At 39.9% G+C, this 243,793-nt stretch overlaps 1 protein-coding gene and 2 non-coding genes across 5 annotated transcripts; 2 read left to right on the top strand and 1 right to left on the bottom strand.

The window, feature by feature from the left end:
* Nucleotides 1-672: 672 nt before the first annotated feature.
* SLC25A13 (solute carrier family 25 member 13) lies at nt 673-203,754 on the bottom strand. Of its 3 annotated transcripts, XM_019031252.3 has the most exons (18): nt 203,498-203,754; nt 178,423-178,476; nt 158,741-158,883; nt 116,099-116,214; nt 90,157-90,296; nt 74,079-74,225; nt 72,152-72,290; nt 70,637-70,730; nt 70,336-70,420; nt 65,964-66,048; nt 65,321-65,479; nt 52,490-52,542; nt 51,062-51,142; nt 27,616-27,756; nt 12,152-12,290; nt 2,298-2,456; nt 2,114-2,204; nt 673-1,831 (listed from the first exon to the last, which is right to left on the bottom strand). In XM_019031252.3, the coding sequence occupies exons 1-18, from the start codon at nt 203,510-203,512 to the stop codon at nt 1,645-1,647; spliced, it is 2,028 nt and encodes a 675-aa protein (XP_018886797.1). In that variant the 5' UTR covers nt 203,513-203,754; the 3' UTR covers nt 673-1,644. The 3 variants fall into 3 exon arrangements, with proteins under 3 accessions (XP_018886797.1, XP_055203795.1, XP_055203796.1); XM_055347820.1 differs by lacking the exons at nt 158,741-158,883; nt 203,498-203,754 and having other exon boundaries at nt 178,423-178,460; XM_055347821.2 differs by lacking the exons at nt 116,099-116,214; nt 178,423-178,476; nt 203,498-203,754.
* A 9,040-nt stretch (nt 203,755-212,794) lies between these two features.
* LOC115935550 (U6 spliceosomal RNA) lies at nt 212,795-212,901 on the top strand. Its single transcript, XR_004071158.1, has one exon. It is a non-coding gene; the product is annotated as a U6 spliceosomal RNA (small nuclear RNA).
* Nucleotides 212,902-223,389: 10,488 nt separating this feature from the next.
* Nucleotides 223,390-223,496, top strand: LOC115935543 (U6 spliceosomal RNA). Its single transcript, XR_004071151.2, has one exon. It is a non-coding gene; the product is annotated as a U6 spliceosomal RNA (small nuclear RNA).
* The last annotated feature ends 20,297 nt before the right edge of the window (nt 223,497-243,793 follow it).

The raw sequence follows: 243,793 nt of genomic DNA, 5'->3' as shown, positions 1-243,793 counted from the left end.
CCCTCCCCCTCTAAAAAATCAGCCAGTTATGGCGGGTATTGACTCTTTCCAATTTTAAACTGTAACTTCAAATGTCAGCGTGTTGACTTACAGAAACAGACTGACAAATGGCTGTCTGCTATGGAGAAAAACTTTGGAAACTCAAAATGTTCATACAGACTACCAACTGATTAATTAGTAGCCTCTTTGGAAGCATGATCACGGTCTAAGAATAGCCCTAAATTCTGTTCAAGACTAGCTTCTTTCCCCAAATCATTATAGTGCTAGCCAAATATTAGCAAATGTTAGATATAGTGGTATACAGTTTTGGTGTGTGCAAGAGTCAGACTGGATTAGAAAATACAACTGCCATTTCATACCAGTTTTCATGGCTAAGTTCTACTAAAACTATGTGACCTTCATCATCACAATAAACTGCCGAAAGTGCTGGAATGACTAGAACGACTAGAACTAAGGTGTCAGTTTGCTAGTTCTCTGCTTATCTATGGTTAAATACAGTTTCTTGTACTCCCTTTGAACCATTAAAATGAGGGAACACATTACCTTGAAAGATACTGAGGATATATCCATGCCAATATGAATAAAATTCCCCTCAAAACAAAACATGTAGGCCAATAATGACAATTACTGTATCCACTCACCACGCAACATGCACAAGACCAAACAACTCAATCACTTTACAAATAGTTTATTTCCACCTTCACAAACTCATGTGCCTCTGACCATTATGCAAGGCAACATGAATTAAATACTTATGTCAGAACATATTTGTCTTACATTATTCAAGATAAAGTGGATTTTAAAAGCAAGTGGGTACCAATGATGGGGAGATGAGGAGAATAGGGCAGGCAGCAATAGGGCAACATGCATTTTTCAAGAGTGTTTATTAAAATAGGCAGTAATCAGTACATGTACATCATATGAGCAGTTTTTCAAAATTAGCACTTCCAGGAGAGGGGCTACATCTCAGTTTTTTCTGTCTGTACAATAAAATGTCAAAAGTACTTCCCTAAAGTACAAAGGCATTTCCCTAGTAGTCTTGGTACCAGTAACAATATGATTACTAAACATCTCCAATGTGGTTTTCATTACAAAGAAACATGTTTCACATAAAAGCTTCATAATATAATCCAGAGACAGAATTTATGCATGCTTACAATTTGAAGCCAGGCTGAATATATTTGATATATATTTTTTCATTTCTCCCAGTGTTTTTTATTTTTTATAAATATGCACCTAGTTTCCTACCAGTTTAAAACACACACGAAACACTGCTCTGAGCACCATGATTGCCTTACAGTAGCCTCTTTGGGACTAAAATCCTAGTTCAAGGAGGGGAGTACTAATTTCTATTCTGACTTGCTCCTTTCCCCAAATCATGTTAGTGTTGACCAAATCCCATCAATTTTCAGATGCCAACAAAGGTTTCTGGGCGGAGGGCCAAAGAATAATTATGAATAATTTCACAATGATCTGGTTAAGAAAACACCCAGAAAATGAATGATTTCACATGATAAAAAAGCCTGGACTTGAATTTGAACAAGAGATGGACGTAAAAGGGATGAAGCATTGCTTCATTCCCAGGAGGGATGTTCTTTACTGCAGTACCCACAAAAAGACAGCACTATCCCAGGGCTGATCTTCCTATGGGCTTCCACCAATAGCCTTTGAGGTAGATACTGATGGCTTGAAGAGAGGTAGGTAAAGTCCAAATTTGTTTTCAATCCCTGCAAATGTAGCAACTGCCAGTTTGTAGCCCCCAACGTGATCAGGATTCGGGGCAGGCAGGTTGATCCTGGACTTAGGAACTGGCTCTGATCCCATGGGTTTTCTAAAAGAAGAGAAAACAGAGTAAGAAGCTGTATTTTTTGTTTGTTTTGTTTTAACTTGATAAAAATAACATTCAAAACCTGTTCAAATATTTAATGTAAAGGAGTTGATACATTCTCATCAGTTGTATGTTCCCCTTGGAAATGACCTTGTTAACACAATTTCAACATTTCCCTAAATCTCTTCTATTTTATTATAGAGACTAGACTCAGGTACCTTTCCCTACGACAACAGAGTATTAGCAGCAGCCAAAATTTAGCAGCAGATTTAGCATGATACTTACACTCCTCCAAAATCAATGTAGAACCATCGTTGTAGCAATTCGTAAGTCAGCAAAGTTACACCAAACTGGGGTGAGGATCGAAATACACGAGCTTTAAAAAAATGGAGAAATCATAGATATAATTAGATTTTTTAAAAATTTACCTGATACCAAAGAGTTAGTTAAGAACACATTATTTCCATACCACCAGCTCCCTTCCACAGAGCTTTTGGTCCTTCTTCACGCAGTATCTTTCTAAAGCAGTCTATCACTCCGCTGTAAGTGGTTTGGCCAGCCCGGGCAGCCACCTGTAATCTCGTCTTGATAACATCAGCAGGGGTCACTAAAGATGCCGCAGGCATACCTGCAGGAGAGACACAACACCATCTCAGTCTGGTCACATTCTCACTATATAAAAATAACTGTGCTTTGAACTGCTGGCCGTGGAAAGAAAGTTAAAAATCCGATTCAATAAAATGCCTATTTTGCTCTCCTCTATGGGAAGTGCAACCATGCCTCTCCTGTGTGCAAGATGTCTGCTCCTACACCCCTCCCCACCCGACTCACACCTTCCCTTGCCCAAATCACTCAGCCTTCGTTTCCTTTGTTTCTATTCCTAAATCTTTAAAGATTTTTAAGAAATTGTTTACCAATAACACTACTTCAAGTGGTTGAGAATAAGTGGAGAAAGCGGTTTTCTTTTCTTTTTCTTTCCTGTTGAAATCAAAAACTTGCGAAGTTATTAGGTCCGATTTTTCAGAGGTGAAGCTTGTTATGCGTTTCCTCTTCATGGTCTTCTGTGGCTGCTGGCAGTCACAGGAGGTGCTTTCTCTCACACATTCAACCACCCCCTACTCTCCAAACCCCAACCTCTCCAGTTACACCAGAAAAAGACTTTACTGATAGCTAAAAAAACACTGTGTGTGTTGGGGGGTGGGAGGTGGAGGTTTCGGGGAGGGGTGAAATTGGGAGAAGGAGACTCCTACAGATAACACTTTAGGATTTCTTTTCCCTAAGACTGACATCTCCAGAAAAATATTTGACAGAAAGCTTAAAATTTATACTGGCTGATAATCAATGAAAAAGGAACAACAACAACAACAGAAAACCCTCCCAAAGTTACCAATGGGAAATTTTTCTACAGTCACTGTATCCAAAATAGGGCAGTGCATGTTTAGATTTTTTAAAAGCGAGACTGTACTCAGAAGACACTGTCTCTTATGGTTTTATTACTTTTCCATTATGAACTTATTCCAAACCAAATTGGTCAAATGCAGATGCATAAATCTCCTTTGCTTTTTTTAAGGCTTAATAATTCTGTAAGAATTTCTGTCCAAACCAACATGGTCTGGCTCACAACTACATTTCATCCTTGTAACAGACAGCTTTAAAGTTACAGTGAGTTGGAAGGGGGGTGTAAATCTGCATACTACATGCTTCCATTTATATTACTGAAGGAGTATCTCTTCCATCTTTACCTAGCTCCTCAAACATTAATCTCAAGAGGTTTTATAAAATACATCACAATTCTGCATGCAAAAAGCTCACTTTATATCCAATGGTTCACTGGATAAGTCATACTGAAATTCCTGTTCATTTGTAGGAATTATTTTAACTTCGGGCCAGGAATTTATCCTCCAACATAATGGAAGGAAACAAGAAAAATGCTTAGAAACCCACTGTGTTCACACCACCGATTTTGTTTTACTTCCTGGTTTAGAAAGAGTTTAGCAAGACAGCCTGCTTTAGACATGCAATAAAAGCCGCCTTGCAATGGTGGGCAGGCATGTCAGACTGTGACTGTGAAAGACATACAAGCAATAAAATGGGCAAAAAGTTCCCTTTGGCTAGGGTAATTTTCATAAACTGTTATGAAAATAGAGGTACTGGGGGCGAAGGAAGCAGGTATGAAAGACACCTAGTAAGTTGCCTGGCAAAACTGATAGGAGTTGTGGCGAATGCTGGAATATGGCAACTTGAACACAACTCCCATCATCTCCATTGTCAGCTCCAGTTTCTCCTAAGCAGGTATCTGGTAAGGCCTAAAAGGAATTTTGGACATCTTGGTGGACAGGAGATTTCCAGTGTGAGGATTTGCTAAGTTAACCTGGAGAACTGCACCAGGCTGCCCTAAAGCAAGGCCGGGAAAGCAGCAGATACTGGCAAGAACTTGGCCACCAGAGAGCTGTTGATTTTGGGGGCCAGGGCTGGCAGGGACGTCTGGTAGATCTGCCTGCTCTCTTCTGGATTCCAAAAGGCTAAGCCAATGCTGATCGAGTGGTCTGAATTTTCTCTATTCCTAAAGACAGGGGAGCAAGAGGAGACTGGGAAACAGAGATGCTTCCTCTAGGTCCCTCAGCAGGAAAGGGACTGGCAGGCTGCCTGATTCTTCAATGACAAGACAAACACAGAGACCCAGGGGCCATCCACCACCTCTGTGACAGGAGTAACTTGGGGCACGTCTCAACCAATTAAAAAATTACAAGTCTTCAAAGGGGGCCCAGCTAGAGTAGAATATAATTTACAACAAAAAGAAAACATGACTGGCAAAATACAGCTTTAGGGCACAAGTCATCGTTAATTTTTATAAATATCCCATTTATATTTATAAGGAAAGTGCTTTTCTTTTTATTGAATACAAAGGTTAATATCTATTTATTTTGGATCAAGGCTGTTTTCCAAATCCCCTTTGCATCTCTATCTATATTATCTACTTAATACGTCAGCTTCTAAAAGCAGTGTGATAAAGTTTTTCATCAGGTATGAGAAAATATCGCATTTTCTTCATACTTTTAAGCTGAGAGATGACATTATACATTGATATTACATAGAAATTGATGGCATCTTCATAGTGAATTTTATCTTTTATAAAATATGCCTGTGTGCTTCTGAACGCTATTTAAAACCTTGAATTCCATTCAGTATGGCATTAATATTGCTACTTGCTTATTGTTGATATTTGCCTGGTACATATTTTTCAATCAGCTGTCTTTCAATCTTTCTATGTCACTGTTTTGTGAAACTTCATATGACTAGATTTTCTTTCAAAACTCATCTTAAAGTGTTCGTTATTACTAGGGGTACTGAATTCATTTACAGTGCTTGTGACTACTAGACTTATTTCTGCCATCCTATATTATGCTATTTTCTCTGCTTCCAGTTATTTCCCTTTTGATCCCCACCACTTCCCTGACTAAATATATTTAAACGTTACATGCATTTGTTATATAGGTGTACATTTACAACATGTGCAATTAATTAGCATTTGCATCCTCCAGCAAGGGGAGGACTTTGGCGCACTGGCACTTTTGTCCTTCCTTTCATTTGTCAGTCTCCCAAAAACCAACCATTCTTGCATGAATACATATACCAAAGTCAGCAATAATGGAGACCTACCACAGGTTTAACTTCTATTTGCTGTTTCATATATCCTACATTTTCCTCCTTCTTAAATTCACTTTTTTTTTTGAGACCGAGTTTTGCTCTTGATGCCCAGGCTGGGGCTGCGCACGATCTTGGCTCACCGCAACCTCCGCCTCCCAGGCTCAAGTGATTCTCCTGCCTCAGCCTCCTGAGTAGCTGGGATTACAGGTGTGCACCAGCACGCCCGGCTATTTTTTGTATTTTTAGTAGTAGAGACAGGGTTTCACCATGTTGACCAGGCTGGTCTCGAACTCCTGACCTCAGGTAATCTGCCCACCTCGGCCTCCCAAAGTGCTGGAATTACAGGCATGAGCTACTGCGCTGGGCCCTTAAATTCACTTTTTAATTGCTTCAGACAAGGTCTGTGGGGAAGAAAGCTTTGAGTCCTTGCATGTGAAAAACTAACTTTAGTTTTGCCTTCCCCCTCCTGAGTGTTAGTGTGACCAGGAACATAATTACGACTCAAGACATCCTTTCCTTGGGATTTTGAAAGTATCCAGTATTACAGAAAAGAAGATGAGAAGTCAATCTTCTATTGATTAGTTTTCTATTCTCCTTTTCCTTATTACTTTTCCCTAGGGAACTCCTATGAAACAGATGTTAGATTTCCAAGATTAATTCTACCTGTATCTTAAATTTTCTCTCATTTTCTATCTCTATATTATTGCTACACATTACATTCTAGAGGGGTTTTTTTTTTTGCATGTCTTTATTTTCCAGATGTCTAAATTTGGTCTTTGATCATATCCATTATATCATTCAGAACTAACGCTCGATATTTAATTATGGCAGTTCTTCTATTACTTTTCAAGAAAGCTTCTTTACTGATTATTTCTTTCAAATCTTTCTGAGGACTCTAATTAATTATATTAATTAATTATAGTTCTTAAAAGTTGTCTTCTGTCCCCTGAATTGCCTGTTTTCTAATTCTTCTATTCACTTACTTTGTTGCTCCTTCATGGCTGGGGATCTCTGGTTGTCTATTGATATTATTCAAGTTCAAAGGATACGCTGATTAGTATTATATACAAATGTTGTGGGTGACTTCTACCATATTCTAGGTATGCTTCACCCACGATCTCTCTCCTGAATGGGAGGGTCTATGGGCTTTGTGTAACTGGGTGCAAGGGGTTAGGATATGCTGGCAGGGTGTGGACCCTCCGAACTGCTGAAATGTAGGGAACTTCACTTTGGGGGTAGAAGAATTTATTTTAAATTCTTAATTCTTCTTGGGAAAAGCTGCCATCACTTTATTTTTTCCTGCATCTATGGTAGAAGTCTTGAATTACCTTAAGTCCTGCCCTACTTTCTGTCCATTCCTTACACTTATCCTCTCTAGGGAAGTGGTCTCTTTCTTTAAAATTGAGCTCTGAGCTTTTAACTTGGATACAACTGTCTCCTGAAGCTCCATATGAAAACCAGGAGAGAGCTCCAAGCCTGGCAATCCTGAAGAAAGTACAGTTCCCTAACTCATGTTAATGATTTACCCTAAAACCTCCACCTCCACCCCAGGCATTCTATTCTTCACTCAAAGGTTAACATTCTCCAGTTCAGCTCTTGCATTAGAGGTAGTTTCTCCTGCTGTGTTTTGGACTGGGGCATCTCTCAGTCCAGTTTCAGAGTCAATATGGCTATTTCCTTTCTGCTGAGGGCCAGATTAGCATTTTCTAGTGCCAATAAAGAATTTTTTAAAAATGCATTTCCTGACATTTTAAGGTATTTGGGAAGATAGGAGAGATGGATGAATATGCTCAGTCTATTGTCTTGATTCAATTTCTTCATTACTTTTTTTTTAAGGGTTTAAGGACTGGTTTTAAACTATTATAACTTAAGCTTTACGTCCACATAATTAACAAATTTGTACCAACAGTAGTTTTCTCATAATACACAATCTAATGTTTGCAAAAGCATCATGATCACACATGTATAACAAACTTCCACTTCTGTGTACTGGAACAGCTTTTAAAGGTATTTCTGTATTACAACTTAATCTCAAGCTAATTAATTCAAAGGTGAGACCATCATTACAGTTTGACTTGTTCCTCTATCTTATCACTCTGATAAAAATCATCTGGTATGATAGAGCATTCTATAAAATTTGAGTATTAGATATATTTTATTTGATATCATTCATAAGGTGTATTGAAATGCCCTTCATTAATGATAAAGCACCATGTTAATTATAGAGAATTAGAATTTGATTTCTTAATTTCAGGACCCCTGCTTCGGTCTTCACTTTCTGACAAAGCTGATGTACTTTGGCCAATGAACATGAATTCAAATATTGGTTAGTCTTGTTCTATCTTGTGAAATAACGGAGTAGATGTTCCAGTATTTAAATATAGTCCCAGTTTATAACTAGATACATGAACAAAACAAAAACAAAAACACCAAAACCCAACATTCTCTAGGTGAGGATACCAATAACCACTTTTGCTAAAAAGCTACATATTACTAAAACAATCTAACCTCAAGGCTAATCAAATTTTTGGAAAGAAAACAGTGAGATAACACTACTGAATAATTGAAATTATTATCTAAACATAGAAAGCATGGTCATACTCATTTAATCACAGGTCCATATTATTTATAATAGGCTGATGTTCAGCAAAAAATATTTTATGTATAAGTGATCAATTTAAATATGGTACATATAAAAATAGCCATGAGACATTTTTGTTTTATAAGTTAAAGGCCAACAATTATTCATTGTAGTTGCCTGAAACTCCATCTAAAAAGGAGGATTTTTGTATTTTGAAAGAAGCTTTTCTCCTATTAAATACTTTCTGGGATTCTCTGAATACCACGTATCCTCTCCCTAAGAAATGCCTTTGCTCTTCTTGGCAACCACAAAGGGAATGTGGGGGCCTGATCCGTCCTCCACCCAACAGCCCATTCAGGATTAGTGCACATTTGTGCTTGCTCACTGCCCTTCTTGGGGTTGCACGGGGCACACTTCTGACAAAAGTCTTGCCCTTCTCCACACTGAACTCAGCTCTGCCTGAGCATCTCAGCAAGGTTCCACACTCAGCCCTGCTCACCCCATGACATCACTCCTGCTCACTGGATATAGATTTTTTATGTTTATTTTATAACAAAATGCATTAATAATCTTTTTTTTCCTAATTCTAATATACTTCTTAGACATTTTAATTTTGATTTTCAGGTAAATAATCATTTATAAATAATGACTGCTTCCTTTCTTCTTTTATTTATGCCTTTTACTTTATTTTACCATGCTGACTGGAACCTCCAAAATATGGCTGAATAACAAAGATGAGAGAGACATCCTTGTCTTATTCCTAACTTTAATTGGAATGGTAACTATGACATTGACCACTGGCTTCTGAAATCTATTATTAAATTAAGAAAGTAGCTTACTTCGCATTACACAGTTTTTATAGTTTTGTAGAATACACAAAGACCATCAAGCTTTGTAGCTTATTCACTCTTTGAAGACTAAAATCAACGGGGCAAACTCGGTATTTTCCTATTTTACCAGAAATGGGGGATCAGGAGGAAGGTGGATAATAATAGGAAAGTTAATGCTCTTTAGGACAAATACCTAATGCATGCGGGGCTTAAAACCTAGATGATGGCTTGATGGGTGCAGCAAACCACCATGGCACTTGTATAACTATGTAACAAACCTGCGCATTCTGCACATGTATCCCAGAACTTAAAGTATAATAATAATAATAATAATAATAATAAAAGTCAATGCTCTATAGTAAGTGTGGCAGCCAGTTCCCAAAATGGCCCTCAAAGATCTGCACCCTTGTGACATTCACACCTCTGCTTCTCTATCATCTTGAGGTGAAGTCATAGAAGACACTGCAGCTTCTGCCTTGCTTGCTCTCTCTCTCTCTCTCTCAGACTTTGCTCTGGGAAATCTAGCTGCCATGTTGTGAGGGTATCCAAGCTGACCAATGGAGAGGCCCACATGACAAGGAACTGAGGCCTCCTGTCAACAGCTATGTCATTGAGCCATCTTGAAAGTGGCTTCTCCAATGTCAGTCAAGCCTGGCTGCCATTGTGACTGCGACTTCATGATAGACTTGGTGCCAGAGGCACCCAGTGAGCTGCTTCTACCCCACACCTGTTTCCTGACTCACAGAAACTGTGAGAAAATAAATATTAGTTGTGTTAAGCTGATTAAGTTTTGAGGGAATTTGGCATTCAGTAATAGATAACAAATACAGAAGGCATTTACAAAGACAACAGGATGGCAAGAGGGCTGAACTAACATCACCATAGGGATGCCAACTACTTCAAACTCTCAAGAATAATGGGTCAATGACCGAAAAACAACCATGCTTTTTACCAACAAACTCACTTCAGATAATCTATTTCTCTTAAAAAAAAAAATAAATGATTCAACATAGGGGAAAAAGCATACTTCTAGCTATTCAAAATTTTTTGGAAAAAATTAAAGTATCTAAAATTGAGAAATATATAAGATGCAGCAATTAGAAACTATGTTCGGAAAGTTTTAAATAATACGTAATAAAATTACTATTATGGAACATTTTTGAATACTTACTATATATCAGGCACTATTTTAATCTTTTCATCTATTAATTCACTTAATCCTCATAATAATCTTGTAAGGTAAGACTATTCTTATCTCCAAATACAGATGGAGAAATGGCAGAGAGGGAATGAATAACTTGTGTGGTTCACACAGGGTGGAAACACTGGAATTTGAACATTGGTAGTCTGACCCCACAGGCACATGTCATTAACTACTTTGCCATGATGGGTAACAATGCTTAAGACACAACCTTAAGTGAAAACTATCTATACAAAGTGTGATTACAGCTCTGTGAAAAACCTGAATGGGAAAAATGAGTAAAAATGTTAAATAGCAATTATCTTAGAGTAGCGAAATAATGAATAATATTTTTGTTATTTGCCTGTTCTAGTACTTTTCAAATATTTTATAATGAGTAATATTACTTTCAAAATCATAAAAAAAGGAGAAAAATAAACCTTAAATGAAAAAAAATCTCACCAGTCATTTCTATAGCTCTGGTAGAATGGATTACCTCCACAAAGACAGAATCGTTTCTAGGTACCTGTCTTCTCCAAGAAAAGAGTTAAAGATGGTATTTTTATGGTGTGAGGAAAGTGAGGCTTAGGAAAGAGTCCTAGACCTTGATCTGAGCTCTACTACTTAACTTCTAATTTCACAACTTATTTTTTGGAGTGATTTACAGAAAGATTCTTTTGGATTCAATGTAATACTTGGCTAATGTTTATTGAGCATTTACTATATGCTAAGAACTATGCCAAGTCTTTCACATGGATCCTCTCATTTGAGCCTCACACACACTCTGTAGCAGGTGCAGTTGTGATCTCCATTTATAGCTGAGGAAACCAAAGCTTACAAGAAGTGAAGTAACTTGCCCAAGGTCACACATTAATAAGTGGTACTTAGTTATTCTCATTAGGTCCTACCTTATTTCAAGTAAATAATTTGAAATAAATTATAACCCTTTGGTTCAAAACATTTTCTCATTTACAGATATATGAGAAATTACATATAGGCCACCATGAGTCAAGCTGGAATTAAAATTGGGAATTTTATACTCAACTCCTGAAATCATGATCTCTTGCTCTAGATACAGTGGTATCACTGCTGCTAATACAACTGAGGTTTCTAAGCAGCCAGGAAACAGTAGCCCTGCCTTATATACCAATATCACTGCCTTTGAAGGAAAAGGATTAACTAAGAATTAAGGAGGAGCTACACAGATTCCTGCATCCAGGGGTTCCCCAGGCTGCAGCCAGGGTAGGTGGGGTGTGCACAAAACAGCAAACAACTTCTCAAAGCTGGGAGTTGTTCTTATGCTATCTTTGAGAAAAGCATGGAGATTCTAGTTACATATCTGATGAGAATAGCACAGGTATCAAAAATGTTTGGATCCAGGCATCCTGTGACCGCCTTAGGGTTTGTTAACTTATTAAATGTCACCACTTGGAGAGCTAATCCAGACTGTTCCTGCTCTTAGGGACCCTTGAAAAGAAGTAGCATCAAAAAATGAACTGATCCCTGGCATGGCTAATTATTTTCTATCGATGTTTTCAATGGAGCACTGAAAAAAAGAAGATAGTTATTTCCATCTGTGATTTAATTACCACCATCCCCCTATAACACAGGGAGGAAACAGGTGTCTCTAATTGGCCCAGGTCTTTTCTGGTTCTACTACATTTCTTTTCTCTAACTATTGTTTAAGTTCTGGACAGGCTTTTATGCACTATTTTTTTTAGACATCTTTAAGACAAACCTATTCAAATCTTTAAAAACTTCCAGCTAAACAGTTATTCTTATGCTATGAAGTGAGACTATGAAATGATATGGAACTTGAATTGGAGTTCCACAATACCACAAAATAAGCCAATATTTAATGAGCCTTTTCTAGAGTTAAGAAATTAAGCTTGTCTAATACTCTCATCTGCCAGAATGAAGATTAATTTTTTCCCTTTTTTTTCAGTAGCTCTTCAATCTCTAGCAAACTCACACATACCCTGTCAAGAACTATCAGCAAAAAAATTTCAATGTAGTAGCATGCAGCTAGGGAAGGGGGGCAGCAAGGGTCAGGGAAGTAAGATAACTCCATGGGGGACACTCACCAGCTATGGCACCAGCTAAGAGCAGGCTTCCTGGGCTAACCTGCCCATCTTCATTTGCAAAGGAAGCCTTCACATGAGCATAGCACGGAAAGTAGATGGCCGAGAAAGGAATGTCCCGCAGAAAGCATGCTTTGGCACCCTGCACATTTGCAAAGGAAGAAAAACCACATGAAACACATATCCCATTGAGGAGATCAAGCTTCTCTGGAACTCACCTCAGAACAAAATATTCCTGGAGAAGACCAAATTTGTACTCACACATTGAAAGGGGAACAGAAAAAAATAAACCAAATTCTGCAAGTAATAAATCTAAACTTTGTTTTTAAAACAAAAACTAGTTTTGTTGTGTGCTGTGATGGGAGGAGGGCAGTTCTCATTTATTCTAATGCTAAGACTTCAATTAAAACCTTTTTGGAACTCTGCCTGTGACATCCTTTTAAATCCCTACTGGTGGCAAGCCACTGAAATTTCAAGGAAGATCTGTTCTCTGGTCTCACCAAAGACGGGTAACGGCAGTCAAGATGCCTCTTTGTTTACACACTAGGAAGTAGACAAATTATACAGGTGGGGGGAAAAGGGGTTTGCTTTTTGTACGTTTGGACTGTTTCCCAGAAAGAAATTACACATACATAAAAAATTATATCTTTTCAGGGGGTTCATGGATCCTTCTAATTTTCTTATATACTTACTTACCTGCCACCCAGGGTTTATGAAACATTGATAAATGCCTGCTCTAAAGCCTGAAATATTCACAATAATTCGGATACATTTTAAAGCTGTGTGTAGAACAATCAGTTCCTACAGCAAAGTCTTCAACAAATAGTTTCTGTTGCCAACATAATGCCATGCAGAGGCCCCGCGAATTGATGAGTGCCCAGAAATATGATATATTATAATGAAAACCACAACACATATATTGTGTTTTGGGTAGGGTGAATGGGAAGGAAATCATCACTTTTCAACATGTAATGATTTAATACCATTTCTTTAACAGATTTCTAATAACTAAAAATTTCCACCAAATACAGAGATTCCCAAAAGAAAATAATGAATCCAGCCAGAGTCAACAGATCCAGCCACACCCAGTGACACTTATTGAGGCCTAGTAATGCTGGATCTTGGGTATTTCTGTCTGATGCTCCAAACTGTCAAAGTTATTTAACACTATGTATCTGTTACTATAGCCTTTGTTTTCCTGACACCCACATTTCACTCCTGACTCAAACTGAGCTTGTGGGTAATAAAACCCTTAGTCTTTTTCATATGAATTACTATTAACTCAAGTCTACTATAACTTAATTAGTTGCCTCACACAAGTAACACAGGCAGGACATCAGATTTAATCCTATTAAGTTGCATCCTAGTTTGGCTCATCCTGCCAACCAGAACAAATGCTTGGAATCTGGATTCTGTCATGTTGGCTCTTCCTCAGTCAACTTATCCATGGATGTGTAAGCATGCCTCTGTTCACTCTGTGTATACAGGTATTCAGAGAAGCACTCATCTGCCTCATGTACTGCCAACCGGCTCAGGCTTCTGTATCTTGTCCACCCCCAAAGTGTTAGATGTCTAATTAAGAATCAAAATATCCACCACACCCAAGCTAGTCATTTTAGGCACGTACAAACTAACGTCCTGGACAGGTAATCTATCGTCCTGGATGGGTAATCTATCAATTGTGCATTTACTGAGGGCTATGCCCTTGGCTTGTTCAGAGGGCACCCTGGAGGTAGTTCCAGAGACAAGTCCAAAACTCAATACTCTAAGAGTTGTTTCCACTTCTCCCAGCTCTTTCAAAGGGAAAACATACAGTATAATGTTAATAACTGTGTGTAACATCCAATCCTTTTCTTACAACTAGTTTTTTAAAAAGTTATAATTCGGGCTGTTATTGTATAAGGCTAACAATATCAGCGTTTAGTTTCTGTTTTTCCTTCCTTTTCCCTTTTTGCCCCAAGCCTTCTTGTAAGTGCTGCTAGCTATTCATCCACATGTAGATTCAGTCCAGAAGATACTCAAATTAGACATCAAATAATCAACTCAAATGAAGATCACTTTAATCCCAGCTACTCGGGAGACTGAGGCAGAAGAATCGCTTGAACCCGGAGGTGGAGGTTGTAGTGAGCTGAGATCATGCCACTGCATTCCAGCCAGGGCAACAGAGTAAGACTCCATCTTAATAAAAAACATAAATAAATAAAAAATAAAAATTAAAAAACATTATTTCTTGGAAAAATATATCAGAAACTAAAACCAGGCTTTTAGCTTTTCTTTCATTTGTTGTTGTTTTTTTTTGATATGGAGTTTCACTTTATTGCCCAGGTTGCCCAGGCTGGAATGCAGTGGCATGATCTCAGCTCACTGCAACCTCCACCTCCCGGGTTCACGATTCTGTTACTTCAGCCTCCTGGCCTCCTGAGTAGCTGGGACTACAGGTGCCTGCCACCACGCCCAGCTAATTTTTTGTATTTTTAGTAGAGGCAGGGTTTCACCACGTTGGACAGGCTGGTCTCCAACTCCTGATCTCAGGTGATCCACCCACCTTGGCCTCCCAAAGTGCTGGGATTACAGGCATTGAGCCACTGCGCCTGGCCACTTTTAGCTTTTCAAACAAAGATATATTATTTGTTGGGAATGTAACAAAACGCAGGAGGAAACAGTCACTAATTTTGTACTGCAACATTAAAGTTTAAAGAAAGGGGGCGAGGGGAGAAAGAGAAGCAGATTAACCTGTCTTATGCTATGTGGCTTCAGTATGATCAGAAGGCCATGGGAAGACATGACCTGAAATTATAAACATCCCTGAGGCACAGGAAGAGTAAAGGCACATGAAGAATCAGTTGGGTTTTCTGAAGAAGGACCCACTGAGTGTTCCACCTTCTGTGAGCCTCCTTCTTCTTCCTTTCCTGAAATCATGACAGTAAATCATGTATCCCTGTTACAATGGCATCTACAAGAGATGTGAGATGTACTTCAAGAGATGCTGGAAAACAGCTCTACATGGCTGAGATGAAAAATGGCTTGATTAAATACCAAACATACAAACAATTATATATATATATATATAACCCTGAGGAAAGGGTAGAATTGCAACACTAAAGGAAAAATGCCTAGAAATGGGTTGTATTTCGTTTTCCAGGAATCAAGCAATGTGATCAAAGTGTTTATGCAGACTAGAACAAATGTTAGGATATGCAAGAAGTCTTTGGTGTCTGATTACCTGAGAAAAAGGAAGAAATGGAAAAGTCAAGGAAGCAAAAGAACTTCCACCTGGTGTGATCATCCTGTCACCCCTAGCCATGTGATGAGCACCTGTAGAAATCAAGCCCTTAACCTTCCTCACCTGTCAAAAATACCAAAGGCCATCTTCTTCAGGTGACTGGGACAACTGAAACTTTAGGAATGAATGAAGTAATACGTGTGAAAGTCTTTGTAAGGTATCCACTGCATTACAAACATTAAGGGACACAAATGTGTTCACCTGAGGGCTGTGTCTCCCTGCCTCTCCTAGCACCTGCTCTGGTGTCTCCCTGCAGAAAATACCTCTCCCAGTTGCATCAGGAGGCAGCCCTTCACCTCTCTTGCACCCCAGGCATCAAAGCCCAATTCCCAAGGAAAGACAGAGACTTATTAAATTTCCCTGGCCTCTTTTTCCCCACCACTTCCTTTAGGTCTTAGGCATAAAGGCAGGTGCCAATTTGTAAGACTGCCTTAGGCAATACCTGACCTGTTGCTCTTGCACAATGAAAAGGGAAGCAGGATGTTAAAAAGACTTAAAGTTCTAAGGGGGAAAATGTTTCTCTCCCAGATTCCTTGATAAATCCTTCACTTTGTGGTGAACACCCATTCTCCAGTACTACAGCAAAACATAAACCTGTTTTACTTGAATTCTACTTGTTCCAAGTATAATTTTTACCAAGTGATCAACCATTCTGAAAAGGCAACTTTATAACAAAGTGAAACATTCCATGCTGCCCTAGAGCCTGCATCAGCAACACAAAAATATTACTTTGGCCATTTGAGAATTAATAAGTTACAAAGGTGTGCCACTTAAAAAAAATATTTAAACATTCCTGCCATATTGGTTTTTTTTTTGTTTTTTTTTTTTTTTTTTTTTTTTTTACTGGTTTTCTAGGCAGCTCTGCCCTTAAACATTCTCTGATTGGTCCTGAATTTCCTCAGTATATACTACAATCACTTGGGGAAAATTAATAAATGCAAAATACAATCATCTAATCTCTCTAAAGATGATAAACTATTGGGTTTTTCTTTTAATAAAAGGCACACTAATATCCAGACAGGGACAACAAAAATCATCTCAGGGTAGACCTACGTTATAAACTGGGAAAAAAAACCTCAGATCTAGTTTAATTATCAACTCTGCCTCCATTCCAATTCTATATCATGCCAAAGTCTCTCCATCATCATCCTATTTAAGATCCAGAAAAGCTTCTTTAAGGGTAGGCCTCACTTAAGTTCAAATTAATAGTCCACAATTGACACAGGCCAATTAGACAGGCTTAGATATTCTGGCGGCAGCACATCATGGTAAAAGAATCATTTATTTTGCTTCTCATGCCTTTTTGATGTGGACACTGTGCTGAAAGCCCAAGGAAGCTTTAATCAATTCTCAAGTTGCTAGGATCGTCCACTCAAGTTTATTTTGCCAGCTCTGCCTGGTATGAAACTGTCAATAGATATAAGACAACAGGATTTGTATCTCTCTCTCTCTCGCACGCATGCTGTCGCACATACACAGCAATTTCCGATGTCTCTTTTTCTTCTTTTAAAACTCTTCATCTTGGATGGTAAATCACCTGCCCAATCAATCCAAAGTGGGGAAAAAAACAGTCCTGAAGGATGGTGCTGATAAAGAAGTCAGGGCCAGGGCAGGTCTTTTTGCATGCTAATTCCTGCTTATTCTAGCTGTACCTGCAAACACAGCTCTTAACAGACTATTTCTAATACAGGGAAAGGTAATTACACTCACAAAGGCACCTCTGTGTCGGGCCGGGCACCAGGAGCCAGCAGGTCTGGGAGACGGAGGCTTAACAGAGACTCCAGCAGTGAATGCACATTGTCTAGCACAGGGAAAATGCCAGACTGGGGACCCTGCAGCATTCAAGACAACAGTGGTGCACCTTGTCTGAGAAGGTTATTCAATGCTTCTGGCACCTGTCGTCAGAGCCACCCAGCCCTCTTTTCCTACCTTACAGGTTTAGAATTTATTTGGCATGTATAATTATATATTTTGATCCCAGAGCTACAAACAATGGGGAGCATGTCATGACTTGATCCCTTAGCATTCCTCTTGGCTTCCCCCAAGCAAGTTAACCCTTAGATACACAGCTTGGCAGTGCCTCTCCAGCCCAGTCAAAGGATGGTTAGATCCCACCTACATGGCTGAGATTTGAGGAGGGTGAGTTTGAGTGTCTTGCTGAGAAATAGCAATGGTGCCAAGACCTATTATGTGATTGTGTCACTTGTGTTAAAACCAAATAAGCCAGCCAACATCTGAAGACTTGATATCAGTGAACATGGAAATTACTTCAATTTGAATATAAAATATGAATGACTATTACTTGGCTTCTTTAGTCCAGGGACTTTAGGGATATGGGTTCTCCTTAATTTCATTGCAATTCTAACAAAATCATCTTGACAACTCTGTTTCTTGTAGGAAATGCTGCTTGGGTCAGTGCTAGTTCTCTATTGTTCTAGTACTGTACACTGCTTTGCCATCAACAGTGCTCATCACTGAGATGGACTGAAAACCCTAGATATGGTACAGAGGAATGTTATCACATGGAATTTTAGTCCTGAAGCTGCTAGTCATGTCACCTTCACAAAGCTCATCTGTAAAACATGTTCCACCTTTTCTTTATTTCTTTATTATTATTATTTTTTGAGACAGTGCTGGAGTACAGTGGTGCAATCTTGGCTCACTGCAACCTCCACCTCTGGTTCAAGCAATTCTCCTGTCTCAGCCTCCCAAGTAGCTGGGACTACAGGCGTGCGCCACCATGCCCAGCAAATTTTTGTATTTTTAGTAGAGATGGGGTTTCAACATGTTGGCCAGGATGGTCTTGATCTTTTGACCTTGTGATCTGCCCGCCTCAGCACTCTCAAAGTGCTGGGATTACAGGCGGGAGCCACCACACCCAGCCCTGACCTTTTCAATTATTCTTTCCTTTCCTTCCATGCCTTCCTTTCATCATTTTTCTCCCTTCCCTCTGCTTCATCACCTGTTTAGAAGATGTAAAGTTTATTTCTAGTCTGTTTACTCTGACAGTTTTAATATGCATACAGAACTTACTGTAGTCTTTCTTTTCCTTCCTCCTGTGAAATATTTGTAATTTAGACTACTTAAAAGTATCCCAATTTTATCAATATGCACTTCAATTCTGGCTTTACAAATACTAAGCATTCCAAATAGCTTAATATTGCTTAAATTATATGTATATTTAAATTATGGCAATGTTATTTAGACTGTTAAAGTGAACTAAATATGGCCTGAGAAGGACTCCATACTTCCATATCTGAGTCCCTGTGGACGAACTACAACCTAACTTAATAGGTAGACAAGACCGAAAACCTAACTTAGGAGTATGCACCTGTAACAACAGCTAAGTCTTTTTTTTTTTTTTTTTTTTTTTTTTTGAGACGGAGTCTCGCTTTGTCACCCAGGCTGGAGTGCAGTGGCGCAATCTCGGCTCACTGCAAGCTCCGCCTCCCAGGTTCACGCCATTCTCCTGCCTCAGCCTCCCGAGTAGCTGGGACTATAGGCGCCCGCCACCACGCCCGGCTAATTTTTTGTATTTTTAGTAGAGACGGGGTTTCACCGTGTTAGCCAGGATGGTCTCGATCTCTTGACCTCGTGATCCGCCCGCCTTGGCCTCCCAAAGTGCTGGGATTACAGGCGTGAGCCACCGCGCCCGGCCAACAGCTAAGTCTTGGCCAATTCCAGCAGCCATACTTCAACCACTCATAAACTGCTCAGTGTTCAAACTGTGTTCAAATAAGGCAAACACTGAGCTGTAACCAAACCAGTTGTTTCTGTACCTCACTTCCCGTTTCTGTATGTCACTTCCCTTTTTTGTTGATAAATTTTCTTCCACCACGTGGCTGCACTAGAGTCTCTCTGAATCTGCTGTGATTCTGGGGGCTGCCTGATTCACGAATCATTCATTGCGCAATTAAACTCCCTTACTTTGGCTGAAGTTTTACTTTTAACAAGACTAAACATTTACCACTTTTTTTGCTATTCATTCCTGACACATCTCCACCTGGGATCACCTTCCAGAATTTCCTTCATTAAGGTTCTACTGGTGACACACTTTCTGAGTTTTGCTAGTCTAAAAAATATCTTTACCCTTGTTCTTAAAAGCAATTTTTACAGGGTATACAAGTCTAGGTTGAAAAGTTTTTTTCCTCCACATACTGAAGACACCCCATTCAACTGTCTTCTGGCTTCCACTGTTGCCATTTTTAGGTTAGCCGTCAGTTCAACTGCTGCCCCTTTGAAGGCAAATTGACTTTTTTTCTCTGGCCACTAAAGAGCTTCTCTCTAGCTCTGGTGTTCAGCAGTTTTCCTCTGATGTGTCTAGTCTGGATTATTTTCAATTATCCTACACTTGCAATTTGTTGCATTTTTTTCTTTTTCTTCTTTTTTTTTTGAAACAGAGTCTTGCTCTATCACTTAGGTTAGAGTGCAGTGGTGCAATCATGGCTCACTGCAGCCTTGACCCCCTGGGCTCAAGTGCTCTTCCCCGCTCAGCCTCCCAAGTAGCTGGGACTACAGGTGCATGACACCATGTCTAGCTAATTAAAAAAATATTTTTTTGTAGAGATGAGGTCTATGTTGCCCAGGCTGGTCTTGAACTCCTGCACTCCCAAAGTGCTGGCACTAGAATTATATGTTTCTCTTCTCTTGCCCCTTAACATAGATCACTTTTAAGGCAATGATACTGTACACATCTTTGGTACTCTAGCATCTAATAGTGTTAGCATTCAATATACATTTGGTGAAAGAATAAAAGAATGGTTTAAAAAATTGATCATTTACTATTACTTTAAGGAATCCTTTTTTTCTGGTGTCTTCAGCACACTCAATTCCTCTGGGCATTGTTTTATAAAAATAATATTTTTCAAGCCATCTCCTTTTAATTTGCTATTCTAAAGTTCAAAGCAGAAGACCTGGCCTGGAGAGGTTGTTGACCACACAGCATTGGAAATTACCCAGGACCGGAATAATGTGGAAGAAACTAGGTATTCCTGCAAGAATCCCTTAGTTGACACTCAATAATGAAAAGTTGATAACAACTAACACATCATGTGTACTATGTGCTCAACTCTATCCTATATGCTTTACATGCATTATTTTAGTAAATCCACACAACGATACTATGAATAGGTAGGCACGATTATTATCCTCTTTCTACACACGAGTCAATGATTCATCTGAAGCACAGGGGAAGTTTCGTAAAAAGAAAAATTTTTTTTTCAAACTAAGTGTTGGGTACTATGCTCACTACCTGGGTAACTGAATCATTCATATCCCAAATCCCAGCATCATGCAATATACCTGTGCAACAAACCTGCACATGTTCCCTCCAATGTAAAATAAAATTTGAAATTATTTTTTAAAAGTTCTTTTTTTTTCCAGTTTTTGTTTAATACAAGCTTTAAGCAGAGATTATGGACATTACATGACCTGTAGTATTTTTCAAATGTTCACACATATTAGATACAAAACCTGACTCCTTGAGGTATACTTGATACCCTCTCCTTAAATTTCTAAAAATCCTTCCTTAAATGAGAGAATAAAAGTCCATCAGGAGTAAGGCACAACATTTTTATTTATTTATTTACTTATTTCAATTTTTGATGTTGGTATATTTGTGAAAAGACTCAGTCACTCTCTCTCATACATCAAGAAATGTACACTTAGACACCTCATATGAATAGAATCATGCAGTATTTGAAGTTCTGTGACTGCCTTATTTCACTTAATATAATGTCTTCCAGGCTTATCCATCTCATTGCAAAAGCAGGATATCCTTCCTTTTTAAGGCTATAATATACCATATTTTCTTTATTCATTCCTTTGTTGATAGACATTTGGGTTATTTCATAGCTTGTCTATTGTAATAATGTTGCAATGAACCTGGTAGTCATCTCCTTCGGATATCTGATTTCCATTCTTTTGGATGTACACCCAGAAGTGGGATTGCTGGATCATATAGTAGTTCTATTTTAACTTTTTGAGAAAACTCCATACTGTTTTCCACACAGACTGTACCACTTTACATTTCTACCACCAAGGATCTCCTTTTTTTTTTTTTTGAGACTGAGTCTCCCTCTGTCACCCAGGCTGGAGTGCAGTGGCACAATCTCAGCTCACTGCAACCTCCACCTCCCGGGTTCAAGTGATTCTCCTGCCTCAGTCTCCCAAGTAGCTGGAACTATAGGCACGTCCACCACACCCGGCTAATTTTTTGTACTTTTAGTAGAGATGGGGTTTCACCATGTTAGCCAGGATGGTCTTGATCTCCTGACCTCGTGATCTGCCTGCATCGGTCTCCCACAGTGCTGGGATTACAGGCATCAGGCACCGCGCCTGGCCTACCACCAAAGATTTCAATTTCTCCACAACCTCACCATTGCTTATCTTTTGTTTTGTTTTGTTTTTTTTTTTTGCTAATAGCTATCCTAACAGGTATGAAGTGCTATCTCATTGTAGTTATGATTTGCATTTCCCTGATGATTAGTGATGTTGAAAATTTTTTACATCCTTTTTTCACATACGTGTTGGCCATTGGTATGTCTTCTTTGGAGAAATATCTATTCTAGTCCTTTGCTCATTTTTAAAATCAGCTTCTTCTTCTTCATGGTAGCACCAGCTGATGTCATATTCATTTTGCGTATTCCTTTCTTTTTTCTTTTTTCTTTCTTTTTTTTTTAGACACAGCATCTCACTCTGTTGCTAGGGCTAGAGTGTGGTGGTGCAATCATATAGCTCACTGCAGCCTCGAACTCCTGGGTTCAAGTGATTCTCCTGCCTCAGCCTCCCAAGTAGCTGGGACTACAGATGTGTACCACCATGCCCCGCTAACTTATATTTGTTTATTTTTGGAGGGATGGTGTCTTGCTATGCTGCCTAGGCTAGTCTTGAATTCCTGGCATTAAGAGATTGCCCTGGCCTCCTGAAATACTGAGATTACAGACGTAAGGCACCATGCCCGGCCGTATCTTTGTTCTCTTGATAGCTGCCCTGTCCTACCCAATATACTGTGAGCAGGGACTTGGCTTTAAACAGCCATCTCCTAAAGGCTGGAACAGTGCCTGGCACACAGTAAGCTCTCAATGAGTGTGTTGAGTGAGTGAATTAATATGATTTACATTTTAAATGGATCACTTTGGCTGCTGTGGCAACAGTGGATTTAGGAGAGTCAAAAGACAAAATAAAGAAAGCCCTGAAGAGGCTTTCACAGAGGCTCAGATGAAGGATAAAAGTAGAAATGGATGGGTGAGAACTACCACTAGGCTGGTTGTAAAACCACAGCATGTCCCTGGGTATCAGAAAACTAGAATGGCAATGTGTTCTCAAAGTAGACTAAACAACTGCTTCCTTCAGGTCTGGCTGTGAGCACGTAAAAATACAAGTTTTTAAAAGATGATAAACTGAAGAATTAATCTTATGAGTACTTACATGTTACCAAGAAAAAAGGGATAAACTGAAAAAACTGGATAAAATCTATTAACACTAAAAACTGCACATGTCCTTTGACCTAACAACTTCAATGCTAGGAATTTATCTTTTCTAAACAATCACAAAAGTATGTCAAAATATACATAGGGATGATCACCATGGCATTGCTTGATATATCTTCAAACTAGAAACATATTCATCAACAGCAAACAGTTAAACAAAAAAATTTCCATAGTTATTAAATAAAATGAGGAAAGAGCTTTAAGATATATTGTGTTTGAAAAGATTCTATTTGTGTTAAAACACAATTTTACTTAAGAAAAGTAAAATATTCTCCTTTCATTTTAATTTTAGATTCAGGGGGTACATATACAGGTTTGTTACAAGGATATATTGCATGATGCTGAGGTTTGGGCTTCTATTAATCCTGTCAGCTAGGTACTGAGCAGAGTACCTGAAAGGAAGCTTTTCAGCCCTTTCCTCCTTTCCTCTTTCCCTTCCTCCTGTTGGTGTCTTTGTGCCCATGTGTACCCAAGGTTCAGCTCCAACTTACAAGTGAAAATGTGATATCTGGTTTTCTGTTTCTGCATTGATTTGCTTAGGATAGTGGCCTGCAGCTGCATCCATGTTGCTGCAAAGGATATAATTTAGTTCTTTTTTATGGTTGTCTAGTACTCCATTGTGTGTAGTTTCCACATTTTCCTTATCCAATCTCCTGTTAATGGTAACCTAGGGTGATTCTATGTCTTTGCTATGGAAAACATACATACTTTTCTGATGCTGATATTCGTAAAATTTTTGAAAGAGGAATCTGAGCAGAAAGTTTTTCTTTTTTTAAGGATATATTAATATAAAATCTTAAGCAGTGGCTATCCTTTGAAGAGAATGGAGCAGTAAAGGGTTGAGAGATAATCTTACTTTTCTTCATACACCTTTCTAAATTACTTGATTTTTTTGAAATATAAATTATATTTTACTTTTTAAACTAAAAAAATCAATCTCTCTTTGAGATAACTGGCAGAATAAACAAGAATGTACTGATATATCATAACTTGCTTTCTGAGTTTATGAACAATAGCTCCAATGAATCATTTATACACACATTATAGATGAACACATGTATACAACATTTATGTATATGGATAAAAATATCTTTGAATACTGTCAAATGCAGTGGAAAAGACCAATGCCTTTGATTAGAACACAGCAGACAGAGTCCATATTCCTAAGTGACCTTCCAAGGTAGAGTCAAGGTTTAATTTGTGATTATAGAATTTGAAAACTTTTCAACAGTGCTTGATGGATCCCAGCTGTCATTGCTTCACTGACCATGTTTTGTACTCAAAAAGAGACATGGACAGTTCCACTGCTTCCTAACGAAGCGTCTTTTTGGCCTAATTAGCTGTGCTGCCATTTACTGTTAAATGATAAGTTTCATTCCATTCCTAAAGTATAATTTGTCCCCTCATTAACGCTCTGACAGCTCCTACGGAAAAGGTAATGTTCAAAAGTAGATGGATACAACTTTTTTTGCTATGTTAAGTTTATTTGACTTTTATTTTTATGCTCCAGGGGTTTATGCAATAAAACAGAAGTTATGCAGGGAAAGGGAAATACATTCTCATAATTCTTTTTAAAAGAAGTAGACATTGCAGATTTGTTTTCTTAGCTACATTACATTCAAATAGCTCTTTCAAAGGCAATTAATTATGCTGCCTTCACTTCAGTCACCTACATCCTCTGTGCTATAACTAAATCTCTCTAAATGTTAGCATTTTAGAGGGGGGCTTTATTTACATTGTTTACTATATTTGTGCTAAACTATTTCTTACTTTAGGAATGCAAAATGTTTACCGTTTTCCACTTTTTTTTCAGTTGCAAATGTATTTCTAAAACAAGTATTCTAATTGCCACTTACTGGGAAGTCAGAATAGTTTACTTATTTTGCAAGTCAATACAGAAGAAAAACAGAAAGCCTGATTTTCCAATTTAGGTAAGGTTAAAGCTCAGCAGGCCTAAACACACAGACAGAGCCAACCACTTACCCTTCTTGGGTCTGGCATTGTAATGTTAACAACAGAAACAAAAGAACAGAGGGAAGGAGAAAGATTACCTGTCTCAACTAAATCTAGGACAGTGGTTCTTCTTTTTAAAGACCCACCTGGAGGGACACATACCAGGTTTAAAAGTACTGTGTGAGGTCACCCCTAGTCATTTGCATTTTTCTAGCCAACCAGGACTAGAAACAGAAAAGCTTTATTACTAAAAAGTGCTATCCTGAAACAAAAACACATTAAACTACAAAGCAATGCTAATGCTGTGATGCTCCCTAGAAAGATGGATCTTAACTTGCTGTGATGTCTGACCACGTAAAGGTGAAGTGGGGTGGGGCTGGAGAAGAGAGGTTCACAAGAAACAAAGCCCAAGACAGAATGCTGGGAATATATAAATGAGGACCAACTAGACTTGTAATACAAGAGCTAATCAGACTGAAAGGAGACCAAACCACAGAGGTCAATATCTGCTGAATGAAATCCTGACTCCCGGGTCTCTGAATGTAGCTGATACTGATGACCAACAGGAAGATAGAGATTACTAGGTCACTTTCTTGCAACAAAATCAAGGTTCCAGAAGCTCAAAGCATTACTGATTTTCTTGGTAATTACCAGTACACCAAAAACAGCATTTTAGAAGGGAGCACCAAGCCCTGTGGAATGCTTCTGAACTAGATTAAACTACTAGACTAGTAATTAAACTAACTTCATACGGGAGAGTTCTCTTGCTCAAACTTGAGCAATCCTGCTCATTTCAGGAAAGCAATTTTAGCACAAAAGTGGAAACAAGAAACTTCTGAGCCTCAATTTCAGCTCAGATACCATGGTTGGCAGCCTCTATTCACCTGAACTACAAAACCAGGATACCAACTACTTCCAAGAAGTGTTAAAGGGGATTAAGATTATTAAATAATGTGAAGATGAAAAGCACTAAGTCCCAGTATTGTATCATTTGCAGGTAGTTTAACAGTCTGTTTCTGTATCAGCAAACAAGTTCCTACCATTTTACTCATCTAGACATTTCGCTAACAGTCACTGCCATAGTACCTAAGTGCTTTTTACCAGACAACCCATTGAAAGACTCCTGGCATCTTGTCAAAATGACATGCTGCTACATCATATTACAGACTGCAAGAGCCTAAAAATTTAGAAAAGATGATTTTTCTTCAAATTGATCAATGCTATGCCTCATGACAACAGTGTTTATTTTTTACAGCTGGGTAATAAATTGGTAAGCAAAATAGCTATAGAACATTGTGTTATATTGTAGAATCACAGATTGAGCATTTTAAGTTCTACTTAAAAAATCAGCAGGTTTATTCCTAAGTACCACATATGCCTAAATATAAGGCAAAATTTTCCCCTGCTAAAATTAATCCCAGAAAAGAGGGCATCACTTTATATTCAATCTTCACAAAGTCTCAGATCATGGAGTACTCTTTCCAATCACTTGACCTGGAGAAGCAGAGTACCATTCGGGGAAGGCAGATTCTCCTGAGACAGCCACAATTATTACTAATTCTGGATGTTTACTGAGGTCACTTGCAAAACTCAGGTTAGAAAGAAAAAGAGTAAAAAAGTATTTCTGGGAGGAGGATCTCACAAATACTGTGTCAAATGTCAAAACAAGTCATTTCAAGTTTACTCTAGCAATATGGTAAGTTGTTACATTATGGGGACCAGTTATATCCATTCAGGATTAACTGGGAATAGGAAAAAAGCAATTGACTGTCTTAATATTATGTGTCTATGGGATAAAATTTGCAGGAACAATATCATACATAAAAATCAAAAATGCTTCAAATTACAAAGCTTGGGATAAAAATGAAGACAATGGATTCTGCAAAACCATGCTAACAGATGACCTAAAAAGTGGGTTAAATGGAGCTCAAGATGCTGATTCAAAATTCATGAATAATTTTAATATTTCTTGATATGTGTTTATAGAAACAAAGCAGTATTTTATATAATGTGACTGTATACATTTCTGTGTAAATAAATGAAACTATCTTAAGTAGACATTTTATTTTTCTCCCATATCCCTAAAGGTTTACTTAGTCAAGCTAGCGTAAAATGTTTTTTTAAAAAATTCTTCATTGAAAACTTGTGTATACATTATGTTTGATAAAGCCTTATAGGTTGGCATATAGGCAGACAGTTCTAGTAAATTCCATTATAACTTTTTGGTAGAGCAGTATGAATAACAAATTTCAAGAATCATCTAGAAGTCTGGTTTTGTAATCATTCTGAAAAAACATTTTCTAAATGAAAAATGATTAAGATTTATAATAATTAAGACAAGGCATACATATATAGAGAAAACATGGATCGGATCATATGCATAGGATCAGAAAATAAATTATGATACAGGTTTCTCCTTGAACTGGACTCAGCGTATCAATAACAAATCCAAATAAAGTTCTAGCCAGTGTTGCTGCAAAGAGCTACACTGAACAACTCTAGAGGGCACGATTCCTATCATAGTCATCCTAGATTTGTGTATTGATGAGGATAGTTTTTTGGCAGATGGCAGGAAGGGGCACCTCCTTCTAATTGGCATGAAGGTGCCTCTGCAGCTTGGGTAGAACATCTTCTCCAGGTGTAGAAATGCAAAAAAAAAAACGGATTTCATGTTGAAGAATAGTTTCTACATTAGGAGATGAGAAAGTAATCAAATAAATGACTAAAAAAAAAAAAGTTACCTTGTAGATCCCAAAAAACCCCAGGTCCCGCACGACAGACAGAGCACTGACTCGAGGACCAGTGGTGATTTCTCCTGCCACTTGCAAACGGATCTTGACGATTTCTAAAGGATTTGTGAAAATCACCTGGGAGCCTCCAGCCTAAAAAGAACAAAAAAGATTTAGGATCAAAGCAAAGAAATGGTAAGGTGGGTCAGGAAGAGACGAATGATTATTCTCAAGGATAAAAATATTCTATCCTCAAGAGAATGTAGTTTTAGCCCTTGTCCCATCAATCAAAACGGTTAGGGATTACAAGTATGAATCAAAATACAGTTACTGCCTAGGAAGAAGCCCTGTGTTCTTAATGTGGAGGCTGAAGGAGGGCAAAGACCAGAGATTTCTGTTGACCTCTCCAAGTCCTCACACTGAAATTACAAATGCTCCTTGAAGCACAAACAACTGCCACCACAGGACTCAAAGCCAAGGGCACAAAGGCAGTAATAAAATGAAAAGCATTCGTATCCAAATGAGGAGACACAGAACGTATCCAAATGAGGAGACACAGAACAGAACGGGGACTAGGAGGACAAAGGCTCTTGAATGATGAATTTCATGATTCTGGCAACGATTCAAAAACTGCCAGCGAACACGTAAACTTAGATGAAAGTTATTTTTTTCTCTTAGAAACTCAAATCAATCATCAAATCTCATTTTATGGAGTTACATATTCTTAAAATTTTTGTTTATGTATTACTTGTGTACAGAATTGCTCTTTTCATATGAGATAAATGGTATATGAAAGTAGCAAAAATATGCACTAAGTCAATTACCAACCAAACTTTGAACATCGTGTGTTATTTCATTCCAGCAATGGCTAGATGCCTCACCTCCAAGATCATCAGTGAAATCTTTAAAGTACACTATAAGGGAAATTTTAAGCTAGCTATTTTGAAGCTAAGCCTATATTTATCACAAGCAATTACATTCTTTCTTACTGTACTTCAACTTGTTATTCCTTGTCACAGATATATGAAATTTTTATATCATCCAAACTATACTGTACTAATTAGAACTAGCTACAAGGATGGCCTTTGAAGTATTATTTATAAAAGCTGGAAAGAAAAATTAGAAACAACATAAATATCTAATGGTAAGGGATGGGTTAAATGAACTTGAGTATGTTCATGCATGGAGATACTATGCAGTCAACAGTGAAAAATGTTCAATATATACTTTTAAGTAAAAATGCTCATATGTTTAAAATGCTGGTACACATTTCCCCCCGCCATCCCCTACCACCATGTAGAAGAAATACACCAAAGTGGTGCTTCTGAAGTGGTGGGATTACAAATATCTTTCTTTTCCTTTTTTTTTTTTTTTGATGTATTTGAAATTTTTTCTATACAGATCATGTGTTACTTCCATAAAGAAAAATAAACACCTATACACAGTTTACCTAATATGTGTAATGTTAATGAAAAGAATCAAAGAAAGATGTTCGTTCATTAACTCTCTAAATCAAATTGTTTTTCCATTTTTACCAACTTGATACCTTAATCAAGACACTCTTGTTCTTCCTTAAGTGCAGATGAATTTTTTCTTTGGGCAGGGGGACAACACAAAATACAAACCTGGGTTGGATTCACTGAAAGGCCCAAGAAAGGGCCTTAGTCTAGGAAGTAGAGTGTGAGATGATACACCCAGAGGCTGGTGCATGCTGGTCCACACAAAGACGTGCTGCTCCCCGCCCTACTGCTCAGAACAGCTCTGTTTTGCTCACACACTGCTGCTGCAACCTGCAGGTCCATGGGAAGAACAACTGCCTGGTTGTTTACAGCCCGTGAGTGTTTTGTGAATTTGCACCTACATTTCCCATGTGATATGGACTCAGCTATTTACGGTTGGCAGAATGATGAGTTGAAACACACCTAACCAAGTAACCATGTGAGAGGCACAGTAAGGATTTTCTCTGTGTTTCTGAACCAGAACTCTTCATATGAAAATCTTATGAATAGTTAGAAAAATGAATAGAAATTTAAAATGTAAAGATTGTTTTATGGGGGTAGAATTGCTGAGAAAGATTCACCAGGTTGGAATTAGCCTGAAGCCTGATTTTTTGAAGCTCAAAAGAGGGTAAGACCATCTCTATCCAGGGTAAAATGCAAAGTAATCAGAGAACACCAGTCTTCTTGGAAGAGAGAATAGGCATACAATGCATATTCATCCAAGCACTGCCAACAGCAGGGAAAGAGGCAGTTGAGTGTCCCACATGAAGGCAGAGCTTCAGTCTCCCTATTTGTCAAACCATCTCACTTACTATGAAGATAAAAAGAGATGGAGAACGTACAGGAGCTCAAGACAGAGCCTTTACTCCAGTTGGTTTCTTTCCCTTTTTCTCCTACATTGATGTTTTCCTCCATAGATGCATGTTACAATCACTTGCAGACCTTTTTAAAATATAGTGACCTCTGGACTTCAGTCCTGACAGTTTAATAAGAATTTCTGCATCTGTCTTGTTAAAATTTTCCTATGAGATTACTTTGTGCAGTGAGGCTGAGAATCCCTGCACTACACCATCTCTAGAATCTCTGTCAATTCTGAGAATCAGCTTAACTGGCTTCTTGAATGCCACAGTTTCTAATCCCAGTCTTCCATATCATTTCACGAATAACTTTTATTTGTTTTACATCTGATCTCACAACAAACTCTTTCTACATATCCAAGTGTTGCTGTTATGAAAGGGTACAATTCTTAGGTACGGAATTGTCTTATTATCTCTTATCTTTACTAAACTGGTAAAAGTTGCTAGCATTATATACAATAAAACAAGAACTTACACTCAACTCCCTGACTCCAAGCCAACCAACAGATACCAATTCTTTTAAAGCAGAGTTAGTTATCACTAGGGATGATGAGGAGTCAAATCCACTTCAGAGAGTTGCAGGAGGCAGATGCACCGGGAAGAAAGAATGTAGTGATATCAAGAAAACATAATGATGTACCCATTATCTGTGGTGGCCTCTGAAAGAAAGAACCTACAGACTCAAAGTGGCACATTGTAAAGGTGCTGAAGATGAAACAGGCCCTTTGGAGTCGAACTGGAAGGAAATGAGAGACTCCAAGGCACCAAGAGAAGATGCTTATCATCAGATGCATGGTGTCTGGGTCTCTCCACGACTTGATCACTGAGCAGCACACTGCGTGCCGCTCTTCCAATTCCTGGTCTATTATGCATTCACAGTACCATACCCATGGTTCCTCTTTTGCAGAGATCAAAGATAGCTGAATCGGCAGACAATGGACAGGAACACCTATTGTGCACAATGTCTTTGCGTCCCTCATCACTTGAAAGCTCTGGCTGTGTGAAGATACTGTTTTTTTGTGTGTGTGTGCAATTTTGTCACAAATCATTTCCCTATGACTTACTGGAGTCTGTGGCAAGTAGGACATGGGAAAATATTTCATACTGAACTGGCTCAGTGTGGCATATTATATTTACAGCGGTAACACTGACTTCTCTACATGTTTCCTGGTATACTCTTTGTTATTGAAATCTTAGTTATCATCTAGTATCTGGATCCATCTAAGAGAGAAAGAGAAATGCATACAATTATTATAGACTCACTTCTGCTATTTGATTTTTCATTCACCAAATATTTATAAGCAATTCAAAGTTTGTCCTAGAACTGCAAGGACACAAGATGCTTTATTCTCATTCTCAAGAAGCTTGAAGTAGTATGGGTAGAAGTCATGAATATTCATTAAACATCTATTATGAGGTATTAAGGTGTTGCTTTGCATATATTACATATTTTCAGTCCACTCAAGAGGTACTTTTTGCAGATTTTACATAAGAGGAAATTGAAGCACAGAAAGATTAAAGCAACTGTTATGGGCTGAACTGTGTTCTACCAAAAGTCATAGTTGAAGTCCTAACTCTCAAATATTTCAGAATGTGACTATAGTTAGAAACAGGGCCTTTAAAAGAGAAATTAAGTTAAAAAGAGGTCTTTAGGGTGGGACATAATCCCATCCAACTGGTTTGTCATAAGAAGAGAAAACTGAGACACAGACATGTAGGACACAAAAGAGAAGACACAGGGAAAAAGCGGCCATCTACAAGCCAAAGAGAGAGACCTCAGAAGAAACCAACCCTGCCAACACCTTGATCTTGAACTTTCAGATTCTAGAAATGTGAGAATATAAATTTTCTGTTGTTTAAGCCACCTAGTTTGTGGTATTTTGTTTTGGTAGCACTAGGAAACTAATATAGCAATGTACCCAGGGCTATATAGCCAGCGAGCAGAGGAAAGGATTTTCAATGGAGTTCAGTAACTATATGCCTCATAAATACAGAAAATGGAACATGAGAACAGATAATTATATGATAAGATCCAACGTCCAGACAAACTGATATGACAGTTCAAAGGAGGGCAAGAGCTCTCCTGGCTGGGAGGTGATTAAGCCAGTGAGAAGGTAACATGTTAGCTGGGGACTACAGTGTGATTAGGATTTTGGTAGTCCAGGCAGAGAAAGGCACAAAGGCACAGTGACAAGGGCATACCACACTTACATGGGTAATATACCCAGCATCACTTCTGCCAAGCGAAATTTTAATAAGGATGATAATTATGATGAGATCAACATCATCATCCTCTAGCATTTATTGAGGCTCCTCTAGCTTACTAAGTACCAGGGATTGTGGTAAGAGTTCTATAAGAATTCTTGGGCCTGGTGTGGTGGCTCACACCTGTAATCCCAGCACTTTGGGAGACCAAGGCAGGTGGATCACCTGAGGTCAGGAGTTCAGGATAAGCCTGGCTAATATGGTGATACTCCATCTCTACTAAATACACAAAATTAGCTGGGCATGGTGGCGCACACCTGTAATCCCAGCTACTCAGGAGGCTGAGGCAGAAGAATCACTTGAACTCAGGAGGCGGAGATTTCAGTGAGCCAGGATCGTGCCACTGCACTCCAGCCTGAGCGACAGAGTGAGATTCTGTCTCAAAAAAAAAAAAAAATTGTTTTTTGGTCTTCATAATATTATAAGGTAAGTAATAAGATAAATAATAGGTCGGGTGCAGTGGCTCATGCCTGTAATCCCAGCACTTTGGGAGGTCAAGGCAGGTGGATCACCTGAGGTCAGAAGTTTGAGACCAGGCTGGCCAACATGGCTAAACCCCATCTCTACTAAAAATACAAAAAAATTAGCCAGACATGGTGGCAGGTGCCTGTAATCCCAGCTACTCAGGAGGCTGAGGCAGGAGAATCACTTGATCCCGGGCAGCGGAGGTTGCAATGAGCCAAGATTGTGCCACGGCACTCCAGCCTGGGTGACAAAGCAAGACTCCGTCTCAATAAAAATAAATAAATAAATAAAATCCTGGTTTCAGTGAAGAAACTGAGGCTACAAAAAGTAAAGGAGGCTATTTAACATGCTTGGAGTCATGCAGCTAGGAAGGTGAACCTTGGATTCCAAGCTCAAGTGGCTGGATGCCAGCGGCACACTTACCGTTCTTATCATGGCAGCCTTTTGCTCTAGATGGCATGGAGAAGGGGTATGAAAGAAGGCGGCTGAAAATAAGATTGCTGGAGCCAACTCATGGAAGGTCCAGGATGCTGCCTAGAACAGGCTGCATTCTGGAGATGGTCTGTGCGACTATGTAGCAGCAGGAGAGCTGGTAAACACAGCTTAGGAGCTGTAGAGGTCTGAGCATTATCTATGCCTTGGGAAGATGCCTAGGGAGCAGAGGGGAGAGGGCTCATCCGGGAGGCAGAGCCTGAGGCAGGGATCACAATTAGGTTGTTAGCCCACTAGGTGAGTGATAAAAGGCCAGAATTAGAACAATCATATCTATACTGAGTAGAGGTGGCTGAGTAATGGATGCAACAGAGACCAACAGGGTTTGGCTGCTGAATATAGGACAAAAAGAGTGGGTAAGCTCAAAGAAAGGACCCAAGTTTTGCATCTGTGTAATAGGAACAATGTTGGAAAGACGAATAATGACACATTCAGAAGGCAGTGGAAGGGTGAGTTAAGAGGGATGAGAGACACAGATGACGGCATCACTCCACACACATAACTGAAGGCAGGGGTTTAGATAAGGTGGGAGGATGAAGAAGAAAAATGGAAAGTGGCGAGAGACCATGAAGTGATGAAAAACCTCTGCTATACACCAGTGGTACAGCAATCCAGGCACAAGAGTTAAGAACAGGGCTTCCAGAAGTGAGAAGGCGAAAGAACCAACAATGGCTACTGACACAGGGAGGCAAAGTCCAGCACATGGGGTGACCTAGGATTGGAAAGAGAATGCTGGGGAATGAGAGAGCTGTGTAGTCTACTTGCAGGGGAAGGGAAAGTGAGAAAATGACAGTAGTTTATGAGAGCAATCAAGAGACAATGACAATTCATTTAGGGTAATTAAGGAGAAAATATCTAGGGGGAAGAGAGTGAAAACATAAAACTACTAGGGATAATTATGCTATGCTTACGCATAACAGTACAAGTTCTGAATGGAGGAGTGAAAGGTAGAACATGAAGAGTTTGCATTTGCTTTAGTGACATACAGAGTTGGGGGATAAATTTGTTACAGAGCAGAAACTGACAAATCATAGTTGTCCTTACTATTTATGCTTTGGAGATTTAAAAAAATCAAACAGAATCGAATTTGGCACAAGAACAACTAAAGTTCTGATGCATAAACCACATCAGCAACAGAAGACCCCTTCGGAATCAATAGTAAAATAATATTCTGGCTCTCCATAGGAAGTTATGATTAAGTTACTGTGATCTGTAACACAGAAGAGAAGATGAAGCAGCTGATGACCACAGAGGTGAGTTCATAGGCTCACGCATTCTGTTCCTCAACTCAAAACAGGTTAGAAGGTCCAGCAGGTGGCCATGTGTTTAAACAGGGCTTAGGGCTGCACATCTGCACTGGGCTGCATACCTGCACCTGGCTGCAGGGGACCCAGAGCTGCAGGCAGCACCACAGCGGGTTCTCTATTAAGAGTCACTGTGTGCACCCACGACTGGAGAAGATAAATTACTAAGTTCAGTGCCATGTGTACTCTCACCCAGGCTATTATCAGGAACTGAGGAACATTTTATTGCCCACTCTATTAGTATTGAATACTAGCACCAGTGTGAACAAATTTTTTGTAGCATTTTTCAAAAGGGGACCCGACATTCAAAAACATTATATATCTTTATTAGAGGAGAACAATGGAACTGGTACACCAAAAGAAATCTTACATATTTTTATTCTTTTACAAGTGGCATTAATAAAGAATAACTTAACATGAAATATATAGGATCAAAATGAAGAAAAAATGTATTTTTTTAAAGGCACATAAACATTTGAATGAAAGAGAAATAAGTATCATTAGATTCAATGTTGCAAATACGTCACTTGGGCTATAAATTTAAAATGCAAATTTTCCTAAAAATGATTATAACAGTCAAATATTATAACTTTTCCCTAAGTTAATCTAAATTCAAAGCAATCCTCCTAAACAAAACCCCAACAGGGTTTCCTGAAGATGTCTGAAGACAGGAATATTCTGAATAAAAAATCGTGTAGAGGATCTTATATCAGTACACATTTACATACATTTTTATAAAGTGTCAGAAATTTTTAAAGTTTAGCACAAGACTAGATAAATGGAAAGATCCAAATATGTAGAGTCACAGAGTCAGTGAGTGCCTTTTTTTTTTTTTTTTTTTTAAGACAGTCTCACTCTCTTACCCAGGCTGGAGTGTAGTGACATGATCTTGGCTCACTGCAACCTCCATCTCCCGGGTTCAAGCGATTCTCAAGCCTCAGCCTCCCAAGTAGCTGGGACTACAGGTGCGTGCCACAACATCTGGCTAATTTTTGTATTTTTAGCAGAGACGGGGTTTCACTATGTTGGCCAGGCTGGTCTTGAACTCCTGACCTCAGGTGATCTGCCTGCCTCAGCCCCCCAGAGTGCTGGGATTACAGGCATGAGCCACTGCATCCGGCCGAGTATCTTAAAAAGGTAGATAAAATGTGCTACTTTGCACACAGTCAATGGTAGAGTGGACTCCTTCTACTTGTAGCTAGGAGTCCCTCTGACCAACTCACATATCTGGTAACATCCTAATGAGTAATGCGATGGTTTACTCATCTTTTTCTTTTAAAAGAGGATGACGAGTAGGCTGGTTTTGATACATTTCAGCATCTTTTTTTTTTTTTTTAAGACAGAGTCTCTCTCTGTCACCCAGGCTGGAGTGCAATGGCACAATCCTGGCTCAATGTAACCTCCGCCTCCTGGGTTCAAGTGATTCTCGTGCCTCAGCTTCCTGCTGTAGCTGGGATTACAGGTGTACGCCACCACACCCGGCTAGTTTTTTTGTAATTTTAGTAGAGATAGGCTTCGCCATGTTGCCCAGGCTGGTCTCAAACTCCTGGCCTCAAGTGATCCACCCACCTTGGCCTCCCAAAGTGCTGGGGTGACAGGTGTGAGCCACTGTACCGGGCCCAGCTTCTACCAATTCTTGCTTCCCAGAGGTCTCATCTTTTTCTCTTTATCGAGAGTACATAGTTAATCAAGAGGTCCTGGATGCTGGAGGAATTTGAGTCTGAAAGTACACTTGCGGAGGGAGGCCCAAATTTCTGCAAAAATTCAGTGGCTGGTATGAGACTTCTCTCTTACCAGTTGTGTAAGGATTTTTTTTCAAAGGCTCCATTTCCAAACTGTGATTCATTATGTATGAAGTATCTTCCAGCAGAGGGAAAGATATCCCAGTAGTGAACCCCAATTATTTTTTCCTCCCCAGAGTGCTTTTCGTCCTCCTTCTTTTCTTTGGCTTTCCTATGCAGTAGATTATTCCTATCGTTCTGCCCTTTATAGGACCTGAAGGCTGTGGCTCTGCCCACAGTGATCTCTGCACTGATTATTTCCAGTCAGCCCTCTAACAATGTACACTTCACCCATGTCTGCCCTCTAGATCCCTTTCTGGAAGGATGTGATTTTCCAGCTACTAAGTGGGAGCAGTCATCTTGAGACACTTTTCAAGAACAAATTACCCACCAGTGTGACCAGAAAGAAGAGATAGCTGTAACTATTTGAATAACTACGGCCCTGCAAACTCTCTCTTCTCCCCTCCTCTCCTTCCTGGAGAAGCAAGAGCCAGACACGTGTCAAGCACTTCTGATGTAGGAGGCACTGTGCTAAACTCTTCACAGACATCATCTCCTTCAATCCCCCAATCATGCTGACACAAGCTATATTATTCCCATCTTTCTAGAGATGAGATGGAAGCAGAGACTTCTCTTCAAGGTAGTAAAAGAATGTGAACCCAGACTTGCCCAATTTCTAACCCACACTCAGAACCATTATGCCTAGTTGTCTCTTGTGAAAAAGCAGATTCAATACAACAATTCATTTTCAGTTTTTTCTTTCCTGTTTGAACAGAGTAGCTGCCTGAATTTTTGGTTAATCTGATCGTATGGACTAGAATTCCTGTGACTTTAAGAGCTTCTAAGAGATAAAGATAAACCAATGGATTCAGTGACATTAAAATACATCAAGTAATATGGAAGAGATGTTTTTGTAGGTACAATATAACTGATTTTCATCAGATATATCAAATTTTTCTTTGTAGGTTAATCAATAATGAGAAAGCTAGGCTACTGGGCAGTAAAATCCCCAAATCTGAATCCCTGAGAAATATTTTATTTATTTATTTATTTTGGAGACAGAGTCTTGTTCTGTCGCCCAGGCTGGAGTGCAGCAGTGCAAACTCAGCTCACTGTAACCTTCGCCTCCCAGGTTCAAGAGATTCTCGTGCCTCAGCCTCCCAAGTACCTGGGATTACAGGCGCTCGCCACCATGCCCAGCCAATTTTTTGAGACAGAATCTCCGTCTGTCGCCCAGGCTGGAGTGCAGTGGCATGATCTTAGCTCACTGCAAGCTCTGCCTCCCAGGTTCACAGCATTCTCCTGCCTCAGCCTTCCAAGTAGCTGGGATTACAGGCACCCGTCACCGCGCCCGGCTAATTTTTTGTGTTTTTAGTAGAGACAGGGTTTCACTGTGTTAGCCACGATGGTCTCGATCTCCTAACCTCATGACCTGCCCACCTCAGCCTCCCAAATTTTTGTATTTTTAGTAGAGACAGTGTTTCACCATGTTGGCCAGGCTGGTTTCAAATTCCTGACCTCAAGTGATCCACCTGCCTCGGCCTACCAAAGTGCTGGGATTACAGGTGTGATACACCATGCCCAGCCGTGAGAAATATTTTAGGCTCAAAAATATATAACTAGTGACAGTTTTAATTTTCTTCAAATGGACTTGCAAAATAATTATACTGATGTAGGTTTTGTCTAAATATAGCATAGTCGTTTCAAGATAGGAGCAATGGGTGCTTCACCTATCTACCAATACAATCTTAAGTTCACATCTCCATATGACAGTTTTGGCTGCTGTAATTTGTATCGGAAGTCCATGATCTTCATAAATTCACCTTTGCATCCAGGAGTGCTGAGAGCAACCAGAAAGGGCAATAGGACTGTGACTACAACCATGTCGGCATGAAGTCCAAGCGCCAAGCTTCTCAAACGCACAGCATTCTACTGATACAAAGCATCATTATTTCCAAATGCTCTGTTTTTTTTTCATGTGAAATGGTCCTCACGGCTCACAGTAAAATTATAGGTTTTCTCTTCTAATACCGCCTTCTCTGAAATGGGCTAGTCTGCAAAAAAACCAAACTGTGGTTCCTATCACTGTGTGTTCCACTCAGTGTCTACATGCTTCTATAAGCTTGATTTCTTCTTCTCCTCCTTACGGTTTTGCCACCCGAATCCCTCTTGCCATGTTACATAATGACTTCATTGTTGACACTTCTGGTTTGGCATAGGGAAGTGATATAGCTATTTATTTTTTAAAAACAGAATTTTAAGGGCTGGGTGCGGTGGCTCACACCTGTAATCCCAGCACTTTGGGAGGCTGAGGCAAGTGGATCACTTGAGGTCAGGAAATGGAGACCAGCCTGGCCAACATGGCAAAATCCTCTCTCTACTAAAAATACAAAAATTAGCTGGGCATGGTGGTGCGTGCCTGTAGTCTTGGCCACTTGGGAGGCTGAGGCAGAATTGCTTGAACCCAGGAGGCGGAGGTTACAGTGAGCCAAGATTACACCACTGCACTCCAGCCTGGGAGACAGAACAAGCCTCTATCTTGGAAAACAAACAAACAAACAAACAAACAAACAGAATTTTAAGAAATCAAATACTTTAGAAAGGCAACACAATCCAGAGTTCTAACGTACAGCCCCATTTTCTCTAAGTACTCCAAGAACAATGGCCTTCACTAAAATGATAATATACTTTAGGTCCAACAGTTGTGGACAAGTAGGTTTAACAGTTACATGTGCCTTAAAACTGACTCACCAAGGCTGTCTGCTCATTTTCACAATGATAGGAAATATCAGTAGCCTAAATACATTATCTAAAGGATAAGGGTTCAGGAGCTCCAGTTCATATTTCCCCATGATCCATTTCCTTTCATCTGTATCAACAAAACAAGGCTTTCTCCAATGCTTCTTTATTAAATGAGGTAGTATTCCTGAACATTTTCTTGAGACTTCAGGAGTCAAGTCAAAAGAACTCATTAGATAAAAATACGAGCCTTCTTACGCCTCCCAACCCCCAATCATTCTAGTCAACAGTCTTGAGAATATTCAGAGAATATTAATAGTCTTGCATTAAAACAAATTAAACCCATCATCAGTCTGCTGTCCATAGAAAACATGGCAGTATATTTTTTAATATAGCGCAATTTCAACTATATTTTAAACTAAAAGCAATAAATATAACTGTAATTTAATCACCCTCCTTTAATTTGAATTCACATGGTAGATACTTATAGCTACTTAAAAAATTAAGAGGCAAAATGTATATGAAGAATATGTATCTTGATATTTTAATTATGCTCAATTGAATGTACTTAGATTTAAAGTGCTTTTCACAAATGACATGTGCTAAGAATATCTAATTGCACACTGACATTCTAAAATGTGTGCTTACACGTGTCAAAAATAGATTAATATAAAGTTATAGAATAGACTTTTACTTAAACCCAAATACATTATTTTGATTATCTGGACACAAACACAATTGTAACTACAAACAAGATATATAGTAATAAATGTCTAGTGATTTATGTTTCATTAAGACGAATACACAAGTGATGACAGTGTTTGACATTTGAATAAATTAGAAAATAAAGACTTGTAAAGGAATCTCAGGTTCAACATATTTTCCATTTACTTTCTTACTAACTCAATGTTAAATAAGAGACATGAAAATAATTTGTATGTAACACAACTATTATTGTATGCAGAGCTCACAGGTGAAAAAGAGATATTCAGCAAATAGCAGTGGATGGAATAAATTAAAACACATTGCCAAATTGCAGTCAAGTGCTGTTCAAAACTGTTCGCAAGTGCTGAAGATGGCATTCAGCAACCTCACAAAGAAGCTGGCAAAGATGAGGTGGCATGAGGTCGGAAGGCCACTCACCCTGTCGAGCTCTGAAGGGAAGTGTGTTGGGCTCACTGCCTTCACAAGATACGTCATCACCCTCCTGCAATCAGAAACCTGAGTCCTCACAAACTGAAAGAAAGACCTTTTCTTAAACTCTAGCATTAGGGCTGAATTGTGTCTCTCCAAAATTTGTATACTGAAGTCCTAACTCTCAGGACCTCAGAATGTGACCGGATTTGGACTTATGGCCTTTTAAGAGGTAATTAAGAAGAAATGAAGTCAAATGGATGGGCCCTAATCCAATATGACTGGTGCCCTTATAATTAGAGATTAAGACACAGGCGACACATGGACTGAGGGGTGACCACGTGAGGACACAGTGAGAAGGCGGCCATCTGCAAGAAAAGAAGAGAGGCCTCAGAAGAAACTAAAACTGCCAACACCTTAACCTCGGACTTCCAGTCTCTGCTGTTTAAGCCTTCCGCTCTGTGGTATGAGGCATTTTGTTACGGCAGCCCGACCAAACGAATATGCTAAGTTAGACTGTCTGACCAAATGCACATCTCTAAACATAAAGCAATACAGAATTTTTTTTCTTTTGATTTGGTATGAAAATAAAACTCTTAAGTGAAAAATGTGTTACTAGATTATTAACAATATTGAAAAGATAATACAATAGATTCTTACTCTAATTGGATTCTGAGAAAGATACCAAACTGAAATATCCTAGTCCTAATTTCTTAACCACACGGTGAGGCAGAAAAAGGCTATTCTGTTTACATGTTTTACAAATATTAAGTTTCATGTTTTCAGCTTCATGGGGTTTTAATGGGCCCACAGAAGCCTGGCCAAGAAACCAAAGTGGAATCCATTTGACTGACATTAAAAAGCAATTAACTTACAGGCCTGTCAAATATGTTAACATTTGGGGTCTGCCTGTTATACATGTGTATTTTGACTACTACTACCAGAATAGTTTAATGATTTACAGACCTTCAATGTCTAAAGTACCTTAACTGTATGAAAGCTATGGCCCAGTCTTTCTTCAGATTTTCCTATTGTAACAAACTCCTCCCTATTTACTAGAAATCCAGAAAGATGGCCCAATATTTGAACTGTGTTGAGTCAAACAACTCTGAGACTTTCCCAGAGAAGGTAAAGGGAGAAAAACAGAAAGGAAGTATCTGGCTGGCCCAGTGTCTAGCATGAGAGTTGGACTTTCCCCTAATAAGATGACATTTCTGAGCCACTGAAGGCAGCCCTTAGCCAGGGAGGCTATCCTTAACTGTCTTAGTCTGTTCGGGCTTCTGTAACAAAGTATCATAGACTACGTGGCTTATAAACAACATAAATTCATTTCTCAGAGTTCTGGAGGCTCGAAATCTGAGATCACAGTGCCGGCACAGTTGGAATCTGGTGAGCACTGCTTCCTGGCTCACAGATGCTGTCTTCTCACTGTGTCCTCACATGGAGGAAGGAGTGGGGACCTCTCTGGGATCCCTTTTATAAGGGCACTAATCTCAAACTGTAGGCTCCACCCTCATGACCTAATCACCCCCAAAGGTCCCACTCTTCTAATACCATCACACTGGGAGTTAGGTTTAAACATAGCAATTGTGGGGAAAATAAACATTCAATCTATAGCACCCATGAGCCCTTAGTACCATCAGATATTTCTTTTATTTTTGCCCTCAGTCCAAGTTGAAATCATCTGGAGAAAGAGCCTCTCATTGGAGTAGGCAAGCAGTGGAACCCTATTCAAGACCAATGCCTTAGTCCCATTGCCTGGAGGACTTTTTGAGAAAACCGATGGAGCTGCCTCTTGGCTTTTCAGAAATCTGCCAATTTAGATAGTGCCATGAGGTTAGGATTTTTTTTTTTTTTTGGCTATTAATTGGCTCGTCCTTTTTTAAAGCTCCTCTTTTCTATGATTCCTTCATGACTCTGACATAATTTCATGTTAGTCATTCAATAAAGTCTTTTCTACTTAAAATACAAGCCATAATAAATAAGCTATACCAAATGCTCCAAGTTGTTTATCTTCATCCTGTTCTTAAGATTCTGAATATATTTGGGGATTATTTACTTGTCATTCTTAGAAATGAAGTCAAATAAAATAAATAGGAGCCTTATAAAGGTTGGTTCTATTACTGGGTGATCATGGAATACTTTCTTGTGAAACATCCTGGATATGCAGACACCTAGCCATGGTTACAGCTATTCCCTCAATTCCTGCACCCCTACTCTCCCACCAATTTCTGGAGTTAATTCCTCTTTGCTGGCCATCAGTCTCTAAATGAATAGTAACATGGTATACAGAGTCACTACCCTTCCTTTCCAAATCTATGACCAACACCTTGTAGTCAAGCATTTATTCATTCAACAGATTTTTTTTTAAGTTTCTTCCATATGTTAGACACAATGCTAGACACACAGCTGTAACAGTGCAACATAGGCCCTGTCATCCATATTTATAGATGTCTCAGTTCAGCCATTTACTCAAGGTCTGTGAGATGCAATTAGCTGTCAGCACAAAGTTATGAAGGAAGATCTCCTCAAGTGGCAAAGCAGTGACCATGGTTGACAAAGACAGCAGGTCATATAATACCAGACACAGTCTCCAACCCTCCAAGTCAAGAGGAGATGGAAGGCAGAGATAAAGTGTAAGGACAAATCAAGAAAATCTTTAATATGGTCTTACATTTTGGGGGAGTATGCAAAAAGTTCTCCCAGGGAATATTCCAAATAATAACAATAATAACATTTGAAAACAATATAATCACTAGATTTTCACTGAACTACAAAAGACTATAAAGATACAAGCATTAAAAAAATTAACATTATTGCTATAGCATCACTATAATGCATAATGTATCTTGATTAATTCACATGTCACACAAGAGTGACTTCATAAAAATTCAACCTAATGATTAAGCCTCACATCATCTTATATTTATAAGTAAGATATGTGCAGAGACTTGTATAGTGAAATAAAAATTCTACCTTAAGAAAACCACACTATGAGGCTACGTATCCACAGGAAATCCTGGGAAGAAAAAGATCGCGAAGTAAGACTTAAATCCACTTCAGGCAATCTGTCTCACCAGCTCTGATTGTCAGAGTATATGTATTCATTATATGAGGAAATTTTCTTCCTGGTTTGATATGAGTGAGTATGAAATCTTAAGGGATTTCAAGTTCAATCATAAGGAATGGTGACTTTGAGTATATTTTATGACCAAAGTATACACAATACTATTCAGGGCAAACTTACAGAATTCAGAGCTAAAAACACAACAGTACAAGAAAGGTTTGAAGACACTTACAGATAGTTGAAACAAATGGAAATGTTAAGCAAAGTCATTAATATCTGGGTGGTGCCATGACTCAAGGCTGCCATATGTATGGCCTGGCACACAAAGATGAGGTTTGCCAATCAGATTTCCTCTCTCAATAATTAAATGGAAAACAAAACAAAACTGAACAACTTAAGCTAATTAGCTGGGGCTGGGGCAAGGGATGAAAAGAGGCTGTCTCCTACTGTAGAGAAAGGCTAGGTGGCTGGCAAGAACACGAAGGGAATTCTTGAGAAAGTCAACACCAATTCTTCAGGAAGAGAAGAAGTTATGGATTAGAATAGTCAAAAGATGTGCAGAGGGATGCAAAGTCACTGTGAGGGAGACAAAGGCCAAGTAGAGAAAGTGGAGAGAGTAGCCAGTTCCTAATGCTGCCTCAATTCTCAAGAGCCTTCAATTTCATTTAATGGGTACCCTTAAAGTAAACCTTCATTTGATTAACTCCAACTTTGGTGAGTTTCTGCCCCCTGCTACCAGAAGCAATCTAGAGAATGAATGGGTTCTAGGATCAGCAACAGACCCTCAGAGAAGGCATGAGATGGGCTATGAAACCTTCACAAGGTGAAGGGCAATGAAGATGTTCCCAGCCCACAACACAGCTTACTGAATCCTCCAGTGGCAGTTGAAACATCCTTTGCTATTATTCCTATTATGATGTAGAGTCTAATTTCTCTCCTGTTGAATCTGGGCCAGCCTAACTGGCTTGTCTGACCATCAGAATGCACTGGCAGTGACCTTCAAGGTCAGGTCATAAGAAGTCTTGTTTCTGCCCAGGACTCTTAAGATGCCTGCTCTTGGGAGGCTCCCTCTGAGAATCAAACTGTCAATGTTTGAAAAGACCAAGCTACACAGAGAAGTCAAACAGGTGCTCTGGAGCACAGCCCCAGCTGTTCAGTTACAAGAGTGAGCCACCTTGGATATCTATCCCGGTTGACCCTTCAGATGAGTCTGGCCCCAGCTGCCACTAGCCCATAACCATATAAGGATCCCAAGTACAACCCTCCCAGGCTGAGCCCCATCAATCCATAGAACCACAAGAGAGAATAATAATAAGTATCTATTTGAAGCCACTAAATTTTCAGATTATTTGTTATGCAGCAATAGATAATCAGAACACCTCTCCTCCTCAATGATAGAGAAACACTGAGATCATTCCTGTTAGGAGGAAAGCCTTGGAACTGGGATTGGCATGCACTGTGGACACAGGATGAAATTAAAGTCATTTTTAGAAAAAAGATGCTCTGCTACCCAGCAGAGGAAATCAATCAGTAGAGAAATGGCAAATAAGCAGGTTCACAAAGAAGACCAGAGATTTCAGGAGCACCTGAGGTAGCTGAGGTCCTCAACAGCCATATCCAAACTCCGATACACCTATTCCATTCCCCTCCACCCAAAAAGCCAAACTAAAACATTCATTTTCACAACATCTTCTCTCTCTCTCTCTCTCCATATATATATATATTAGAAGTTAAAAAGTAGACACCAGAAGAGGAGGAAGACTAGTACTTAAGTCATGATTTAATTCTTTCATACATATTATCTCATTTAATTTTTCCCACAATCAGGCAAGGTAACTGTGGTGCATTAAAGATGGCTGCAACATCAGTGCCACATCTCCCATTCAGAGGTAGATTATTTTCCCTGGCACTGAAACTGGCTGGCCTATAACCTGTTTTAACAAACACACTGTGGCTAAATTAATGTTGCATAACCTCCAAAACTGGGCCTGAGATTTTTCTCAGCTTCTTATTCTGCTCTCAGAACTCACCTTCTTAAGTCTGACACTACAGTGTGAGGAAGCTCACGCAGATATGCCATGTGGAGAACTTGTTCCCCCAGCCATGGCTCCAGCTGAGCTCCAAGCTGATTGCCATTTGTGTGAGGACATTTTGGACCTTCTAGCTGCCTCACCACTCCAGCTGAAACCATGGGAAAGAGACAGAAACCACGGAAAGGAGGCAGCATTAATGAAAAAGAACAGATTATTGTTTTAAACCACTAAGTTTTGGAGGGGTTTGTTACACAGCAATAGATAACTGAAAGAGAAAGTTGCTATCTAAATTTTATAGACAAGAAAACTGCAACTCAGAGAAGTCAACTAAGTTGTCTAATCCTTGATTCACATCTGGCAGGTGAAGGCCTTGGGACTCCAAACTGACTAAAAGCCCATGTTCTTTACAGGAAACTGGACTGCCTCTTGTTAGATGTGATTATTTTTACTACAAATGGCTATGATTTTCAAAAGGATTAACTTTACACACATGCACAAAAAAAAAAAAAAAAAGAAGCAGCAGCATCCCTGTTGGCAATTCTCAAAAATTAGAATGGCAAGGTTTTAAAAGGAACACTTTCACTTTGTAAAATGATCTCCATCTATATGCTTTCTATTCTTGGTGATTTGGGAATTATCATTAAGTATGGCTTGGAGAGACAGGTGATAAGTTTTATTGTTAATGATGGGAAGGGGTTTCACTAACATTAAAGAAAAGATATAAATGAGTCCATTATCAGATTTGTCGTTGATTGGCTGTGAAGTTTGACAAGATCACTTTTGAGTGATTTTAGCTTTAAAATTCTTTCATTTAACCAATATTTACAAAGAGTCTACAGGTTACCATGCAATGCCTGCAGTCCCCAGGATACATCAATAAGAAGATCCCTGCTCTTGCAGAACTTGTACTCTACCGTGAAGGAGACAGAAAATAAACAAAAATCATGAAAAATAAGTAAGTTATACAGAATGTTTGAAGGTGGTAAGAACCATGGCAGCAGAAGAAGAAGGGAGGGATGATCGGAAGGCAGGCTGATAGGTAGATAGGGAGCGTATGCTGGCAGTGGGGAGGGTTAACATTTTTAAACTGACTAAGTATCATGTATAAGTTTAAATCATAAGACTGAAGAAATGACTGTTGTCTAGGGAGAAACCCCAAGTAACCAAAAACTTGGTTAAATGAATACACTGTTCCAACCATAAGTCCATCTAGAAACCCACACACCTGTAACAGACATACGCAGTATCTGCCGCATTCCAACACTTTGAACGTAATACTCCCATTTACTATTATTTTCTGATAAGCAAAGCACATGAGTTGCACTAATGGGAAAAAATGCAAAGGCATCAATCTGGGAATCATATGAGGTGTTCCTAGAGCACTGGGTTAGGATGAGGCATTCAAAAACAAACATTTATACTGCTTAGGATATTCACAGGTAATAAAAAGTAGAGAGACATGCTTAGAATGAAAAACACCACTGTCAGGACAGAGTTTTCTCTTGAGAGACAGAGGTAAGGGAATGAAAAGCAATTTGGACAGGTACATTAAGGGCCTCCAACTGCACTGTCAAGTTTGCCACCAATCTAAGTGGTAGGCACACCTGTGTCTGTATTGTTGTGTTTTTCAAAATTTTTCAAAATATAAATTAACTGCAACTGAATGTAATGTATGAGATGAGTAATAAAACCTTGCCTTAAAAACAGTATTTGATACGTGGCTGGAGAAACTGGCATAAACACATCATGCATACGGGAATCACCATTATGGTAGGAATCAGGCAGGAAACTGCATTAGGGTCCTACTTATTTATAGGGGAGTGTAATTAAGATTACTCTTCATTCCATGTTTTCCCAACAGTGTTAGTCTCACTAGTCCCTTTTAGAACCAGTGACACAAGCATATAAATTGTTTTTCCAACTCAAAATGCAGTCAAAATGAATATAAACTTCTATAAACACCAATTATATTTACAAGATGCACACTCATGCACACACATGTGTGCATCACAATGAAAAAATACCCTGGACCCATTATCAAAGGACCATAGTTTAAAAAACATGTTAATTTGTCTTTCCAAAAATTACTACACAATACTATTACTTTCTCTTGTTATATAAATAGTTTTTACTAAATATGGCTTTATAAGACAGATGTTCATACTTTCATGACTTTCTTTCTTAGTAATATTAGATTTATTTTCAGGCCAAATAAATTAATCATCATATTTATATTTCTTCCTTGAAACTAGTCATTGCACCACTTGTATTTCTTATTTGGTGACTTTTTTTTAAAGATCAAAGGATCGAAAGCTAAAGATCCCAGGCTCCTCAAGATTTCAACCTAGATGCATATTACACTAGATATATAAAAGTCATACACTTACTTTGTTGAATGAAGCACTGCAGCCTACAGATCATATTGCATTACATACATTATTTTTTATTTTTTTCTTAAAGTAACAGCAAAAAAGCAATAAAAACAATATATTCAGAGGTAATACATCAATTTTCAGAATCATTGGGAACCTAACTGGAAGTGGCTAGTGGTAACAGAACCTGTCTTCTGACACACTGTCTGAGAGTTTCCACGGTCACTAACACAGATTCTCAATCACATCCCTCTAAAGGTGCCAAGTTTTTGATCCAAGAAGGGAAAAGATGGAAAAAAACAGAAGGTATACATATATATATATATATACCTCATGCAGGGAAGACTGAAGGTCCAAGTCTCCGTCAGAACTCCCACAACTACAACCCTAATTTAGAATGCAGAAACCCAAGTTAGGGAGAAAACACAAACCACAAAGAATTCTTTCAGATTTAGAGTTTGTAAACCCCAGTCTCAGCATCGAGTTTTGTCTTAAAACATGCTGAATATATCACTACTGTTAAAGTGTGAATCTATAAAAATGCTCAGAAAACTGAAGTCAATTTTTTAACAGTGCTCTAAACTAAAACTAATCTCAAATGCAAAAAATGAGTTTAAAAATAAAGTTAGACGTGAAAGTTAGCCCTTTTACATATGTCAGTGAAACAGAAGATTATTTTTTCATCTCTTCAGTTACAGGCTTTATTATACCAAAAATAATAAATAAGAAATGGGATAAACTTTATTCCTTTTTAGTGACAATCATTTTTTCCCCTCCAAATTTACTAACACTTTCATTCTAAAAAAATATATATACAATAAAACAGGCTGTTTAGCTAAACACTATGAAGTTATGAGACAAAGATCTCCCTACATACTTTCCTCATTTTTGCAGAAAACAGATCATAAAACAGAATAAGCCTTGTTCAAAGAAATGAGCAGCTTTGGTTACAAGTGCAAAAGTCAGCCATGTGTACTAATTCTCAGTGATAATGAAGCAAGGTGAGCTCCCCAGGGACTTAAAAGTCAACACCTAGCAATGCTTGGATGAACTAAGATGAGGAACCGCTCATGTGACACAACCTTACAAAACCCTTTGTATTCCCAATAGGACAGATGAGGCTGTGGAACTCACAACAACCCTCTAAGGTGTGTGACTGACTCCAATTATAGAGAAGACTTTGCCAAAGCCTGCAAAGATAGATGCTGCTGTTACTTAAAAAATGCATGGCTGGGCGGGGTGGCCCCATGCCTGTAATCCCAGCATTTTGGGAGGCCAAGGCAGGCGGATCACGAGGTCAGGAGATTGAGACCATCCTGGCCAACATGGTGAAACCTAGTCTCTACTAAAAATGCAAAAAAGTTAGCTGGACATGGTGGTGTGTGCCTGTAGTCCCAGCTACTCGGGAGGCTGAGGCAGGAGAATCGCTTGAACCCGGGAGGTGGAGGCTGCAGTGAGCCAAGATCACGCCACTGCACTCCAGCCTGGTGACAGAGCGAAACTCTGTCTGAAAAAAAAAAAAAAAAAAAAAAAGCACGTGCGCACACACACAAACACACACACAGAAAATGGAACCATCCATTCATCTACTCAGAGATCTAAAGGGACCTGGGTTGTCTGCTACCTACAGGATTGCTTAACTGAAAATAAACTCCTACTTCTTAAAGTAATGATTGGGGGGGGAAAGGCAAGGGAGAAGACTTGAAAAGCTAAGGACCACTGTCTACCTCTTTGAGATGAAGGATGGCAAACCTCATTTCACAGATATTTTAAGTAGCTGTAAAGCCTAAGTGGCTCCAATTTTAAGCCTGTGTTTAGATCAGGTTTGAAAAGGGCTACATCTCTTTACATAACTAGGCACCACTTCTGATGCCAATGTGCTTTGTGTTTGAAATGGGCGGCCGCATATGCAAAAACAAGACCACCTACAGATGGCACCTAGAAAATACGTGCCATAACCAATCTCCTTGGCACCCAGAGGTATGTGCAGGCAAAATGCTTTCATTAAAAAGAAAATAAACCTCTGGGCACCATGCCATGATGATTGCCAACATCTTGAGTAGTATCACATAATTAATTTTACATTTTAATTCTTACAGAAATCTATAATCATACCTTTCCAGAAAGTTTAAAATGTAACTTAAAAAAACAACAACCCCACCTGACCTACCAAAAAACCCTGCTATATCCTGGGCCCTGCAACAACCTGAAGGACTAGGCTAGGCACAGCCTATGGATATAACTATTCAAAAATTAGAAAACCTACTTAACTCAAATGGAAACTACAGAGTTGTTTTAAATGGAGAGTAGTTATGGGGAAGAGCAACTTCTAAAATTCTCTTTGATTATTATTGTGTGCCCTTTTTATTTAGGACATTAAAGGCTCCTTTTTTCCATCCTGAACGCTCCTAAAGTTACAGAACAAGGGGATCCTGCCTGCCCATCTCCGACAGGTCAGTGATCAAACAGAGAGTCAGGCAGTAGCCAAATTCCATCCATCTCTAAAGAATACCAGGAGCTAGGACTTCTTAGGTCCTGCTACATTTAAGAAACCATCGTTCAGCGTTAGATAGGACAATAAGCCCTTTCCACACAAACATTGCCCAACGTCTAAATTCAAGGATCTTCAAGAAAAAAATTACTTTAGGAATACTACTTCCTGCCCAGAGTAAGCCAATTTAAAAAAGTGACTTCATCTTTTTTATAAGAAATAGGTTCAGATAAAAAAAAACCAATATTGTATTGCCTGAGTGATCAAAGCCTGTTATTTAACCAATCTTATCTTTAAATAACACTAGTCTTTGTATAAGAGTTTAATTTACTTAAAGTATTTACATTCGCATGAACAAACCAGTACATGAGATAAAACGAGACACAATGTTTTGCTGAGCTTCAGAACAAGATGCAAGTTGTTCATCCATATAAGGAAACAATCATTCCAAGCATTTTTGACAATGCAGCGCACACTCAGCCAGTTATTTCCCAGCATTGTTCTCCCAAAAGCAGTGGAAGCTTGAACAGTTCTGCCACTTGCAAGGCAAAGCCAAGCAGAGAGCTATGGTTGCTGACTTCAGACTACAAGTTTTAGTGCCTGACCCAGCAGAGGGTGCCATGAGGAAAGAATGTACTAAAAATTAACTTTAGAAAAGGTTAGCAAAGATTTTTCAAAGGCCAAACACTTCTGCCACAAATGACTTCCATTGCAGAACAAACCATAAGCAATGACGAATTTAACAGGCATGACTTAACAGGCAGTAAGATCAGAAACATTTACCCTTCCACCTCTGGAATGGTTCGCCTGTCTAGGAAAAGCCGAGGTGCCCTAGTAGACTCTGCCCTTGTGCAGGATCTGTGGTTAAACAGAAGCCTTAGTCCACACCTGTTGACCATGGTAGTGATATATATGTGAAACAAGTCTTTTCAATGAAGAGAGCTTCAAAAGGTACTTACGCAGCCTCCAGCAAGAATTTCTGCTGCAAGTGGGACCGAACCATCTTTGTGCATAAATTTATCCCTCACAAAATCGTTCACCTTGAAGAAAAATATTTATAGAAGCTGATGAAAAATATAAAGAAAGTCATTAAACACTTATAAATATGCATCTGTCAATATATGCTCTTTTTGTTCTATCAGTCTATTGGTGTAATCATAAATTGCACAATTTAACAGATCTTAAAATAGTTTGAGAAGTACTCTTAATAGTATAATAGTTTTAAAAAATGAAAAATATATATGCATCACTGATGTTTCAGGAGAAAAGTTAAAAGATAAATGAAAGCCAAAAATATGTTCTGCAATTAGAATAGCTTAAGAAGGGAGACACACTGACAATAGTGACAAAATAAAAACATACATCTTACAACTTAAAACTGTTTTATAAGGCTTGATTAAAAATCACTTTCAAGTCTTCTAACAAGAATTAATCTAAAACAGTACTCATCATGGAGATAAATTTGGCTGAGCAGACTTTTTCAGCTTAGAATAAATTCAATATCTAAAAATTCCTCAAGGATTCTCAAAGAACATAAATTACATTAATTAATTAATATAATATTCTCAAAATGGTATGTAGTACAAGAAATTTTAAGAAACAGTCATATCTTTTTGGCAGACATAGGCCAGAGAAGATTAGCTATCTCAAGGTCACATAACAAAATGGTAAAAGAAGAATTTCAGGCTCCAAAGCTACGCAGCCCAACCTAAAGCTAGAGTTTTACTTTCTGGGGCTTTGTGGCCTTAGTGATGCAAATATTTGTATATTCCACAAACGCTTAAACTGAATATCAACCATCTGTCAAATGTGAGCCAGGCACTGGGCAAATAATCTGATAAAGGATCAACTTCAACTAGAACCCAGATCCCTGCACATTTGGCTTTATAGAACACACCCTAACCATGAATCCTATAAAAACAGCAGGTGTAATAGAAAGACATGCTCTGGAGTCACACAAGTGTGATTTTAAATTCTAGTTCTCCCACACATGATTTGTGTGAACACAGGTATGCTACTTAAGCCCGATAGGCCTCAGTTTCCTTACCCGTAAACTGTGGATCATGCTTTGCTTGAGATTAAACCAGTAAAACGTAATATACGTCATGTGCCTAATATGGTAGATACTGAAGGGAATTTAGCTGCTACTGCTGTGATGACAACAATGATGGCAGCAACCACCAAAAGTCCTCAAGTTTATTATCACATTTTTGGATGCCCACTGCTAAATGGGGAATAATGAAAAAATGTGTGTGGTGAGTTCCCCTGCTTTCAAATTAGCTAGCACCTCTGAGAAAACAAACCTGCTGTTTCCTATAAGAATACCTGCTAGATTCTTGAGTATGTACAAAATCCCTTAATAAGAAGCACCAACTCAAAAGACTTACTGTAAGTTTTATGGCCTTCTCTGGGGCAACTCCCAATAACTGTGGCAACAGACCTAAAAATCAACAAAAAGTAGAAGTATATTAAATAAATTAGCATTAACTAAACAAATCAACAGTTCTACAGAGGGGATTACCACTTAAAAACTGCTTAATCTCTGCTGCAATTTTCTGCTATTACCCTTAATGAGAATATTTGAAATGGAATGTTTAAGTACTAACTTCTAACAGCCGCATCAGTCCCAAGTACATTCCATCTCACATTCTGGATCGTTTGCACACTGGGTAAATCAACAGTATTAGTGATATAGGAAATCTCATTATTCCCCCAAAGTCTGCTCCTTCCCTTCTGCCTTCTAAATCAGTGGACCACTTGATTTTCTAAATCAAGGACCAATTTTGGGGAAGGCAGTTAGAACATTTAGTGGAGCTACGTATCTGAACTAAAAAATGTCATCATTTTCATTTGTTCTTCTTAAAGAAAAAAAATTTAAATCACTTGTTTTTTCTTGGAAACACACACCAAGCTAACCCTGAAGGTAGGAGCATGTTGCACCCTGTGTCATACTTTGAGAGAGGTTCATGGTACTATTCTTCATTGGAAGTACAATTTTCTAATTTATCTATGTAAGAAAGTCCACTCACAGCCTCTTCTGAGGGACCAGCCCTGCCCACACTCTCTTCCTAAAGGAGCAGCCTGAGAGGTCACTAGCTTGAATGCCGTATGTATCCAACCTATAGGTGTGTTTTATTGAGTAACAAAAAGTTTCAAACATAATCTGACCTCCTTGTAAGAAAGATCAATGAGGCCAGGCATGGTGGCTTATGCCTGTAATCCCAACACTTTGGGAGGCTGAGGAGGGTGGATCATCTGAGGTCAGGAGTTAGAGACCAGCCTGACCAACAAGGTGAAACCCTGTCTCTACTAAAAATACAAAAATTAGCTGGGTGTGGTGGCAGGCACCTGTAGTCCCAGCTAGTTGGGAGGCCAAGACAGGAGAACTGCTTGAACCCAGGAGGTGGAGGTTGCAGTGAGCCGAGATTGCACCACTGCACTCCAGCCCGGGCAATGGAGCGAGACTCTGCCTCAAAAAAAAAAAAAAAAAAAAAAAAAAGATCAGTGAACACTCTGACCTAACAGTCAGTTCATGGGCTCAGTTCTGACCGAACTCTGACTGACCCCGGGCCTCTTTCTGACATCCCAGCCATCTGCTCTATTGCATGAGGCTCCATCCTTCAGACAGAAACCATGCAAGGTGGTGCCCACCCTGCTTTGAGGCCCGTACCTCAATGAGGACAAGCGCCAGTTTGTACTTTTTTTTTTGATGGAGTCTCACTCTGTCGCCCAGGCTACAGTGCAGTGGCGCGATCTCGGCTCACTGCCAGCTCCACCTCTTGGGTTCATGCCATTCTCCTGCCTCAGCCTCCTGAGTAGCCGGGACTATAGGTGCCTGCCACCACGCCCGGCTAATTTTTTGTATTTTTAGTAGAGATGGGGTTTCACCATGTTAGCCAGCATGGTCTCCATCTCCTGACCTCATGATCCGCCTGCCTTGGCCTTCCAAAGTGTCGGGATTACAGGCATGAGCCACAGCGCCCGGCCTCCAGTTTCTATTTTTATTGCTTTACTGATATCGTCACAATTGATAAAATTTTTTCTTTGCTCATAGCCTTATAAAGGGGGAAAATTAAAAAGATGAATATAGCTTCATGTTTTCATGGAAAAATGGGAGAAAGTCCTTCATTGTGGAATTAAACAAGGATAAGGATGGTGATGTTAATGAAAATTTTCTTTAAAAGTGCATCACGTTTATTACGTGCCAGGTACCATTTTACAAAATTTATTAACTCACTTAATCTTCATAACCACTCTACAGAGAGGAAACCAAGGCATAGAGAGATAAAGTAATTTGTTCCAAGTTACTTAGCTGTTAAGTGGTGAGACTGGGATACAAGCTTTAGCCATCTTACTCAAAAAATCTGTATCTTTATATACCACTCAACTCTGTGTTAATGTGCAAATGTGTATCTGCATCTCACACACCCAGCTGCATTTGTTCACTTATATAACCTGCCTAGATCCTATCAGCATTTGAGTTTGCAATGCTTCTTTTTGTTTTTTCTCATTTTTTATTTTTAACAAAGAGATAAGCCCTCACTATGTTGCCCAGACCAGTCTCAGATTCCTGGCCTCAAGCAATCCTCCTGCCTAGGCTTTCCAAAATGTTGGGATTGCAGGTGTGAGCCATCTCACCTGGCCTGAGTTTGCAGCCCTTCACTAAGCAACTATAACATCTAAGCCTGCTTCATCCCCAGGGCCACAGCTGACTGGACAATGCAAAACACCTAAAAGACACGCAAATCAAGAGTTCAGCAACCTGAGCCTGCTACCAAAAATGGAGCTGGCCAATTAGGATGCCTTCTCCAGGAGGATGACTGACAGTCTTTAGAGAAGAGGGGACAAGTTAGCACAGAAGCAACAAGATGAAAAGATGTCATGGGTGGAGCAAGGAAAGCAGCCAATTGGAAGTCACGTGTGTGCTAATATCACAAGGAAGCAGAAACCATGAATAAGCAAAGGAAGTGCATTGGTGGACAGATGAGAATGTGGAGCAAAAGGAATAGAGATTAAAAAGAGAATGCACATAGCCCATGAAAGGCACACAGGTGGGAGCGCCCGTCCCCATCACCTTTGGGTCCCACTGAGGCCAGGCTCCAGTGCAGCTCCTGCTCTTGGATCCGAGATTTCTACCTTCTTTCTCTCTTGTGTGAATGTTTATCAAAAGCCCCCCTAAGCTCTTGCTAGCTTGAGTGGGGCTGTGCTCTTTAGAATCTAAATGAGCTGAGGCAGCATATGAGAAAAAACGGGAATATGCAACCATTTGGGCAAAGCAAGCATTCTTATCCAAAGCAAGCATTCTCTCCTAAACTATACTCATGACACTCACTCACTGATCTTTCAATAAGATATCTATAATAAGAGAAGGCTTGGTTATTACCTAATAAAAGTACAACATTAATTTCTACTAGTAATATATGGGCATACGCCTGTTTAAACTACCTCTTCACAATTGAAATTTTCATCTTTCTCCCTGTATTCACATCAAGTAACAAAATGTTTAGTTAAACATTTACTTGCTAGATGTATTTTTCTCATCATTAAATTGTAGACCAAAATTGTGGATGGGTTGAAAGCACTGTGATTTAAATGATGAACTCTTGTCTCCATAACTATCCTGTGACAGTCTTTTTAAATGAGTAATAAAAAAAACAGGCCACAGAGCCTAATGACTACTGTGTTAGATACAATCACTTCAGCCAGCCTTTCAAACGACTGAAATTTATCCTTCTCACCATAAATTTAGTAATGCATTGTGAACGGCAAAAAACAAAAGGGAAAACCCCGTATTTAAGACTACAAAGAAGGCAACAAGTAGCTATTTGTTCAGCAAACATTTACCAAATGCCTTCTCTGTGTGCCTGGTACTGAGAGGAACTGGGATGAACACAGTGAGACTGGTGCCTCCCCGCTAAGAAATTCAGAGTTTAGAGGGAAAGGGAACGCTAGTTGTCTCCACCTGCCAGATGGGGGACAAACCACCTAACAACAGCAGGTGCTGCATACCAGACCCCAGGGGCATCACAGGACTATGAGAACCCAGTGGAGAGAACCAGTTCTTCTGCCTGCAGGAGGGGAAAAAAACATCAAAGAAGAGGAGATATTTGCCCTGGGACTTCAAGGGTGAGCAGAGGTTCCCTGGAAAGATGAGACAATGAGCAGAATGGAGGGCAAGGTGACCCAGGCAGAGGAAACAGTTGGTGTGCAAAGGCACCAACATCTTAAGGCTATGGCATGGAGTCAGGGCACTGGAGGCTGTGCTTGGATCACAGAAGACCAGATAATAAATAACAATATTATTAATAGTAGTGATAATGACAACAGCCAATATTTGGGGAGCACTCGCTACATCCACATACTACAGTACTGTGTGTTTTATGTGAATGAACACATTTAATCCACACAACACCTTACTTAAACAGTGGCTTTTGTTTTATCCACAGCAACTGAAGAAGAAACTGAGGCCGACTTTAAGGGAGCTGCCCATGGTGGCTCAGCTGTTTGATGGGGGAACGGGGTTCCACCCAGGCTGTCCGTCTCCAGCCTGTGCTCTTACCTGGTACGCTGCACAACCTCTCTCCCAGTCCCACTAAGGAGCATGCACCAAATTCTGTAGATGCATGGGGTGGCTTTTAGGGTAAAAAGTAAAGTTCAAAAAGTAAAAAGTTCTAGAGGCAGGTGAAGGATAGTTTGCAAGAGCAGAGACCTGAGGAAGCTAGAGAAACTAGGAGTTTAAAGTAATACATTAGAGGCCCCGAGCTTCCTTATATTAAATGATTAACTTCAACTCAGAATAAAACCAAAGCACAAATCCATTCCTAAGACCTAGGCCAGATGCTGGCACTCACAGAAGTTGTTGATAAGAACCATTCTTGTAGTGACTACCTTGTCTGGTTAAACAGGAAAATGAAGGTGACTGGATTATAATCTGAGGCCCACTACAGATGTGGGCCTTGAAAACATGAGTCTTGGGTAAATGGTCTTTGTAAGAAGGTTATGATCTGCGAAACAATGAAAAGTCAAAGAGATGGGAATTCCAAACTCCCTCCTTGTACCTTGACCTCAGAGGGAGGAGAGGTAGCACGGCCCAGTAATGCCTAAAGCAGAGAGTCTAGGTGAGGCACTTCATCGCAACCACAATTAAGTCTAAAGTGCATATATATCTGACATCTGGGTAATTCAGCAGAAAAATCAGGTTTCTAATATAAGATGTTTCTGTTGGGTCCTGGAAATTCACTTTAACCATTTGAAACAGAGAATGGATGTGTGTGTTGTTTCTAACTTGTCAAAACAGCCGTCCATTTTCCAACTGCCTCAAATGAAATTTATTAGTGTGGTTAGTTTTCCAATCTTCTCCTTTTAGTTCAGCTCCATCAGCACATACGGCAATGCTTCCTTGGCAACTCGACTCTACCAGAAGGCTGCTAATGCGAGAAAAGATTTACAGGGTACAGTATTAATGTAGTATTTTGTCTTCGCATTTCATGGGTTGGAGATATAAATCACACTATCCCCTCTGAATTCAGTCCCTTGCGCAAACCAAGGAGCTGAAGGTGTGGGGACCGAGCCCAGATCAGGGGTCTCCAACTCAAGCGTCACAGGACATCCCCAAAAGAGGTTCCTGGGCCCACTGTGTTCAACTAGAGGGCTAGCATGCTATTCTTAAGAACCTGTTAGAAATATAACTGGAATTTCAGGGTTGGAAGGGATTATGAAAGAAACTCAATATTGCTCGCCTAATTTAAACTAATTTTAGGCTATTTCCAACGGGCTGGCAGCAAAATGAACAATCTAGGGCATGGGCTTTGGAGGTGGACAGACCTGGGCTAGAATCCTAGGTCTGTGCATCTTTCACACTGAGTGATCTTGGGTAGTAATTCTTTGAATTCTAGGTTCCCTGTTGGCAAAACAAGGGTGCTACTTACTATCTATTGGTTTATTTTGGTAATTATATGAATAAGTGTACAAAGAACCAGACACTATTTACCTCATATATTATGTATTCCAAAAGACATAATGCTTCTTTCTACCTATCTTTTCAATACATAGCCTTGATTTCTTTTGTTTGCAAGAGGCAATTCAGCCTGAATCATGTTCACGGTCCACCATTAGCTAAGGAGTATCATGCTGTGCCCATGACATTATGTCTATCTTAGAACAGCTGTCCCCAAGCAGTGAGAGCACATGTGGTCTGAAAGTATCCAGGGGCCCTGTATACTTTGGGCAAGGTAAAGTAGTAGCACAGACAAAACAACACATTTCAACTATGTTATTAAGCTGAAATAAAATATTGTAGTTAAAAACTTTAATGATCCTTAACCTCTGCTGACAAGCAACTTTTCACAATGTAACTTCTACCAGGTGACAAAAGAGCCAAGTGATTAGGAACACGGGGTCTGGAGCCAGGCTGCTGAGCTTCAATTCTGACTTTGCTATTTGTTAGCTGTGTAATTGTGGACAAGTTACCTAATCTCTTTGTATCTTAGTTTCCACATCTGTAGAATGGGAATAATCATGATGCCATTTTCACGGGGTAGTCGTGAAGATGAAATGAGTTAATACTCACAAAATCCTCACACCAGTACCAAGTACAGACAGTAAAGACTACAGAAATGGATTTTTTTTGTTGTTGCTGTTGATCTTCATCATCACTATCACTTATTCTTCCTCCTCCTCCTTCATGGAAACTGGAATCCAGACAGGCTAAGCAGCTTGTTTCAAGTCACTAACTTCTGAGCGACTATGTAGTAGCACTCAGAGTTGAATTCAGGCCTGCCAGTACTCTCAAATCAGGGCTCTGTGCTCCTTAATTCTCTGCGGTATCCAGTTTTCTCTAACAGACTTATTGCTCCAAGTTCCTCCGCTGCCCTGGAAAGGCATTTCTTCCCAACTAGACTGTTCTGAAACTTTTCTCTAGGCCTCAGCTCAGGCTGGGTCAGCACCCTGCCCTGCCTGACCCTTTTACACAACAAAGGGATGGTGCCCATGTAGCAGGCATCCACATCCACATCATGCTTCCCCCGTCTCTACAGATGGTGAATATTAGACTCCTTAAAACCTCGAAGGCACTGAATGTCAGAGCCAAGCTGTAGGTTATAACCTGGCGAACCAGTGAGAGCAGGAATATACTGGGAAGAAGGCGCAGGGTCATGAGTGGGTTGAAGCCACGCTGAGCGGCTACTGTAACCCAGAGTGGCCAGGGTGCCAAAGGACCACGCTGGGCAACGCTAGCAGGACCACAGAGGTGGAGGGGCTACTACCAAGGAAGAAACTTGGTAACTAAGGCAGTAGTTACCAGTTCTATCTCAGCATAGAACTGAGACAGGGGCCAGCCCAAACCAGAGAAAGACAGCTGAGAGCATCTAATAGAGGGTAGAAGGTATTCAGGGCAGAGACGAGCAGTAAACTTTGGCAGGAAAAATTAATCCAGAAGACACCCCTATTCCTGTAGCTGAAGCCACAGCCAGCACACTGTTGTGTTATCTAGTTTCCACCTGGTAGCAACCCCTCCGATGTCAAATTCTTAGCCTTCTGACCTCACTATTGAAACCAGAACACTTGTCCCTATCTTCCCCGAGAAACCCCTTTGCTTTCAACATCAGATTAACCTTCATTCTGCAGCTATCAGCACTTTGTGTGCCCTGCCTTAGAGCTTTTTACTCCTGCTCCTGTTGCCATGCATGCCCTTCTCTCTTCACTTGCTCAAGCATTCTTTCCTCCCTCCTCCTCCTCCCATTTGTCTGTCTGCTTTTGACTCAGATTGCCCCTAGGCATGAGGCATTTCCACCTTCCCAACTACACTATCCCCTTTCAAAGCCTTCATTACAACCCAATTCTGACAGGCTCTTTGGGCTGCTACCCCAAGGTGGCTGTACAGTGGAGCTGGGGAAGTAGCCAGGGACAAATGCAGAAATGAAGATTTAAATGCCAGTTTATCTAGGTTAAATTATTTACACTCAAAATTTCAAGCACTGTCTGTTATCTTAGCTATGGCTCAGGATGCCTTTGGGAGACAAAGTGTTAAAATATAAAATAAGTGATTATGATTATGGTCTAGAAAAAAATCAGTTCCTCAACTCCTCTATTCTGGGGCTTTCTAGAAGTAAAGAGAATTGGGGAAAACGATCAGATACTCCTGCAGTTTTTCACCGTAGTACATGAGAACGTTCAGCATTCTGGTTATCTTTTCTTCTATCTAAACTATTTCCCTCCTGCTGAGGTTTAATCTATCTCCCTTGTTTTAGTCTCAGCAACAGTAGCTGGTTATAAATTATCATTCTTGAGGTGTGGAACTAATTCATTCATTAACCTCTTCTCTAGGATACCTACACATCTATCTTTTTGTCATATTTTTCCAATTTTCTAAGGTCATCAGTTGTTACTGTAGCACTCTCAAGTCTCTAACAATTCTCTCATCCACCTTAGATCCAGTGTGTGTCGCCTCAGTCTCAGATTACAATGCCCTGTGCTCACTAAAGTTAGCTCACTGTAGATTTCTGGAGGTTGGCTAACCCAACACATGATCTGTTGAAATCTTCTGCTCATTCTTATGTGGCTTCCTATAACCAAATACGTGTCTCCTGATCTTTTTATAGCTTAATGCTCTAAAGGAAAACGTGCAGAAATTGGCCAAGAAAATAAAGACTCAAACCTATCCATTTCGCAATCATTAAAAGTTTTGGTGGACATGGATGGACATGAGTGCAGTTCACAGATTAACTATGGTTTGTTCCAAGATGCATGTGCTCTTAAGTAATGCAAAACAGTCATGGAAATTTCAATCATTTTATTTTGGTGCCAGAATTTTAAAGTTTATTTTATCCCCATGAATTATGCAAGAATGAAGAATCTCACTGTGATTCTAAAGAATCTGGATACTCCCTTTTATAGTACCATCAATGATAAGGGACCTGGCTTAAACTAGCTGCCTGCCAAAACTTCCCTCTGCAATATAAAAGTATCAATAACTCCCTGAGATATCACCACAACATCCTCTAGATGTCACCTTGAGAACATTCCAGGATGGAAGATGACTGCTTTGCACTACACAGACAACTTGAAATAGAAATATTTACAACTCTGCAAGCTTGGATCAATGGGCTGATTAAAAAATGTTTTTTTTTTTTTTTTTTTTGCCAATTTCCTCAAAGGTTAAGCACTGCTTAAATTAACTTTAATTCATAAAATGATCTAATTACTCTTTCTGGGAGATTTTCTTTAGGGCTTCTCCCATCAATAGAAACAAAAATTTTCCTCTAAGAAGTATTTCTGATAGACCCTGATTTCTCTCTCTTTTTTTTTCTAAATTGAGACAGAGTTTCACTCTTGTCTCCCAGGCAGGAGTGCAGTGGCACAGTCTCAGATCACTGCATCCTCCTGGGTTCAAGCGATTCTCCTGCCTCAGCCTGTAGCTGGGATTACAGGCCCGCCATTATGCCCAGCCAATTTTTGTATTTTTAGTAGAGACAGAGTTTGGCCAGGCTGGTCTTGAACTCCTGACCTCAGGTGATCCACCCGCCTCGGTCTCCCAAAGTGCTGGGATTACAGGCATGAGACACCGTACCCGGCCACATTTCTCTTAATACATCTTTTTCCCCAAGATTCTCCCAAAACATTTTCCAGTGTCTAAGGCTGCTCATCTCATCACCTGAAAGATCTGAGAGAGAAGACTGCAACAAAGTTTAAAAGCAGAAATTATTTATTCCTGGAACATTAAGAGCATTTAATTATGGATGATTACCCAATCAATTGTTGTTCTTTAATATGCCAGATCTATAGCAGGCCAATGACTGATTCATTTGGTTATGCCAGTCATTCAAACCAAACAAGTTGTCAGGTAATTCATTAAGGATTTCAAATGCCTGAGCACATTAAATCACTCTGAAGACTGGGGAGGAAACAGAGAAAGAATTTTACAAGTGACTTCAGGAAGACCTGGATTATCTCAGGTGTGATTTCCCTTAATACAGACAGGCTTGGCCTGGGGGTTGGATTTTCAGAAATAACAACAACAACAACAAACTAGGAAAATTTGCCATTTTCTTGTTAGGAAAAAAGTAGTTTGCACTGCAGAGAAGGTTTGCAGAGCCAGACTCATGGGATTTTTAAGGAGCTCTTTTCCAGCAACTAAAACTTACACAAAAATAGGAGAGAGGCTCCTGGAAATAAAGAAAACGGAGTTATACCAATACATAGAGAGCAGGAATTAACCAACTCACAACACGTCTCATGACTCTCTGAGGCACATTTCTATTGAAGAGCACTGCTAGGCGCTCTCTGATGACTACCAAGCAACTTCCACAACTATTCTGATGCAGCCAGCTGCGGGGGAGGCAAAGAACAAAACTTGCGGTGGAGCACTACAAGAGTTCTTTTAAAATAACTTTCATTCTAATGCCACAGGGAAAGGCTTTTAAATGCAAAAACAGCTTCTGATATTCTTGTTATAAGAAAAAGAGATATTTATTAACCTCATAATAAGATCACATGCTACAAAAACACCTTCTTTGAGGCCAGATGCCAACTTTTTTCGAAGTATACACAAAGGTAATTTTAAAGTAGGAGAAAGATCTTACGACTGAAACATTCCCAAATTATCTCATTCAGGAAATATGAGCAATTACATAGGCCTTGACAGAGAAAAATTACATGTTGAGCAAAATTCTGTAATACTAAAAACTATGCTCAATATTTCAAAACGTGTATAAATTAAAGATGTACTCTGATACCTTCTCAAATATTGCTAGGTGAAAGCATTAATAGCAGCAATACTATATTTTCCTAATTTAAATGTAACAGTTTTCCTCTGGAATAATATAATTTTAAAATAAAGTTACCTTTTATGAGAAATGTACAAAGAATCACATATAGGTACTTCATAATTTGACTTTGTACATAAAGGTGATAATACTGAGTCTCAGAAATATGTCAGGTCTTTTTTACTTATATTGTAATTTTTTAAATTAACAACAATAACCATGAGTTACCTACATTTTCATCTGATCTCTCTCTTACCCAATAAGCACTTACAAATATGCAGTTATATACAATTATTGATTATTGATGATGTACAAGAAACTAGAGAGAACTGATCCCTGACCAATCAAGAATAGGAACAAGTCATTTTCATGGCAAAGTTATGTATCATTATTATTTTAACCTGAACTGTCAGTCATCATTTTGCTCTCAAGATGATCCAAACTACAGAATGGGACTAAACAAAAATTTTACAGTAAATCTTTTGTTTTAAAATGGTTTACCAGAAAAGATATCAGGAAGAAATGAACACAGGTGACTCCTAGAACTAATCTTATATTCACACTCTACTCGTCATCCTGACAGACAGCTCTGTCTCTTGCCCTTAAGGTCGGGGCACCCGAAGATAAATGGCCATTTCTAAACCAGGAAAAGGGTGAAGAGCTGCCACTTGGGTGTTTACAGTGAGCCTCTGTCTGTACCTAATATATTGACTTACTACTACTCCTCTGAGAAGTTAAAAGCAGTCACTCTCATCTTACAGATAAAAGAACGGAAACGGCAAGAGTGGAAGCCTCTTTGCATAGCCCAAGTTAGCTCAGCACTCAGTACTCAGGCACACTTCTAGTTGCCAACAGTACTGGTTGCAAAAGGGAAATATAGATGTAACCAAAAATCAGACCTGCCAGGTATGGTCAAAGATCGAGAAAAAAGGACTCAAAATAAAAAATCAACAAGCAAATTAAAGACACTGAGCAGTGTTGGGAAGCGTTCTTACAATTCTAAAGGCATCCTTGACATTTAATCTAATACCAAGAAAAGCCCAAAAAGTAGTTTATGAAGCAATGCTCAGATGTCTGCCCAGACTTGAGACTTGAGATTTCCCTTCCAAAAACCACCCATATGGACAGGTAAGGCGGCCAATTTTGCCTGACTCACTGCAGAATAGGAACTGTGACATTAACCTTGTACTACTTGGAAGCCATTTCACTTGCAAAGTTGTTGTCATCAGGGAAGAAAAGCATTTCAAATGGAAGGCAGTGACCCTGAAAGGGTCATCATCAATCACCTGAGGTCAAAGACCTTCCAAATTGTAAGAAGAGGCAGGGGATAAGGAAAAGAGGGCAGAGCAAAGATCAAAAGGCCTTTGATGGGGGCTACCTACCTACACAATAGGACCTGCAAAATGGAACTTCTCTGGAGTTTGAAACTTTCTGGCTTCTAAGGTGAGAGGTTTCAAGAAAGGTTTATCCTTTTTGTTTTTTTTAACTGGGGTAATTAATTTGAAGACTAGAGTCAGCAGATGGCAGAAGAGGCCCAGAGGCACAGGTTTCCATGTCTGCCAGTTTCACCGTCCACCTCAGCAGAGTACTAAATACTGTTTTCTTCATCTAGAGAGAGCATTAGTAGGGGAGAGGAGGGAAGACTCTGCCAGCTTTGCCGCTGCCAAATTATAAAGCAGCTGAGCTTGAACTGCCTTGTGATACTGTATTTTAACTGATGCAGAAACACTGTTTCCTTCTCATAGAAGGCAATCCCCGAAAGAACAGTTGAGAAGTCTCCTTCGGCCAATGCCAGTGGAAAAGCAGTCAGGGTCTGTGGGATCCTTTCCATCAGTGATGACATACTCTCTGCTACTACTTCCATTGCTTAATGAACCTTAGATGGTTAAAGGAAAAGGTGGAGAAAGAAGGATTACCTGTTTCAGGCTGTCTCAGTGGGGGGAAACCTTGGCTAGAGGGGTGTGTGAATCAACTCCATTGGGTTGAGAGTCAGATGAAGAAAAGGGGCAACTTTAATTCAGGATGAAGCAGCAAAAGAGAGCTCTACTGAACCCTTCGTTATCTTTTTTTGTGGTGTATTCCAGGAAAATCATGAATCCTGAGTAGGCTTTGTCCTGGTGGCAGAATACCTTTCCCTGTTAGCTGGAGAATAGAGTACTTCAAGGATGCAAACAATGTGAGCCTTTCAAAAATTCACGGAAGATGCTTATAAAAATAATTTATTATTTTAAGAAATAAAACATACAACAGAGCACTATAAATAATTTTCAGATTATGGGCTGTTTTGATTAGCCAAGCCCTAGATGCCTCCAGCCTACTCCCATTAGCATGGATAATTGAATATCTGCTGTATTTCCATTTTAATGCAGTCTTGCTAATTCATGTCAGGCACTAAGATGAGAAACCAAACCTTTGAGTATTATTTCACCTAACAGGTATTGAGCATGTGGCACCAACCTCTATACAGTCCAAAGAAGCCTTCATAGCGTAGCACTTTCTTAAAACAGTCAAAGCTGTTTTTATACATGAGTTCTCCCACAAAAGAGCCAGTTGATCGTTGGTTCTGCATTCGAGTTTTTACAAGATCGATAGGATACACAGCAGTGGCTCCAACAGCTAAAATTAAACAATATCATTATCTCAGAAGAAAGTAAGATAGGTCAGAAGAAAGAAGAAGGTAGTTAAAGTCAAGGAAAAGACTGAGAAAAGAAATGTGTTTTGAATTTTAAATACAGATTTTAAAACTTTTCTTATATCTTTAATAAACAATTGAGGGTTTTCATTCAAGTATCTCCTAATAAAAGGATGTCATAGATATTTTAAATTAAGGCACATTGCTACAGCCCAACCTCATTAGTAACCTGTCTTTGGAAGGTCTGATCTGTAGATAAGAGGCAAATGCCACTTGTAAGTCCCTGATCACATGCAGGTATGGGAAAAGAGTTCCCTTTACTCTTGCCCTACCTCATAGGTAGAGACTGATAACTGGCATTGGGAAAGACTAGAGAAGACTCTGTCCTTTAACATTTCAAGATGGAAAATCAGAGAAAAGAGAATAGGAATAACAAAAGTGAAAATTTTTCTCTCATCCATGACTAACCTCCAGCAACAGAACCCAGACCAAACCTGTAGGCCGACTCTGCAACTTGTAGAAGAACTGGTCGAGCTGAATCACCTGAGGCCTTCTGCTTTGCATGCACAGGAATCAGAGAGCAGGAAAACAGGTGACAGAAAAGAAGATAAAACAAAAATGACCATACATTAATTTTAAACATTACTCATTGGGTTCTAAATCCATGATACAACTAAAATGTCAAGGAAAAAAGTAGGAATGGATTTCATAAGTTCTTATTAATAAAAATATTTTAGTGTTATTAATGTTTATAATCAAATTTCAATATAATCAAAACCATCCTTTGACAAAAATGATGTTATAAGCCTATTTTCAAATTCTCATTAAAAAAAAATGCACAGTTAAAAACATCACTGAGGCCAGGCACGGTGGCTCACGCCTGTAATCCCAGCACTTTGGGAGGCCGAGGCAGGCGGATTACCTGAGCACAGGAGTTCAAGACCAGCCTGGATAACATGGTGAAAGCCCATCTCTATAAAATAACACAAAAATTAGACCAGCATGGTGGCATGTGCCTGTAGTCTCAGCTACTCAGGCTGAGGAGGGAGAATCACTTGAGCCCAGGGGGCAGAGGTTGCAGTGAGCTGAGATCACGCCACTGCACTCCAGCCTGGGCAACAGAGCAAGACTCTATCTCAAAAATAAAAATAGGTCGGGTACGGTGGCTCATGCCTGTAATCCCAGCACTTCAGGAGGCCGAGGTGGGTGGATCATGAGGTCAGGAGATTGAGACCATCCTGGCTAACATGGTGAAACCCCGTCTCTACTAAAAATACAAAAAAAAAGAAAAAAATTAGCTGGGTGTGGTGGCAGGTGCCTGTAGTCCCAGCTACTTGGGAAGCTGAGGCAGGAGAATGGCGTGAACCCGCGAGGTGAAGCTTGCAGTGAGCCGAGATCGCGCCACTGCACTCCAGCCTGGGCAACAGAGTGAGACTGTCTCAAAAAAATAAAATAAAATAAAGTAAATAAAACAAATAAAAACATCAATGAGACATCATTTTTCATCAATCAAATTGGCAGGTTTTTGGTTTGTATGTATTTTTGTTTTTGTTTTAAGTGGCAATACCCAGCCTGGCAAAAGCTGATAACAAGCCTTCTGAAATTTGCCATTAAAGCAAGTATAAATAGAGAGATGTTTAGTAATATACACCCAAACCCTTAAAATGTACATAACCTCTGAAGTTAGAATAGGCTGGGCACAGTGGCTCACACCTGTAATCCCAGCACTTTGGGAGGCCGAGGTGGGTGGATCACTTGAGGTCAGGAGTTCGAGACCAGCCTGACCACCATGGAGAAACCCCGTCTCTTCTAAAAATAAAAAATTAGCTGGACGTGGTGGCACATGCCTGTAATCTCAGCTACTTGGGAGGCTGAGGCAGGAGAATCGCTTGAACCTGGGAGGCGGAGGCTGCAGTGAGCCAAGATCGCGCCACTGCACTCCAGCCTGGGCAAGAAGAGTGAAACTCTGTCTCAAAAAGAAAAAAGTTAGGATAGAAGATAATCATGCATGTAACAAGCTACAAGAATGTAGCACTTAAAAAACATTTGTAGTACTTATTGGAAATTTCGATTATTTCCCAAATTTTTGCTCTTTAAACAAAAAGAACAAAAATTTGGGAAATATTCTAAATGTCCAATAACGGAGGACTATAGCCTTTAAAAATAATAACTTTAAAACAAAACCCTATCATTCAAAATGATACTGTAAAAGAATATTTGATATTAAATGTTCACAAGGAATTATAAAAGAAAACATAGGCTAAAAAGAGCATGGTAAGTAGATAGGTATTTGTCATATAATTCTTTGTACCTATTTAAATGTTTGACCTATTTCCTGGTAATTTTTTTAAAAACAATTTTTAAGACTATATACAAAATGATGTCACTTTTTATTAAAAATGCTTGTAAGATGTTTACATATATATGCATATAAAATTAATACTAATATTTTGCCTCCCTACCACCCAGAGATACTCAAAACATTTACAGTAGCTAAAACTAGGTGGCTGTATTACAGTTGATCGTTACTTTTTCTCTTTTTTTGTCCATCTTTTCTAAATTCATACTTCAGGTCAGTCAGTCACTGTTTTCTGGTTCTTTTGACCTATTATCCTCACAGTGTTTTTGATGCCAGAACATTTCAGAGTGCTGCACTTCTCTGTCTGCATAAATAAAACAGTAATTTTATGTCACAGAGAGTTGTCAAATGAGGGTGACATATAGTCAGTGCTTAATAAATACCTGTTGAATGAATACATACATTCAATAAAATTTGTTTTTCAGAATCCATGATAATTAAAATCAGTGAACAATGAAAATAATCAGCAACCCCAGCTATCAACCCACTGAATTTTAGTTGCTGTCAACGTAACACAATTCTAATACAATGAGATCATTTGGAATCTCCTTCAAAGTCACTTAACTGAAAATAGCTTTACATAGAAATATGCCTCTTTAAGATACAAAACATTTCTTCTGCAAATTCTATGAGTTGTTTCCAACTGTAGCCCTATATAGATGGAAATCAATAGTACCTTCATTTTGACAGATGCATCCAAAAGAGAAGCAATATTTTATTTACAGGGATATAAATATGCAATACTTAGAAATGTTCTGGCATCAAAATAATGAGTGAAAATACTCTGAAAATTATAGAGGGTGGGGGGAGGAGGGACCTACCACCACCATTAATTCCTCTCCTAAAAGACAAATGAAATCCTAGACTTTTATTTAACTTTTCCAAAGCCAGAACTGTAGCATGTTCTTGAAATGAGACAAAACTCTGCTCCTTCACTCCTCTGTCCAGGATAAATGCTACAAGTGCTGCACAGTGCTGGACAGGCAGCACTGTGCCCACAGGTGGACGACCTCCCTTGCTTGAATTTGTCGGGCCCACTAGGGTTCATGCAGTAAAAAGCCTATTCCAGGTAAGGCCATTGTGAATTGCTCTAAACCTCTAAGCGGCAGCCAATCATTTCCTGCTATAAATCTCATCAATCTGGTCTAACCCTTGCATGGCCAGTATCAACAAGCACCCATCATAAACTCTCAAAAGCTGCAAAGAGCATAAAGGAAAAATTGTGGGAAGCCGCTGCCAGCTGAAGAGTAGGAGGGATCTAAAAAAAACTTCTCTGCTTCTCTTAATCCCCAAATTTCTACAATAGCTGGTGGCATACAGACGAAGAGATAATCATCTCCTAAGCAGTGTTAAAAATCAAAGGGAAGGGAGAGCAGTGTTGCTTCCACCTCTACACGTGATTATAGTTCTTTCTCCTGCACTCAGAGAAATCGGCTTCCTCTTTTAAGCAAGGCCAGCTGGTTTTCCAGAGGTGCTCGTTAGAATTTACTGAGCACACACCCACTACTTTGACTTGCATGCTGCACACAAAACTCACCGCTGCATTTGGGTGGGAAAGAGCTAAAAGAAGGGGGCCCTGGCTCAAGGTCTGACAGTCCTAAAAGTGTAGCCCGCAGCAACCCATTGTGGTCACACTGGCGTCTCTGTACAAACCCAGAGCTCCATGCCAGAAACTGCGAAGTCTCACAGGATTCAGAGATGGCTCTGCCTAAAAGGAGAAATTTTTCTAAAAACGACACTCGCCTGCGAGTGGATTTATTTTACAAATACCATTTATTTTACTAACACATGCTATGAAGGCTTTTCTTCTCTAATCCTGATCTACAGAAAGCTGGGTAAGAGTTAAAGGAGAAGGTTCCATGTCTTAAGTTTCTGACTCCCACAACTTCAAGAGATTGGTTTCTGTTAACCATAAAATAAAATTTAGCATTCCTAAAATTGTTTCCACATAACTTATGAATCCTTTCACAGAGAAAATAGGTCTGAAAGCCTTTAAACTGTAACTCCAGACTAAACAAAATTATCTCATTTTGATATTCAGAAAAACGGAAGGCATGGCAGTTAGACGATGCGCTGATGAAGGGCTGCTCCACAGAGCAAAGACGGCTTTCATTTAGCAACGTGCAGCTGCCGACAGGCACAGTGACACCAACACGGGATTCTTTCGCTACATCTCTCAACATGAGACTTCAAGAAAGAAGGAGAAAAGACCTCCTTCATGTTTTCGGAGCGTTAGGCTTCTGGTGCAGTTAGGAAATCACTCCACCTTAGCAAGAAATGAGCAAATGCCAAATACCTGTTTATCACACCATTTCTAAGCAATTTCTCTTTACAGCCTTTAAAATTTATCGAGAGTTTTGGTGAAAAACAGAAAAATGGTTAAGTCAGATACCAATGCCGCAAAGGCAACTGCAAGTGGAACAGGGTTGGGGTATCCTGCTAGGGAAACCCCAGAATGCAAGGTTGCTCCTCTTTGCTCACCTGCCTCTGGGCCTCAGCCAAGTTAAAGGGCAGAGTTCCCTCTTCCAGAGGAGCAATCCGTTCAATGTCTGCTAAGGTCATACGTCTGTAGGGGAAAAACAAACACAAGCAACAAATATACCAATTTATTACAATTTACATTATAAAATTTAAAAACATTCCTTTTTTCATTTCTCATATTTCAGTATAGCCTTCAGTTTGGCTTCTTTTTCTCCTGATTGCTGCCCTCCTCTTACCCCCACCTCCTAACCTCCTTTTATTAAGCTAATTCCAAAAAAAAAAAAAAAAAAAGCCAACTTACCCCCTTGGCTCATATAAATCTGCTAACTGAAACAAGATGTCAACTTCCATGGGTGTAACCTGACCAAATTTCTGAGCTGCCAGAACAAACTCCTCTGTATGGAAGAAAAGTTAAAAGGGAAAGATTCAAGAAGAAATAGCCACTAAATTCAGCATTAACTCAAGGCACTGGAATGAGTGAACATCACAAAACTTTATTATTATCATCAGTTGTAGAATTCAAGTCAATCCAAATAAGGTAAGAATTTTTGCAGTTCTTGCATCCATTTGGAAAGCGTGTGCAGAATATGTTCTTGAATATACAGTTTAAAAGCTTGGGGTCATCTGATGTTATTCAAATTGCCAATCAGAGAAAATAAGGAATCATATATGAAACTTCATATGCATAGGTCCCAGGAGGGGAAGTTATATTAATCTAATTAACTGCTTAAATTAGGATTATTAATTATATTAATTTAGGTGGTTATATTAATGAAGGTATGGAATTCCTAAGGGAATTCTGATTTTTTTTTTTTTTTTTGAGACAGAGTCTTGCTCTGTTGCCCAGGCTGGAGTGCAGTGATGCGATCTCGGTTCACTACAACCTCCAACTCTTGGGTTCAAGCGATTCCCCTGCCTCAGCCTCCCAAGGAGCTGGAACTACAGGTGTGTGCCACCATGCCCTGCTAATTTTTTTATATATACATTTTTAGTAGAGACGGGGTTTCACCATGTTAGCCAGGATCGTCTCAATCTCCTGACCTCATGATCTGCCCGCCTTGGCCTCCCAAAGTGCTGGGATTACAGGCATGAGCCACCGCACTGGCTCTGATTTTTTTTCTTAATCCCATTACAATGCTGATAATATCCTGTTCCAAGCCTACAGACCAACTTACACTGTCACCAATACAACTTTATGGAATTCCTCATATACATCTGAAGGCTTCCTTAGAGGTTGCCAATTTAGCTCAAGCTGTAGCAAGATTTGAAAATATTTAAGAAACTTTACATGTTTTCCTTATTCAAAGGGTGTCTTCAGTTTATTTATTTATTTTTGAGATGGCGTTTCGCTCTTGTTGCCCAGGCTGGAGTGCAGTGGCGTGATCTCGGCTCAGTGCAACCTTCGCCTCCCAGGTTCAAGCAATTCTTCTGCCTCAGCCTCCCAAGTAGCTGGGATTACAGGTGCCCACCACCACACCCAACTAATGTTTGTATTTTTAGTAGAGACAGGGTTTCACCCTGTTGGCCAGGCTGGTCTCGAACTCCTGATCTCAGGTGATCCACCCACCTCGGCCTCCCAAACTGCTGGGATTTCAGGTGTGAGTCACCAAGCCGGGCCCAGTTTGTTTAAAACTTGGTGAAGATTGTTTTGTTTGCTTTTGTTTGTCTGATCAAAGGATGAAAAACACACATGTTATCATATGGTTAATATGTGTCAATGGGATAGAAAAATAATAAAGTACTAGGTGCCTTCTTCACCCTAATAATAATACACCACAATACTTGCAGGCTAGAATTCAGATATATTCTCACTCACCCTTAGTCACTTCAACATCTTTCCTGGTGCCAGCCAGAGTGCTATAGATCTTTCTAATGAGTTCCATGTTGTTAAGGAGTGAATTAAATCCATTAAAATAGGAGAAACTAACTTGATGGGATGTGGTACCTCCAGCAGCCTCAAATAAATTGAAAACAAGAGAGAAGAAAAATATACAAAAGATTTATAAATGATTCAGAAGTACATACATCTAATACTAGTTTGAAAGTAATCAAAAATGCATGTACAAGAAGAAATGACTATAAGTATTTTTCTTTTGCATTAAAAAAAAGCTATAAATGATTTTTAGAAGCAACTGCAACTAATCATGACCAGAACTTGTACTCTCCATACACAACTCCTAGAAAACTAAATAAATACATGTGTAGGATTATAACAGGACTAGTAGTAATTTAGAGTTCAAATTTCAACTGGAAATGTTTTATAAGTTGGTTTATTTCATCTAATGAGCAAATCTTAAAGGCTTAAACATGCAAAACTATAAGTACATATGCACACATGTGTGTGCTTATGCATGAAAAACTGTATTGTATCAGTGCAAACATACTATGAAAAGTAGTCAATGTAACATTAATATCAAGACTTGTCAAGTTACTTATAACCAGTAATAAATCATCATTTAGGTACAGACTTTACATTGGTGGGATTTCTAGCAAACAAGCATATTATGGTAAAATTATGAGATGCCATATACTTTCATGGGGGGTTAAGACTAGTAAAAATTCTGATAATCAGAATTTTTAAGAAACCATATTTCTTCACAGGGGACAAGGGAAACAGACAGAATGTCCATTATGAATGAGACTTCAGTTTGGAGTTTCAAATTCTATCCTTCCCTAGCAAGGCAAAATATTTTTATTAGGAAAGCACTTCTTTACAAGGTAACAACCACATAAATCTTCACTTAGTAATCATTTAAAATAGCTGACATGAAAGTTTAGTATGGAGTAGAGAAGGGGGCTCCCAAGAAAAGGAGTTAGATTAACACAGTGCCAGAATGGAAGAGGCCTTGTTGGAATACCATGTCTCTAGAACTAAGGACTTGGGGGAAGAAAGGAAACTGAAAGGCTACTCTGAGTTCCCGCCTATGGTAAGCATTGTGGGAAACCCAGATGATGGTGAAAACAGTATTCTCCCTGGGATTAACAAAAGGAGAGTTACCACTGGGTATTGGTCCTAAAACTGAGTTATTACCAAAATCACCCAGAAGCTTTACAAAATTAGATTCTAAGACCTGATCGCCTATAGATGGTGTATGATAGGCCTAGAAGAGATCTCAGAATCTGTAGTTTTAACAGTTTTTAGTGGTGATTCTGGTGCTCCACGAGCAGGGCTTAAGAACCACCACCACAGAATGTTGCAGGACATCCCCAGGGCCCATGAGGGAAGGACAGCAGCTGACACCAGGAGGAGGGAGGCTCCATGAAACACAACTGCAGGGCTCTGCTGTCACATGTACCTCTGTGGCCTCGACACATACACGGTGAAAGGGAATCTAAGGTTTGGAGTTTCTGTTGTGCTAACTACTCTAACAAATGATATACATGTACACTATTTTTTTTTTTTTTTTGCCTTAGAGCATCTAAGAAGATTAGCAAAAATCAGCCCTTGATATACTTCAAAATCTAAAACAAAATTAACATGAGATCGCAAATCTGTTTTTCCTTTTATCTTTAAAAAGTTAATGTATTTCTCGAAGATATTCCGTATTACCCAGACAACAAATTAACCTACCCACTAAAACTAGCTAAAACACACTCTTTGTTTGAGTTTAGTAATGTATGTGATCACATTAAAATGTTAGTGTTTGCAACAGAAAAAAAACACTACATAACTTATAAGAATTGTTTTTATAATTCCTTATTTACTGAGTTAAACCACTTCATTAGGGCAAGTTACAACTTACAGCTACTAGACATTCTTCTACAAAAGGAGTCAAGACATGGGGGCGGATGGTGACCATGATGTCTCGGAAGTCGATGGCTGTGACTCTCCCAGTCCTAGCATTGTCCCGTTGCACAAAGGCTTGCTTTGCGTGCTCCAATTGTATTTCCTACAAGAAAGTAAAATACTTAATTTATGCTTCTCATTTAATAATTACTACAAATGACAGTTCATTTTAAAATCAGACTGAAGAAAGAGAGTTTACATCTTGATCTAAAAAGCCCTCATCTGCCTAATAGCACCACCAAGCTACTGTCTCCTTCCAAGAGACAGAACTTTGCTCAGACCAATGAAAATGTCTTGAGAAAGTGCACTCCACCTTACTCTGCTACCCAAAGAAACCCAATTACTTCCGTGCTCTCTAGAGTCCATGAACACAAAGAAAATGAAAACCGGAATGCAGTGTTGTAGGTTCAAAGATCTGGCCAACCCCAGCTTAGGTGATGCAGATGATCTAAGGAAAAACACTGCCAGGGACTTTAACTTCTCTCCAAAGAAAAGAGAAAAATTCTTAACTGCAACCTGGTACCCAAACACATGATGTAACAATAGATAGAAAAGAGTGGTGGTTCTTCTCTGCTATTTCTCCAACACAGGGTTTCTCAGCCTTGCCATTATTGGCATTTTGGACAGGGTAAGTCTTTATCATGGGAGGGCTGTCGTGTATACCCCTATTCTCTTCCCACTAGATACAAGTAGCCCCTTCCCTCTAAGGTCATAACAATCAAAAATGTCTGCATAGAGCCTTATGTCTTGATTAAGGACTACTGCTCCAAGTAGTTGCATGGTATGTGGATCAGGGGAGGTAAACCTGTCATGGTATCATTGCATATGTTTAATTAAAATGATCTAAAGACAGAAAGTCCAATCACAGAGCTCTGTTGCTATTCCCAAGGGATAAGTGTGTACACAAAAGAAAACAGCCTCCCATCAAAACTCACTGTGCACCATATGGGAGGAGCATTCCTCCTGCAGAGAGCATTTTATTATCTTCCTCACAACACTCTGCTCATTTCCCACATGGGGCCCTTGCAGTGACAGCTAACTTCTATGCAATTAAAAAGTAACACCAGCCAGACACAGTAGCTCATGCCTGTAATCCCAACACTTGAGGAGGCTGAGGTGGATGGATCCCTTGAGCCCAGTAGTTCCAGGCCAGCCTGGGCCACATGGCAAAACCCCAACTCTACAAAAAAAAAAAAAAAAAAAAAAAATTTGCCAGGCATGGAGGTGCATGCCTGTAGTCCCAGCTACTTGGGAGACTGGGGTGAGAGGATCACCTGAGCCTGGGAGGAGGAGGTTGCAGTGAGCTGAGATCATGCCGCCACACTCCAGCCTGGGTGACAGAGTGAAACCTTGTCTTAAAAAAAAAAAAAAAAAAAGGAACACCAACAGGGCTCTCAAAAACTTCAAATTATTTGAATATAATGGAGTTTTTTTAGATGATATTAAGAAATTAATTTTTAACTTTAGTGAGATAATGACATCGTATTTATTCAAGTTATGTGAAACAAATTGTCCTTATGAATTTGTGCAAACTAAAGTGTAAGGGAAATGACATGAGTCTGATACTGCTTTAAAGTACTCGATCTTCCTTTCCTTCCCCAGAAAGGCAGGGAGATGAAAGAAGAAATACAGTATTTGCAATAACGGAAGCCAAATAGCAGTTGCATGATGGGTCATTATAGTCTTCTACTTTTGCAGTTTGAAAATGTCTACATTTAAAATATTTTAAAGATAAGACATTTAACAGTAAGTATCAGAGTTCTTATCCTATTTAAAAGAATCTCCTCATTTGTAGCCATCTGCCAGTTTTGAACCAGCCTGTCTCAGCTGAAACTCTCTTCTGGGATCCCAGTCTTTCTGGAGCCTCCACCACTGGCTCCTTAAATGGGAAGCATCTGTTGGCCCTCTGTCCTCACATCTTCTCACTCTACTCTCCTAGACAGAGTGCTCTCTCTCTTAAGCCCTCAAGGATTTCTTAAAAGCTAAGGCTTAACTCCCATATTCAAGTCTCATTCCATTCCTTTCTGCTGGACCAGAATTTCTGTTTAGAGAATATATCCACGTGGGTATCGTGTAAAGGCCGTAAAATGACACATCGCTAACCCCATATTGCAGATCCCCCAACCCAGTGCTCAAACCTGGTCTCTCTTCTATGTTCACAGCTTAATTATTAGGCATGTAGTTTTATTGGCCACCTCACCTAGAAAGCTGTCATTCCGAATTGTTCAAGCTTCCTTTCTCCCAGAGTAAACCAGTTACCAAATTCTGTCCCTTAGGCCTTTGAAAGTTTGCCCAAATGCACCTTTTCCTTTTTGTGCCTGATGCTACTGGTTCAGGCTTTCCTCAGACCTCATCTAAATTATCACTGAGAGTCAGTGGTTCTGACTGTCAGTCTGGAGCTTGGGCTTGCAGTCTGGACCTCTGTGGTCTACCATGCACACATCAAAAGTTGCTTTTCAGAATTAAAGACCTGACTCCCTCTCCCTCCATGGAAATCTCCAATGACCCTTCATCATACAGACCCATCTCTGAAGCAAGGCATACAAGCCCCCAGAGGAACTACTCTTAGCCTCATCTCCTATCACCCATGCCCACCCCTGCCAGACCTGCCACACACCTGGGCTTTTGCCCACATCGTTACTTCCACCTAGTGTAGACTGCTGCCCCTTTCTCCAGCTCCTGAAATCCTGCCACTTCCTTTAAGCTTAGCTCAAATGGTACCACTTAGGCAAATATAACCAGGCCTTATAACTGGAAATAACTGATGTCCCTTCCGGTGGCCCCCTGTCTGAATATCAATTATAAAACTTGTCTTATTCGATCTTACATCATAATCAGTTATTCACATTCCTGCCTTTACACCTACCTTACCAAGGAAAAGACAGTATAACCTTTTGAAGTCCTGTAAGCATCTACTTACATTTATACATGCAGCTCAGCAGAATGCTTTAGATGTATAGTAGGTGCTCAATAAATGACAGGCATTCTCATCAGTGAAAAGTATTCTGTAAAACCAACTGAATGAACAAATCATGAGCTATTGAAAAATGGGAGGTTCTCTATATGAGTGCTTCCAATTAAGGAAAAAGAAATCAACTGTTAAACACCCTGTAGTGAAAAATGACCACAGTGCATATTCAATTGAAAGTAAATGAACAGTCTCCTTTGAATTACCAGACCCATTGCTAAAGCTAGCTAAGCCAAGACTACTCTCAACAATAGTAGAAGGTATGTTCAGCGATTTACCATTTTCCCTAGTTTATAACTCAACATCTTAGAGATCCTCAGACAATTATACCAAAAATGGCACCGCTTTCTCTGGCAACCCCATCTCCTCAGAAAGCAGGAAGCCACAATGCTAAGACCAGCCTGTCCAGAATTCCAGATTGGGAATGGATGCCAAGGTGGGGGCTGGTGCTCACATAGCAGGACAGGGGACATACCTGTGATGAGGACAGTGTCACAACACATCCTGTGCCCACGCTTCCATGATTAAACATCTACGAGCAGGGATCCCTCAAGTTGGAGTAAGAAAGTTCTTTTAAGCCTGATGATGAACAACTTGAGAATACATTTCCAACAGCTCTTAAAGATTGGGGGCATTATAAGTTCCACAGAAGACAAAATGCTAGATCTATGTAGTTCTCTAAATAGCAGGACAGAGTGAAAACATGCAGTTAGGTGGCTCTCCAACTTTAAAAGCAGCTTTCTGAAGACGTGGGTTGCCTTCTGAAGATCATCTGTTTATGTCGTGACTGTTTCTCCTTCCAGGTGAAGAAATGAAACCATGACCTCAACCAGTATGACAATCATGCAATAGCACTTAGCAAGCATGTATTATGCAGCAGGCACTGCTGTAAAGCATTTTACAGGAATTAATTCATGGAATGCTTACTGCAAGCCTATAAGGTAGGTACTATTATTAACCTCACTATAGCAGTTGAGCAAACTAAAGTCTCACTGACAGGAAGCAGTAAAGCTGGAATTCAAGCCTCAGCAGTTCTACTCCCCAACCCCCTATCTACCCATGCTCCTAATACTTCACTTAACTGCATGGGGAACCTCAGACAAAGCTACTGTCAGGAATTTGATTAAAAAATAAATTTGACACTAAGAAATCTTAACAGCTGTGGAAAGATAAAAACTCAATTTGCATTTAATGCTCTAGATTTTACTGTTGCCTATTTTTGTGGGAAAATAATAAAATTCCCTAAAGTTTTCCATTAAGGCAAAGGGCTTCTGTACACCCAGAGCATCAGGATTGTTTTACCAATAGTAGCAGAGACCAAGGAGGAGAGAAACCAAATCTAAAAGGCCTTCTCCTGGCCTCACTCCCTTTTTGCTCTCTTTCCCATAGCCCCAAGAGACAAAGGAGGAAAAAATTAAATCAGGAGGCCAGTGGGAGCTAACACATAGGTTACTCCGTAAATATGAAAGAAATGTGTGGTCTTTGAAATAAATGACTAGGCTCACTACTCATGGCAGAATGACTTAAAATCGAAGCCCCTGGTTTGCACCTCAAAAGCGATTTAATGAAAATCTGAATGTATACTATGGGTTGTCAAGAGACTGACAGCTCCTAGATCTGAACTCAGAAGGGATAAAACAGAGACAGAGAGCTTTTAGTATGCATGAAATATAGCATATACAAATAGTATTTATTTCTAAAATGAAGGGGATCAGAAGTAAACGAGTCCTCTGGGCAGTAATCATTACATTCACATATTTAAAAGTTAAAAGACTATCAGGTAAAAAAAATATTAGGCTGCCCCTCTATTTCTTTTGAAAAAATGGAGAGATGCTATAGGGGTCAGAGTTTAGCACAGTACACAGAAGAAGTCTTTAACCTATAGAACTATTCAGCAGTAAAATGGGCTACCTTGAAAAGTAGCAGATTCCCTGACACCAGAAATACGTGTTCAACCACAGGCTGAGGAACACATGTCAAGAAATTTACCTTATCTTTAATAGAGGGAGTTATGGAAGCCATACATTATGATGACAATATGAAATCTGGAACAGGCATGGGTAGAGCGTAAACAGAAGTCATGACACTGCCACCCGGGAGAGCTCAGGTGATTGTTTGCATCTTAGAGCCTCAGATTTTCTTCTACAGAATAGGCACAACACCACCTACTGTGCAGAGTTGTAAAAACCAGAGGTCATGCATGACAGGCATTTAAAAAACAGTGGCTTTGATTTTTGTCCAGGTGAAAGGTTTAAAAACCTCTAAAGTCTCTTGCAATATGAAACAGCGGTTCTGCTCAATCATTCTGAACTAGCCACAGGAACAGAAAAATGACCATCAGCCAGGATGGAGGATAACAACAGCTGAATGCTTCAACACTCACTATAGACCAGGGGCTATGCCAAGAACTTCAAAGACAGCATTTCACTTAAGCCTCACAATACTTCTGTGAAGTAATGATTATTATCTTCATTTTACACAGAGGCACCTGAAGTTCAGAGAGGTCAGGTAACTAGCCTAAAGTCACACAACTAAAAAGTGGAAGAGTTAAGATCCAAAGCAAGGGATGTCAGCTTTTAAAACTGAGATTCTTAACTATTAACTTATGCTGCCTCAGGCAAAATCATAAATAAGGGGGTCATAACTAGATTTGGACAGGTAGGAAAAGAGACTTTAAGAAAATTTTGATGATGATTTGAATATATAAATGAAGGAAGATATATCTCAAAAATCCACATTTTGAATTATTGGGAAGATACTCTACCACAAAGGAAAATACTTAACGGGAAAGAGATGAGGTGGTTGACCATGATGAAAAACCTGGAATGAAGTGAGTTTCAGTTTTAAACAAAAAGTTAAGAGGCATACAAAAGAAAGCTGGAGGTACAGGTAGAAATACAGATCTGGGAAATTCAGATAACAGGATTTTAGAAAAAACATCACAAGGCGAACGTTTACTAAGTTATTAAGTGCATGCTATGTCCCAGGGACTGTTGTGTTTTCCCTGCTTCATCTCTTTGAATCCTCTCCACAACCGAGGTGGTCCTACCATCACCTCTGTTCTGAAGATGGAAAAATGAGGTAAGAATGAGCCAAGGGTGACACGGGCAAGGATGAAACTGAATATGCATCCAGGCAGTCAGCTTCTGGAGCCATGATGTTAGCCTACACAGACTGCCTGTTCCTTTTAGAGGGGACCTACCAAAAACCAGATGAAGAAAAAGATGATTGTAGAAATGGGTGAGATCATCCCACAGTGCATACAAAGAGCAGGCAGACAACAAAAATCAAACTGATACCTAAATAAGTGAATAAAGAAAATAAGGCAGAGGGCCTGAAACCTTGTAGCAAATTCAGAGAGCTGAGAAAATGAAGTGTCTCTCTAAAGAGAGCTCTTAACAGTACCAGGCAATGGGTGCTTACTAAATGCTGCTGCCGAAGACAGTTACCAACTGAAGACAAATGGCCCTTCCTATCACCTAAGGCCAGAAGGTCCAAGAGCAGGAGTTCTGCAGCTATCTCTAAGGCAGTTCCACTCAAGTACATGAAAGGAGGCCCAATTTCTCTTTAATATGTGCCAGTGAACTATTTTCTGTTCCCTCTATTCTGATGCATGATGATTAATGCAACAGGCTTTTATTGCAGCAGTTTCCAACTACTTCAACACACCCATTCAGACTGCTGTAGAAAAAAAAAATCAAACTCTTCAAAATTGCTAGTTGTACAGAATAAACATATATAGGGGTTACACTACTTTAGGTCTAACATTCGTGCTTCTAATAGTTCCAGGCCTGTCATTTCCTTAATAATCTCCAATTTTCAGGTAGGTATATTTTGAATATAAAATATTCTCTCCATCACTATTCAGACATGCAAGTTTGTGCTTTAGCCTGAGAACAATTTATCAGGAACAACAACAACAATGACAACAAAAACCCAAAAAACCCAGTCCCTCAAAATAAGCAGGAGATCCAGGTGATTTATATTATAAAGCCAAAAATGCCAAAATATATATATATATATATATATTTTGAACCCAGGTTAATTTGCATTTTTGTGTTTTGAAATTTTAACAAAATCTAAAATATTAATAAAAGCAAAGAGTTAATAAGGAAATGATTCAAAATAATTCCTTTTTAGACATGGTAATAGAAGAATTCTGGGCAAAATGCAGCTAATTGTTTATCGAAACAGGAAACAAAAATGTATAAAGACGATTTGCCTAAAAAATACCATATCACATTTAGCCCAAACAATTTCTATATTACATCACATATCAGTACCTGTATACTGGTTTGCATATAAATATCCACTTTATTTTCATAATCTATGCTAATTTGAAGAAAAACATTCTAATTAAAATGAAGATCCACATATTTTTTAACAAAGTAAAAATGAAACATAGCAATAAAATAGGTAGAGAGATAAGTAGTTACCATTCTTAATTTTGTTCTATGTGTACCTCCCCCCACCCCCGATTTGGCCATGCAGTCAGTTTCAGAGTTGAGGGTGAAATTCCATCCCCAATTCACTGGGTGAGGCCTTTAATTAAAAGGGTCTTTGGAAGCAGTGTCACATGTGGCTCAGCATGCACTGCAACACCTTGGTAGAAACCAAATACAGAGCTTTTCCATCTCAATTTCCTTGCTCTTCTAATTGAACGTTAAACTTCACAGTGGTAACAGCTGGGGAGATGCTGTATAGAGTGTTCATTTTTACCAGGATGCTACTGTAAAAACCCTGCACAACAGGCTGCTCAACAAAACAGCAAGCTAACACCACAAACACAACAGCACAATGAATCCTGATTTCCTTTGCCCAGAGAGTAGAAAGTGTGTGCTGTGGCTGGAACGTGTCCTGCATCTTACTGTCCAAGTGATCACATCTCTAGTTACTCATCACCAAACTAGCAATGGCTTCCATTTGGACACAAAACAGAATCTCATCTAGTGGAAGAGTTGAAGGCAAACAACACTAATGTGCTCTACTCACTAGTTCATTTGAGAACACCAAATGATGCTGTTTATGAAACAATACCAAAGCTACATCACAGACCCCACCTGATACAACTTAGAATCAACATAAAAGGCATTCACATAGTGAAAATGAAAATACAACTGGGTTCTTGGGCCACTAAAAATTCATGGTCAGGCTGGGCATGGTGGCTCATGCCTGTAATCTCAGCACTTTGGGAGGGTGAGGTGAGTGGACTGCTTGAGGTCAGGAGTTCAAGACCAGCCTGACCAACATGGTGAAACCCCATCTCTAATAAAAATACAAAAAATTAGCTGGGCATGGGGTTGGGCAGCCTGTAATCCCACCTACTCCAGAGGCTGAGGCAGGAGAATCACTTGAACCTGGGAGGTGGAGGTTGCAGTGAGCCAAGAGCACGCCATTGCACTCCAGCCTGGATGACAGAGTGAGACTCTGTCTCAAAAAAAAAAAAAAAATTCATGGTCTAGATACCTTCACTAATACAGACAAGACAAGTTGGGGGACAAAAGGGAGAGGTAAATGGCTCAGATTACTCAAACCTAAACCTAAGCAAGGACCTTGTTAATTGTCCACTCATCTGTAAAGAATTACGGCTTCAGCCAGTTCTACTATAAGCGATTATTTTTTATGAACACATGAAACCGCTTATTAATTCTAAAGCTAGAAAATTTGGGGTTGCCATGGTTGAAGGTATGTTTTGTTTGGTGGTGGTTGGGCGGGGGTAGTAGCAATTTTGTTTTTAACACCTATAGCCTCTTGTGTTGAAATTGTTGCCTTACACCAGGATGCTATGACAAATAGAGTCGCAAACCGTAACTGATGGTGAGTATAAAGCCAAGACCACAGCTGACCAGCAGCAGTGAATCTCTGGCTTGTAGAGGGACATTGGCAACTACCAACACCTGGGAGCAGCAGACTTCTAGAGTCCTACTCTCTAGGGCTCACGATCTAAATAACCAAAATGTTCATGTTACACAGAAAAGAAGTAGGCTGACCTCTACACTGTGCTGACCAAGAAGCCAAAATAATGGTCAATCTGCTTTCTTAAAAAGAACCAAAATTGTTCAGTTGCATTACTAGCATGGGTATGCTTTGGCATCCAACCAGGTTATCATGGGACTTGTGATCTGAGGACAAGGATCCTTACTAATATGAATGACCAGTCTGGGATGCCAGACACAGCTTTGATCCCCAGGTTCTATTCCTAGCTCTATTTACTACAATTCATGTCTTTGGGTTTCATCATCCTCTTCTGACAAAATGAGGACCAGAGTAAAACTATGATAAAATATTCAAGCCCTTGTGATTAGAGCTCTCTGTTGGGTCAGGTGACCTCATTCTTAAACTCTATTTGATGAGAAGCCATTAGATAGGATTTTTAGCCTCATTCCCTCTCAGGTCAGCTATCCTGTCTCTTAGCTAGCCAGTGGAATCCACAACCTCAAAATCAGGCCTCTCCACAATTCAGAGCATTGCAAATTTCTGGATGATGCTTTTAGAGCAATAGGTGGATGACCCCTGGAAACAGAAGAAATTTCCTGGCTACATAAAGTGCAGAACAAAATTCCTTCAAAAAACCCAACTATACAGGGGCCGTAGGTAGCGCTCCTACAGTAGATCATCTCAACACCAAAGAATTGAAAAGAGGCGGCAGAGCCAATACACCAACACACGTGAACAGCTCTTACATATAAAGCACTACTCTGTAGCCCCTCCTTAAAACCTCCTCTTCTTCTTGTACTCCCTATTTCAATGAAACACCACCATCCTCCCACTAGCCCAAGGCTAAAACCCAGGAGTCAACCTTGAGTTCTGCAAATCTATGACTGTCCCCTTCCCATTAAATCATGAAGCTTTGTCTGGCCTATCCCTGTAAGTTCTCTTGACTCCATTTACTCTGGCCCATCACTGTTACCATCCAACTGAGACCACAGTTGTTTGACTCTTGGCTTAAAAAGCAACCAACCGGTCTCCCTCTCCTTGGTCATGTCCCTCTCCATTAGATTTACCACACCATAGTAGAGTGATCCTTCTGAAGCACAAATCTTATGAGGTTTGCCTCGACAGACTTCCCATTAGTCTTAGGATAAAGAGTCGTTCACCTTTACACATTCAGGGTTGCCTAGTCCAGACCAAAGTTTGCCAAAATGTGGTTCCTGAACCATCCAGAGCATCGCAATTTAGGATGCTTATTGGAAAGGCAGCTTCTTAGGCCCTATTCAGAACTACTAAATTTGAGTCTTGGGAGGGGAGGTGGGTGGAGAGGCCTGGGACTCTGCATTTCTAAATACGCACCTCAGATAATTTTTACACTAAAATTTGGGGGGGAAAAACTGCCAGAGATTTAGAAAAATTAATTTCAACTTCAAATCCACCTGTCTAATCTTGAACAAATCCAGAAAACTTCTTTAGGCTTCTGTTCACTCAGCTTTCATAGGGAAACAACACCAACAACCTAAGGTGACTGTAAGGACAAATATTAATACAACAACTTTCTTAGCTAGAAAATGCTATATGAGAGGTAGCTAATAACAATGTTGTTCTAGTTAACAGAAATATTGAATTTTGTAGTAATCCTAGACTTTTCTATCCTGAGATTGGAACCAGTGGAAACTCCTATGTGTAGACTGTTTTCAAATTTAAGTAATTACATGTAAAATAGATACCCAAGATTATAAAACAGTATCAAACAAAAAAACCTGGAAATGACAGTACAATGCACCCCTAAGAACTTGTTGATGATCGCATCTGGCAATTAATGGGTAGGGGTCAGGAATGCTAGATGTTTAGCAATGCATGACTGGGCACTGCCATTCAGATGCATGGTAACTTCTAGGAACAGAAAATGGCTATCTATAGCCTTAGACCTGGAGAAAGTGCAATAGAGTGGGAACGGCATCGTATTCTTTTTTTTTTTTTTTTTGAGACGGAGTCTCGCTCTGTCGCCCAGGCTGGAGTGCAGTGGCGCGATCTCGGCTCACTGCAAGCTCCGCCTCCTGGGTTCACGCCATTCTCCTGCCTCAGCCTCCCGAGGAGCTGGGACTACAGGCGCCCGCCACCACGCCCGGCTAATTTTTAGTATTTTTAGTAGAGACGGGGTTTCACCGTGTTAGCCAGGATGGTCTCGATCTCCTGACCTCGTGATCCACCCGCCTCGGCCTCCCAAAGTGCTGGGATTACAGGCGTGAGCCACCGCGCCCGGCCCGTATTCTTGAATTTGTCACACACCTGTCATCTGACTGCAGAAGCTAAGCTCTAGAACAGCTGCTCTTTACCACCCTTTTGGGATACTTCTTTGGAAACATAATGAAAGCTATGGGTCATTTCCCTGGAAAATTACTGGTAAATGCAAAATTTTACCATAGAGTAGGTTTATTCTTTTGCATACAATATGTGATAACGATAATCACCTTTTAGGTTATTGGGAGGATGCTATTATCAGAAATAATATTTAAAAGCACTTTGTAAATTATAAACATTATACGGATATTAGTTATTGTAATTTTTTGAAAGTGACTCAGTACTGACTACACAATAATTTGGTAGAAAAGTTTTAGAAACCTTTCATTCTGTGCCCCCAAGTGCCTACGACAGTCACCCAATAAAAAAATTGGCAAAGCAGGCTGGGCATGGTGGCTCATGCCTGTAATCCCAGCACTTTGAGAGGCCAAGGTGGGTGGATCACTTGAGCCCTGGCATTCAAAGTTGTAGTGAGTGCTAATGCACCACTGCACTCTAGCCTGGGTAACAGAGTGAGACCCTGTCTCAAAAAACAAAAAAAAAAGAAAGAAAAGACAAAGGAAAAAAAAATTTGGCAAAGGATGTGAATACCTGCCATTAGGGTTTATGCCACAAACCTTTAAGGGTTTTTGCTACAAAACAACAAACTCATAGGGCAAACATTTTATACTTACTTGTAGTTGCTCCTTTTGCACTGTCAGGTGGATATACCCAGATACAAGTCCTAGATTTTCACATTATGAGTGTCTCAAGATTATAGTCTCCGCACCTTTCAAACCTTTGCACAAATCCTATTGACAAACCCGACATGCTCAGCAAATATTTGCTGAATTGGATGGTTTGCCTGACATGAGTAATCATCACGACACACAAAAAATACCGAGTTTTAGGTTAATACTATTTATTTATTTTTTTTTTTTGAGACGGGGTCTTGCTCTGTTGCTCAGGCTGGAATGCAGTGGCCTGATCTCGGCTCACTGCAACCTCTGCCTCCTGGGTTCAGCGATTCTCCTGCCTCAGCCTCCCGAGTAGCTGGGATTACAGGTGCACGCCACTATGTCCAGCTAATTTTTTTGTATTTTTGGTAGAGAAGGGGTTTCACCATGTTGGCCAGGATGGTCTCAAACTCCTGACCTCGTGATCCACCCGCCTCGGCCTCCCAAAGTACTGGGATTACAGGCGTGAGCCACCACACCCAGCCCATTAATACTATTTATCAACTACAGTTCCATCAGATTAGAATAGAAAAGTTTCTCCAAATTATTTTCTAAAATACAAAGAATATTAAAATCTATTTTAAAACTAGCGGCTATAAAATTAGAGCTTTGCTCTAGGAGCTGGGAGTAGACATACGTGGAGAGGTTTACAGAATATTTTAAAATACACGTACCTACCCACATATAAAACTGTATTCACATTCACACTTACCATCATTCATGAAGTTATATGGAGATGAAGTTAACTGGGCATTACAAAATAGCAGCAACAGATGTAACAGTATAAATAATGGGGTAAGAGAAATGTGACCCCACTCCCTGCTGAAATCTTTCCATTCCAATGAGGAAGAAGACTACAGGAAGGAGGCTTTGTATCCCTGCCACTTGCTTCAATGTTACTAGATGCAAAGTTCAAATCAGTCAAATTTAGCTCAAATAATATCGAATTGATTTACCACTTGCAAAGTACAAATCAGTCAAGTTTAGCTCAAATAATATCAAATTGATTCACCACTTTATGACTTTTACAACCAAAGCACAGAAAAGGACATAGCAACTCACCATGTAAGCAATGCCCAGGACTGCCAACACCTTAGTGGGTGGGGACCTGTCCAGACTCTACACAGATAAACACATGACCCAAGTAAGATCCTCACAGCCACATGGTGGTTTCTAAGAAGCTCACACTTGCTTAGATATAGTAAAACATTTATTAAATGACAAAAAAAAAAGGAACTGCAGAGAACTGCACTGCCCCACCAATCACACACGTGTATACACATACATAATAAGCACACGTAATGTGCTGGCCGGAACCAACCTGAGCTATCTTCTAGGGACCCTCAGTGGAATAGATGAGTGCTGTCTCTACATGCCATACAAGTTCCCTGAAAACAAGCACTTTTTGGCTGTCCCTACGGCTGCTCCCCTTCCTCATCATGTGACAGGTAGCAGCATGCACAGTGGCAGCTTGTTCACATTTCAAGCAACCAAGCATCTGCCTTCACAGCTTTGGCATCAGCCAGGGAGCTGGTGCCTATTTCTGAGTCCTGCCCAAGAACAGAAAGGCGGATACCTGCCTGACAAAGCAAGAGCCTGAAACACAGCAGATTAAATTCACTAATATCTCTAAGAAGTTACCTGTATCCAGAAAGAGCCCAAAGGAAGCAAACAAAGCATCTGAAGTAGAGGTCTGAAGCTCTACCTACATTCAGAAAAGAGTTCAAATGAAGCAAACAAAACGTGAAATGGAAGGAAGGAAGGAACCCAATGGTAGACATTAAAACTGGCATTCAGGTAAAGCCTATCATGGACCATCCATTAATTCCTATAAGTCCAGATCTGGAGTAGGACACAAAAGCAAGGCCCTGACTGAGATCATTCACCACTATAACCATTGTACTCTAGTAAAAGTTCAGTACTTCTGTTCTGGCTACAGAGACAAAATCATCCCACGCAGGACACTGTGGGATGTTTCCATTTACCATTATAGAATGAAGTCAAATGTAAGTGAATGCCTTACAAATTGTTTGGAAACATAACCATAGTCCCCGAGTTATTTAATCCTGGACTCTGGCTTCCCCATATCTGGAGGAAGGCCTAGAGGCTGCTGTGAGCAGTTGAAAATCTACTCAATTCAGTATAATTGACACTTGCTTAGAGGAGGAAACACGATCATCCTTACTACTGCTAACATCCCATTAAAACTAAAAGTTAATTAGGCTGTGTTCCATAAAGTCAATTTGAGGCATTTGTCTCAATAACATTATTGTAATTATTCCTCATCAAAATGAATACCGCCTCCTACAGCACAACAATGTCCTGTGGAAACAGCAGCAAAAATCCGGCAACTTACATTACATTCTCCATCTGAGTTACGTAAGTAGGTTTATGTTTACAGAGAACTGAAAACAAGGATTCACAGACATTAATGCTTTGTTTTTAAAAAATACAAAGGCAGGTTTAGGGCATCTTGTTTATGTTTCCAAAGGCCTGGAAAATAAAAGCAAACTAGACAGCAGGACAAATTATGTGAATCATAATAATACCATGAAAATTCAAAAAGAGAAGTACCTATTGAAGTTAACCTATCACAAATGCTAGTTGCTAAGAATGGACACCACAAAATCTTTACCAAGTGAGCACCACAACCCGTGCACCCTCCACCTCTACCCAGAACAGGATTCCAACCACTCCCCAGAGGGCTCTGGCAAGATCTGGAACACACGAGAAAGCCAGGGGCACCAGGATACCCACTAAGGACATTTCTAGTAACAAAGAATTGAAAATTTTCCTCAAGACCCAAAATGTAAACATACCAAATGAGTCCCCTTACATGAGTCTTTTTAAACATATTCAATAAAGTATAAATAAAATGTAACTGTTAGAAACAAAGCAAATGCATAAACATCTATATAGCCTATAGATATTGACCTCTAGTGACTACATGATAATGTTGTATTTAAAGTATTTTTAAATAATGCTGCTGAAGGAAAACTAAGTTATAATCATATTTTGTGAATACTCTTCTCCTTGCATCATCAGTGGCCCAATGATATGATCATATGGGTGGGGGAAGGGGGTCACGAAAGAAGGGCAGCAGGGACTGGGTTAGGGAAAGTGCACCCCAGAAATGTAGACAACTGCTACAGCGGTTAACCCACATAAGAAAGCGCGCAAGTGCCCTTAGCACACTGGTTCTCCATGAGGGCCACCCAAGAAGCTTTAAATAGCCCTCAAATACCCAGGCTTCCCCCCTGCCCCCATTAAATCTAATCTCTAGAGGTGGGACTGAGGCAACATTAGTTTTTAAAGCTTCCAGGTGATTCCAACATGCAGCCAAGTTTGAGACTAGTGTCTTATCTATAAAAGGTGTCAGATGAAATGATTCTGAAGCTGAAGACAAATCTGTCCATTTCCAGGGGAAAACAAAACATTGGTAAGTAGTAACACAGCGAGTCACAAGCCAAAATTTCAAGTTGTAATTTTGCCCCTCCTGATCTAAGTGACCTTGAGGAAATCACTTGATTTCCCGGGGCCTCAATGTGTATTCCTTCTAAACATGGAGGAGTTCTACATAAATCTGTGGAAATCCCATTTAATTCCATGATTTCAACATATTAATAAAGAAATACTTCTCAATGGGACAGTTTTGCCAGGCTAAACTGTAGTAAGTATGTAGTAAGTAAATCATAGTATGTAGTAAGTAAATCACAGTTCAAGACTCCAATCAGGACTTTTACACACAATTTGATTCCAGGTTTACTTATTTACCCTTTTAACTTTTTTTTTTTTTTTTTTGAGACGGAGTCTCGCTCTTTCACCCAGGCCGGACTGCAGTGGTGCGATCTCAGCTCACTGCAAGCTCCACCTCCCAAGTTCACACCATTCTCCTGCCTCAGCCTCCCAAGTAGCTGGGACCACAGGCGCCTGCCACCACGCCTGGCTAATTTTTTGTATTTTTAGTAGAGACGGGGTTTCACCATGTTGGCCAGGATGGTCTCGATCTCCTGACCTCGTCATCCGCCCAACTCGGCTTCCCAAAGTGCTAGGATTATAGGTGTGAGCCACCGCGCCCGGCCATACCCTTTTAACTTTTTGAGAGCTAGACCCACCAATAAAAACTGAGTAAATTCCGCATATGTCAGGTGTCTTTTTCTTTCTTTTCCAAAATGTAGTTGCACAAATTCTGAATCCCAGTTAAATGGAATATGTTGATGAATTGTGGTCTGTCCAAAAACTTGCTTAACATCCTCTGAAAAGAGAAAAGACAGGTTGATTAAAACAAAGTAAATGAAGTTCTTTCTGATCAAATCTGTTATTGAATGGATATCGCTTTTTCTTATAAAAAAAGTAATTCAATTTTAAATAGACATACAGATTACAAACTATGGCAGAAATAAAAGAATCCTCAAGGAATCAGTTAAGAAATCAAGGTCAAGAATCCCACCAAATAAAATAAAGGGGGGAAAAATCAAGAAGTCTCTCACAACACACAACCTAAAGGCTATAGGAAACCCAAGTAGAAAGCTAAAACTATTATCATCTCATTTGTTTTTGTTTCAATAAATAATGATTATTTTCTAGGTACAGAGGACAGAATTCAATCTTAGTGGCAGGAAAACACATACATACACACACACACACACACACACACACACACACACACACACAAGATACAAGCGTTACATATAGCCTTTAACAAGTTATTTAAAAGTTTTTGGAAGATTTAGAAATCCATTAGGAAAAAATTTGACACACATATTTAACACCCCAAGGCTGTTTCTGTGCTTGAAAAAGTCCAACACTTTATCGAGCTGCACGTGAAGACAAATAAAATGAGGAGAAAAGCCAGCAGCAGCCCAAGTCTTTGATTTTCTACTGCACTCTTTTGGCTTGACCCAAGAGTTCTCAAATTGTTCAAATAATCCCATTTAAGATGGGCCACTGAATGTGCTGGTCCTGGCTTAGGATCTCTTTTTAGCCTCTATAGAAAAACTGTAAGAGGACTGACAGAGAAAAAACAAACGAACAAGAAAAAAACATGAAAAACCTTACTTTTCTAAAGCTTCTATTTTTATTTTTAGCCTCCTCCTCTTGATAAAAGTATGTGTTTGGAGAATGGAGGAAATACAAATTATTAGCATATTAATAATTTTTCCTGGCTTTCACATCTTTAAGTATATCTACCAAACCTGCTCATTTCTATGAGCAAACTGTGCTTGATACCTTTTTTCTCTTTTGCTTCTATTTAAAACAAAAAAAGAAGAAGAAAGTTACTTAGTCCTCTGAAAAGTGCCAAAACCTTTGGCATATGTGTCTATGGTTTCCCCTCAAATTTCCTGCTCCCACCCCCATTATACCCACAGTTTTTATTGCATGTTTTTAAAGTTTCCAGAAATTTTTAAAGCCTTGTCATGAAGAAACAGTAGTGCCACCATTAGCATAAGGTTAGGTCTGTATTTGCACAGAGAAGGCAGTAAAAAATCAGGATTATGCTGGGCATAAATTTTATAAAACGTGGCAGAAATCCTCAGACTGGCCCTGATGAGGACAATAAAAGTTTTAAAGTACAAGTACTGAATTTATTCTGTCTTCTTTACTTTTAGGGAAAAAAGAGATAAGATATAAGGAAAATGAAGTGAATCCAGAATTAGGATTTAAAGGAAAAACAAACAAACAAAAAAGATTCTCAGTGAGTCTGACCAGGGGTCAATAAAAGGAATTAAGTAGAAGAAGATTTCTGAGAAGAAATCACCAAACTGAAATTCAAATGACTTGGATTCAAATTCTACTAACAGCAGCTAAAACTTCTTGGGCACTCACCATGTGCCAGGTATTGTTCTAATGGCTGTAAGTCCCTTAATATCTTAAAACTTGACTTTCTTCAGTGCAAAACATATTAACCGAGATAATCTGTGACTCCTTTCCAGGTGTAAGTGTCTGTATCTCTGTAGGAAGCAGGCCCAATAAAGTTTTAATAAAGGCTCCCATAACCTTCTAATCTAGATGAATAAATTATCTAATGAAAATAATGCTCAAATGATAAAGATGTGACCGAAAGAAAAAAAATTCACACTGTAAATAAAATTTTATACTAGAATAAAATTTTAGAGAAATAATATGCAAGAAAAAATGGTTTTCTGGTTTATCCTCGGTTAACTTAAAGATTCCTTTCTGCCAAGCATTCCAGTGAAATAAAGTTTTAACGTAATAATCATAGGATAATTGTCAAAAATAAGATTTTTCCCCTTCTTGATCTCTCCTTCAATCTCTGTTTCCCATAGAAAGTAACAGAAGGTTTTTACTAAATAGTTGGTATATAAAGCTAAGGCACTTATTATCCATTTTTATATTTATATGGTCTAAAATTATAAATATACATGAAAGTAGGTTTAAGTTTTTCTAAAATTAGTGAATGCATGTAAAATGTGTCTCACCATAAACAACAATCTTATTTATCTATAATTAAAGTAACTACCATTTACTTCTTACTAGAGCTCACATTTGAATCCGAAACTCTAAACGCTATAGTTTTTTGGACTACACCATAGACTGTGTGTGTGCCTCTATGAAATGCCTGGCTGATGTACTGAAATCTCCTCTGCAGGATAGAGCTATACATTATCCCTACGATATCTCTCAGATCTAAAATCTGACAATCCTATAGGCCTATACTACCAATAATGATTTGTTTGAAAAACGATCTCTCTATAAATCTTCTAGAGTATACTATACTAGATGTATATAAAAGATCTCTATATGATGTAATATAAATCATTACATAGTATGCATATGTATGCACATATTAATGTGTTTGTGCATATTTATTGCACGTCTTTTATTTCCTAATTGATTATTAGCCCCTTCACAGCAAAGACCCCATTCTTCACATCTGATTCTACCACTATGGCTGGCACACTGCTAGGCAGAGAGCAACTGCTCACTAAGTAGTTGCTGAATTTAAATGAGCCAGAAAAGGTTTACAATAGATAATGCAACAGGTTAAGGACAGCGGTATTAACCCTTTGGGGCACTACAGTTTCCCTTGCTGAGAAACTATTCAACAGTCATTTCTCACCACTTCAGTGCACTGCATACAAATCATCAGTCAACATCGTTTATCAAAATCCCCAGGCCCGGTCCTAAACTGATTTAAACATGTTGAGGGGCTGAAAAAACTGCATTTTAGCCAGCACTCCAGGTTTTCCTGATGCAAGGGTCCAGGACCTCATTCTGAAAGCATTATCAGGGAGTATGGAAGGGTGAGATTCACTCCTAATTTTTAACTTCTCATTGAAATGGATAAAAATTTAAAAGGAAGGAGGTAGAGAAGACTCTCCAGACCAAGCAGTGTAATGCAGGAATGTGTAAACACAGATCATGTGTAGACCTAGGTCATTCAGGGCTCCCATGCTGCACAACTCCAGTGGATGGCATTCACTTCATGGTCCATGTGACTGGTGCCTCCTGGAGTTGGGCAGTGTATCAACCACATGACCCTGAGGATGTAGGCCCATTATTAGCTTTGTGGCTGTTCCAATATACTGGCTATTGTAGGAATGTCAGGGCTTAGCTAGCTAGCTAGCAACCTTCTAAGTAGCACAGCTTGGGAGCACTGTACTAGGTCCTGTGGGAAGAGGAAGGGTAGTAAAAGGTATGAGGCTACATCCAAGTCTAATACTTGAGAAATAATTCAACAGCAGATTCAAACAGTACACTGTATCAGCACTAAACCACAGGGTGGCCTCATGGTAAGGAAATGGAGATTTAAGGAGAGAAGTAAGAGAGAAAAGCTTATTGGAGCAGATAAACCATGATCTGGGCCCTGAAAGGTGTCAAGGATTTACTAAGAGGGACCTTTGAGGGAGCTTTTCAATGGCGATCAATGGCATGAAGAAAGGTTCATTTCTTTTGAAGTGAATCAAAGGTCCAGTTACAGTGCTTTGGACCAAAGCCACCTGGGATCACTGAGACATGATAGATCCTGCTCCAGGTAGCCACAGACATTGGCATCACCTGCCAGCAGCAAACATTATTTTAAAGCCCCCGGGGCATGATGCTATGTTTATGGTGAAGAAAAGTTTGCTATGGAAAGAACAGTTGGCCATGGGACTCTGCAGGGAAAAAAAGGCCTGAAGTTGTTTACCACTTGGCATAATTTCTACGAAATTTACTTTTTACTCTCTTGACCTACCTAGCAGGATTATGTACTCAAATATCATAAGATTGCCAAGCCATTCTAATTGGAGAAGCCAAATGATACGCAAAAGATTAAAGGAAACCTACCAATATTTCTATTCATCTCATGACTAATAAAGTCTTTTAAAACAAAATATTAAATCTTGTTCCTCTGGAAAACTCACACATTTTCTCCAAAAATATTTTATAGACTCATAAGTTTCTGAATATTTCATTCTGCTCTAATGAATCATCCTAGGGCATTCATTTTCTGAAATGTTTGGTCTCTACGTTTTCCTGCAGGCTCATGAATAGAAACATCTATAAACTCAATAATCACTATGGGTTCCTTGCATTTCTCCCTCACTCTGGGAGACATTATAATACCACGTCAGGTTAATATTCTTTTCTCCTTTTAGGAGGCACAAATAGCTTTCTCACTTAACATTTGATTGTTTAAGATTCCTCTATGTCTCGTAAGGCTCTGAGAGGTAAGAGGAACAAGTTCCAGCTCTCATTTTATAGCTGAAAAATCAGAAATGAAAATCGAAAGCGATTTTCAAGCCCAGTTCTACTTTATACTCTGGCTCCCACATGGGCAATTCCATGAGCTTTACTATGAAAGATTCCAGGAGTCAAACTTAGAGTTGCCCTCTCACCAAACCCGTACCATTCCCTGACCATTCCAAACCTAACTTGCAGTCCTGGAGAGGAAAGAGGAAACCCAAAATGTTTTAGCTTTTTTGGTTGCTCACTTGGTTCAGAATAACTCGTAACTCAGTCGTGGAAGACTTTCAGGTAAGAACCACCTGCTAGATCTATCTCAAACGTAAAAATAATTAGAATTAGGTCTCTTCTGGTCTAAAATAGAAGCCTTAAACTCTTTTCCCCATGTTGAGGTCATATAGGCAAAGAAACAAAACTAATTAGCATTAAAATGTGCATGTAGCACTAGTATATATTTTGGATATATAAAGTCATATTTTTCTTAGTTCAGCCACTCCTCCTAAAAGTAAAGCCAAATTAGAATGCTTATTTTTTAAAGTAAAGTATAATTGTTGTTATTTCAGTCTGTGCCAAACAAGCTATGTTTGGAAGGCCTGTAGTACCCATAATATCACCAAATAATAGTGATATTATTTAAAGTAAGACCTCACCAAATAAGCTCAAGGATCCTTCTATTTGTGGAACTTTGCTTTCTCCACAAAAGTTTCCATCTTAAAAGTCTGCCGCATTTGTTTATATCATGAGAAGACAATTACAAAGTGGCAGTTGTTTCCTTCCTAAAGATAACCTCAAAAAGTCAACCTATTTCTCCCAAGTTAGTAAGTTTCCCAGGCTACAGGGTATGGTTATAGTGAAAAGAGTTGAGACCTTTAAAAGTTGGGTCACAGATCTTATATACAGAAAAGTCCTAAGAAATCACTAAAAAATTATTAGAACTAATAAATAAGTCTAGCAAGGTTGGAAGACAGAAAAATCAATATACAAATATCAACTGTATTGCTACATATTTGAAATAAGCAATCCAAAAATGAAATTTAAAAAACAACTCGGTCAGGCGTAGTGGCCCACGCCTGTAATCCCAGCATTTGGGAGGCCCAGGCAGGCAGATCATTTCAGGTCAGGAGTTCGAGACCAGCCTGGCCAACAGGGTGAAACCCTATCTCTACTAAAAATACAAAAATTAGCCAGGCATAGTGGTGGGCACCTGTAATCCCAGCTACTCAGGAGGCTGAGGCAGGAGAATGGCGTGAACCCGGGAGGCGGAGCTTGCAGTGAGTGGAGTGCCACTGCACTCCAGCCTGGGTGACAGGGCAAGACTCCGTCGCAAAAAAATTAATTAATTAATTAATTAAAAAAAAACTCAATTTACAGTAGCCTCAAAAGCAATAAAATACTTAGAAATAAATTTAACAAAATAAGTGCAAAACTGATTCTCTAAACACTACAAAACAGCATTGAAAGAAACTAAAGAAAATCTAAATAAATAGAAACACATCCCATGTTCACGGATTAAAAGACTTGATATTGTTAAGATGGCAAAACTCTCCAAAGTTAATTTTAAAATGGCAATACTCCCTAAAATGATCTATAGATTCAATGTAATCCCTATCAAAATCCTGGTTGGCTTGTTTGCAAAAATTGGCAAACTGATCCAACAATCCATTATGAAAATTCAAGCAATTCAGAAGAGCCAAAACAATCTTGAAAAAGAAGAACAGATGGAGTCTTGCTCTGTTGCCCAGGCTGGAGTACAGTGGCATGATCTTGGCTCACTGCAACCTCTGCCTCCCAGGTTGAAGCGATTCTCCTGCCTCAGCCTCCTGAGTACCTGGGATTACAGGCGCTTTGATACACCTAGCTAATTTTTGTATTTTTAGTGGAGACAGGGTTTCACCATGTTGGTCAGGCTGGTCTCGAACTCCTGACCTCGTGATCCACCCACCTCGGCCTCCCAAAGTGCTGGGATTATAGGCGTGATCCACCATGCCTGGCACAAATTTGGATTTCAAGCTTACTACAAAGCTAGAGTAATCAAGACTATGTAGTACTGGTATAAGATAGACACAGAGAACAACAGAATGAAATTGAGAGTAAAAAAATTAACCCTCACATTTATACTCAATTGATTTCCAACAAAGGTAACAGACAATAAAAAAAAACTGGTGCAGGGACAATATCCATATGCAAAATAATGACGTTGGGCTCCTATCTCACCCTGTATACAAAAATTAACTCATAATGGATCAAAGACCTAACTACAAGACTTAAAACCGTGAATAGTTTTAGAAGAAAATATAGGCATATTTTCAAGAAAATTTTAGAAAAAAATATAGACATAATTTTTGTGATGTTGGATTAGGAAATGGTTTAGTTGACACCAAAACTACTAGCAACAGAAAAAAAAATAAATTATACTTTATCAAAATTTAAAACTTTATACTCCAAGGATACCATTAAGAAAGTATTAAAATGGCCAGGCACGGTGGCTCACGCCTGTAATCCCAGCACTTTGGGAGGCCGAGGTGGGTGGATCACGAGGTCAGGAGTTCGAGACCAGCCTGACCAACATGGTGAAACCCTGTCTCCACTAAAAATACAAAAACTAGCTGGGTGTATCAAAGCGCCTGTAATCCCAGGTACTCAGGAGGCTGAGGCAGGAGAATCGCTTGAACCTGGGAGGCAGAGGTTGCAGTGAGCCAAGATCATGCCATTCCATTCCAGCCTGGGCAACAGAGAGAGACTGTCTCAAAAGAAAAAAAAAAAAAAGAAAAAAAGAAAGTGTTAAAACACAGTGAGATACAATCTCACACCACTCAGAATGGTTATTAAAAAGTCAAAAAATAACAGATGCCGGTGAGGTTGCAGAGAAAAAGGAACACTTATGTACTGTTGGTGGGAGTGTAAATTAGTTTAACCACTGTGGAATACAGTGTGGCAATTCCTCAAAGATCTAAAAACAGAAATACCATTCAACCCAGTAATCTCATTACTGGGTATATATCCAAAGGCATATACATCATTCTATTATAAAGACACATGCATGTGTACATTCATTGCAGCACTATTCACAATAGCAAAGAGGTGGAATCAACCTAAATGCCTATCAACGATAGAGTGGATAAAAAAAATGTGGTATATATACACCATGGAGTACTATGCAGCCATAAAAAAGAATGAGATCATGTCCCTTGCAGGAACGTCGACGGAGCTGGAGGCTGTTATCATTAGCAAACTAATGCAGGAACAGAAAACCAAATACTGTATGCTCTCACTTTAAGTGGGAGCTAAATGGTGAGAACACACGGACACAGAGGAGAACAAGAGACACTGGGGCCTACCAGAGGGTAAAGGGTGGGAGGAGGGAGAGGATCAGGTAAAATAACTAATGGGTACTAGGCTTAATATCTGAGTGATGAAATAATTTGTACGACAAACCCCTATGACACAAGTTTACCTATATAATGAACCTGCACATGTACCCCTGAACTTAAATAAAAAAGTTTAAAAAAAGAGAGAGAAAAAGAAAAGAAAAAGATAAAATAGCCTATAGACTAGGAGAAAAACTTTGCAAGTCACATATCTGATAAGGAACCCTAGTATACACACAGAACTCTCACAATACAATAAAAGGACAAATAATCCTATTTAAAAATGGGCAAAGGATCTGAATAGACATTTCTCCAGAGACAGCATAAAATTGCCAAGAGGCACATGAAAAGATGTTAAATATCATTAGCCATCAGGGAGATGAAAATCAAAACCATGATGAGATAACCACTTCACCCTGCTACAATGGTTATAATCAAAAAGAGATAATAAGAAGTGTTGGTGAGGATGTGAAGGAACTGCAACCCTCAAACACTGCTGGTGGGAATATATTTAAGAAAATGGTGTGGCCACTTTGGAAAACAGTCTGGCAGTTCCTCAAAAAGTTCAACATAGAATTATAATATGACTCAGCAATTCCACTCTCAGGTATATACTCAAGAGAAATGAAAACATATGCCCATACAAACTCACATACGTGAATGTTCACAGCAACGTTATTCACAATAGCCAAGCACTGGGAACAGCTCTTACGCCTGTTAACTGATTAATAAACAAAATGTGACCTATCTATATCTACACAGTGAAATATTATTTATCAATAAAAAGGAATAACATATGTGCTACATCATGGATGAGCCTTGGAAACATTATGCTAAGTAAAAGGAACCAATCATGAAAGCCCACATTTTATGATTCCATTTATATGAAGTGTCTAGAATAGACAAATCCATATACACAAAAAGTAGATTAACAACTGCCAGGGGATGGAGGGACTGGATGGAAGGGAGTGGTGATTGCTAAGCTGTGGTGCGAGGTTTCTTGTTGGGGTGATGAAAATGTTCTACAATTGAATGTGGTGATAATTGTACAAATCTGTGAATATATTAAAAACCATTGAATTATATACTTTAAATGGGTAAATTATATCTCAACAAAGCTTTCTCTGAAAAAAAAAACACCTAGAACTGTCAGAGATCTGCCTCTTACTAATGAGTAACCCTGGGCAAATTACTTACTCTGACTCAATTCGCTCAATCTTTAAAATGGGAATATCTATCTTAGACAGTTTTTCTGGAGTTAAGCATGACTAGTACAATGTTCTAAACATAGTAGGTGACCATCAAAATCATAAAACTCCAAAGTGTAAAGTCTTAATTATAATGAAAATTATTATCTGGGCACCAAATATTTACAAATACTATTTTTTAAATGAGCACAGTGTGATTTGGAAGTATCATAGTTTTTAATTTCTCAAAAAGCAATAATTTTCCTCAAATATTTAAAATCCATCCTTTCTTGAGCTCATATACTAAAATTTTGAATGAAAAGTGATCAAAAACTAAGTAATTTTCTATTATGTTTCTTAAAGTATAAAATTAAGAAAGATTAAGAACCTCCACTCTTTTCTCTGAAGATCTTTCAGACTCTAGAGATATTTAATTGGCAAATTACTTGCACATGCCATTAAGTGGTTAGACTGAATTTGTTTTTACAAATTCTATGGACTCTTATTCCTTAACCTCCACCACACTATAATCTGAAATCATCAAGGTCTTCACTTATGCAAATTTTAACTTTCCATGTTTTTGTTTCCATACAGAATAACTAAATTAATGCATTTTAATTTCTAAAAGATTCACTTTTTGAAGCAGCATATCTATGAAAAAGAGTTTCCCATTAAAATAAAAAAGATTCATCAAGCTATATTATTTCAAACACTAAACCATAATCTCTCTCTCTTTCTCATGGATTTTAAAAATTCCATTAATACAATAAACACAAAAGGGATGTTTGTGTTAAACATAAAAGTAACCCCTCTTGGAGGCAAAGAGAGGACTGCTGAAGGCCCAGCACTTTATCTCTGAACAGTTTCATGCTTTTTCTAATGCATGCTAAATCCTCAAAGAAAGTTGTGGTTTTTCTCTAAGGGAAGTAATATTCCACCCTGCTGATATGGTTAACAACCAGCTTCTATGGCCATCATCTTTTAAGCAGGGAGCAAAAGACAAATTGTTGAATTCGTACATTAAATAACATAATGGAGTAAGTGGATGCAGACCTATCTCTACTGCCATATGCTCCAATATCAAGGTTGCCATTTCAAACCCTTTTGACAAGTGCCTTTTTACATTAATCACAGCTAAGGGTCTGAAGAGGAAAGAAGTATTCTGGCTACAATTCAGAGTCGCTCAAGAAACTTCTAGGGGGAAAATGGTTGCCATTAAAACACAGTAAGTAGAGCATAAGTACTTCACATTAAAATTGAGTTCTCTATAATCCCCTGTAAACTTTTTATTATTATTATCCTGAACATGTAGGTACAGTGGTGATAGGTATCTTTCAAAAAATAAGCACACACACAGCCAAGCTGAGCCAAATATTATACTAAAGTCATATGTGGCATTGGTGTATGTAAAAATTAGGGCTAATTTAAAACTCTTCCAGTTCTGTACTTAGGGATGGAACTAGCCTGAGTTAAGGTCATGTGGCATTCAGGAAAGAACCCTATCCTTCTAGTGCCAGAAGTCAAAGTTGTGATTCTTATGAAACTAGTCACCTTTTCCCCTCTGGGCCTGTTTCCTCATCCATGAAAGAAAGCCATAAACTATACTCAGCCATTGTTCATTTGAAGTAGGAACTACGTTCCCTTGGAGAGCTTGTTTAAAACACATTCCCAAGCCCCACACCCAAAAATTCTGAATCAGTAGATTTGAGACAGAGCCAGGGAGTCCACAGTTAACCAACATTCTACACTATTACAATGAGAACCCATGGTCTGCCTCATTGATAAGACTCCCTCCTCCTCTATAATCTGACAGATCTATCAATTCTCAAGATTCATACACTATTTAAGTCATCATAGTGACTGTGAGTCAACAACAACAACAAAATGGCTCAAGGCTGGCAGATATTTAGCGTAAGACATTAACCATCTGTCACACACACTAACTAAATCAACAGAGGGGCCAACTGAGATGTTTCCAATTATCTGCTAGAAAAAGTATTTTCAACTGGGTAGAATAAATCATTATTAGCCTTTCATAATATCAAAAGTAGGTCAATTAAAATGGTGTTTAGAGGCATATAGAAGACTGTGGTCACTCTCCAGATGTGTAAGCTTGCTTTAATCATCTGCTGTGTGTTAATTATTGTTAACTTTCATTACCACTAGAGAATACAACTAATGTTTTAAAATTCTTAAAGCATTACAGAGTCCTAATTCACTCTCTAAATGCAAATATAATATCTATATTGTTTTCAAAAACCTATTTCCTAAGCTAGTTTCCTTAGACGGATGTTATCGAAAATTTTCTTGCAAAAGCATTAACATACATTTAACCCTACTTAAATGCTTCAAGAGCAGATGTACTACAAATGTACACCCACAGTGATCCCATATTAGTATAAAACTGTTTTATTTCAATTAAAATGTCTAAGTATCCACCCCCAACATATACCTAAACTGTAATTTTCTCTGAGAATTTCCAATATGTTCTTGATTTTGTTTCCTTTATCAACCTATCAGAGCAAAAACTGCCTTGCAACTGTTGGAAGAAATCAGTCATTAGCAGCAAGATTACAGCAAATTTTCCAATTTAGAAAAACTGTATTTTTATCTCTCTCTTATACCAGAAGAAGAATGGTATAATTTTCCTATCTTTAAATAAGCAGTACAGTTAGTTTAAAATAGTCAAATTTTCCTAGGACTCTAAGTTTCAGGATTTTCTGTTAGCTTTCTGTTCTCTACACCTTCTTTCCTACTCACAAGTTCTCTTCACCCTTCATCATGCATGCACATGAACATGCACATACACACACACACATGCACACACGAACACACAGGTGCACATGCACGCACAGGGACAGCAGCCCCCAGTCCAGTCTCTCCACTCCCTGACAGGCTTCTAAGGAACAGTTAACCTTCAGGCAGTAGTTAACTAACGAGTGGCTTCACATGGTTATTTTGATTTGCTCTCCAACTGACATTCTTCCACCTTCTCAACAGGTCTGCCTTCTTTTCTTCCCCTCTCTATTTTTAAAATGGAGTGATGAAGTAGCAAAAAGTACAATATTTTAGCCATTTGAGCACGGGCGATTCTTAAATTATCCCACCAACTGGAAGTGCTCTCTGATACTACTATCTTTCAAAATTGAAGCCATTATGGTCAATCGTGCAAATCCGTATTTAGCTTTTCGTAAATAGTGGATTTTTGACCCAATGAACTGGAACAGTTTCTGAACAGTCTCTAGGATCTCTGAAAAGATACTCAGTACCCAGGCATGCCATAATTCTTATCAACATAGAGATTATTTACTTTCAAAACTCATACTGTTCTTATTCGAAATTCTTACTCTCTATTTGGGATGTAAGCATGTATAAGAGAATATACTCAGCCCCCTCTTCACCTCTCATAAAATAAAATAAAATAAAATCTACTGCAGGGCAATATTTTTCTTTCATCAAAATGACACATTACTTTTGTGACACACCAAAATCAGAACCAATATTAATGAAGAACTTTCCCCAAGTAACGTTTCTTCTGATTCTTCACCATCTTCCCCCTCAGCTATCTTTTCGAATATTTCATTTTCGAAGTGTCTTTACAAGACAGTAACAAATGACCTTCCTTTCCAGCAAGCTTAAAAATGATGGGTAAAGTCTGCCTTCTTCCAATCCAATACCAGCATTCCTCTAGCTTTATATATTTAATATTAAATTTGAGTGCTTAACTTCGAAACTTCTCATTTCCATACTTTTAACTCCCATCATTTTCTGCAACCTGAATCAAAGTGACTGAGTGGGTGTTTCCACACATTTCCTAATGTCATCTAGCCTACCCATTTTCCCAAAGCACACCAATTTCATCATAGCAGGTGTTCCTGGACACAATCTAACTTGAACTCAGAAAGGGTCCCTCCAAACAATTACATCCACATCAGAGAATTAACTAACTGAGGACTCGCTTAGAATTAAGAATTAACTAGCTTAGAAATCGCCCCGGTTCTGTGGGTTTTGTTTAGTGGGAGAGACACAAGAGAAAAGTTGGTGCAAATATAATAAGTTTGCTAAACTACAATTTAAACAAAGTTAAATAGATTTATTTTTCCGCAGGACTTCTCAGAGCCTTAATAAATTAAAAGTTCCAGGCTTTATGATTCTCTCTTAGGAGAGTCCTTTTCCACATGCCACTTATTAACATAAACAAGAAACGCTTCTCTATAGTAACTAAACTTACAATATATTTCAATAGTGAAGATTAAAGGACAAAAGGTCACTGTAGTTTCCAATAAAGGGCAAGACTGGACCAGTTTCTTTCAGACTCCATGCTAACTGGCAGAGCTGCAGTGGCGAGCCAGCCCAGGCCTCCCAATGTGGCACAGGGTGTAGACTAGTTTCTTCCATTTTGGTCTTCATGAGAATCAGAACCAATTCCCTTTCAGAGGTCTCACTAGCCAGCCAACCAAACAGTTCTTTCTGTATTTTATTTTGTTTATTTATTTTTGAGACAGAATATTGCTCTGTCACCAGGCTGGAGTGTAGTGGCACGATCTCGGCTCACTGCAACCTCCACCTCCTGGGTTCAAGTGATTCTCCTGCCTCAGCCTCCTGAGTAGCTGGGACTACAGGCACGTGCCACCATGCCCAGCTAATTTTTGTATTTTTAGTAGCGACGGGGTTTCACCGTGTTGGCCAGGATGGTCTCGATCTCTTGACCTTGTGATCCGCCCACCTCAGCCTCCCAAAGTGCTGGGATTACAGGTGTGAGCCACCGCGCCCGGCTCTTTTTGTATTTTTAATAATTCATTAGTTACTCTACATTTACTTCAGTTACAGAAAAATGTATTTTCCAATCTGTCTCTTGTATTACATATAGGTTGTCTGATACATTTTGTTTCTTCATATATCCAAAATCAAAAGGCATCCAAAAACTGATTATCATTACATTTTGAAGTCATACATAAACTATTCTACAATTAATGTCTTTAACAGCAATGCTGGAAAAGTGTTAAATAAGATATATGTCTACTAGTTCAACTGCCCCTCTATAAAAAGCAGCTTTTATCTTTAAAGGGCAGCTCACTGACCTCTGTGAGATTTGCTAAAACCTACACAATTTTTCCCCAGGAAAAAAAAAATGCTCATTTAGACGAAATATTACAAACAACCATAGCCATTCACAGACTCCCTGATACTTATCTAGGCAAAGAGTTGAGAACCCTTGACTTTAAAGTTTAATTAAAAACTGCAGAACATAAACATGCACACGCCATCATTACCACCAACACTTGTAATGTAATTGGGTTACATTCAGGTATTAAGGATAACTTTAAAATTGCACGTAAAACATATTTCATGAAATCTTGTTCAGTGTACTGAAAAATAAATTTAAAAAGTCAAAGGAAGAGAGAAACATGTAATAGCATAATGCAAGAAAACATTTGGGAGTTTAACCTAAGAAACTGGTATTTGTATAGATCATACTTTGAATTTTCAGGGGGTCTGATTGTGACTTTCCTCAGATAAAAGCAGGTATTCAAGCTCTCAGCTAGGCACGGTGGCTCACGCCTGTAATCCTAGTACTTTGGGAGGCCGAGGCGGGTGGATTGCCTCAGCTCAGGAGTTCGAGACCAGCCTGGGCAACAACGGTGAAACCCCATCTCTACTAAAATACAAAAATTAGCCAGGCGTGGCGATGTGCGCCTGTAGTCCCGGCTACCTGGGAGGCTAAGGCAGGAGAATCGCTTGAACCCGGGAAGCAGAGCTTGCAGTGAGCCGAGATTGTGCCACTGCACTCCAGCCTGGGCAACAGAGCGAGACTCCATCTCTGAAAAAAAAATAAAAAATAAAAAGTAGTATTCAAGCTCTCTGCTACTGTGGAGCTAGGCTATTAATGTGGTACAACAACTTAAGAAATACCAGTAAGTAGGAATAGGTAATGTCTTAAATTAGCATTATAAGATAAATCACTGGTATATATGCCAAATAGTTCAGATCAACAGTTTCATTAAACACACCCACACATCCACACAGGTACTCTTTCTTAAAACCCACAATGGAAATGTTTTGTGCCCCCCACAATATTAAATAAGAAATACAGTAACAGGAAAGTGTCTGAGAAACTATCACTCACAACATGTCTGTACCAACCTGCTCACACACCAGGTAAGTCCTTCCAAACCCTGACTTTCAGCTCTTCCACTCACAAAGGGGTGACTATACGCTGGCTTCACATAGATACTGTGAAGCCTAAATAATGATCACTGGCATGGTACCCCTGGCTTTGCCCCACTCCAGTCAACTCAGCAAAAATCATCTCTTCCAAGCATCATTCTGATCCTATCCCTGTCCTCCAAAGCCCTTGTGGTGACTCCTAATTGCTTCTCATATGAAATAATTACTCTTGCTTAAGGGCCCGGCCCTGTCGTTGGTGCCCTGACAACCACCCTCCCAAGTACTCAGGTCTCTTAAGCTGCACCCCTCAATCAAGGGCCTCCTCTACTATGGTTCCCCTCTATCCTCAACCTGGACACAGACCATCTCCTCACCCTTCCCTATCGTCCTGTGATTCTCCCCTTCAGTCAGAATTCTGTTCATATCAAAAGATAAAGCTTTTCTGGGTAAAACTCACATAGTGTGCATCTCAACAAGTTATCCAGATAGCTGCAACCAAGGCAACTTTCTATGTACACTGGTAACTCTAAGCCAGGTATGTTCTCTTCCTTATTACTTTCCACCATAGTGAAATAAAATCGTAACTAATGCATTTGCCTATTGTTCTTTACTTCATGATAAATATTAAATCCTTCTAATGTCTGATACAGACTGAGACCACAATGGGCTAACTGACACCTATCTGGATTATGGTGGGCTTGCTCCAAAAGCATGAGTATCAACACCAGAGGGAGGCAGTGTGGCACAGTGAAGAACAGTCAGCCAGGATCAGGCTGCTCTCCCAGCTCCATCACAGGCAACACTATGATTGTGGCCACTTACTCAACTTCCCCATGCCTATTTCCTCTACAGAAAATGAGAATTATAATAGTATAGACCTTCTAGGCTACAATAATTAAATTATACCAAAAGTACTTAGCCCAGAGGTTGGCATGTATTTTAAAATAAAAATGATGGTTACCTTATTTCTCTCATGAGATTATGTAAAACCACATATCTTGGGAACAGAACAAGACCAGTAGCTACCACCTGGTTCTTCTTCCTTTCCTTTGGCCCCCTTCCTCTCACCCATGGCCAATCAGGAGCCAAGTCATACAGATTAGCTCTCAGGAATAGCCCAGTGTGCAGTGGCTCATGCCTGTAATCCTAGCATCTTGGGAAGCCAAGGCGGGAGGATTGCTTGAGCCCAGGAGTTTGAGATTAGTCTGGGCAACATAGCTAAACTCATCTTTACGAAAATAAAAATAAAGTTAGCTGGACATGGTAGCGCCACCTGTAGTCCCAGCTACTCAGGATGCTAAGGTGGAAGGATCACTTGAGTCAGGGATGTTGAGGCTGCAGTGAACCCAGATCACTCCAGCCTGGGTGACAGACCTTGTTTCCAAAAAAAAAAAGAAACCAAGAAAGAAAAAAAAAAGGAATGGCCCAGGTGGGGTCCCGAGATATGACTCCAGTCCAGGCCTCTGTTATTCCCAGCCTCCACTGTTTGTGGCACTTCCAAAGTGGCCATCACTTCCAGACCCCCACAGCTCCAACCCTTCATGGAATACAAAGCCCATATCATGCCAGTTCAGTATTAATGCATCTTTGGTCACTCCTCTAGATCTGCTCAGATAGCTTCCATGCTTTCTACCCACTTAGCCTGCTTTACATACAAACAGGATATTCTGACATCATATTTTTTGTATTTGTTTATAGTCTCTCTCCCTAAAACGTTCCTCAAATGTATCAAACAGACTCCGCCCTTAGAACCCGGGAAATGGCTATTATTTTCTGCCTGCGACAGTCTTCCCTCCTCCATCCCCATATCTACATGATCAATTACCTCACCTCTTTCAAAAAATGAAAATAAAATCTTTTTTTTGGTGGAAAAAAACACTTAACATGAAATCTACTCTTAATAGATTTTTAAGTGTACAAAATAATATCGTTAACTATCAGCACAATGTTGTGCAGGAGATTTCTAGAACTTACTCATCTTGCTTAACCAAAACTTTATGCCAGCTGATTAGTAAATCCCCATTCCCCCTCCTCACAGCCCCTGGTAGCCACCACTCTTTGATTCTATGAATCTGCCTATTTCAGATGCCTCATATAAGTGGAATCATGTAATATTTGTCTTCTGTGGCTGGCTTATTTCACTCGTAGTGTCCTCAAGGTTCATTCGTGTTGTCATGTATGGCAGGACTTTATGGCTGAATAATATTCTATGTATATAAATTTTCTTTACCCATTCAGCTGTGGATGGGCATTTAGGTCATTTCCACATTTGGCTATTGCGAACAGTGCTGCGATGAACATGAGAGTTCTGATACCTCTTTGAGATCCTGATTTTTGGATAAATATCCAGAAGTGAGATTGGTGGATCATATGGTACTTCTATTTGTAAATTTTTGTCGGAATCTCCATAACTATTTTCCACAGGGACTGCACCAACACATTTACTATCTTACCCTTATAGAAAATGTTTGCCACCCATGATCTAGTATAAAAAATAACACCATAAAAAAGAAAAGAAAGAAAAAGAAAACTACGTTGACATTCGAAACACTAAGTTTAAAGAGAAAAGACCTTAAATTTCAAAAACAAATTTGTGTAAATGTCTCCTCACACAATAGCACAGATTTATAATTAATATAATGACACCTTATTCCCTTATTTATTATTTCTCTGCTTTGGTTACAAATGACTAGGCAATTAATATCATTTTCTCTTTCCTCTTCTTACCCTGCTTGTCTTCCACCATGATTTACTCCCTTTGAATACCCCTCCCATCCACTATGGTAACCAAAATTTGACAGTATTGGTAACATTCCAACTCACATAATTCTGAAGTTTCTTTAAATGTATTATATTCAATATGTAGTAAAATATATCTATTGAAATATTTATGAACTTTTAAGAAGGTAATGCTTATTTGTTATCTCAAATATAAAATTCAGCTCACGTTTCTACTACCTTCCTTCTGAGGTACTTAGCACTGATTCATCCTTGGCAGTAGTTCTATCTGCATAATTGTACACATGCACCAGCATCTTTAGATAACAAATAACATAGATGTGTTCCTTTCTCTTTCAAAATTTGTAGTGTTCATCAACTCAAAATTTCCAGAGTAGTGAGATATAGACAGACTAACACTTGTTATTAAATAAACTTTTATTTAAAAACTTTAAAAATTCTTAAAGGAATAAAACATTTATTTATACATATACATATAGATATTATACATATTCAAGGCAATAGCATGTGAAATCCCAGCAGGATGTTTGTGGAAATTAATGACTTACTCAAATTGTTTTGATAGTGAATAGGGCCAAGAATAGCCAAGATAATCTTAAAGAACAAAGTTGAAAACCTAACCAGATATGACTTATAAAGCTGTAGTAATTAAGATAGTATAGTATTAGTGGAGAATATACAATAATGTAAAAAGAATAGAGCATTCAGATACAGCCCCATACTGGATTTATGATAGTAGTACCACTGCAGTGCAATAAAGAAAAGAACCATCTTTTTAATAAATGGTGCCAGGCAATCGACATATCCTTGGGGAAGAGGGCCAGGGAAGAATCTTGACCTTTACCTTTAGTACCATGCAAAAATATAACAAATTCTAGAAAGATTAAAATGTAAATCTGAAAGGAAAGCAAACTTCTGGAAGATAACATAGGAGAATATCTTCCCGACCCGGAGGAAAGAAAAGATTTTTTTTTTTCTGTTTTGAGCCAGAGTTTCGCTCTTGTCGCCCAGGCTGGAGTGCAATGGCATGATGTCGGCTCACTGTAACCTTTGCCTCCTGGGTTCAAGCGATTCTCCTGCCTCAGCCTCCTGAGTAGCTGGGATTACAGGTGCTGCCACCACACCCAGCTCATTTTTGTATTTTTAGTAAAGACAGGGTTTCAACGTGTTGGACAGGCTGGTTTCGAACTCCTGACCTCAGGTGATCCACCCGCCTCGGCCTCCCAAAGTGCTGGGATTACAGGTGGGAATCACTGTGCCTGGCCTAGATTTTTTAAACAGGACACAAAAAGAGCTATCCACAAAAGAAAATGCTGATAATTTGTACTACATTAAAATTAGAAACTTATGTTCCTCAAGACTCAAATGAGTAACAGTGCAAGTCACAGAGTAAATAATCTGTGAAACATATAACCCTCAGAGGTCTTGTATCCAGAAAATACGCACATGACGGAAGAAGATAGCCAAATGGCCAATAAATATGGAAAAATGTCGTATAACCCATTAGGAATCAGGGAAATAAATGCTCATTGAAGCCACACAGTGAGATATCACTAAAATAAAAATGGCTGATACCAAGTGGCAAAGATCCGAAATAAAACCATCATGCAATGATGGTATGAGTGTTAACTGGTACCATTGAGAGGTGACAATGTGCTGGCAGTCCTCGCTCGCTCTCGGTGCCTCCTCGGCCTCGGCGCCCACTCTGGCCACACTTGAGGAGCCCTTCAGCCTGCCACTGCACTGTGGGAGCCCCTCTCTGGGCTGGCCGAGGCCAGAGCCAGCTCCCTCTGCTTGCAGGGAGGTGTGGAGATAGACCGTGTGGGTGGGAACCGTGGCTGCCCACAGTGCTCGCGGGCCAGTGTGAGTTCTGGGTGGGCATGGGCTCCGCGGGCCCTGCACTCGGAGTGGATGGCCAGCACCGCCAGCCCTGGGCACTGAGGGGCTTAGCACCTATGCCAGCAGCTATGGAGGGTGTGCTGGGTCCCCCAGCACTCCTGTCCCACCCACGCTGCACTCGAATTCTCACCGGGCCTCAGCTGACTCCCCGGGGGGCAGGGCTCAGGAGCTGCAGCCCGCCATGCCGAAGTCCCCCCAACCCTGTGGGCTCCCATACGGCCTGAGCCTCCCCAATGGGTGCTGCCCCCTGCTCTGCAGTGCCCAGGTCCCACCGACCACCCAAGGGCTGAGGAGTGCAGGCACATGGCGTGGGACTGACGGGCAGCTCCGCCTGCAGCCCCAGTGCGGGATCTACTAGGTGAAGCCAGCTGGGCTCCTGAGTCAGGTGGGGACTTGGAGAACTTTTATGTCTAGCCGGAGGACTGTATGTACACCAATCAGCACTCTGTATCTAGCTAATCTGGTGGGCACTTGGAGAACTTTTATGTCTAGCTAGAGGATTGTAAATGCACCAATCAGCACTCTGTGTCTAGCTCAGGGATTGTAAACGCACCAATCAGCACTCTGTCAAAATGGACCAATCAGCTCTCTGTAAAACAGACCAATCAGCTCTCTATAAAATGGACCAATCAGCAGGATGTGGATGGGGCAGATAAGGGAATAAAAGCAGGCTGCCTGAGCCAGCAGTGGCAACCTGCTCTGGTCCCCTTCCACACTGTGGAAGCTATGTTCTTTTGCTCTTCACAATAAATCTTACTGCTGCTCACTCTTTGGGTCCGCATTGCCTTTATGAGCTATAACACTCACCATGAAGGTCTGCAGCTTTACTCCTGAGGCTAGCGACACCACAAACCCACCGGGAGGTATGAACGACTCTGGACGGGAGGAATGAACAACTCTAGAAGCGCCACCTTAAGAGCTGTAACACTCACAGTGAAAGTCTGCAGCTTCACTCCTGAAGCCAGCGAGACCACGAACCCACCAGAAGGAAGAAACTCCGAACACGTCCAAACATAAGGAACAAACTCTGGACACACCATCTTTAAGAACTGTAACACTCACCACGAGGGTCCGCAGCTTCATCCTTGAAGTCAGTGAGACCAAGAACCCACCAATTCCAGACACACCATTACTTTGGGAAACATTCTGGCAAGCTCTACTGAAGCTAAATATACATATTTTCTGTGACCCAGCAAGTCTATTCCTAGAAATATCTATACACACCAAAAAATATGTAAAGCAATGTCAAAAGCATCTTGCTTGCAGCAGCCAAAAATGAAAATGTTCCAAAATGTTTATCAACAATAGAATGGATAAATAAATTAGGATAGAGTCACATAATGGAATTCAATACAGTGAAGAAAAAACAAAAAATACATGCGACATGGATTAATCTCACAAATAAAATGAACAAAGGAAGCCAGACCAAAAGAGTACATTCTATATAGTTCCACTTAAATTAAGTTTTAAAACAGGCAAAACCAATTGATAGTGATAAATGTCAGTTGTTACCATTGGGATTGGGGAACAGTGACTGGGATGAGACCTCTAAACTGCTGGTACCATCCTCTTTCTGATCTGGCTCGTGGTAAGCAGATCCAGATGTAAAAGTTCAGAAAGATGTACACTTAACACCATTTGTATATTCTTCTGCATGTATGCTGTCATTCGACAAAGTGTACTTTAAAAAATCACTGTCACATACAATAGGCTAAAAATACAAATGGAAACATTTAATTTTTTCTCCTCACATACAGAATCACAAATTAACTAGAATTTACCAGTCATACCAACACCCTGTCATATACCTGTTGATATCTCAAGATACTTATAAACAGAAGTAAGGCTGTACACCTACAACTATCTGATCTTCAAGAAAACTGACAAAAACAAGCAATGGGGAAAGGATTCTGTATTCAATAAACGATGCTGGGTTAATTGGCTAGCCATATGCAGAAGACTGAAACTGGACCCCTTCCTTATGCCATATACAAAAATAAACTCGAAATGGATTAAAGACTTAAATGTGGCCAGACATGATGGTTCACACCTGTAATCCCAACACTTTGGGAGGCCAAGGTGGGTGGATCACTTGAGGTCAAGAGTTCGAGACCAGCCTCGCCAACATGGTGAAACCCTGTCTCTACTGAAAAATACAAAAAATCAGCCAGGCATGGTGGTGCATGCCTATACTCCCAGCTACTTGGGAGGCTGAGGCACAATAATCACTTGAGCCTGGTAAGCAGAGGTTGCAGTGAGCCAAGATCATACCACTGCACTCCAGCCTGGGCAACAGAGCAAGAGTTTGTCTGAAAAACAAACAACACTTAAGTGTAAAACTCAAAGCTATATTCTTGGAAGACAACCTAGGCAATACCACTCTGGAGAGTGGAATGGGCAAAGATTTCATGACAAAGACACCAAAAGCAATTGCAATAAAAACAAAAATTGACAAATGGGACCTAATTAACTAAAGGGCATTCTGCACAGCAAAAGCAACTATCAAGAGAGTAAACAGACACCTTACAGAATGGGAGAAAATTTTTGCAAACTATGCATCTGACAAAGGTCTAATATCCAGCAACTAACTATAAGGAACTTAAATTTACCGGGAAAAAACAACCCCATTAAAAAGTGGGGGAAAAGCCAGGCGTGGTGTCTCATGCCTGTAATCCCAGCAGTTTGGGAGGCCGAGGCGGGTGAATCACCTGAGGTCAGGAGTTTGAGACCATCCTGACCAATATGGTAAAACCACGTCTCTACTAAAAATATAAAATTAGCCAGACGTGGTGGTGCGCGCCTGTAGTCCCAGGCACTCGAGAAACTCAGGCAGGAGAACTGCTTGAACCCAGGAGGTGGAGGTTGCACTGAGCCGAGATTGTGCCACTGCATTCCAACCTGGGTGACAGAGTGAGGCTCTGTCTCAAAAAAAAAAAAAAAGAAAAAGAAAAAAGTGGGCAAACGACATGAACAGATATTTTCAAAAGAACACATATACGCGGCCAAGAAGCATATGGAAAAAGGCTCAACATCACTGGTAATTAGAGAAATGCAAATCAAAACTACAACTAGATACCATCTCACACTAATCAGAATGGTTACTATTAAAAAGTCAAAAAATAGCTGGTGCTAGTAAGGTTGCAGAGTAAAAGGAACATTTATACACTGCTGGTGGGAGTGTAAATGCTGGTAGGAGTGTAAATTAGTTCAACCACTGTGGAAAACAGTGTGGCGATTCCTCAAAGACCTAAAAACAGAACTATCCTTCAACCCACAATCCCATTACTGGGTATATACCCAAAGAAATATAAACATTCTATCATAAAAACACATGCACACATATGTTCACCGTAGCACTATTCACAATAGCAAAGACATGGCATCAACCTAAATGCCCATTAATGATAGACTGGATAAAGAAAATGTGGTACATATACACCATGGAATACTATGCAGTCATAAAAAAAACAACGAGATCATGTCCTCTACAGGAACTTGGATGGAGCTGGAGGCCATTATCCTTAGCAAACTAATGTGGGAACAGAAAACCAAAAACTAAACATTCTCATGTATATGTGGGAGCTAAGTGATAAGAACACAGGGACACAGAGAGGAATAACAGACATTAGGGCCTACCAGAGGGTGGAGGATAGAAGGCGGGAGGAGGGAGAGAATCAGGAAAAATAACTAATGGGTACTAGGTTTAATATCTGAGTAACGAAATAATTTGTACAACAAACCCCTGTGACACAAATTTACCTATATAGTAAACCTGCACATGTACCCCTGAACTTACGTTAAAAAAAAAAAAAAAATTAAAAAAATTTAAAAAAAAAAGGGCTTCCCAAAGAAAAATGAAAAAAAAAAAACAAAAAAAAACAAAATATTTTCTTCTTTTAGGCTATTTCTTTTAGTATCACTATTTGTATAAAGGCCTTTGTTTTTCAGACAGTGCCTTTTATGCAGTGGATCTTTTAATCCTTACATAGTCCTGTAAGGTAGTTATTACCCCGATTTTAGAGATGAGGAAAATAAAGCTCAGAGGGCTGAAATGACTTGTCCTTCAGCTAGTAAGAAGCAGAAACAAAATCCTTATGCAACTATGCCTTCTACAGTTCAAAGACAGCTCTTGTTTCCTACATCCTGCTTCTTCACTATCATTTTCTTCTAATCACACTAACACACACACTTTGCCCTGCAATGGTGGAAGTCTCCTACGTCTTTCTAGGACCAGTGGTAAAGCTGGTGTCGCCAATATCCCTTGCCACTTCACACGCATGAAGGGAAGATGGATCTATACCAAGGAACTACCTGAAGCCCATTTCTCAGTCCTCTAATCTCAAATCGAACTCTCTTCCATTCCTCACATCCAGACTTGCTGGGGAAAGTAGGAGGACAAGACAGAACACACCTATGTTGAACATGCTTACACTCACAGGCTTTCCTCTGTTCATCCCCAGGAAACGCTATCATAACAATGTCACCAAACTCGCTTCCACTGAGTAAATCAATAACACCATGAGCTAGCTGCTTACTTGAAGATTTAAATGGGGACATTTTAAAAATTGGTATTCCATTGAAAAGTTGTGGTTGGAGTGGTGCTAAGAGGAATTGGGTGATGGAAATAAATTTCTTCTAAGGATCTGTAAATATTAAATAATCCTCATGAAGTATTAATGGAAAGCATCTGATCTTCTAGAAACAAAACCACGCAAGTATATAATTTTTTGTCTTTGCTCAAGATGATTTAACCTTTAATTCATGCCAAATGAGTATGATGGAATGGCGAAGGGCGTTGGCACAATAAATCTATTATACTATCTTATCAATACTTTATCTAATTATTATATTCACTTCTTGATAAGATAAATGAGGACTGGAGAGGATCACTAATTTGGCTCAGAGACAACAGCAGCAGAGCTGGAAGGGGCTAAGCTTATCTGATTCTGGAAGCAACACTGTTACACCATCTGTATTTTTCCCATATCTGTATGTTTTCCACAATACATCAAATAAGACAAGTCCCAAAGGTCTGAATGAATTAGAAACTATGAATAAAGACACTTAAAATTGGCACATGCCAAGCACAAGACAGAGAGAAGTCCTGTCTGGGTCTCACGTTCTATGACGCTATGAAAACAGTCATGCCACGTTCTCCCTAATCTTTAAAGCCATCTCTCATGAAAGCACAATCCACATGCCTAAAGGGCTCCAAAATTCTTCATGAGCAATGCTACTGCAGATTTGCATGCAGAGACAACATATGCTGGACACCACAGAGTCCAAGGGAAACATGGTACTTTCTGTTAAATCTGTCCTTAGTAGCCAGTTTTTAAAAAAATAACTTACCACTGTCGTACCACTTCCAAGCCTTCCCTTTCTTCTAAGAATTTGAAAAACATCAGGGTTTTCTGCAGCTTTGTAGCTAATTCCCATGATGATGTTTGTGCCTTGCAAAATAAAGAAGGCCACAGCAGAGCAGACACTGCCAGCACAGCAGTCGGGTGGGGGGAGTGGGGGTTGTTTAGAACAAGGTCCTTCATGTACCATTCTGAACCACCATCTTGTGCAGCAGCTCTGGCCGCAAACTACTCCATGGGAACAACGTGAAGACAAGAAGTATAGGGTGCATAAGTAACTTCTGTGTGTAGGCAGATTATGCACTTCTTCGTTCTATCAGTGGAAAGCACTACTGATGGTGCAGGGAAGAAATAGAAGTCCTGTCTGGCTCTCACATGCTATGACTCTATGAAAACAGTCATGCCACATCTCCCTCACCTTAAAACTAAATCAGAGTATCAAAACTACTAAGCCAGAAACTTGTTTTTTTCAAATAGGAAGACGTTTGAACTGGAGCTCCTAAACATTGAAGTATCTTTACTAAAAGGGATATACTATCTTCTATAAAGCATTTCCATACACTTTATTTTGTTCCTAGAAAAAAAAAAAAAGAAAATGCTCACATAAGTCCACACTTACACAGATGTGCACAGAAGCATGCTCCTTACCAAAAGTTACTTCTCCTTTGCCAGCTTTGTCAAACAGCTGAAAGGCTACCATAAACAAAGCATCAGGGGCACACAGGACAGATTCAAAGGCAACAAATTCTTGAAAAGATATTAATCTGCAACATAAAACAAACATAAAGCAAAAGTCAGTAGCTTGTGGAAAACAGAAGCATATACAAACATACACTGAGGGAAAAAATAAGATATCACTGCCAAAACATAAAATTCAAACTGAAAACATTTATAAACATTTAGCATTTACTTTTACATATAGTGGACTGAAATAATAATGCACAGAATCTAAAAGACATGACAGCATTGACCATGAAGTTACACACTAAATACATTATAATTTCAAACATAACTGTTTTATCCAGCATCATATATGTTTCAGTCTTCCTTCAGGCATGTTTTTGGGTTCTATAATAAAAGTGCAGATACTTTAGACTAAGATGTGACTGCCTAACAGCAAAATAGAGCAACTTTGTTATGCATTAGTTTCCTTATACACCATGCAAAAAACGGTTCACAGATATTGATTCACTACTGGTATTTACTGACCACCTGTGAATTGACCTAGGGCTAGTACAAGGGGAATACAGATAAATGATACATGAAACATGACCCCAAGGGACTTCTAGTCTAGTGAGGCAGACAGCACTAGTCTAGAAATAGACTAGTGTATAGAGGAAGGACAAATCATAACACAAGAACTAGTATGGTAATAAAAGTCTTTGTGGCAGAAATGGCATTTGAGCTAGGCCTTAAAAAATGAGTACAACTTGGATATGCAGTAATGGGTGTAGACTAGAGGGCACTTCAGGCAGAAGGCTAATGCAAGAAAGCTAAGGAGTATACAGGGAAACTGATGAGTGACAGATTTTGTCTGGACAGTGGAGTGCATAAAAGAACAATGTAAAATTAGATTAGAAATACAGGACCAGAGGTGGCCTTGAAGAAAGAAAAGGGCCTGGTCATTCTTCTCTAGGAAAAAGGAGTGACTTTAACTTTCCGAAGGTCAAAATGTGGGTCAAATCTAAGCTTTAGGAAGAACATGAGAGGCCAAGGACGTTTTGACTTCCAAAGAGGAAATGGGTCCATAAAAGCTTTCCTAGATTTTATTTTTTAACAACTGCTATTTTAAGTATCCAAATACTTTAATGATACATTGAGATACTCCAAGTTTCCGGAGGATATGGAAGGAGGAAGAAAATAGGAATGGTTTTCATATATTTTACAGAAAACTTAGTTACTTCTAAACATCCTATAGAGAGAACACATTTTTATAAAAACTGTTACAAAGTGAACTTACCTGTTTCCCAGAATGTCACCCAATTACAATAATGCTACAAAGAAAGGAAAAACTCAGTGTGTTCAATATAGCATCTCTGTATCATTAACCATCCAAAACACATCCTTCTCAATGCCTGGGAACACTCAGGAAGAGCATGTGTTACAGGGGAGTACTTCCCAAGGACATTTTATCCTCTACTAAGGTCTCTCTCACCGAGACTCTGCGTACGAGGCAAGAAGGGGGGCAAATATGAGTCAACCATTCCTGGCTGAACTCAAGGAGCTTACCACCAGCTGTTTGGAGGAAGGGGAGATAGTCATGAGCACACATAACCACTAGAAATTAAGAGTTAACTGTAAAAGAAAAAATAAAGCACTAAGGGGTATAAAAGGGGTGAATTATTCTGCCTGGAAGAGTTGGGGACTGCTTCATGGCAGCATGGTATTTGAAGAACAAATTTTAAAGCTGAAAAGATCTTAGGGATTATCTACTTCAACCTCCTCATTTTACTTGCGAGGAAACAGAAACTGGAAAAAGTTAATGACCTGGGTTAGGCAAAACAACTGGCTTCTGACATTTTGGCCTGAAAACCAGGTCTCCTGGCTTCCATTTAACCTGGGTAGAATTCCAACTGCTGTGGGAAGATGGTGAAACCATGCCCCACAGGATTAAAGAATTTGGTAACTAACAAAAATTTATTGAGCTTGTCTTACAGGACAGCAGAGAAGAAAACCATTTGTTACAGTTCTCTCTATTTGCCACAAAATTGGCTGACAGACTGAGGCTGGTTGGAACCAACATAGCTGACTGGAGTCTGGGCAGAATAGACTTCTTCTCCTGTTGAGTAACCTTTTGACGTTAGAGGGCCAAAAACTCACCCTCAGTTCAAGCTAATGCCACCACTGTCCAAAGGTGCAACCCATGAAGCAGCATGGAAGGGCAACAGCATGCCCAAGACACTTTCCAAACCCCCTTTCCTTTCAGCCAATCACTAATCACTCTTCAGCACCTAAACTCCACACTCAGAAGCCCTCCCTTAAATCTATGGCTGTAAGGCTGGTAGAGAAAGTCAAACTTGACTGTGACTCCTCTCCCCTTAGTTGCCTGGCAATAAACTTTCTTGCTGCAAAAAACTGGTGCTTTGTGTTTGGCTTTCCATTTTGTGCAGGCAAATGGACCGACTTTGGTTTGGTGACAATGGAGAGAGGAGGGAAGGGTGGAGAGAGGAGGGAAGGGTAGAGAGAGGACATTCTACACTGGGGAAGCAAAGTACAGAGATGAAAACAAATGGATGTGCTGTATTTGGAGAAGCATGTAGGAGTTACCAGTTCTCCATCTAGCAGGTCATGAGGAGCAAAAGACTGGCAAGAGCGAGATGCCAGCCACCTGGGGTGGACCTTAAGGGCCAAGCAACAGAATCTTGACTTTTTTTTCAGACAGTTAAAAATCACTCAGTTTCTGGATTAAGAAATGCCAAATTCAAAACTTTGTTTTAGAAAAAGAACTGGTGTGGAAGATGAATTTAAAGGAGAGATGAGATGTGGGAGACAGCCTGGCAGCCAGGGATCACAGGGTTCTAAACCTGAGTGGGGGCCCTAGGAATGGAAGCAGAAGAAAGGCTAGAGAAACACCGCAGAGGCAGAAATGATAAAATGTGGTTAGGACTGGATGTTGGAGGCCAAGGCCAAGGAAACAGGCCAGGATGTTCCCAACATTTCCAACTTGGATAACTGAGTGGGATGATGATACCACCACCAAAGATAAACAAGAAAAAAGAAAAATAGGTAAAAATTGGAAAGAAGGGACCTGTGGGAGAATGTAACCAACTGTGACTGTGTTTGAGGTACCAGTGGGACATGTAGTACAGTGTCCAGCCAGAAGCCAAAAGAGACCCAATGGACTCAAGAGAGATGCTGGTATGGGCAGAATTGTGTCCCCCGTCCCCAAAAATCCCAACCCCTAGAACCTCAGAATGTGACTTTATTTGGAAATAGGGTAGCTGCAAATGGAACTAGTTAAGATGAGATCACAGTGGAGTAGGGCAGGCACCTAATCCAATATGACTGGAGTCTTTTTTATAAAACAGGGAAATTTAAAAACAGACATGCACACAAGGAGAAAACCAAGTAAAGATGAACGTAGAGATCAGGGTGATGCTTCTTCAAGCCAAGGAACACCAAAGGTTGCCCGCCCACCACCAGAAGACAGGAAAGAAGCACGGAACAGATTCTCCCTTACAGCCCTCAGAAGAAACCAACCCTGCTGAACCTCCACCTTGGATGTCTAGCCTCCAGAACTTGGGACAACTAATTTGTTTTTTTTTTTTAAAGCTTCCCAGTTTGGGGTAGAGTACTTTGTTACAGCAGCCTGAGGAAACTAATATAGAGGCCAAGATTGGAAACACAGATCTGGCAGTTTTTAAAGAAAGGTTACTTAAAGCTGTGAATAAAAGTGCCCACAAGCGTTTCATTTAGAGATGTTTCATTTTCCTTTTAAGACATGCTGTAATAAAAGAAGACCTTGAGGAATTCACCGGCAGGCCTGCCACACTATAGACTTCTGAAGCCGGACAGAGGACAAATGTGTTTCTGGCCCTTTGCTTCCCAGTCGCCATGCCTCCTCACATCCCCCAACCCTGCTGAGCAGGCACCCACAGCCATGCAGCCACACAGTGCTGCTCTCCAGGGGAACTTGCTGGCAGTTTGTTGAGGCAGAAAACAATCATATTTGCTTAATTACCCCTTCACAGACATTAGGTTCATTTAATAGAATCACACTATGCGTTACCTAGAAAAGGGATGTTTTTGGTTTCATGGTCTGAATAAAGAAAGGCTTAATATATATATGAAAGGCTTACATAAAAAAAGCATATATAGGAGACCATATACATATGCAAGGCTTATAATATATAAAGGCATATATATAATATATATTATATATGACTATATGTAATATATATATTATATATATGACTATATGTAATATATATATTATATATATGACTATATGTAATATATATATTATATATGACTATATGTAATATATATATAAAATATATATTATATATGACTATATGTAATATATATATAAAATATATATTATATATGACTATATGTAATATATATATAAAATATATATTATATATGACTATATGTAATATATATATTATATATTATATATATGACTATATGTAATATATATATATGTAATATATATATGTATATGTATATACAAAGCCTTGTCTGGCAATGTCAACGTTTCATAACTGAGAATGGCCAATAAATACTCTGGTATTTCAGGCATGTTACTGATACCAAAAGGTATGTAATTTGGTAATCCTATTAGATATGAGTATTATACATCTATGCAGGAGGTATATAGATGAACCATGAAATCATAATGTGTTATTGTTCACCAAGATCATTTTGGATTTTCAAGGTAATCTGACTAGAAGGCCATGAGAATAATTATGTAGTACTATATTACTTTACAGCATGATACCTAAAAATATTTATATATATATATATGTATATACATATATATATATAGACAAACAGTGCTTCCGTCTTGCTTTACAGATTTAATGAGCATTAACGTAAGTTACAACAAAGAATTCAAGCTTAATCAAATTCAGACCTGGCTGGTGAACTCACTTAGTTCCTTTTCCACCCGCAACTCCCAGAACTTCTTTGACAATGTTAGATTCCCTTTAAAATGAATCATGCAGCTCTGATTAACTCTATGACTAGAATCTAAGGAACAGTATTTGCCACCACACTTATCTGCAGGAACTAATAGTAGAACATGGGTCAGCTAACATGAAAGCAAATGTACAAGTCACATTTCCACAGGCCTATACCACTCAGAGATTAGGGGAGGGTAGGTTTCTAACTACTCTATTTCATGGTTCTGATGCTACTAGATATTTTCTGTAAGCAAGTCATTTTTGTTTTACAAAGCATTAGAGCTGCTGTTCTCCTTCTGGAAGCCATTTACAACAGTAGCGACTTTGTAACTCCTTTATAGTCCAAGTAATAATAAAATAGACAGAGCACTGCGTAGTACTATAAAATACTGGGCCAAAGAAGAAAGAGTTGAAAAGTGAATTGCATCTGTATGCTATGCTTACACAATGTAAATATTAATCATTTATCACATATGTGGAAAGGTACTACAAGATATATACCAAAATGATGATGGTGCTTCTTCACTGTAGCGTAACTTTAGGTCCCTCCTCCCCCCAGCTTTGCAAGGGATAGCACTTAGCCTGGAGATATTTGAAATATAATAGAGAATACAGACTGAAAATTGTGATATTATGGAAAAAGGGTTAAGTAACATAAGAGAACTGGAAATAAATGACTCAATGAATTCAGAGGAGGGAAAGATTACTGTCATGTTGAGTGAAAGGAGATGGAGAAAGCCTTACTGAAATTGGGAACACATGACACCAGAAGGAAGATGTGTTCGGTGAACATGAACTCAGTCTTGCAATAAAGTGAAATGTGATCAAGTAAAGATGGGAGATGCGGGAGGAGAGTCCACCAGCTGCAGTTTGACTTCAATGCCTATTCTACATGTTTGGCAGAGGGCAGTTCTAGGGACACAATCTCTGCCCCCCAGAAATGGTGGTCCAGAGGGGCAGAAGGTAAGCCAGGTACCAAGGAAGGAAGACCAGAGATGAAGAATCACAAGAAATCCATATTTGCTGGAGGAAAACTAGAACAGAAAATACAGTGCCGGGGTTGGGTGTGGCAGCTCATGTCTATAATTCCGGCACTTTGGGAGGCCAAGGCAGAAGGATCACTTGAGTCCAGGAGTTCAAGACTGCAGTGAGCTATGACTGCACCACTGCACTCCAGCCTGAGCTACAGAGTGAGACACCATCTACTAGAAAAAAAAAAAAAAAGAAAGAAAGAAAAAACCCTACAAAGTTGCTCATATCCTGATTATGAGGTCCTGTGATGGTAGACCAAGATCTGATAATTTTAGTGATGTGATCAATTTGTGCATCAGAACATTTAATCTGACAGAGGAGTGTTAAATGAACTTAAGGGGAAGAGACCGGAGTTGAGGAGATGCGATGGCAGAATCTAGGGAAGAGCTAGGAAAGCCTGAATGAGAAAAGAAAAGAAAAGAAACGAGAAGAGAAGAGAAAAGAGAAAGAAAGAAAGAAAGAAAGAAAGAAAGAAAGAAAGAAAGAAAGAAAGAAAGAAAGAAAGAAAGAAAGAAAGGCACTTTATACCAAGGGCTGGGAGTGCAGCATCTCCGGAGGACAATTTGACAACACAGCATGAGTCTCAAAGATGTCTTTATGGCCACTCTGGGTAGCCTATGGGTTAGCCCTGCCCCACAAGAAGCAGTTAGAAAAAAACAAAAACAAAAAAACACCTCTTTACTCCTCAACCACCACAATTGCACTTCTAGGAGTTTATCCTAAAAAAGAATTCATAAATGCGTGCAAACTTTAATCTACAGGGATATTTACCCAGCACTGCTGGTAATGGTGAAAAAAGTACAAACAACCTCAATATACAACAATATGTGATGGACTGAATACAGAACATTGATATGCAGTATACTATCCAACCACTAAAAAGTGTTATAAACAAATCCATGGTAGTAAGTAAAAAGTCATTTACACAATGATGTGTAGAAAATTATTTGTTTCTTAAAAATGGACAATAATATTTTGCAAACACACAAAATCTGAAGGAGGCACACCAAAGTGTTGGCAGTGGATATCATCTCTAGGTGGTTAAATTGTTAGAAATTTAAGATTTTTTTCTGCTTGTCCATATTTTCTAATCCTTTCAATAATATACATACTGCACTGTTCTTACAGTAAGAAAAAAATAAAAATTCACATGAAACAAAATAGCAAAGTCCTCAACTTAGATAGTGGCAGGAGGACTATATAAGAGATTTGGGGAGAGGAAGACAAATTGAAAAAAGAAACGAAGGATCTGAAAGAATCACACTAACGGACAACCTCCAGTTCTTCTCCTCCTCTCTGTCCTCGCTTATTCTCACTCAGCAGAGGCTTAGACCCCATGTGGTCCCTTTCATCTCCTGCCTGGCTCCTATCTCCAGGCCAACTCTGTGGCTACGAAAGTTTAAGCAACAGCACATAGGAATTGTTCTGTTCATACTTCAGGAAGTTTGGTTGTAGACAATGTACCATCAAAATCCAATTACCACTTTTACTGAAGGTTCCTAACCACAAGAGTACTTCACAAAAATAACTTCTCCTTATACCTCTTCTGTGTGTTACAACAGAAGCCAAGCAATTGTCCAGGGTCAATGGCAGAGATGAAAGTAAAATCTAACTCCAAAAACAGTTCTAACCATCAGACCACACACGTTTAAGTATATGTGGGTGTTAAGAAAAATCTGGAACTGGACTCTCCTGTGATCACCAGTTTATCCAAATTTATCCAAAAAGCTTTGGTCTCCATGATTTTTAACATCTTTTAATAGCTTTTGGCTTTTATAGCTCTTCTCTTTCCCGCCCATATTCCTTGCAAATACATATTATTCAGGCAACGAAGCTGTAAACCAAAAATAAAATTCTAAGACCCCCTGATGGACTTCCTTCTTAGCCAAGGCACTCTTCAAATTTAACCTAAAAGACTGTTTCTGGCCATGACGGGAAGTGGGGGTTGGACATGTCTCATTATATCTTAAGTCTGATAAGAAATATTCACAATCTATTCCCTCTGAAGCCTGCTACCTAAGGGCTTCATCTGTACAATGAACACTTTGGTCTCTACAATCCCTTATCTGAACCCAGACATTTCCTTTCTAATAATCCCAGGTCTTTAGGTAAACTCCAACCAATTATCAACCAGAAAATGTTTAACTCTACCTATAACCTGGAAGCCTTCGCCCCACTTCGAGTTGTTCCACCTTTCTGGACAGAATCAATGTATTTCTTAAATGTAATTGATTGAAATCTCATGTCTCCCTAAAATGTATAAAACCAAGCTGCACCCCGACCACCTTGGGCACATGTTCTCAGGATCTCCTGAGGGCTGTGTCACAGGCCATGGTCACTCATACCTGGCTCAGAATAAATCTCTTCCAATATTTTACAGTCTGACTCTTTTTTTTTTTTTTTTTTTTTTTTTGAGACAGAGTCTCACTCTTGTTGCCCAGGCTGGAGTGCAATGGTGTGATCTCGGCTCACTGCAACCTCTGCCTCCCGGGTTCAAGCAATTCTCCTGCCTCAGCCTCCTGAGAAGCTGGGGATTACAGGCGTGCGCCACCATCCCCGGCTAATTTTTGTATTTTTAGTAGAGACAGGGTTTCACCATGTTGGCCAGGCTGGTCTCTAACTCCTGACCTCAGGCGATCCACCTGCCTCGGCCTCCCAAAGTGCTGGGATTACAGGTGTGAGCCACCACACCGGCCCCAGAGTCCGACTCTTTTTGATAACAAAGCAAATGTGTACCCTGTTCCTACTATATGATAAGCCATGCCCCAGGCACTAAGGATACCTCAAAACTGACAACATCTATGTCCTCAAGGAACCACATTTGCAGATGGGTGGAGGATGAGCACATGCATACATAAAAATTCCAGAATTAGACAACCACTGCATAGGGTAAAATAGAGCAACGCCTTGGAATCATGCTTCTCAGCCCCAGATACTCTATTTCATTGGTCTGTAGAGGGGCCTAAACACTCATCTGTTTTTTTAAACTTCTCAAGTGATTGTACTACATAGCCAGGCTTGAAAATCAACTTCAGGAGAGTAATGGGGTTGGGAGATAAAGCTACTTTGCCTAAAGCGGTCAGGAAAAGCCTCTGGTGAGGAGGTATTCAGATCTGAATGGTGAAAAGCAGCGGCCAGGAAAAGAGTTGGAGGACAGGGATGTGAGGAGAAACATCAGTGCCAGCGCCCAAAGCAGGCCACCCTTGTTAAGTTCCAAAGGGCAGGGAGACCTCGAGCAGCTGGAGAGTAGAGAAGGCAGGCGAAGGGAAAGGGGATGAGGATGAGGAAGGTGCCGGGCATAAAAGGATGCCTGGATTTTATTCCTAGGGAAATCAGCTGCTGTTGAAGGGTTTTATGCAGGGGAGTGATGTGACTCGCCTCAGAGTTAGAAAGGTTACGAAGAACACTCAAGACACTGTGGAGCACGGGCCGCCGGGTGAAGCAGTGAGCCCAGTTAGAAGCGGCTACAGTAGGCTAAACCTGGGTCGTAGCAAGAGAACCAAGGAGCAGTCAAATCTGGGATACATTTTCTAAACAGCTGTTAAGGCTTAATTACGTGGGGTCTGGGGGGGTCCTGTCCTGGAAGTCACAGCAAGCAGTTTTTAAAGCCCAGGAGCTGCTCAGCCCCTCCCCATCAAGAGGAGGCCCAGTGGCCAGGGGCTATGGCAGTCACAGGCACAGACTCTGAGGCTTGGAAGTCACTGAGGATATGGCAACTACCAGTTAGGCAGATGAAGAGGGTGCTCCTAAGTAAAGATTTTTATTTAATATGCTAGTTGATGGTCAGCAAGCACACAAACGAAGACTCACGGCCCCAATTATGCAAATTCATGACTATTGTTTCTAATCTGATCTGAAAAGAGACAATGAGTGATTACCTAATCTTCTAAAAACCATCAGGAATAACGTGGACAGAAGCTGAGTCCTATAGGGTCTTACCTTTGCCTAACTGGCTGAATGACCTTGTCGGACAAGTTGGAACAGATATCCTTTCTTGTTCCATAAAAGGTGCTTTTCTCGGATGCCTTTCATTCTAAAATCCTGTTTTCTTCCATTTTAGGTTACAGGCAGCCATTCTGTGCCCACCCTGGCTCCAGAAAGGACCTTGGCATTCCCTGGAGTGCATCTGTTCTGAGGCCAGCAGGGCTCTTAGCTCTACTATGTACTCTGGTTCAAATCTCACTGCAGTGTTTGCCAAGGGCCTATTTAAATTCATTGGCTCCAATGAAATCTGGCAGATTGAATATTGTTCAAACAAGCAGGCTACTGCCTGGCTTTAAAAACCTATTAAAGATTTTTATTGGCAATTTTACTGTATCGTTATCACGAATTTGGCCTATAAATATCACCTCTGCATATATCATTGCCTCCATATTGGCAAAAGTATATATATATATATATATACATAGGCTCTCGTAATTGTGAGCTTAACTCAGTAAGTGATCTGTCTGTACTGCCAGCTCTACTTGGCAGCCCATTGCCTTGCAGCTGACTCCAAACAGCAGTCAAGTTGCCCAAGGCTGACTGTGCCAACCAGGGGGATTTACTGGGGTATTCTTATACCCCCAACATTCTTTTTCTTATAAGATGGATCAAGCACATTTGACAGGTATGATTCATCCCTTTTCTAGTTCTCATTTGCTAGTACGTAGTTAATTCAAGTAACACTAGAAAATGTCTTTACTCTTCCTATACCCCATTTATTCTTTCCCTCCCTGGAAAATAACCATTACCCAATGAGATGAGGAGAATCTGCCCCAGTGTCCTTGCCACCTCCCTCAACCTCTCTTTTAACCTTCAAGTCACAAAAATGCTCCGATCAAGGCCAATCCCTACAAAGATGATTCTACATCAAGGAAAAGAACCACTACAAGGCTACAAGCTTTTAAAACTAGAGACAAATCATATTCACCATCTCCACAATTCTTTAGATAAATATCCTTTATTTCTTAAATACTAGTAGACATCATTTAAAAACCCCGAAAAGCTATCTTATTATACTACATTGTTCCTATTTTGTATAATTACCAACAATGAGAGCAGAATTTAATAATGTGCATGACAAATAGTCTGCATTTTAATTACATCATGGATATTTTGAGATCTACCAAAGACTTCTTTTTAAAGGAAAAGTCTACTAAGTTTAAACAAACAAAAAACACCATAAATACCTCATTTTAAATTACGTATTGCCTTCAAAGCAGGAGGAAATCAAAAGAGGTAAAGAAAGACCATTGAGGAAAAAAGGGAAAAGTAATTGTAAACCATGATGGAAAACTGATTAAGGCAAATAAAGCAGATTTAAAAATCTAGATTTCCTAAATCTTTCTTTGTTCTACTAATTAAGGCTGGATAAAAAGGTCTCAATGTTATTAAAATGGCAAATGAAGAAGGATAATGGGGAAACCACAAATAAGAAATCAGTAACTGAAAAGCCAGCAGGCATATGAATTTGTCAGTTAGCGTATACTGGCCTACACTATATAAAGCAGCATGTTGGTTTATTCTCATTACCACTGGATAACCAGGTACTTTGAATGCACCCAAGGACAGAAAGACTGGCCTGCATGCAAGGGCACACTGCCAAATCCTTCACTTCTCTAACCATAGTCTCCAGTTTGATCATTCCCTTGACTTAGGGCTGAAAAGCACAAAAGTACCTACAGGGTACCGAAGGCACAGCCCGAGGAACAGAATGTTCCCATACATACTTTTAGTTAATGCCCATATTACCTATGTTTGTTCTCAGCTCAAATAACATTTTAAAATACCAAAAATTGATTGAGCTAAACGATTTTTTAATTGGAACACAATGCCTTTCTCAATAGGTTTTTCTGAATCTCTGAAGCAAGGTAATGATGATTAAAACAATATTCTAAAACGAACAAAAGGCACATAAGCATAGGCACACAAAAAGTGACAAGAACAAACATGCTATTTTCTTGCATCTGCCGTTGATCAATTCCTAGTTTGTCACTGTTAAAAAAATAAAAATACATCAGCAGTAAACTAAAATTTTTAAAAAATACATGAAATCAAAATTATACTGATTCCTCTTTGAGAAACATCAGTTACTCGGGAACATTTTGGCATTTTCTTTCATTCAACTATAATTCTTACATTTTGGATACACACAAAACCTCTCTTGATGTGACTGTAATAAAAGTCGCTGGCAAAGCAAAAATTAAATGACTGAAATAGCCCTTATCATTTCAAGAAATAAAATTATTCATGGTGTGGGCAAGAAGAAATAAAAATACCCAGGCTTGAGCCAGAATATCACAAAAAAAAGCCAACATTAATATCTGCTGTGCCAGCTGAATTCAAATTAACCCAATTTTTACATGTTAATTAAACCAGCTATTTTCTTCTTATTGTATTTTTGCTTCTTAAATAGTAGAGTCTACAAGTGATTCCCAACAGACTTGTTCCAACAACAATGACGTATTCATTTACTTCTATTATGACCATACAATACAGTAACTGAGCAGTAATTTTTCACAGTCAATTACATGTGTGGTTCTTTATGCTTAAAGATGCTGAAATAATGTGTACTATAGAGCCATATGCCCGAATCTCTAGTCTGCCAGAGGCAGTTGCCTGGGTAACACATTTTCTCTCCGGTTTAGCATAACCCTTCACTGAATATCATTAGGTGTCATTAAATAGCAAACATTAACATGAACTTCAATATACTACTTAGATAGAGTCATTTTACCCATGTAAACAAGTGTTCCATCATTTATCTGAGCTTAAAATAGATTATGATTTTCTGTATTTAAGACCATAAAAAAGAAAAAAAAAGTGCCCATGTGTTGATTTCAGATTGAATTTGCAGAAATTTCTGATGACATAGAGAACTCAGACCAAGTTTCAGAATAACATTTCATAATATTATGGTCATAATATTCAATGTAAGCAAAGAAAGATTAGGCTTTAAAATATACTCGATCCTATAAAATAATTCCATCAATTGTATCTCAGATGAAAGATTACTGTACCCTCTTTAATAAGGACTGGGGAGAATGCACTCAAATTCGGCAACAAAATGAACTTAAAGAATAAGGTGCTTAAAAATCAAGGTATATAGGAATAAATACAAAGTATGGGATCCATTGCGCATTATCTAAAATTTTTTTACAGCTTTATTGACATATAATTGACAAAAATTGTATACATTTAAAGTGTACAATGTGTTATTTTTATATACATATACATTGAAAAATGATTATCACAATCAAGCTAATTAACACATGCACCACATAGTTGTCTCATATAGTTAAAATATTTTAAATGTTCAAAATTTAATGAAGTACTATATGGTTTAGATGTGGCAATAAATAGTTTATAAAGGGTGTTCTAGAGCAATGTCTGCATTAAGAGTAGCAGCTGGGAAAAAAAAAAAAAGGAGTTGCCGCTGTCTCAAATACTCTCCATCAGCCTACACCACCCCAAACAAGCATCCACATCTAAGAAAAACAATGTGCTTTTTCTACAGTCTCAACAGTCCTAATCCTATTACCACTCCCAAACCAACGAATTATGATGTTTCTGAGATACATCATAATTTCAGATGAACCTAAATTCAGCCTATAAGCAATCACAGCTTTTCCTCTATCATCCACATTACAAAGGGGCTCCAAATTGTCATTGTTAATTTTAAAGGACACACATAAAAAGAAAATGAATCATCAAATGGCACTACTACCCGAATTTATTTTCTTACCACTCCTAGTATAGGAGAAGGGTAGATTCTAAAATCCTGGCAGCAAGGGCAGGGGGACTCATAGAAGTTCAGGGGACAGCATCAAAGCTGTCCACAGTCAACTTAGAATAACAAAAGAGAGAGGTTGGCCAAGAATAAATGAGTTCTTCTTGGTTATGGGGAATGAGATTCCAGATACTACTACGATGATGAAGCGGAATTTTTTTTTCTTTTTCTTGCACCTGTTTCCTAATGCAAAATAAGAAAGAAATAGCCACACAAAATGGTGCAACTTGGACTTAGGTACCATGCTCCTACCTCCACTGCTCCAAAAATATTCATCTGTTTGCAAAAGTAAATAGAACCTCGATCACGAGTTCAGTCTGGGGGCTGGGAAGTGTTAGCAGGAAAAAAATTATTTGGTTTTAATTGTATATTCCATTTTGGTTTCAGCACTCTTTTTTGAATGAATGTTTCTATGAGGCAAATTATAAGAAACAAATTGACAGCAAGGATAAATAAATCTTTAAGCAAAATATTTTCAAGATATACTGTTATCAGGAGAAATTAAGTTGCATCTCTGACACCTCCATGACAATTCACATTCTGAATGATTATCTAAGACATTCTACAATTTCAAATAAAATTTTAAGAAATTAAATTGTATAAACAGTAGTGACTGGGAAAAGTAGCCTAATACCTTATGAAATGTTACAAATAAGAATTAAAATAAAAAGTGATTTCTAAAGCCGGGCACAATTGCACGTGCCTCTGTTCTCAGCTGCTCGGAAGGCTAACGTGGGAGGGTCACTTGAGCCCAGGAGTTTGAGACCAGCCTGGGCAACGGAGTGAGCTCCCATGTCCATTTTTTGTAAAAAAGGTAAAAAGTAATTTCTGCTCACAATATTCTGATTAAGTAGCATTTCTAGATTTTACTCCAAATCCACAATAAACAGAATACTACTATTCCCACCTCTATTCCCAATACAGATAAAAATTTTACTACATGAACATAATTTGCTTGCTTAAAAACTGGCGCAAGATCTGGTAAAGAAAAAGACATATACATCTTTCATATTTAGTCATGTTTTGTTATACAAACAGCCACACCAAAATACAATGAATTCACCTATTAACACAGGCCACCTGTGAATATAGATTTTCTGAAAATAACCAAAGGAGTTTATTATGACTGTTTGAGCCCATTCTATTTAAGTTCATATTTTATTTTGCTCATGGAAGAACCTATATAAATGCTGAAAAGCAGTTAAGAAAAATTTTCTGTCCCAATTGATCTGGCATGTTTCCCCATCCTATGCCATGCTATCTCTGCACTTCTTACCAAGTTCTATGTCTAAAGGTCTCCTAACAATTTCAAGCTTTTTTAAAAAGCAGGCCATTACAACACAGAACAGTAATTGTAAAAGATCATCAAAATTAGAAACTGTTGGGAGTACTTTATATTTTTGCAAGAGGAAATTAAGCTACACAACTTTTGAGACTCTCTTGCATTTTCTCGGTATAAGTATTGCAGAAAAGCAACATCAATATTTTAATGCTTTTTCCTTCAGAAATTGGTTACTGTTTTATTTCTTAACTTAGCAAAAAAAAAAAACTCTAGGCCAGGCATGGTGGCTCACGCCTGTAATCCCAGCACCTTGGGAGGCTAAGGCGGGCGGATCACCTGAGATCAGGAGTTCGAGACTAACCTAGCCAACATGGTGAAACCCCATCTCTACCAAAAATATAAAAATTAGCCAGGTGTGGTGACACACGCCTGTCATCCCAGCTAATCAGGAGGCTGAGTGAGGCAGGAGAATTGTTTGAACCCAGGAGGCGGAGGTTGCAGTGAGCTGAGATTACACCACTGCACTCCAGCCTGGGTGATAAAGTGAGACTCTGTCTCAAAAAAAGAAAAAAACTCTAGAAGAAAGTACTGAATCAGAAAATCATAAGGCAAGAGAAGGTGGGTTTCAATATGAATTACATGTTCAGCTAAATCCTTAGGTGCTTTCAGGGTTTTGCCCAAGTAGATGCAATATCCTCAGTGAATCTAAAAAGTTATATTCTAAATAACTTGAAGAATAATGTAAACAGCCAAAATTCACTAAAAGAGCAGCGACATGGCTGTCTTTACTTAACTCTATGGCAGAAGGCAGTTAACTTACCAGACCATAAGACATAAATGAGCGAAGACATGCTGAATGGTTGGAATCCACCAACACTTTGGGACATGAGTCCAGTCCTTTGTAAGGATGCTGAAGAATGGGGCAGGATTCTCAAAAATATGAGAATCTAATCCTATATATAGGTGGTTTTTACAACACAAAGAATCCCTCAGAATAAGTTTACAAAAACTAGAACAACCCCAAAATACTGTGGAAGCAGTCTACTTGGGGAGGAGAAAAGTGAAGACAGGAGAAGAAAAAAGATTTGCTAAAAGTTTTAGACCTGTTACAAAAAAAAAAAAAAAAGAGGCTCTATAAAATATTACAGTCGTCCTGGGAGAAAAATGACAGCTGAGATTTTAACATGTAAAAATTCAAAGAAGGAACCATAGAGAGAAATCTAAGAATCCCACCTCTTCTGGATAATACCTCACATGTGCATGGAACATTATGTGTTCAATCCATTCAAATTAGACAAATATTTATGGAGTGCTACTATGTGCCAGCCACGTTCTAGGATCTGCAGACTCAGCAGTGAACTAAACAGACAAAAATCCCTGCTTTCGTGGAGCTTACAGTCAAGTGTGTGGGAAAGAGGAGGAGACAAAAAAAAAATTAATGAAACCCACATGTATTATACAAGATAACCACCGTGAGAAAGCCCTAAAGGAAGTGAGTGAGATTCTTAGGGGAAGTGCCTTACAGAAGGAAGAGGAAGTACAAGGCCTCTAGGTGGGACCAAGCACAGTGTGTTCAAGGTGCGGCAAGAAGACCAATGTCACCAGAACAAAGTAATTAAGGGAAAGAGCAGCAGATGAAGTGAGGGGCTGGGGAGGTAACGTAAGGAGAGAGTACCACAAGGCCTTGTTGGCCACGAGAAGGGCTTTGGCTTTTACTCTGAGTGAAAATGGAGAGTCATAAAGGATTGTGAGCCAGAGAGTGACATAATCCAACTCAGATTGTAACAGAATCACTCTGGCTGCACAGGAAGATTTGGTGAGAAGTTATTACAATAATCCAGGTGAGAGATGGTCATGCCTGCGTCTGGTTATGGAGTAACATCCTCCATAATGCTGAGCAGAATTTTTAAAAAGTAAATCAAGTAAAATGCAGGGTCACATCATTGGGTGTTGAATCACTCAGTGGGAATGATTCTACAGAACTGGCCAACTGGAAGCCACACACCAATCACCAGTTGCATTGCATCTGAATTTGCATTGATATAGAGTGAACTGATTGAGTCGTACTATTTTCTTTTCTATTTTTTTGCTTTATTTAATAAACAGTTCTTGAAACTGTACTTGCAAAGAAAATAAAAATGAAGCAGACCTGCAGGGGTATGTACATTTACTATCTTACTGCCCATTTGAAGCATCTTCACTAGCAGTTGGTGTAGCACCATCTTTGCTATTTTGGGTATAGACTGAATGTGGGCTGTGTGTTGGAAACCAACCTGATGAGTCTTTTACTAAGCACTTCTTATTGGACACCCTGGTCAGAGAGCCTCAAGTCATCAATCCTTCACAGATGACCACAGCAGTTATGAACCACAGTTGGAAACATCTTTATATATTTTTTTCTATACGACTTTATGAAACAAGACCAAAAACAGAGCTTGTCTTACTTAGAGTTTGCCTTTGAATCTTTTCTTATTTGGGGACTTGAGTCCAGACTTATTTACTGGGTCTCTTTCTTGGTCAACTTTCCAGCATCTTCCTTTTTTTGTATTATCCTTGCTGGTATCATGAAGCCTGAACAGCAGTTGCTGCTACTGTCACCTTTCCAAGAAATTGGGCAGAGGGAGTACTGACGATACATATACTGATAGTGAGGCCAACTAGACTGGATGTAAGATTTGAAGGGAGGTGTGAAAGAAAAGAAGGAAGCAAGGATGTCTCTAGAGTTTGGGGCCTGAGCAACTGCAAGACAGAATCTACTGAGCAAGCAATAGGAAAGAATGCTTGGAGAGAGAAGGCTCAGGAGCCTAGGTCAGGACATGTGACGTTTGAGGGGCCTATTAGGTATGCAAATGGAATCTCACAGAAGCAGCAGGGAGGAGAGGGCTGAAGACATAAAAGTAGAAGTTATGAAGTAGTTAGCACCATGAGATGGGACAAGATCACCCAAAAAGTAGTTAGGAAAAACTAGAGATGTGAGAACCAGTGAGGTCTGAGGGATGCAAGGGAACATGGTATACTGAACGTGAAGTGAGTATTGCAAAAAGGGGTAAGAGGCAAGTGTGTTAACCTGAGAACTAATATTATCATTGGATTCTGCTTTGAAGATCGTAACAAGGGCAGATTAGAGCATAGTAGAGCAGCAGAGGAAACTTGGGGAGAGTGGATTCAAGAATGAATGGGCAGGCTGGGCGCGGTGGGTCACACCTGTAATCCCAGCACTTTGGGAGGCAGAGGTGGGTGGATCACTTGAGGCCAGGAGTTTGAGACCAGCCTGGACAACATGGGGAAACCCTGTCTCTACTAAAAATACAAAAATTATCTGGGCATGGTGCCATGCTCCTGTTATTCCAGCTACCCAGGAGGCTGAGGCAGAAGAATCGCTTGAACCTGGGAGGCGGAGGTTGCAGTGAGCTGAGATCATGCCACTGAACTCCAGCCTGGCTAACAGAGCAAGACTCCATCTCAAAAAAGAATGAATGGGCAGAGGAATTAATTGTAAGGGCCAGAATAGACAGTGCTTTTGATGAGTGTTGCAGAAAGAAGAGAAATGGAGCAGAATCTGAAGAGGAAAGTGCAATTATGAAGAGTTTTTCTTCACATGGAAGGTCTGTTTGCCACCAGGAAAGATGCCAGGAATTGGGGAAGAAAAGTAGGAGGTGAGGAAAGGAATAAGAGAGGGAAGGAATGAGAGGAGAGAGGAATGTTGGAACAGTATCTGCAGGTAAATTGAGAAGGGAAAGCTAACTAAACTTCCCTGGAGTTTATTTCACTGGGTGACAACACAAGCATTCACCGATCAAGTAACAACCCCATTTAATCAGATGAGAAAACAGGCTCACATGGGATAGGTCACTTGTCTAAGATCCCACAGATTTTAAAAGACCTAGTAAAATGGGTTTTTTTGACTACTATCAGTGATCCTTTCACTCTATAATGCTTTTCCCATGCAAAAGACCCATTGTTATCAGGATAGCAGTTAGCAGGAGGAATAAGAGTGACTATAACATCGAAGCCCTTTCTTGTATGAGTGGACAGGGAAGCAGATAGCATAGGAAGTGTTTGGTGCAGGGAATGCAGAACATAGGAGCGAGTGAGATGGTATTCTGAGAGTAAAGTTCATCTCATCATTAGGGTTTGTCCATCGCTCTTTGACAACAGCCCTAAAATGGTTTGGGAAAAGATCCTGATGACCCAAATAATGTAAACCTTAAAAGAACTGGTCTGTAAACTTTAACAGATATTGGAATAAACTGGAAAAATAATTTTAAATGTATATGCTTACACTATGCAGCCATAAAAAGGAATGAGGAAGATTTCTTTACATATTTATAGAATTATCTTCAAAACACACGACTAAGAGATAAAAGCAACTGTGTGTGTGTGCTGTATGTGGGTGTGCATGTCTGTCTGTCTGTCTGTCTTCCCTGGAGACAAACATTATACAAATGCTGTGATGGTTAATTTTATGTGTTACCTCAATAGTAACATGTGGTAGTCAGATTAAACATTATTTCTGGGTGTGTCTATATGGGTGTTTCTGGATGAGATTTGCATGTAAATCTATGTAAATAGGCAGTCTGGGTAAAGTAGATTGCCCTCCCAACGTGGTAGGCAACATCCAATCCACTGAGGTCCTGAATAAACCAAAAAGGTGGAGAAAGGGATAACTTGCTTTCTCCACCTGAGTGTTAGAGCTGGAACGTGGATCTACTCCTGCTCTCAGACTGGGAAGTACACCATTGGCTCCCTGGTTCTCAGGTCTTTAGACTCAAACTGAATTACACCATTGGCTTTCCCAGATCTCCAGCTTGCAGACAGCTGATACTGGGAATTCTCAGCCTCCACAGCCATGTGAGACAAGTCCTTATAATAAATGTCTTTATTTATTATTTACATGTACATTTACATGTGTATTTGTCTCTCTTTATATAAATATACATATATACCCACATATGTGTGTGTATATATACCCTATTGGATCTGTTTCATGGGCAAACCCTAGTACACATGCACATATACTACATATATACACACACATACACACTCCCTCAAAGGAGCGTATATATAGTATATAGAGTTGATAGAGCTGCCTTTTGGATACGAATGGGGAAGGAAAGATGAACACAAATACACATATAAATTTACTTATATTTGGGGAAAAAATACCCTGTGGGAGGAGAAACCAAAAAACTAATACAAAAAAGAATGACCTATAAAAAGGAAGGAAGAGTCAGGGTGAAAAGGATGGGCATGTTAAGACAGACTTCCCTGAGCATACCTTCCTTCTGTTGTATAGTTTTGATTTGGGAAACATATGTTTTACATACTCAAAAATTAAATTAAGTTGAAAATAAAAAAGGCAATCCCTAAAAATTGAAAATAAACTGAAAAAATGAACCTCCCTATATATATATTAAGTTGGTGGCAAAACCACACAGAATTAAATGAATTCTTTCCAATAACTTTAGAATACAGTATTTTAACTATATATACTTTGTGGAACACAGTCTAAGTATAATAGATCTGAAAAGAAATCTTAAACTTCATTCAGTATCTAATTGTTGGCAGCAATAAAGGTGTTACTATTTTGGATATATCCTACACACGGCAAATATGTAATACTGTGAATGTTGCTGGTAACCAGGATTTTCAATGAAAGAGCGGAGATAGAAAAATCAAAAAAATAAAATTACTTTGGATTTAACTGTGTCAATTTATCTTTACATTTGAAATATCAGCATGAATGGAAAATTTTTTCTCTAATGAATTGAAAAGGCATCAGCTAGGTGTGGTAGCTCACACTTCTAGCTCCAGCACTTTGGGAGGCCAATGTGGCGGGATCATTTGAGCCCAGAAGTTTAAGACCAGCCTGAGAAACACAGGGAAACCCCATCTTTACAAAAAATTTAAAAATTTAGCCAGCCATGGTGGTGTGTGCTTGTGGTCCCAGCAACTCCGGAGGCTGAGGCAGGAGGACCACTTAAGCCCAGGCGGTTGAGGCTGCATTGAGGCATGATTGTACCACTACACTTCAGCCTGGACAACAGGGAAAAACCCTAACTCAAAATAATAATGATAAATAAAGAGAAGAGAAAAACAAAAGGTCTCAAAGTAGTGACAACTCAAAAGAAGGAAACACACCTAATCCCCAGATTGTGGTCTATAAATACAACTGCCTACTAAAAAGAAGGGCTCCAGAAAGAAAGGTCGGATTACCCACAAAGGGAAGCCCATCAGACTAACAGTGGATGTCTCTGCAGAAACCTTAAAAGCCAGAAGAGAGTGGGGCCAATATTCAACATTCTTAAAGAAAATAATTTTCAACCCAGAATTTCATATCCAGCCAAACTAAGCTTCATAAGTGAAGGAGAAATAAAATACTTTACAGACAAGCAAATTCTGAGGGATATCGTCACCACCAGGCCGGCCTTACAAGAACTCCTGAAGGAAGCACTAAATATAGAAAGGAAAAACCGGTACTAGCCACTGCAAAAACAAACCAAAATGTAAAAACCATCGACACTATGAAGAAACTGCATCAACTAATGGGCAAAATAAATGGCAAGCATCATAATGACAGGATCAAATTCACACATAACAATATTAACCTTAAACGGGCTAAATGCCCCAATTCAAAGGCACAGACTGGCAAATGGGATAAAGAGTCAAGACCCGTCGGTGTGCTATATTCAGGTGACCCATCTCACATGCAAAGACACACAGGCTCAAAATAAAGGGATGGAGGAATATTTGCCAAGCAAATGGAAAGCAAAAAAAAGGCAGGGGTGCAATCCTAGTCTCTGATAAAACAGACTTTAAACCAACAGAGATCCAAAAAGACAAAGAAGGGCATTATATAATGATAAAGGGATCAATCTGACAAGAAGAGCTAGCTATCCTAAATATATATGGAGCCAATACAGGAGTACCCAGATTCATAAAGCAAGTACTTAGAGACCTACAAAGAGACTCAGACTCCCACACAATAATAGTGGGAGACTTTAACACCCCACTGTCCATATTAGACAGATCAAAGAGACAGAAAATTAACAAGGATATTCAGAACTTGAAGTCAGCTCTGTACCAAGCAGAACTAATAGACAGCTATAGAACTCTCCAACCCAAATCAAAAGAATATACCTTCTTCTCAGCACCACACAGCACTTATTCTAAAATCAACCACATAATTGGAAGTAAAACACTCCTCAGCAAATGTAAAAGAATGGAAATCAAAACAGTCTCTCAGACCACAGTGAAATCAAAGTAGAACTCAGGATTAAGAAATTCACTCAAAACCACACAACTACATGGAAACTGAACAACCTGCTCCTGAATGACTACTGGGTAAATAACGAAATTAAGGCAGAAATAAATAAGTTCTTTGAAACAAATGAGAACAAAGACACAATGTACCAGAATCTCTGGGACACAGCTAAAGCAGTGTTTAGAGGGAAACTTATAGCACTAAATGCCCATAGGAAAAGGCGGGAAAGATCTAAAATTGACACTCCAATCATCACAATTAAAAGAACTAGAGAAGCAAGAGCAAACACATTCAAAAGCTAGCAGAAGACAAGAAATAACTAAGATCAGAGCAGAACTGAAGGAGACACAGACACAAAATACCCTTCAAAAAAAATCAATGAATCCAGGAGCTGGTTTTTTGAAAAGATTAACAAAATAGATAGACCACTAGCCAGACTAATAAAGAAGAAAAGAGAGAAGAATCAAATAGACGCAATAAAAAATGAAAAAGGGGAGATCACCACTGATCCCACAGAAATACAAACTACCATCAGAGAATATTATAAACACTTCCACACAAATAAACTAGAAAATCTAGAAGAAATGGATAAATTCCTGGACACATACATCCTCCCAAGACTAAATTAGGAAGAAGTTGAATCCCTGAATAGACCAATAACAAGTTCTGAAATTGAGGCAGTAATTAATAGCCTACTAACCAAAAAAAGTCCAGGACTAGATGGATTCACAGCCAAATTCTACCAGAGGTACAAAGAGGAGCTGGTACCATTCCTTCTGAAACTATTCCAAACAATAGAAAAAGAGGGACTCCTCCCTAACTCATTTTATGAGGCTAGCATCATCCTAATACCAAAATCTGGCAGAGACACAACAAAAAAAGAAAACTGCAGGCCAATATCCCTGATGAACATTTATATGAAAATCCTCAATAAAATACTGGCAAACCAAATCCAGCTGCACATTAAAAAGCTTATCTACCATAATCAAGTTGGCTTCATCCCTGGGATGCAAGGCTGGTTCAACATACGTGATAATCAATAAACGTAATCCATCACATAAACAGAACCAAAGACAAAAACCACATGATTAGCTCAATAGATGCAGAAAAGGCCTTTGATAAAATTCAACATCCCTTCATGGTAAAAACACTCAATAAACCAGGTATTCATGGAATGTATCTCAAAAAGAATAAGAGCTATTTATGACAAACGGACAGCCAATATCATACTAAATGGGCCAAAACTGGAAGCATTCCCTTTGAAAACCAGCACAAGACAAGGATGCCCTCTCTCACCACTCCTATTCAAAATAGTATTGGAAGTTCTGGCCTGGGCAATCAGGCAAGAGAAAGAAATAAAGGGTATTTAAATGGAAGAGAGGAAGTCAAATGATCTCTGTTTGCACATGACATGATTGCATATTTAGAAAACCCCATCGTCTCAGCCCAAAACCTCCTTAAGCTGATAAGCAACTTCAGCAATGTCTCAGGATACAAAATTCTTGTGCAAAAATCACAAACATGCCTATATACCAATAAAAGACAGAGAGCCAGATCATAAGCAAACTCCCATTCACAATTGCTACAAAAAGAATAAAATACCTAGGAATACAACTTACAAGGGATGTGAAGGACCTCTTCAAGGAGAACTACAAACCGCTGCTCAAGAAAATAAGAGAGGGCACAAACAAATGGAAAAACATTCCATGCTCATGGATAGGAAGAATCAATATCGTGAAAATGGCCACACTGACCAAAGTAATTTATAGATTCAATGCTATTCCCATCAAACTACCATTGACTTGCTTCACAGAATTAGAAAAAACTACTTTAAATTTCACATGGAATCAAAAAAGAGCCCGTATAGCCAACACAATCCTAAGCAACAAGAACAAAGCTGGAGGCATCATGCTACCTGACTTCAAACTATACTATAAGGCTACAGTAACCAAAACAGCATGGTACTAGTACCAAAACAGATATATAGACCAATGGGACAGAACAGAAGCCTCAGAAATAACACCACACATCTACAACCATCTGATCTTTGACAAACCTGACAAAAACAAGAAATGGGGAAAGGATTCTCTATTTAATAAATGGTGTTGGGAAAACTGGCTAGCCATATGCAGAAAACTGAAACTGGATCCCTTCCTTACACTGTATACAAAAATTAACTCAGGATGGTAAAGATTTAAATGTAAGATATAAAACCATAAAAACCCTAGAAGAAAACCTAGGCAATACCATTCAGACATAGGCATATGCAAAGACTTCATGATTAAAATACCAAAAGCAATGGCAACAAAAGCCAAAATTGACAAATGGGATCTAATTAAACTAAAGAGCTTCTGCACAGCGAAAGAAACTATCATCAGAGTGAACAGGCAACCTACAGAATGGGAGAAATATTTTGCAATTTATCCATCTGACAAAGGACTAATATCCAGAATCTACAAGGAACTTAAATATATTTACAAGAAAAAAACAACCCCATCAAAAAGTGGGTAAAGATATGAACAGACACTTCCGAAAAAAAGACATTTATCATCCAACAAACATATGAAAAAAAGCTCATCATCACTGGTCATTAGAGAAATGGAAATCAACACCACAATGAGATACCATCTCATGCCAGTTAGAATGGAGATTATTAAAAGTCAGGAAACAACAGATGCTGGAGAGGATGTGGAGAAATAGGAACGCTTTTACATTGCTGGTGGGAGTGTAAATCACTTCAACCATTGTGGAAGTCAGTGTGGTGATTCCTCAAGGATCTAGAACTAGAAATACCATTTGACCTAGCAATCCCATTACTGGGTATATACCCAAAGGATTACAAATCATTCTGCTATAAAAACACATGCACACGTATGTTTATGGCAGTACTATTCACAATAGCAGACTTGGAACCAACCTAAATGCTTGTCAATGACAGACTGGATAAAGAAAATGTGGCACATATACACCATGGAATACTATGCAGCCACAAGAAAGAATGAGTTCATGTCCTTTGCAGGCACATGGATGAAGATGGAAACCACCATTCTCAGCAAACTAACATAGGAACAGCAAACCAAACACCGCATGTTCGCACTCATAAGTGGTAGTTGAACAATGAGAACATATGCGCACAGGGAGGGAAACATCACCCACTGGGGCCTGTCGGGGGGTGGGGGGCAAGGGGAGAGATAGCATTAGGAGAAATACCTAGTGTAGATGCCGGGTTGATGGGTGCAGCAAACCACCATGGCACATGTATACCTATGTAATAAACCTGCACGTTCTGCACATGTATCCCAGAACTTAAAATATAATAATAATTAAAAAAGGGGGAGATTCAAGCAGAGAAACTGATTCCAGGTTCGGGGCAGGAAATATATAAAATAACAACCTATTTTGCCAGAAACAAGGAAGCTACCAAAAATCAATGGATCATATCAGAAAGGACAAAAGAGATAATATAAAAGGGTTCCTATTGGCCAAAGATGAGATATTGCAATTAAAACACAAACATATAAAAACCTGTAAGTTCATAATAATCAATATAAAAAAGACCCCAATTCCCCCACCCTACAAAACACAACTCACTGAAGTTACAACAGCACCAACTCCTTATGCTGAGAATTGGCTCAGACCAAATAAGTAATTACATTGACTCTCATCTCTAAGCATACATCTCACAGTCTGCCTCTCTAATTGCATGTTTAACAGGGAGGTCAATATTCTAATGTCCTAAAGAACTCTTAATTTTGCTTCCAAACCTACTCTTCCCCCAACATTCCCTATCTCATTTGCTTATATCACCATTCCCCATATTTCATATCTAATCCATCAATAAAATCCCAAATCCAACCACTTCTTACCATTCAACTCTAGTCTTGCCATCACCTTTTACACAGATTACTGCAGCACAATCCTAATTTCCCTTTCTTCCACTGTCGCCCACTTCATCCCATTCTCTCAAATCAGCCAGGTAAAACCTTTCAAAATGTAATGCAGATCATGCTATTCCCATGCTCAAAACCCTCCAATGACTTCTACTACTCTCAAAATACAATTCTACAACATCTACATAACCTGGCCCTGGGATACATTTTATACTTCTTTCACTCTCCTATCAACCCTCTCTACTAGCTGGTCTCTTTGCTGCTTCTCAAACATGCCAAGCACCCTCCCCTCTCAGGCTCTTTGCACCTGTTATCCCCTCTATTCTTCTCTATTGAGAAGGCTCAATCCCTAGGGTCTCCCATGGCTTACTCCTTCATTCAAGTCTTTGCCCAAATGTCACTTTTCAGAGAGATCTTCCCTGACCACTTTATCGACCATAGCACTTTAATAAATATAACAACCTACCTCTATATCATATATATATATATATATCTTTTGTTTACATTATCTGTTTGCTATATAAAAGCACACTGTTTAGAACAGTGCCTGGCACATAGTTGGTGTCAATATATATTTGTTAAATGAGTTACCAAATCTGAAATTAATCTATATTTTTCAAGTATCAAGGTTCTCTCAGATTTGTAGCAGAAGGCCATTTTACCTTACCATATATCATTTATTTCAGAGACTAAGTTACTCTAAAATTTCTGACAATTAAGTTCTTTCATCAGTTATCTTCTTTCACCTTTTGCTTATTCCAGACTGAAGATCTCAAAACCTTTACATCAGATTGCAAGAGAAGTCTTACTTTACTCTCAAAAACCTTCATTAAAATCTCTGAATGTCACTGTATTTACTAAGAAGCAACTCACTGACAACCATGGCACAATTATGCCACAATCAATGGGAAAGTTGGGTACTATATCTCCTAACATTTTTGTCTTAGTCCATTTTATGCTTCTAGAACAGAATTACCTGAGACTGAGTAACTCATTTTAAAAATTTACTTCCTCACTGTTGTGGGATTTGGAAGTCCAAGATCAAGGCACTGACATTGAGGGCTTTCTTGCTGGGTCGTCCCATGATGGAAGCCATCACATGAGCAAGGGAAAGAGACGGGGAAAAGGACCAACTCATCCTTTGATAAGAAACCCACTCCTGAGATAAAGAACCCACTCCCACATACCACATGCCTGCGATAAAAGCATTAATATATTCATCTCTTAAAGGTCCCCACTTCCCAACACCGTTGCAATAGACTAAGTTTCCAACACATGAACTTTCAGGACACATTCAAACTATAGCAGTTTTGCTTCATGAATTCCTCATAGCTCAGTACAAGACTGTTTTAATTTAAGCAACTCCACATCCTGTACCTCTAATTCTGACAGTGGTAAAGAAGCAGATTCGCAAGTAGCTAGGAAACAGAGCTTACATTTGATTTTCTTTCCTTTAAAATTTTAGATTTATGTTTTAAACACCTATAGTCTAGATCAAGCAAACCAAACAATTAATCCAGCTTATCTTTCTACACTAACACCAAACAAAGAAAGAGGAAAGAACAGTATTTGCTCTTTCAAGCATTCACTGAGCAGCATCATATGCTGGGAAGAATATGGAAGAACTGTTGGTATTAAGTTGGCCCAGTAACAATACTTATTCTTATTCTGAGAATATGATATGCAATGGTAACTCAAGGTTCAATATAAGAATAGTAAAAAAGGGAAAAGTGTTCCAAAAACTACTCCTCAGTTTAAAAAAAAAGAGTAAGAGGTAAGCAAGGCCAGTTTTTCATAAGTGTGGGTATGGGTGATGAAGAGCCTCTCATGGAGGTTTTATATTCACCTTATGTTGGCCAAATATGAGGGCTAAATGACTAGTCTCAAGGGCAAAGAATCTTGCAAAGGCCATCAGAACTTCTAAGCAAAGACATAAGCAAAGTTCTCGTGCAAAGCTCAATTTTAAATATTCTTCTCTATGCATAGAAAGTTTCATGGTAGAGCAGATTGAGCATAAACCAGAAAGAACTGGGTCGAAATGCTAGTTCCACCACTCATTAGCTGTATGACTTTGAGCAAATTATTTAACCTCTCTAATTCTCCACCTCCCTTTGTAATATGGGCAGTGAAAATATTTATTTTAAGGTCTTGTATGAAGATTAAATAAGAAAACAGGTGGAAATTGTTAGCACCAGATATGGAACCCTATATATGCTCAGTAACTATTCATTTCCTTCATCCTTTGGTCCAATCATCTAGGATAAAAAAAAAAAAAAAACAGCAGAGCTACTGCTCACAAAATATTTTTATTTTAAAAGTTCTTTAAGTAATAAAAGTTGCCCCTCTCCAAGCTTCCTTGCCTCTCTAAAAAGATCCCTATCAACCAGCAGGCACAATCTGGAGTCTACCAGGACTAACTGCATTCTTCTCTTTATTCCGTGAATGTCAGCCTTGACCAACAGTCCCAGACACCCAGGTTACCCTTTACCACTCACGTCTAATCCCCGAGAGGCCCTGGACTTTGCCTATTCTGTCACCACCTCCCAGAAACCCTCCAACTGTGTTCTCTAGAATTCAGTGTATAGTGACCAAAATCTCCTCCTCAATCCTTCCATAAAATCTCTCTTCACTTTCTTGCTCTAACCAATACCTGGCTGTCCCTTGAGGACAATGCTTCCACTGTAGATCCCTCTTAGTGTAGGGATAAGCTTTCCTCTCGCAGTCCTAGGTTGCACCAGGCCTATAAGCAGGTTGGGTAGATCCCATATTCTCCTTCCTAACCCCCACCCATTCAAATATTCACATCATCTGACTATACCACTCAGCATACCTCTTGTTTCTGTGATCTAATAACCCTGGATTCCCCTCTCACCCCATATTTTAGCTCTTGGCTCGATGACACTCTCTCAACTTCTATCTTAGTTCTCAATATTTTCAACATACTTATCCTTCAATATACTGATCCTTCAAACACTAAGGCCTCCAATTACATTAACTCATCTCCTCCGATGGCCTTTCTTTCATCCTTCCTCAGCCACTCACTCCCATGGTCACACTCTAGACTTTACTTGCCATTACCAAAAACTCCTTTTTCTCAATTTCATGCATCTCACTTTATGGCCACTATCTTCTAGTCTTCCTGTTCAGTCCCTCATAAACACATCCCAATTGATCAACAACCTTCAACCATGCTGAAATTCACAATTCATTAAGCATATCACCTTCTCACCATCCCTCATTGCGTCCTACCCAATGTCCTCTCTTTGCTCCTTGCCCAGACTAAATCTATAGTCTATCATCATAATTATTCCCTTGCACACCCCTGCACCTACCTCCCTGGAACCGCACCTACTCTGGATTATTCAGTGGCCACGACCTCAACCCTAGCTACATCCAACCCTTACTACCTGGGCCTGAACGACTGGCCTTATCTGAAAAACATACAGCCGCACTAACTGGTCTCACTTTAAATTTCATGACCACTAATCCTCAGGTAAGCATTCAAGTGGGTCCTGCCCAGCCATCATGCTGTTCCTCACACATTCACCCTCCCACTTCTAGATAACTATGTAGTATACGAATCTCTCTCCACAAACTGCCAATACCTCAACCTGCACCTCCATCTCATCTATTTCCTGGAAAAAAATCAAAGAAACCAAAAGACAACCTGTCCCCAAATCTCACCACTACATCTACACTCTCTCTCTACTCTAGTCTCTATCTTCTCTTCTAGCTCAACATTTCTCAAAAATTTTAGGTCTCAGGACCTCTTAACACAGTTATAAATTGTTGAGGTCCCCACAGAGCTTTTATTTATGTGGATTATAGCTATCATATTTACCATACTAGAAATTAAAATTGGGAAATTTAGAAAATATTTATTTCATTAAAAAGTAACTCTATTACATGGTAATATAAATATATTTGTATGAAAAAGAACTATACCTTTTTTTTTTCAATTGTAGAGACAGGGTCTTGCTATGTTAGCCAGGCTGGTCTCAAACTCCTGGCCTCAAGCGATCCTCCCGCCTCAGCCTCCCAAAGTGCTGGGATTACAGGCATGAGCCAGCACACCCACCCAAAGAACTATATTTTCTAAAACAGAAAATTTAGTGAGAAAAGCAGTTTTATGTCTTTACAAATCTCTTAAATGTCTGACTTTAATGGAAAACAGCTGCATTCAATCTGCTGTAATATGTTGTTTTGGTTGAAGAATATGAAAGGATTTCAGCCTCACACAGATTCATAGTTAGAAAAGAAAGAAGTATTTTAATGGCCTTTTTAGATAACTGGGGATGTTCTTCTTTGATACAACATCAAATCCCAACAAGTAAAGTTTCTTAAAGACTAGTGGCAATGTGCAATCTGAAACTGTATCAGTGAACTTTTCTCCTCTCTGTTACCTTAAAATTCATGGGTCTATGAGCACTTTTCAAACTATCTGTTACCCATGCATAATTTTGTAACACCATGCACACCGGTCAACTGGGAAAATACTGTTTCTCTATATTATGCAGATCATCCAAATGTTAGGAAACTTCATTAAACTATATTTAAAAGCCACATTCATTAACATCACCACCAATGACATCAGAAAGTCTTTAAGTATTAGGAAGATGAAACATGAAAATTTTACATCTTTCAAATAAGTCATTCTTTCAAATAAAAATGGTATCCCGTATCCCCTAGTAGAAGACTAGCTCAACTAGCAATTCAAAACAACTGCTCAAGTACTTTTCCTCAACCACCGTACTACATTAAAGAGTTCTTTATGCATACTTACCATTTAATTACTCAGAATTTTAAAATGTAATCTTGTGTAATCAAGAGCAAGATTTAATAAAATCAATGATTTTGACTGCTTCTTCAAGGACATTCTGAAGCAGAATCAGTATGATGATGATGATGAATGTGTAATGAAGAAAATAATGATTGCTTACTCTGTTTGGATTGGTGTCTGTCTTATTCTGTTCAGGTTATTATAACAAAATATCCTAGTACTTGGTAATTTATAAGTAACAGAATTTACTGCTCACAGTTCTGGGAGTTGGGAAGTCCAAGATCAAGGCAGCAGCAGGTCTGGTGTCTGGTAAAAGCTTTCTCCTTCATAGATGGTGCCTTCTTGCTCCATCCTCACATGGCAGAAGGGGCAAACAGATTCCCTCAAGCCTCCTTCACAAAGGTACTAATCCTATCTGTGAGAGCAGAGCCCTCATGACCTAATCACCCCCCCAAAGTTCTACCTCTTCACACTATCACCATGCAGGTTAGGTTTCAACATGAATTTTGGAGGGACATCAATGTTCAGACAAAACCTTATTTGCTGTTAAGACACCAGAAGTTTTACGCACTATTGCTTTTAGAAACATCAGCTCAAATATCAACACGGTGAAAAAGGTAGATCATGCTTTTACTACTGTGCAAATAGTTTTGACCTCCTAGACTTCTGAAAAGTTCTCAGGGACTTCCAGGAGTCCACTGGCTACACTTTGAGGTCAGGTGTTCTAGATGAACTCTCCATGCTCTTACAAGAGGCCAACCTCCTAGACAATGCTCCAGAATGTCTTTCCTTTCTCTCCTACATTGTCAATCTTATCTACTCTCAAGTGAGTCTTTCCCATTGGCATTCACCTAGAAAAGACCCTCCTTCAACCTCCCTTTTCCCTCCAGTTATGGCCTTATTTCTCACCTTTCCTTTTCAATAAAACTCTCCAAAAGAAGGCTTGGATTGGTAAGCAAGAGGAGCTGGGTAAGAGGAGGAGGAGCGCTATCTGTACATATGAATGAGAAGCAAAATCAGCACCCAATCAGCAATCAACCCTTTCTGAAATTAAAAAGAAAAAGAAAACCCAGGCACCTGACATTCCTAGAGATTTTCTAATACATCAGCAACATAATACAAACCTTTTTAAAAATTCTTTTTAATTTACTGCTTGTAGACAGTGTCTAGCCACCACATTGCACACCCCCTCCCCTGCCCCATGATTTCAGACATCAAATATTAACACAAAGTGAGTAATGCAAAAAGAAAGGGGGTTAATCAGACACCTTGAGAGAAAGGAAAAAATAACACTGATTCAACGAGAGCTGTTAATGAGGCTTTTTGTTTTGGTAGATTAATTTGGGAGTCTGATGACTAAGAAGAAAATCTAAGCTTCTCAGGTGACTGCTATTGATTATTATCAAGGTTTCTTTTTAATTGAAGAGATGCTTTCGCCAAATTCTATAGTTTATGAATTTTAGATGTTTATCTGAAATCTATGTCTACCCTAATAGTATAGAAAACTTTCCTCATTAGCAAATTGAAAGACCTCCCCTTATTGATTCCGTATTATAACTTGACAGATGATGAGCACTTCAGGCTGTGAACTGCTGATGTTTAAATATATTACCCTAATATTCTTTAAGTATTGCCAATTGTAAACCTCATTAACTCCCAGCATGTGGCCAAGGCCTGGATTTCACCACGACAGCCTCACAAAATGAAAACAGGTATATAAAAATGACTTTATCATCAACATTATTATATCCTCCTTCACCTTGTGAAATCTTTAAAAGGCCATATATTCTTTCCTCAGAAAAAGAATAGCAAACATAGGAAAGGCAGAGAACATGCTTTATTTATATAGGCCACACATTTCTAAACTTTAGATTTCTTTTTCATCTTTTCTTCTTTGATGCCTTTATTCTTCATGCATCAAAACAGGAACTGTCCCAGGACTCAATCTCTTTACTCTGAACAGAAAGGAATTATCTGAGGCCGGGCATAGTGGCTCACGTCTGTAATTCCAGCACTTTGGGAGGGTTGAGGCAGGTGGATCACTTGAGGTCAGGAATTCCAGACAAGCCTGGCCAACATGGGGAGACCCCGTCTTTACTAAAAATACAAAAATTAACCGGGTGTGGTGGTGCATGCCTATAATCGCAGCTACTGGGGAGGCTGAAGCAGGAGAATTGCTTGAGCCCAGGAGGGAAGGTTGCAGCGAGCTGAGATCATCCCACTGTGCTCCAGCCTGAGACTCAAAAAAAAAAAAAAAAAATTAAGGGTTTGATTATATTGCTGTCATTTTGGTACAACAAAGTGGCAGGGGGCTGACAAGGTGGTATGGTGAATCTGTCAGCCTCATCACTAGCAAACTGAGATATCTAACATTCCCTTTTCCAAAAGAAGTGCCAACTTCTGTTTGCACATGGAGTGCAAAGAGGTTCCACACTGGAGATGAAAGACATATGTGTGGTAAATTCCTTTGTGACCCTAGCAAGCCAACTGGATCCCTGAGCCACCCGGTGCCCACCCCACAGACAGTGCTTGGTACCCGTAACCCTGAGTAAGTCAGGCACTCAACACCTCCAGCTTATTCTAGTCCCATGTGGTCTTTCCAGGTGAGAAGGTCAGTCACAAGTGAAGACAGTTCTTTAGCCTTGACTCCCTTTAATGAGATAACAGTCAGTAACAACAACAAATAGAAGGTGTGCAAAGATCAAAGGAAGAATTTTCACCTTGCTCTTAACAGGTAAGTTGTATGAACAATGTATAAAAATTATACTTAGAAGATATACAAAGCTTTATTCTCATTTTGAATGAAAAAATAATAATCACAACCAAATCTAAAAGGTACAGTTCAGTTACGTGGTACAGTAAGGTCTAGGCCCTGAGAAGTCCTTAGAGTCCCACCTCCTCCTCAAATGCTGGGACAAGCCCTCTTCACTCATTAACACCCACCAAAAACAAAAGGCTTCCAGCCCTAGACACTCAAAGTCGCCTCTCATCTCCCTTACGGAACTTCATAAATTGATTAAATCCATCATTAAGTAGATTAAAACAGTGGAATGCAGGGAGGTCTAAACACAACAAAGAGTATTAACAGCAAGTATGCTGTTACACAGGCAAAGCATGCCAATCCCCTCATTCAAATTAGCCTTTGATGGCTCTCCAGCACTCTCAAGATAAAGAACCCCAATCCTTAATATGAGGTACAAGTCCCTGCACAGTCTGGGCACAGCCCACCTCTCCCACCACCATGCCCTGCACTTCCATGCTCCAGGCAAGCCAGCCTCTGCATTTCAAAACACAGGGCCTTTACAACTGCTGTTCCCTCTGCCTGCAACTGTCTGTCCTCTGTACTCCCACCTCCAACTCCTGCAACTCAGATGTCACTCATGGAAAGTCTTCCCAATTTCCCAGTCCAAATGAAGCCCTTATTTGGTGTTACTCACACCATCTCTCTCTTTCATAGCAGTATCACTACATCAATTCACATTTATTTCAGGCTCCCTGATGAATACCTGTCTGCTCCATTAAATTAGAAGCTCCAAGAGGGCAACAAGCACTGTGTTTTTTTTTCCATTCACCATGTTATCCTCAATATACACAACTGTGCCAAGCACAGAGATGAGGTTCCCAAAGAGCTGCTGAATAACTGGAGAGTGTTCAGAGAGAAGCTCCAACATGGAAGGCTGACCAAGGTACCCAAGGCACTCATGCATCATTCCACTAGAAACAAGAGTGCTACAGAAAACAGGATCCCTCTCTCAGCAAGCTGGAGGTGTTAAGGCCGTAAGTGCACAGGCATTTAAATTCCCTGCCCAGAGTTGCATCCCAGCCCACACATAGGTGAAGTCTTTAGGAAGCAGCCATGCCCTCACAGAGACAGTTGACAACAGGGGTCTCTGACTGGAAAATGTCTGGATCAAGCCAAAACTACCACTTAAGATTTTTTTCCGGATCAGGCTGGCCCTTGGCAAAGAAAATTCTTCACAACTATAAGCTTTCTAACGTCCCGGAAAAAACAGCTACATGAGTGTATTCATTTCCTGGGGCTGCTGTGACAAATTACAACAGGAAAATAAAACTGGTACACTGACGAGGCATCTGCACTTCCAGGTTCACTGCAGCATTATCACAATAGCCAAGATATGCAATCAACTCAAGTGCCCATAACAGATGAACGGATGAAGAAAATGTGATACATGCACACAATGGAATACTATTAAGCCTTTAAAAAGGCGATCCTCTCACTTGTGACAATATGGATGAACCTGAAGGACAATATGTTAAGTGAAAAAAGCCAGGCACAGAAAGACAAATACTACATGATCTCACTTACACATGGAATCTAAAAAAGTCAAACTCATAGAAACAGAGGGCAGACTGGTGGTTGCCAGGGCCTCCCTTGGGGGAAGGGGACAGTATGGGGAAAGGCCCCGGGGTGATGTTGGTCCAACAATATAAAATTTTAGTTAGAGGAGTAAGCTCAAGAGACCTATTGTACAACATATTGACTATACTTAATAATCATATATTGTATACTTGAAAATTGCTGAGAGTAGATTTTAAGTGTTCTCAATACAAAAGGAAATAAGTATATCAGGTAATGGACATGCTAATTAGCTTGCTTTAGCCATTCTACAATGTATACATATTTCAAAACATCATGTTGCATATCATAAATATATTCAACTTTTGTCAATTAGAAAATATAAATAGCTGGGGCTGAGTGCGGTGGCTCACACCTATAATCCCAGCATTTTGGGAGGCCAAGGCAGGTGGGCTGCTTGAGATCAGAAGTTCGAGACCAGCCTGGCCAACATGGTAAAACACTGTCTCTACTAAAAATACAAAAATTAGTGGGGCACGGTGGCAGGCCCCTGTAATCCCAGCTACTCAGGGGGCTGAGGCAGGAGAATCACTTGAACTAGGAGGCAGAGGTTGCAATGATCTGAGATCGTGCCACTGCACTCCAGCCTGGGCAACAGAGCAAGACTCCATCTCCAAAAAAAAAAAAAAAGAGAAAATATAAATACCTGAGTTCAGTGGCACATGCCTGTAATACCTGCTACTCCAGAAGCTAAAGCAGGAGGATAGCCTGAGCCTAGGAATTTGAGATCAGCCTGGGCAACAGAGCAAGACCCTTTGTCTAAAAATAAAATAAAATGTAAGCATAAATAAATAAATAAAACAAATTCCCATAATAACACAACAAAATTTACGCTATCACAGTTGTAGGGATGAGAAGCCCTAAATCAAGAGTTCAGTACGGCCACAGACTCTCCAAAGGCTCTTGCGGAAAATCCCCTCTTGCCTCTTCCAGCATCTGGTGACTCCAGGCATTCCTCGGTTTATGGCTGCACCGCTCCAATCTCTACTTCTCTACTCACCCCGTCTCTTCCTCTTCCCTGTTTCTGTGTCAACTCTCCCTTTGCCTCTATCTTCTAATGACATTCGTGATGGAATTTAGAGCCCACCTAAACAATCCAGAGTAATATCTTCATCTCAAAATTATTGATTTAATCACATCTGCAAAGACCCTTTTTCCAAATAAGGTAACATTTACAAATTCCAGGGATTAGGAATAGATCTCTTTGGGTGGCCATTATTCAGCCTGTTAAGGTGAGTAACAGAATTCAAAATACAGCTTCTATTCCTGGGCTTTCGTAAAAATGCTTCTTAGTACACTTAACTAAATTTAGTCAACAAATTGATATAAAACCCTCATTTGATTATTACACATTATATACATGTACTGAACTAACACTCTGTATCTAATATGTACAATTACTACACGCCAACTAGAAATGAAAGGAAAAAAATAACTGAGATGTTCACAGTTTCTGCAACTAAAAGGTTCGTTATAGGGCAAAGGATTAAGACCATCTAACATTTTCTGTGTCACAGTAAAACACTGAGATTTAAGATAATACAAAATCTAAAAGAAAACGTCAAAAGAGGACTGTGAGATTATGAGAAGAGGCAGCTCAGAACACTGAAAAGGCCAAGGAATTTAAAACCTGACAGGCCTGAGCACCTTTTAGCTACAAACTGCTTAAATACCAAGAGCTTCAGTTATCTCATCGATAAAACCAAGAAAACAAAGTCGGCCTTTCAAATCTGTCACAAGCTTCTGAGAAAATACACACATTATGTTATACTATATATGTAAAATATATATTACACATTGTTGTTATCTGATAAATGTAAGGCTGTATTTTTGGAGATTATATGTTTAAAAAAAGAAAAAGCATGTCTATTAATGGGAAGGGGGATAAAATAGAACACAAAGCACATCAGAAGGTATTCCAATTATTTTTATTTTATTTTATTTTATTTTATTTTATTTTATTTTATTTTTGATACAGAGTCTTGCTCTGTCGCCCAGGCTGGAGTGCAATGGTGTGATCTTGGCTCACTGCAGCCTCCAGCTCCTGGGTTCAAGCGATTCTCTTGCCTCAGCCTCCCGAATAGCTAGGATTACAGGTTACGGCCACCACGCCTGGCTATTTTTTTTGTATGTTTAGTAGAGATGGGGTTTCACAATGTTGGCCAGGCTGGTCTCGAACTCCTGATCTCAGGTGATCCACCTGCCTCAGCATCCCAAAGTGCTGGGATTACAGGCGTAGGCCACCACGCTCAGCCTATTTATTCATTTATTTTTTAAACATTTTTGCTCTTTCTTATACCTTCAGAGGTCTTCCAATTCTATCAAATAAAGGCCCATAAACATATTAATGTATGTAGCAACCAAAATTTTTGCAGAGATACAAAATTTAAAAAACAAAGAAGAATCCTGTAATGTTAAATTTAAAAGGAGATGTTATTATGAACTTATAATTTTTTAAAGTTTATATATTTCCCAGCTCTTTTCACTGAAAAGTCAGAGAAGCAGTAACACCCTGGTAACAATGAGCCAGTGCCCAGAGCTTTGTTCCTAAGCACCATTCCTAAATAAAAGGAATCAGAGCTTCTTGTTGGGGGGAAAAGTGATTTCCAGGTCAAAGGCAGGAACGGTCCAAGGTGAGCCTGGAACAACTAATTTGCCAAAAGCAAGGAGCATCTGAAAGCTGAGAATGAGAAGCCAGCTTGAGGCCCAGCCCTCCCACTGACCAGTTATGAGACACTTTGCATGTAAGGGCATACTGGTAATGGAGTATAATACAGAATTAAAGTATGCAAATCCAGTAATTTATGTTGATAAAAAATATTAAAAGACAAAGAAAAGGGGGAAGAGGAAAGAAAGTTTCTGTTTACCAAGGAATGTTGGACAATAAATACAGGAGAAATTATAGGATTAGAAAAATCGCCACCTTTTAAACATCAATAGAATAACCGGTTCAGCAAAGAATCATCATGGATGCTAAAACCATCAGGTGAAAGGTTGCTGGAGAAAATATCCATGTGATCTTGACATATCATCCCACAAATTATCTATTCATATAACAACAAAATGGAGCCTTTACAATGGAAATATCAGGTGGATGCCAGCTTCACCAACTTATCAAACAGCATCACCAACACCTGGACACGATCCCTCCTGAGGAGATACAATGAGTAGTATAGAATAGCTCCTAACCTATACCCCAGAATTTATCCTGAATTGAATCAGACAATGAGGAAACAATCGACAAGTCCAGAATGCAGGACCTTCAACCAAATAACTCGCCTGGATTTCAAAAGTCAATATCATGAAAAACAATATAATATTTCTGTTCTGTTTTAGAGTAAAAGAGACATAACTAACTGCAGTATAATCTTCAATCAAAAAACAAAAAAAGAAAGAAACAAGAATAGGCAAAGAGCCATTTGAGGTTGGGAAGGGAGGTGAAGACACCAGATCTGCAAATATACTTGAAAGTTCTAGTATATTCAAATATGGAATAGACATTAGCTGATACTTGACATGATCATTAATTCTCCTAAGTGCGATAATAGCATGGGGGTTATGCAGGAGAATGTTCTTAGTCTCAGAAGATAAATGCTGAAATATTGTGATATGTACAATTTACACTTAAGTGTTCCAACCATAAAAAGAAATTATGTGTGTACGTGTTTGTGTGTAGAAAATGTGTGTGTACAAAGACAGCACAAAGATGGTAAAAATGTTAATAAAAAGTCAATCTAGGTGAAGGGTATAGATTGTGTGCTCACTATATTCTTCTCTCAACTTTTTTGTGACTCAGATTTTTTTTTCTGTAGTTTAAAATTTTTCCAAATTACAAAAAACTGATCTCAAATATTAAGGCAGATAATTCATGTTGCATGTGAACTTGGACACACTTCCTCTGAACCATGAGCCATTCTAGGAGGTGAAAAAACAACTAGATTTTCCACAGAAAAATGCTTGCTGGCATAAGTCTATGTTTTGCATAGTTTCAGCTTAAATGAACTAGTGTGAAATATAGCCCAGCCTTTTCCTGCGCCACCCTGCTCATACATTACATTTTCCTACCAAGCAAAGAATCCCCCTTGGGGTTAGGGTAGAAAACAAAGGTAAGAAGGTTAAAAAGGAAACCTTCTGCCGCTGGAACAGAGAGAGAAGGCATAATCCAACAATCCTCCAGAATACTGCAACAAGTAGATCACCTAATTCCCTGCCTGCTCCCTCCCAGTCATCAAGGCCTTCATTTTACAGGAGGTTCTTTCCATTAAAAAAAAAAAAAAAATGGTATCTCATTGTGGTTATGATTTGCATTTCTCTGATGGCCAGTGATGATGAGCATTTTTTCATGTGTCTTTTGGCTACATAAATGTCTTCTTTTGAGAAGTGTCTGTTCATATCCTTCGCCCACTTGTTGATGGCGCTGTTTGTTTTTTTCTTGTAGATTTGTTTGAGTTCATTGTAGATTCTGGATATTAGCCGTTTGTCAGATGAGTAGACTGAAAAAATTTTCTCCCATTCTGTAGGCTGCATGTTCACTGTGATGGTAGTTTCTTTTGCTGTGCAGAAGCTCCTTAGTTTAATTAGATCCCATTTGTCAATTTTGGCTTTTGTTGCCATTGCTTTTGGTGTTTTAGACATGAAGTCCTTGCCCATGCCTATGTCCTGAATGGTAATGCCTAGGTTTTCTTCTATGGTTTTTATGGTTTTAGGTCTAACATTTAAGTCTTTAATCCATCTTGAATTAATTTTTGTATAAGGTGTAAGGAAGGGATCCAGTTTCAGCTTTCTACATATGGCTAGCCAGTTTTCCCAGCACCATTTATTAAATAGGGAATCCTTTCCCCATTGCTTGTTTTTGTCAGGTTTGTCAAAGATCAGATGGTTGTAGATATGTGGCATTCTTTCTCAGGGCTCTGTTCTGTTCCATTGATCAATATCTCTGTTTTGGTACCAGTACCATGCTGTTTTGGTTACTGTAGCCTTGTAGTATAGTTTGAAGTCAGGTAGTGTGATGCCTCTGGCTTTGTTCTTTTGGCTTAGGACTGACTTGGCAATGCGGGCTCTTTTTTGGTTCCATATGAACTTTAAAGTAGTTTTTTCCAATTCTGTGAAGAAAGTCATTGGTAGCTTGATGGCGATGGCACTGAATCTATAAATTACCTTGGGCAGTATGGCCATTTTCATGATATTGATTCTTCCTACCCATGAGCATGGAATGTTCTTCCATTTCTTTGTATCCTCTTTTATTTCATTGAGCAGTGGTTTGTAGTTCAGTTAGAATGGCGATCATTAAAAAGTCAGGAAACAACAGGTGCTGGAGACAATGTGGAAAAATAGGAACACTTTTACACTGTTGGTGGGACTGTAAACTAGTTCAACCATTGTGGAAGACAGTGTGGCAATTCCTCAGGGATCTTGAACTAGAAATACCATTTGACCCAGCAATCCCATTACTGGGTATATACCCAAAGGATTATAAATCGTGCTGCTATAAAGACACATGCACACGTATGTTTATTGCGGCACTATTCACAATAGCAAAGACTTGGAACCAACCCAAATGTCCATCAATGATAGACTGGATTAAGAAAATGTGGCACATATACACCATGGAATACTATGCAGCCATAAAAAATGATGAGTTCATGTCCTTTGCAGGGACATGGATGAAGCTGGAAACCATCATTCTCAGCAAACTATCACAAGGACAAAAAAACCAAACACCGCATGTTCTCACTCATAGATGGGAATTGAACAATGAGAACACATGGACACAGGAAGGGGAACATCACACATTGGGGCTTGTTGTGGGGTGGGGGGAGGGGGGAGGGATAGCATTAGGAGATATACCTAATGTTAAACGATGAGTTGATGGGTGCAGCACACCAACATGGCACATGTATACATATGTAACTAACCTGCACATTGTGTACATGTACCCTAAAACTTAAAGTATAATAAAAAAAATTGGGTGACAAGTGCATAAATAAGAAAAGGAAAGTGCTAGTGAAAACTGAGAGTATTCGAAGTACATAAAGACATTATACATGGGTTATATCTCAAACTGCTGCATGTGGGAAAATCAGACACATGAAGATTCCAATAAATAGAGAAAATTCAGAGCTAGAGAACTCCACCTCAGAGTGATAGGTAACTGCAATCTGTCAAAAGGGTGCTGGCAAGCAGCAGGGACAGAAGCAAAGTCTCCCACAGTTTACCTAGAGAAGGAAGAAGGCAAGGTCCTTTACAGTTTACCTAGAGAAGGTTAGTTCTTGTACATTATACTTTGGCTATTAGCAGACATTGGTGTTTGATTAGCAAGAGTTCAGAGTCCAAAATTCTTCGTGTAATGGTAAAAGCCATTGCAATCTTATACAGCTTAAGGAAAACCCATTTTTAAAATGTAAGCAGAAGGCCAGATGAAGTGGCTTACGCCTGTAATCCCAACACTTTGGGAGGCAGAGGCAAGCGGATGGCTTGAGCCCAGGAGTTTGAGACCAGCCTGGGCAATACAGCAAAATCCCGTCTCTACAAAAAAACACAAAAATTAGCTAGGCATGGTGGTGCACGCCTTTGATACCAGCTACTCAGGAGGCCGAGGTGAGAGGATAGCTTGTACCTGGGAGACAGAAGTTGCACTGAGCCAAGATCATGCCACTGTACTCCAGCCTGAGCAACAGAGTAAGAACTTGCCTCAAAAGAAGGGGGGGAAAGAGTTCCAACAAAATGGAAGCAGAGAAGACTGGTAGGGAAAAAAAGAATCCAAAGGCATTCTGCAACGTGTCCTATTTAATTCTATATGGTACAGTTTCTTTCCTCTAGCTTTTGCAGAGTGCCTTTCTTGGGGCTTTGGAATCACCTGTGAATTTTTAAAGGCGATTTGATCAGAAAGAAAGATTATAGAAAAGTAACGTTCATAGAGCTATGTTGTACATTTACTCACAATTTTACAGCTGCCTTGAAAAATACCAAAGGCATAAAAATACTCTCATACATCTGCACATCACCACCTTGTTGACAATAATAGTTCTCTGAAACGATAAAGCATTCTTTAAAAGAGTCAAATATATACATATTGAATCCCCAACTTGAAACAATGATTGAAGGAACTACATTATTACTCAAATAATGTAATAATAATAGTAGTAAGTATAGAAAATGGTCCTAAGAGATGGGAAGGTATACATTTAATGACTTCCTGGTCATTAGAGCAAAAGAAAGCTGTTTCAAACAAAAAGAATTAAATAAAATAATTAAAAATAAACATACCCATCTTTGGTCTGATCCACCACTCCACTTAAAAGTTCCACAGTCTTTGGATTAGGCTGGCTTTCTCCAAAAATGTTCAAGTATCGAGTGACAAAGTCATTGGGGGACATGAAAAATTCACCGTTTTTCTCAATGCTTGCATACTGTTTTAAAAAAAGAAAAACAGTATTTTATATATTTGATTTTCAAAAGTATATAATCATGAGAGTGATATGTGAAAAAGTTGAAAATATCCAAACGATAAAATATCAGATATGATCATGCACGCTTCATAATGACCATTATCTCCCAACAGTTCAAAGAAAAAACAAGTCAAGTTTTATGTTTATAAACTTAACTGGGAGCAATGTTTTCCCACAGGGACACTTGGCAATATCTGATGGCAATTAAGATTGTCATAACATGTGAGGAAGGGTGCTACTGGCTCCAGCAGGTAGAGGCCAGGGATGTTGCTAGACATCCAACAATGCACAGGATGACTCCCTGCAACAGACAGTTCTCCAGCCCAAAGTGTGGGCAGTGTCCAGGTTCAGAAACCCTGGTTTATAGAAATTTGGAAAGACAAACTATGTCTTGTTTTTTTAGCAAAGGCACATAGCTTTTTTTTAAAAAAAAAAGGTGGAATTACAAAGTCATGGAGGCAAACAACCTAATTCCTTTGCCCCGTTCCTGCTTTAAGAGCATCAATGATACAAGAAAGGATGACAAACAAGCTAAGCTGGACAGCAAACTACTAAGTGCATGTCATCTTGGGCAATCTTATGGAGGGAGGCAGTAAATACTGCTCTAGTTACTGTCCTCTCCATTCTAAGGCATTACCATGCAGAAATGCTCAGTAAGAATTAGGTGGCAAACAACGCTTCCTCACAGTGTTCTCCTAGGTCTGGCCTTTAATGTGATACACTCCAGCCTGGATAAGAGAGAGCCCATTAATTTCTGTTGCATGGAGCCCTAAGGACAGAAATGCTGAGAAACGACATGGGATCATGTGGTGTCCTTATGAAGCAGGAGACGGCCTCTTGATCCTGGGGACAAAGCAGTGGTTTGGGGACTGAGGAGGCAAGGATAGTGCATCTACAAGAACAAGCCTAGCTGGGTGATAAGAACCACACTGGTAGCCATAGTGATGGAAGGTGCGCAGTGAAGTGCCAGGGCCGTGTCTCCCCTCTCTCTCTAATCTGAGTTAAACCTGATTAAAACTGTTTTTAAAAGTCACTTGTTATTTCTACATTTTAATTCCAATGCAGACTAAGGCTTTGCTCAGATACTCAGTAGTAATAAGCTTTGGCATCCCACGGGTCTGGACTGTGCCTCTTACCACTTGAATGGCCTCAGGTAAGTAACTAAAGCTTTTGGTACCTCTGGTTCCTCATTCGCAAAATGAATAGAATAACATTACAGCTTCATAAGACTGATGCTAGAAATATTTAAATGAGATACTCATGTCATATACTTAGCACAATGCCCTATACACAATAAGTACTTTATATTAAATAAATGTTCTATAGTATTGTCTTAGAGTTAACATTTTTTTAGCACACTACAAGGGAAAGGCTCAAAGATGCCCCAGTGATCCTACTCTTCTTCAGTTAGCATTTAATTCGGCTTTTTGGACATGTAAAGAATTATATTTTGATTTTCCTAACTGAGCCAAAACAAGATGAAAATATAAAGGAAATATCACTGCTAATTACAGCAATCTTATGACTTAGGAGTTATACCTAAGTTTGCCCCTGATAGTGAATAATTTATTTTACTATACAATTTAACTTTTCTCCTACCAGTAGACATTTCCAGTTTTTTGTATTTTTAAATAAAGCTAAGGTAGTAAGCTTTGTATATAACATTTGTCCAAATTCCTGGCAATTTTCAAAGGCTAGGCTCCCAGAAGAGAAACTGTTGAGTCAAAGGAGAGGAACTTTTGGGCTCTTGGTACTTATTATCACACTGCTCTCCAGAAAAGATTGTACCAATTTACACTCCCACCAACAGTGTGTGAACATGCCCTTTACTCACTTTGGTCTATTATATTTGTTGCAAATATTTTTCCAGTTTGATATTTTTATATAATTGAGTGTACAGAATTTTTTTCTCCTTTGAAATTTCTTCCATTACTTTTCTAAGCTCAGACACTAGCTGTATTAGTCTGTTCTTACACTGCTAATAAAGACATACCTGCGACTGGGTAATTTATAAAGAAAAAGAGGTTTAATGGACTCACAGTTCCACATGGCTGGGGAGGCCTCACAATCATGGTGGAAGGCGAATGAGGAGCAAAGTCACATCTTAAAATGGCGGTAGGCAAGAGAGCTTGTGCAGGGGAACTCCCATTTATAAAACCATCAGATCTCGTGAGACTTATTCACTACTACGAGAACAGTATGAGGGAAACCACCCCCATGACTCAAATGATCTCACCTGGCTCCACCCTTTAAATGTGGGGATTATTACAATTTAAGGTGAAATTTGGGTGGGGACACAGCCAAGCCATATCACCAGTCTTTCTTCATTTCAAGACTAAATATCAGAGAGTTTATCTGAGTTTTTTTAAAGTAGGTTTATCTTTTACCTTTAAGTTTTAGTACATTAGTACTTTATCTTTGTGTGTGATCTAAGGTAAGAATCCCCCAACTTTAATTTTTCCACTTAATCTCTTGGTTGTCCCACGAACACAAAGCAAATCATTCTCTCTTCCAGGTCTTTAGGATGCCATGTTTATCACATACTTAATTATCATATGGTCACCAGGGAAAGGCGTGACAAAATGGCTCCATCTGCAGTACCAGTTCTGATGAACTGGCAAAGGCTTCCTAGGGCCAACATGTATTCTGAGGCTGACCTACACTCCATGGGAGAATGCTGGGACCGAATGACAGCTCTTGTCATCACTGCAGTCAGAGATGTTTCAGGACCATCCTTTTCAATTGTCTCGTCTACTCTTGCAAGATTACATGCTATAACTAGAGGGAAAGTTCTGTTAGGACAGAATTTTTTTTCTCTCATTTTTACTGCTGTGTCCTCATATTCCCAGACTAGTACCTGGTAGATAGTGAAACATGTTCAAATAAATATTTTTTTAAAAGAATGAAAGGTTTAAGAAAGACATTGAATTATTTTACACTTGGCAATTTTTTTGGCCATGATCACTCCTTGATTTTCCACAAATGACCTTTAGAATCATTATCAAGTTGCTGCTCCCTAAAAAAATTCCACTGAAATGCAAAATAAAACAATGCAAGGCAGCGCACACTGACTCATGCCTGTCATCCCAGCACTTTGGGAAGCCAAGGTGGGCAGATCGCTTGAGCCCAGGAGTTCAAGACCAGCCTGGGCAAGATGGTGGAACTCCATCTCTACAAAAAATAAAAAATTAACCAGGTAGGGTAACGTGCACCTGTAGTCCCAGCTACTTGGGAGACTGAGGCAGGAGAATTGCTTGATCACAAAAGATTGAGGCTGCAGTGAGCCATGTTTGCATCACTATACTCCAGCCTGGGCAACAAAGTGAGACCCTGTCTCAAAACATAAAACAAAAAGCCTACAACGCAATACCATGCCATACCCCCAAGATAACGAAAAAGAATAATAAGTGATGGCCAAAATGTGGAGCAAATGTTACTCTCACACACTGATGGTATGAGAATAAAGGAGTAAACCATTTTAGAAAAATGCTGGGCAGTATCTGCTACAGCTGAACATACAACCACAAGCCCACCAATTTCAATCAGAAGTATATCACCAACAGAAGTGTGCATATACACAAAAACTATGTGAAAATGCCCACAGCAGCATTATTTGTAGTATCCAAAAAACTAAACACAAATGTCAACCAATAGTAGGATACATTAATGGCTTGTGGTGAATTCACACAATGGAATACAACACAGCAATAAGAAAAAACTAACTCCAGCTGGGCACGGCATCTCACGTCTGTAATCCCAGCACTTTGGGAAGCCAAGGCAGGTGGATCATCTAAGGTCAGGCGCTTGAGACCAGCCTGGCCAACATGGTGAAACCCCGTCTGTACTAAAAATACAAAAATTACCCAGGCATGGTGGCACAGGCCTGTAATCCCAGCTACTCAAGAGGCTGAGACAGGAGAATCGCTTGAACCCGGGAGGCAGAAGTTGCAGTGAGCTGAGACCGCCCCATTGCACTCCAGCCTGGGCAACAAGTGCAAAACTCCATCTCAAAAAAAAAAAAAAAAAGAATAACTCTAACTACATATGACAACAGACGAATCCTATAAATAAAGGGTAAAAGAAAAGAAACATAAGAAAACCTAGCGTATAATTCCATTCACGCAAAGTGAAATAAACAGGCAAAACTTACATACAGTTAGTTTTAACATACAGTGACCAGAATTCAGACAACTGGTTACCCTTGGTGGGTGCTGATCAGAAGGGGCATCAGAGGGCCTCTGGGATGCTCGTTACATGGGCCTACTCACTTTCTGAGTATTCACGGCTGTACATTTGTGATGTATGCATTCAATTTATATTTTAACAGTTTACATTTTAGACGTCTTTGACAGATATTATCAGCTTCATTTTTTTAGATGCAATAAAGAAATCATTTCTTAAATATAAGAGCATGTTAATCTGGGCACAGAAATAGTTTTCTCCAGTTTTTAAAACAAGCTCATCACCACGGCTGGGCAGTCTGCTCTGTGATTTAAGTAAACATGTCAAAGGTTGCTCCTTAGGATTGATGGACAGAGGCCGACCATAATAAAAATATGTATGAGGGTAGTGATAAATGCAGCTCTGCTCTCCCTGCAGCAGTGAGCAGAGGGTCCCTATAGGGGGAACGGACTATATCCTTATATCCACCACATCTTTAAAATGTCATTAATCCTTCTTTGGGAATATTTTTCACTAGTGACCTGAAGCCTTCCTCCCTTGCAATTTTCAGGAGTTTTATTATGATTAAACATACACCTGCAAAATGGGAAGAGTTTTAGGATTCCTCATGCAACCTTGTATAATACTTATTGTCATCACCAAGAAATACCACCATACTCAGTGAAGATGACAGCAAAGGAAACCAGAAGGAACCTATCACTACAAATGCCCATACCCCGAGGGCAGGGGTCCTATCTGGCCTGCTCACCATCAGTCACAGTAAATTGATAAAGGTTTGTAAGCTGTGAATGAGCCAGGGTAGAACCATAGTCATCCAGCTACCCATTTTGTCATGAATCACTCATATCCTGGGACTGAAGGACAAATCCCCTACATTGTTTTCCAACTACTGAGAAGGTGCACACAACAGGTCACTGCATCTGCCCATCCTTTACTTTGATTCCTTGTTATAGGGATGGAACAAAATATAATTTAAGGATTTGCATCTGGATTGGGTATTTTATATTAGGGAATTATCATTAACTTTATTAGGTGCACAATGGTATTATGACTGTGTAGGAGATTGTTTTTAATATTTGAAGCTCTATGCTAAATTATTTAGGGTGAATTATAGTGATAGCTAAGTTATATTTATTAACATAAATCAGAAAAAAATGTATAAACTAACATGACAAGTATTACTTTAAATCAGATGGTGGTTATATGGGTGTTTACTATTCTATTTTCTGTATGTCTGAAAATTGTCACAATAAAGTTAAAAACATATTTAAGAAACATAAATGGCCAATAAACATATTGCTCTATTTATTTAAAAATGAAAATTTTAAATAAGATACAATTTTTCAACTAACAGATTGGCATAAAATCTTTTTTGTTGCTGCTGCAACAAAAACTCATAATAATCTGAGTTGATATAATGTAGGAAATGAACACTTCCGTGTTCCCACCCAAAATATATATTGAAATAACCTTCATGAGAGGCAGTCTACCAAGGGGAATCATAAGCCTTAATATGTTGTAAACCCATTCTAACCCAATGGTGCCACTTCTAGGAATTTATCCTAAGAAAATAATGCTAGCTATATGCAAAAATGTAGGTACAATACTATCATTACAGTGCTGTCATGATAGTAAAGCACAGGAAACAACTAAATATTCAATAATAAATAGTGCTTCAATAAGTTAGGGCAAAACAGAAACAGCCATATGTAGGAATATTATGCAGCATTAAAAATATTGTAGTAGGGTTCCTTTCAGCTGGAACCACCATCTTCCAGTAATTCACCAAAATGGGATGAACACAAAGGGAAAGAGGAGAGGCACTCAATATGTGTTCTGCAGGCCTTTTAGAAAAGATGGAGTTGTTCCTTTGGCCACATATATGCAAATCTATAAGAAAGGTGATATTGTAGACATTAAGGGAATGAGTACTGTTCAAAAAGGAACGCTTTACAAGTGTTACCATGGCAAAAGTAGAGGAGTCTACAATGCCACCCAGCATGCTGTTGGCACTGTTGTAAACAACAAGTTAAGGGCAAGACTCTTGCTAAGAGAATCAATGTGTGTGCTGGGCACATTAAGCACTCTAAGAGCTGAGATAGCTTCCTGAAATGCATGAAGAAAAATGATCAGAAAAAGAAGGTGTACCTGGTGTCAGCCTGCTCCACACAGAGAAGCACACTTTGTGAGAACTCACGAGAAGGAGCCTGCATTGCTGGAAACTATTTCCTATGAATTCATGGCATAATAGGTGTTAAAAAAAAAAAAAAAAAGACCTCTGGATTGTAAAAATGTGGTGTCCTCTCCCTCAAAGAAATATTTAAAGCAAATTTTAATTGTCCTAATTAATTGTATAATGTCTTTACTAATCAAATTTAATGTATTGCTTACCAAAAGATGTGAGGTAACTTACTGCGTAAGAAACTACTCAACTGGTTAGAAGATGGCCAGATATTATTTATGACATATTTGTACTGGTTTAAAAGTAGTTCCTCTAAATCATCATGGAAGAAACAAAATAATTTACAAAAATAAAAAATAGAAGCACACTGAATAATAGGAAAAAGTATCTGTAACATAGCAGGTAAGAGAAAAAACTAGATAGAAAACAGTATTTTTTTCTCCTAAGGGGAAAAAAAATTATATACATACAGAGAGACACACAGACTGAGAGATAAATAAATATATAAATATCTATCTTCCTACACAAAGATCACAAGTTACTTTTGTTTATGTATCTGCCTTTTAAATTTTCAATGCATATAAAATTGATGTGATAAAAAGTTTCCAAAAAAAGAATTAACTGTTTTTCAAAATTTGCCTACAGACATTTTAAAAGTGGATATCATGCTTTTGTTGACAAAACAATTATAAAAATCCAAGTGTAATTCACTATGTTACTCTGTAATATGTCTTCTGTTTCTCATTCAGCCCTTTTCCCCAATTTTTCCATCTTTCGCTACAGAGATTTAGTTACTTGAGACTATATACTTCTAAGTAGTTGACATGGTTTGGCTGTGTCCCCACCCAAATCTCACCTTGAATTGTAATAATCCCCATGTGTCCAGGGCGGGGCCAGGTGGAGATAACTGAATCATGGGTGCAGTCTCCCCATAAGTTTCAGAAGATCCAATGGTTTTATAAATGGGAGTTCCCCTGCACAAGCTCTCTTGCCTGTCACCATATAAGACGAGAATTTGTTTCTCATTCGCCTTCCACCATGATTGTGAGGCCTCTCTAGCCATGTGGAACTGTGAGTCAATTAAACCTCTTTGCCTGATAAATTACCCAGTCTCAGGTATGCCTTTATTAGCAGCATGAGAACAGAACAGACTAATACAATAGTACACATCATCTCTTTTGCTCTCCAAAGCTACTAGCTCCCTCTCACTTTCTCTATTACTAATAGTACGCATCATCTCTTTTCCTCCCCGGAGCTACTAGCTCCCTCTCACTTTCTCTGTTACTAATACAATAGCACACATCATCTCTTTTTCCTCCCTCAAGCTACTGGCTCCCTCTCACTTTCTCTATTCTTATTACTGGCACCTCTCTGCACTCAGGCTGTATTTTCTCTCTGCTCTCTCTCATCCATTATAAAAAATCAGCCATCTTAATCAAATATTCTTTCAAAGTGACTCTATCTTGCCATTCTCCATTCCTCCTGCTGCCACAACCCTAAGGCTGCCTAACTTGTGGCCTTGCTGCACCAATCAAATCTCACACCCATCTCCTCGTCAAAAAGCCTCGAATGCTTCCTACTGTTTAGTGGAATTCCAAACCCCCAATTACCTTTCCAATCCTGTCACCCACACCCTGTGATACTCAGCATACTTTGAGACAGAGTTGTATTTAAATAAACACTTAAAGGATGAACAATACTCCTTCAACCTGGAGAGGTTGTTTTCCCCTCGACTCATCTCCAGGCCTTCCCTCAAACGTGTTCCTTGTCGCCTCTCCCACTTGTCCCTGAGACTCCCCAAGTTCTCTCTCCTAAGGGCCTTCCCTGACCACTCTCCACAAAGGGGGCTGCTCCCTCCTTCCACCTCCTACAGCATTTGCTTTAACCACAACGCAGGCCCTTGGGGTATGCCGACTTTAAGATTCTTTGTTACCTCCTGCATGCCTATCCATCTGGTCTCTTATATAAAATCTGAGCTCCTTTAAGATGTGGTCATTGTTATAAATCTTTTGCACCTCCGACTCACCACAGAGTTTCCTGGTGTTTTATTTAAATGGTAGGCACTCAATACACATCTGTTTAAACTAACAGGAAGCAACACCAAAAGTACTAGGCAAACAGAAAAACGCATGTCGTTAAGACTAGAAACAAAACTGACTTCCTAGACTCTAACTTCTACATCTAGATGAAACATTACCTGCCACTTGCCACAAGAACATCCTCCATAAGAAAACATCTGTCGTTGGCCAGGCACGGTGGCTCATGCCTGTAATCCCAGCACTTTGGGAGGCCAAGGCAGGAGGATCATGAGGTCAGGAGATCGAGACCATCCTGGCTAACACGGTGAAACCCCATCTCTACTAAAAATGCAAAAAATTACCCGGGCATGGTGGCAGGCGCCTGTAGTCCCAGCTACTTGGGAGGCTGAGGCAGGAGGATGGCATGAACCTGGGGAGGCAGAGCTTGCAGTGAGCCGAGATCACACCACTGCATTCCAGCCTGGGTGACAGAGTAAGACTCCATCTCAAAAAAAAAAAAAAAAAGAAAAGAAAAAAAAATCTGTCGTATGCCTTAGCCCCGCATGTTTTATAACAAGTCCTGTCCTGACTACCACCACCCAGGATCCTGTGCCCCAAGCCAGCCCAAGTGTTTAGCCATTCCCTCCACACCTGTGGCACTCTGACAGCTCTTTACTTTGTATGTGTTGTTTTCTTTGCCTAAAAAGGTCTTCCATTACCAACAAACCCTTCTCTACCTACTCATCTTCGAGCGCAATTCAAACATTACCACCTCTCCATAACTTAATGACTCTCCATAGAAAGATATAATTAGACCACACCATCTTCTGCTAATTAATCCTGTACACTACTTATCAATCATATCATGGCTTCTGGGGTTTTTTACACTTACACACAGTTCTCACTCTGATATTAATGGACAGGAGCCATGATGTATGCATTGATACATACCCAGTCCATGACACTGTATCTAGGTACCTTCAAAAAAACAGTGGAACTGATTCTAAATTCTCAAATGAAAAGGGCAGAATTGGGCTCATTTTAATCCCCTAGGAGCCCTCTTTCCTTATCTGGCTCAGTTCCACTGGCTGTCGCTGATCTACAGAGCTGCCAACTTTCCTGCTACCATCACACCTGGTGTGAAGGCTGCAATGAAGCTCCCTTCCACCTCCCAAGCTAAAGAAGAATCCTCTCTTTACATAGGTTAGCAGAGAGAAGGCTGGGATATTTCACATGGAATTTTTACTAGGAAGAAAGTCAAGTCAGGAAAAAGTCACAGAAAATCAGCAAAGTAGACAGGTTTACAGAATGCTTACTGCTGATCCATAATTAACTAAGAAGCTCAGCCTGGCACGGTCCCCACATTGCTGTGTTTCCCGTTCTTCCCCTCACCACAATACCATCTGTGATAAATGGTAAACCTGACATCCTTAGCATGCTAAGCCAAGGCAGATTTGGGTTGGTACCACACTATCCAGGCCTGATGAGATCACCAGAACTTTTGCCAGATCCACAATCCTTTCCACAAACTGCTGACTGCTGTTTTCTTCAGGTATGGTCCCCCTGACGTCATCTCTTAGGACTCCAAGCCACACAAACTGTTACTCAAAAGTCACATAGTCCCAGCCACCCCAAGGGAAGACAGTACTTCCCCATCTATACCAAAGATTCCACCCTCGGCCTTCAAGTGCACTTAAACAGAAACACTACAGGTGTCTCTCCAGAACTCTGCATGAATTCTCACCCTCTCTAAGTCTACCTGATCAATTAGACTCTCCCCCAGTATAGTCCTGCTGGCTGCTGAAAGTGGATGTAGCAGCTGACAAAGATACATCGTTCCAAACTAAGGTCTCAGCCTAGCTTCTCCAGGGACCATATGGCCTCCTTGAAATGTGGACACAGCCTTTAAGTGGAGTCTTATCAATGGATCACACCAACCAGTGAGATTGTAAGATGCACCATGTATTGAGACACCCTCTATGGTGTTCCCACTTCCTGTCAGAAGGATGCCCACCACTCTTGCTTGTTGAGAAAACAGAAGTAACAGATAGGTCCTCAGTTCAAAGAACGATGACTTCTTTACCAGCTTAAGCTAATGAGCTACTTTCCATTTTGATAGGATCTTTGGCAGCCCACTTAGTTACTTTTCTGCAAGTGATCTTTCAGATTTCTGTCACCGGAGTTTTACAATATCAACACACCTTAAACGCACATACGAAGACCTTCTCTGGTTCTCTCATACAGACCTCATTCCAACCATGGTGGTCCCAACATGCACAACCATAGAGATCAGCTTAGGTAAGGAACAAATGCTTTTCTGTTTTCTGGACTTTCATCCTCCAGAATCCTTTTCCACCTTAGAAACTGTATACTGTATTGTGGCCAGACACGGTGGCTTGTGCCTGTAATCCCAGCACTTTAGGAGGCCGAGGCAGGCAGATCACTTGAGGTCACAAGTTCAAGACCAGTCTGGCCAGCATGGGGAAACCCGTCTCTACTAAAAATACAAAAATTGGTGGATGGTTCCAAGATGGCCGAATAGGAACAGCTCCAGTCTACAGCTCCCAGCGTGAGCGATGCAGAAGACAGGTGATTTCTGCATTTCCAACTGAGGTACTGGAGTAATCTCACTGGGGCTCATTGGACAGTGGGGGCAGGACAGTGGGTGCAGCCCACCAAGTGTGAGCCGAAGCAGGGCGAGGCATCGCCTCACTCAGGAAGCGCAAGGGGTCAGGGAATTCCCTTTCCTAGCCAAGGGAAGGGGTGACAGACGGCACCTGGAAAATCGGGTCACTCCCACCCTAATACTGCGCTTTTCCAACGGTCTTAGCAAACAGCACACCAGGAGAATATATCCCGCGCCTGGCTCGGAGGGTCCCACGCCTACGGAGCCTCGCTCATTGCTAGCACAGCAGTCTGAGATCCAACTGCAAGGTGGCAGTGAGGCTGGGGGAGGGGCGCCCACCATTGCTGAGGCTTGAGTAGTAAACAAAGCGGCCTGGAAGCTCGAATTGGGTGGAGCCCACCACAGCTCCAGGAGTCCTCTGTAGACTCCACCTCTGGCGGCAGAGCATAGCTGAACAAAAGGCAGCAGAAACCTCTGCAGACTTAAATGTCCCTGTCTGACAGCTTTGAAGAGAGTAGTGGTTCTCCCAGCACAGAGTTTGAGATCTGAGAACAGACAGACTGCCTCAAGTGAGACCCTGACCCCCAAGTAGCCTAACTGGGAGGCACCCCCCCGTAGGGGCATATTGACACCTCACACGGCCGGGTACCCCTCTGAAATGAAGCTTCCAGAGGAAAGATCAGGCAGCAACATTTGCTGTTCAGCAATATTCGCTGTTCTGCAGCCTCCACTGCTGATACCCAGGCAAACAGGGTCTGGTGTGGACCTCCAGCAAACTCCAACAGACCTGCAGCTGAGGGTCCTGACTGTTAGAAGGAAAACTAACAAACAGAAAGGACATCCACACCAAAACCCCATCTGTACGTCACCATCATCAAAGACCAAAGGTAGATAAAACCACAAAGATGGGGGAAAAAACAGAGCAGAAAAGCTGAAAATTCTAAAAATCAGAGCACCTCTCCTGCTCCAAAGGAACGCAGCTCCTCACCAGGAACAGAACAAAGCTGGACGGACAATGACTTTCACGAGTTGAGAGAAGAAGGCTTCAGACGATCAAACTTCTCCGAGCTAAAGGAGGAAGTTCGAACCCAAAGCAAAGAAGCTAAAAACCTTGAAAAAAAGATTGGACGAAAGGCTAACTAAAATAACCAGCGTAGAGAAGTCCTTAAATGACCTGATGGAGCTGAAAACGATGGCACGAGAACTATGTGACAAATGCACAAGCTTCAGTAGCCGATTCGATCAACTGGAAGAAAGGGTATCAGTGATGGAAGATCAAATGAATGAAATGAAGCGAGAAGAGAAGTTTAGAGAAAAAAGAGTAAAAAAGAAATGAACAAAGCCTACAAGAAATATGGGACTATGTGAAAAGACCAAATCTACATCTGACTGGTGTACCTGAAAGTGATGGGGGGAATGAAACCAAGTTGGAAAACACTCTGCAGGATAATATCCAGGAGAACTTCCCCAACCTAGCAAGGCAGGCCAACATTCAAATTCAGGAAATACAGAGAACGCCACAAAGATACTCCTCGAGAAGAGCAAGTCCAAGACACATAACTGTCAGATTCACTAAAGTTGAAATGAAGGAAAAAAATGTTAAGGGCAGCCAGAGAGAAAGGTCGGGTTACCCACAAAGGGAAACCCATCAGACTAACAGCAGATCTCTCGACAGAAACTGATCTGCCGACAGATCTCTGGCCAGAAGAGAGTGGGGGCCAATATTCAACTTTCTTAAAGAAAAGAATTTTCAACTCAGAATTTCATATCCAGCCAAACTAAGCTTCATAAGTGAAGGAGAAATAAAATACTTTACAGACAAGCAAATGCTGAGAGATTTTGTCACCACCAGGCCTGCCCTAAATAAGCTCCTGAAGGAAGCACTAAACATGGAAAGGAACAACCGGTACCAACCACTGCAAAAACATGCCAAATTGTAAAGACCATCGATGCTAGGGAGAAACTGTATGAAGTAACGAGCAAAATAACCAGCTAACATCATAAAGACAGGATCAAATTCACACATAACAATATTAACCTTAAATGTAAATGGGCTAAATGCTCCAATTAAAAGACACAGACTGGCAAATTGGATAAAGAGTCAAGACCCATCAGTGTGCTGTATTCAGCAAACCCATCTCACGTGCAGAGACACACATAGGCTCAAAATAAAGGGATGGAGGAAGATCTACCAAGCAAATGGAAAAAAAAAAAGGCAGGGGTTGCAATCTTAGTCTCCGATAAAACAGACTTTAAACCAACAAAGATCAAAAGAGACAAGGCCATTACATAATGGTAAAGAGATCAATTCAACAAGAAGAGCTAACTATCTTAAATACATATGCACCCGATACAGGAGCACCCAGATTCATAAAGCAAGTCCTTAGAGACCTACAAAGAGACTTAGACTCCCACACAATAATAATGGGAGACTTTAACACCCCACTGTCAACATTAGACAGATCAACGAGACAGAAAGTTAACAAGGATATCCAGGAATTGAACTCAGCTCTGCACCAAGCAGACCTAACAGACATCTACAGAACTCTCCACCCCAAATCAACAGAATATACATTCTTCTCAGCACCACATGGCACTTATTCGAAAATTGACCACATAGTTGGAAGTAAAGCCCTCCTCAGCAAATGTAAAAGAACAGAAACTATAACAAACTGTCTCTCAGACCACAGTGCAATCAAACTAGAACTCAGGATTAAGAAACTCACTCAAAACCGCTCAACTACATGGAAACTGAACAACCTGTTCCTGAATGACTACTGGGTACATAACGAAATGAAGTCAGAAATAAAGATGTTCTTTGAAACCAACGAGAACAAAGACACAACATACCAGAATCTCTGGGACACATTTAAAGCAGTGTGTAGAGAGAAATCTATAGCACTAAATGCCCACAAGAGAAGCAGGAAACATCTAAAATTGACACCCTAACATCACAATTAAAAGAATTAAAGAAGCAAGAGCAAACACATTGAAAAGCTAGCAGAAGGCAAGAAATAACTAAGATCAGAGCAGAACTGAAGGAGATGGAGACACAAAAAACCCTTCCAAAAATTAATGAATCCAGGAGCTGGTTTTTTGAAAGATCAACAAAATTGATAGACCGCTAGCAAGACTTATTAAGAAGAAAAGAGAGAAGAATCAAATAGACGCAATAAAAAATGAGAAAGGGGATATCACCACTGATCCCACAGAAATAAAAACTACCATCAGAGAATACTATAAACACCTCTACGCAAATAAACTAGAAAATCTAGAAGAAATGGATAAATTCCTCGACACATACACCCTCCCAAGACTAAACCAGGAAGAAGTTGAATCTCTGAATAGACCAATAACAGGATCTGAAATTGAGGCAATAATTAATAGCCTACCAACCAAAAAAAGTCCAGGACCAGACAGATTCACAGCCGAATTCTACCAGAGGTACAAGGAGGAGCTGCTACCATTCTTTCTGAAACTATTCCAATCAATAGAAAAAGAGGGAATCCTCCCTAACTCATTTTATGAGGCCAGCATCATCCTGATACCAAAGCCTGGCAGAGACACAACAAAAAAAAGAGCATTTTAGACCAATATCCCTGATGAACATCGATGCAAAAATCCTCAATAAAATACTGGCAAACCAAATTCAGCAGCACATCAAAAAGCTTATCCACCATGATCAAGTGGGCTTCATCCCTGGGGTGCAAGGCTGGTTCAACATACGCAAATCAATAAAAGTAATCCAGCATATAAACAGAACCAAAGACAAAAACCACATGATTATCTCAATAGATGCAGAAAAGGCCTTTGATAAACTTCAACAGCCCTTCATTCTAAAAACTCTCAATAAATTAGATAAAGATGGGACGTATCTCAAAATAATAAGAGCTATCTATGACAAACCCACAGCCAATATCATACTAAATGGGCAAAAACTGGAAGCATTCCATTTGAAAACTGGCACAAGACAGGGATGCCCTCTCTCACCACTCCTATTTAACATAGTGTTGGAAGTCCTGGCCAGGGCAATCAGGCAGGAGAAAGAAATAAAGGGTATTCAATTAGGAAAAGAGGAAGTCAAATTGTCCTGTTTGCAGATGACATGATTGTATATTTAGAAAACCCCATCGTCTCAGCCAAAAATCTCCTTAAGCTGATAAGCAACTTCAGCAAAGTCTCAGGATACAAAATCAATGTACAAAAATCACAAGCATTCTTATACACCAATAACAGACAAACAGAGAGCCAAATCATGAGTGAACTCCCATTCACAATTGCTTCAAAGAGAATAAAATACCTAGGAATCTAACTTACAAGGGATGTGAAGGACCTCTTCAAGGAGAACTGCAAATCACTGCTCAATGAAATAAAAGAGGATACAAACAAATGGAAGAACATTCCATGCTCATGGATAGGAAGAATCAATATCATGAAAATGGCCATACTTCCAAAGGTAATTTACAGATTCAATTCCATCCCCATCAAGCTACCAATGACTTTCTTCACAGAATTGGAAAAAACTACTTTAAAGTTCATATGGAACCAAAAAAGAGCCTGCATTGCCAAGTCAATCCTAAGCCAAAAGAACAAAGCCGGAGGCGTCACGTTACCTGACTTCAAACTATACTACAAAGCTACAGTAACCAAAACAGCATGGTACTGGTACCAAAACAGAGATATAGACCAATGGAACAGAACAGAGGCCTCAGAAATAATACCACACATCTACAACCATCTGATCTTTGACAAACCTGACAAAAACAAGAAATGGGGAAGGATTCCCTATTTAACAAATGGTACTGGGAAAACTGGCTAGCCATATGTAGAAAGTTGAAACTGGATCCCTTCCTTACACCTTATACAAAAATTAATTCAAGATGGATTAAAGACTTACATGTTAGACCTAAAACCATAAAAACCCTAGAAGAAAACCTAGGCAATACCATTCAGGACACAGGCATGGGCAAGGACCTCATGTCTAAAACACCAAAAGCAATGGCAACAAAAGCCAAAATTGAAAAACGGGATCTAATCAAACTAAAGAGCCTCTGCACAGCAAAAGAAACTACCATCAGAGTGAACAGGCAACCTACAGAATGGGAGAAAATTTTTGCAATCTACTCATCTGACAAAGGGCTAATATCCAGAATCTACAAAGAACTCAGCCAAACTCACAAGAAAAAAACAAACAACCCCATCAAAAAGTGGGCGAAGGATATGAACAGACACTTCTCAAAAGAAGACATTTATGCAGCCAAAAGACACATGAGAAAATGCTCATCATCACTGGCCATCAGAGAAATGCAAATCAAAACCACAATGAGATACCATCTCACACCAGTTAGAATGACGATCATTAAGAAGTCAGGAAACAACAGGAGCTGGAGAGGATGTGGAGAAATAGGAACACTTTTACACTGTTGGTGGGACTGTAAACTAGTTCAACCATTGTGGAAGACAGTGTGGCAATTCCTCAAGGATCTAGAACTAGAAATACCATTTGACTCAGCCATCCCATTACTGGGTATATACCCAAAGGATTATAAATCACGCTGCTGTAAAGGCACATGCACACATATGTTTATTGCGGCACTATTCACAATAGCAAAGACTTGGAACCAACCCAAATGTCCATCAGTGATAGACTGGATTAAGAAAATGTGGCACATATACACCATGGAATACTATGCAGCCATAAAAAATGATGAGTTCATGTCCTTTGCAGGGACATGGATGAAGCTGGAAACCATCATTCTCAGCAAACTATCACAAGGACAAAAAAACCAAACACCACATGTTCTCACTCATAGGTGGGAATTGAACAATGAGAACACTTGGACACAGGAAGGGGAACATCACACACTGGGGCCTGTTGTGGGGTGGGGGGAGGAGGGAGGGATAGCATTAGGAGATATACCTATTGTAAATGACAAGTTAATGGGTGCAGCACACCAACATGGCTCATGTATACATATGTAACAAACCTGCACGTTGTGCACATGTACCCTAGAACTTAAAGTATAATAAAAAAAAATAATAACAATACAAAAATTAACTAGGCGTGGTGGTACATACCTATAATCCCAGCTACTCGGGAGGCTGAGGCATGAGAATCACATGAACCCAGGAGACAGAGGTTGCAGTGAGCTGCCATGCGCAACCTGCACTCCAGCCTGGGAGACACAGTGAGACTCTGTCTCAGAAAAAAAAAAAAAGAAAAAAAAGAAACTCTACACTGTATTTCTGGGCTAAAAACAAATTTATAAAGAACCTTGCTTTGTTTTTAAGAGACAGGGTCTCACTCTGTCATCCAGGCTGGAATGTGGTGGCACATTCATAGCTCACTGAAGCCTCAAATTCCTAGGCTCAAGCCATCCTCCTACCTCAGCCTCTCTCTGGGATTACAGGTGTCCAGAATCCTGATTTTTTATGTATAATCTAAATCTCCTTACAAATGTGTCCTTTTTTTTCCTCCCCACAAAACTATCCCTGCTTTTAATTCATTTTCTTTTGGAGTCTTTATTTCTCCTTTACTTAAATCATTACTTAATTTCAAGCATTTACTGAATCAATATATAACACATATCAGATGCAGGACACCTTTCATATAAGTTACCTCACTGAATCGTTACAATTTTAAAAAATGTTTTATTATCAAAATGTTCAGACCAGGTGTGGTGGCTCACACCTGTAATCCCAGCACTTTGGGAGGCCAAGGCGTGCAGATCACCTGAGGTCAGGAGTTCAAAACCAGCCTGATCAACATGGTGAAACCCCATCTCTACTAAAAACACAAAATTAGCTGGGTGTGGTGGCACATGCCTGTAATCCCAGCTACCCAGGAGCCTGAAAATCACCTGAACCCGGGAGGTGGAGGTTGCAGTGAGCTGAGAAAGCGCCATTGCACTCCAGCCTGCGCAACAAGAGCAAAACTCTGTCTCAAAAAACAAGAAAAGAAAAGAAAATTTTTTAAACATATACAAAGTAGAGAGAACAGTGTAATAAACCCAATATTCCATTTCCCAATTTCAAAAGTTATCATCATACTGCCTACTCATTTTCCTCAACCCAACAAAACTGGATTATTTAAAAGCAAATCTCAGAAACGGTAGTCTCATCTGTAAAAATGTTTCAGTGTATATCTCTAAAACATAGACTCTATATTTCCCATAATGAGAATATTATCAGCCTAAACATCGATTAATACCAACTCCTTAATATCAAATATCCTGTCCATGTTCAAAGTCCTTGATGTCTCAATTAGTTTTAATAGTAACACATTGTGATGAGGAAAGAGAGGTTCATAGATTTAATACCTTTCTACACCATATTCAGTACACATCGAATTTCTCATTTGACACCCTGGTCCTCTTTCCATACAACTCAGCTGCCTTTTCATAATGTTTAGAAAGACATATATATATATAATATGTGTATATTAATATATGTTATTAATAATATATCATATATGTGTGTGTATATATACATATATATTATATGTGTGTATATTATCTTACAAAAGTGGCCTTTTCTTTTCTGAGTACTTTAATTTCGGCTGAATAACATAAAGGTGTTTCGGTGTCTGGAACCTGAGACAGACTTTTATTCTATTAATCATTCACTGCCCACTATCACAAAATAGGTGGAAATATAAGATGCCAGTATAAGACACAAACTTCCATGGTGTCTGTTGTGCTCTAGTATCTAGTATTATCCATACTGGAGCCTCCTCTCAGGATACCGCAGTCATCATAAAGTGATGATAATGATGATGACAACAATAGGCTTCTACCAGGGAGAGACAGTATAGTCCCATGGATGAGTGAAGGATTACTGAGATGTTTACAATGAGCTTTAAACTTCCTAGGAGAAAAAGCTATACGGGTCAATCCTGGAAAGGTAAATGGGTTGCAAAACTGAATACTCCAGCAACCGCTTTTATTCACATACCTTACACCACATGAGATAAAAGAAATTAAAATATAAGCCATGTGATGACTCACAGTCACCTACATTTTAAAAAGCAGATGTATTTGTAAGGCTCTCCCCTCTTAAGACATGTTGGGATTTTCTTTTTTTTTTTTTTTTTCTTGAGACAGTCTTGCTCTGTCGCCCCGGCTGGAGTGCAGTGGCACGATCTCAGCTCACTGCAACCTCAGCCTCCCAGGTTCAAGCGATTCTCCCACCTCAGCCTCCTGAGTAGCCGGGATTACAGGCACGTGCCACCACACCTGGCTAGTTTTGGTACTTTTAGTAAAGATGGGGTTTCACCATGTTGGCCAGGCTGGTCTCAAACTCCTGACCTCAGGGGATCCGCCCACCTCAGCCTCCCAAAGTGCTGGGATTACAGGCGTGAGCCACCGCGCTGGGCTGACACTTTGGGACTTTTTCAAAATATAACAATGAAATAAAGAGCTGTTTGAAAATAATAGTTAAAAGTTATACAACACAAATCAAACAAGAAACAAAATAGATTCCTTTATACTGACCTTCAAAAATATTGTTCTAAGCTCAGCTGGATCTGCTCTCTTGGTTAAAGCCACCTATAAATAAACATAAAAATGTTTATGTTATTACAACAAAGCTGAGAAATCAAGCTAGCCGACTAAAGGAAAATAAATCTCAGATTAAAAATTAGTGCATTTCATTTTTGTACTTAAATACCATGTTGCTCCAGTGCATAAACTATGCCCCCTTCCCATTTTAAATTAGACTCCTTATGTAGCTTCTAAAATGATAAAATTTTATGCAAGGAACCAGTAGCAAAAGCTCTTAATATCTAATGTTGAATGTATATCATTTCTTAAAAAGAAAAGGTGAAACATTGCAAACACCTGTCATTTTTTACTTATAATCCAGTGTAAACCATGCCCTTTCACAGGAGAATTTAAGTATACAAATGTTTGTCAACTATGCAAGAGAACATATTTCTTTTTTTTTTTTTTTTTTTGAGACAGTCTCTCTCTGTTGCCCAGGCTGGAGTGTAGTGGTGCAATCTCGGCTCACTGCAACCTCCGCCTCCCAGGTTCAAGCAATTCTCCTGCCTCAGCCTCCTGAGTAGCTGGGACTGCAGGCGCGTACTACCACTCCCAGCTAATTTATGTATATTTAGTAGAGATAGGGTTTCACCATGTTGGCCAGGCTGGTCTCAAACTCCTCACCTCAAGTGATCTGCCCGCCTCAGCCTCCCAAAGTGCTAAGATTACAGGCGTGAGCCATCGTGCCCAGCCAAGAGAACATATTTCTTAAAGAAGTCAGTGAACTAGGGAAATCATATTAACTCAAGGGAGTTACTTCTCACAGTTTCACCATGAACAGGCATGTATACCTCACTACCTGGGCATGCCAAAGAACCTCTCCTCCTCTCCTCAGTTTTTAATTAATAAATCATAGGTCTCCAAAGGTATGATATTATTCTACATATTTTAGAAATACAAGTGGCTGTGGTTATCTTTGAAGAGCAAAAATTGACAGATTCGCTCAGAATGGGTGTTGTGCTTAATTCTGCAGGCCACAAAGTCCAAAAACATTGCTGGGGAAAAGCAAGACAAACTTGAACATGGCTTCCTCAGGCCAACACAAAAGAGCCCTTATGCGGAACCAAACAGTGGGTTTATTCAATGTCCCAACACCCAATCCTCCTAGCAAAAAACATCATGAGACTGGGTTCTCACCAAGCACAGAGCCACCCCATGATGAAGCCAAGGAGAGGTTCCTGGAACCACCCAACACTGGACCCATGTTGCTATCCACAGGGAGACTTATGCAAATTGTCCTAAATCCCTTCTGTGAGCTAGTGAAGGCTGTTCTGAGATCTTTGGACAATGAGTTCTCTGTCTCTAAATATGGAACTGCCTGAGCTCCTAGGCTCTCCACTGTCAGGAATAATTTTATTAACTAATCACTAGAATGGGAGTAGTCTTTCTGAAACCAGACGGTTGGTCACCTTGTTTCCCAAAGCAAGACTGATAACTCTTCATTTCAGCTGAGTGCTTGTAACCACCAAGGCTATTCATAAGAATTTGTAATACTTTTTTTTTTTTTTCTTTGAGATGGAGTTTCACTCTTGTTGCCCGGGCTGGAGTGCAATGATGCAGTCTTAGCTCACTGCAACCTCAGCCTCCCAGGTTCAAACGATTCTCCTGCCTCAGCCTCCCAAGTAGTTGGGATTATAGGCATGCACCACCATGCCCGGCTAATTTTTTATTTTTAGTACAGATGGGGTTTTATCATGCTGGCCAGGCTGGTCTCCAACTCGTGACCTTAGGTGATCTGCCCGCCTCAGACTCCCAAAACGCTTGGATTACAGGCATGAGCCACTGTGCCCAGCCATGAATTTTTAATCTTTTTAAAAATCCTGAATTAGTAAGTGTTCTCTGCTGTTCAATAGAGGAGAAGAAAATGTACTGCTAGTTAACCTAAGATGAATGACTCTGCTGCCCTAAAAGCTTCAGAGAGGACTCCCTCCTCTCAGGTCTCTATTCTGAGAAAGGTAGGGTAGGACGAACACAAGAGAAGATGGGACAGCATAAAAATGCCCCCATCCTCCACTTTAAGAGCAGAAAAATCTCCTCCTTGATGGTAAGAGTCCCACATCTCATGGAAGTACATAACACTTTTTTCAAAAGCATATGGTACCCTAAGTTCTTAACTGTTTTCCTCTTAAAAGCAAAATAAATTTTCCACAAAATGAAGTATTCTTCATAATTCTAAAATAGAATTAATTCTTTATGCCATGAACTTTGTAAGGTCTTCCCTGGGCAATGCTATTTCAGAGTGAACCTCCCCTGCCCTCAATTTTCATAGCACATTTCTGCTTAAGGATCCTGAAATGTATATTCAGTGCTCCCCATCAGAACTACACCTCAAAGGGGGAAAAAAAGTGTTCACTTGGTAACCTTCTCAGGGTCTAGGGCAGAGAACACAAATCAAAACAAAGACAGAGAATGACCCAACACTTATAAGGCATGTTGCCTAACATTTACAGTTTTCTAAGCAAGACTATTATCTCATTGGATTCTCACTGCAAATCAGTCAGATAAGATGGATATTACTGCCCTAATTTTACGGAAGAGGAAACCAAAGCTCAGAAAGCATCAATTATTTCCCCCAAAAAGTCAGATTAAGTGCCAATCTGCGCTGACATTTCTAAATGTTTTCTGAGCTGAGATCAGATCCCAAATATTCCATCTCTTACCGTAGTGGCCTTCCTACAGACCCACATTACAGGCAGCTTCAAAGTGTTGATAACTTGCATTGGCTGGCAATATAATACAGTCATGCATCACTTAACAACAGGATAACATTCTGAAAAATGCATTGTTAAGTGATTTCATCATTGTGTGAACATCATATAGTGTATTTATACAAACCTAGATGGTGTAGCCTACTACATACCTAGGCAAATGAGATAGCCTATTGCTCCTAGGCTACAAATCTATACAGCATGTTCCTATACTGATTACTGTAGGCAACTGTAAAACAAGTATCTAAACACAGAAAAGGTGTGGTAAAAATATGGTTTTAAAAGATAAAAAGTGGAACACCTGTACAGGGCAGCTCCACTATAATTTATGGAGCCACCATCATATATGCAGTCCTTCATTGATGAAAACATCCTTATGTGGTACATAACTGCAATATAGTACAAGCCTAAAAATCGAAACTCTCCCAATTTCTCCTAACAGTGTGTAGTGTCTGTCCAATGCTGTGATTAAGGACATGATCTTACAGGAATGGTGGCTCATACCTATAATCCCAGCACTTTGGGAGGCCAAGGTAGGAGGATCACTTGAGCCCAGGAGTTTGAGATCAGCCTGGGCAACATAGTGACACCCCATCTTCATTAAAAAAAAAGAACATGGCCTTAGTGTCAGATCATCCTCAAATAGGGAGCAGGACCAACCTCATAAACTCACTAGCCATGTGACTTGGAGGCCCTGACCTCTCAGCCTCACTTTCCTCATTTATAAAATGGGGAGTCCTAGACAGCTAGAAAAGTAATATGAGATAATTACACAAAGTGCTTAGCACCAAAAGGGCCACGCAGTTAAAGTGTTCAATAAATGGTATCTATTACTATTTGTATTATTTATCCAAAGATGTTTATGTTCTACCATATTTACTCCTTAAGAAATCTAAATGATGGGTAAACTGGCTCATAATTTAGAAGGGATAAATTAGCAAAAGAGAAGAGAAAGAAACTCATGGGTCTTCAAACACACTCACTAAACCACTAAATAAACATTGTGGCCATCCTAACTGATAATTGTCTCAGCTACCCTATCCCCAACCCAGAGTTCCAGGTACAGCAAATGGTTAATGATCACCACAAGATTTCTCTGAGGCCCACTAAAATTTGGCTCAGGTCCTGGTACATTCTATTTAAGGATAGATAAGTATGGTTCAACAGGGGATGGATTCAGAAAAATTACTACCAGCCTCCTGGGCCTCATCTCTATAGTAATTCCATCTATTATTCACCAGTCAAATGCTGTGTGGCTGTTTGGAATTTCCATTTATACTGCTACCTCCCATTCCTATCTTCTTGTTTAAGTGTCATTTGCTACGAATGAAGAACACTTACACAACTTAATTGAAGACAATGCAAAGTTACCATGAGATGTACCAGTTTTTTAAAGGTGTATTTCAATGAATTCTACCTGGTGGCAAAACCAATACCCAGGAAGTTCTATGAGCTGGAAAAAGGAAGCCACAGAAATGTAGCCACCCTTTTAAAGTCAATTCAGAACAGCTGTCCAGCATGCATACTTTGCATCACATAAGCTTGGGATTATTAGACTTAGTTCATTCTTGGGCTTTAGAAGCCTGGAATTATTAGACTTAGTTCATTCTTGGGGTTTAGAAGAGTCATCAAACTTTAGATTGTTTCCAGAAGGCTTACTTTCACTGTTACATTTTTTCTCATATATTAATAGCATGCAAATATTTACAGCTACTATTGTTATAACTGCCTGATTTTCTTTATCATTCTTCTTCTGAATTTGCATTTGTAAGAATAGATTCCAACATTAAAACAAAAATTTTATATCAAGAATTTTAAATCAAGTAACTGGTTTTCAAACATACAGAGTAATTCACTAAGAAGAAAGGGGTCCTTTACAGATTACTATGAAATATTATTTGCTAACAAGATAAAGAATTTTGTTGAAATTTGATAACATTTTACTCTGATTCCAAATTTAAGGGAAAAAGAGAGGGTTTTGGTGTTTTTTGTTTTTTTTTTTTTAGTTGGGGGTCTCATTGTGTCACTCAGGCTGGAGTGCAGTGGTGCGATCATGGCTTACTGCAGCCTCACACTCCTGGGCTCAAGCAATCCTCCCACCGCAGCCTCCTGAGTAGCTGAGGCTAAATGCATGTGTCACCAGGCCCCACTAATTTTTTAATTTTTTTGTAGAGACAGTCTCACTATGTTGCTCAAGCTAGTCTCAAACTCCTGGCCTCAAGTGATCCTTCCATCTTGGCCTCCCAAAGTGCAGGGTTTACAAGCATGAGCCACCATGCCTGGCCCAGAAAGGGGCAATGTTGGAACAGAAAAACTCTATGCATAGTTTCTTCCATAAACTGGGAAAAGTCTATCATTATTTAACTTTAGTATGGAAATTTCAGGTCGATTCAATGAGTCTATGCTCCACAGGAGCAAAATTTGAGAATCACTGAATATGTAAAACTTTTTGACAAGATAAACACTGGTTATAATTGTGTAAGTCATCAATAGCGCTTGCAAAACACATACTAGGTAGGTACATCCTAGAAATAAAAAGAAAAACAATAACACAATTTCAAGAACTGGTGTTTTTAAAAAGGCAGGGGGTGGGGGAGAACATGGCAAGAAGAATACAAAAGTCATCTTTCAGGACAAATGAATTCACTCTCCTTCTAATATGAGTTAGAGCAGCCATAGGTAGGGAGTCACCAGAAAAGATATTCCTACCTGTAGGAATATTTTTTAAACAGACTTTCTTACAAGGGAATCAAGCCACAGTTGCAGGCTCATTACTTTAACAAATCACAGTGGTATAGAATGGTGTATTCAAAATAGTTGTCAGATCTAAGAGAGGATGGTGGGGAAGAATATAAGAAAACCTACATGAAAATAAGAAATGCTAATTTGAAAAATAAAATGCAAAGAAAAGCAAAGCTCTCCTCTTCCACTGGGAGGCCGTAGAGATGTGAGACCACCATTTCTGTGAGGGCACCTTACTCCTCAGATCAACCGCAACTCTGGCAAAGATCAGGAAACAAAGTAGATGCTCCGGAAGTGCTGAATATAGAATAAAGTCTTTCAGGTCAGTAAAAATCTGACATTTACAATGAAAATAGGCAACTCTCTTCAGATCAATGGTTCTCAAAGTGTGGAGACCATCAGCATCACCTGGGAACTTTTAAAAATACAAATTATCACGCCCATCCCAGACCCACAGAATCAGAAACTGGGTGAGGCCCAGCAATCCCCTATGATTTAACAAGCCCTCCAGGTGACCCTGATGCAGTTAAAGTTTAAGAACCATAGCTTTAGATAATGTCCAATTTTAATGTACTGATTATAAGATGTAGGTTCTCAGTCCTCGCTGCATATTCAAGTCCCCTGAGGTACTTTTAGGTTTTACAAAACCCAAACCATACCAAAGGTCAATCAAATGAAAATTTCTAGAATGGATATCTTCAGAGCTCCCTCAAGAAATTACGATGTGTGGGTGGACTGAGAACAACTGCGTTAGGACCCAAGGCCCAACCTCAGCTGCTACGTCACCAACTGTACAGCACAGCCCTTCCTCAGCAATACTTCCCCAGTCACCCTCCCAAACCTGAAACATCTGAAAGCCAAGACAAGCACAGACTTACACTGAAAATTCTACCATCACAAAGTAAATATTTGCCTTAGATAAGAACAACAAACTCAAAGAGGTAGCTCATCAAAAGCAAGCTTCTGGGTGTGTGTGTGGGTGGGTGGGTGTAAATAAGCATGCAGTGACAAGCAGGAAACGGAGACAGAAGGAGAAACAGTCCTGCATAGTCTTTTGAACCTGAGGAAATAGTGCAGTAGATGGCCCTGAATCCCAAAGAAAAGTATTCTTGGGTGTAACCTAACCACTTAGAAGCTGGGGCCCACCCTCCTTCTTTATCTTCCTATACTAAAGACACTAGAAGGCTGAAACTACAATTCCCAGACTCCCTTGCTGCTATGCGGCCTATGTGCCATCGATTAGATGAAATTGAGTGAGATTTGGCAAATGTTTGGGAGGTGGGGGGCACCTTCTGCTGTTTCTGCCAAGCACGCACCATTGCTGGAAGTGTCTAGTTTTCCTGTGGCAACCTCCTGCCCTCCCATGTCAGTGGCCACATGGTCCTGAAACACTCTCCACTTGGCTGGCAGCATTGTGACTGCACAGGAGGTCACTGCTGTCTTGGTGGCCTGCTCTGCTTGAGACTCTAGATGTCATTCTTTAGAGCTCAACCTCAAGTCTGTTTCTTTACCTTCCCAACAAATTGTGTAAGCCATTTAATATCCTGTAATAAATCTCTCTCTGCTTAAACCAGCTAGAGTAGATTCTGTTCTCTGCCAGTGAGCCCTGACTGATACAATCAGTAATTGCAAAAGAAAGTTTGGAATTCCCTAAAACCACAGTTACCATTAACTTGAGAAGAAGAAAAAGGTATCTCAAACTTAAGAAAATAATTTTTTATTGAAACCACTGAGTCACTCATCCTTCATCCTACAGTTTCCCTACGACCTAATAAATGAAGAGCAGTCATTACGGGAAAAGTTACTGAAATATAAATTAGTACAAAGACAAGATGCCCTGTTAAGCATTCTTCAAACCACAACATTTCTATGTAATCAGCTGGCAAAACTTCATTTCACTCAACAGTTGACTTATAAAGTATCAGACACCACAAATGTTAACCCACTGGGTAATTACATCAGCGAGTCATTTCAGAGGCACTAGAGATGTTTATCAGAAGGATTCAGTAGGTTGTGATGTATGTTAGATTTCACTCTGCTCTGTTGTAGAACATAAACTAGAAAGCCATCATCATTAAAATTCTGATATTAAGAGGCAGAGTATAACAGTTAAGAATGAATGGTGGTGTTTTAGCTGGGTTCTGTTATGCCAAAAGAGCCTGAAACATACTAGTTCTGGATTTTACTATTATTGTTATTAAGCTGACCTCTACCCACTAGATGGGAGTAGCAACCCCTTCCCCAACAAGCTGCAACAACCAAGAAACTGTCTCCAGAGGTTGCTAAAAGAAATCCTCTTGGGGGCCAAACTACCCCACCCCCCAGCTAACAACCACTCCTTAGATGGTGATGCTCTACTTGCTCATCCATGCAACACAATCACCTATGGGAAGGCTGCAGTGTACTAGGCCCAGCGCCAGGCACCGAGGAGAAAACACCCAATAAATCAGAAACCCTGCCCCAAGCAGGGAGAGCTGACTTATCGACAAGTGGTTGGTACAAAATGTATGATGATACATGCTATCATAAGGCAGAGTGGCAGGAGAATTAATACACTAATTCTGCTAAAGTTGAGGGTCACAGAGGCAGTCTTTGGAGCCGGATCACTTATTATTAATTATAACGATAACAATGACCAGCTAACTTTTACTGGGTCCTTAACTCTATGCCAGGCATTATGCTAATGGCTTTATATCTTATTTCATTTATATACTGTATCATTAAAACTCTTTAAGGGGAAGAGTGAGTAATATCCCCACTTTTCAAATAAAGAAGCTGAGGTACTAAAGAGTCTTAAATGAATACTAGCAGATCACACAGCCAGAAGTGACCCCTGAGCTCAGGTTATTTAGACACTAATTATAATACCTGAAGGATATTCCCAGAGTTTAGCAAGCAAAAAGGGGGACTTTAAAGCTACCTTTAAGAATGGAGCCACCGGACAACATTGTAATTGTAACCAATTTAAAATAAATTCTTTTTAATTTGGCATTATGATTCATAAATGCCCATGGCTCAGTAGAAGGCAGAAATGCCTAGTGCAGAATATTATTCTCCAGTATTTTATGCTGAATTCAGTCTCAATTTTTGTAAGCATCAAGGTTACAGTATAATTAGGAACCAGCTGCAATTCTAATTACCACGCCCAATATAATTTGTTACATATTAGCGAGTGTCAAATTACTACTGCTCCTTAAATGAATAAAAACTGATTGTGCTATTCTGAAGACTGGGGCTATGTTCCTGATGGGGAACAAAGGAATACAAAAAGTATATGACGTATTTATAAAGTGCTGAAAAGCTCTACTTAGGAGATCACAAGTTGCTGAAGCCCAGATAATGCCATAAAAAGTTAAACACTTCTGAGAGAGAAAAGCTAATTTAATAAATACAGAGGAAGAGGAAGCCAAAAATGAAAGGACAATAAAGAAGTTGCTTCCATTAAATATGTCTTACCTGTCCAAAATCCTGCTATCAACCTCATCTAACTGAAGCGCGTCAAGAACCAGAAGGAAGCAAAAAGGAAAAGGAAAGGGGCTCTCTGCACAGCTGGAGGCTCATCTCAAAGACGACACACCATCTCACTTGAGTGAGCCCTCCTGGGCCCTATTCCACAGCCCACAGCTTTTGACATGACTCTAATGCTTTGCAAACATTAGCTTACTGACACTCTCAACAGCCCTGAGGAGTAGACACTGTTATGTCCATTTTACAGATGAGGAAACTGAGGCACAGAGAGGTTGAGTAACTTCCCCAAGTCACACAGTTAGCAAGTGGCAGAGCCCTAATTTGATTGCAAATCTATGATTTCAGCCATTATGTGACACTGTCCTTCAGAGGAAAAGAAAGCACAGGATTGAGCAGGCAAGAGAATCCAGAGATCAAAAGTAAATTAGGACACAAGAGTCTGATTTCTGAGCATCCCCCAGTCTGACCTTCAGGGCAAGGGCAGGGAGCTTCCCATTTCAGATACAACTGTGGTTATGACAGCCCAGTGCTTCTGGCCCTCCTTGCTGTTCCCGGTTCTCCTCCCTTCTCCCAACCTTCTTACTGGTGTAAGAATAGAGAGCCTTGGGCCTGTGTGGCCAGACTTCTGACCTCTTGGGCAACTGCAGGATGGAGACTGATTGCCTTTTGAGCCTCAGCTCTCTTCTTCTTGTTCTCCTAGGATGGGAGTACAGCAGCCAAACGGTAGAGAGCCTTGGGCCTGTGTGGCCAGACTTCTGACCTCTTGGGCAACTGCAGGATGGAGACTGATTGCCTTTTGAGCCTCAGCTCTCTTCCTCTTGTTCTCCTAGGATGGGAGTACAGCAGCCAAACGGTGAGCTTAGTCCCATCCACTTCCATCTTCTCTTTTGCGCCCTTCATCCCCCTGCATTTTGTTCTTTTTGCCCTCTGATACCTCCTAGTGCCCTATCATCTCTACCCCCGGGGACTCAGGAGATCATGCAGCAGAAGCAGAAAACGGCAAACGAGAAGAAGGAGGAACCCAAGTAGCTTTGTGGCTTCACTCCAATCTCTCTTGCCCTTCACTTGTGTGCCTGGAGCCAGTCCCACCACACTCACATTTCCTCCTGTAGTGACCACAGGTCCCAGCACTGATGGCTTCCCTTTGCCATGAGTCTGCAGTGGGTCCCTTTTGTACTTCCTTCCCCTCAGGTAGCCTCTCTCCCTATGGGCCACTCCTGGGGTGAGGGGGTTAGCCCTTCCCAGTGTTTTTTATTCCTGTGGGGCTTAAAAGTATTAAAGGTAGCTTTGTAATTAAAAAAAAAAAAGAAAATTAAGACACATCAATTGTAATGCATGAACCTTATATACATGACAATTCAACAACTATTTTAAAAATTTTAAGACAATACGGGAAATGTGTACAATGTGTACAGAACACCTATTTGAAGATATTGAAGAATTATAATTTTTTAAAGTATAATAATGATATTGTGATTGTGCTTTGAAGAAATCTTGTTTAGAGATACATAAAATATTTACAGATAGGATGGCTGAGTTTGCTTTGAAAAACATATGGGGATGAATTAGCCAGGCATGGTGGCATGTGCCTGTAGTCCCAACTACTAAGGAGGCTGAGGTGGGAGGACTGCTGGTTGAGACTGCAGTGAGCCATAATCGCACCACTGCACGCCAGCCTGGGTGACAGAGCAACACCCTGTCTCCAAAAACAAAAATTTAACTAAAAAAAAAAAAAAGTAGGGATGGAAGGAGGAAAGAGGGCATGGCATAAATGAAACAATATTGAGGCCATAAATTGATGATTACTACTGGCTAGATAGGGAGATCAGGGTTAATTATGCTATTCCAGTTTTGCACTTTTTGGGAAATTTCCATAATGAGAAGTTTAAAAAATGATGCTGTTCTTTCAAGGACTAAGTCAAATGCCTCTTCCTCCAGGATTCTCCAACCAGATTCCCCTCACAGAATGTTTCCTATTTCATGAGCTTTGCAATGGAACATTTAAATCTGACTCCACTGCGGCCGGGCGCGGTGGCTCACGCCTGTAATCCCAGCACTTTGGGAGGCTGAGGCGGGTGGATCACCTGAAGTCAGGAGTTCAAGACCAGCCTGACCACCACGGAGAAACTCAGTCTCTACTAAAAATACAAAAATTTAGCTGGGCACGGTGGCACATGCCTGTAATCCCGGCTATTCGGGAGGCTGAGGTAGGAGAATCACTTGAACCAGGGTTCAAGAGGTTGCAGTGAGCCAAGATCGCGCCACTGCACTCTAGCCTGGGCAACAAGAGCGAAACTCCATCTCCAAAAAAAAAAAAAAAAAAATCTGACTCCACTGTTAACCAGCAGCATGACCTCTTGTTTTCTCATCTGCTAAAAGTAAGAGAATAGAGAATAACGATTGAATGAAAACAGCACAACTTGAGACAATCTAGCAGCGCCTTGCTTCCCAGTTACTCTTCATATTCAGAGCAGCCTAGCTGATTGAGGCAGCAGCAGATACCTGAGCCCTGCGGGGAGGTGATCTTGGCTTTCTGAACTAATCAGATTTCCTCTGAAGGCTGAACCAGCAGATTCAGGCTGAATTAGCAGCAGGTCTCTCTAGCTGATGATGTGGCACTAGTGAAGGGTCATGAACTCCTGGGGTTGAGCAACAAAAATTAAACTGGCTCCCTACCTTTCATCTTATACCAAAAGAACTACAGCTGGATCAGAGTTAATCTTTAAAAGGAGAGAGAGAGAATTTCAAAAAGTACTAGAAAAACGCACAGGTGGTTTCTTATGTAATGTTAAGTAGGGAAGCTGATTTCAAACATGACAAACTCAGAAGCCATATAATCCAGAAGCCATAAAGAAAAAAATGATAAATATTTGACATAACAATTTAAAAAGTGAATATAAATCAGTTAAACAACAACAAAATTTGCAATAGATAGGACAAAGGGGCAATGTTCTTCATTTACAAGCGCTTTTAGAACAAATCAATGTGAAAAGGCAAATAAACCAATAGAAAATTGGGCAAAGGTCAAGACCAGGCTCTTCTCAAGTTGCTGTTGGACACCACAAATGGATTAACTGAAATCTTCATGAACCACCATAAAAAAAGAATCTAGGACTGAGCTTTCACTTCTGGAACTGAGCTGGGAGGCAATGAAAAGATGCTGGCATCCTCAAACTCAGAATCAACATCAGCCTGCAATAAAATGAGTGTGTGAATTCTCAGAAGTGAATGAAACTCCTTGCCAGTGAGCACAACAAAGTCAAAGAAGAGACAGGATATCACCCTCTTGTCCTTCAAGCCATCTGATGACCCAGGGTACTACTGAGACTAGCAGGGCTGAAACAGCAGCAATGGAACACATTGTTTGGACCTGCTGGGAATTTTGCCCTCTAATGTACCTGGGCTTTTTTAATCACAAGGGAGAGTTTCTCTAGGTGCCTCCTTTTGAGGCAGCCTTTCTGTAGTCATAGAGATTCATCTACCTTGGGACAGCACAACCCTTGCCAGCGTCTGTTCTGACTTTCTGATTCTCCATCATGTGCTCACCTGGCGATTACCCATGCACAACTCCTCAAGTATTTCCAAATTCTCATCATATTACTTTGTTGGGGGATGGAGAGGATTGAGCAAATGGATTATTAGAAAAAGGTTTACAACAAACCACATACATGCAGCAGAAAATCTCCTTCCCCCTTTACTTTGCCATGTGTTGGCATGCCAAGTAAATGGACAACTCAACCAGCAGTGTCTGAATGCTATGCAACAGTTACTCTGAGGCATATCTGTGTCCAGAGAAGGTCCTTGTCCTCAAGAGTTCAAAATCTAGGAGGAAACAAAATAAATCAGCAGCAAAGATCACTTCCCTTCAGAACCTTGACATCATTATCTCACCCAAGCCATTTTTAAATGATTCAATAACTGTTATGGGCTGAACTGTGTCCCCCACACCTAATTCATATGTTGAAGTTCCAATCCCAGCCCCTCGGAAGATGACTGGCCATATATGAAGATAGGGTCTTTGAAAAGGTTATTAAGTTAAAATGAGATGATGAAGGGGACCCTAATCCAATAAGACTGGTGTCCTTATACAAAGAGGAAATTAGGATACAGACAGAGAAGGAACCACATGAAGACACCCATCTACAAGCCAAGGAGAGAAGGCCTCAGGAGAAACCAACCTTGCTGGGGTCTCGATCTCAGACTTTTAACTTCCAGAACTGTCAAAAAATAAATTTCTGCTGTTTAAGCCATCCAGTCTCTGGTACTTTGTTATGGCAGCCCTAGCAAACTAATACAATATCTTTTAATATGGTCCCCATATTCCAGCTGTTTCGATTCTTTTCTTTATTTGTTTTTAACCCAGGCTCAAGCATTGTATTTGGTCATCAGGTCTCTTTGGGAGTCTCCTTTATTCCAGCCTTCTTCATTCATAACACTGACATTTTTGAAGTCAAGCCAGAGGTCTTGCAGCATGTCCTACTTTCTGGATTTGTCTGATTGTTTCCTCACGATTAGATCCAGATTAAATATTTTTGGCAAGAACATTTTTAGGTTCATGCTGTATACTTCCCAATGCATAATATCAGTCGGTAACATAATGCTAGTTTATCCCATTTGCTGATGATCACTTGGTTGAAGCAGATTTCTCCATTGTAAAGGTACTTTTTCCCCTCTGTAAACAGCAAGTAATTTACTAGGAGATGCATTCAGACACTGGGAATTCCAACAGTCTTTTACTGAAAGGCTTCAGCATCCAATGACGATCCATGCCTGAATCAATTATTACTTGCAGGTGGCAAAGTCAATTTTTTTTCCTTTTTCTAATTCTAGCATAGCTTCTACCTTTATTAGCTAGCATTCTTCAGTAAAGAAACTTTATCAGTCTATTCTCCATCTCACTTTGGCTCCTTTTAGGGAGCAATAATTATCACTCATTATGTTGTGTTGGATTTTTTTAATTCAATGTGTTACAATCCCTTTCCAATTGATTTGTCTTCATTGTGGTAAAATATACATACCATAAAGTTTACCATTGTAACCATTTTTAAGTATACAATTCAGTGGCATTAAGTACATTCACAATGTTCTACATCAACATTACCCATTTCATCATCCCGAACATAAATGCTAAACCCATTAATATCCAATTGAATTTTAATTGCCATTATTTTTTATAACAATGATATATACTCATATATAGACATACATACATACATAATATGCATACATACACATAAGAGTGTGTATTTAAATAATGAAAATCACTTTTAACTCAATGTACCAGGAAGGGCAAATGTTAATATTTAAAGTTAGCTAATTAAAACCATTATGCAAAAAGCTGGTGGACTTAAGATAACAACATCTGAAACCACTGACCAAAATGTAACATCACAAGAAACAACCAAGAATTAGGTGCTTCCTCATGTGAGTACCCAGTACCAAGTACCCAGCAATGTGATGGGAAGCTCTAAGCACTATCTAGGAAGTATTCTAGCCAAAACCAAAAAAGACTCTAACTTGATCAAGCTTTTAGATTAAACTGTCACTTGCAGGAAATACTGAGGCCAAGCAACACCACAAAGACGTAATCAGCAAAGTCCAAATTGTGGGAAATTACAGGAAAGATGACCCAATTCCCTCATCAAATAAACTGCAAGGAAACAACCAAAAAGGGGGCAGGAAAACCTATAGATTAACAAGATTTAAAAGACGTATCAACCAGCCATGTGTGGACTATATCTGAATATTGATTAGAACAAACCAACTATAAAAACTGTAATCTTAGGACATGGGTTTTAGCATTCCTATAGGGGCTTCAAGAAATGGGAAAATAGAACCACAACCCCTTCTGAAAACTGAAGAGAAGAACTCAGACAAATATATATATATCTGCCCACCAATACAGAGAAATGAAAAGAAGTATTTCTTTCTGACAAAGGCTAAAAAAAAAGAAACATTTCTGTCTCTGACTGACCTCTATGTTAAACAAACAAACAGGCTCTCTTTTATCCTGCTACCCTGTTGCCATAGCTTTATGGCAAGAAATATGAACAGAGGTTGTTATGTCCCGTTCACAAACTGCTGTGAAGAATATGAAAATCGAATGAGTCTAGGGTAATACTGGGAAAGTATTAAATTAAAAGTATTGAAAATGCAGCCAAGACCAAGGAGATTTTAGCTGGCTAAAGAGTTTAAATTTTATTCTGCAGGCAACAGAAGCCACACTGCATAGCAAGATAAATTAAAGAGGGCAATGCAGCACACTGGTTATGTGCTTGGGCTCTGGAGCCAGGCTGCCTGTGTTGAAATCATAGCTCTCCTATTTACAAGCCATGTGATCTTGGGCAAGTTATGTAATCTCTCTGTACCTCAAAGAACTTAACTACTCTGTACAAATGAGTTTCTCGATGTATATTATGAAGGTGAGAGCACTTACATGTCATAGGTTATGAAGATTGCATTAGTAGATATAAAGTGCTTGGAACAGTGTCCAGCTTTTACAAGTGTTATATAAACATATGCTAATATTATTATTATTATTTGCATAACCTTTTTGAGCCTTAGGTTTCTTTTTCTGACAAATGAGGTTATCAACACGTTCCCTGCTACCTTGTAGATGATTATAAAGATCAAATAATGAAGCTTGGGTCTTTATATTATCTGGTTATATTAATCCCTGAAGACTTTGAGCTTCTTGAAAACAAATCTAGTAGCTTACCTGTTTTTGGAATCCCAGCACAGTGTAGGCACTGACAAACAGTCGTCGTCACTTATGCCCTTGAATGCATTTTTTAAAGCTGCTAAGTACTGTACCCATGAACACAGTAGTGCTATTATCATGGCAACAAGAGCCAATCTTAGAAAAGTCCTTTGGCAGTCTGGACAGAATGGAGAGGAAGGTGTAGGGATGAGATCAAAAGCAAGGGGATCAGTGGGAGCTACAGCAATGGTACAGCTACAAAATAAAGAGGCCCTGAATTTGAACAGAGAAGACAGGACATACATGCTCCATGGCCGTAGAAGGGTTTCACTGATCCACCTCTTTTGCCACATCCAATTCAGGCTGATGGTGTCTCTCCTATCTGCCCATAACAGGTACTTAATTGAACTAACTAGAAACTTTATTAGGAAAGTGAAGCTGCAGGATGAAGTCAGGAATGACCAAAAACATGGATTCAGTTATAAGAACTGGTGAGTTCTAGGTCAGCAGAGTTTGAAATATCTTTGAGACAGACAAGTTGAGTTTTCCAGCTCAAACTAAACAGCTGAAAGTGCAGGGCTAGAGCTTGAGACAGCCACCCAGGCTGAGGAGTGTTAAGGAGCCAATACCCATTAAGCGGGCAGGTAGTGCGGCAGGAACTGGAGGGAGGAGACAATCTCAGGCACAGCCTTGGGGGACACTAACCTTCCAGGTGTCCAGGCAGAATGAAGAGAAGCCCACAAAGCACAGCACTATTCACAGTAGCAAAGACAGGAAACCAACCTAGGTGCCCATCAATGGTGTATTGCATTAAGAAAATGTGGTATATATCCACCATGGAATACCTTGCAGATATAAAAAGAACAAAATCATGTCCTTTGCAACAACATGGATGCAGCTGGAGGCTATGATCCTAAGTGAATTAATGCAGGAACAGAAAACCAAATATCACATGTTCTCACTTATAAGTGGGAGCTAAACAATGGGTACTCATGGACATAAAGATGGCAACAATAGACACTGGGGACTACTAGAGGGAGGAGGGAGGGGAACAAGGGTTGAAAAACTAATTATTGGGTACTATGCTCAGTACCTGGGTGAGGGGGTCAACTGTACCCCAAGCCTCAGCATCATGCAATATATCCAGGTAACAAATCTGTACATGTACCTCCGGAATCTAAAATAAAAGTTGAAATTATTTTTTAAAATGTACATTTAAAAAAAAGAAAGTAAGACCCTTCGTTAGATTCAGAAAAAGTGAAAGATTTCTAGATTTTTGCTAAAGTAATGCTTCTCAAAAGGTGCAGCATTAGTGCTGGACCTACATATACCTGACCTGTACAGGGAAGGGAAAAACACTACATTTTTGGCCAAAATTCCTCATTGGTAAACTAGTACATTCTGTTTTGAAGACTAGGGTAAAGTGTACTATCATTCTATATGCATATGTCATGCTGCTAAACACTAAAATAAAAATATATCTTTGCTGGGAAGAAAGAAGACGAAAGAAGAAAGAAGAAAGAAGGAGAAGGAGGAGGAAGGAGGAGGAAGAAGAAGGAAGGAAGAAGGAGGAAGGAAGGAGGAGGAGAAAGGATGAAGGATGAAGAAGAAGGAAGAAGGAAGAAGAAGAAGAAGAAGCCTGCAAAGGAGAATAAAGGGGTAATATGAGAGGCTAGAGGCCAATAATGAGAGGGGACATCATGAAAGCAGATGGCGAGAAAGGAAGGGTAGGACACAGGGTCATGTGAGGCCAGAAATGAGGACAAGCCAACAGGTTTAGAACTGAGGTTACTGGTGACTTTTAGGAGAAGGACATTTAATTTAGTTCATTTCACCCAATTAGAGGGTCTGTCTGGTTAAACAGGCCATGAAAATAAAGTTTGCTCAGTAGCTGTTAAATACTTTGCTAAAGGAATTGTATCACTACACAAAGGCATATACCCCTCCTTACCTCCAAACAGAACCAACACATGTCTCAGCATCACACATTCCTCTGTTGCAAGGTCCACCCTAAGGCAAACCCGCAGAGTCTTATGAGGAAATCTGTAGGTGTTTATGAGGCAGCAAATGCCAACCAAAGAGGAGGAAGTGCTCAGCAGGAATGCCATAATAGATAATCCTCACACATAGTGGAGAACAAAGGGAGGAATGGTTCCCTCTAAGAATTCATCAAAAGCAGAGACTGGTCATGGGACTAAAGGTCTAAGAGACCAAAGCACAGAGGAGTCAGAGCTCCTCTGACAATCTTCTAAAAGAACTCAGTATCCAAAAAAGACCTGCTCCCTGACTTTTTTATGCTACATATCACCTTTCAACTCTCCCCACACCTTTCCAACCCTCTATTTGCTGTAAAGCCATATGACCTAAGCCAGGGAACACTGGCACCACATGGCCCTGGATGAGGTTAGTCCAGGAGAGGGCTCTGAGACCAGGTTTGCTCTTTGTAATGCTTCCCTCCTCCAGCACCTTCTCTGATCACAAAAAACCACTGAGACTCTGCAGGAGACAAATGGAGCTTTCAGTCAAGTTTGGGATTAAAACCTCTATTCCAGGATTATCACAAAACTGTATAAACTTGATGCCTAAGCGCCCTGGAGACACCAGGCAGGACTAAGAGAAAACTGTCAAGAAAGAAAAGAAATTTGGAGAAACCCCTACATACCCCTCCTTTGAAGTGACACACCAGGGACTTTAACTTAATCTCACTGCATTCCATTCTTACTCCAAGAAGGAGCCAGCAGGTCTCTTGAAGCAATGTGCACCAAAATAACAGTGGTTGTCAAGCTTTCAAAAATCCTGAGGCTCAGGCCACACCCAAGTCCAATTCAATCATGATCTCTGGAGGGAGACCCAGGCATCAGCAGTTTTTTATACCAGTCCAGAAGACTTCAATATGCAGGGAATCACTGGCCTAGAGCAGTGCCAAAAGCAAAGGCATTCACGGGAATTTGGACCAATAACAAATGTTTCTGGGACTCCATTTCTAGGACTCTTCTGGTAAAAGGGGACAGGACTGAGGAAGGAAAGAGTAAAGATCATTGTGTTAACATAAATTCCAAGGCCATCAGCTCCAACAAGTTAAGAACCCCTAAAACCCAAACAGTGGAGCCACAGATATCTGTTTTAATCATCATCATCATGGTAGCATAAAAACAACTCAAACCTTCTTTCCTCCATTCCTAGCACAAAAACTGATTTGTTTTATTATGATATCACCAAATGCTTAGTAGAGTTTTTACATAGGGGAGAAAAAATCCTGCCATTTGAAGAATATCTTTAATAACCTCAATATATTTTATCCTCAATGACAAACCTCTGAAGAGGGTTTTATGATGGGTGAACAATGTGGAAGATGTGGAGGTTAAATATACAGCCCAAAGCCTGGGCAACATAGCAAGACCCCCGTCTCTACAAAAAAAAAAAAAAAATTTAATTAGCTGGGTGTGGTGGTGTGTGCCTGAGGTCCTAGCTATTCAGGAGGCTGCGGTGGGAGGATCTCTTGTATCCAGGAGGTCTAGGCTAGAGTGAGCAATAATCACACCACTGCACTTCCACCTGGATGAGAGAGTGAGACCCTGTCCCAAATATATATATATATATAATAGTCCAAATCCTAATGGAAACTGGATTAAAGTTTCTACAAAGGTATATGACAGTGGTGACAGTTACACAACTCTGTGCATATATTGAAAACCAATAAATCATATGCTTTAAATGGGTAAATTGTGTAGTACTTGAATTATATCTCAATAACGCAATTAAATAAAAAGTATATGACAATTCCTGTCCTGCAGGGATTTGCGATCTGGTTGGAGAGATGAGAAATACACTTAATAAACACTGAAATGAAGCATATACAGAGTGACAAAGGTGTTCTAAGATAAGAACTACTGGACTGGGATGATCAGGAAATACACACATCCATACCCGATGGCATGTGAACTCTCACACATACACCTTCGCAAATGGAACTCTTGGTAAGACCTGGGAGAGCAGCGCAGAGGTTAAGAGCAGAGACTCTGAAGACACATTGGCAAGGTTCACATCAAGACTGTAGCACTTAGTTGTTGCACAAGCGTGAGAAATTACTTAACCTCCCCTAACTCAGTTTTCTCACCTGTAAGTTGAAGTCAAAAACAGAAAGCACCTACTTCTTAGAATTAAGAAAATTAATCGAGTTACTATTTGTAAGGCTCTTGGAAAAGTACCTGGCATGCAATAAGCACTAGGTAAGGCAGTTCTCAAATAAAAGTCTGGTTTACACTGAGACACCTACCCCTCTCCTAAGTCATCTCCCACACCTCTCCCATACACTTTATTCTCCACCACACTAAACTACCAGGCACACATGGTGGACAGAGTGAGGCCACAGCTGCTGGAGCCAGACTGGCAGGATTTGAACCCCAGCTCAATAATTTCCTAATTATCAGATCTTTTTTATTTTATTTTATTTTTTTGAGACAGAGTCTTGCTCTGTCACCCAGGCTGGAGTGCAATGGCACGACGTCAGCTCATTGCAACCTCCGTCTCCCAGGTTGAAGCAAACTCCCCTACCTCAGCCTCCCGAGCAGCTGAGATTACAAGAATGCACCACTATGCCCGGCTAATTGTTTTCTATTTTTAGTAGAGATGGGCCAGACTGGCCAGGCTGGTCTCAAATTCCTGACCTGAGGTGATTCACCTGCCTCGGCCTCCCAAGGTGCTGGGATTATAGGTGTGAGCCACCATACCCGGCCATATTTATCAGATCTTAGGCCACTAACATCACCTCTTGGTATCTCAGAGCCTTCATCTATAAAAAAAGGATGATAGTAACTAACTCAAAAGGCTGAGGCATTAAATGAATCAACAACGAAACACAGTTGGAACTGAATTTTAAGTGAATCAACAATGAAACACATTTGGAACTGAATTTGGTATCTAGTAAGCGCTCAGTAAGTGTCAGCTGCTTTTAGTTTTTATTACCTGCTGTTAACTAAATGTAGCCTGTGCTCTCACCTCCCAGCCCTTCATTTGTTTCCAACCACTGGATTGGATCTTTACTCTTCCCCATCCATTCCTTCTGAAATACTAGCAATTTTCAGAAGACTTTCCTCACCTCCTCAGAAATGGGCTCTTCTCCTACTGCTCCCACAAACCTTGTAGTGGGAGCATTTCCATCGGAGAACTTAGCCCCCTGGAATGGTTTTGGTTTTCTTGAACATCAAAATGGAGTCCAATTCATTTTATTTATTTTATTCTATTTTATTTTATTTTATTATTTTATTTTACTTTATTTTATTTTTTTTGAGACAGGATCTCGTTCTGTAACCCAAGCTGGAGTACAGTGGTGCTATCTCAGCTCACTGCAACCTCTGCCTTCTGGGCTCAAGTGATCCTCCTGCCTTAGCCTCCCAAGTAGCCGGGACCACAGATGCGTGCCACCATGCCCAGCTAACAATTCATTTTAGTATTCTCAATTTTGTCCCATTTGCAACACTGGAAAGAACACAATACACATAAATGAATCAATGATCACAGCAACAACTCATCCAAGAATGAAAAGTCAATACAAAGTGTACTAGTCCTACAGACCAAATTGTCATTATTATTAATGCTTTAATGTGCCCCCAAATTTCCTTCTTTTAGTTCTAGGCTAATATTGGTCTGTGTTCAGTTTTACCCCAGAACATCTCACAGGTATGAACTCAAGGGAGCATATTCTAACTTTTAGTAGGTTCATATAGGTTAATTACATCATTCGTAACACATAAATTTAACCAATGACGAAGAAGAAAGCTCTCCTTTAACCAAGAAAAGGGCAGAGACGAAGAAAAGGGTGACCTCTCAATTACCACCTTTTAAAACTGTTTTTTTATGGCAGTTTTGGGAAATGTTTAAAAGAAATATTCAAACAACACAAATAGTACAGGCAGATCTAACAAGGGAACCCACAAGGATTATTCCTACAAACGTAGGCAGCAAGAGAATGGACACTTTTTGAGATAATCTCAGAATACTAAGAGTTTTAGATCAATGTTCATTCACGAAAGAAAACAAACACTTCTTGAACCATTAACTAGTAATCTTCATGGCAAAATTCAAAATAAAAAGCAGCCAAAGACTAGATTCTCCATCTCGCCATTAAAACTATTTAAAGGAAGGTCATGAATAATTAGTTGTATTTAAATAAGTATAAAGACCAAAGAAAGAAACAGATCAGAAAACTAATTGCTAGTTGTGGCTACATCTATCCAGAAAATACCAAATCTGCTTAAATATTCAAACAATTTGTCACAGTGAGTGTAGTGAGTGTTGGAATTCTCCTACAGTTGCTGAGTCCCCAGAGTCTCAGCCCAATTTCCTAACAGTCCATTGAGGTGAAGTCCTCTCCTATCCAGGCTCCTCAACTTTTAAGAGGGAATGCCAACCCTACCCCTATGGCTCTGTGTTCAGCTGGCAACATGGAATAGCTATGTTCCAGGGAAAAAGCAAGGAGCACAGCCTTTAACTCAGGCTGCCAACAGAATCAACCGATAAAGGTGATGCCCAAAGGCAGTTCAATAAGGGACATTCTTGGAATAAGTTAGACCAGCAGCTTCATTGAGGGACCTTTTAAGGCCACATTTACTGCACTGCCATTGAGTTATAATGAAGGACATGATAAGAAATGGCCTTATGTAACCCACAGACATATATCTGTGGTCACAACGTAGATTCACATGCAGTTCACTCACAGCATATAAAAGAAACTGCTCGGCTGGGCGCGGTGGCTCACGCCTGTAATCCCTGCATTTTGGGAGGTTGAGGCAGGCGGATCACGAGGTCAAGAGATCCAAGACCAGCCTGGCCAACATGATGTTGGCCTACTAAAAATACAAAAATTAGCTGGGTGTGGTGGCACGTGCCTGTAGTCCCAGATACTTGGGAGGCTGAGCCAGGAGAATCACTTGAACCCAGAAGGCAGAGGTTACAGTGAGGCAAGATCATGCCACTGCACTCCAGCCTGGCAACAGAGCAAGACTCCATCTGAAAAAAAAAAAAAAAAAAAAAAAACTGCTCTCAGAGAGCAGTATAAGGAGACTTCTCTCCCAAGTAAATGACCTCACTGATCATTTCCTCTTTGCTTTGGCTGGGAGAAAATGCAATCACCTCTAGTAAGCACATAATGTTCCACTAACCTTAGTCCTGCTTTGTCTTACTTTCCCTTTGTCCTGTTTTTCCCATTTACTTGGAATTGATTTTTATATATCTTATTGGATTGCAAAATAAGTATATATGATGTGAGCCATCAGATATCACAGAAAGAGGTGAGGGCAAATGAAGACATAAACAAAAACACAAGCTCCCAAGTAGTAAAAATGAACATTTCATTTTCCCTGACTCAATACTTAGCTAAAAATCAACTGCCCTTGATATGTGACACTTCTACTATTATGTAGAAGTACAACCAAAGAGTTGAACTAACTTCCATATCACTTATTTTATGTTTTGTTGTTGTTGTTGTTATTTGTTTTTGAGACAGGGTCTTGCTCTGTTGCCCGGACTGGAGTGCAGTGGCACGATCTCGGCTCACCGCAATCTCCGCCTCCTGAGTTTAAGTGATTCTTCTGCCTCAGCATCCTGAGTAGCTGGGATTACAGGTGCCCACCAGCACGCCTAGCTAACTTTTTTGTATTTTTAGTAGAGACAGGGTTTTGCCACGTTGGCCAGGCTGGTCTCGAACTCCTGGCCTCAACTGATCCGCCCGCCCCAGCCTCCCAAAGTGCTGGGATTACAGGCATGAGCCACAGCACCAGGTCACTTATTTTACTTAATATTACTCAAGTCTTATACTCCATTTCTATGCACACGTCTCAATTTATGTTCCTCAATTACCTTATCTCCTAATAAAGTAAAAGTATTTACATCACCTGCAGATATAAAACTAACAGTAAAGAATGGGTACCTAGTCCCACCTACTCTAGGGAATTAGTTCATACCAAGCCTTGTACCTTGGTTGCATGCAAATTTAATGCAAAAAAATGTCAAGGGCTATTGGGCTTGAAAGGGTTAAGGTAGCTTCCAAAATTGAATCCTAGTGATGCTCAGAGAAACTGCTGAAAAGTTATAGATAGATATACACACGCACACCTGTGTGTACATATGCACACATACATGAGCCCACACATCCAGAGTACTTTCCTAAGGATGAAACTCAGAGTAATTACAGAAAAGAGAAAAGCCACTTAGGCCACAGAGACTAACAACATGAAGAAGCCTACGGATTTGGGGAGCCTGGAGAGACTTAAGTCATAGAACAGTATTTAAATATATTTGTCTGCTTACAATTTCCATTGCAAATGTGATTAGTTTGCTTGAATAAATAGGAATATGATGTGTTGGCCATGTTTTCCTCTTGAGGGTTATCACAGAGTTTTGATTAAGGACAAATGTTTGAAATGTTAGGTATATTTAAGTTCACTGCACTTAAAATGAGCTAAGAAGTTGTATAGGCTTGATTAGAGGGCTGCCTTCGTGAACTTAAATTAAAAGCAATAAATTCCAAATGATTCAAGTGATTGGGACTAAATATGGTATTCTGCCAGAGAAGTTGAAATGCAGTCCAAAGAGACTGAAATGGTGTCCAGGTTTCAAGAAATGGTGAAAGAGGAAAGGTCAAGTGTTGGAGTTGCCTTTCCTCTGGGTTAGTGAATGATTCACATTACACAGAACCCCTTTCAAGTACAACTTCACAGGAGTGACAGGCTCCCAGGACAATCTGTTTCATCGTTTCCAAAAAGAAGCCTCTCGAATGCTCCGAGGCGGGTATCTAAGTGTTGTCAGATGGAGAGAGGGAGGGGGAAGATGGGAATGATGGGAAAGCGGGGAGGGGGAGAGTCCCTGGACTTTTTATTCACAAAGGCGCAGGCCAAGTCTCCTAGGCAGTTTCCAAAACGGAAGTCAAAATAACTTCCCCACCCGCGGGAGGGCGGAGCCCTTGAAACGTAATTGGATCAGCCCGGGCTGTGGCCCCTGGAAGAAGCCGGAGTCAACCACCAGCGGGGTCAGGAGCAGGAGCGCGCTGGGAAGGTAGAGAGGACCCCCAGCGCTTCCCTGCCCAGGGTGCACCAGGCCCCAATCGCGCCCGCTCCTCCTCGTCCGCCCTGGCTCAGCCCCGTCAGGCACCAACTTCCCTCCCCGGCCAAGTGGGAGTGTCCGGCCCGCAAAGTTCCCGCTGCGAGGTCGGGCCTCGATCTCTGCACCCGCCGCCTGTGCTGCCCGGGAGGAGTGGCCCCCTCCCTCCCGCAGCTGCAAGGTGGAACGGCTGCCCGGCACCCCATTTTGCTCCTCCTGTGGCACCAACCCAGACACGTGAGCGCCCGAGCCTCTCGCACCCCCCAGGCTGATCCGGCAGGCGCGCTCCCCCCGGCCTCGGGCCCGCGGTTACCTTGGCGGCCGCCATGATTCGCCCCGGTTGCGGGCGACTGCGGGACCCACTGACTGGCTGGCTGGCGTTTGGGACCCGGGCGGCTCACTTCCAGTCCCGGCGGCGGCGGCGGTGGGGGCGGCGATACGGCCAGGCAGCGTGCGTGCCTGGCCTGCCTCCCCACGCCCTCCCGCCGGCGCGGGTCATGCGGATGCTGCCCGCCCATTGGCTGGGCCCAGCCTTGGCCGCCGGGGTGCGCGTGATCCAGCGGCCTCTGCCCTGCAGCCGGGGAGGGCTCAGAGCCTGGGGCAGTGGCTGGACAGGGACACGTGACCCCGCTGCGCTGTCCAGCAGCGGCGGCCTCTGCGGCGTGGGCAGAGGTACCTTGGCCGTGTGCAAGCCCGTCACCTGAGGGCAGGTGGCCCCACCAGGGAAGCTGCTGGCTTCTGCTGATACCAGGGGGCTACTGGGCCCTCGGACCGATGGGAGGGGCAAGTAACGATAGATGGTGCACAGCCTGGGGAAGTTGAGAACTCCACTAGGACACATACTTTGCTGGATATTTTTTCCCCTGTGCGTTCCCTTTGAAGGAGCTCCACTTTACACTGGATCCAAAAAGACTTTGATCCAAAAGCATTGACTTAGAAGGCGAGATTGCAAATATTGCTGGCACGCCTACTTTTAGATCAAAATCGGTGAACTCTTAAGAACCCAACAGGTGAATGTAGTGCAGAACGTATATTCATGGAACTACTCCATTTCAGCCCTACCTGTTAAAACGGTAGAAGTCAAAAGGCCCGGGTCAAAAGACTTCCCCCAAATAGGCCCTACTAAAATAAATAAACCAGCATTTTAATGAAAATTTGCTTATATGACCTCCAGGCCTTATTCCTCTTCATCAGAATTTCATTCTTCTGTCCTTGTAATCAAAATTTATAAGACAGTGGTGATCAGGAAAAAGGACTTTTAATGTATTGTAGGTTGTGGATGTAATATGTCAGCAAAAAGCACTTTTTTTTTTTTTTTTTTTTTTGAGACGGAGTCTCGCTCTGTCGCCCAGGCTGGAGTGCAGTGGCGCGATCTCGGCTCACTGCAAGCTCCGCCTCCCGGGTTCATGCCATTCTCCTGCCTCAGCCTCCCGCGTAGCTGGGACTACAGGCGCCCGCCACCACGCCCGGCTAATTTTTTGTATTTTTCAGTAGAGACGGGGTTTCACCGTGTTAGCCAGGATGGTCTCGATCTCCTGACCTCGTGATCCGCCCGCCTCGGCCTCCCAAACAAAAAGCACTTATTACTAATCAGTTTAATTCATTAACATTGATTGAGTGCCTTCCTACTATGTGCTAGGCACTGTGCTTGGTGCTGGAAACCCCGAAATGACTTAAGAACTGGTTCCAACTGTTAAAGAGCTTCAGGGCTATTGGGAAAGAGACACATAAATGTTTACTTCAGTATAACCTGTTAAGGCAGCAGACTGTTCCCAGGGTGCAATAAGAATACTGAGAATTCTCACGCTGCTATGAAGAAATACCTGAGACTGGGTAATTTATAAACAAAAAGATTTAATTGACTCAGTTTCGCATGGTTTGGGAGACCTCAGGAAACTTACAGTTGTGGTGGAAGGCACCTCTTCACAGGGTTGCAGGAGAGAGAATGAGTGCCAAGCAAAAGGGGGAAAGCCCCTTGTAAAACCATCAGATCTCATAAGAACTCACTATCACAAGAACAGCATGGGAGTAACCGCCCCCATGATTCCGTTGTCTCTCACCGGGTCCTTCCCATGACATGTGGGGATTATGGGAACTACAATTTAAGATGAGATTTGGATAGTGACACGGTCAAGCCATATCAAAAGGTAGCTTGATCTTGAGCTATGGGATTGGGGCAGTGGCACGACTAGTGGAAGGAGTCTGGCCCAGCAGGTAGGGGCTGTGTCATGGTGGGTCTTAGGCGCCTTGCTGAAGGGTATGCACCTTAACTGAAGGGTTTTAAGTCAGGAAGCAGCATGACTAGGTTTTCGATATAGAAAGATCTCTCTATGGTCTGAATGTGCCCCCCAAAATTGATGTGTTGGATACAATCTCTAATGCATCAGTGTTGGAAGGTTGGGTCCTTGGGGAGGTATTTTCATCACAAGGGCTCTGCCCTCATAAATGGATTAATGCTGCCATAAAAAGAGGTTTGGGGAGTGGGTTCATTCTCTCTTGCTCTTCTGCTCTTTTGCCATATAAGAACATAGCATTCCTCACTTTTGAAGGACACAGCATTCAAAGAGCCATCTTGGAAGCAGAGAAAGCAGGCCGTAACCTGCCAGCACTTTGATCTTGGACTTCCTAGCGTCTAGAACTGTGAGAAATACATTTCCGTCCTGTTCTTCTAGTCTCAGGAATTCCCTTACAGCAACACAAAATGGACTAAAACACTGCTTGCAGTATGGAGGATGGGTTCCAACTGAACTACCGGGATGTCCAGACGAGACAGGCTGGGGATGGGCTAGGACTAGAGGAATACATAGAAGGTAAAATCAGTGGGGTTGGGACGGAAAAAGGGAGTTGTGCCGTATTGCACATAGACTTGTGGTATGGGTGTCTGGAAAAACACCTGAGATTGATAATTCAAGAGGAGTGTTTTGAGGTGTGTGAGTCTGTCTGTAAGGAGAATGTATGTCCAACATACAAATTATGTTGTAGAAGCTTAAGAAAGAAGCATTACAGAAAGAAGCAACTATTTAACCTACTCTCAAAAGGTTCAACAAAGCCCAGAAGACTTGACCATGTTCATAGGCAGAGAAGAAAGATCAGCAAAAAGTAAAAAAAAATAAAGACAAAAGGAAAACCAGGAGAATTGTTAGAGAAAATTATGACAAGGGGACAAGTCTGAAGCTCCTGTGGAGGATGGCCCCAGCTGCCACAAGGGGAGTGTAAAAGGAGGTGAGAAAATACAACCTCATGTAAAGAACAAAATTACATCATGTACCACGTATTTATTTTTAAGGGCATCATTAAAGCTCTCCTTTTATAATGTAAATGAAACAAAAAATTTTTAATGTAATAAAATACACATAAAATGTACCATCTTGACCATTTTGAAATGTACAGTTTAGTAGTGAAATACTTTCACATTGTTGTGCAGCCAATCTCCAGAACTCTTTTCATCTTGCAAAACTGAAACTCTGTACTCATTAAACAACCACTCCATCTCCCAACCCCCTGACAACCACCATTCTACTTTGCTCCTATAAATCTGACTACTCTAGGTATCTAATAAATGGAATCATATGGTATTTGTGTTTTGTAGCATAATGTCTTCAACCTCCATACATGTTATAGCATGTGTCAGAATTTCCTTCCTCTTCAAGGTTGAACAATATTCCATTAATTTTTTTAATAGAAAAAGTCCATTATACTTCTTCTTGACATTTTTGAAACTTCAGAAAATCATAGTAATGGCCAAAAAATCACTGATAATCCTATCAATAGAGTTAGCCATTGTTAACATTCTACCGTATTTTTTCATGTCTTGCTGTGCTTATGTGTGTGTATCAAGACATATTTATTTTACTTTATTTTTTGTTTTTGTATTTCTTGAGACAGGGTCTCACCCTGTTGCCCAGGCTGGAGTGCAGTGGTGTGATCTCAGCTCATTGCAACCTCCTCCTCTTAGGCTCAAAGGATCCTCTCACCTCAGCCTCCCAAGTAGTTGGAACCACAGGCATGCACTGCCATACCCATCTAAATTTATATTTTTTGGTAGAGATGGGGTTTTGCCATGTTGCCCAGGCTGGTCTCAGACTCCTGGGCTCAAGCAATCCTCCTGCCTCAGCTTCCTAAAGTGCTGGGACTACAGGCATGAGTCATTGCACCTGGCCTATTTTGTTTATGTATTTATTTTTAAGACTGTTGCCCAGGTTGGAGTGCAGTAGCGTGATCTCAGCTCACTGCAGCCTTGATCTCCGGGGCTCAATTGATCCTCCCATTTCAGCCTCCCAAGTCGCTGGGACCACAGGCACACATCACCATGCCCAGCTAATTTTTGTATATTTTGGTAGAGATGGGGTTTTACCAGGTTGCCCAGCCTGGTCTTGAACTACTGGACTCAAGTGATCCACTCACCTTGGACTCCCAAAGTGCCGAAATTATAGGCATGAACCACCCACCTGACCATATTTTTGCATTTAAAACGATGAATTATACTCTGTGTTAGTTTCCTGTGGCTGCCATAACAAATTACCACAAACTTGGTAGCTTAAAACAATAGAAATTTGTTCTCTTACCGTTATGAGGGCCAGATGTCCGAAGTGAGTCTTGTGGGGCTAAAATCAAGGTGTCAGCAGGACTGTTCTCTCTCAGAGGCTTTACAGGAGAATGATGTTTCTTTGTCCTGTCTAAGGGCTCATGGCACCCTTCTTCACCTTCAGAGCCAATGGGCATAGCACCATATATCTGACTCTGCTTTTATCACATGACCTCTTCTGTCTGTCTGTAACCTTCCTCTACCTCCTTTTTATAAGGACATGTGTGATTGCATTTAGAGCCCACCTAGATAATCCAAAGTACTCTCTCCATCTCCAGATACTTAATTTGATCACATTTGCCAAGTCTGTACTGCATAAAGTACCATTCAAAATCTCTAGGGATTAGGATCAGGACATGGACATATTTAGGGGGGCTATCATTCAGTTTACCAAACCTACCACACTATGGATACATATTGTAAAAGTATATTTCAATTTACATTTGGAGTCATACTTAGTTGATTAAGCTCCCTTCCTCATTCTAGAATTCCTCAAAATATGAAATTTTAAAAATATTAAACTGTCATGAACCTAGAAATAAAGAAGTCAAAGATGCTCCCTGGGCTCCATTTCATCTGTAAATAACAGCATGGTGTGAAACATCATCTAAGAAGATAAAGTGTGAACTGGCTAGGTATCTTTCATTTTTTCTTATCATTACAGGCTTACATGCCCTCCTGATATTTGTCCCTCTTCACTATTCCCAGATTACCCTCTTTCCTACCATTAACAGTAGCTGGCACTGAATTTTGACTGAAAAGGCCCTGTTATGGATTAAATTGTGTCATCCAAAAGTCTTAACTCCCCAGTACCTATGTATTAGTTTGTTCTCATGCTACTAATAAAGATATACTCAAGACTGGGTAATTGGCCGGGCGCGGTGGCTCACGCCTGTAATCCCAGCACTTTGGGAGGCCGAGGCGGGCGGATCACGAGGTCAGGAGATCGAGACCATCCTGGCTAACACGGTGAAACCCCGTCTCTACTAAAAATACAAAAAATTAGCCGGGCGTGGTAGTGGGCGCCTGTAGTCCCAGCTACTCGGGAGGCTGAGGCAGGAGAATGGCGTGAACCCGGGAGGTGGAGCTTGCAGTGAGCCGAGATCGCGCCACTGCACTCCAGCCTGGGCGACAAAGCAAGACTCCGTCTCAAAAAAAAAAAAAAAAAAAAAAAAGACTGGGTAATTTATAAAGGAAAGAGGTTTCATTGACTCACAGTTCAGCATGGCTGGAGAGGCCTTAGGAAACTTACAATCATGACAGAAGGGGAAGCAAACATGTCCTTCACGTGGCAGCAGAAAGGAGAAGTGCTGAGCAAAGGGGAAAAGCCCCTTATGAAACCATAAGATCTCATGAGAACTCACTCATTATCACTCATTATCATGAGAACAGCAGCATGGGGGTAACCTCCCTCATGATTCGGTTACCTCCCACCAGGTCCCTACCACAACATGTGGGGATTATGGGAACTACAATTCACAATGAGATTTGGGTGGGGACATAGCCAAACAATACCAGCCTCCAATTGTGACCTTATTTGGAAATTAAAGTTGTAATTAGTTGATTTCATACAGAATAGGGTGGGTCCTTAATCCAATATAAACTGGTGTTTTTGTAAGAAGACACAGAGATACACTGGGAGAGTCCCATGTGTTAACAAAGGCAGAGATTAGAGGGATGCAGCTGCAAGCCAAGGAATGCCAGGAATCAACAACCCCCCCAGAAGTTAGCAGGAGGCAAGAAAGGATGCTACCCAGAGTCTCAGAGGGATCGTGGCCCTGCTGACAACTCAGTTTGTGACTTCTATCCTCCAAAACTGTTAGAGAATAAATTTCTGTTGTGTGAGGGCACCCAGTTTGTGGTACTCTGTTAAAACTGCCCTGGGAAACCAGTACAGGCCCCAAAGCCACCTGTGTTTTATAGCACCGTATGCCAACCTTGTCAGCTGGGAAAGCAGCCAACTCAAATCATGGGGAATGCTATATGCAAACAAGGCACACAGCTTAAGCATGAGCCCAAGCCATGGGAGTTCAGAAGAATGACTAACATGGCCTGCTCTGAGCTTTCACCTTTTCCAGAATACCTGTGCCTTGTAGATGCCCTTTGACCATACTTTTAAGCTATCTTATTCTCTTCAACTTCATTTAAAACAAACAAGAAAACAAAGACACCATTACTACTACCAGCGTGCTCCCCAGATTAGATTGCTGGAAAGGATATCCAGCAACAATGCTTGCCAAGCACATCGTTGACTGGAAATTTTAGACAACTAACTACGGATTGCAATAATGATTCCTTGTGTAGATTGCAGTTTGCAAAGGTAATGCCAGGGCTGGTAAAGGACATGGTGTGACAGAGCTAAAGAAGCACCATGTGAATAAGAAGCTCCCAAATTCTGACCTTACAACTGAGACTCTGCAACTGAAGGACACAGAGAGGCTGTCTGTTGCATTCATTTGGGTCTGGAATCCTGCCAAGTATCAGATCACACATGACAAGACTTCCCTAAGAATGGAGTAAAGGTAGATCAGAAATGAATATGACCTAGCTTCTTAGTAGATCCAAAGGAGAGAGCTGTGCCAACATTTTAGAGTTAAGAGGGAAGGAAGGGGAGGTAGGAAGTGAGTCAGGATGAGGAAACATAAGACACCTTGGGAAAGTGTAACTGAAAAGAAATCTCCAAAGCTTTGAGATAAAATGCTCTGAGAGCAAACGCTTAAACAGCTAGTTCCTGAGAGCAGAGCAGGGCTGTGTTGCTTTCTGGAGGCTCAAGGAGAGAATCGCTTTCCCTCCCCTTTTCAGTTTCCAGAGTCTGTCTACATTCCTTGGTTCTTCACCCACTTTCTCCATCTTCAAAGCCAGCAGCAGAGTCTAGTTCTCATATCACATCACTCTCATCTCATTTTTTGCCTCCCTCTTCCACATCTAAGGATCCACGTGATTGCATTGGGCTCACCCTGATAATCCAGCATAGCCTCTCAATGTTAGGGTCAGTTGATTTGTGTATTAGTTTGCTAGAGCTGCCAAAATAAAATACCAGAGACCAGATGGCTTACACAACAAAAATTCACTGTCTCACATTTCTGGATGCTAGAGTCTGAGGTCAAGTGTCAGCAGGGTTGCTTCCCCCTGAGGCCTCTCTTCTGGGCTTGCAGATGACCATCTTCTCCCTGTGTCTTCTCTCTGTGCATATCTGTGTCCTAGTCTTTGCATATAAGGACACCAGTCATATTGGATTAGGACCCATCTTAATGACCTCATTTTAACTTAATTACCTCTGTGAAAACTCTATCTCCAAATACAGTTACCTTTCAAAGTACTGAGGGGTTAGAACTTCAACATAGGAATTTTAGGAGGACAAAATTCAACCCATAACAATTAGCAACTTTAAATATATCTGCTATCTTAATTCTCTTTTGCCATGTAATATATTCATAGGTTCCAGAGATTGGGACATGGACATATTTGGGAAGCTATTATTTTGCCTAACACACCTTGTCCTGAAAATGTTGCCAATGTCCATAGCAAACCTTAGAGAAGTATTAGTTCTTTGAGTAGAATATTTGGTTTAACCACAATCCTATATGAGCCCAGTAAAGTAAAACTGACTCCTCAGGGGAATTACATCAAAAGTCTTTAAAGAGGTCAAACCCAGTTTCTTTGGCCCAGAACCAGAATCTTCCTTGGTCTTGCATCAAGCCCAAGTCTGTGTTTACGAATCTGGCTAAGGTCCCTGGGCCCAGCAATACCACTCAAGGCAGTAACAAATCAAACTTAGGCCACCCTGGTTTCTCAGTGCACTCAGAGGCATATATCAGAACTGGCAGGTGCTTCAGCAGCCCATCATGTGACCAAGAAGAAGGAGCAGCAGCCAGGGATGTACACAGTGAGCTCTTGGACCCTGGCCATCTCACAGCAAGGGACATTTCTTTTAAGTATAGCAGTTCCTTTTGTAAGAATTCCTGAAATTTTATCACAAGTCCTACAAAATTTTAAGAAATTAAGTGTTAAGTAAAATAATCTTACCAAAACGGGTTTAAGGAAGGAGACCTGTGTTTTTATAAAAAGCATTGTATTCAAATATTATTTCTATCTTTCGTATTCTCCTTTACAATTAATCATGATGTTAAAAGAAAGAGAAAGGGAGAGAGACAGATAAAAAGAGAGAGAGAGAGAGAGAGACTGGCTCTTATTATTTCCCCATCAATCTCTGTCTGAATAACCTAAGCTAGCATGGTGAATTAGAAATCAGACAGATTTTTATTTGAGGCCCACCTCTGCTATTTATGGCTATGCAACCTTTGGTCAGTTATTAACTTCTCTGAGCCTCAGTCTTCTGATTTGTTAAACAGAGATTTAAAAGAATCCATTTTGCAAAGTTGCTGTGATATTAAATGTACATAAATCATCTGATACATAGGAATCTATTAGAAATACTACTAATAATACTAGAATGAGAAGGTCAGAACTACTGTTTCTTAAGATGCCTTCCAGCTAACCTTCTAGTATTCTGCTACACAGATGAAGACCATTTACACCTAGGCTTGCTTTCCCAAGATCTTTCTAAAGCAGAAAGGGGAGGAGGGCAGAGAAAGGGAGGGAGATAGATCCATTTTAGAAGTGGAAAAATCTACTTTTGAAGCTGGAAATTTAAACTCGGATAAAGTAGAGAGCATGAAAGCACTTGAGTATTTAAGAACAAACTATTAGTGCTAGCTGTAGCTTTCCAATCTGAAGATACTGGGCCAAATTATTCACGTCTGAACTTGTTTGTCAGTTGGATACAATCACAACTGCAGCCTCAGGGTTGCTAGCCTTTGCAGCACATTCTTTTATTTCCTGCTGCTACTGCCTGAGTCCATTAAGGACCCACTGCTAGAAATGGAGGTAGCACATCCAGTCTCCAGTGACTCTTGCAGGTGGCAGAGCTAATTCTTTTTAGGTTGCAATGCAACAAAGAAGATCTCGAAACAGCAAAATTTAAGATTGAAATGAAACTCACCATTATATCAAAAGAGACAGAGGGTGCTCGCTTTGGCAGCACATATACTAAAATTGGAATAATACTGAGAAGATTAGCATGGCCCCTGCCCAAGGATGATAGGCAATCCACAAACCATTTCATATTTTTTATTAAAAATTAAACATAAAGAGACTGGCCAGGTGCGGGGGCTCATGCCTGTAATCTCAGCACTTTGGGAGGCCGAGGTGAGCGAATCACCTGAGGTCAGGAGTTTGAGACCACGCTGGCCAACATGGTAAAAGCCCGTCTCTACTAAAAATACAAAAATTAGCCGGGCATGGTGGTGCAGGCCTGTAGTCCCAGCTACTCGGGAGGCTGAGGCAGGAGAATCGCTTGAACCTAGGAGGCAGAGGTTGCAGTGAGCCGAGGTCACGCCACTGCACTCCTGCCTGGGCAGCAGAGTGAGACTCCATCTCAAAAAAAAAAAGACAAAGAGACAGAGGAAAGAAAATTCTAGCTGAATGTCCAGCTTCCTTCTGCAAGACTCTGCATAATGTGGCCCCAGCTGCCTCTCAGGCCCTCCTGTCCCTTACTTCTGTTCCTCCAGTTCCTCAGCAGGCCAATCCCTTCCTGGTCCCGGGGTTCTGCGCTTGCCAGCCCCTCAGCCTGGAGCCCCATCAGCCTCTCTCTACATCATCTTTCTCATCCTTCAGGTCCTCAGGAATGCCTTCTCTGACTGCCCTTTCTAAAGCAGGAACCTCCTTGTCATTATCTCTGCATCCCATTTCTGACCTTTTTAGCACTTATCACAGTGAGTAATTACTTTTGGTTGGTTGTTTACTTAGCTTTGCTGTCAGGAGATGACATTGGAAAGCCTGATTGGGGCTAGGTGGGGAAGGTGAGTGGCCTGTACTTCTGGAGTAGGTCCTGTGACTTTCTATTGGTAAATGACGTGAGTCATTAACTGTCAACATTGTCAGAAGTGACTTGAGACTTGATGGAATGGACTGACCTGATTCTAATTCCAATCCAGTTCTGGCAGCTGTCTAACTGTGGGCAAATCATTTCTCCTCTCCAAAGCTTAGTTTCTTCACCAGTGAAATGACTGCAGTTGATTTTGAATAGGCTTAGATAAATAACTAACATTCTATTTTCTTCTCCTGATTCACTTAGATAGCCAGCCAACTTCAGGCATGAGGTGGAATAGGAAGTCATTCACTTTGGGGGCAAGATGGTATGTATTAAGGACAGCGATGGCCCTGCCCTGAAGTTGCAAAGTGTCTTTTCATCAGGGGGCAGATCTCTGCTCAGTTCTGTTTACCCTGGTTGGACTCATAAGCCAGATAGGTAGGTGACTGCCTGCTGCATGTGGTAGAACAACAAAAGTTACCGATGTCCTTCATTCTGGGTGTCACAATCTGTGACAGGCAATTTTCCCCAAACCCCTTGGTTAAAGGTAAACAGTTCTCCTGGTGGAGCCAGCTCAAAAAGCCACCACTATCCATTCACATTTTTAGAAGTCCAAGGCTATGGGGACATGGAACAGAAGTAGTGAAGAGAAAATATTTCTCCAGACTGTTCTGTCCAATACTATAATTACTCTCTACATGTGGCCACTGAGCATTTGAAATGTGGCCACTGTGATTTGAGGTGTGTTGAAAACATAAAACAAATATTGAATTTTAAAGATTAACATAAAAAAAGAATGTAAAATAACGCATTAAATACATTTATATTGACTGCATTTTGAAACAGCGATATTTTAGACATGTTGGGTTAAATAAAATATATCTTAAAATTAATTGCATCACTTTTAATATTTTTAATGTGGCTACTAGAAAAATCTTAAATTACTTATCGGCTTACAGTATTTTGCTGTTGGATGGTGCTGATCTAGAGCTAGAGGGGTGTGTGTGTGTGTGTGTGTGTGTGTGTGTGTGTGTATGTGTGTGTGGAGAGAGAGAGAGGGTGGAGGAGTTCATATAGCAAAGGAGGAGCTTGATGGAGATGGGAGTGAGTCAAGAAAACATTTTTCCTAATTTATCTCTAGTTTGGATTTAATTGCACCATTAGGCAGCAGGCTAAGAAACATTCCATAATGCCAGGGCACTAACTGGAATTATCAGAGGTAAAAATTGTAGGGATTTTCAGGTTATGTGACTTAACACGAGGCTCAGGTATGATGAATTTGGTTGGAGGGGCGGGATGGAGTAGGAGGCTGAGGGAGCAGATCAGATTCTATAACCCCACCCCACCCTTCAAAACTACATTGCACAGTGTAGTTTCTCACTGGTGGAGAACAGAGTTACCAATGGGAAAGAAAAAGGCTGAAATGAGCCCCATGGTGGATTAAACAAAGATTGAGCCTCTTCACTTTAGTGTAAGTTACTTACTTAAGTATAGAATTTTGGTTTTATTGCAAAAGGGATAATTTTAAAAATTTCTGATTAAAAAGACTTTCGGCAACACAGAAAGAAGACAGCAAAGCAGAAAAATAAAAATTATCTGAACTCCCAGAACTCAGTTATACCTAATTTAATATTTTAAAGTAATTTTTCTAGTTATTTTATTTATTGACATGAATGTGTATTATAGTGCTATGTTCTATTACTGAAATATCCAATTCTTAGCTCTTACAGTTTCACTTAACAATATGTCATAAGTATTTTATTATATCATTATTCTTGAACAAGATAATTATGAATGGCTAGCTAATATTATATCATAAGAATTTTCCAACACTTCAACCATTCTCTAATGAATGGGTGATTAAGTCATTTATCATTTTTTATCTATCATAAGTAAAATGTGATGAATACATTTGTACACCAAACATGTTCTGAGTTTTTAAGGAAAGTGGAAGAAGTTTGTAAAAGCCACTATGGAGAATGCAAAGGAACTCAATGTGAGTTAGTTCTCAGATGGCTTATTTTTTTAATGGAGGCAGAGAGTTTAAGCAACTGATTTTTAAGCTATCTTTCTACTATGAAATTTTATGTTGACTCTTTAGGAAAATATTATTCCATTTTTTTCATTCTTTATATTTTTTCCATTTAAGTACAGGCAAGAATTTTCTAATTTTCCATACTGTAGATAATTTAGAACATGTTATGACTACTTAATATCACTTTCAGAAATATATTCCCTTTGTACTGACTATAGGTCTATTCTCTATCTTAAATTTCATTTTAGAAGGAATGAACCACAAAGGCAAATTTTTAAGCTAAAAAACATTAAATGTTAAAATAACTCAAAACAAATATTAGACAAACAGAAATCTAGTGTTAAGAATTGTAACAGGTCTGAGATTTTACCCTGCCTACCTAGCTGCAAACTCACAAGTTTCATGGATGCTCACAGGGACATGAGACATGAGATGCCTGGGTCAGAGACAAAGCACAGTTTATTACTCACAGCAATATCAACAGCCAGAATATCACCTTGGGTTCTTCAAGCCCCAATTCCCACAGGATGACAGAAAGAGGTACAGGTGATACCTGTATATGCAAGAGGTCACAACACAGGAGAGGAACTCTGAATATAGGGAACCTGAATTTTTTTATAGTGGACATTAAAAATGCTGTCCTATTCAGGAGTGTCCAAGGCTATTTGTTATATAAACATCCTGATAAGATAATTTGGAGTAAAGGCCATTCAAGCTTCTATACATATGATGCAAAAAAAATTGCAAGATATCTGTGGATAATTATCTTTAACATAAGAATAAGTGCTGTATTAGGAACTAATTAGAGTATATCACATATTTTGTCTATTTGGTGCATGCTCTTTTCTTCATGACCAGCCTGAGACCTGTTCTTGCCTGGCATATCTACTTTCTTTTCCTGTTCCTTAATCATAGTGGTAAATGTCTACATATACAGTCTGCAAAGCAGCCTATACAGCAGTTTATCAGTAGAGCTGTCTGCTTTTATCTGGAAAAGATAGCCATCATGTCCATTTCCGTAAGCGCAGATCAGGGAAAACCATCCCTGCTCTTCTAGCAAGATTGTAAATGTACATGAGACAGAGGAAGGGGCCCACTCTCTCCCTCTTGGGAATGAAATGAAAGAATACCCCAGAACCCCCATATGTTCCCTACCACAATCTACAGCCACTGCATGTGGCTGAAATACCACTGATTGCCAAAAACAATATAAAAAGAGGTCTCACCCAAAAGGAAATTTTGTTCCCTAAGGGAAAAGTCTTCATAACATTGGCATGAATAAGTTATGAAAAGCCTTCACAACTGAAAGAGACATAATCATCATTCATGTATAACAGATTTGTTTATTCATTTCAGTTGATTAATTATCAGTATCTGCTGATGGTGGGGGTAACAAGGCTGCTCTGATGAAAGAATTATCAAAGTACATGCTTAGAATATTTATCACTGAGCACATATTGTATAAACTTAGCATATTTATTATGTTCTTTCTATATGGGACCTTTCTTCCCCAAGAGAGATTAGACAGTACTGCCCATGCTTGTAGGCAATTTTCCTTCCAAACATGATACTTAACTCTTTATAGAGAAATTGACCATTTTTATAATGCTGTGCTAGTGCAAGCATGATCACCTCTCCTAAGAAATTCTGACACAGAGTCCTCTCCTCCTAAGAAATTCTGACACAGAGTCTCTGAACTGTTCTCCTCACCTCCAGCCTTACTTTCCTGCACATCATATATATAATTTTTATGTATAATACCAATAGCCCCTAATGTAAATAAGGGTGACTTTGTTGGTGGTTCTTATGTCTTTCCCAGCTTTAGGCAGAACTACTTTAAAATAGAACACAAATTGTATCTCTGGCCACATCAACTTTGATGTTTGGTCAAACAATCCCCAATAGTACAACTACTGCTTAAAGGAAAAGTGACAATTTGTGTAAGTTAATATTAACCTTTTAAGTAAAAATTAAAAGTGACAAGTTAACTAAATTTAAATTAAAATATGAAAATCAATATAATCCAACATGATCTATATGTAGCAATCTTCAAAGAAACTTTTTGTTTATTGACTATCATAGTAAGAACTTATCATAGTAAGAATTTATTGATTCCCTACTATATGTCAGACACTAAACTGGATGCTTTAAATATGCTTTCTTTTTTAAAACATTTTTTTATTTTTTGAGACACAGTTTCACTCTGTCACCCAGGCTGGAGTACAGTGACGCAATCCCACCTCACTGCAACCTCTGCCTCCCAGGTTCAAGCATTTTCACGCCTCAGCCTCCCGAATAGCTGGGATTACAGGTGCACACCACCATGCCCAGATAATTTTTTTATTTTTACTAGCGATGGGGTTTTGCCATGTTGGCCAGGCTGGTCTCGAACTCCTGACCTCAAATGATCTGCCAGCCTTGGTCTTCCAAAGTGCTGGAATTACAGCTGTAAACCACCACAGCTAGCCCGGCCTAGATATGCTTCGTCATTTAATCTCTACAACATCCTTGAGGCTGATATTGTTATGACCTCCTCATTACAGCTTAAGAAAGTAAGGCATAAAGAGAATAGTTCACTTGCCCAACATCACTTAGCTTATATGTGGCCAAGTTGGCATTCAGACTGCTCTCTTTCCGCTCTCTGAGTCAGAGCTCTCAGCTATTATGCTGGGATTCTCTCTTTAGTTTCTTTGCTAAGACCACCATAATAGCAATCAGAAGACCTGGGTTATGATCCCAGCTCCAATAATATTATCTCCATGACATCTTTACTCTTAGGTCCCAGTTTCCTCACACTCTCATTTCACCTACCCCCATGGCATTCATGTCTGACTCTCAAGTCTTTGATGCTCTCCTTATCTCTCTTCCTGGACTTCAGACCCATAATATTTAAGTATTTGCTGTATGAACATTTACACTTCAATGTGTCCAAATTAGACATCATCCCAACCAGCTCCTCACATATTGATCTCTTTCTCAATGAATGGTGCCACTAGCCACCTCGTTGCCCAAGGAGCGTAGACTCCACCATCTATCTCTTCTCTCCACATCCACCACTGTGCTAGTGCAAGTATGATCACCTCTCCTAAGAAATTCTGACATGGAGTCTCTGAACTGTTCTCCTCACCTCCAGCCTTACCTTCCTGCACACCATTCTCCATCCTTCACCCAAAGTGAACCCTTAAAACCAAATCTCATCAGGCCACTCTTCTGCTCAGAATCTTTCAATAATTTCCCATTGTCCTTAGATATATTTCCAAGACCTTAACACTGCTTCCTGGCTCCTGTCTACTACTTCATCTTCATCTTTTGCCACTTTCCTCCCTGGAGCCTCTGCTTTAGACATTCTGAACTCTTTCTGTTTCTTAAACAAACTCTCAATATCTTGCCTTGGTTTTTCTCAAATGTTTATCATTCCAACCTGGAGAACTTCTTCTTCTCTAATGTCTAATATCTACTCAATCTTTGAGTCGGAAGCCTTGTCTGGGCATCCCCACACTGTGTTGGCTGCCCCTGCCATGTGCTGTCATCATACCTCTGTGCTCCTTCCATTGCCTCATCACAGCATTTTTCATTCCTTACTGTTACTGCTTGTCATTAGACACAGGTAGACTGTGAAGACTAAAGTCAGGAACCTTGGCCTTGATTGCTATTGGTCAGGAGCTCTTAGATATTTTATAGATTTCATTTATTTATATTTATTTATTTATTTATTGAGACGGAGTTTTGCTCTGTTGCCAGGCTGCAGTGCAGTGGCGCGATCTCGGCTCACTGCAACCTCTCCCTCCTGGGTTCAAGTGATTCCCCTGCCTCAGCCTCCCGAGTAGCTGGGGCTACAAGTGTGTGCCACTACACCCGGCTAATTTTTTGCATTTTGGTAAAGACAGGGGTTTCACCATGTTGGTCAGGATGGTCTCGATCTCCTGACCTCGTGATCCGCCTGCCTCGGCCTCCCAAAGTGCTGGGATTACAGGCGTGAGCCACCGCACCCAGCTAGATTTCATTTATTAAATGGAAATTATAGTAACTGCCTAGCCTACATCTCAGAGGTTTTAAAGATATTTAAGAAAACATTTTTAAATCTATAAAACAATAAACAAATATTAGTTACTTTATTATAAACTTAGCTCTACTCCTAAATTTAAGGCAGGAGAAATAAAACTGAATTTGAGTGACTAGGATCTAGTTGCATTCAAATCACTTTGGAATGTTTTTCTGATTCTGTTAGGCCTGGGATAGGGCCAGGAAAGTTGTGTTATTGCAGAATTCTTCAGATGACTTGGAAGCACAGACAAGTTTGGAGAGTGGTGCCTTAGAACATTTTTCCTGATCTGAAAGGTTATGGTCCTCATGAATCAGTGTGGAGAAAAATATGGGAATTTCCTTGGTCATATTAACCCTACAGAGATAGATCCAGCATATGCTTCTAGAAGAGAGTCTATTGAAGCCCAATAATATAGTGAGAATTGACCAATCCAGCAAGTAGGTCATATTTAACTTGTAAAAGTCAGAAACTAGTTACTAGGAAGCAAAGCTTTCGCAGAAAAGCAGACAACTAACTCATGAAAAAGAACGAATCTCCTATAGCCTTAAGAATAGAAAGACCCTAACACAAGGGTCAAGGAGTGAAGGGGACTGGATTATCTCCCGAAGGAAAAGGGGAATGGTGCAGACGGTAAGGTAAAGAGACTGTGTAAAGTAACATTTCCTAAACTGGGTCCTATAGGACATTGTTTAAATGAATGTTAAAAGGAGTGCCTTGAGAAAGAGTTACAATGTAAAATAAGCATACATACTACATTCCTTTTGCGCATTAATATATTATAGACTGAGATTTTTGCAATAGAGTTAAATCCTTTTACCATTTTTAAAATTCACATTTCCTAAACTTATTTGTGAATGAATGAATTGTCTTACAACCGTTTTGAGAATAGAGCATTTTAAATTAAACATGAAGGGACTTACTTGTAGTAAAGAAGGAAATTGGGACTCTGCCCTGTAAAAGCTTCCTTGAATCATCATCATCATCATTACAAAATGTGATCCGCAAAGACTGTAGACCTTGTAAGCAAAGTCTCTTGCTTATCTAATTTTGCATTTTTAGCACCTAATGTAGAGCTGGACACAAAATACATGTGGAACTGAATTGCCTTCTGTCACATTTGAATGAATAATATAATGGTGAAGTCTTTGAAGAAGAATTTAATTCTTTAGGCATATTCTCTTCTTCATCAAATATTTCCTTAAGAACTTACATATGCCATTTATATAATTGTCACTGGTTAGGGTTGAACTGTTAAAGTGTATAGCAAATTGTTAAGTGAACACGTTATATAAAAATAAATAAAGTGGCCAGGTGCGGTGGTTCACGCCTGTAATCCTAGCACTTCGGAATGCCAAGAAGAGTGGATCACCTGAGGTCAGGAGTTCGAGACCAGACTCACCAACATGGCGAAACCCCGTCTCTACTAAAAATACAAAAATTAGCCAGCTGTGGTGGTGGATGCCTGTAATCCAAGCTACTCAGGAGGCTGAGGCAGGAGAATCACTTGAACCTGGGAGGTGGAGGTTGTAGTGAGCCAAGATCGCACCACTGCACTCCAGCCTGGGTGACAGAGTGAGACTTCATCTCAAAAAATGTAAATAAATAAATTAATTAATAATTAATAGTGTATAGCAAAGAGATCTCATAGCCTTGGAGATTTACTTTACCCAATTATTTATTTTCTTCCTATGAAAGTGTATGCTTTCTTTCAAATATTAACCACCTGATAGGCTATGAAAAAGCTGTAGGGTGTCAGTCACAATTCAGATTATAAATTAAAGAAAATGATATTTTAAAGTGCTTTGAAATATCCCTGACACATTTTATTCTCAGTTGCCATTAATTCTTCTACCTCCTTCCATTAGCATGACCACTTCCCTGTTCCAAACTTCTATCATCTCTCACTTGCACTATTGCATTAGACTAGGGGTCCTTAAATCCTGGGTCTTGGATTGGTACTGGTCCGTGGCCTTTTGGAAACCAGGCCACACAGCAGGAGGTGAGCAGCTGGTGAGCATTACTGCCTGAGCTATGCCTCCTGTCAGATCAGCAGTGGCATTAAGTTCTCACAGATTGGAAACCCTATTGTGAACCGCACACATGAGGGATCTAGGTTGAGTGCTCCTTATGAGAATCTAATGCCTGATTATCCGAGGCGGAACAGTTTTATCCCAAAACCATTTCCCCTGCCCCGCCCACCCATGGCCCCAGTCTGTGGAAAGATTGTCTTCCATGAAACCAGTCCCTGGTGCCAAAAGGGTTGGGGACCACTGCCTTAGACTCAAACCTGACCTCCATGCTATTTTCCACGCTTCCATTCTTAACTCAGTCTTATTCCATTCTCCACGCAGCTGCCAGGGTTACCTTTCAAAACATAAATTGGATCACGTCACTACACTGCTTAAAGCCCTCCAGTGAGTTCCCTTTGGGCACTCCTCAATATAGCACATAGTGCCCTAATTCTCCATTCTCATCTCCTGGCTCTCTTTTCTCCCTGTGATCCATCACAAGAACATTCTTTCTGTTTCCTGAAAATGCCAATCTATTTCCCACCATCAGGCCTTTTTGTAAGTGTGTCCTCTAACAGAAATTCATGCTTTTAGGTCTGGGACCTGCTGCTGCTTTCACATCATTCTGGTCTTGATATTTCCGATTTCCTTCTCAAAACTAGCATCTTTCCCTCTTTCACTCCCACTTCCTGTCACCCTGTTTTATTTTTTTCATGGGACATTTCACTATCAGAAATTATCTTGCTCATTTAAAGCTTTCCTTGTTTATGGCCAAGTGTGGTGGCTCACACCACATTTGGCAGTAATACCAGCACTTTGGGAGGATCCTTTGAACCCAAGAATTTGAGACCAGCCTGGGCTACATAAAGACCCCATCTCTATTAAAAATAAAATATAAGTGAATAAATAAATAAATATTTCTTTGTTTATTATATCTCTTCCACTAAGCTGGGGAAGAGCATTTTCTTTCTGTTTACTAACAACTGGAACAGTGCCTGGCACGTAGCAAGCCTTTAATAATTATTTATTGAAGCAATAAATGAAAAAATTAATTGTAATCTAGAATGTTAAAGCAGCCGGGCACGGTAGCTCATGCCTGTAATCCCACATTTTGGGAGGCCGAGGCAGGTGGATCACTTGAGCTCAGGAGTTTGAGAACAGCCTGGGCAACATGGTGAAACCCTGTCTCTACTAAAAATAGAAAAATTAGCTGGGTGTGGTGGCATGTACCTGTGGTCCCAGCTACTTAGGGGGCTGAGGTGGGAGGATCACTTGAGCCCAGAAGGTGGAGTTTGCAGTGAGCCAAGATCGCACAACTGCACTCCAGCCTGGGCAACAGAGGGAGATCCTTTCTCAAAAAAAAAAAAAAAAGAAAGAAAGAAAGAAAGAAAAAAAGAAAAAAAGAAAGAATGTTGAAGTAGCTCATTTCTTCCTCCCACTAGGAAAATAAATGGCCAGAATTGGCATTCTAATTTCTTAAGACCCCAGAGAAGGTTAAAACAGGACTATCAGCTGTCAAAAGGTTTAATTCTAACATTTGTTGTTATATCTTCCTATTGCCCAATTATGCTTTTTTTGTCCTTTTAAAAAAATGTGGTAAAATATACATAACACGAAAGTTTCCATTTTAGCCATTTCAGTGACATTAAATACATTCATGTGTTCGCTTTGACGGCACATATACTAAAATTGGAATGATGCAGAGAAGATTAGCATGGCCCCTGTGCAAGGATGACATGTAAATTCATGAAGTGTCCCATATTCTTAAAGAAAAAAAAATACATTCACAGTATTATGTAGCTATCACCACTATCCATTTCCAGAATTTTTTAATCAGCCCAAACAGAAACTCTGTATCCATTAAACAATAACTACCTATTCCTCCCACTCTCCAGCCTCTGCTAACTACCATTCTATTGAACGCTTCTTTGAATTTGCCCATTCTAGGTCCTTATGTAAGTGAAATCATATAATATTTTTCCTTTTAAGTCTAGCTTATTTCCCTCCGCATAATATTTTCGAGGTTTATTCATGTTGTAGATGTATCTGAATTTCCTTCATTTTTAAGGATGAATAATATTTCCCCAGCACTTTGGGAGGCTGAAGCAAGAGGATTGCTTGAGCCCAGGAGTTCAAGACGAGCTTTGAGCAACATACTGAGACCCCGGCTCTTTAAAAAAACAAAAAGAATGAATAATATCTCATAGTATGGATATACTACATTTTGGTTATGAATTCACCTGGTGATGAACACTAGGATTATTTCTACCTTTTGGTTTTTGTGAATAATGCCGCTAGGAACATTGGTGTACAAGTATCTCTGTCCCTGCTCTCAATTCTTCTGGGTATATTTATATATACACCTAGGAGTGGTATTTCAGGATCATGTGGTAATTCTGTGTTCAAGTTTTTGAGGAATTGATTCATCTATTCTTACTGCCTTCTCACTTTTCTTCCAAAATGGTAGCCTTCTAATGCTATGTAGAAAGAAAGTAGCACTTTTGGGATCTAGTCCCATTTGGGAATACCCCATGCCTTCTTGATTTCCTACCAGGGTGGCTCAATTTCCTGGTGCCTACCATTCTCAAATGAACCAAATCCCTTCATTTTCTTTTCTACTGAACCTCTAAAATATTTGAAAACATAATTGGATAACACACATAAAAAGCAGCCCTGAACATTTAAACCAGCAGTTTCCCCATGGGAAAACTGATCTCTCATTGATTAGGATGATTGATGATTTATGGCTGGGTGTAGTCAGCCCAGCAGTTGCCGTTAGACCCAAGCAGCACTGGACTCATAGTATCAAGTGTTGCCACACCCCTGGCACCTATGTACATATTAAATCAGAGGCTACTATTTGCTTTATTGCTTTTAAACCTAAAAATTCATTATGCTCCTAAAACTTGTCAGTGATTCTCAAACACATGAGGCTTGATGTAGCCACATAGAGCTATATGAAGCCCCATTGTTTATGGATCACTTTCTTTTCCATTTTCTCCTTCGTGTGACTTTTTTCCATCATTTTCTTCAGCATGAGAAAAATGTATTCAAAAGATTATAAACAGCAGTTGGTAATCAGTGCATAACAGCTTTCTGTGTATAATACAATCATTAGGTGTACATTAGACATTTGGCATAATAGGCATACTGTCGCCAGAATAGAACTCTGTCAAAGTACCAATGCCTCCTGCCTTGAAAATGCACAGATCAATTTTGTATCCCCCTACGGGTGAGGAAAAATGTAACAGCTGCACAGAATTACTCTGTGACAAAGTTCAACTGATTTTGCTTATCAAATTCTGAATAAAGTCAGTATACATGTAAATGTATTAATATCAATTTCTATCACATGCCACTTAATATTCCCTCATCTCCTCCTTATTGAAGCTGTATTCTTGATTTTAAAGCTAAATTTGAGCATGATTTTAAATCATATCCATAGCTGGTACTAGAGCATTAGTGAAAGATGATTTATGATGTTGAGTATTGGCCATACCCCAATTAAAACTAAAATGTATTACTTACATAAAATGTCCAGGAGCTACAAATCTATACAGATGAAAGTAAATTAGTGGTTGCGAGGGCTAGGGGTGAGAAAAGGGAGTGACTGAAAATGGGCGCGAAGGATCATTTTGGGGTGATGAAATGTTCTAAAATTGGATTTTGGTAAGGATTGTATGACTAAATTTACTGAAAGTCATTGACTTGTATACTTATAATGAGCTAATGTTATGCTATGTAAATTAAACCTCAATAAACCTTTTTTTTTTAAAAAAACAACTAAACAGCAGAGAACATCATTCCATTTATATCTTTGTGATCCTGTATAAGTATATCCATAGAATAAATTCTGAGATATGGAATGGTGGACTTATTCAAATTTCTTATATAAACCACCAAATTATCTTTTAAAGTTAATTCACCAATATAGTCTCTTATCAACAGTGTCTGTCACTATACATTTCTCCACAATGTTGTCAATACTTGACAATATTCATCTTGTATGTTTATGTTACTGTGGAAAAATGCTTGCTGTAGTTAATTTTTTTATTACTGTACTATTTAGAATTTTAAAAAATATTTTTATTGTCTATATTTCTCTGTGAATTACTTTATCCTTTATCCATTTTTAAAAATGGGTCGTGGCTGGGCATGGTGACCCATGCCTGTAATCCCAGCACTTTGGGAGTCTGAGGTGGGTGGATCACCTGAGGTCGGGAGTTTGAGACCAGATTGACCAACATGGAGAAACCCCATCTCTACTAAAAATACAAAATTAGCTGGGTGTGGTGGCACATGCCTGTAATCCCAGCTACTCGGGAGGCTGAGGCAAGAGAATTGCTTGAACCCGGGAGGTGGAGGTTGTGGTGAGCCGAGATGGCGCCATTGCACTCCATCCTGGGCAACAACAGTGAAACTCTGTTAAAAAAAAAAAAAAAAAAAAGAAAGAAAGAAAAAAGAAAGAAAAGTTGTTATTTTCTTGTTGAATTGTATATCTTTATTCTGCATATTAATTTTCCCTGTTATGTATACTGCAAATGTAATTTTCCTATTCCGATTGCTGAAAACCTATATAGCTTAGGAACCAAATCTAACCCACTGTTTTTCATCTTTTTAATTTTTTATTTTGAAATGGTTATAGACTCACATGAAGTTGCAAAGATAGTACAGAAAGGTGCCATGTGCTCTTCACCCAGTTTTCCCCAGTGGTTACATTTTACATAATTATAGTACAGTGTCAAAGCCAGGAAATTCATATGGGTACAGTATATGTTTGTGTCTATGCCATTTTATCACATGTGTAGATTCACGCAGCCTCCACCTCAATCAAGATGCAGAACTATTCCCTTATCACAAAATCTCCCCGAAGCTACCTCTATATAGTCACCGCCATGCACTATATCCAGTCATGCCTGACCCCTAACCACTCATCTGTTCTCCATCTCTATAATTTCATCATTTTGAGAATGTTATGTAAATGGAATCTAACAGCACATGACCTTTGAGATTGGCTGTTTTGACTCAACTTAATGTCCCTGAGGTCTGTCCAAGTTGTTGCCTGTATCAAGAATTTATTTCTTTTTATTGCTGAATAGTACTCCATTGTACGGATGTACCCACCATCTTCTTTTAAATGACTTATGAGCTCAATGTTATTTTTACATTTTAAACGTTGAAAAAAATTAAAAGAAGACTATTTTGTAATGTGAAAATCATATGAAAATCAAATTGCAATGATCATAAATAAAGTTTTATTGCAACCTAGCCATACCCATTTGCTTATGCATTCTATTGCTACTTTCATGTTACAATGGCAGAGGTAAGTAGTTGTGATAGTGACCACTGTGGAGATGACAGTATGAAAGCAGAGCAATGGAGGGCCAATTCCTTGATTTTTTTCTAGGCAGCCTTACCCACCTTGGCAGCCTCTCTGCTTGGTTTGCTGAACTTCTCCCCATAGTTCATGGGCTTTCCACTTACTCAGAATACTATTATTATTATTAATTATTATTATTTTGGTAAGTGAGAGCTCTTAAGCTTTTTAAATTCTCTACCTGAAATAGTTTTTCATCACAGCCTTGTTTCCCCTTTTATAAAGGATATGAGCCAGGAGCAGTAGCTCACATCTGTAATCTCAACACTTTGGGAGGTTGAGACGGGAAGATTGCTTAAGCCCAGGAGTTTGAGACCAACCTGAGAAACACAGGGAGACACCATCTCTACAAAAATTTTAAAACTAGCCAGGCAAGGTGGCACATGCCTGTAGTCCTAGCTACTTAGGAGGCTGAGATGGGAAGATCATTTAAGCCCAGGAGGTTGAGGTTGCAGTGGGCCATGATTATGTTACTGCACTGTAGCCTGGGCACCTGAGCAAGACCCTAAGAAGGAAAGAAAGAAAGAAAGAAAGAAAGAAAGAAAGAAAGAAAGAAAGAAAGAAAGAAAGAAAGAAAGAAAGAGAGAGAGAGAGAGAGAGAGAGAGAGAGAGAGAGAGAGAGAGAGAGAGAGAGAAAGAAAGAAAGAAAGAAAGAAAGAAAGAAAGAAAGAAAGAAAGAGGAATGGGAAGGGAAGGGAAGGGAGGGGGGAGGGGAAGGGAAGGGAGGAAAGAAGGGAGGGAGGAAGGAAGGAAGGAAGGAAAGGAAAGAAAGAAAGGGAAAGAAGAAAGAGAGAAAGAAAGAAAGGCAAGAGAAAGAAAGAAAGAAGGAAAGAATGAAAGAGAGACAGAGAGAAAGAGAAAGAAATAGAAAGAAAGGAAGGAAGGAGAGAGAAAGAAAGAGACAAAGAAAAAGAAAAGATACAGAACTTACTGTAGAAATGCACATATTGGCTTCATACTGGCAGGAATAGCTCAGCCAAAAGCCTAAAGCAACTATAGGACAGTATTACAGAGAGGCAGTGGAGTGTAGTGACGTCTGTGGAACTTAGAAAGGTTATTTAAGCTGTATGATTCTCAGCTTGCAAGATCTGGGTCATTTTCTTTTCTTCCATTTAAATGAATTTCTGCTATGTAGCTGCCCATAACAAAACCTCTATTTCTCAGAAAGATTTGGCCATGCAAACAGGCTGTGAGCAGAAGTGATGTTTGCAAGGGAAGGGACTGGGGGTGCGGGGAGTGCCATCTTGGACGGTGTGGCTGAAAGCAACGTCTCACAAAGGCTGAGCAATGGAACAGATAGCGTGTGGGTCCCTGGAGCAGGGTTATCATACTAGTCCTGGACCCCCCCCCCCCCACCGCCCACTTCTGGACTCTCAGATTATAAAGAGAGAAATCTATACCTTATTTAAGTCAATACTTTGACTCTCCACTACATGAAGCTGGACCTTCCATCTAAACTGCACAGCCTTTCAAGGTTGCTCTGAGAAATGTTTAAGAAGAAAAAATCAAAGCACATATACAGAACAGACTTTGTATAGCCTGCCTTTCTGACTTAATTACTCCTTTTTGTATTTACTACAGAGTAAAGCAAAGAGCTAGACACAAAGAAGGCATTCAATAAATAGTTATGATGAATTGAGCTGAATTTAGTAGGCTAAGATAGGACAGATTCCAGTCTTCACACACTCACTTGGCAAAATGTGTACTATGGTTTACATTTCTACATGAGGGAGGCTGACATTTATTCACACACTTCTGTTAGAAGATCCCCACTGTTAAACAGCCTGAATTCTTTTAAGGGTTTGAAGTTGGCTTCTGTTGCCTTATGAGAGCCCAGGAATTATATCCAGCCTACTGTGCCTACCGAGGTTCCACGTGGGTCTCAGCAGGCACCAGAAGGCTGACTCAGTAGTCACTGTGATCTCCCAGGCAGGACATGCTGCGATCAACAGCAGTCCCAGCTACCATCCGTTAGAAATCATATGAGTCCTCCCAGGGGTCTGTCCTTTGAAGCATGACTCCATTGACTACTCTCCTAGAATTTCCCACCTCTCTAAAAGGAACATGACCCTATTATAGATTCCTGAAGAGCTGCCATATTTGGAGAGAGACACCATATTTGCTGAGACCCTTCACTCAGTGGGAAGGATTCTTTGTACCATGGGAAGGTTGGATTCTCTGAAAGACTCCAGCATGTGAGCACATTACAGATGATAAACCCCATTCAATAGCTCCAACTTCCGCTGCTACCTAATTTTTTTTTTTATCTTTGGGAAACAAAAGAGAGGAGATACATCTGTTTCCACATTGTAATAATTCACCATTTAAACTCCCAAAGAATCAGTGGACTTGATCATTCTTAATTATTCCTCCCATCAGCTAGTGAGTATTCAAAATATGAGATTTAGTAATTTGTGTGTGTCGAGTTACATGGGAGAGAAATAAGACAAAGCAATTTTATATGTTAATAAAGATAAAATCTGGCATATATGTATAACTTCACAATTTAACCGGTAAGAAATAGGATTACTGCCTTTCCCATCTGCTTGGCAGTGAGGTGTTGAAAAGAAAACAGTAAATACTGTATTGACAAAGATACGGTTGTAGAAAATGAACAATGAGAGGTTTTATGCTAATGTATAGTGTTTTTTAAAAAAAGAACATAGGCAAACAAAATTGTCCTAACAAATGTAGCTGATCCATTTTGACCACAAAGAATCATTTTGTTCTTATATTTCTGCCTTTTTATGGTGCCCCCAAAGCCACATTTGCGTTTTCAGTTGGAGAGGCTCCTAGCTAACCTCCAAAACCCTTTTTCTGGCTGGGGTCCATCCTTTGAAGGAAAATAGGCAAAGGGAAACCTTAGCTGACAGAATCTGGTTTGGCACATCATTTCAACGCTAAGCAGAAATTATGAATTTGGGAATGGGGAAAGGAGTGGGAATACGGGAAGTGAGGCTCCTCAAAAATAAGATAACTCAGCTTCAGTGGTTCCTGGTGAGGGAAAGTTGGGAAACCATTTAGTTTCAGAAAAATTGCCTCTGCATATTGAGGAATGAATCAGATTCTATGTTATCATTTATTGAGCTATTATTTTGTGCCAGGGCATTACATTAAAGTATCTTGTCTACATTTTATTACTGAATTATCACAATCTTGTGGCATGGATCTCATTATCCCCATTTAATTTTATTTATTTATATTTATTTTTGAGATGAAGTCTTGCTCTGTCTCCCAGGCTGGAGTGCAGTGGTGTGATCTCGGCTCACTGCAACCTCTGCCTCCCGGGTTCAAGTGATTCTCCTGCCTCAGCCTCCTGAGTAACTGGGATTACAGGTGCATGCCACCATGCCTGGCTAATTTTTGTATTTTTGGTAGAGATGGGGTTTTGGCACGTTAGCTAAGCTGATCTTGAACTCCTGACCTCAGGTGATCCACCTGCCTTGCCCTCCCAAAGTTTCAGGATTACAGGCGTGAGCCACTGCGCCTTGCCCCCACTTTACTGATAAGGAAATAAGGTCTGTGGGAATTAAGTCACCACTTCAGGTCACACTGGGGCAAAGTAGTGGCAGAGTCAGGATTCTCAACTTTGAGGCTCCTGAGTTCAAGGCTGTTGCTGTTAACCACTGAGCCCACAGTGCCTCCCTTCTATAACACTGACTTCCAAAACATTGCTATTCAGTTAGCATTTTAATTTCTCGAAAACAATCTTACATGTAGTAAAATCTCAGAAGTTGACATAGTTTGGATATGTGTCCCCACCCAAATCACATGTTGAATTGTAATCCCCAGTGATGGAGGTGGGGCCTGATGGGAGGTGATTGGATCATGGGGATAGATTTCTCATGAATAGTTTCACACCGTTCTCTTGGTTCTGTCCTTGCAACTGGGGAGTGGGTTCTTGTGAGATCTGATCCTTTAAAAATGTGTGGCCCCTCCCACTTTCTTCCTTTCGCTCCTACTTCCCCCATGTGATGTGCCTGCTCCCTTTGCCTTCTGCCATGATTGGCTTCCTGAGGTTTCCCCAGAAGCAGATGCCCTGTGCTTCCTGTACAGCCTGCAGAACTGTGAGCCAATTAAACCGCTTTTCTTTATAAATTACTCAGTCTCAGGTATTTCTTTACAGCAATGTGAGAATGGCCTAATACAGAATTATAATCAATATGACATTGTTACTCTGTGTTATTGGATGGAGATCTCCTGGGTGTCAGGACCTACATTTATACCTCTCTCAAAGCCCAGCATCTCCCACGTTACCTGACACAGAGTAGAGTCCTAAGAACACCTCAGAATGAATACTCGTTCATGATCTCTGGTGCCATTTACTAATGTTAAAAAAATTTGAGCAACATTATTAGCAATTCATGTACTCATGTAAATACAAAGAAATTCATGTATTTATTGAGTATCAGGTATCACAGGCAAGGGGCTCACTCTGAGAGTCCACCTCATTTTGTGGAACTTGTATTCCTGGAGGATGGAATACAGTGGTGAGGAGAAAACTAACGAATAAATTGAACAACACCATTTCAGCTAGTGATTAGCATGAGAAGAAAATCATACGTGACTTGATATATTAGTTTCCTCCAGTTGCTGTAATAAATCTTAGTAGCTTAAAACAACACACATTTATTACCTTGCAGTTCTGAAAATCTGAAGTGTTCAAATTGAATCTCACTGGGCTAAAATGAAGATGTAGGCAGGTTCTGTTCCTTCTGGGGGGCTCTAGTGTATAGGAGGACAGGTCCCCAGATGACCTCGGCCTAATCAACAATCCTCTCTTACTTGCAATTCTCAAGCAGACTGTGCTGAGAATACAACATCCTGAGATAAGGAAGAAATGTCCAGAAAAACCTGGGTGTGTCCTCATTCCTCCTGGAACAGGATGTTCTACAATGCTTGAGCTTAGTGAGCTGAGTGGCACCCAGGGTATATAAACCCAGGGTGGGACGCCACTGGAGTCCCTCAGCTGCAGTACAGCAGGAAGTATGTGCAGACAAGACAATCTGCCTTAGGCAGCTTTCCTGAGTCTTGGGAGACCAGTTTGTCATGGATCCTTGGCTTCTGTTTATCCTTGCTGCCTATCTGTGAGTAATAAATCTGCTTTGCCTAACTTGCGCAAGGGTTCTCTCTCACCAGATTCATGCAATAGGCAGAGAACCTTTCCGTAGGAGAGAATCTGTTTCTTTCCCTTTTCAGCTTCTAGAGGTCACCTGTAGTCCTTGGCTCAAATTTCCTTCTTCTATCTTTAAGCCCAGCAGCACAGCATTCTCAAATCTCTCTTTGACGCTTACTCTCCTGCCATCACTTATAAGGACCCTTATGATTCCACTGGGCTCACTTGGTTTACCCAGAATAGTGAAGCCGTTATCTCAAGATACTTAATCTCATCATATCTGCAAAGTCCCTTTGCCATGTAAAGTAACAGACATACAGGTTTCAGGGATTTAGATGAGAACATCTTTGGAGTGACATTCTACCTATTATTCTACCTATTACAATTGCCAAGAAGTTCCCTAGATTCGATGGATAGGGCAGATGTCAACTTGGAGGTGAATGTTATCTTTTTTTTTTTTTTTTTTTGAGACAGAGTCTCACTCTGTTGCCCAGGCTGGAGTACTGTGGCGCAATCTTGGCTCACAGAAACCTCTGCCTCCCAGGTTCCGGCAATTCTACTGCCTCAGCCTCCTGAGTAGCTGGGATTCCAGGCACCTGCCACCACGCCTGGATAATTTTTGTATTTTTACTACAGACAGGAGTTCACCATTTTGGCCAGGCTGGTCTCGAACTCCTGATCTCAAGTGATCCACCCACTTCGGCCTCCCAAAGTGTTGGGATTACAGGCGTGAGCCACCACGCTCGGCTGATATTATCTTTTATCTTGGATTTTGATTAGCTGCAAGACTCCTACTGAGACAGGTCCTTAAATATCTTTATGACTTTTGGTTTTGGTCTGGTGAGAAACATGCAAATGTTTTGGTCAATGACTGTAACTGGGAAAAGAATGAAAAAAGATGTGGAATACTTAAGAATGAGAAGTGAGGGCAGCAATTCACTTGAAGACATATTAATCTTTGTTGATTGATATCCTTATAAACTTCCCTTATTTCCTTATACACTCTCTTTTACATGAAAATAAACTATATTCCACACAATCCTCAAAGACATGCGTAATTCTTCTCCCTTTCTTATCTAGTAAGCCCCTGAGTGACAGAACTATTATTAATTAGGGGATCCAGGACTGAATCCTGGCAGCTGGGCTCTGTAACCTTCATCTCTAACCACTGTTATTTATTGTTGCTGTTCTTCTGTATTTCATAGACCTTTAAAACCACCATACTTATTTGAATGATTTCAACTAATATGTGTGTCCAAAGATGATCAGCCTGCAGAAGGGGGTGAATTATAAAATTTTCCATGAGAAAGTAACCCCAAACTCAATTCTTAAAGCATAGCTTCCATGAATCAGTTCCACTTCCTGCCGCAAAAGTGCCTGATCAAATGTTTCATTTAAAAATCATGATTTTGTCTGGCTGGGCATGGTGGCTCACACCCGTAATCGTAGCACTTTGGGAGGCCAAGGTGGGTGGATTGCTTGAGCCCAGGAGTTTGAGACCAGCCTGGGCAACACAGTGAGACTTCATGTCTAAAAAAACCAAAAACCATGATTTTGGTCTGTAAAGAAAAGTTTTATTGATGAGCACTTTATTCATCAGAATTCCAAGGGCAGGCCAGGTGCAATGGCTCATGCCTATAATCCTGGTGGACTTGAGCTACGATCACGCTGTTGCACTCCAGCCTGAGCAGCAGAGCGAGACTGTCTCTAAAAAAAATAAAAATAAAAATAAATAAATAAAAAAATCCAAGGGTAGGGAGGATTTTTTGATGAGCACTTTATTCATCTTTTTATCACTTTACATCATCTATGATGAGCATTTTATCATCTTCAGCTTTTATTGATGAGCACTTTATTTATCAAAATTCCAAGGGAAGTGGGGAATCCTGGGGCAGGGAAGTTGGTCTAGCCCAGCTGGTCTAACAGAGACGAAACCGCGGAGAGAATTTGACTACACATCTGAGGAGTGCACACAGCTGCAAGATCATAGGACAGTAGGGTACATTTTTGGATGGCAGTGGAATGTGAGAGGGGGAAACAGTGGAGGGTTTGACAATGCTTAGTGAAGGTGTTTCCACTACTTTTTGATTCTTTTCTTAAGTTACTCAATTCTAAACCATGAGCGTGTTGAGATTCCTTGTGAAAAGCAGCAGAGTGACTCTAGGCAGAAACAAGGTGGTTTCTGATGATGGAGATGCAGGGAAAAACAGGATCCAAAGGCCAGACATTAGCAGAAATCATGAGGAAACTCTGGATTTGCAGAGGCCCAGGAAATTTTAAGACTAATTTACCTAAATATCCAAAGTCCAGTGAGGTCCCAAATTACAGTTGCATTGTCCATGCGTAGTCATAATTCTGTGTCCTGAACAATGAGGTCTTCGGTGACAGACAAAGACTGTAGAAACCCAGTTTTCCTTATCTTTCTATTTGCAGCAGGTGAAACTACCCTACTTCTCTCTTTAAAACCTACTCCCTCATTACTGGCTCACAAATTCTAACAGTGTCATTTTGTTCTTAGATTTTAAGTTTCTTTTATTATCCACCTTAAAACATATTTAAAATTAGAAAAGCAATAATCATTTCAAACAGGCAAGAAGGTTACAGAAGAAAATTACATTTGGAATCCTCAGAAATAATCACTGTTTAAATTTATTTTGTATCTTTTCGGACACTGACCAAACATAACGTGTGTGTGTGTGTGTGTGTGTGTGAGATATATTTCTTTAACCAAAGGTGTTCACATAATTCAAAGGTCTGCAACTTCTTTTTTTCGTTTAATGACACATTTCCATATGAATACAGACATATAGACATCTCTTATTGTGTTTACTGTTTTTGTTGTGAAAAATTTCTTATGTATGTAAAAGAACATATAAAATGTATATGAAAAAAAGTTTTTCCAAGCCTAGTTTTCTATATTCCAATTTTGTTAATTGTCCCCATTATGTGTTTACAGCATTTTGCCCTCAAAGGTATAGAATCCAGTCCAGGATCACATACTGTATTTAGTTTTCATGTCATTTTGTTCAACTTTAATCTGGAATAACTCCTTAGCTTTTCTTGACATAAAGAATTTGATGAACATGGACCAGTTAGTCTATAAATATTCTTCAATCTGGGAATTTTTAGTTTGAGAAGACAAGTTAAACATTTAGCAAGGGGCACATATTTGGTACCTGAGTAATTAGAAAAAGTGAAAATGGGGAATTGGATTACCAAGTAACAAATTCATAGAACTTAAAATGCAGAGTGTGCTTATAACGATCCATTACATTGATGCCAAGAACTATCCTGTTTAATGACAAAGAGAAGGCTAACATTTATTGAGTGCCTGTTGTTTGTTAGAAACGGTGATAAAGATTTATTTCCATTATTCCTCCTAGCAACAGAACGAGGCAGCTACTACTGCTTCCATTTTACAATGTAGGAACCTAGGATTGATGTGGTTAATTGACTTTCCCCAGATCACACAGCCAATAAGCGGTGGAGCTGGCCCTCAAATTCATGTTTCCAACTTTCATTTTCCATTATACTGTGGCCTCTAAAATGCTTTTCCTCTGGCACAGTTGTTATGGGCTGTTAATCCTTGGAACAAACACTACTCAGAATTTTCTGGGAAATAATTGGTCCCAAATACAGTCATTCTCACCTGCATTTGACTTACCATCAACAGATCATAACTTCTTTTGCCATTTGGCCTCCAAGATAATCTTGTCTGGTAGTTATCCTCATTTCCCTGATCACGATATGTAGGTGGGACCCAGGGTCAACCTTGGATTTCTGCTGTTATGTATTCTCACTTGCTCTTGTTGCTCCCATCTGGTCTCATGGATTTACATACGATCTATGTGCTCACAAGTCCCAGCTTTACCTCAGACTACTCCCTTGAACTCCTGAGTATATCCAAGTGTCAAATAAACATTTCTACTTTGATAGAGGAGAGGCAGCTCAACTTGGCATGTCCAAAAATGAACTCCAAATTCTGTCCACCTCAAATTTGTTTTTCTCATAGTCTTCCTAAGAATATGACAACCCCAATTTTTTAATTGCTCAGTTACAAACTTTTGAGTTACCACTGACGCTTTCTATTACAACCCTCTTTCAATCCATAAGCAGCCCCACCTTAAAAATATATACCCAGAGGTGACCGGGTGCAGTGGCTCATGCCTGTAAGCCCAGCACTTTGGGAGGCCAAGGTGTGAGGACTGCTTGAGCTCAGGAGTTCAAGACCAGGCTGGGCAACATGGTAAAACCCCATCTCTACCAAAAATACAAAAATTATCTGGGTGTGGTAGCACATGCCTGTAGTTCAGGCTACTCAGGAGGCTAAGGTGACAGGATCACTTGAGCCCAGGAGGTTGAGACTGCAGTGAGCCATGATCACACCACTTCACTACAGCCTATTGAGACCCTGTCTCAAATATATATATATATCTAATCTCCCACTGTTTTTCCCATGCTTCTGCCTTTGTGTTATAGAACCAAACTGGGGCCCGCTTGCTTGGCACACTAAGACCAAATATCCACACTGAGTTTGCAGCAGTACAAAAAAAGGTGTTTATTTGCAGGGTGCCAAGCAAGGAGGACTAGGCAGCTAATGACCAAATTTTGACCTCTCCCTGGCTTACAGGTAAGAGGTTTTAAAGGCACAGGTAAAATTCAAGAAAGCAGAAGTTGTAGGCAAAATTGTAAATCAATACATGGAGCTTATACATTTGTTTTGGCCTAAAAGTGCAAGATACCTTGAAAGGGGAAGGCTTACAGGTCATAGGCCGATTCAAAGATTTTTCTGATTTACAACTGGTAAAGGAAGAGAAATTTTGTTCAAAAATTTGGGATCAACAGAAAAGAATACTAGCTCAGGCTGAGGAGAGGGGGTGATTCCCTCCAGGACCCTCAGGAAGAAATTTAATAACAAAGAACAATGGTCAGAGTTCAGCCTTCAGTTCTCTCTTATCTGAGGTCTACCTGCCAGTGAATCCATTTGAAGGGTGTATTCGTTCATTCTCACACCACTATAAAGAACTGCTGGAGACTGGGTGATTTAAAAGAAAAGAGGCTTAACTGACTCACAGTTTCACATGTCTGGCGATGCCTCAGGAAATTTACAATCACAGTGGAAGTCCAAGGGGAAGCAAGTACCTTCTTCGCAAGGTGGCAGGAGAGAGAAGCATGAAGGAAGAACTTCCAAACACTTATAGAACCATCAGATCTCGTGAGAACTCACTCACTATCACAAGAACAGCATGGGGTAACCACCCCCATGGTCCAATCACCCCTCTCCCTCAACACGTGGGGATTACAATTTGAGATGAGATTTGGGTGGGGACGCAGAGCTAGGCCATATCAGTGGGGGTCCAGGTTTCTGAAAAACAACTCGGGACATCTTTTAAGATGTTATCTTGGCCAGACATAGTGGCTCACACCTGTAATCCCTGCACCTTTGGAGGCCAAGGGGGCGGATGCAGGAGTTCGAGACTAGTCTGGGCAACACAGGGAGACCTTGTCTCTATAAAAAAAATAATGAAAGAAAGTAAGTAAGGAAAAAAAAGATATTATCTTTAGTTTCTATAAGAGAATAAAAATTCTCCTGACTCTAACTTTCTTGGCTATTGTTTTAGGTTACTATTACCTCCTTGCTTATCAAGTTGCTTCTTTACTTCCAGGGTTAGCTAGGTGTCTGCCATTTCCCTTCAAAGAACTCAAGATTTCCTTTTATTTCCATGCTTGGGGGCCACAGGCCCCTACAAAAGGGTTCCTGCACCATCTTATTTGCTTGTCTTTAATCTATCCCTACCACAGTAGCCAAAATGATCCAGAAACATAAGTCAGATCATGTTCTTTGCCTGCTGGTGGCAACTCCTACTCTTTTTGCTGCCCATAGTCCTCCAGACTTGGCCACTTTGCTGTATCTAGAACATGCTAGGCACACTCCTGCCTCACACCTTTGCACTTGCTGCTCTTGCTACCTGGAGTTCTCTTCCTTCAGAAACCCACAGGGCTCACATCTCACCTCTTTCAGGTCACCTCCTTATTGAGGTCTTCCCTGAATACCCTGTGCAAAATGCCCCACCCTCCAAGCACTCTATTCCTCCTTGCTTTATTTTTCTTCCAATCATTTAGCATTATTTAACATACTATATTATACATACAGTGATTTTTAATTTTATTGTACTTTGGTCTGTCTCCCCCTTTAGGGTGAAAGGTCCAGACGCAAGAATTTTTATCTGTTCTGTTCAGTGCTGTGTTCCAAGTGCCTAAAACTGCCTGGCACACAGTAGGTGCTCAATAACTATTTGTTAAAAGAATGTACAAATGCCTGAAGGAATTCTTTAGCCAACTCAGGCTAATTTTTTTTAAAGAACATTCATTTATCAGAGGCAGTTCCAAGTATCTGTCTGTCCAAGTATCAAGCTTAAGAAAGTTTGAACTTCTTTCTTTTGAATAGGCTGAGAATTATATACAGATACAGATGAATTGCATAATTTCTTATTATAAAAGTAACATAATTATTGTAGGAAATGTGGAAAATGCAGAAAATGAAAATAAAATTAACTTGTAATTCAGCCACCCAGAGACTGGTAATATTTTGGTATGCTTCTTTCCAGACTTATTTAATTTCAATGATATTTTATGTTCAAGTTTCCTTATCCCCATGACAAGGAATGGAACAAACAAACTGAGGACTGTGGTTTCATGCTTCTAGCAAAATACCATCCTCACAGTTCACTAACAGCCACAAGCACTTGCATGGAATTTTTGGGCGCTACTATCTTCCTTTTCCAAGAAAGCATGCTATAATTTGGATATTTAGGTTACCCAAACTTCCACAGAAGGATCTCCTTCTAAAGTGACCTCAGAATTCCCAGAAAACTAAATATTTGGAACTTGAGAGATGCAAGTTGATTCATATTATCACAAACTCACTGGACTCAAGGCAGAAGCCTAGGATTCTAGTTCCAGTTCTACAACTTCCTGGCTGTGAAGCATTGGGGAAGTCACCCTTTTGAGCTATGGGTTCCAGAACTGAAAAATGGAGACAATAATATAGCCTAGCTAGTTATTGCAAGGATCAGGTACAGTAATGGATACATGCTTTAAAAACTTATGGGGCGGGCACAGTGGCTCACACCTGTAATCCCAGCACTTTGGGAGGCCAAGGCAGGCGGATCATGAGGTCAGGAGTTTGAGACCAGCCTGGCCAACATGGTGAAACCCCGTCTCTATTAAAGATACAAAAATTAGCCAGGCGTGGTGGTGCAGGCCTATAATCCCAGCTACTCAGGAGGCTGAGGCTCAAGAATAGCTTGAACCCGGGAGGTGGGGGTTGCAGGGAGCCAAGATGGTGCCACTGCACTCCAGCCTGGGCGACACAGCGAGACTCTGTCTCAAACAAAACAAAACAAAACAAAACTTACAAAGGGCAGCAAAAGTGTAAAAAATTAACACTGTAATTTAAATGTGAGAAAAGAAAAATAGCTCAGAGCAGAGAGACATATGTGAGGTATGAAAAATGTATCAGCCCTACAGAGACCTGGGTATGAGACTTCAGTCATGCCCCTGTTCCAACCTATGTCTGGGGCAATCATTTAAAGGCATTTTGTTTCTGACTAGCTACCTCACCCATTATCCTCATGCTCCTGGAACATGTGATACAAAGAATATCACAAACAATGTGTAACCAATCAATAGGTTATGTTATTTTAATGTAAATTCTTGGTGAACAACTTAGGAACTGCCTCTTCTTTGCTTGCATTTATTTATTTATTTATTTATTCATTTATTTATTTATATTGAGACAGGGTTTCACTTTGTCATCCAGGCTGGAGTGCAATGGCACCATCAGTGCTCACTGCAACTGCGCCACTGCAACCTCCACCTCAGGCTCAGGAGATTCTCCCACCTCAGCCTCCGGAAGCTGGGACTACAGGCGTACCACCACACCCAGCTAATTTTTGTATTTTTAGCAGGGACAGGGTTTCGCCATGTTGCCCAGGGTGGTCTCTAACTCCTGAACTCAAATGATATTCCTGCCTCAGCCTCCCAAAGTGTTGGGATTACAGGCGTGAGCTACCATGTCTGGTCTTTTTTCTTTTAAAAACCCACTTGTAACTGCTGCTAATTAGAATGTACATTCAGGACAATTTGAATAATTGGCCCAAATAAACCGTCTACTTACATTAATTTTGCCTCAGGGTTTTTGTTTTTTAGATAGAGTTGTGTTCTGTCACCCAGGCTGGAGTGCAGTGGCGTGATCTCAGCTCACTGCAACTTCCGCCTCCCAGGTTCAAGCAATTCTCCTGCCTCAGCCTCCCCAGTAGTTGGATTACAGGTTCCTGCCACCAGGGCTGGCTAATTTTTTACTTTTAGTAGAGAGGGTGTTATGGGCGGGTCTTTGTTCTTAGAGCTCCCAAGATGGTGGCAGGCCACGCCCAAGATGGGGCGGCAGCTCCGAAGATGGTGGCAAGCCTTTTGTTCTCTTACCTGGGGTTCTTGGCTTCATGAATTCCAAGGAATGGAACTGTGGGCCATGCGGTGAGTGTTACATTTCTATTAGAAGCCGTGGGTCACAGAAGAGAACCGTGGAACCCAGAGACCAGTGTTCAGCTCGATTGGGACTAACCTGGGCACTTAGCCGTGCAGGAACGAAGGCGAGCCTTTAGCCGGATCGGGAGCAGTATGGGTGCCTCGATGGACAGCGGACACCCTGCCGGATCCAGAGGGGTGGAAGTCAGCAGCGGGTCTGCGATGGCGGCAAACAACAGTGGTGGACAGTGAGTGAAAGCTCAGCTTGAGCCATAACAAACACGGACCAGAAGAGTGTGCAGTTGCAACATTTAATAGAGTGAAAACAGAGCTCCCATACAATGGGAGGGGACCCAAAGGGGGTTGCCCACTCCCTGTTCGAATGCCTGGGTTTATATTCTGATCATTGTCCCTCCCCCTGCGCTCTCAGGCGATATGTGATTTGACTATTTCTTTACCTCCTGCTTTAGCCTAATTTGTATTTTAGAGAGCCCTCTTTACTACCTGATTGGTTGGGTGTGAGCTGAGTTACAAGCCCCGTGTTCAAAGGTAGGTGTGATCAGCTTTCCCAGCTAGGCTTAGGAATTCTTAGTCGGCCTAGGAATTCCAGCTAGTCCTGTCTCTCAACAGGGTTTTGCCATGTTGGCCAGTCTGGTCTTGAACTTCTAACCTCAGGTGGTCTGCTTGCCTTGGCCTCCCAAAATGTTGGGATTACAGGTGTAAGCCACTGCACTCAGGTTTTTTTTTTTTTCCTTTAGGTTTCCTTTAGGGCAGTCATGACATATATGGGACATGCCACCACTCTCAACAAGCCAAGGAGAAAGGCTAATCAATCCTAGCAGACTGTCCATTCTTGCCCTAGAACATTGTCTAATTATGGAAATATGGTCTTCCCACCAGAATATGGATTCCTGAATGAGAGAAAAACTTTCTTCCCTGTTGATGTATCCCTATTACTTATCACAGAAATTCTCAACATAAAAGTTTTTTTTTTTTTTTGAGATGGAGTCTCTCTCTGTTGCCCAGGCTGGAGTGCAATGGCCCGATCTTGGCTTACTGCAACTTCCACCTTCCGGGTTTCAGTGATTCTCCTGCTTCAGCCTCCAGAGTAGCTGGGATTACAGGTGCCTGCCACCAGGCCTGGCTAATTTTTTTTGTATTTTTAGTAGAGACGGGGTTTTACTATGTTGGCCAGGCTGGTCTCGAACTCCTGACCTTGTGATCCACCCGCCTCGGCCTCCGAAAGTGCTGGGATTACAGGCATGAGCCACCATGCCCGGCCAACATAAAAGATTTTTTAAATATCAATTTTAAAAATGCCATGCTAAATTTATTAGATGCTGTTGTGAGTGCTTTTATATATGTTAATACAGATACAGCAATATATAGTAGAGAATGCCCAGGTGGAGAGTCAGGAAAACTGTGTCCCCATTCAGTCTGTTGGTAACCAAATATGACATTGGCTAAATCAGTTTCCTCATCTGCTGGATAGGAAGATACCTAAGGTCTCTCCCAGCTCCAAAATTCCATGAACTTTGACCCTTGCAGTGATAGATGCAGTTTCTGATGAAACTATTTGTTGAGAAGAGGAATTGAGTCAATCATTAGCTTAATCTACACTCGCCTTTAAAAAATAAGCTTCAGTTCTCTGTGCTGTAGGATAATGTTTGCAATTTATGAAATCACTAACAGTTGGTTGTTTACAGTTTAGAGTATAACAATACTCTTTGATGTTTCCTAATTATCATGCAAGTTTTCAAATGAGTTCTGAACCACTTCTCTGCCTAATTAAACCTCATTGAACATTTTTTGAATTTTAAAGAAACATTTGATTTGCAAAAATAAGTCATATATTCAGTAACTTTTGGTATTTCACAAAGGACCCATAAAACATTTTAACACACGATAAGGTACTGTGAATAAGATATGCCTTGAACTAAATAGGAGAAAATTTGGAAAGTATAATTTTTCAAACTACTCTTTTTGCTCACAAATTCCTGCTGAGAGCTTTTTTTCCTGCTATTTATAACGGCCATTTGCTCTCCTATTTGAAAGTCTATGAAATATCTATAAACCCTAAAAATTAATTAAGTTGCTTAGGAAATTGCGAATAAATCATTATGTGGTAATGTCAACTAGTCAAAGTCACCCTAAAAAGTGGTAAATTAAAAATAGAGATGTGTTTTTATACAAGGACAAAGTTAATTCAACATTTATCTCTTCTTACTTATAGCTATTTATTTGAGGATGTATACTCTGGATAATGTCTTAAAGTTGGTAAGCCTGACTTATACATCATTGGTATACGTAAATTCATGGAAATATACTCTTCACTTCTAAGAATTTATCCTACAGATTTAATTACATAAGTGTGCAAAAGTAGATGCTCATTTAAACATTATTTATATTAACAAAACACTGAAAATAACTTCTATACACATAAATGGAGCAGGGAATAGACAGATTAAATTAAGGTGCATTCATACAAAACAATAACATGGAAATGTTAAAAAGATTTATGTACTAATGGAAAATTGTAACTGTCCAACAGGTTCTCCAGTTTGTTACCCCACAACAGGGTCTCTTGCCCACTGCCCAGACAGAGCTGATTTATCAAGACAGGGCAATTGCAATAGAGAAAGAGTTTAATTCACTCAGAGGGGGCTATACGGGAGACTAGAGCTTTATTATTACTCAAATCAGTCTCCCTGAGAATTTGGGGATCAGAGTTTTTCAGGATAATGTGGTAGGTAGGGAGCCGGTGAGTTGGGAGTGCTGATTGGTTGGCACTGAGATGAAATCATAGGGAGAGGAAGCTGTTCTCTTCTGCTGAGTCAGTTCCTGGTGGAAGCCTCGGGACTGGTTGGCAGGTCCATGTGGGGTTGTCCAGTAGTCAGAAATGCAAAAACCTGAAAAGACATCTCGAAAGGCCAATCTTAGAATCTACAATAGCGATGTTATTTTCCAGAGTAATTGGGGAAGTTGCAAATCTTATAACCTCCAAATAATGGCTGGTAATGATTTAGAATTCAGGCCCCTCTCAT

The sequence above is a fragment of the Gorilla gorilla genome, chromosome 6, assembly GCF_029281585.2.
Source record: "Gorilla gorilla gorilla isolate KB3781 chromosome 6, NHGRI_mGorGor1-v2.1_pri, whole genome shotgun sequence".
In the NCBI taxonomy this organism is placed as follows: domain Eukaryota; kingdom Metazoa; phylum Chordata; class Mammalia; order Primates; family Hominidae; genus Gorilla; species Gorilla gorilla.
Note: the sequence above shows the minus strand (reverse complement) of the source record. Positions and strands in the feature narration are given on the sequence as shown.

Bases quoted from the DNA above. Each gene is read 5' to 3' on its own strand.
- SLC25A13 (XM_019031252.3), bottom strand. The intron at 65,480-65,963 runs GTTAGTCATGGA...GTTTAATTTTAG, and splicing joins TCTGGGTTCTGTTGCTGGAG to CTGTTGGAGCCACTGCTGTG. The intron at 2,205-2,297 runs GTATGGAAATAA...ATTTTTTTAAAG, and splicing joins TCTGTGGAAGGGAGCTGGTG to CTCGTGTATTTCGATCCTCA.